Below are 256488 nucleotides of genomic sequence, written 5' to 3'. Positions count from 1 at the left end.
GAGTGTAGTAGGGTGGGAGGTCAGGTCAAAGCCTGAAAAATGATAGGTAGATATAGGTGAAGGGGGATTAATTGCCAGATGGTGGACAGGCTAGAGATGAAAAGGAGACAAAGGGGTGTTAGATAGGAGAGAGGAGGAGTGAAATGTAAGGCCAGAGGGAAAGGAACAGTGGGTAGGGCTGTTATACTGTTAAACTTGTACTTTTTTTTTGCCTGAATATCCTCCCTTGCACAATTACCAATATTTATAGAGACCTCTGTGGGGGGAAATGGTAGTGTGTAGGAAGTTAGTGTTGACTCGGTGGGATGAAGGGCCTGCTTCCATGTTGTATCTAACTCAACGCATGGAACTGCAGACATTGAAATCTTGACCAAAACACAGTGCTGGATGAACTCTGTGGGTCAGGCAGCTTCTGTGGAGGGTCAGGACGGACTTTAAATTTTCAAAATTACATTTTATTTAGAATAAATATATATATAAAACAAAAAGTACAAAAACATTGTTGTACATTCCCAATGTCTGTACATTCAACAGTATCATGCTCATTGGTAGACACAAAGTGATGGAATAACTCAGCAGGTCAGGCAGCATGACTGGAGAAAAAGGATCAGTGATGTTTCGGGTCGAACCCTTCTTCAGACCCTGAAATGTCACCCATCCTTTTTCGCCAGTGATGCTGCTTGACCCGCTAAGTTACTCCAGCATTTTATCTATCTTCTGTATAAACCAGCATCGACAGTTCCTTCCAATACATAAGTATCGTACTCAGTTGCGTTAGCACCTATTTTAACACGAAACAACCATGCTACTCTTAAATTATTTCCCTCACAGATAATATATTCCTTTATTCGTCCCACACTGGGGAAATTTACAGCGTTACAGCAGCAAAGTGGATAGCATGAGATCATTCACTATAAATAAAAGTAAAGACAAGGATAAATTGTCATCAGTTTACTGTGTATTCCTTTACTGTTACTGTGTGGGTTCTTCCAGCACTGAAGATGTCTCAACCTGAAACATCACCCATTCCTTCTCTCCAGATATGCTGCCTGTCCCGCTGAGTTACTCCAGCATTTTCTGTCTATCTTTGTTTGATTAATACAAAAGTGGATGGTTTTGCAGATAGTGAAGATGGTTGTGAAAAATTGCAGTGGTATCTTGATCGATTGGCCAGGTGGGCTGAGGAATGGTTGATGGAATGATGGCTGATACAGAGAAATGCGAGTTGTATTTTGGGAAGTCTAACATGGGCAGTACCAACACAGTGAATGGTAGGGCTTTAGGGAGGGTTGTAGAGCAGATGGAGTCGCAGGTAGATAGGGTGGTCAAAAAGGCTTTTGTTACACTGGCCTTCATCAGTCAGAGTATTGTGCAGAAGTTGGGAGGTCATGTTGCAGTTGTATGACATTGGTGAGGCTGCATTTAGAGTTGTGTTCAGTTCTGGGCACCATGTTATAGGGAAGATTTTGTCAAGCTGGAAAGGGTACAGAGAAGATTTTTGAAGATGTCAGGACTAGAGGGACTGAGCTATAGGGAGAAGTTGAGTAGGCTGGGACTCGATTCCTTGGAGCGTAGAAGGATGAGGGGTGATCTTATAGAGGTGTGTAAAATCATGAGAGGAATAGATCGGGTAGTCCCTTGCCCAGAGTAGCTGAATCGAGAACCAGGGGACATAGATTTAAGGTGAAGGGAAAAAGATTTAATAGGAATCTGAAGGGTAACTTTTTCACACAAAGGGTGGGGGGAGTATGGAACAAGCTGCCAGAGGAGGTAGTTGGTGCAGGGACCAGCCCAATGTTTAAGAAGCAGTTAGACAGGTACATGGATTAGACGTGTTTCGAGGGGTCTGGACCAAAGATAATAGAGCTGAGCAAGATTATGCCACGGCGCCATTTGAGTAAGCAGAAACTTGCAGAAACATTTAAAAAGAAAAATAACAAAAATCTGTGAATTGATAGATGAGATATATTCTGCATTTTTATGGTATCATCACACATAATGTTCCCCCAAAACACTGATTACACTGCAAGAGGCAGAGAGAACGGCGGGTTTTGCTTACTAAAATGGCGGCCGTTACGCTCCTTTGCGTACTGCACTTCAGTACAGGCGATTTCGACGGAGTGGTCCATCTTGCTCCTCTAGTATCTTTAGTCTGGAGTAAACGCGGGCAGGTGGTACTCGTGTAGAGTGCAGGGCAATTTGGGCTGACGGGGCTGCTTTTTTTTAATATCAAAAAATACTTTATTCAAGTAACAAATATTTACAAAACATCTTCTTTTCAACAACTCCATCCGTCATTTCCGGAGGTTACACATTCAAAGCAGATATTCATTTCCAATTTTACACAGAATCCCTTATTTGGAGGGGGGTCTCCACCACACCCTGCCCCCCATGCCCAGCAGCGGAAGGACCCAAAGATGCTCTGTCAAATTGTGTCGCTCTGCCTTTGTGACGGCTATTTATAGTGGGAACTGGAAGCCCCGCCCAACCCCCTTGTGATGACGTGGAGAGGGTGACCAATCAGCGAGAGCCCTGGTCGAGGGGCGCGGGATCGGGCGGGAGCTCGCTCGCACGTGGGGGTGGGGTGGGGGAGTAGTCGGGAGCGAGCGCGCACGTGGGGGTGGGGTGGAGGAGTAGTCGGGAGCGAGTGCGCACGTGGGGGTGGGGTGGGGGAGTAGTCGGGAGCGAGCGCGCGCGCGGGAGGGAGGGGGAAGTAGTCGGGAGCGAGCGCTTGGAGGGGGGAGTAGTCGGGAGCGAGCGTGTGGAGGGGGGGAGTAGTCGGGAGCGAGCGCGTGGAGCGGGGGAGTAGTCGGGAGCGAGCGCGTGGAGGGGGGAGTAGTCGGGAGCGAGCGCGCGAGGGGAGTAGTCGGGAGCGAGCGCGCGCGGGGGAATAGTCGGGAGCGAGCGTGCGTGGGGGGGAGTAGTCGGGAGCGAGCGCGTGGAGGGGGAAGTAGTCGGGAGCGAGCGCGCAAGGGGGCGTAGTCGGGAGCGAGCGCGCGCGGGGGGAGTAGTAGGGAGCGAGCGGGGGCGGGAGTAGTCGGGAGCGAGCGAGCGCGCGCGGGGGGAGGGGAGTAGTCGGGAGCGAGCGCGCGCGGGGGGAGGAATAGTCAGGAGCGAGCGCGCGCGGGGGAAGTAGTCGGGAGCGAGCGCGTGGAGGGGGGGAGTAGTCGGGAGCGAGCGCGTGGAGGGGGGGCAGTAGCCGGGAGCGAGCGCGCGCGGGAGGGAGGGGGGGAGTAGTCGGGAGCGAGCGCGAGCGGGTGGGGGGAATAGTCGGGAGCGAGCGCGCGCGGGGGGGAGGAGTCGGGAGCGAGCGCGCGGGAGGGAGGGGGGAGTAGTCGGGAGCGAGCGCGCGCGGGAGGGAGGGGGGAGTAGTCGGGAGCGAGCGCGTGGAGGGGGGGGGGAGTAGTCGGGAGCGAGCTCGCGCGGGGGGGAGTTGTCGGGAGCGAGCGCGTGGAGGGGGGGGGAGTAGTCGGGAGCGAGCGCGTGGAGGGGGGGGGGGAGTAGTCGGGAGCGAGCGCGTGGAGGGGGGGGGGGAGTAGTCGGGAGCGAGCGCGTGGAGGGGGGGGGGGGGGAGTAGTCGGGAGCGAGCGTGTGGAAGGGGGGGGGGGGGAGTAGTCGGGAGCGCGCGGACGAGCGCCGTGGCGGTTGTCCATCGCTTCCCGCCCGCGGGTGGAGACAAGACATGTCTGACCGCGGCTCCAACGCCATCGGCTCCGCCCTGGGTAGCGCCGTGCAGTTTGTGGACGAGCACCTTCAAGCCGTGCGGGTACGAGGGGGAACTCTTCATCTTCCTGTAGAGGTCGAGCTGCTGTAAAATGGCGGCACCGCCGTGAGGGGGACTGGGGGGGGACTGGGGGGGGACTGGGGGGGGGAGTTATTTGTACAATAAACACAAAAAGTGCCGGAGGAACTCAGCGGTCGGGCAGCATCTGTGGAGGGAATCCTCCTTTCCTCAGTAATAATTTCCCCCAAAATGGTCATAAAATGTTTTAAATTGCCTCACAGCAAAGTGAAAGACAATGCTCCAAGTTTATAAAACATTTTAAAAAGCTGGACATTATGATTATAGAAGTTTTCACGTTGCATTCTTTCATTTGAAGGTTGAAGGCGTCAAAGGCATGAGAAGGGTTGAGAGGGAAAATAGATCAGCCATGTCATGATGGAATAGCAGAGCCGATGGGCCGAACGGCCTAATTCTGCTCCGACGTCTTATGGTCTTATACAGACTGGGTACTATGTAGTCAAATGGGATATGTGGCACCTGCACTGGATTGATGTGACAACAGGTGACATTTCAGTCTAATGGAGTGGGGGGTGGGAAAACTGATAAAGAGAGTTGGTGTTGGGACATTGTCATGTGTACTGAGATACAGTGAAAACTTTTTTCCTGAAAAGTCTGTACATAAGTACAATCAATAAAACTGTCCACAGTGCAATGATAAAGTATAAAGGGTACAGCATTTAGAAAAGATATAACATTGAAACCCAATAATGTATAATTAAGGAAAGTTTCAAAGGTCTCCAGTGAGGTAGTTGAGAGGGCTGTTCAGTTGCTTGACAACAGCTGGAAATAAATTGTTCCTGAATCTGGAGATATGCATTTTAAAACTTCAGTATCAGCAGCCTGATGGGAGAAGAGGGTTTGACCATAGAAAATAGGTGCAGGAGCAGGCCATTCGGACTTTCGAGGCAGCACCGCCATTCAGTATGATCATGGTTGACCATCCAAAATCAGTACCCCGTTCCTTCTTTCTCCTCATATCGCTTGATTCTGTTAGCCGTAAGAGCTATATCTAACTCTTTTTTGAAAACGTCCAGTGAATTGGCCTCCACTGCCTTCTGTGGCAGAGAATTCCAAAGATTCACAACTCTCTGGGTGAAAACGTTTTTCCTCATCTCATTCCTAATTGACCTACCCTTTATTCTTAAATTGTGACCCCCCCTGGTTCTGGACTCCCCCAACACCAGGAACATTTTTCCTGCATCTAGCATGTCCAATCCCTTAAGACCTTATAGAGGTGAGGGATGGGGTGTAATTGGCAGATGGGTGGTGCAAGTGATGAAGGCTATTTTGTAATTTGAGGTGGGGTGTTTAGCAGGTCAGCAATGGTGGATCTTTTCTCATCACCTGGTCTCTCCGCTTGTGCTTTTAGACCATCACCACAGGCCTGGTAGTGGTCGGAATCGTGATGTTGGGCAAAAGCGTCAGACTAGTAAGTGGTCCTAGAATTTCATGTGTCTACCGAAGTAACACGTTTTAATTTCTCTAGCTCTCCCATCAAATTGAATTCCTGTAGAATTTCTTAATTTATGGCAATCAAACTTTTATTGTTTTAATCTGGCAAGCATGTATTTTCCACACAGAGTTGCACACTGTATGCGACACATCGTTTCTGACATTATTACTATCGTCTTATAACATGCTGGATGATCTGGTGCATTTACAAAACTACCTTTGTTTATAACTCGCACTCACTACATAATTATGAAAAATTGATGCTTTATAATTTTATACAGTAGCCACTTGAATATAAAATAAAACAATCTGATGAATAATGAAAGTTAATTTTCCTTCATCTTAACAGATGACTAAATTTACAAGTGTCTTGGAGATACCTAATAACTTTATTGAAAAAAGCATTAAGCTTCGAGGGAGAATACATCACGTAACAGAAAACGGACTAGAAATTGAACATATTCCTATTTACCTTCCTTTTATTTCATCTCTGCAAAGAAAATGTGAGTAAATACTTAATGGCATACACTTAACATGTTTAAACTGCAGAAGTACTGAATAAAATTTGAAACATTGCTTATTGTCTTCTACAAGTGACTGAATATGGCTAATATTAATATTTAATGAACATTGCGTAAAATTAATCTAATGGCAGTAAAGGACTCACTTGAACGGATTTAGACAATGTGTTTCTATGCAAACAATTTGTAAACAATGGATTTAAGCTTGTCTGGAAGTTTTGAATTGTAATGATGTGATCACTCAGTTTACAACTCAGTTGTAGGTATAACTGATCTATTTGATACTGCTGTTGAAACATCTTTGATAGGTAGCTTTAATTGGCTTTGTTCACTTAGCACAGTGTGGGAAAAGGCTATGCAGCAAGTTCTTGATTAATAAACTTGCTGGTAAAGGAAGTTTTAGGAAGCAACTTTTGACTTTCTTCAACTTTCTTGGAGTTTGTATTATGCTCGATATCAATTCTGTGCTTGCAACTCAAGGTTCACTATTGACACTATCAAAACATTAATGTGTTCTTTAAACTATCATATCATATCATATATATACAGCCGGAAACAGGCCTTTTCGGCCCACCAAGTCCGTGCCGCCCAGCGATCCCCGTACATTAACACTATCCTACACGCACTATGGACAATTTTTACATTTACCCAGCCAATTAACCTACATACCTGTACATCTTTGGAGTGTGGGAGGAAACCGAAGATCTCGTGTTGGTGGTGTGGGTAAAATGTTGAGTATAGCTGAAAAAAATGTATTATTCAACAGGGTTTTGGGGTGAATTGGCCATCTTGGCATATTTTTCATTTTTTTACCTCATCTTTATTAATTTGCTGAGTATCAGTCCAACATTCAATTTGGCTCTTTTAATTTTATACTACATATGGACAGAAGAAGATTAGTTAGCCTGCATTTAGCCTTCATTCTAATAAATCTTGTCTTAATACCTATGCCTCCAATTTTCATGCCCTACATATTAGTTAATTTCAGCAGATTTTTTTATTCTGGGACATTGTTAAATCAAGAAAGCAACTTGATTTCTGTGAAATTAAAATACAATTTTTAGCCTCAGTTTTAGAGCAGAAAAGAAAGAAAGCAAAATAAAAACTTAATTTTAAATAGCATCCTTTCAGCGGTACTTTACAACTGCAGTAATACATTTCAATTTGGCATTCATGCACAAAACATCAAGTTGTTCGCAGCAAGCATCCATGAAACAAGATTTGGAAATGTTTAGATGTCAGTGATGACCGGATAAATATTAGCCTGGATAATGGATAAATCTCCTGCCCTTCACCAGATCATTGCTGTGAAGCCTTTAGCGTCCACTTAAGAAAGTTAACAGCTATGTTCTCAGGCTATCTCAATATCTAAGCAGCAGCTTTAACAATGGAGTGGACCATCACTGCACTGGACTGTTGTCCTGGCTCTAGAATGGAACGTTCAACGTTTTTAATGCAATGCACGTTGTGTTTTTGGATTAAGTGGAGCATGGTTACATGCATTGATTGGTGATTGATTACAGCATGGAACAGATCCTTCAGCCCACCAAATGTTATCTTGAACCAGAATACATGGCATTGAGTATATAACCAGAGCTGATTTGGATGTATATAGCCAACTCCTGTCTGATAAATGGTTTTGCTTGAAGGTGTTGTATGTTTTCATTTATTTTGCCTGGTCTAGTAAAGAAACACTTCCACTTTCCTCAGGGCAATCAGATGGTCTCCTGATGATTAGGCTGGCGGGCTTGCAAATGACCGACGAAGGCAGAACATGGTTAACTGAGCAAGTAAAATTTCCTCACGTTATTTGGTTTCAACTTCTGAGAAGGAATAATTCTTTTGTTGATTGCATGGTGGAATTAAACAAGGTAAATAATATTTTAGAAGAATGTTTTCTTATTTTTGTTTCATTAGAATGGTGCAAAAAGATTATGACAAGCATCCATATGGTGCTTGGCTGTTTTTAAAGCTGGGAGGGCTACTGAAATATTAGGTTCTTCTGTAATGTTGGAACTTAAAGCTGCCCAGGGTTGAGTTTAGTTTATTGTCACATGTAACAAGGTACAGTGAAAAGCTTTTGTTGCATGCTCACCAGTCAGCGGAAAGACAATGCATGATTACAATTGAGCCATCCACAGTGTAAGATTTAAAATACTGGAGCCGTTGTAAAGCCTGATCGCAGATCCACTTCTGTGACTAGCACACAAAGAGTTTCCTGGCTTGGGCGCCCATCTTGGATCAGAGCACAGCATTGTTAATACATTTTTTTAAGGTTTCAATTGAATTATTTTAAATTTGCAACAGCATTAATTTAAACTTCTGACTACAGTGCCAGACTGTTGTTAATTCAGAAGCACCTTTGCTCAAAAATAAATTGTCCAGTCATTCAAATGAACAAATATTAAAGAAATGATAGCATTGAGAATTTTTTTATGTGTTCACATAACATGCTTGTGGAATAATTGCTTATAATATGTCCCATGCAAAAGGGTTTGTCATTACAGTAACTATGCAGATTCTCTCAGATACATTGTACAAATAGCACAAATTGTTACAAAACCAAGTCTAACTGGCCCAAAAGTTTACAGAGTGAGATTTGAAATGGGTCAGCCACCAAATATTAGGGTCCTGTTTGTGGACTTAACGGAAATGTTCAGCAAAGTTTCTCCCCGTCCATGTTTGGTCTTCTTCATATAGAAGCGTTGTGAACATTAAGGTTACTTTTTCCTTCCAACTTTTGGCAACTTTCCTCCCATTCACTTTTGACCATTTATCTGGTGGTGAATCTGTGGAATTCTTTGCCACAGAAGGCTGTGGAGGCCAAGTCAGTGGATATTTTTAAGGCAAAGATCGATAGATTCTTGATTAGTACAAGTGTCAGAGGTTATGGGGAGAAGGCAGGAGAATGGGATTAGGAGGGAGGGTAGATCAGCCATGATTGAATGGCGGAGTAGACTTGATGGGCCAAATGGCCTAATTCTACTCCTATCCCTTATGATCTATAAACTAATTTATTTATTTAAGAAAATAATGCATATTTCCACTGAAACAGCATGATCTCTTGAAGTGCTTCAATGTATATATTTCTTAATGTTTACACTGAGATCATACTAATTCCAACACCAGTGGGCCTCTATTATCTCTATTATCAAGTCTGAAGAAATTATTTATTAAAGCCAGAGAACATTTTGAAATGTGCAAGTGTGAAACAAAAAGTAGTCTAATTGTTATTTCTGTCTTTAAGGGTTCAATTTTCTCAGTGAGCCTAAATGAAGAGATTTTGAGGAAAGGTCTTGGGCGAGTTGTTAAAATCGAAGGCTTACACTCTAATCCCAAACTGTACTGGAGGCTACAGACAAAATTGCTTAAAGCAGAACTGAAGGCGCAACAAAAAGGTAACGGCATCTGGAAAGAGCCTACTATATTGGAAAAAGTCTCAAATAATGTACAGAATTCTAATATTTTTCACCATTTGAATAATCTACTTTCATGGGTCAAGTCATTCAGAAACAAATAAATCCTTTGTAGGAACATTTTATGAATTATGATATGAATCTAATTGTTGAATGTATAATTTTCAATATCATTACACTATCACAATTTGTTATCTTGTGTAAGATACATAGACCCATTTATTGCTATGCAAGATGTTATTTTATTTTTCTGGTTTATTCAGAAATAGAAATTATTGTTCATTTTTCTAAACTGTACATTGACTTGTTACAATAAACAAAGTCTGTATATTGCACTTCATGAGCTCTGCTGTTTCACCATAGTATTTTCCATTTATGATTAGCCTCTACATGAGTGAAGATACTATTAACCTAGAACTATGATATACATAATTTATTGAGGTACACTGTGAAGGCTGTATACAAAGACACTTACAAGAAACCCAACTAATTTATTTGGTAAAACATCCAAGGTAAGTATACTGACCAGCATCTGCAGTTCTTTGCTTCTGTAAGATGTACACATGCTTGAGTGGTGCTGCAACAACAACCTCTTGTTCAATGTTAACAAGACCAAGGAACTAATGGTTGCCTTCAGAATCGGGAAATTGGTTGAGCACATGCCAGTTTTCATTGGGTCAGCGGTGGAGAGAGTTAGTAGCTTCAAATTCCCAGGCGTTACAAGGGAACAGGTTCAAGGATCTGACCAGCAGATCAGAAAAAAGGCACATTTGTCCGTTAAGCTACAAAATAGTTTTATTGGCACGAGAGAGAACAAAAACAATACTTACCTCGGTCTGCGTGGGGGCCCGTCTTACAGCAGCACACCTCCCTCTCTCTCGGCCTCCGTCCGTGGCGCTGATTGCAACCCAGCCCTTCGGTGAACCCCTCTTGTCAAGAACTGCCTTATGACCTTCATACAGGCAAAAATCATTTATTGAAATGACCGCCAGTAGGTCCTGGCCAACAGCGCTGCTCCCAAATTCAAACTACAACCAATGGCAGGGGACTGCATCCGAGCAAGGCCCCCCCCACCCCCCCTTTGGAAACAAAGCGCTATTAGCCACAAACTTGGCGCACAAGGTAATATAGCGCTATCGGCTGCAGACTTGGCGCGTAAAGCAATACACATAGCGCTACAGATTTGGCGCGAGAGAACAAACGTTTTCTGGAGTTTGGAATAGTATGCTTTTATAGACGGGAACTCTTTAAGGAGAATTCATGATGATCGAGAAATACTAGTATCCCTGCAACTGAATGTTTACAATGCTTCCTGAATTATTCTGTAAAGTCCTTTGAATCGCAGGAATAGTTCTTCCATTTTCCTGCACTACATCTGTACTCACTTACACACTTTTTTACTAACTGTTGGTGGTTGTTCTTCTCGGATTGTCAGGATTTACAGATTTGGAAAATGAAGGGAGATCATTGATCCAGGTATGTCTCTGCATCTGTCCATTTGCTTCTCTCCAGTGAAATGAGAGATTCTTCAGAAAGTATTAACTACAGCTCAAGAACACTGCGGCATTTAAGCAACTAAAATGAAGCATGCAAAAAAAGGGGAAAGACGGAAGAAATCAGACCAAAGATCAAAAAGCACACTGTAACTGCTATGTTTTGCAAATAATTTAAAGAATTTACTTTGTACAAATTACTTTAAATTTACTTCAATGAAAACTATAAATTAGGACACTTAAGGGAGATGCATCAACGACACCTGCTGCAGTGTTTCTTTTTTCACCCTCCCTGCAGATTATGCTTCATTCTCTATCCTGCCAGCTTGATTTTAAAAAAAAATCATATAGTTTCCTGCTTCATTGGCAACCCGAGGTCCTGCTCCATTGAGTGATGATGCTCTAGCTTCCACAATGAAAGGTGGCAGCAATAGGACTGACGTGCTTGGTAAATCTCAGCCCATAGCTGAGAATAGTGACACTGGAAGGATTAATGGTCTACAGACCACTGTAGCAGTTTCTTATTTTGTTCAGTTCCACTGCTAATGTTTCAATGTGCCCTGTGGGTGGCTAATTGACTCGTTTACAAGTGAATATTAAACAGTATCTCATCGCCACTTGAGGTGGCAGCGTATTTCAGTGGACATTAAAATTCCATGTTAGCTGAGAACATGAGAAGCAAATCTAGCATATTTGTGACAATTCAGAAACCCAGGTATCCAAAGAAGAAAGAAGAGAAATTCACAACCATCAGGTCAAATCCATGGGTTTGTATCATGGGAAGTTTCTCAAGAAATGTTTTGAGAATCAGAAGGACATGGCAGTGGCACTGCGCAAAGTTTCATCATCAGATCGATTGAATGAATGAATGATGCTTTATTGTCACATGTACGTAGGGTACCTAGGCACAGTGAATGCTTTGTTTTGCATACATCCTAGGCAGTACACAAGTGTCACCACATTTGGTGCCGACAAAGTTAGAAAAGTACCAACCGGTCCTATCAATTTTTAAGAACAAGATCAAGGTTCAAAAACTATTTGGGTAAAGTAGAAATGTCTGAAGGTAGACAAATGTTTTTGACTCCTGGGCACCGAAATCATCCCCTTCAGACTGCACCATGTTTCAAAGATTTTCTCTCTAACTTGGAAAATATGTGTCCACAAGGCTCATAAAAATACATCAGAGACGGCATCCTTTGTTGACTTAATCTCATTACAGGGAAATGATTTGTTCCTGTTTTTTGTTTAAATCAAATGACAAAGTGAGATTACAGATTAAAACACAAATTATCCCCGTAGTGAGAAGCCATTGAGGATTTAGTTATAGGACATGGGCAAGTGCATGCTGCAGGAATCTGCTGCATTCCCTTAAAACACCAAATTGGTTGAATGCTCCTGAATTTTACTTCCTCATCAATCTCCATTAAAAAAAAAAATTCTAACCCTGTATGTCAATCACAGCCTTAAAAGCAGAGCAAGGTGGTCTGAAAAATAGAGGAAGGAGTCATTTCCTCATTATTTGAGGGCACAGTAGCGCAGCGGTAGAGTTGCTGCTTTACAGCGAATGCAGCGCCGGAGACTCAGGTTCGATCCTGACTACGGGTGCTGCACTGTAAGGAGTTTGTACGTTCTCCCCGTGACCTGCGTGGGTTTACTCCGAGATCTTCGGTTTCCTCCCACACTCCAAAGACGTACAGGTATGTAGGTTAATTGGCTGGGTAAATGTAAAAAAAATTGTCCCTAGTGGGTGTAGGATAGTGTTAATGTACGGGGATCACTGGGCGGCACGGACTTGGAGGGCCGAAAAGGCCTGTTTCCGGCTGTATATATATGATATGATATGATATGATACTATGTATCCTGCATTGCTCTCTTTCTCAAACACCAGTTCAGATGATCGGATGGATGTAATCTTGATGATGGAAATAATGGAGTGATATTTGGTGGTGATTTTGAGAGAACGAGGGCAACAAAGAAAGGAGAAAAGGGATGAAAATATAGGTCTGGTCCAGCAAAAGATGCCATCGTTGATTGGTCCTAACCCAAGAAGAATGAGAAATATCATGTCTCCTCAAACCAGTGAGATGATCATTTAACAATGTGGCACGATGGCGCAGCAGCAGAGTTGCTGCCTTACAGCACCAGAGACCTGGGTTCGATCCTGACTATGGGTGTTGTCTATACAGAGTTTGTATGTTCTGCCCGTGACGTGTGTGGGTTTTCTCCGGTATCTCCGGTTTCCTCCCACATTCCAAAGATGTACAGGTTTGTAGGTTAATTGGCTTTGTATAATTGTAAATTGTCCCTGGTGTGTGTCGGATCGCTGGTCGGCATGGACTCAGTGGGTTGAAGGTCCTGTTTCTGCACTGTATCTCTAAACTAAACTAAATGAAACTAAAATATAAAATGAAGAATATTAATAATCCAGGGTGGAAATGTCAAATATTGAAGAGCATAGCTTTAATATCAGATGGAGAAAATTTATAGGAGTTGTGCAGGGCAAAGTTCTTTTATGCAGTGGTAAGTGCTTGATCCGCATTGCCGGGGGTGAGAGTGAAAGCAGATATGATAGTGACATTCAAAAGGGTTTTAGAAATAATAATAATAATAATATTCATTTATTGTCATTGCAACGAGTACAACGAAATTAAAAAATAGCCAATCCTGACGGTGCGTACAAACATATATGCAATAAATGCAAAAACAAATAAATACATAAATACAATTAAATACAATTATATTAAGTACAAGATTTTTTAACGGTGTTGCCTAGTGCAAAGGTAGTGTTCAGTTCTCGTATGGCCCTGGGGTAAAAACTGTTCTTAAGTCTGTTTGTTCGGGATTTGATCGACCTGAAACGTCGACCAGAGGGCAGATGAACAAACAGACAGTGGCCGGGGTGGGATGGATCTTTTATTATTTTGCCTGCTCTACTGAGGCAGCGTAGGCTGAACAGGTGCTCCAGGGAGGGCAGTGAGCAGCCGATGATCTTCTGGGCCGTCGTGATGACCCTCTGAAGGGCCTTCCTGTCCTTTTCTGAGCAGCTGGCATACCATGTGGTTATACAGTATGCCAGCACACTCTCGATGGAGCAGCGATAGAAGGACAACATGAGCTTCTCCTGCAGGTTGGTTTTCCTGAGGATCCTCAGGAAGTGGAGTCTCTGCTGTGCCTTCTTTACTGTGGTGATGGTGTTGGTAGACCAGGTAAGATCCTCTGCGATGTGCGTACCCAGGAACCTGAAAGCTGGTACCCTTTCCACACAGACCCCATTGATGTAGAGTGGGTCGTAATCTCCACTGGTTTTTCTAAAGTCAATTATAAGTTCCTTTGTTTTGGAGGAGTTCAGGACCAGATTGTTCACTGAACACCATGCTGCCAGCCTTTGGATTTCATCCCTATAGGCTGTCTCATCTCCTTCTGAGATGAGTCCAACCACAGTCGTGTCATCCGCGAACTTGATGATGGTGTTGGTGGGATGGGTGGGGGCGCAGTCGTGAGTGTAGAGGGAGTAAAGGATGGGGCTCAACACACAGCCCTGTGGTGAGCCGGTGCTCAGTGTAATGGTGGAGGAGAGGTGAGGGCCTATTTTGACGGTCTGGGGGCGGTTGGTCAGGAAGTCCTTGATCCATTGGCAGATGGATGTGAAGGGATATGGATCACATGCAGGTAGAGGAGACTGGTTTAACTTGACATCATGTTAGGCACAGATATTGCGGGGCTGAAGAGCCAGCTCCTATGCTGAATGTTCTATGTTGTGTCTGGACCATATTTAAAAACATTTGGAGCAAGTCTCACACATTACAGACATCAATTAAATTTATAGCAACATTATGAGGATCTATGATTGTTTCTGCTTCCCTCACCCAAAGCACATGCATTTCAGAAGTAGTTAATGACACGCCAGTGTATTCTGTTCAAATGGCAGCAAACTGCAGCTCCAGAGTAAGAGAGCTTCAAAGAACACTATTCCAACACTCAGCATATGGTGCAAATAACACAGTGGAGATACTAGGCTGTCCAACAAACACTGTGGTTGCCCAGAGAAGATAATTATCAAACATATTGAGAAGAAGGCAATTCCAGCCCACTAAGCCTTTTCTTTACAAACAGCCGCTGCTTTTGATACTACCTCTCAGGTGGTAGGTGGAAGAAGCACAATCTGACATCCAGGTAAAACAATGAAAAATTCAACAGTGATGACCAGCGCTAAATGCATAAAAATCTATGTGTGAAAATGAATACATGAAGGTGAGTCCAACTAAGAGTGGTACTTGCACATACTTTTAGCAATGACAACTTGATTTTTTCCTCAGAAAGACCAAGTCACAATTTGTATCCTTAATAGTTGAATAATTCTGATTATTATGAATGATACAGAGGAAGAGAGAATTGTAGCTGGATTTTGCTCTTATTCCTGGAGTTTATGCTGTTAGATACTAATCGGTTGAGCTGTGAGCTCTTCAGCTGTTATCAGTGTTGACAAATTGAAATTGTTATCAAGTGTTTTAAATAGATGTTATCAAGTGTTTTAAATGAATAATATCAAGTGTTTTAAACGAATGACTAATCTAATTGCAGCCTATCTGGAGTTTTACACCGTTGTACTCCAGCATTCATCTCAAAAATGCCAATCCCCATGCTCATTATTACAATGCATTATGAAAATGCAGGGGACCACTTTTGGCATTGGTTTCCAACATTTTTACAATATTTAAATCGGCAGTCTTTTCATTTACGTGGTCTTCTTCTTAGCCTATGCTGTGGATTCAAGGTGATTTGCTGTGGGTTCTGTGGTGACTATGGAGTCCTTTGCAGGATGTCCCGACTGCCACAGATAGGTGGAGCATGAAGGGCAAGTGTATGACTTCGGATTGTTGCACATTTTACTTGCTAAATGATAAATCATTAACTTTGGAGCGCTTTACTTACATTTAGCGAATTACTCCAACATTTACTTACATTTCTATAATGCGAGAATATTGGAGCGCACTGCTGATAGATTTATCAGGAACACAAGGAACTGTAGATACTGGAAAACAAACAAAAGTGCTGGAGGAGTAGGAAAATAACTGCAGATGCTGGTACAAATCGAAGGTGTTTATTTACAAAATACTGGAGTAACTCAGCGGGTCAGGCAGCATCTCAGGAGAGAAGAAATGGGTGACGTTTCGGGTCGAGACCCTTCTTCAGACCCTTCTCCTGACCCGCTGAGTTACTCCAGCATTTTGTGAATAAAGTGCTGGAGGAACTCAGCGGGTCAGGCAGCATTTGTGGAAGGAATGGATAAGCGGCGTTTCCGATCCGGACCATTCTTCAGACTGGTGGCTTTATAGCATGTTCATATATTGCATCATTCCAAAAAATTATTGATTAGTGAAGAGAAAGATTGCTTTAGAGGCACATGGTTCTGCAGATAGACACAAAATGCTGGAGTAACTCAGCGGGACCGGCAGCATCTTCGGAGACAAGGAATGGGCGACGTTTCGGGACGAGACCCTTCTTCAGACCGAAACGTCACCCATTCTCTCCAGAGATGTTGCATGTCCCGCTGAATTACTCCAGCATTTTGTGTCTATCTTCGGTTTAAACCAGCATCTGCAGTTTCTTTCTACAAAAAGTTCTGCAGATACTGGTTGACAAAACACAACATGTTCGGTTGCTTGTTTCATTTTAAATATGTTATTGAAAAAGCTGCGGTTTCATTTTCAATGAACTGTATGGTCAAAGACCTAATGCATCAATGAAACCAACAAAGTGTTTAATTTTCTTTTAAATCTGTTTATATTCTCCCGGTTCAGGATCCTGGACAGATATTCCCATTCAAGATGGTTAAGGAAGATTGCAAGGTGATTCGACGCATGCTCTTATCTCCTAGCAACCAGCTGTAACACAGAATAGAAACAGTAAGGGATAGCCTGAGATAAACAAAATTATAATTGATTCTGAGAACACATTTAGAATAAAAGATAATGAATTGAAGAACAACTGTAAATGTATAGGTATAAAACAAACAAACTTGGGGGAAGCTGTGTTTGCTAAGCAATTCTTTCAGATGTAAATAGAAAAGGTTCCAGGTTTTCTGCTGCAAGAAATCCGAAGTGAACACAAATAAAACAAAAGACTTTATTGTTGTGCTAATAACTGTGACGAAAGCTGCATTTGTTTGTTCCCATTGGTGGAAATATTCGAAATGGAAGGTGTATTGAAAGCTGATTAGTGAGCGTAAAAGACTTTGAACCATCCAGCCATGGGCAGTTAGAAGCCAGGGAGGTGGGACTGAAACCATGGCATTCAGTCAAAAACTAACTAGGTGAAAAAGTAAAATAAAACCCAACTAACGCAAAAAAACTATTTTCTCTTAAGAATGTATGTTCTGCATCATCGAGCATGCATTATTTACCAGAGCACAAACAATCTTTCAATAAATTAGTAAACAATAGAATGGGTCAAAGAGTTTTATAGTCAAACCATAGTTTGACCATAACCATAAGCTTCAAACATGCATCCCATAGCAGAACTCAAACAATCTTTCAATGCATTAGTAAGCAATATAACTGGTCAAAGTGTTTTATAGTCAAACCATAAGGTAAAATTTGCATTTATTTTTAATGTGATGTCGGCGGATGATGGATTTTATCATGAGACGGCTTAATTTCTAGTTCAAATGACATAAAACCATAGAGTGATGCAGCATGGAAACAGGTCCTTTGGCCTATCATGTTTGTGCCACAAGTCCTATATTACCTCATTTCTTATTCGCTCCTCATTCTCATCATCTTCCCTAAATTCTACCACTCTTGGAGATGGTTTACAACGGCCAATTCACCAATTACCTGCACATCTTTTGGATGAGGGGGCAATCAGAGCACTTGAACGAATCCCAAACAGTCAAGAAGACCATGCAAACTCCATAAAGACAACACCTGAGGTCAGGATTGAACCTGCCTGGCGCAGTGAAGCAGCTACTCGACTAGCTGCACCTTATTTCTTTCATGTGTAGGAAAATAACTCCAGGTGCTGGTTCAAATCGAAGGTAGACACAAAATGCTGGAGTAACTCAGCGGATCGGGCAGCATCTCAGGAGAGAATAGACAATAGACAATAGGTGCAGGAGTAGGCCATTCGACCCTTCGATCCAGCACTGCCATTCAATGTGATCATGGCTGATCATTCTCAATCAGTACCCCGTTCCTGCTTTCTCCCCATACCCCCTGACTCCGCTATCCTTAAGAGCTCTATCTAGCTCTCTCTTGAATGTATTCAGAGAATTGGCCTCCACTGCCCTCTGAGGCAGAGAATTCCACAGATTCACAACTCTGACTAAAAACGTTTTTCCTCATCTCTGTTCTAAATGGCCTACCCCTTATTCTTAAACTGTGGCCCCTGGTTCTGGACTCCCCCAACATTGGGAACATGTTTCCTGCCTCTAACGTGTCCAACCCCTTAATAATCTTATACATTTCGATAAGATCCCCTCTCATCCTTCTAAATTCCAGTGTATACAAACCTGGTCGCTCCAGTCTTTGAACATATGACAGTCCCGCCATTCCGGGAATTAACCTAGTAAACCTACGCTGCACGCCCTCAATAGCAAGAATATCCTTCCTCAAATTTGGAGACCAAAACTGCACACAGTTCTCCAGGTGCAGTCTCACTAGGGCCCTGTACAACTGCAGAAAGACCTCTTTGCTCCTATACTCAACTCCTCTTGTTATGAAGGCCAACATTCCATTGGCTTTCTTCACTGCCTGCTGTACCTGCATGCTTCCTTTCAGTGACTGATGCACTAAGTCACCCAGATCACGTTGTACGTCCCCTTTTCCTAACTTGACACCATTCAGATAATAATCTGCCTTCCTATTCTTACCACCAAAGTGGATAACCTCACACTTATCCACATTAAAACTGCATCTGCCAGGAATCCGCCCACTCACACAACCTGTCCAAGTCACCCTGCAACCTCATAGCATCTTCCTCACCAGGAATGGGTGACGTTTTGGGTCGAGACCCTTCTTCAGACTGATGTCAGGAGAGGGGGTGGGACAAAGATAGGATGTAGTTGGAGACATTTCTTTCATGATAGGTTCCCTAACTCAAATGAACAATTCAAGAAATGTGGTAAACTGCATGGAGCTTTTCCTCCAGGAAGATGGGACAATCTAGCATTCGTCTTCAACACTTAAAGACCAAAGTATTTTTATTCCATATAATTTTGTTTATAATTTCAGCTTTTGGATAGTAACAAGCTTTCTTTTGTATGTACCATATGTAGAATTACTCGAGGTCAATAGAGAAATAATGTCCAATGGTAGGACTGAATTCACTACTTTTGATGTTTTTTCAGAATTAATCTGATAGGGAATTTTTAGATCCTTGTTTGCATGGATCTAGAATACAATCAATTTCAGGAACCTGGGCAATATTTTCTGATTCTATTATTTTAGCACCAATGCTTAGTGGTCTAAAACAAAATCTAGCCCATCAGATCCAATCTGAAATATATTTGATGGAGGGTGTGAGAACTATTAGCTTCGTTCTTTTGTTTAAAAAGCTATAAACTCTTGGTTTGACAGACAGATGATGTAAATTGGATACAAATTTAGTGTCAGGGATTATGGGGAGAAGACAGGAGAATGGGGTTAGGAGGGAAAGGTAGATCAGCCATGAATGAATGGCGGAGTGGACTTGATGGGCCGAATGGCCTAATTCTGCTCCTATCACTTATGAACATTAAAATGTCTTGAATATTTTCAAAGTTGATAAATTATTCATTGATAAGGCTGAGGAGGTAATTTGAACCATGATAGATATTAGAAATGAGAACCATGATAGATATTAGAGGAGGTAAATAGCACAAAAAGGTTATCTAGAGAACGCCAGATTTAAAGAAAACATGTAATCCCCATTCCGGTATTCCACTCCTTATTTTGCAGCATGTCAACGGGGAGTAATTGTGCGTTTGAATGAGAAAGCATGTTGTGGCGGCACATTACAGCTTATGCAGTTCACAATTAACTTGCACTGCTGTGGACGGGTGTGGAGTCTGGCTTTTATTTTTAACTTTAACCGTTTCTACCTTATGAAGAAAAGAGAGCTACTGCACAGATGTTCTTAACTGCAGTGAGGTATGTTTTATTTTCAATTCCTTGCACAGTGTATTTGATCTTCCAAAACAATAAGGAAATAAGAGCCTGCTACTCCACTTCAAGTCAGTCACATTTCAACAACAGTTTATTTCTTGATGTATCGTTTCATGCAGTTAATTGAAACAAGGAGGAACATTTGCTGGGAAATTGAATGTATGGCATGATTCATCGACGTCTGGGTTTTAATGTTAATAATTACCTATTGATCACTGTACTCACTGCTTCTTGAATTTAGTGTTGAATTTTGTAGAATATTTACTGTTCAAGGAAATAATTAACGATATGTCCAGTTAAACAGAAATGACTGAACAGAAATTGAACTTAGAAAGTAATTCACGTATTATGCGCACCTTAAAATGTACTATCTTTAAGTAAATTAATTAGATCTTGACTTAACAACTGAAGGTGAAAAGTATTAACATTTGGATAAAGTTCATAACAGCTATTTTGTTAAATTGTATTAGAAATTGAATGATGTCTACTGTTATTGCACTTTGTGTGTGAAATGTATTTAATGATTCCAAAACTAATATTTAATTGCTTAATTGCACTTTTAACTGAAAGCTTTGAGAGGTGGAACTAATAAAAACAAGACGCCTAAGGCAGCAGAGATTTCCACAGAAATGTGCAATAGTCAGTCAAAAAGGAACAAACCATCAAATCCCAGGGGGCAATCATTTGTCAGGGTCATGTGATCAAAGTCTTTGAAACAAAGGCAGAGGAGAGGATTGTCTCAATAGATCAATCTCTTCAGTTGCATCCGTATATGCCTGCAGTGATGTATAAGTGCAAGCTTCAAAATTAATGTCTGGATTAGAGCCCAGTGTTTTCCCAGTCCATTCTGACCAGAAAATTCGTTGGATTTAATAGGGTAAGATCAAAACTGAAATAAGGTACATAGATTATTGCTAAATAAATTGATAATACAAAGTATCTTACATTTACTCCAAAGAAATGTACCTACATATATTTGTGGTTATAAAAGTTGCTGTTTCTGAATCTCCACAGCATTGTGATTTACTTGAATAAACATTATTTGATTACTTAAGTTACAGTTTGATACAACATCCTCCTGGTATACTTTTGAATTTTTTGGCATGGTTTCCGTAATCCGGGTACAAGAATTGTTAACTGAGTACTCTTAGATTTGAAGGCTGATTTTTTTGCTGCAACTTGGCATAACTACAACATTGTATATTTTTTTGCTTGGCTTTGATTGCCTGAGTTTTTAAACTGAGTGACCTCTACACCTGCTTTGTGTAAAATGCTGGTTGCCCCACTTTAAATAAAAAAGCCTTTTTTGGCCAAGTGAATTATTTTGATTCTTTTTACAAAAATAGGATTTGTATTATGAATTATTATTGAAACTAGGTCTGTATTAATTCTTTGTAGCTCGTTGAACAAAGCTCCTTGTTGCTTTACAACTCCATCTATTATTTATACCTATCCCAGTGGACCAAATAGCATTGTTTCTAATAAAGCTATTGTAACCTGCTACCACATAAAAAAAGTGTGGTCAAAGATTTTACAAACATTATACAAAGGCATGGATTGTTTTAATTTGCTTCTCTTTTTGTTGCTAAGAGCAAATGAAACCTCTCTGAAGACTTCAACGTTACTGATACATTTCTGTTCTGCTAGTTTACTTGGTTCCAGTTGACTGATGTTACACGCAGGGTTTGATCTGAGTTGCAGTTTCCCAAATCCCAAGGGCATGGGCTCTCTTTAGTGTGTGGGAATTAATTGCACAGACCTGCTGCTTTGCTTCTAGAAGGACATGTAATACATTAGAAAACTGGGGGATGGGTAGCAGAGCTAGTAACTGAGGAAAAGGTATGTACTTTTGTTATCTGTATTAAGAATTTGACAAAGGATATATTTTACTGCCTTAAATGTGTTTCTTACTGTCATTGGTAGACGTAGGTAATCTTCCAGTGGGCAGGAAGAAGGGCTGTTGTGATGGATGGTTGGAGGGTGAGGGGAGGGGGGGAGGGGGCGGTAAGGGTTGTAGGTGATTGCTGTCAAGCAACCAATAACGCAGCAGATTGGAGCAGTGGGATGGAGATAGGAGGAGAACTGTATGCATATTCACATCAGGTCTTTTGAAAGCACTTCTACAGAGCAGCAAATTCTATATCTCTCATTTTCCTTTCCCCTGACTCTCAGTCTGAAACATCACTTATTCCAGCTTTACTGGAACGTCACCTATTCCACAGTTACTCCAGCTTTTTGTGTCTATCTTCGGTTTAAACCAGCATTTGCAGTTCCCTCCGACACAAACCTGACATCGAGACACCTTCACTTCAGTGAGGAGACTATTCCCAAGCTGCGAGAATAATGCCATCTCAGTTTATTGTTCATAGCTATGTCAGGGAGGACACTAGGGCATTATTGTCAGAGGGAACAACTACATTTATCTCGGTGAATAAGTGAAGTGGGAGGAATAAGTTCTGTGTCCACTTTTGCAGCTTTATCGTGTTGCCTTTGCTTCAACTCCCTCTCAATATCACTCTGAATATGAAAGTAATTTCATTAATGTTCTGACCGCAGGTAACCCATCAAGCTGATCGATGTGCAGATTCTTGGTACAAGTCATGCTTTCATTATTCTCCATCACTCCACAAAGCTATGTTATTCCACCAGCCCATTATGTACAGGTTGGCTGCTGGACAAGAAAATTTATCTCCTTCAGACAGCTAATGGTTACTGTCAAAAAATCCAAACACAGCTGGTAAGATGAGAGCACTAATGCATCCAGAAGCATCATGAAGGAGACATTTGACATTGATGAGCATTGCTTTAGCCACCTAGAACCGCTTGGAGAACTTCTACAGTATAGTCATAACTGACATGTTTACATATTTTATTTTTAACATGATAAAGGACTAGCTATCACCTACCTTAATTTTAACGTATGGCCTTAATTTCACTGTTAAGACATGCAACAGCTGGGGAGCAGTTTTCCAACACAATCAGCCTGGAGCTGAATTATCAGTTAAATTCTGACTTGGGTTTCTGGTGAAGTTTAAAACATTTATCTGGAAAGGCTGTTGGGTTATTTGATGACGCAGATCACACTTCATAAGTTCTAGGAGCAGAATTAGGCCAATTGGTCCATCAAGTCTACTCCACCATTCAATCATGGCTGATCTATCTTTCCCACTTAACCCCGTTTTCCTGCCTTCTCCCTGTAGCCCCTGACACCCGTACTTGTTTTCCAGAGAGAGTTAGATTTAGCTCTTAGGGCTAAGAGAATCAAGGGATATGGGGAGAAAGCCAGAACGGGGCACTGATTTTGGACGATCTGCAATGGTGACATTGAATGGCGGCGCTGGCTCGAAGGGCCAAATGGCCCACTCCTGCACCTATTCTCTATGTTTCTATGATCGAAGGGTTCATCTACAACACAGGCACTTAAAATAATGTGGATTTCCAAATTGAGTCTCAGATGGAAGATGAAAAGGTCTCTAAGAGGAGTGGGTGTATTTCTTTAAAAGCTTTCTCTGCCACCACAAAGATGGATTTTCTTTTTCTTTTGCAGCTTGTTTTGAAAGGCAGAATGATGAAAGAGAGCAATTATCCATCTAGAACGAGTCCTCTTTCTTAGATCCTTTAACTGCATTTTGAATTACCTGTAAAAGTGTAATGTTACTTTAGTGGCAGACTATTTATTTAAGATTGGCAAAAGAATTGAATCAAAAACAAAAAGTATCTCGATCCGAAACGTCACCTATTTCCTTTTCTCCAGAGAGGCTGCCTGACCCGCTGAGTTACTCCAGCATTTTGTGTCCATCAAAGATTGTTCAATTGCATGTTTTATTACTATTACTGCTCGTTACTTTTTACGTGTCCCAGTTCATGCTGGTATTCATCTCCTGAAGTACATCGAAGTATCCTTTTTGGAAATGTTCTCTCCTTCCACCCTCACCCAGTTTATGGTGTATCTCCCTTGTGTATCTCCTCCCCATCATCATGCTGCCAATCTCTACAATCTTGGCTCCAGTCAGCAATGCTTTCTTTTACCCCTTTACGTTATAGTACCAGTTTTCAGAGCAACCACTTGATCCAATAGAGAGATAGTGGAATTCCAGTATATTTTGTGAAATAGCTAGGTAGAGGAGAATGGAAGCACATTTTTAAATGATGTGATGAAAGGGATTCGGCATAATTTCCTTAGATCACACAGGCAAACAGCTCTATCTTGTCGCAACTAATTATACTTGTCATCTCCTTGCTTTTCACCCTTCTTATTAGGTTATTTCTCCTTTCTCACGACAGCTGAATTCAAGATGATATTTTCCCCCTCATTTTGTCAATTTTTTAAATAGTTCATTCTATCTACCATCATCCACCAATCTATTTCCATTTATACAGTGGAAAATATCTACCGTAGGGAACAAAGCAATTTCTAAATTGGAATTCTAGATGAAACAAAATGATCATGAGAATTCCCAGCCACTATAACATTTCCTGGTGAGGTGCAGCAGCTGGTAGGTGTTCTTTGATAAATATTGGAGGGAAAATTAGAGATATTAATTTTTCAGGGCTTCACCAATATGGTCATTATAATATCAGCCCAATGGCCAGAGAAACTACAGTGTGTTCGTGGGAATTCCACAACTCCCTGTCCTAGCTTATCCTACTTCGTATTTTGTTATCAGAATCACGCATACTCTGCCTTGCTTCCCATCACTCAACAGTTTTACCTCACAGGCACATTGTGTAGCCAAAGTAGAGAGTTCGTGTGGCAATTAGAGCATTCACTTTATTGCATTAGATTAGAGTTTTATTATTGTCATCTATGCCAGGGTGCAATGAAATTCCTTGTTCACAGAGTAAACAGTATACATACGGCAATAAATATACCGATGAGTACAAAACAGCAGAATAGTGAAAAATTGCAAAGTAATATTTGAATATTATACAATAACAGAATAGCCTAATGAGGTAGAGTTAAAAGTAGTTGGCAGCAGCTGGAGGAATGGGATGTGAAAGAGGTGAAAAGTTTCGGACTTGGATCGCAGTGGGGTGGGGGGGGGGGGATGGGGGGGAAGCTGCTCTTAAGTTTGGATGCCTGAGCTTTCAAGCTCTCGTATCTTCTCCCATGAGGTAGAAGAGAGTAAAGGAAATGGCCAGGGTGACAAGCATCCTTAACATCACTTACAGCCTTCCTGATGCAACGCACTGTGAAGATGGACTGGATGGAAGGGAGTGATGAGACTGAAATGGACTGGGCTGCATTCACCACAATCTGCAAATTCAGACAGTCAAGAGGAGACCAGTTGCCATATCAGACTGAGATGCATCCTGTCACATTAGTTTCCACAGTGCATCTATAGAACTTTCGTTGACATGCCGAATATTCTCAGATGCCTAAGAAAGTAAATAAGCTAATGGGTTTTCATCATTAATGCAGCAGAATGAAGAGACCATGTTAGGTTACTGGTGATATGGATGGGTTGGATGATATAGAATCATATGAAGAAAGACTGGATAGACTCAGCTTGTACTCGCTGGAATTTAGAAGATTGAGGGGGGATCTTATAGAAACTTACAAAATTCTTAAGGGGTTGGACAGGCTCGATGCAGGAAGATTGTTCCCGATGTTGGGGAAGTCCAGAACAAGGGGTCACAGTTTAAGGATAAGGGGGAAGTCTTTTAGGACCAAGACGAGAAAGTTTCTTTTCACACAGAGAGTGGTGAATCTGTGTAATTCTCTGCCACAGAAGGTAGTTGAGGCCAGTTCATTGGCTATATTTAAGAGGGAGTTAGATGTGGCCCTTGTGGCTAAAGGGATCAGGGGGTATGGAGAGAAGGCAGGTACGGAATACTGAGTTGGATGATCAGCCATAATCATATTGAATGGCGGTGCAGGCTCGAAGGGCCGAATGGCCTACTCCTGCACCTATTTTCTATGTTTCTAGAAAGTGGAAGCTGTCAACCATCTCTACAGCAGATCCGTTGAACAGGACAGGGTTGTGTTCAGCTGTCAACAACCAACTTTTTTTGTCTTGCTGACGTTAAGGGCTTGGTTATTGTCCTGACACCACGACACTACATTCTCTACCCTTCCCGTACTCTACGTAAGCTTTGCTGTAGATCCGCGCGAGAACAGCGCGCATCATCAGCAAACTTAAGGATTGAGTTAGCTTTGTACTTGGAACACAGTCATGGGTGTACAGGGTTAGAGCAAGGGACTGAGCACACAACCCTGTGGAAATGTGGTCATTTGGCTGCTAAGCTTCTGTTTTGATTCTTGAGTAAAAATAACATGCTGCTGGGCGAACTCAGCATGTCAGGCAGCATCCATGGAGGGAACTGGACAGGTGACGTTTCAAGACTCGGTGGGCCGAAGGGCCTGTTTCCGCGCTGTATGTCTAAAGGTCAGAACCCTTCTTGAGTGCGATCTCTAGAAGTGTTTTACCAAACAATCAGACTTGCAACAGTTCTGTGCAAAAAAAATCAAACATTGGTGTCTTGATTGGGTGTGTTCTTCCAGCATTTCTGATTTTATTTCAGACTCACATCAGAAGGAAACGTGACTGATCAGCAAAAATCAAGTTGCTGTGTTCCTTGCCTACCTCTCCCCTGACCACTATTCCCCTGATAACATGAACAATTGTTGCTGACCTGCGTTTCAATTTGGTAAAGTGGAAGACAACAGTTAATTCACTTGTACCTTCAAAGATCTTGTAAGTGTAGAGCAACAAAATCATCAGTGAAAAGGCTGTGTTAAAAGCATATTGGCAATTACATTAGGCTAACACTGTTAACTCTCTGATTACATTATGGGAGAGAGCATGGCCCACAGGGAGCATCTATTGGAACTGCCTTGCAGTTAGAAAACCGTGCGTAGTGCAAATATTTTTTTTTGTGAGGTCCCATCTCAAGACATTGTCTTAATCCAATGTCAGAGCAGAAATGTGGCATGGTAATGATGTATGGGGAGTACTAACATCACAATAAATATATTTATAATATCAGCAAGGTCTGTTCTTTGATTTATCTGATTGAAGGCATGTTTGGAGGTCATTTTGTAACAAAATATGGAGAAAGTGGTTTTCAATATGGCAAGCCAAAAACAGAAACAAATTGAACTCACACGGCTCAATTAATACAACGCTCGATCAAGCCTGTAAATGGAGCACAGAATTTGTGCACAAAGCATGTGGGAGGCTGCTTGTGGATACAATTAGAGAATCCCACATGCAGTGTAGGAGTAAAATAGAATGAAGCATGCATCAGATTCTTAAAGACTTAAACACAAAGTGCTAGAGAAACTCAGTGAGTCAGGCAGCATCTGTTGAGGGAATTGACAGGTGACATTCAGCTGTCGTCTTCCACTTGTACTCCTCCCTCTGTCTTTACATTTCACTCCTCCTCTCTGTTTATCTGACACCCCTTTTGTCTCCTTCTCACCCCTAGTCCTTGTCAGTTACTACACCCATCTGTCAATGAAAGGTCTAGATAGAGTGGATGTAGAGAGGATGTTTCAAGTAGCAGGAGAATCTAGGACCAAAATAAAAGCACGTACCTTTAGAATGGAGCTGGGGAGGGATTTCTTTAGTGATGAATCTGTGGAAGTCATTGCCATAGATGGCAGTGGGGGCCAAGCCCTTGGGTATTTCTAAAACAGAGATTGAAAGCTAAAAGTAAGGGCGTCAAGGGTTATGGGGAGAAGGCAGGAGAATGGGGTTGAGAGGGAAAAATAAATCAGCCATGATTGAATGGCAGAACAGACTTGATAGGTCGAATGGCCTAATTCTCATGCCTTATGGTTTTAAACTCCCCCTATTCTGAATCCCCCCTCACTTGAATCCCCCCTCACTTGCCAGACATTGTCCCACTCCTACCTCGCCTTTCCAGCTTTCTCTCCCTTCTACTCCAATCAGTCTGAAGAAGGGTCCTTGACCCAAAATGTCGCCCATCCATTCCTTCCAGATCTGCTGCCTGATCCGATGAGTTCCTCCAGCATTTTGTGATTTGAGATTAAGATTCCAGCATCTGCAGTTCCCTGGATCTTCATTATTAAAGGCATAAGTCCAAAAATTGGTCTGATGAATTTTGGAGAGGTTGCCTGCAGAAGAATAACTTTACCAGCTGGAACTTGAAAGTTTCTAATACTTTTGGACATGTCAGCATCAAAACATAGTTGAAATTTCTTATTCAATTTGGCCTCTGAATAGAATTAAACTTATGTTACAAAACACTTCGGAAAGGTTTGCACATTTTTCAGTGTTTTATGACAAGTTTATATAGCCAGTTATAACATAAGTTTATATAGCCCCTTTCCTGTTTGTATGGCCACTATCTTATGGCTATTATTCATGTCAGTTTATTACAGGAACCAATTTATTGAGGTACTAAAATGAGCCTAATTACAAAGGTCAAATTTAACGAGTTAATAGACAATAGACAATAGGTGCAGGAGGAGGCCATTCGGCCCTTCGAGCCAGCACTGCCATTCAATATGATCATGGCTGATCATTCTCAATCAGTACCCCGTTCCTGCCTTCTCCCCATACCCCCTGACTCCGCTATCCCTAAGAGCTCTATCTAGCTATCTCTTGAATGCATTCAGAGAATTGGCCTCCACTGCCTTCTGAGGCAGTGAATTCCACAGATTCACAAATCTCTGACTGAAAAAGTTTTTCCTCATCTCAGTTCTAAATGGCCTACCCCTTATTCTTAAACTGTGGCCCCTTGTTGCAAGGATTGATAAAATTGTCAAAGAGATTATTAGGTGTTCAGCAATTTGACTTCGTAATTATTACAGAACGATATTGGTGTTAGGATTTTGAGACATTTATAACAGCATGAATAGTATTGACAAGTATATGACTTTGAGACCTTAATGAGCTAGGTTTTGCTGGCTCCAGTATGCATGGTAGCAGTAATAAAGAAAATAATGGCACTAAAAACTGATAATTCTCCAAGAAGAGATTAATAGACAATAGGTGCATGAGTAGGCCATTCGGTCCTTCGAGCCAGCACCGCCATTCAATGTGATCATGGCTGATTAAAGGTGTAGATGTGAACATTGAGTTTGGCCTAATAACCTTACAAAGATATCTTGATTCCTGATTCAGGAAGCAGTCTTGTACATACAAAACATTTCCATTTCACTCAAATCTTAAAGAAGTTTAGAAAATGTGATAAGAGAATTATTTTTGAAAGGAGTGGACTAATTGTATTTCATTAGAAGCGGGACTGACAACAATAACATCTGTTGTTGGGAAAATACCACAAAGAAGTTAAAGATCAAAGGAAAATGTTTACAATTGTGCCCAAAAAAGTAAGATTAGAAAAAACTCGGAATCCAAACAAAGGAAGAAAAATATGATAAGGAATCGCACACTGGAACATGAGCAGTTCAGTGAGAAGCATAAAAGAGACAATAAAAGCTCCAATAATTATGTAAAAATGAAAAGATCATCTAAAGTTAATGTGGATCCCTGAGATACTCAGAAAGGAATAATTATATTGGCGAATAAGGAAATGGCAGAAAGATTAAGGAAACGTCTGCCTTCACAGAAGAAAACAGAAAATTTCCCAGAAATAGCATAGCATTACATGTGAATTTGGAGCTCAGAGAACTTAATATTAATTTTTGAAGATAGCATTGGAGAAATTACAGGGAGCGTTAGGCTGAAGAGGTGACCAGTGTGCACCATTTGGAAAGAGGTGGAGGTAGAAAATTACAGATCAAAAAACAGTTCCCATATTGAAATATGGTAACTGAAAACCCACGTCTGGGGAACAATTGAGAATGAAAATGCAAAACAATAAATCTGATATCAATAATAGGTAAAATATCGCTATCAATTATACAGGAAGCGGAAACATGGCATCAGGTAAAATAATAATAGGATTGGGTCACTTAAATATTAATTTATAAAAGGGGACTAATTTTGACAATTCTGTTGGGACTTTCTGAGGCTATGACTACCAGAACAAAATAACAATGAACCAGTTGACGTACTGCGTTTGATCTTTCGAAATGCTTTGAACACATTAAGATTATTTACAAAAAATAAGAATCCAAAGTATTGTGGTTAATTTACTGGCGTCGACTGAAGATTGGTCAGTGCAGAGAAAACAGTAAATAGGAATAAACAAATCATATTTGGGTTGTATGATTATGTCCAGTATTGTGCCTCTGGGAACACTGGACAAGAGTTTGGTTTTATTTTCTGCTACTTAGTTAAAAATATATATTGCAGCCCAGAGGTATGAACATCGACTTCTCCAACTTTAGATAGTTCCTCTGTCCCTCTCTTCCCCTCCTCCTTCCCAGATCTCCCTCTATCTTCCTGTCTCCACCTATATCCTTCCTTTGTCCCGCCCCCCCTGACATCAGTCTGAAGAAGGGTCTCGACCCGAAACGTCACCCATTCCTTCTCTCCCGAGATGCTGCCTGACCTGCTGAGTTATTCCAGCATTTTGTGAATAAAAATATATATTGTTACATTCGCCATAAGAATATGAGTGTGTGAGCCAGTTGGACATCACCCACTCCATTCTCTTCTTAAATAATAGTAATTTCATATAGGTACTGTTCGCATGAAGTACAACAACTGGAATTGGAATGCACAGTGGGCTGGTCAGCGCCTGAAAGGCTATTTGATATGGAGTGATACAGTGTGGAAACAGACCCTACAGCCAAACTTGCCCACACCGGCCAACATGCCCCAGGTACACTAGCCCTACCTGCCAGCATTTGGTCCATATCCCTCCAAACCTGTCCTATCCATATACCTGTCTAACTGTTTCTTAAACGTTGGGATAGTCCCTGCATCAACTACCTCCTCCGGCAGCTTGTTCCATACACCCACCACCCTTTATATAAAAAGGTTACCTCTCAGATTCCTATTAAATCTTTTCCCCTCACCATAAACCTTTGTCCTCTGGATGTATTTGATGACTAGAGCAATAGATTGTGATAAATGGATTACCGTATATTGTCTATTGGCCAATTCATTATGAATTTTCCAATTTTATTTATGTGATTACTGCCATTGCTTTTAAACATCAGAATGGTTTGGTAGTTAGGTAATATAATTATATTAATGAAGTTAATAATTAGAATATAATTTGGAACTATCTTAAATAGATTCCCAAAGCAAGTTTGAACATTTCTGTGACAGCTTTTATATTTGCATTCAATTCAAATTCATATCACAGTGTTTTAATCAACTTTGTGAAGCATTTAACAAAGCAGTGATCAATAATTAGTATAAGTGAAACGTTTTAATTTTATAGGTTGAATAACTTGCACGTTGACCATGGAAGATGTAGACTTTATAATGTTGAGATTGCAGGGTAACGGTGATATGTCAGATGCTGATACTGGATTTTGATCTGTGTGAAAGAGCAAGGGATATGGCAGAACATTGTTCAGTGTATAGTTACTGTCTGAAATAAAACCCAGTTAAAAAGAGAAAGCTTTCTTTTCTCATATTACAGAAGACCACGAAATTTTATGGGACATTGTATTACTTTGATTTACAATGAGGGCCAGGTGCAGAATGAGCTAAAAAGCAGACCTCTGGAGAACTGGATGACATTCTGTTTTAGCATATTATTTGGAGCCCCTTATGTTTTCACCTCTGGGAGCAGAATTTTAATGCGGTCCCAACACCAGATGGGATGAGGGTTTTCTACCTAATATCTATTAAGGTTTATAAGTTAAATTAATGGCATCAGTATCCGTCTGGTCCCCAGAATCTCAAGCCCACAGTTTACAGCTGTTGTGCAGTTGAGACTGCAATTCTAATTTCAATCTGCTTGCAAAAGTGGCGCAACTGGGGATGGATCAAAGGTATTCTTTATACTGCAACTGTACCTTGATCACAGATTTCATAACTAATCTTTTAATGCCCACATTTAGTGGATTCTCTACCTCTCCAAATCCCTGAAGAGTACCAACTTGTTGAACTGCATGGAATAGATTTTGAAAGACAGCTCTGAAGTTTCATTTCCATAAACTGTATTCATTTGTGTGGTTTCTTTGTAAATTGCCTCAGTAGTTCCGGCAACCTGCCCTATCTGATTCAAACCATGATATCCTTTGATGGATAAAATATATAATGCGCAATTCAAAACACGCAGTAGCTTCATTAATACTGCTTTCATTTAGAAATTACACATTCTATTTCATTAAAACGTTTTAATTTGCACTTCTCCCATTTTCAAAAATGTTTGCAAGTTGTAATACAATAGATGTCACATTGGAAGAGAGAAACTGAACCAAAAAAAGTTTCTTAACATGCATAATAACCTAGTAACAACTTTTTTAACCTATACCAACTTTTTGTTTGCGAAATAATAGCATTTTAGGGGCTAAAGGAATCAAGGGATATTAGGAAAAAGCAGGAACGGGGTACTGATTTTAGATGATCAGCCATGATCATATTGAATGGCGGTACTGGCTCGAAGGGCAGAATGGCCTACTCCTGCACCTATTTTTCTATGTTTCTATTAAATAGAGTAAAAGTCGTAATATGGTTATTCAGCGCACAGGAAACTAGTTCCGTCGTTTAATCTTTCCCATGGTTTTGGTTCCCTGTGACAAAACTTGGAGGCCAAAGGGGAGGCATGAGTGGCTGGTTACCATGCCAACTGCAACTGGATACTGGGGAGGGGCAGACAAGGGTAAAGCTCAACTTTCTGTGGCTCGTGTTGAGGGAGCGTCTGAGTGCTTGAACCGGTTAACACATACCCATGTTTCTCTTCTGCTTTGTGGAGATCTAGTTAAGCCACTTCTAAGTTCACTTTTTTTTGTCACAACAAAAGAAATGCAATGTGTCCTAATGTCCATGCTTCACTCTGCTGGTGATGCAGGAGGAGAGGATGTGAATTTCTGATAACCTTATTGCAGAATTTAATTAATTTGATAAACCCCTTCACAATAAAGTGCTTTGGTAATTCATTCTGTTTGGGCATGTCAGCCAAATGCTGGTTTCATTGTCAGACATTGAACATTGATGAGGAGAACAAAAGTTAGAATTTGGGGATGGCACAGTAGCGTAGGCAGGCTGTAGCGCAGGCTCACAACACCAGAGACCTAGGGTCAATCCTGACCCTGGGTGCTGTCTATGTTGAGTTTGCATGTTCTCCCTGTGACTACGTGGGTTTCGTCCAGGTCCTGGGGTTTCTTCCCCCATCCAAAAGGCGTACAAGTTTGTAGGTTAATTGGCCTCTGTAAAATTACCCCTAATGTGTAAGGAGCAGTCAAGAAAGTGAGACAACACAGGACTAGTGCGAACAGGTGATCGACGGTCAGAAGGGCTCGATGGGCCAAAGGGCCTGTTTCCATGCTTTATCGCTAAACTAAACTAGAAACACATTTGGTCCTACTCTTAACTCATGTCTACATAACATGTTTTCCAGCAGAAGTCACTGACTACAATTCGGAAAATTGGCTGAATTGACTCTAGCTTGGGGATATTGAAACTAATAGCAGCACAGTTTTAACACAACAGCTAAAATCAGTGTGCTCTGTGCAAATTTCCATATTAATTTTACCACCAAACTGGAAGGTTAAACAAGTTAAACTTTTCTATTTCTGTTTAAACATGTTTTCAATCTACCTATACATTTATTTACAGTACTTAAATTTGCATATGCACTCACAGAAAGCACTAACCTTTTCAAGGTTTGTGTAAATACAATCATTAACAATTCTTAACCTCAGTTAAGAATTTCTAATTCTGGTTCTGAGCCATACTTATTTGCAAAGAGGATTATTTACACATTAAAGATTTATTGTACTGATGAGTTTTCCCTCTACAAATATCTACAAATGTACAAGTTTTGTACAAGTACTATACAAAAACTCATAACTCATCTCTATGATATTTCAAAATAATAGAAACTTGGAATATAGCATTAATCTCCCCAGTGTTAAAATGTTCATTTAGCTCCAAACTTAGCACAGTTATTTTGAGAATGGTAGATGCTGCATAGCCTTTCAAATCCTTGAAAACCAGATGGAAAAGTGGAAAACTAAGAAAATTGGCAAAGGTTAAGATTTATTTAAGAGTAGTCACCCCTGAAGTGATCAATGAGTCTTTGTTTTATAAGGTCAAGTAGTAAGAAAAATATTGGGGCAGAGAAATAAATGAACTGATACGAAAGTGTTGAGCTTTTGAGCTATCCATGATTGGTCTAATTAAGATAAATGGTTTGCACATTTGTGGATTGGATTAAAGTCATTGGGAATAAAACAAGGGCAAACTTTAAGATCCTTGACATTGAAATGTGCAAATTCTTAAGAAATAATCCTTGAAATTAGTTGCATTTATGTGTTAAATAGTTAAATTTAGTTATTTAAAATTAGTTTAGAATATAGACAGCCCATTATTAATATTTCAGTGCTATTGTCATTGCGGGAAATTTTGGAGAGATATAGACAATAGACAATAGACAATAGGTGCAGGAGTAGGCCATTCAGCCCTTCGAGCCAGCACCGCCATTCAATGCGATCATGGCTGATCACTCTCAATCAGTACCCCGTTCCTGCCTTCTCCCCATACCCCCTCACTCCGCTATCCTTAAGAGCTCTATCCAGCTCTCTCTTGAAAGCATCCAACGAACTGGCCTCCACTGCCTTCTGAGGCAGAGAATTCCACACCTTCACCACTCTCTGACTGAAAAAGTTCTTCCTCATCTCCGTTCTAAATGGCCTACCCCTTATTCTTAAACTGTAGCCCCTTGTTCTGGACTCCCCCAACATTGGGAACATGTTTCCTGCCTCTAATGTGTCCAATCCCCTAATTATCTTATATGTTTCAATAAGATCCCCCCTCATCCTTCTAAATTCCAGTGTATACAAGCCTAATTGCTCCAGCCTTTCAACATACGACAGTCCCGCCATTCCGGGAATTAACCTAGTGAACCTACGCTGCACGCCCTCAATAGCAAGAATATCCTTCCTCAAATTTGGAGACCAAAACTGCACACAGTACTCCAGGTGCGGTCTCACCAGGGCCCGGTACAACTGTAGAAGGACCTCTTTGCTCCTATACTCAACTCCTCTTGTTATGAAGGCCAACATTCCATTGGCTTTCTTCACTGCCTGTTGTACCTGCATGCTTCCTTTCAGTGACTGATGCACTAGGACACCCAGATCTCGTTGAACATCCCCTTTTTTTTTCTATTGGAACCTAATCAAATGTACAGCACTTTGGTCAACGTGGGTTGTTTTTAAATGTGCTATACAAATAAAATTGACTTGACTTGACTTGACTCTTCCTAACTTGACACCATTCAGATAATAATCTGCCTTTCTATTCTTACTTCCAAAGTGAATAACCTCACACTTATCTACATTAAACTGCATCTGCCATGTATCCGCCCACTCACACAACCTGTCCAAGTCACCCTGCAGCCTTATTGCATCTTCCTCACAATTCACACTACCCCCCAGCTTAGTATCATCTGCAAATTTGCTAATGGTACTTTTAATCCCTTCATCTAATAGGTGCAGGAGGAGGCCATTCGGCCCTTCGAGCCAGCACCGCCATTCAATGTGATCATGGCTGATCATTCTCAATCAGTACCCCGTTCCTGCCTTCTCCCCATACCCCCTGACTCCGCTATCCTTAAGAGCTCTATCTAGCTCTCCTGAATGCATTCAGAGAATTGACCTCCACTGCCTTCTGAGGCAGAGAATTCCACAGATTCACAACTCTCTGACTGAAAAAGTTTTTCCTCATCTCAGTTCTAAATGGCCTACCCCTTATTCTTAAACTGTGGCCCCTGGTTCTGGACTGCCCCAATTCATTCAAAGATATAAGAAAGATATATTCAACAAAGATATAATTCATTCAAATGTTGTGATTTGTATCCAAATTTGGAAGGAAATAGCTTGACTGTTTACTGAATCCATAAGTTTTCATTCAATTGTTACATTCCATTTACTTCCTTTTGATATCTATATACGAAAACTCTCGTTTGTTTGTTCCTGAACTACAGCCAAAACGGTACACGATAGTGCGACAATTTTAGGTCCACCTTCCTCACCGTCGTCCTTTTGGTGCTAATGGAAGAAGTTTCATTGAAATCGGTGTTATATTTTTAAAGTTATTCACATTTTAAAGTTTAAATCTATCTCCTAGGAGGGAGGGGGTGGAAGGAGGGAGGATAAGGGGGAGGGAAAGGGGGAGGGGGGTGGAGAGAGGGGAGGCGGGAGGGGAGGAGGGAGTGGGGTGGGGGAGGGAGGGGGAGGGGGAGTAGAGGGAGGGGGAAGGAGGGAGTAGAGGGGTGGAGGGAGGGGGAAGGAGGGAGGGAGGGGGAAGGGGAGGTTGGGTGGAGGGAGGGGGAAGGAGGGAGGGAGGGGGAATAGGGAGGTTGGGTGGAGGGGAGGAGGGAAGGGGAGGGGAGGGTGTTGCACCAATGCGGGAGCGGTTTGGGCTCAACGGTTCCACTTGCTCTCGTGTTTTAATAAAGCTTCGTTGTGATAACATATGTTAATATTATGGTAACAATTACATTGAGGATATTGACAATATACCATTGCTTTAAACTATTTAATAACTGATTATAATTTTTATGTTGGATATGTTTAGACTATTAAGACATTGAGGATTTTGTAAAGATTCAGTCAATGCTGTTATACAATGATTCACTGCACACTTTTAAAGAGACAGCACAGGCACTTTAAGCCAATAATAGCTGCAATCAATGTTATCCAGGTAAAATAATTATTTTATGTCGGCAAATGATCACATTTAGTTATTATGGGATTTTCTTGTTTCAAGAATTATATCAGTAAAATCATGAGATAAAATTCAATGGTAGACACAAAATGCTGGAGTAACTCAGCGGGTCAGGCAGCATCTCGGGAGAGAAGGAATGGGTGACGTTTTGGGTCAAGACCCTTCTTCAGACTGATGTCAGGGGAGGGGGCAGGACAAAGATAGAATGTAGTCGGAGACAGGAAGACTAGTGGGAGAACTGGGAAGGGGGAGGGGATAGAGAGGGAAAGCAGGGACTATCTGAAGTTAGAGAAGTCAATGTTCATACCGCTGGGGTGTAAACTACCCAAGCGAAATATGAGGTGCTGTTCCTCCAATTTGCGCTGGGCCTCACTCTGACAATGGAGGAGGCCCAGGACAGGAAGGTCAGATTGGGAATGGGAGGGGGAGTTGAAGTGCTGAGATCAAGTAGGTTAAGATAAAATTCAATGTTCCCTCTGCCAAACCTTTATCATCAATCTAAATGTATCTGCTAATTTTTATGTGGCTTCTTTGCTATTTATTTTGCAGTTTCGTTATATTATTCTGGATCGCAATTGAACATTTGTTTGGATCATAGTTAGATTTACAATGAGCTCTCGAGCCCTGAACAGAAAAGGCGGCCTTCAGTACTGTAGACACTTTCTATCCGACAATGGCGTATTCCAAGGTAACTTACCTCACTTGACTTTTCATATAAAAAATAGATTTATTTATTTTGTTTTGGAGTGATAAACAGATCATTAAATAGAATAATATACATATGATTAACAGAATGAACTGCAAATGCTGAATAAAGGGATAATGCAGCTTTAGATGATATAAGCAGGTCAATTATAAGGCTGTGGAGGCCAACTCAATGGATATTATTATGGTGGAGATTGACAGATTCTTGATTAGTACGGGTGTCAGGGGTTATGGGGAGAAGGCAGCAGAATTAGGTGAGAGGGAAAAATAGATTAGCCATAATTGAATGGTGGGCCAAATGGTCTAATTCTGCCCCCTAGAATTTATAACCTATGGACTTATAAGGACTGACATTGTATGCACTAAGTCCTTGTTATGAACAAGGGATCGGGACATGGACTTCCATGGATAACAAAGAAGTGTGGATGTTGTAAAGAACCTCTCCTTTGTACTCAATGCGCCTCCCAAATAAATGTAAATGCGCCCTATAATGTTCTAAATGCATGAACAAACATTTTGAAATATTTAAATACCTAAATGGAAATGAGATGAGCCAACAGACTGCTTCTAATGAACCAATGATCAGTTTTCAAATCACAAACTGCAGCTGTGTAAATAAAGGCCACAATCAATTAAAACGGTGCACAGTGCAAGTGTTCTGGAAACTGATCAAGGTACTTACTCAGACAATGATGGCTCTGCCACATGTACATGCTTATAGATATTCAGTATTGGAAACACTTTGTTACGGGTCCTGGGGCTGATCTCTCAAGTTTCTAGATCAGCTAATTACTAATCAGTGGATAATGAGAGCAGTGCAGGAAGGAACTGCAGATGCTGGTTTAAACCGAAGACAGACACAAACAGCTGGAGTAACTCAGCGGGTCAGACAGCATCTCTGGAGAAAAGGAATGGGTGACATTTTGGGTTGAGACCCTTCTTCAGACTTGGAGTCAGGGGAAAAGGACCCCTTGACTCTCAGTCTGAAGAAGGGTCTCGACCTGAAACGTTACCTATTCTTTTTCTCCAGAGATATTGAGAGCAGGGTGTGCCTAGATCCCAGCAATAATAGATAAAACATAGAAAATAGGTGCAAGAGTAGGCCATTCGGTCTTTCAAGCGAGCACCACCATTCAATATGATCATGGCTGATCATCTAAAATCAGTACCCCATTCCTGCTTTCTCCCCATATCTCTTGATTCCGTTAGCCCCAAGAACTATATCTAACTCTCTCTTGAATACATCACTCTCCCTTGAATACATATGTGAAAATACAATCATTGAAAACAATGTATGAAAATCTATTCATGTTGAAGTTTGTAGTATTGGATGTTTAATCTTTTTATTCTAAAATGAATGATAATGTTGTCAAAGTTTACCATAGGTTATCCTTGTACTGTTGCGTGAAATATTTTTATAGATTTAATGATGTTTCAGTGATGTAAAAAAAATGTAACTAACTAAAGTTGAATCTTTTATCGTCTTCCTTGGTGCTTCAACCTAAAGATGGGAACAGCTGAAACTCCTTTAAAAATGCCAGACGTTTGTTGGTTGTCTTTTTGTGGGAACTAATGTTTGCTGGTGGATGGAGTTACTGGGAAAGTGGATTTGACATTTAGATATCGGTAGAGTAGTCTGCCCCCAGTGTGAACTTATTGCATAACTTTGCAACAATCCCTGCAGCTTCTCTTCATAAGCTCCATCCTTGGTAGCTCTCTGCCCTTCAGCTTCTCCCCAAATGTGCAGGTGGAGGATGAAGCACTCCTGGTGTCCTTAAAACCCAAAGTGGTGATGAATAGATACTGTCTCCATTGTCGAGCCACCTGAAGCAAATTTTTGGGAGCTCATTGCAGTCATCGGATGACTTTGCTTAGTTTAGTTTAGAGATACAGCGCAGGAACAGGCCCTTCGGCCGTCCAAGTCCGTGCCGACCAGCGATCCCTGCATACTAACAATGTCTTACACGCTAGGGGCTATTTACAATTATACCAGGCCAATTAACCTGCAAACCTGTACATCTTTGGCGTGTGGGAGGAAACTGGAGATCGCAGAGGAAACCCACGCACTGGGTACAAATTCCGTACAGACAGCGCCCGTAGTCAGGATCGAACCCAGGGCCCTGGTGCTGTAAGGCAGCAAATTTACCACTGAGTCATTGTGCCGCCCATTTTGTACCGTCGTTTGTACCACTTCAAAATCTCACTGGTTGATTGCTCATGGCTACAGTATCAAAGAATAGCCTTGTTACCCAAGCAGTAAGCCTATAGGCATAGAAACAATGAACTGCAGATGCTGGTTTATAAGTTAGCCTATAAACCTGCTTCGGGGTACAAAATGATGGGGGAATGGATTAAGTGCAGCAGGAAGAAGTCCTCAAGATAGGTCTTTGGCAGTGTTGTACACGCCAGCAGAGATATCTCCTGGTCTCCCCCCCCTCCCCTCCCCCTCTCCCTCCCCTCCCCCTCCCCCTCCCCCCCCTCCTATTTTCAGTCTGAAGAAAGGTCCTGACCCGAAATGTCACCCACCCATCCATTTTCTCCAGAGATGCTGCCTGACCTGCTGAGCTACTCCAGCACTTTCTTTGAGATATCTTAAACCTTAGCCACTGAGTTGAGTGATAGCAGTCTAACTTCCAATTGCATTGGAACTGTCGACTACCAGCTGATGTGATGCACTGGCTCCTCTCATCACTGGGATTCAGGCATGATGAAGAAGCTCATGGTAGTTGTGACCTCCTGCCAGTTACTCCCCCGCAGATTCCCTCTGCTCTGCATCGACACAGCTATGTGAGGTAAGGTTGACTAGAATGTTGTAACTTGGAATGAACAAGTGGAATCATTCAATGGTGTGGAAAGTGCGTTGTTAAGCTTATAAATTGGAACCTAACTCTCTCCAAGGTTTTCTAATTGGCCTCCCTACATAATTTCACAAAGCCACTCCTAAAATCACCTGGAATATCAAACCAGGGAATTGCCTGTCAATTCTTTTAGCCCCCTCTCTTCTAGTCTTGGTTTCATTGGCAAGTTCCAGGGATAGTAACAGTGTTGAGGGCAGAGAGGGTGAAGGGTTTCTAAGGAGACACAAGAGACTGCAGATGCTGGAATTCGCTGGAGCAAGAACTGGAGGAATCAGTGGGTGAAGCAGCATCACAGAACAAACCATTTCAGAGTCCTTCAATTACATTTTAACAGAAAAAAACAAAAGTTCCTTGACCTGAAAGTTTTATTCCATTTCTCTGTCACAGAGTCTGCTGATTACATACGGTGATGAGCGTAGACAAAATTAAGAAATGTGCCGCCTTTTAGCTCAGATTTCCAGCATTTTCAGTCTTTTTCGTTTTCATGCGTTATGAACAGCACATTTCAAGGTCACAAATTCCATGTGTATGAGCTATTAGAAAATGCACTGATTTGTTAGTATTTTAAGAGCTGGCTTGAGGGCCAATCCATGTACATCTTGTACAAGGCTTTTCACATTCGCATCCTATAGCATCTGGCCGTCGTGTGATACAAAACAAGAATTTAAGAATAGATTAATGTGAGGTTGGATCTTTGCAAAAGGATTAACGAGTCATAACGAATCATGTTCAGAGGTTTCAATCTCTACTTACCGAAGGGAATCATTTCCTCACAAATAGAAAGGACAGGGTATTGGTAAACATGGATGTGTTTCGAGTAGTGCCAGGAATCCTTGTCTCCTAGGATGGCTTCCCTTTTGGCATCCGGGATGTTAAGTATGGGATGCAGTGTTGCCATCCCACAGAAATTCACGCTGGAGAAAATAGGTTTGTAGCATTGATCTATTTTTGCTAAATTACGTGTTTGGAATTTTTCAAACTATGAAACAGCTTCTCGCCATCTGTTCATGAAAGAACTGGATGTTTTAGGAATGTCGAGAATTAAATCTGTACCATTATTTCAAATCATGCAAGGCATTAAGATCTAATCACAGTGAGAAAGACTGAATGTGAAATTACTGTAAATATACATTTTTACAGCTGTCACAAAATTGTAATTACAATATTTATATTGTAATCAAGCCACTCAGGACTTCCTTATCTTTTAATAATTACAATGAATTTTGAAGGTGCAGACTGTGACTTATTCTTTTGGAAAGTGAACGTATGATTTTAATTTCTTTCTTTTTCTGTATCACAAATTTTAATAGAATGTTCTAAGTAATAATACATTTGATTAATAGATCTACAAAGAATTGGCACAAACTATCAAATTATTGGAACCCATAATTTTACAGCAGTTTCCCTCAATTTTATCAGTTAGAATTTACCGGTTGTCATTCCATGGTAATTGTGCTATCATTTTTGGAGTCAACATGCTTGGATGTTTTATTTTGCTTCTTTCATTGCAAATCGTGGATAATACTATAGCATTTCATTTAGGAAGTTAGCAATCAGCAGTTTAGAGGAAATAGTACATGATATGCTAGGATGATGAGATGTCAAATGTTTTTGAAGATTTTGAGCAACTTTCCAAATAAGTTGACAAGTGAGGAACCAAGCAGAGCCACTGAAAGATTCACAAGGAAGCGAGGTTTCAGAGTGCAACTTTGAAATAAGGACAGTGATAAGGGACAGAGTTGAGTTTAGTCTCAGAACCAGAAGACGGTTTACTTTAGTTAAAACGAGTGGAGGAGCCACTGGAGGAACTCAGTGGGACAGGCAACATCTGTGGGATTGTTTGGCTGCAGATTCTACCATCTGCATCTCTTGTGCCTCCAGTTTAATGTGGTATCTTGTTTAGAAGTTTGTGAAGTGCAGGTATTAATTGGGACACCCTGTTCAGTGAAGTCTCCAGATTGTTCTAGCTACGCAACAGACATAGAAAATCCAGTAGCCCTCTGAGGCAGTAAGTTCTTCTGTCATTATTGATGTTCTCCTCTTTGAAGCACATTGACTATTTATTCAGCACATTGTATTTTTAGATCTTGCTGCCAAAAATGTGGGTCCACACACTTGTGTGCGACATGATATTCCACCGTAAAACTAGTTCTTTGCATGTCTATTAAAGTTTTCCATTTCACTGTAAAGTTGTTGTAAATGTTCTAGGTTTATATGCTATTTTATTGCTCGGGTTATTTATTTGACATGACCTACTTGAGCTTTATTTTAGTGAATTTGACATATCATTTACTCGGAAATTAAGTGTTTACAATGTTAAGTATATTAATATCTATCATGCTATGTTTTTCTCCTTCCACATCTGCAAGCAAAAGTGTACTTTTATTCTTAAAATATATATTTTTTTGTGTTGAAAAGTTGTCAGTTTTTAAAAGATTTTTAGATTTAGATATACAGCGCGGAAACAGGCCCTTCGGCCCACCGAGTCCGCGCCGCCCAGCGATCCCCGCACAATAACACTACCCTACACACTAGGAACAATTTTTTTTTACATTTACCTAATCAATTAACCTACACACCTGTACGTCTTTGGAGTGTGGGAGGAAACGGAAGATCTCGGAGAAAACCCACGCAGGTCACGGGGAGAACGTACAAACTCCGTACAGACGGCACCCGTAGTCAGGATCGAACCTGAGTCTCCGGTGCTGCATTCGCTGTAAGGCAGCAACTCTACCGCTGTGCCACCGTGCCGCGGTGCAGTTTGTTTGTTTGATGCACTTTATCACTAAGGTCTGTTTTACGATCAAACCTGTTTCGTTACCCTCCATAATCCATGATTGTTGACCTTCTCCACAGTGGAAAGGTGCATGTGTGTAATGCAGTCAGGAACTCAGATGGTCAAACTGAAGAATGGAAGCAAAGGCTTGGTGCGTCTTTTCTACTTGGATGAACACAGGACCTGCATTCGATGGCGACCATCAAGGAAAAACGAAAAGGCAAAAAGTACGGAGATTTAATGCTGCTTTCCGAATATTGTATTAAAAACATAAATAAAAATAAAACCATATGTTTAGTTTAGAGATACAGCACGGAAACAGGCCCTTCGGCCCACCGAGTCTACACTGACCGGCGATCCCCACACACTAACACTATCCTATTTTAGGACTAGAGACTATTTTAAATTTACACCAAGCCAATTAACCTACAAACCTGTACGTCTTTGGAATGGGGATGGAAACTGAAGATCTCAGAGAAAACCCACGCAGATCACGGGGAGAACGTACAAACTCCGTACAGACAGCACCCGTAGTCAGGATCGAATCCGGGTCTCTGGCACTGTAAGGCAGCAACTCTACCCGCTGCGCCACCGTGCCACATTATGCGCTTTACAGTTTTTGAATATGTCACTGTTGGAGCAGGGTGCAACAGTGTTGCTTCCGGTAAAGATGCTGCTGCACATTCTATGATGCAGGTTCAATCCTGACCTCGGGTGCTGTCTATGTGGAGTGTGCATGTTCTTCCTGTGACCAAATGAATTACCTCTAGGTGCTCCAGTTACCTCCCATATCCCAAATTTGTGCTTATAGTTTATTTGCCCACCATAATTTGCCCCTGATGTGGGTGGCAGAAAAATCAGGGGAATGAAATAATACAGAATTGCAAGATGGACACAAAATGCTGGAGTAACTCAGCAGTTCAGGCAGTATCCCAGGAGAATATGGATAGGTGACAGATAGACAGAAAAATTGGGGTCGGGGGGTGGGGTGGGGGGGGGGGGTTAGACAATAGACAATAGGTGCAGGAGTAGGCCATTCGGCCCATCGAGCCAGCACCGCCATTCAATGTGATCATGGCTGATCATTCTCAATCAGTACCCCGTTCCTGCCTTCTCCCCATACCCCCTGACTCCGCTATCTTTAAGAGCTCTATCTAGCTCTCTCTTGAATGCATTCAGAGAATTGGCCTCCACTGCCTTCTGAGGCAGAGAATTCCACAGATTCACAACTCTCTGACTGAAAAAGTTTTCCTCATCTCAGTTCTAAATGGCCTACCCCTTATTCTTAAACTGTGGCCCCTTGTTCTGGACTCCCCCAACATTGGGAACATGTTTCCTGCCTCTAATGTGTCCAACCGCTTATACGTTTCGATAAGATCTAATGTACACATTAGAGAAAGTATGTTACTATAAAATAAGTGGGGGATTGACAATGATGCGTGTGCTCAGAGAGATGGCGTGGGTGTAATGGGCCAAAAGGCATCCTTTTACTGTAAGGGAATATGAGAAGTGACGATTTGCCAAACTTCAAACAATGGACTAAAAAGGCATGAAAATTAGCTGCACGGCAACATTTATATTATTCCAAAACTGTTTTAATACTTAAAATGAGCTTGCCATTAAAATGAGCTTGCCATTAAAATGAGCTTGGCATTTGTGTAGCTTTACTGTTGATGTCTAATAAATGCAACAGCTGGGCAAATAGAATATTCCAGAAGAGCACCAATTCCAGGATGAAAAAATAAATAAATGTAATGAATCTTCCCTCAGATTAAGTACTAATGATTTTTTTTACTACTTATGACAAGCTGGTATTTTGATATCCAGCACTTGGACTGAAGCCCAAAATCAAGCTGCTGTAAGGCACCTCCATATTTAATTGAAAAAGACAAATTAATTCAAATAAACAGACAAACATTGTAAAATAACCGAGTAAATTACATGTAAAAAAATTAACTTTTCTGCATCAACGTTTTCTCTCTCACCAGTTTCCATTGATTCAATTTGCAAAGTGTTGGAATGGAGCCAATCTACAAACTTTCACCGTCGGGCTGAAGGGAGCTTCGATCCAAGCTGCTGCTTCAGCATTTACCACGGAAGTCATATGGAGACACTGGACCTAGTCACCTCCAACTCTGAGGATGCACGCACATGGATAACAGGATTAAAATACCTGATGGCTGGAATCAAAGATGAGGATTTGCTTGCAAGACGACTAAGGACTCACGATCAATATCCTTTGTGACACAGATGAAAAAACAGTATTTGTCTCAATTCAGCAAAACAAAATGGAACTTAATAATTTAAATTTTACTACTATGAAAGATACCAGTTCACTTACTCAATTTTTAAATTTTCCATGGTAGATTTAAATTCCCAACCTAAAGGTTACAATCCAGTGTCAGTACTGTTATGTTATTGTACGCACATCGTGTGAGAACAGAGAAGAGTATAGCACAGCAACTGGCCTTTGGCCCATAAAGTACCTGCTGAACATGATGCCAGGTTAAACTAATCTCCTCTGCCTGCACATGATCCATATCCCTCTATTCCCTGCTTATCCATATTTGAAAAGCCTCTTAATTGCCACTATCGTATCTGCCCTCTAATCTTTGACATTTCTACCCTGGGAGAAAGGTTGACTGTTTACCCTAACTATGTCTCTCATAACATTATATCATATAACATTATAACATCATCAGCTCAAGAAAAAGCAATCCAAGTTACAATCAGCTTCTATATTTATACATATGTTTCAATGGGTGTTATCACAATAATTAGTTACACGGCTTATATTCTTACAGTGTATTTTATCATGAAAATAGCAGTCTAATATTGAATGGTCTATCTATTTTACTCTGGCTATATGGAAAATGATACATGTAAATTCAAGATAATCCTCGTGTATTGACCTCCAATGCAGTTAAGCTTTTCTTTAATTTCACTATCACGTGGATGAAGCAGATGTTTGAAGAGGCTGATAAGAATGGTGATGGCCTGTTGCGCATTGAGGAAATCTATCAATTGATGCATAAACTAAATGTGAATCTACCTCGCAGAAGAATCAGGCAGATGTTTCAGGTTAGTTACCTCATCAAAGCTGCCTTAAACTGATCAAAACAAGCTATTTACTAATTCTTTAATATCCCTTGAGAATTAGGTATTAATTTCCCTGAAATGATTTGGGGTGTTTGAATTTAGTAATATTAAATTGAGTATAATTTCTGGAATCTATATTGAAAGATGTGATGTGATGGCATGCACTCTTAATCTTATCTCCATCTGGATAAATCTTTTGTTTGTTTGTTTTTATGTCTTGTTTGCTGAAAAGCGCTATATAAATTAAATGTATTATTATTATTATTATTACCTCCACCTCATTCTGTTATTGTACTTTAACTTTTGTTGACCTTCTGTATATTTCCCTGATTTCCATGTTTTATCATACCACCAAGGCATGGTGGCGCAGAGATAGAGTTGCTGCCTTACAGCGCCAGAGACCCAGGTTCGATCCTGACCATGGGTGCTGTCTGTATGGAGTTTGTACGTTCTCCCCGTGACTTACGTGGGTTTTCTCCGGGATCTCCGGTTTCCTCCCACACTCCAAAGACGTACAGGTTTGTAGGTTAATTGGCTTTGGTAAAATTGTAAATTGTCCCTAGCGTGTGTAGGATAGTGTACGTGTATGAGGATCGCTGGTCGGCGCGGACTCGATGGGCCGAAGGACCTGTTTCTGCGCTGTATCTCTAAACTAAAAACTAAACTAAAGTGCAGTGTGTCCCACTATCATTGATAATTGGTTATTTAGGTCTCCAGATCCTTTTTAGTTCCTTGTTTTTCTTCATGATTGAATTTAATGTCAATGCAATGTTTAAAGTACCTATGTATTATTGGAAAGTGAATTTGATCCAAAAATTCTCCTCTTTGATTCTTATAATCATCGTGAAATGGAAGATTAAAAAGTCTGCCTTTAATTTAAGGTTCCCAATTGAATTTCCAATTACTGAAGAGCTGGAGATTGATTTTAATCATTGGGACAGATTATCTTAAGCGGATATCTTAAATTCAATGGAATATAGAATCTTAAATGCCATCACAGAAATTGAGACTGAGCTTCTGTACATAATGAAATATAAAATCAATCTGCATTGAAGGATTATCAGTGCATGCATATATTGCTGTGTTTATTTATCTGAACTTTAAATAAAACATGGAATAACGTCTATTATGTTTTCAATTTTTAAATGTTAGTGCTGTTTTAGTAAATTATCTGGAAACCTCGGAAGGCAGAGTATTATCTGAATGGTGTCAAGTTAGGAAAAGGAGACGTACAACGAGATCTGGGTGTCCTAGTGCATCAGTCACTGAAAGGAAGCATGCAGGTACAGCAGGCAGTGAAGAAAGCCAATGGAATGTTGGCCTTCATAACAAGAGGAGTTGAGTATAGGAGCAAAGAGGTCCTTCTGCAGTTGTACAGGGCCCTAGTGAGACCGCACCTGGAGTACTGTGTGCAGTTTTGGTCTCCAAATTTGAGGAAGGATATTCTTGCTATTGAGGGCGTGCAGCGCAGGTTTACTAGGTTAATTCCCGGAATGGCGGGACTGTCATATGTTGAAAGCCTGGAGCGACTAGGCTGGTATACACTGGAATTTAGAAGGATGAGAGGAGATCTTATCGAAACGTATAAGATTATTAAGGGGTTGGACACGTTAGAGGCAGGAAACATGTTCCCAATGTTGGGGGAGTCCAGAACAAGGGGCCACAGTTTAAGAATAAGGGGTAGGCCATTTAGAACTGAGATGAAGAAAAACTTTTTCAGTCAGAGAGTTGTGAATCTGTGGAATTCTCTACCTCAGAAGGCAGTGGAGGCCAATTCTCTGAATACATTCCAGAGAGAGCTAGATAGAGCTCTTAAGGATAGCGGAGTCAGGGGGTATGGGGAGAAGGCAGGAACGGGGTACTGATTGAGAATGATCAGCCATGATCACATTGAATGGCGGTGCTGGCTCGAAGGGCCGAATGGCCTCTTCCTGCACCTATTGTCTATTGTCTATTGAAAGGAAAAAATAAAGAAACCAAATGAGCCTTTTTTTTAAATTTGAAACTATTATATTTTGAAACTATAACTATGACCTATTGCCATGTGCCTTTGTGAAGGAGAAAATGGATATCTGCAGTGACCAATATAATAATTTCATATATTATCTGTAATGCACAATGTAAACTGTCCATAACAATTTCATGGTCAGCCATGAGCCAGAGAATTTCAAAGGGTCTGAAGGGTCGGTTGTAATTATTCAACAAAGAATATGCATTTAATATATTAGGTTGTGTTTACACAGAAAACATGAAACAGAAAGTTGTAATAGAAAATGTTAAACATTAATATCTACCCCCAAAGGGCAAAAGTAATGGTTTAGTGATTAAGTTTTTAGAGGTTATTACAGGATCCATGTCTCCTGTGTGCTGACCTGTAAAGTTGCAGCAAGATTGGCTAACTTTTGTACTCCATATACTTGAGTTTAGTTTAGAGATACAGCATGGAAGCTGGCTCTTTGGCCCACCGAGTCCATGCTGACCATCGATCGCCCCTTTACATTAGTTCTATGTTATCCCACTAATGCATCCTCGCCCTGCACACGAGAGGCAATTTACAGAGGGCCAATTAACCTTCAAACCCGCATGCCTTTGGGATGTGGGAGGAAACCAGAGCACCCGGAAGAAACCCATATGGTCACAAGGAGAACGTGCAAACTCCACACAGGCAGTAAATGCCGTCAGGATCATACCCAGGATTCTGGTACTGTGAGGCAGCAACAACCAGCTACACTACTGTGCTGCCTGGCAATAAAGACCAACATTGCATCAGCATTCCTAATTACTTTATCTGCGTACTAACTAACCTTTCGTGTTTCATGTACACAGATTTCCAAATCCCTCTATACAACTACATGTTTTAGTTTTACTAAGTGTAAAGATTAATTTGATTTTTCATTCTTACACATTTTCCAACATCATCTTCCAGCCAACTTTGTGTTACTTAAACTGTCCAAATCCGGTGGATTCTTCATGTTCACCTTGTGATTTATTAACCACCTATCGTACAATTAGCAAATTTCGAAAACAAGACACCAAATCATCAATATCATTTCTAAATTCTTGAGGCCTCCGTACTGATCCCTGTGACATTCCACTGACCATTGGAGGAACAGCAGCTTGCAGCCCAGCGGTATTAACATTGACTTCTCCCACTTTAGATAGTTCCTCTGTCCCGCTCTTCCCCTCCCCCTTTCCCAGATCTCCCTCTATCTTCTTGTCTCCACCTATATCCTTCCTTTGTCCCGCCCCCCTGACATCAGTCTGAAGAAGGGTCTCGACCCGAAACGTCACCCATTCCTTCTCTCCAGAGATGCTGCCTGACCTGCTGAGTTACTCCAGCATTTTGTGAATAAATTCCACTGATCATTGATTGCCATACCAAAAATGACCCATTTATCCTGACACTCTGTGTTTGAGGTAATTGCAGATGCTGGTTTGTACCGAAGATAGACACGCAATGCTGGAGGAGCTCAACGGGTCAAGCAGCATCTCTGGAGGAAAGGAATAGGTGACGTTTCAGATCAGAACCCTTCGTCAAACTCGTCTTTCTCGCCAGAGATACTGCCTGACCCACTGAGTAACTCCAGCATTTTGCGTCTATCCTGACACTCTGTAAGTTAGTTATTACCATAACTATGCCCATGTGTTATCACAAACTCTGTGCTCTGGTACAATAACATTTTAATTGGCACCCATTGAAATATCATCTGGAAAAACAAATTACATTATATTTGTTCGTTCTCCTTCATCCAATCTGTTGTTGTATCCTTAGGGAATTGCAGTATCTTGTGTCTCTATTTTTATGTGATTTGCTGGTTAACTCTCATGCTTCATCGCCTCACTGTGCAATACATTTTTCCATCTGGGATATTCTCCCAACCAATACCTAATAGTTTTATAATTAGTTTTGGATGTACTTATGATTTAAAATTATCTCTAACAATTGAGGAGGATGGTTCCAAGTTTCTGGTCTGGATGTCATGAGGAGGGTGAAGAATGCTTCCTACTTTAAGCATGTGGGAAGGTAAATAAAGGAAAACTGGTGGGGAAAAAGTGGTAAATTTCTCCTGTTTGATCATCGTAACTAATAACGCAGCAAACCAACTGGAACATGATTTCAGATTTTCAGTGATTTCAAGTGAAGAGATGGAAAATGGTGGACATTAAATTGTTGAGAGAAAGGAAGAAAAGTATATTGATAAAAGAGAAACTTTAAAAATTGCAGCCAATTAGTTGAAATAACTTGGTCCTTGATTTTTAATATGCTAAGGTATGATGAACTTTAACTCTTGATTTTTTTGTTCTCCTTGTCTCCACCCTCTTTACCCAATTCCCGATAGGAAGCTGACACAGATGAGAATCAGGGCACATTAAATCTTGAAGAGTTCTCTGTGTTCTACAAGATGATGTCTTTGAGACGGGATCTCTTCCTACTGGTGAAGGCTTACAGTGACAAGAAAGACCATCTTACTGTAGAAGAGCTTGCTCACTTTCTCAAATCGGAACAAAAAGTAAGTTACTTAAACACAGGGAGTACCATTTTATAAGTTTAACAGCTATTGAGTTGCCAATCTGGGCATTTTAGAGATTTTTGGTTAACAATTGTCAAGTGCATTTAAAACAAAATCATCTCCAATCTGATTCAGGATGCAAACTGCGACGTGCGATGATAGCCTGGTTAATAGCGGCTAATGTTGATGTCTCGCCTTGAAAGTACAGCATCGTATAATGTCAGGAATGCTATCCATTAAAGATTATTATAAAGGAATAATATGAAAGTTAGCTTTAAAGGGGGACTTAAAAGAGGAAAGAAAGATGGAGAATTGGCTTGTTGTACCTGCCTGCTAACTTTCTTGTAGAGGACACCCACATCAGTCTGCAGACTGACTTTCAAGTGTCTTTCTTGGTTTAAACAAGCCTCTGTTTTTCTGTTCGTGATTCAAATCATCCCTCACTCTTTGGCTGAACCACATCTCTAAGTTTTCCTTCTCCTTTAGAAATAGAAGAAATTCTGGAGCCCATTAGTGCAGAAGACACAACCACCAATGATGAAGCAATTACATTTGGGGTTTATCAAACCTCCTGAATTAGAGGATTCTTTTGAGAGTAGGTCTGGATGAAATTTCGGAGATGGCAAAGTACTAGTGATTCATAAATGATGAGAATTTTACAATAAAGGCGTGGCTTAACTAGTAAAGGCCAGCAAGCAAAGGTATTATTGGTGAATGAGACTCGGTGTGACATAGAACTACCATGGCCGTTAAGTTCATTTCTATTTTCAACTTTATGGGAATAAATTTTAAGGGAAAAGGTTAAATAGAAGTATAAGGAATTCAACTCTTATGTAATCAACAAGCCCTGGATATAATATTTTGTCCCTTACATTGCAATTTTTCTTGACAATAGCAAAGTTGCATTTAAAAATACTAGCTTCATATTTTTTCTACACACAGATGGATAGCGTGACTTTGGAATATTGTACGGATGTTATAAGAAAATTTGAAGTCTCTGAGGAAAACAAGCAGCAAAATGTTTTGGGTGTCGAAGGTAATGAGAACTTATAAATTTGTAAGTGATTCTGCGTGGAAAATTAATGTGAATATTGAAACACGTACCATATTCATAGCAATCATTTAGAATTTAGACATGGTTACTTTTATGATAAAACAAAGAGTGAAAAATACACAGGAAATCTGGAAGTATCTGTGGTAAGGGAAACAGAATTAACATTTTGGGTCAATGACTTTTCATCTGAATTTAATCCTTTCAGGAAGATGACCGTGATGTTATAGGGTAGTGTTGGAATAAAACATTTTACATTTTTCTATTCACATAAATGATCTTTAGAAGCCTTGATTCCCAAGACCAAATAAGTTGTCGAGGACTTTTGTTGGATGATATCCTGGCTGCCAGAACAGTGTAGGAAGGAACTGCAGATGCTGGTTTAAACTGAAGATAGACACAAAATGCTGGAGTAACTCAGCGGGACAAGCAGCTTCTCTGGATAGAAGGAATGGGTGACGTTTCGGGTCGAGACCCTTCTTCAGACTACAGGACAGCGTTTCAGATTGGCTGAAACAATATCAATATTAATTATGGTTCTATTTAAAGAAAGTGAATTTTGATATACTTTGGTCTCAGAGTATTAGTTTTAAACGTTACCTTTTTTTGTACAGTGTTTCTACATATGATGACAGGCTGCAGATAAACAAAACCAAATCAGATGCTAGTGACAACACAGGGAACAGGTTGCATATCTTTGAATAAACTATTTTAGGCCATTTGCATTCTGACATATTGAAGTATGTAGAGGACTGTGATTTTGATAGGGCATCGTTAGGCATTACCTTGTACAAAGTCCTTCCCAAGGATAGGTATTTTTTTCTCTCTATTCAAAATCACATTAATCTGCTATCCGGATTTAATAACAACACATCTTCAAATGAATCAATGAATTTAATAGGGTACATTACAGTCTCAAAGTATTTTAAATTTATACTGTGCTGTACTAAATGTCATATCGGAACCAGCATAATCTTATTCATTTGCCATGTCCAGAAAAATAATGAACAGCATAATGTTACAAGTATACTGTTGCAAATGAAGAACTCTTCAGATCCATGTCTATAAATCTTTGGGCTTTGAGATTTCAAATGACATTGAGGATAAGAATTTATTCACAAAATGCTGGAGTAACTCAGCAGGTCAGGCAGTATCTCAGGAGAGAAGGAATGGGTGACGTTTCGGGTCGAGACCCTTCTTCAGACTTGAGGATAAGAATTGTTCATTTTGCTATATGCTTTTTAAGCAAAATAATTGAAATCCCCAAACAAGACATTCTGTTTTGATATCTAAAATGTAAGTATTTTAAGCAAAACCTGCTTTTATGTTCCACGAATGAACATGCCTTCACTAATTCTCCTTTTACATCTAGGTTTTACTAACTTCATGCGCAGTCCTGCATGCGACATATTTAACTCTTTGCACAATGAAGTAAATCAGGATATGGATCAGCCCCTCTGCAACTACTTTATTGCCTCATCGCACAACACTTACTTGACAGGGGACCAACTCCTTTCTCAGTCCAAGGTGGATATGTATTCTTGGGTGCTGCAGGCTGGTTGTCGCTCTGTGGAAGGTAGCTATACAGTGTCCGCTTCAAATATATATTTTGGCAAGAGCAATAAAGTCAAAAATGTGTTCCTCGCTTTGTCAGTCGGTACCTCTCTGGGTTTGGTTCCATTTCTGGCTTCACGACAGAACTAATCACCACCTTTTTGTGCTTATCTAGGCTTGTTGCAATGAAATAGCAATTGGTCCTATTTTATTGACAGGCCCTTGATTAGTAAGGGTGTCAGGGGTTACGGGGAGTAGGCAGGAGAATGGGGTTGGGAGGGAAAGATAGATCAGCCATGTTTGAATGGTGAAGTAGACTCAATAGACTGGATGGCCTAATTCTGCTCCTATGACTTCTGAACATAATAAATAATGTAAATTGGGCATGTTCCGATTGGAAAAGAGACATTTGATCGATGAAATATACTGTATGCATATTTTGGATACTATAAGGAACTAAGTATTGTTTGTCACGATAAATTATTTCAATTTGTTCAGAAGGTAGAATTACAATAAGTAACTCCCTTGTTTGGTGGCATTCTCTAACATAAGAACTCAACACCATTCTATACTTTAATTATAAATCTTCCTTATTTGAAGGTTACACTTTGGCTCTGCTCAAAATGTGATGCTAGCTCTGCATTGGTTGTAGTCTTATTATCAAATCTAATACAGGATGAAAAATATATTCCCAATTTCCTTTAAATTTCATCTGTAGGTTCTTCAATACCATTCTCAAATTCTATTTTATCTTTGATGTTCTCTGTTCTTGTGCACATTATATTTTTGACCACCAATTTACCATTCATATAACTTATTTATGCAGGTCTTTCCGTTGTCCCTAGGGTGATTTCACTGCTCCTCTTCCTCTTCCTCTGATATCATCTGCAAATATGACCAGTGTATATTGGGTTTCTAAGCCAAGTCACTGGATATCTTGGTGGACCACTTAAGCTATTGCTGCTGCATTATAGACAATAGACAATAGGTGCAGGAGGAGGTCATTTGGCCCTTCGAGCCAGCACCGCCATTCAATGTGATCATGGCTGATCATTCTCAATCAGTACCCCGTTCCTGCCTTCTCCCCATACCCCCTGACTCAGCTATCCTTAAGAGCTCTATCTAGCTCTCTCTTGAATGCATTCAGAGAATTGGCCTCCACTGCCTTCTGAGGCTGTATCTTCTTACTGCCTTGTTTGGTCAACATAAGGATTTAGTTATCACTAGACCAAGTGGACCCGTTGGGCCCAAACCACTCCTATATTGATGCAGCCCCCTCTCCTCCCCCACTCCCCCCTCTCTCCCTCCCCCTCTCTCCCTTGCCCCCTCCCCTCTCCCCCCCACCCCTCCCTAACTCCCCCTCCCCTTTCCTCCCTACCCCCCTCCCCTCGCACCTTTCCCCCCTCTCCCCCCTCCCCTCCCTCTCCCCCTCCCTCCATCCCCCCACCCACCACCCACCACCCCTTTCCCCCCTCCTCACCTCTCTCCTTCCCCCCGCTCCCCCCTCTCCCTCAGGAGGGTTGCCTCTCCTGCATTGGTGCAGCACCCTCTCCTCCCCCCTCCCCCCCCTTCCTCCCCATATGAAATGCTATTGGTTTAATTTAGTTTAGTGAAGATATTCTTGAGTTTATAAATGTCCTCAGTTTTATACTTTTAATTATTTTGAAATGCAGAAGAAGAACATAGCAACCTGATGTTTCACTATTTTGTTAAATAAAAAGTTAGGAAAGTAAAGTTACATTTTCTTTTTGGTTTCCATGATGATTTACAATAGACAATAGGTGCAGGAGTAGGCCATTCAGCCCTTCGAGCCAGCACCGCCATTCAATGCGATCATGGCTGATCACTCTCAATCAGTACCCCGTTCCTGCCTTCTCCCCATACCCCCTCACTCCGCTATCCTTAAGAGCTCTATCCAGCTCTCTCTTGAAAGCATCCAACGAACTGGCATCCACTGCCTTCTGAGGCAGAGAATTCCACACCTTCACCACTCTCTGACTAAATGGCCTACCCCTTATTCTTAAACTGTGGCCCCTTGTTCTGGACTCCCCCAACATTGGGAACATGTTTCCTGCCTCTAATGTGTCCAATCCCCTAATTATCTTATACGTTTCAATAAGATCCCCCCTCATCCTTCTAAATTCCAGTGTATACAAGCCCAATCGCTCCAGCCTTTCAACATACGACAGTCCCGCCATTCCGGGAATTAACCTAGTGAACCTACGCTGCACGCCCTCCATAGCAAGAATATCCTTCCTCAAATTTGGAGACCAAAACTGCACACAGTACTCCAGGTGCGGTCTCACCAGGGCCTGGTACAACTGTAGAAGGACCTCTTTGCTCCTATACTCAATTCCTCTTGTTACGAAGGCCAACATTCCATTGGCTTTCTTCACTGCCTGCTGTACCTGCATGCTTCCTTTCATTGACTGATGCACTAGGACACCCAGATCTCGTTGAACTCCCCCTCCTCCTAACTTGACACCATTCAGATAATAATCTGCCTTTCTATTCTTACTTCCAAAGTGAATAACCTCACACTTATCTACATTAAACTGCATCTGCCATGTATCCGCCCACTCACACAACCTGTCCAAGTCACCCTGCAGCCTTATTGCATCTTCCTCACAATTCACACTACCCCCCAGCTTAGTATCATCTGCAAATTTGCTAATGGTACTTTTAATCCCTTCGTCTAAGTCATTAATGTATAGGTATAAGTCATTAATGTATAGGTATAAGTCATTAATGTATAAGTCATTAATGAAGGCAGGATTTGCGCCAGTTACGATGGACTATTACTTAATTTATTACCTTTACTCCTGCTAGTCCTTTAAAGTTATTTGCACTTTGTTTCAGTTGACTGCTGGGATGGTCCTGATGGGGAGCCAGTTGTACAACATGGTTACACACTCACATCCAAGGTCCTATTCCGAGATGTTGTTGAAACCATCAACAAATACGCTTTCATCAAAAATGAGTGAGCGTTACCTTTTATTAATTAAAAATCAATAGATAATTATTGAACACTTGTGCGCCTGGCACAAAATTCATCTGCTATTGACAATTTCTGTTCTGATGAGTGTGGTTCATCAATGGATGGATGCAAGATTTGGCTAATAAGCTGACGTAATACCTAGTTTCACTGGAGTAAACTAATCTCCAGTGAAACTAATGGGAATAAGTAGTACAATATCAGGAGAAATAAATAATAGTCATGTTATATTGTGGTAATACTTCTATTTTAGTACAATGTTCATCCCCAGCATATAATTAACATTTCTGCCTTGCTTTAAAAACAATGTACCAAGTTTGGATTTGTAGGCATCCGTTGTGTTTTAGAAATGTTAAAGTTATTGAGATTATATGTTCAATTAGATGTTTGAAATATTTCTTCACTTTTACAATCAGTATTAATATTAGATACTCCTCAATAATACCCTCCAGGTTTTATATATGATGTAAAAAACTTGCCTATTGGTGTGTGAATGAAATCAAACTTTACCATAGGAAACCTTTAATCAATTTAAATAAAGAACGTTTATATTAAAGTGATATTTAGTACTATTTATGTTGTGAATCATCTATCTTAAGATTTTAAACAATGATCTTGTCATTTGTACAAAAGCTAGAAATATTTCACCTCTATTTACATGTAAAGATGACTAAAGGAACCATCAAATATATAATACACAAGAAAGGTGATTGACCCAATTATTATACATTTTTTCAAATGGAAGTTACAATGTGTGTTGCTTTTCAACTATTCTTTAGATGAATTAACTGACCTGAGTGATATTCACACTGTGCAGTTTTGGAGAGGCACATTGTAAGTCTCAAAACAGTGAGTCAAATCATTTGCTTGAAAATCAGCATCAGAAGTGCATAAGTCACAATATGACATGTTTTCAATGCATGAAATAATGTGCATCACTGTCATCAGCTAAAATAACCTGATTCAATACATCCACGCATATGAAGTCACAACACATTTGTGTAACTTATCTTTATTGCATGGGACAATTGAGCATTACTGAGTTGCAGCACCTGCTGCTATTTTGAAACGGCTGTTACGTGCGGTAAGTTTGCTGGTCAGCTGTGGCCTGAATCGTGGCTATTTTGTTGGCCTGCTACAGGACTAATTTGGAAGGATGATTGTTGTGGAATGCCACAGGAAACTGCAATTAACACATAGCTGCCATCAAACAGGGCTGCTTGCAGATAGAGTTTGCTTTCTTATATGTTTTTGCCTCTTTCTTCAGAGTTCACTGGCTGTTACTCCTTGACAAAGCCAAACATTGTTTTGTGACATCCAGCTATCCAAAGCTTGCTGAAACCCAAATTTATTTGGTTAATTCCCCCATTCCAACAAAATTTACCCAGTCTGCAGTTCTGTTTTCTTTCATTTCTACTTTACAGATCTAAATTATTTTCCGAGGTTATATCAATGTACTGGCATGTTTAACATTAGTCCATCTCAGTCAGTTTAACATTAATAGCTTTTCTTGAATTGACTGCACCAAAATTGGAACATCTACTCCATAAGAATTTATGCATTTTGATGGGGTTTCTCCTACTAACTATTCAAAAAAGTGCTTGGAAAGACACGATTCAAAACCAAATATCATCTTAAGCCATCCCCACACGTGACAAAAACAGCGTTTGGTTATTCATAGTTTGCTGTGTTATTGGTCGACTTTCTTTACATTCCAGGTATCCTGTTATTCTGTCCATTGAGAACCACTGCAGCATCCAGCAGCAGAAGAAGATTGCCCAATATTTGAAAGATATCCTTGGAAATAAACTTGAGTTATCCCCTGTTGAAAGGCATCGAAAATACCAGTTTCCTTCTCCTCAAAGTCTAAAGGGAAAAATTCTTATAAAGGTAATAGTTCTATTTCTGGATGCTTGTTCTTATTTCGTCATGGAAAGATTTTGTCAATGATTAGGATAGGTTTATTGCTTTGTTTTTACTTTAAAATGGAGTTCAGCAAGCTTAGAAAATTTGTTCCAGCATTGAGTGGCAAGCCTAGAATGGGGATTTGTGTGCCAATTGTTAACAAAACCCTTGACAATCAGAAACACTAAAGATCAATAAGAAATAAACTCATCTTTGACCATTAATGCACTCTTGCGCAGAGTGGGGTAATCGAGAACCAGAGGACATAGGTTTACGGTGTAGGAGAAAAGATTTTGTAGGAATCTAAGGGGTCACCTTTTCACACAGAGGGCAGTGGGTATATGGAAGGAGCTGCCTGAGGTGGTAGATGAGGCAGGTACTATCACAACATTTAAGAAGCAATTAGACGGGTATATGAATACGATAGATGTAGAGGGATATGGGCCAAGTGGGACTGGTGTAGATGGGACATGTTGGGCAGTGTGAGCAAGTTGGGCCAAAGGGCCTGTTTCCGCACTCTATGACTCTATGAACATTAATTGTACGCAAGAGTAGCTGCGACCTGTGCTCATCTCCTCTTCAGCACATTGGGAATGGTCCACAAATTAGCCTCACCCTCCCACACGAAAATAAATGAGGAGTAAATCGACCCTTCTGAAGATAACAATAGAAAAGGCAAGAAAGGGAATCAGCATATCGGGCAACAAGTATGGAAAGTGAAAAAATGGATAATTACTTAGATTTAAGAATCTTTTACTAGAAAAAATGTTAGGAGCTTACTTTGGTGAGTAATTTAAAGATGAACAAGGTCCAGGAGATTGCCTACTTTGGTACGAAGTGCACAGACCACTTACATTCCAGACAGAAGGGTCTGAAGAAGGGTCTCGACCCGAAACATCATCCTTTTCTCCAGAGATGCTGTCTGACCCGCTGAGTTACTCCAGCATTTTGTGTCTATCTTTGATTTAAATCAGCATCTGCAGTTCCTTCCTATACATTCCAGCCCTAGCGTATTTGAGAGAATACCCAAATATAGATCTGATCTTTGCTCTATACGTGTGCCGTAAATAATATTAAGAGCATACAGTATGAGCAAGGACAGCCCATACAAGCTAATCGGCTATTCGTTAAGATAATATATTAGAAAAATAATCTTGGCCTCAGTTCCACATAACCCTTGACTGGCCCAGAGTATCTATTTCATCCTTGAATATATTTAATGATTTAGCCTCCACAATATCATGGAATTAAAAATTCCAAAGATTCACCACCTTTCAAGAAAGGAAATTCCTTCTCATTGCCATCTTAAATGGGGTCCTCTGTAGCAATGTATGAATGTGTAACACAAGTTAGTGTGCACTATCCTTTCTAGGCAGTGTTTGCTTCAACTATTGAAAAACTTCGCGAATATAAATTTGTTCCGAAATAAAAATGCAATAAGCCAAATCAAATTTAATATATTGTAAGTTGTTTGATAAAAAACAAATTAGAAATTTGTTAAGAAGGGTCTCGACCCGAAACATCACCTGTTCCTTTTCTCCAGAGATGCTGCCTGACCCGCTGAATTACTCCAGCTTTTTGCGTCTATCTTAGATTTGGTGATATTGAAATCAATTAATTCAGAAATTAATTCATGATCTATTTCAGGGAAAGAAACTCTCAGCCGACCTCAACACCAATGCGGAAGAAGGCGAGGTGTCTGATGAAGATAGTGCCGACGAAATTGAAGAAGAGTGCAAATTAAAGCAAATCAATGTAACTGTTCACCTAAACATTTTGAAATTAAATTTAACAGTGATTTAGAAATATCAGTTAAATATGATGGCTAAGAATATGTGGTTGCAATTTTGGCAAAAATGTCACTGCCTGCCCTTGTTACCACGTAAAACAAAACACAGCACCTCTGGATGCAGAAATGAGATATTACTGTTATGATACCCACTCTTCCACAGAATGCACTGTTGCATTCTTGGTAGGTACAATCAACACAGAATCAACAATTTAACCTGAATTTCAACTTTTAATGCAGAGGTTTTACTTTAACAATCCTTGAATTTATTACATTATAATCTTAATCCATAATTATTGCATACGGCTTCTTTAGTTCTCAAAATCTTATTTTAATGGTACAGTCCCTTGAGGAGGATATTTAAAATTTGAAGTTTACTATATATATATATATTTAACATTTGCTTTATGTATTCTCCCTGAATAAGTAAAGGGGATAATGGCAGGAGAATGGGGTTAGGAGGGAGAGATAGATGAGCCATGATTGAATGGCGGAGTAGACTTAATGGGCCGAATGGCCTAATTCTGCTCCTATCACTTATGACCTTATCATGACTTCTAAACTTTTCTCTGAATCATAAGTGCAAAAGTCCAATATTTATTTTACTATAAATACACTGATTTAAATGTAATTAATTGCCTGTGAGAATTCCTTAAATTGACTAAATGTCAGCCTACTATATTATTGGATGCCACAGATATATCCAAAGTTATATTGTAAAGCTGGTAAAAGATTCATGGGCAAGCTGTCTCAAGTTCATGAGGAAACAAGCCACAGATTCCAAGTCAGATCATTTTTTTGCAGAAAGATGTTTCATCTGCAAACTGTTTTAATTGATTCACGTTAAATCGCTAATATTACATTGTGGATAAAATATTAAATAAATTAAAGTGATTTCAGTCTTTATTCCAATCAGCATCCTACATAATAAAACTAGAGAGAATGAATCCTGGCATAAGCAATTAAATATGGTATGAAACACAGAGATCTCTTGTAGGATTATTTTAGAAAGTTGGAGCGTTCGATGGTAGCATTATTTTGTCTACATGTTCAGCGCACTGGATTGTCACATGGTAAAAAACAATCTACAGTTCCAGCATGGGAACATGTTATTTAATTTATTCTACCTTTGCAAACTCCACCCATTTCCTCGCCCTTCCCCCACATTACATTAATTGTACAATCTACTACTGATTGTGCTTCAAGCACTGTCTCTAGTAGGGTTAAAATATTAATATTGACTATATTCAGTTGACAAAACTTAGATCAATGTAACTTGAAGAAAAATATAAAATTTGAGTGGATTTCTCTTTGACAATTAGGTAATAGAGCCCTATAGCACAGAAACAGGCCCTTCGGCCCAACTTGCCCATGCCAACTAAGAGGCCCCTTCTACACTAGTTCCACCTGCCTTTGGCCCATTTATTCCTCTAAACCTTTCCTATCCTTGTACCTGTCCAAATGCCGTGTAAATGTTGTTATACTACCTTCATCAACTATTTCCTCTGGCAACTTGGTTGTCCTTAACATATTTAATGGCATCATTAGCACTTTGTTACCCAAATCAGTTCAAGTAGCCTGCATTTAAATTACTTAATATACTTGATAGAGGAAACTTGTACTCAATAAATCAAGATTATTTGTCGTTATATTCCATTCAGCAGTATCCTTTAATGAATGTGTAGGGATATTAACTGAATCATTTCAGCTAACCCTTGAGTTATGCTGATCATTAAACATGCAGATTTAGAAACATAGAAAAATTGGTGCAGGAGTAGGCCATTCTGCCGTTCGCGCCTGCACTGCCATTCAATATGATCATGGCTGATCATCCAAAATCAGTACCCCATTCCTGCTTTTTCCGAAGAGCTAAATCTAACTCTCTCTTGAAAACATCCAATGAATTGACCCCCACTGCCTTCTGTGGCAGAGAATTCCACAGATTCACAACTCTCTGGGTGAAATAATTTTTCCTCATCTCAGTCTTAAATGGCCTACCCCTTATTCTTAAACTGTGACCCCTGGTTCTGGATTCTGCCAACATGGGGAACATTTTTCCTGCATCTAGCCTGTCCAATTCTTTAAGAATTTTATGTTTCTATAAGGTCCCCTCTCATCCTTCTAAATTCTAGTGAATACAAGCCCAGGCGACCCATTCTTTCATCACATGTCAGTTCTGCCATCCCGGGAATTAACCTGGTGAACCTACGTTGCACGCCCTCAATTGCAATAATGTCCTTCCTCATGTTAGGAGACCAAAACTGCGCACAATACTCCAGGTGCGGTCTCACCAGGTCCCTCTACAACTGTAGTAGGACCTCCTTGCTCCTAAACTCAAATCCTCTCGCAATGAAGGGCAACATGCCATTTGCTTTCTTTACTGCCTGCTGTACCTGCATGCTTACTTTCAGTGATTGATGTACAAGTACACCCAGGTTTCGTTGCGCCTTCCCTTTTCCTAATCTGACACCATTCAGATAATAATCTGCCTTCCTGTCCTTGCCACCAAAGTGGATAACCTCACATTTATCCACATTATACTGCATCTGCCATGCATCTGCCCACTCACCCAACCTATCCAAGTCACCCTGCAGTTTCATAGCATCCTCCTTGCAGCTCACACTGCCACCCAGCTTTGTGTCATCCGCAAACTTGGAGATGTCACATTTAATTTCCTCCTCTAAATCGTTAATATATATATTGTAAATAACTGAGGTCCCAGCACCGAGCCTTGCGGCACCCACTAGTCACTGCCTGCCATTCTGAAAAGGACTCATTAATTCCTATTCTTTGCTTTATGTCTGCCAACCAGTTCTCTGTCCATGTCAATACCCTACCCCCAATACCATATGCTCTAATTTTGCACACTAATCTTTTGTGTGGGACTTTGTCAAACTCTTTTTGAAAGTCCAGATACACCACATCCACTGGCTCTCCCTTATCCATTCTACTTGTTACATCCTCAAAAAATTCCAGAAGATTAGTCAAGCATGACTTCCCCTTCATAAATCCATGCTGACTTTGACCGATCCTGTCACTGCTTTCCAAGTGCGTTGCTATAACATCTTTAATAATCGATCTTTAAGAATGATTTTGTTGCTACAAACTGTAATAACAGCTTCCTCATTAGGAGTCCCTTTTGAAATAGTAGCTAGTCCCAATTATTATAACTGGAATTCAGTCTGAACATCAGTAACCTGCTATTCTCTGAGCGTTCTGGACCCCTCAAAAGGCCGGTAGATATAATAAAACCTTCAGAAAGAGATGCTGTCAGGTAAGTCTCCTGGATGGATTTTACTGTACGCCCACCTTATTTCAACAGAGTTAAAACGCCTCTTAGTACTTCTGCTTTCAGACTTTAAATCTATTTGAACAGTTGTTTTGAAATATTGATGTTATTGGAATATTTAATGCTATATCCAACTGTTCCTTCTACAGGGCAGTACTGCGAACTACCATCAAGTGGAATGTTTCATTAGAAAGAAACTGGATTTCTTACAGAAAGAGTCTCAGATCCAGGATAAGGAAAATCCAGATAGACAAACAGTCTGTGCACTTCTGAGGGCCACACACAAAGATTTAAGTGATAATCTACAACAGGTAACATTTGCATAATTCTGCATAATATTCAAATCTTCCATCATGCCTCACTATTGTTTAACTTCAAATGATGAGGACAGGTAAGATAGTTTGGATAAATCGTTGGAATCCATTTATTTTTCTAACAACTTATCTTTTGATACAACACATAAACATTACTTCAAATGTCCTAACTTTTGTACTTGTTAGTACTTTGTTTAAACATACGCCATCTATCTTTATTATATTACTAAAACTCTCTGTTTGTATGTTTGTTTATGCCTTATTTCTGTCGCACGATAGCGCAACAATTTTAGGACCACCTTACTCACCATTGTCCTGGGGCCACCTTAATGCAAGTTTCATTCAAATTAGTCTTATATTTTTAAAGTTATAGACATTTTAAAGTTTAAAAATTACCTTTTAAACTTACGCTGGCCGTGTTCAGCTTTCAACGTCACAATGGGACCCGCCAGAGTGATGGGAGTGGCAGCCAATGAGGGGGGGGGGGGGGGGGGGGGATGGCTGCTGGGGGTGGGACCCGCAAGAGTGATGGGAGTGGTGGCCAATGAGGGGGGGGGGAAATGGCTGCTGGGGGCAGGACCCGCCCGAGTGATGGGAGTGGCCGCCAATGAGGGGGGGGAGCTGCTTCGCCGACGTGCTGCCACTAACTCATCCACTCCATCCCCCCTGAACCCCTCTCCTCCCCTCCCCTCCCCGCTCACCCACTCCATACCCCCTCAACCGCCCCCCAATGAAGAGAGGAACCACGGGGCGGGACTGGCGGCGCCGCCGGAGAGCCCCTAAGAGTGGAGGGGGGTGAGGGGAGGAGAGAGGGATGAGGGGGGATGGAGTGGGTGAGGGGGAGGGGAGCAGGGGGGATAAGAGGGGTGAGGGGGGATGGGGAGGGGAGAAGGTGGGGTTGAGGGGGGATAGAGTGGGTGGAGGAGGGGAGGGTGCTAGACCAATGCGGGAGAGGTTTGGGCCCAACTAGTTCTAGTTAGAACCCTAGAGAGAGTGAATTTTGGTCATTTATCCATTTCGATGAAGTCTGCTGTCAAACAAGGCTGCATCATTGCTCCAGTGCATTTCTCAGTCTTTCTTGCTATATTGTTGCATCTCATCTCCAACAAAATTCATGTGAAAGTTAGATAATAGACAATAGACAATATGTGCAGCAGGCCATTCAGCCCTTCGAGCCAGCACCGCCATTCACCCTGATCATGGCTGATCATCCACAATCAGTACCCCGTTCCTGCCTTCTCCCCATATCCCTTGAACTAATCTTCAGAACTAATGGGAAGCTATACAACTTACTTCCAGGACTAAGATTGCCCAAATTCCAGAGGTCAGGCTGCAATATGTAGATGATGTTTGCAATCGTTCATGCTCAGAGACCTAACCTTGAGCCGTCAGTAATGTTTTCACTGAAGCATGCAAGAACATGAGTCTGGCATTCAACATCTGCAAAATTTCCCCCTCCCCTCATTCCCCACCATAGTCATCCTACTAGTTCCACTGTTCACATCCTTGTATCCCTGCCATTGACACACCTTCCCCAGCTAACAAAGGGCCACCCTTCCTGAGGTCATCTGTTGCTGGCCCTGTTTTGTTCTGGCCTTCTCTATCTTTCAGTCTGAAGAAAGTTTCTGACCCAAAACATTGGCTGTTCCTTTTCTCCAGAGATGCTACCTGACCCACTGAGTTACTCCAGCATTTTGTGTCTATCTGCAATATTGAGGTCCTGTACCATCTCAACCCTGCTGCACTACACTGCCCTCCAACAATTAAGATTCACTTCGAGACCATGGAAATCATGACCACTTCCCGTATCTCATGAGCCACCTCTTGGTGAAGGCAAACATTGATGTTGATGTTCATCATTATCTTCAACGCACCAGCTCTCGGACATTGCATCAAACCCATAGTCTACTGAGCACGATTAGACCTTGTCTTCTTTTATGCCTAAGAGACCTGGTACAAAACTACATCAGAGCAGTTATGAAGGTAGCGAGGATGCCCAGCCTCAAATACACATACTAGAATCATGCAGTGTTGGCAAACAAATGCCTTGACTGTGATGTTAGAGGAGGACATACGCATTGCAATATGTATCAGGAAGAATATAATCAAAAATCAGCAGCAGTAGCAGCAATCAGCAGCAATCAGCAGCAAGCAGCAAGCAGCAGCAGCAGCAGCAGCACCAAGCTGTGTTGCTTGGGAAGTATTCTGTGGGGATTGTGTGGGGATAGTAAGGAGTAAGACCTGTGTGATCTCCCGGACAAATTTCGATCGCCTAGCTTGGGGTCGGAGAGGAATTTCCCGGATTTTTTTTTTTTCCCAAATTGGCCTGGGTTTTTTATCCGGTTTTTCGCCTCTCCCAGGAGATCACTCAGTTCTTTGGGGTGGGCGGTTGGAGCGGTTGGAGCAGCGGCCGGGCGGTAGGTTTAGTAACCGAGCACGGGGCTTTGTTTGGGGAGTATGAGTGCCAGGGCAGTTTTTTGTTCTGGGTGTCGGATGTGGGGAATCTGGGAGTCTGATAGTCTTCCAGACATCCACATCTGCGCCAGGTGTGACGAGATGGGGCTCCTAAGGGACCGTGTTAGGAACCTGGAGCGGCAGATTGATGACCTCCGTCTGATCAGGGAGAGTGAGGAGGTTATAGATAGGAGTTACAGAGAGGTGGTCACTCCTAGACCACGGGAGGTAGACAAGTGGGTCACTGTTAGGGGGGGCAAGGAGCAGAGGCAGGGACTAGGGAGTACCCCGGTGGCTGTACCCCTTGGAAATAAGTACTCCTGTTTAAGTACTGTTGGGAGGGACAGCCTACCTGGGGGCAGCGACGGTGCCCGGGCCTCTGGCAAGGAGTCCGGCCCTGTTGCTCAGAAGGGTAGGGAAAGGAAGAGGAGAGCGATAGTAATAGGGGACTCTATAGTGAGGGGGTCAGATAGGCGATTCTGTGGACGCAGTCGGGAGACCCGGATGGTAGTTTGCCTCCCTGTTGCCGGTGTCCGGGATGTGTCTGAGCGTGTCCAGGATATCCTGAAAGGGGAGGGAGAGGAGCCAGAGGTCGTGGTACATATAGGTACCAACAATATAGGTAGGATAAGGGAAGAGGTCCTGAAAGGAGAATTTAGGGGGCTAGGAAGAGAGTTAAAATAAAGGACTTCCAAAGCAATAATCTCAGGCTTACTGCCTGTGCCACGCGATAGTGAGAATAGGAATGGAGTGAGGTGGAGGATAAATACGTGGCTGAGGAACTGGTGCAGGGAGCAGGGTTTCAAGTTTCTGGATCATTGGGACCTCTTCTGGGGGAAGTATGACCTGTACAAAAAGGACGGGTTGCATCTGAACCTGAGGGGAACCAATATCCTGGCGGGGAGATTTGCTAAAATAATTGCGGAGACTTTAAACTAGTACGGTTGGGGGGGAGGGACTCAAACACAGATAGCTAACAGGCAGTGTGTGAGGCAGGAGGCAGAAAAGGGAAACACTCAGACCCAATATGTAGGAGAGAAAGAAGGGAAAAGAAATAAACTGAGAATAAGAAATGATGGGTCCCTTAAATGTGTATATTTTAATGCTAGGAGCATTGTAAGAAAGGTGGATGAGCTTAGAGCCTGGATTGACATCTAGAAGTATGATGTTGTGGCGATCAGTGAAACATGGTTGCAGGAGGGTTGCGATTGGCAATTAAATATTCCAGGATTTCATTGTTTCAGATGTGATAGAATCGGAGGGGCAAGAGGTGGGGGTGTTGCATTGCTTGTCAGGGAGGATATCACAGCAGTGCTTTGGCAGGACAGACTAGAAGGCTCGATTAGGGAGGCTGTTTGGGTGGAACTCAGAAATGAGAAAGGTTTAGCAACACTTATAGGGGTGTATTATAGACCGCCAAATAGGGAACGAGAATTGGAAGAGCAAATATGTAAGGAGATAGCAGATATTAGTAGTAAGCACAGAGTAGTGATTGTGGGTGATTTCAATTTTCCGTATATAGACTGGGAATCACATTCTGTTAAAGGGCTGGATGGTTTGGAGTTTGTAAAATGTGTGCAGGATAGTTTTTTGCAGCAATACGTAGAGGTGCCTACCAGAGAAGGGGCAGTGTTGGACCTCCTGTTAGGAAATGAGATGGGTCAGGTGACGGAGGTATGTGTTGAGGAGCACTTTGGGTCTAGTGATCACAATGCCATTAGTTTCAATATCATTATGGAGAAGGTCAAATCTGGACCAAGGGTTGAGATTTTGGATTGGAGAAAGGCTAATTTTGAGGAGATGAGAAAGGATTTAAAAGGAGTGAAATGGAAATTTTTGTTTTATGAAAAGGATATAATAGAGAAATGGAGGATATTTAAAGGTGAAATTTTGAGAGTACAGAGTCTTTATGTCCCTGTTCGGTGGAAAGGAAAGAATAATAATTTGAAAGAGCCATGGTTTTCCAGGGAAATTGGACACTTGGTTCGGAAAAAGAGGGAGATATACAATAAATATAAGCGGCAGGGAGTAAATGAGGTTCTTGAGGAATATAAAGAATGTAAAAGGAATCTTAAGAAGGAAATTAGAAAAGCGAAAAAAAGATATGAGGCTGCTTTGGCAAGTAATGTAAAAGTAAACCCCAAGGGGTTCTACAGATATGTCAATAGCAAAAGGATAGTGAGGGATAAAATTGGTCCATTAGAGAGTCAGAGTGGACAGCTATGTACTGAGCCGGAAGAAATGGGGGAGATATTAAACAATTTCTTTTCTTCGGTATTTACCGAGGAGAAGGATATTGAATTATGTGAGATAAGCGAAACAAGTAGAGTAGTGATGGAAATTAGGAGGATTAAAGAAGAGGAGGTACGGACACTTTTGAAAAATATAAAAGTGGATAAGTCTCCAGGTCCTGATAGGATATTCCCTAGGACATTGGGAGAAGTTAGTGCAGAAATAGCAGGGGCTATGACGGAAATATTTCAAACGTCATTAGAAACGGGGATGGTGCCGGAAGATTGGCGCATTGCGCATGTTGTGCCTTTGTTTAAAAAAGGTTCTAAAAGTAAACCTAGCAATTATAGACCTATTAGTTTGACGTCTGTGGTGGGAAAATTAATGGAAAAGATACTTAGGGACAATATATATAATTATTTGGATAATCAAGGCCTGATTAGAAACAGTCAACATGGATTTGTGCCTGGAAGGTCATGTTTGATTAATCTTCTTGAATTTTTTGAAGAGGTTACCAGGGAAATTGATAAGGGCAAGGCTGTGGATGTTGTCTATATGGACTTCAGTAAGGCATTTGACAAGGTTCCACATGGAAGGTTGATTAAGAAGGTTAAATCGTTGGGTATTAATAGTGAGGTTGCAAGATGGATTCAACAATGGCTGAATGGGAGATACCAGAGGGTAACGGTTGACAATTGTATGTCAGGTTGGAGGCCAGTGTCTAGTGGAGTACCCCAAGGATCTGTGTTGGGTCCACTGTTGTTTGTCATTTACATTAATGATCTGGATGATGGTGTGGCAAATTGGATTAGTAAATATGCAGATGATACTAAGATAGGTGGAGGAGTTGATAGTGAGGTAGATTTTCAAAGTCTACAGAGAGACTTGGGCCTTTTGGAAGGGTAGGCTGAAAGATGGCAGATGGAGTTTAATGCTGATAAGTGTGAGGTGCTGCATTTTGGTAGGACAAATCAAAATAGGACGTACAGGGTAAATGGTAGGGAATTGAGGAATGCAGTGGAACAGAGGGATCTGGGAATAACTGTGCATTGTTCCCTGAAGGTGGAATCTCATGTGGATAGGGTGGTGAATAAGGCGTTTGGTATGCTTGCCTTTATAAATCAGAGCATCGAGTATAGAAGTTGGGATGTAATGTTAAAATTGTACAGGGCATTGGTGAGGCCGAATCTGGAGTATGGTGTGCAGTTCTGGTCGCCAAATTATAGGAAGGATGTCGACAAAATGGAGAGGGTACAGAGGAGATTTACTAGAATGTTGCCTGGGTTTCAGCACTTAGGCTACAGAGAGAGGTTGAACAGGTTGGGTCTTTATTCTTTGGAGCGTAGAAGGTTGAGGGGGGACTTGATAGAGGTTTTTAAAATTTTGAGAGGGACGGACAGAGTTGACGTGGGTAGGCTTTTCCCTTTGAGAGTGGGGAAGATTCCAACAAGGGGACATAGCTTCAGAATTGAGGGACAAATGTTTAGGGGTAACATGAGGGGGAACTTCTTTACTCAGAGGGTGGTGGCTGTATGGAATGGGCTTCCGGTGGAAGTGGTTGAGGCTGGCTCGATTTTATTATTTAAGAGTAAATTGGATAGGTATATGGATAGGAGGGGATTAGAGGGTTATGGTCTGAGTGCAGGTAGATGAGACTAGGTCAGGGAGAATGGTCGGCGTGGACTGGTAGGGCCGGACAGGCCTGTTTCTATGCTGTAGTTGTTATATGGTTATATGGTTATAAAATGGATCTACCTTTACGAAAGTTATTTCTGTAATTATCTCCTTCCATGTATTTACTGGTTTTCTTTGCATTCTTTTCTTTGAACTTGTTTTTTTCCCAAAGTGAAATAACCTCATAGAGGTCTGTTGTTATGGTAACATGTTAATTTGGTTTGCTACATATCATGAAAGAACAGAAAATGGTTATTAATTGTAGTTTCTTTCATGATGGCCTCCCCCTTTCAAGGCAAACATTTTATATTGGCACTATGTACGAAAACAATTAAGAAGCTTTACTTTCCATTGTGTCCTCATCTTGTCCAATTTTATAAGGCCTTTTGCAACTTTATCTGTGAATGAATCCAGTTTGGTGTTGAATCCTATTACTAGTGAACTTACGTGGGTTTTGATGTTCTTGTATTCAGCCTCTGTCAAAAGGGCAAACAGGAAAATATATTTCAGTGTTTCAGTCATTGTTTAGTTAAGTAACTATGCTCTGGATCAAACCCAGGATATCCACAGGATCAGAATGTGACTTCTCACCTGTATCTTTGACATTAGGTGGAGTTCCTTGAATAACGAAATGTTTGCTTGTGTTGTTCTGTGAAAACGAGATTAAAGGGAGAAATTATTCAAAGAGTAAAAGGCTTTAGCGTTTTATTTCTTCTTGGCAGGCAAAGAAAGCAATTCATGATGCATCACTCGTACAGAAACATTTTTCATATTCATTGAATTTTATTTCTTAAAGAAAATTTGTACTTGAAACTTGGGAAATCAGACTTTACACAAGTTGCATTAAGAATTTCCTGGTTGCTTTTACATCGTTTAAGTACATCGTGTGAGTCACTTAAAAAGCACCAACAATTTTTTAATTGTTGTTTTTCCATATTTGTGACCCAATAGTTTCTGAACAGATACATCAAGTTGACGGTAGTTTTGTTGGGTACCCTTTTAGAAAATAGGTGCAGGAAGAGGCCATTTGGCCCTTCGAGCCAGCACCGCCATTGTTGCTGGTTTTCAGTTCAGACTGCTCAAGCAGATTTCCCTCTCGGCCCATAAAGGCTTAAAACCTTTCCCAAGTAATGGTAGAAATGGGCAGTGGTAGATTACCTACCCTTTATTGATTCACCTACAGTTTTGTAGTTGTCTTGTGTAGAAAGGAACTTGTGTAGAAAGATGCTGGTTTATACCAAAGATAGACACAAAATGCCGGAGTAACTCAGCGGGACAGGCAGCATCTCTGGAGAGAAGGAATGGGTGACTTTTCGGGTCGAGACCCTTCTTCAGACTAACTTTGTAGTAGTCTTTGTGGGTGGTGCAGCTGGTAGAGCAGCTGCCTCACAGCGCCAGAGATCTGGGTGGATCCTGACCTCAGGTGTTGTCTGTATAGACTTTGCAGGTTCTGGCTGTTCGGCTGTTTTCAGGAGTTTAAATGCAGAGAAGTTTAAATTTAAACATTTAAAAAGTCAAGATCAGTGGGGAAAGTGTAAGAAAATAACTGCAGATGCTGGTACAAATCGAAGGTATTTATTCACAAAATGCTGGAGTAACTCAGCAGGTCAGGCAGCATCTCAGGAGAGAGGGAATGGGTGAAGTTTCGGGTCTAGACCCTTCTTCAGTCTGAAAAAGGGTCTCGACCCGAAACGTCACCCATTCCCTCTCTCCTGAGATGCTGCCTGACCTGCTGAGTTGCTCCAGCATTTTGTGAATAGATCAGTGGGGAACATCACTATTTTCACTGTGACTGCAAATTCTAACCATTTTATTTTGTCTGATTAAAAACAAATATATCACAAACTCTGAAAGTGCAAAAGCATGCTGGAGAATCCAACTCGTGTGGAAACACTCGTGCGTGTTGCTCTTTTATTTTGTTTTATTCTTCACGTGTTTAAATTATAATGTTTTATTTTTAATTGACTATTGTATATCGTGTTGTTATCCTTGCGAGCAAAGCACCAAGGCAAATTCCTTGTATGTATACATACTTGGCTAATAAAATGTATTCAATTCAATTCAATTCAAACTAAAAATATTCAAATTGTATTTTTTTATCATTCTTTATTGTTTTTATCATTCGTCTTAACATTTGGACAGGTACACAGATAGGACAGGTTGAGAAAGATAAGGGCCAAACGCAGGCAGGTGGGACTAGAGCAGATGGGAAATATTGTTCAGTGTGGGCAAGTTTGGCCGGAGGGCTTGTTTCCATGCTGTGTGACTCTATGACTATACTTTTTTTTCTACAACATATTTTCTTAAACGTGTTGTATTTCCTGAGCAAAAGGCCAGGCAATAGGCAATGATAATATTGATCAGGATGTATGAGTAATTTACCTGCCATCTCCATGACTCTGGTTAGAACATGAAGAATGAATTGATGAAAAACCCATTTCCTATTAGTTTAAATTAAACAATCACTGGAAGGGTCTCGACCCGAAACATCACCCATTCCTTCTCTCCTGAGATGCTGCCTGACCCACTGAGTTACTCCAGCATTTTGTGAATAAACTGCTCCATCGGTTGTGATTCTTAAACAGCTACACCTGAATTCAGAAAGATGATTTCTTCCTCCAGTTTATAATTAAATTACAATTAACCACGGTGAGCACAATACTGTGTTTGTGTAGTTAAATAGTTTTGCAGAATGACCTATATTGGCACATGTTGATAACCTGGTTTTATGATGTAAATCTAGCTGTTTTAAATGTCCTTCACTACCCTTCCAGAAATCACAGGTTAAAGAAAAAACGAAAGAAAGTGGGAGAAAACCTCACAATCGTTCATTTATCAGCAGTTTTACCAAACAGAAGGTAGGATATTGCTGATTTTATTCAATGGGTAGAATATTTTCAAGCTGTCATTTCAACATTATTTAGGCAATTAAAATATTATAGCTGAAACATACGGGGTAGACTACTTTAAATAAACATTTTAAGTATAACATTGAGCAGCATCAAGTACAGCTAAAGTATTTGCATTTGTACTGATGTGTTATATGGATTATTTCTTTTTCTGGATTAGAAAAGTGCAAAATCCAAAGGAAAACTGTTCAATCCAAATGATGAAGTTCAGCAGAATTCTATTGGTAAAGACACTGGGCCAACCCACAGGTTAGCTACCTGCAATTACTTTTCATATAAAGTCAACAATATTATTTCATGTTTGTTCAAATGCTTTACAAAATTTCAAACATTTCCAAATGTTTAATAAATCATTCACTTAAAATTTTTTTGTACGGTTCATTGTTCCTAAAGATATATTGTGAATATACATTGATTATTGCTTTAATTATTTTATTAGTACACAGAACACAATATGTAAATGTTGTTAAATTTACGTTTAGAACAGTGCGGCACAGGAATGGACCTTGGTCCTAGATGAATATAATGCCAAATTAAACTAATCTCCTCTGACGACACATGGTCCATATCCCTCCATTCCCTGCATATCCATGTACTTATCACAAGATCATAAGCGATAGGAGTAGAATTAGGCCATTTGGCCCATCAAGTCTACTCCACCATTCAATCATGGCTGATCTATCTCTCCCTCTTAACCCCATTCTCCTGCCTTCTCCCCATAACCTCTGACACCCATACTATTCAAGAATCTATCGATCTCTGCCTTAAATATATCCACTGACTTTGCCTCTACAGCCTTCTGTGGCAAAGAATTCTACAGACTCGCCACCCTCTGACTAAAGAAATTCCTCCTCATCTCCTTCCGAAAAGAACATCGTTTAATTCTTAGGCTATGACCTCTAGTTCTAAACTCTCCCACTTGTGGAAACATCTTCTCCACATCCACTCCACCCAAGCCTTTCACTATTTTGTACATTTCAATGAGATCTCCCCTCTTTCTTCTAAACTCCAGCGAGTACAGGCACAGTGCCGTCAAACGCTCATCATATGTTAACCTACTCATTCCTGGGATCATTATTGTAAACCTCTTTTGGACTCTCTGAACCAGCACATCATTCCTGAGATATGGTACCCAAAATTGCTCACAATATTCCAAATGTAGCCTGACCAGCTCCTTATAGAGCCTCGGCATTATATCCCTGATTTTATATACAAGCCCTCTCAAAATTAATTCAGTGCTTTCTTTACCACTGATTCAACTTGCAGATGAACATTTTGGGAATCCTGCACCAGCACTCCCAAGTCCCCATGCACCTCCGATTTCTGGATTCTCTTCCCAATTAGAAAATAATGTTGGATCATTATAGTTATACAAAAGGGGAAATTAAAAATAATAGAGATATTGAAATTTAAAAGTAGAAGACTACAGATGATGGAATCTGGAGACAGCAGCTCGAGGAACTCAGCAGGCCAGTCAGCATCTGTGGAGGGACATGAACAGTTGATGTTTCGGGTCAAGACCCTTCATCTAGACTGAAAGTTCATCTAGACGGAAATAGCCAATATAAAGAGGTGGGACAAGATGCATGGATGCCAGTGAGGTGGGGTGGATTGGCAGATACAGTTGGGTGGGAGAGGGAAGGGTGGAGATAGCAACGGAAGCTGAGGTGATAGGTGGAGAACAAAACACTGTACACAGGCACAGCAGTAGAGTTGCTGCCTTACAGAGCCAGACACCCGGGTTCGATCCTGACTAAGGGGGCTCTCTGTACGGAGTTTATACATTATCCCTGTGACTACATGGGTTTTCTCAGGGTGCTCTGGTTTCGTCCCATATCCCAAAGATGTGCAGGTTTGTAGGTTATTTGGCTTCTGTACCTTAGCCCTAGTGTGTGGGATGCAAAACTGGGATAACATAGAACTAGTGTACAGGTGATTGTTGGTTGGCACAGACTCGATGGGCTGAAGGGTCTGCTCCCATGCTGTACCTTAAAATAAACCAAAGGTTTAGAATCTGATGAGAGAGGAAGATAAAGAATGGAACTGAATGAGCGGTGGTGTTGTTAAAAGTAGAATTATTCAACTTACCTTTGTCCCCCTTCTTCCAGGAGAGTGATGAATTAGTGTTATTTCCACATCCTTTACAAACAATAATAACTTAACATTGTGTTTTTATATAGATTGGGCCATCGCAAAAAAACAATGAAACTCTATCGCGGTCTTTCTGACCTGGTTATTTACACCAACTCTGTGACCTCCCAGGATCTCCAAGCCAAAGGTGAGGGATGTCCCGAAGACTAAAACAATTTCAATATGAAAAGTGTTACTGACATGACAGTATAATTATCTTCAGTGCCACAGGGGTTTATGATTGAATAGTTTACAATGTGGATTAAGTAACTTATCTTTATTCAGAAGTTCTTCACTAATGAAAGCAACTGACCTGATAATACCACACAGTTAAACTATTTATTTACCACTCCATCTTATCGAGTAAATTCACTGGCAAGCAGGCAAAGAATTTGGGATTGAGTAGAAATTTCTCCAGCTGCAAAATGAGATTGCAGTCATGCCACACATTTGCAGGTGTGGGGTGTTCCCAGGTACGAGCTTATGAACACTCCCACATACGAACGAGCTCCCTTAATGTTATTAAATTCACGACATAACATACTTACATACATTACTTCCTATGAAAGGCAGAAGTAGTTTCCTCTCTTTCCCTTCCCTTTCTGTAGTTATTTTTTCATTGTGTAGGAAAATAACTGCAGATGCTGGTTCAAATCGAAGGTAGATACAAAATGCTGGAGTAACTCAGTGGGTCAGGCAGCATCTCAGGAGAGAAGGAATGGGTGACATTTCGGGTCGAGGCCCTTCTTCAGACGGAAGATATTTTTTCTTATCAGTTTCTTTTCATTAGATGCCATGCATTACTATGCTGTGGACGTATGGGCACCATTTCAAGTGATTTTTGTATATTTACTGACATGGACAGAATTGATTTATGATTCTCTGTAAAAACAGAACCCGTTCGTTATCTGGGGAAGGCCTGTACATTGTCTCGTAAAGATCTTCAATTTTCATTCTCCTCTCTTTGCTGTCACCAATATTGCTATCAATTCCCTGCCCTGAAGGTGAACTTTTTGTAATAGACAATAGACAATAGGTGCAGGAGTAGGCCATTCAGCCCTTCGAGCCAGCACCGCCATTCAATGTGATCATGGCTGATCATTCTCAATCAGTACCACATTCCTGCCTTCTCCCCATACCTCCTAACTCCGCTATCCTTAAGAGCTCTTATCTAGCTCTCTCTTGAGAGCATTCAGAGAATTGGCCTCCACTGCCTTCTGAGGCAGAGAATTCCACAGATTCACAATTCTCTGACTGAAAACGTTTTTCCTCATCTCCGTTCTAAATGGCCTTCCAATTATTCTTAAACTGTGGCCCCTGGTTCTGGACTCCTCCAACATTGGGAACATGTTTCCTGCCTCTAACGTGTCTCACTAGGTCCCTATACAACTGCAGAAGGACCTCGTTGCTCCTATACTCAACTCCTCTTGTTATGAAGGCCAACATTCCATTGGCTTTCTTCACTGCCTGCTGTACCTGCATGCTTCCTTTCAGTGACTGATGCACTAGGACACCCAGATCTCGTTGTACTTCCCCTTTTCCTAACTTGACACCATTCAGATAATAATCTGCCTGCCTATTCTTACCACCAAAGTGGATAATCTCACACTTATCCACATTAAACTGCATCTGCCCTGCATCCGCCCACTCACACAACCTGTCCAAGTCACCCTGCAACCTCATAGCATCTTCCTCACAGTTCACACTGCCACCCAGCTTTGTGTCATCTGCAAATTTGCTAATGTTACTTTTAATCCCTTCATCCAAGTCATTAATGTATATTGTAAATAGCTGCGGTCCCAGCACCGAGCCTTGCGGTACCCCACTAGTTACTGCCTGCCATTCTGAAAGGGACCCATTTATCCCCACTCTTTGCTTTCTGTCTGTCAACCAATTTTCTATCCATGTCAGTACCCTACCCCCAATACCATGTGCTCTAATTTTACCCACTAATCTCCTATGTGGGACCTTGTCAAAGGCTTTTTGAAAGTCAAGGTACATCCACATCCACCGGCACTCCCCTGTCAATTTTCCTAATTACATCCTCAAAAATTCCAGAAGATTAGTCAAGCATGATTTCCCCTTCGTAAATCCATGCTGACTCGGAACGATCCTGTTACTGCTATCCCAAATGCTCCGCAATTTCGTCTTTTATAATTGACTCCAGCATCTTCCCCACTACCGATGTCAGACTAACTGGTCTATAATTTCTTGTTTTCTCTCTCCCTCCTTTCTTAAAAAGTGGGATAACATTAGCTACCCTCCAATCCACAGGAACTTATAATATAATTTCAAATTTTTAAAAGTACAAATATTTTTTAATAGGATCCTCCGGAAATGTTTTATCGTTAAGTGAGACTCAAGCCCACCAACTTTTACATCAAAAGCCTGAACAATTTATTGGTTTTAACCAGAAACATTTCACACGTGTATATCCATCTGCCTTTAGAATAGACTCGAGCAATTTCAACCCACAAGAATGTTGGAATGTTGGTTGTCAGATGGGTAAGTATGATTATACACTTGTATATATAATTTTTTTTAATGATTTTAATGTCATATTTTAACAATCTATAAATCTTCAGAATGTAAATTTAATTGCCTAAAGATCGGATTTCACCCTTTCTCGGTGCATTAAATGTTCATGTCATTCCATGCCACCCCCCAATACAGCTTCCCATAAAATATAGTGAAGTTGATCAAATTAATATTTTGAATGATGCTGGGGTATCTTACACCTTGAATGAAACTCTAAAATGGAATCAGTGCGCTGATGAAGAGACATTCTTTTAGGAAGGAGATGAGGAGAAATTTCTTTAGTCAGAGGGTGGTGAATCTGTGGAATTCTTTGCCGCAGAAGGCTGTGGAGGCCAAGACAGTGGATATTGTTTTGGCAGAGATAGATAGATTCTTGATTAATACAGGTGTCAAAGGTTACGGGGAGAAGGCAGGAGAATGGGGTTAGGAGGGAAAGATAGATCAGCCATGATTGAATGGCGGAGTGGACTTGATGGGCCCCAAAAGGTATAACTCTACTCCTATCACTTATGACCAGGCTCAAATGAATGCAGCTCCCTACAGTTTGCTGTACATCTATCTCAGAAATACCACAGCCCTTAAATGCACATTCCTCACAGTAACCAGGGAAGAATAGCATATTCAAGGACCTTTCCCTCTTCTTCCCCGTCCCACTAGGCAGAGGGTACAAAAGCTTGAAAGCATGTACCACCAGACTCAGGAACAGCTTCTTCCCCTCTTATATCAGGCTTTGAACCATCTTCTCATAAGCTAGAGTGCTCCTCCAGCGTACTTCCTTACAGACATTGGACTTTATCTCTGGAACTGTAACATTACAATGCTGCATAACTATATTTTGCACTCTGGTATTTTTCTTTTTGTTGTACCTTTTGTACTTGTGTATTGCTTGATTGTACTTGTGTATGGTATTATCCCATTTAATAACATGCAAACAAAATCTCAGTACACATGACAATAATAAACCAGTAGCATTACCAAAAGGAACACTCCTCATTAAGGGCAGAGGCAGGAATCTCATCATAATTACTCAAGATGAAAGTGCATGGAAGAGGAATATTTTATGCAACAGTGGACCGTGAATGAATGATACTTTATTTAGATTTAGATTTAGATTTAGAGATACAGTGCAGAAACAGGCCCTTCGGCCCACCGGGTCCGCGCCGCCCAGCGATCCCCGCACATTAACACTATCCTACACACACTAGGGACAATTTTTACATTTACCAAGTCAATTAACCTACAAACCTGTGCGCCTTTGGAGTGTGGGAGGAAACCGAAGATCTCGGAGAAAACCCACGCAGGTCACAGGGAGAACGTACAAACTCCGTACAGACGGCACCCGTAGTCAGGATCGAACCTGAGTCTCCGGCGCTGCATTCGCTGTAAGGCAGCAACTCTACCGCTGCGCCACCGCGCCTAACCCTAATGTATTCTCACATGTGAAATGCCACAGTGAGATTCTTTGGTTTGCGTGCACAAGTGAGCATGCAGGGCATTGACAGTTGAAAAGTGTTCCATTTAGTCGCCAATGGTCCCTCTTTGTTCTCGGCGGCGTGCCCAGCACCCACGTGGTCCCATCCGACATGCGGTACCCACCGCCCCGGCCTGTCCTCGACCGCTGGTGCCTGTCCTCGATGGCCGCCGGGTCCTTTCCCAACGGCTCCACGGTGCCAACCCTGAGTCTGGCCACGGGGACCCGGCTTCTCAAGGGCCACGACCTCCTGGTAGCAACCACGTGATCCACCATTAGAAACGTCTGGCTGGAGGTGACTCAAAGCAATGGAAGAGGTTTCTCCAGTTCAGTCCTTTTCTAAAAATTATAAAAACAAATGAAAGGGAGAGCTTTCAGATTGTGACATTACCATTCTGTTTGCATTCACAGTGGCACTAAATTATCAGTCTGATGGTCGTATGATGCAACTAAACAGAGCCCTATTTATGAAAAATGGAAACTGTGGTTATGTCCTAAAACCTCAATCGATGTGCCAAGGTATTCTTCATATTTAATATTTCATTTGTTTTACGCTATTAAAGAATAAAGCTTGGATATGTAGATTACAGTTTTCCAGACATACTAATCAAAATAGCCTTAAGGATATTCACCTACTACTATCTTGAAAGAGTTTTAACTGCCCTCCTTCAAGGCTTTCGCCTTTCACTCATTTATGCTTGTGTTTTACGTTTTGGGTGCTATATCGCTGGAATGTTGTGAATTGTTCTGTTCTGGGGGCCACTACATTGCTGAGCTCATTTGTAACTGTACTTGACATTAGGCACGGTATGTAGACCTGCCTTTGGACTAGAAAATGGCCGCAACGTTAGAGTCCTACAGCACAGAAAGAGGCCCTTCGGCCCATCGTGTCCGCGCCGCCCGTTACCAAACACAGTCTAATTTTAATCCCATTTTCCCGCATTTGGACCGTAGCCCTGAATGTTGTAGCATTTCAAGTGCCCATCCAAATGCCTCTTAAACGTTGTGAGTGTTCCCGCCTCCACCACCACCCCAGGCAGTGAGTTCCAGACTCCAACCACCCTCTGGGTGAAAAAGTTCTTTCTCACATCCCCCCGAAACCTCCCCCCCCTTACCCTGTATCTATGTCCCCTCGTTGTTGAACCTTCCACCAGTGGAAGAAGTTCCCCGCCATCTACCTTATCTATGCCCCTCATGATCTTGTACACCTCGATCATGTCCCCTCTCAGCCTTCTCTGCTCCAGGGAAAACAACCCCAGTATGCTCAGTCTCTCCTCATAGCCGATAATTCTGGGGGAACTCAGCGGGTCAGGCAGCATCTTGGAAAGGGGTGGCGGTCATTCAACATTTTGGGTTTGGAACCTTCTTCAGACTGATATGAAACCTTGATTCAGCCTGCAACATGATTGAAATAAAATTCACTGCAAGGTATAGTACTATTTGCTGAGGTCAAATAAGATGACTTCTACAAACCTGTGTATTTAAATAAGCACCCCATCAGTTTCAAGTGCGTTTCCTTGGTGAATGCTTGTTAAAGTTTAGCCCGTTAAATCTAGCAGGAAATCAGCAGTTAAATCTTCCACGTTTTCCTTTCTTTGATGGAAATTAAAAGAAAATTCTCATTTTCCATTTATCAAGTTTTCTTTGTGGTGTGACAGCAGATAGCATTTAATGCACTCTTATGAAATTCAATTTTAAACAACTCAACAAACCTGCTGTGTGAAATGATTTTACATTTGCTTCATTTTAAAAAACCATATGTTCATTTCAAATCTAATTCCTTTCTACACTGTGTGAAATTTCCGTTTCAGGTGTTTTTAATCCATTCTCTGAAGATTCTCTGCACGGCCATCTTAAAAAGCAGCTCACACTAAAAATTATCAGTGGGCAGCAGTTGCCCAAGCCACCACATTCTATGCTTGGGGACAGAGGCGAGGTAATGGAGATTTAATGTCCTACTAATTTGATTTTGGTCATTCAACTACAATGCCAACCCTGGATTTTATTATCCCTGCCAAAGAAAGAAAATTAAACTACAGGTCCACCACCGATTTTCTGGCATCTATCTGATGGTCTGGCACCTCCATTAATCCGGACAAGATCACGAGAGCATTACATGTAACGCACGCTCTTTCAGGATGTGTGCCTCCGTCCTGAAAGAATTAATTGTTTACCTGTTTGTTAATTGTTAATTCTTTATTTAAGTTTCTAGCAGTCCATGGTGCTTTAGAGACACGGGTGGGGTATAGTTAGTGGTAAAGATGGGTATTACTGAATTATTATTACATGACCTCTGTTGGTCTGGAAAAATGGATAATCGGGCAAGGATCTTGAACCAAGGGTGCCGGGAAATCGACGGTGTACCTGTACTTGTTTACGAAGAACCACTGACAAATCACTATTTTCCTGTTGAGGGAGGATTAATTAGATGAACTTTTCCTCTTCTACATGAAACATGTTACATTTGGATAGAGCAAGAGTTGAAATGTAAAGATGTAACATTAATATTTCTCTTCTAAAATTGAGAGATTCTAGTTCCTTAGAATTGGGCAAATGCAGAGGATGGGAAATTATTGGTTGATTAAATGTACAACATAGAGGCAAAATAGGAACATGACTTTAAAAAATGTAGCAATGTATGTAGGTTAATTGGCTGGGTAAATGTAAAAATTGTCCCTAAAATTGTAACTAGTGGGTGTAGGATAGTGTTAATGTGCGGGGATCACTGGGCGGCACGGACTTGGAGGGCCGAAAAGGTCTGTTTCCGGCTGTATATATATGATATGATGATATGATGATATGTAGAAATCACAGATGTAGATAAGGATTTCACCATTTGGACAATTGTGATTTTCATCGATGAGCATTATTTTGCTAAAAATTATTGTTGAGAAAAATGATGCGATGTTTCTATTTATCTGCAATTGAGATATGTTCCGAAAGAATAATAAGCCAATGTGCATTTTTTGTAGTGTTTCATACTTGAGTGCATTAGTAAATTCCAAGAATATATTTTCACATTTACATTTTTTAATTGATTGGTCTTCAACAGATAATTGATCCCTTTGTTGAAGTGGAAATTATTGGTTTACCGATAGATTGCTGTAAGGAACAGACCAGAGTGGTGGATGATAATGGTGAGTTGTAGAGTCCACTTTGGTCTATATTGTATTGTAATTTCTAATTAGCTCAATTAGATAAATAAAGAAAGTCCAAATACAACATATCCACTGGTTTTCCCTTCATCTATAATTACAACCTAAAAAATATTCTAACAGATTTGTCTACTTAATTTTATTTTTATAAATTCGTACTGTTCGATCATGATATTCATTGATAGTGTGGCAAGAGGCGCAGTGGTAGAGTTGTTGTCTTACAGCGCCTGAGACCCGGGTTCCATCCGGACTGCAGGTGCTGTCTGTATGGAGACCTTCGTGTGACTGCGTGGGTTTATTTTCAAAGTTGCTTGTTACCATACCTTAAAGATAAATTATTGCATTATCCCAACGACTAATGTTAGATTAACTTTTTTTAGTTTTATATTCTTTCTCTTACATTTTTTAAACAATGCAATTACATTTGCTGCCTCCCAATCTATGGGAAATGTTTTTGAATCTATGGAGTTTTGGAAGATGATAACTAGTGGATATATTATCACCATAGTTGCTAACACTTTCAAAACTTTGTGAGATAGGTCATCAAATCCTGTACATTTATCCCCTTTCCATACGATTACTATCCCAATACTTTTTTTTAACTAATGACGATTGTTTTATATTTTAATTATCTATTTTCTAGGTCTTCTTTCAAGAGGACAGACACAAAATGTTTGGTCAATTTCTTTGCATTTTCTTTTTTTCCCAATTATCTGTTGCAGTCTATACGGGATCAACATTACCTTTTCCTAATATTTTCCATTTTGCATATGGATAGAGGCTTTTACAGTCTGTTTAATGTTCCTCATTAGTTCCGTCTTGTATTCCATTTTCACTTTCCCATTCCTGTTGGGGTTTGTGCCTTAAAAGGTTATATATTTGTTTTAAACTATATACTAACTCTTTAAATATGAACCAATGGTTGCTTATTATCATGTTCTACACTGTCTTCCATTCACTTGTTCTCAATGCATATCAAATTCCACATCTCTCTCTTGTACATATCATCATCCTGTGCAGTTGATCTCCACTTGTTAGCAGTTAATCTTTGATCAATATGCAAGCTAATGGAAGGATGAACTAAGCTAAAGGAAGACTGGTATAAATTCACATCAAAATGTTAACATACTAACACACCTTGTACACGACATACATTAATTTACATTTTAAAATGGTCTAAAAGAATGGAATCAATAAAATCATGTGGTTCATAATGCAAAATAATGATTTTCTTAACTGTATTCTCTGAAACAATAATCAATGTTGGTTCTTTTCCAGTAAATAAAGTTAATGGCAGGGGTGGATTTTTGTATGCCCTAGAGAGTTGACTGAGATAAAGGTGGAATTCTAAACTTCATTCTCATTTTCAGGATTTAACCCTGTCTGGGAAGAAACCATGACTTTTACAGTCAACATGCCTGAAATAGCCCTGGTTCGATTTCTGGTGTGGGATCATGATCCAATTGGACGAGACTTTGTCGGTGAAAGAACTGTGTCCTTTAGCACTCTCATGCCAGGTGCACTCCTTAAAAAATCATCTATCAAAATGTCGCCAACTCCAATTTACTGTCAAAAGCAACATACTGATTTAGGAAAATGCTTCTTTCCACAGGATATCGTCATATTTACTTGGAGGGCATGATGGAATCTTCACTATTTGTGCACGTGACAATTCATGACATCTGCGGAAAGGTCTGTAATCTTTGGTTTTATTTGTTTCATCCCTGATTTAAATATATCATCAGTTTTTCTAATCAGATTCTTGATTAGTATGGGTGTCAGAGGTTATGGGGAGAAGGCAGGAGAATGGGCTTAGGAGGGAGAGATAGATCAGCCATGATCAAATAAAAATAAAAAATAAAAATGTATTATTATGATTGAATGGCGGAGTAAGGAATGGCCTCATTCTGCTCCAATTGTTCTTATCCTGAGAGAGACAATGTTATGCACCATAAAGGCAATACAACTCCTTCCAGGGTGGTGCATCAATGTCCTTTGATATGTTGGAGGACAAATTGCTAGATTGCTGAAACAAAGCACCTTCAAAGCCCCTTTGGAATTCTGGTCTCCAAAGTCATAATAGCACAAGTCTGAGCTTGCAAGCAAGCGCAGTCCTACCACCTTGTCATCAGATGGACAACTTGGACATCAAATGGCTTCTGGTGAGATGCAATGGAAGCTGAGGCATCATCCATCAGCCATGCCCAGTAGCTGGGCAGACCATATTAAAATGGTAGATAGAGCTACAGAGAACTGCAGATACAGGAATCTTGTGTGAAACACAAAATGCTGGAGTAACTCACTGAATCAGGCAGCATCCATGCAATGAATGGAGAGGCAATGTTTCAGGTCGGGGCCCTTCTTTAGGAAAGGTGAGCTCCACTTTCTCCACAAATCCCTGTGCAAGAATCGTGTTGATCCTTGATTTTGCATTACCGATAGGGCTACCAATACAACGACCATTTCCCTAATGTGTACCTTCAGCTTTCTTCCTTCGGTGTAAGTCCTCAACTGAGTGCTCTAAAATATTACCTATGTATGACCTTAACTTTTGGGACTCTGGAAAATGCGCTGCCTTTCTCCTACAGCCTTTCTCCTGCCCTGTCCATAGGCCATTCAGAACTGGTGAAACTAGTTTCTAAACTGCAAGTGACAGATTAGATTAGATTGCCTTTATTGTCATTCAAAATGAATTTGAACGAAAATCATTTGAACGAATATCATGTTAGAGTTCCTTCATCTTTGCTCTCCACACTGGGAATAAGGGGATATATGGTATTCAAGTGCTGCTTAAGGGGGCTGATTGCGTGAAAATATCTGGCTGAATGCTCTTACCCATATTCCCTCATGTCATTCAAGAAGCTAATTGCAAAGACTTCTTATCTTTGGTTCCAGTTACAAACCTCCCTTCCTTTGATTCAGGCTGGCTTCAATCAGAACTAACTCGCTGGAATTGATACTGACTATTTATGAAATGAGGGCCCAGAGAGTACAATTGTTGCTTGAATCATGATGAGGAACAAGCAGCAGAAATTGTGTTTGCCCTGTAGTGGGTCAATGGGCCCAGGTTAATCATATTTTGTGATTCCATCACCGATTTTCCAGTGATAACCAATTTGCCCCTAATGTATTTTTCTTTGTACTGCAGTCTTTCAATTTGCACATTATCTAGGAGTTGCAAAATGGTCGTCTTTTTGGAATTGCTTTATTTCCTAATGTCTTGTGCAATTCCATCACATTTACTGGATTGTCATTTCTTTCATTGCTGATTCTTGTTCATAGATACAAAACAACTAGGGCTGTTATTCCTGCAAAATAAGCTCACTTTTAGTTGATGATAGGTCTTTTTTTTAAACCAGCCTACGACATATTTGTTTCTGCATTCTGCCAAGTGTGTTCAGCATGTTGAGTAGATATTCAGATAGATGTAATTCATTTGACTCTCATATGAAGGAATAATTTAATCCATACATTCATTTAAAAGGGTCAAGAATTGGAAGAAATGTATCTCCAATTCTTGAAATAAATTTGCAATTATGTTGCAATTGATATTTAAAATTTACAATTTAATTATTTTGAAATATTTGGGTATAATCCTGGCGATGTAAATTTTGTTTATCTTGTATATTTGGTTTGATATTGTTAAGACTTTTCCATATAAAGGTGGAGATGGGTAGAATTATTATTGTAGAGGTCTAAAATCTAACAGTAATCAACGTAATATAACCTCTTTCAAAGTAAACAAAGTTCATTTCAGTTTCTTTAATCACCTGATATAGCAACTAATGGGACTCAGGGGTCTGTTCAGCAAGACTCCCAAATATCCTACAGTGAACAACAACCAAGGCAATGTTTTGCAAAAGAAATCCTTTGGAAATCGAATTCTACGTCGCACTCTCAGTGCACCCACAAAGGAAAGGAAAAAGAGCAAAAGCGTGCTTTTGGAAACTGCCATTGACTTGCGGGAGCAGGAATCCAATCCTCTTCCTTCCAACGAGCGAGAAATAAGCAGCAAGCGAGGAACAAAGAAACTCCATGTGCGTCCGATGTCGATGCCAGTCGAACATTTGCTTTCTGGAGAGATGCTGCCATCTGCTGGTGAACAATCTGGTAAGGGACAACGGAATTATAAAATCAGTTGATACTTCCAAGAGTGAAAACCCGAATTTCTAATTTCACACCATGTGCATAGATGCAGCTTAAGAAATTCATAACTAGATCCATTAATCCCCAGCTTGAATGTATATAAAACCTTGCTGTGAAGTACACCCTTGTTTTTATCATGAAAAAATGTTGTTTGGGTCCAAAGACGATGAGTTTTCTGCTAATATTATTTGTTTGCATTGGTTTAATTTTTTAACATAACTTTGTGCAACTTATCCCTTCTATATATTTATCTCTTTATATATTGTACTTTTACCTTTTTTTGGAGACTGTGTTTTATTGTGTTCCACTGGGTCTACTTTTTCTTTGTTCAGAATTGATCTAAACCAATTTTTCGCTTTCAAAGTCACAATCATTCCCAGTGATCTTTATCTGAAAAGACCTGTACTTCCCTCATACCTCCACCTTCAGGATTGACAATCATGCTTCAAATTCAATAACATGTCTGACATTAATACGTTGTAATCTTGGTGAGCTTTTAAATCCATCTCTTCTAAATGAAAATTACCTCAGTTAACATGTTTGACTAGTCATCCCAGCCATGTTTTACATTCACAAATATAGAAACAGAAAAATAGGTGCAGGAGTAGGCCATTCGGCCCTTCGAGCCAGCGCTGCCATTCAATATGAGCATGGCTGATCGTCTAAACTCAGTACCCCTGCTTTTTCCCCATATCCCTTGATTCCTTTAGCCCTAAGAGCTAAATCTAACTCTCTCTTGAAAGCATCCAGTGAATTGGCCTCCACTACCTTCTGTGGCAGAGAATTCCATAGATTCACAACTCTCTGGGTGAAGAAGTTTTTCCTCATCTCAGTCCTAAATGGTTTACTCCTTATTCTTAACCTGTGACCCCGGGTTCTGGACTCTCCCAACATCGGGAACATTTTTCCTGTGTCTAGCCTGTCCAATCCTTTACGAATTTTATGTGTTTGTATAAGATCGCCTCTCATCCTTCTAAATTCCAGTGAATACAAGCCCAGTTGACCCATTCTTTCATCATATGTCATCGCCATCCTGGGAATTAACTTGGTGAACCCATGCTGCACTCCCTCAATAGCAATAATCTCCTTCCTCAAATTAGGAGACCAAAATTACACAATACTCCAGGTGTTGTCTCACCAGGGCCCTGTACAACTGCAGTAGGACCTCCTTGCTCCTAAACTCAAATTCTCTCGCAATGAAGGGCAACATGCCATGAGCTTTCTTCACTGCCTGCTGTACCTGCATGCTTACTTTCAGTGACTGATGTACAGGCATACCCAGGTCTCATTGTACCTCCCCTTTTCCTAATCTGACACCATTCAGATGACACCATTCAGATAATAATCTGCCATCCTGTTCCTGCAACCAAAGTAGATAACCTCACATTTATCCACATTAGACTGCATCTGCCATGCATCTGCCCACTCATCCAACCTATCCAAGTCACCCTGCAGCCTCATAGCATCCTCATCACAGCTCACACTGCCACCCAGCTTTGTGTCAATAGACAATAGACAATACACAATAGGTGCAGGAGGAGGCCATTCGGCCCTTCGAGCCAGCACCGCCATTCAATGTGATCATGGCTGATCATTCTCAATCAGTACCCCGTTCCTGCCTTCTCCCCATACCCCCTGACTCCGCTATCCTTAAGAGCTCTATCTCAAGTTAAGTCAAGTCAAGTTTATTTGTCACATACACATAAATGTGCAGTGAAATGAAAGATTACCCACAGTCCAACAACAAGAGCAATAAAAATAAGCAATAACACACACAATCAAACAAAAAGAAACATCCATCACAGTGAGTCTCCTCCAAGGTTACTTGGCTTGGTGTAAGTGTAAATTGTCCTTAGTGTGTGTAGGATAGTGTCAATGTGCGGGGATCGCTGGTCGGTGCGGACTCGGTGGGTTGAAGGGCCTGTTTCCTCGCTGTATCTCTGAACTAAACTAAATATATACATAAAACACACACAGATTCTGCAAGACTATAAGAGAAAAGGACTGGGCGAAAAAAACTAGCCATTAATGCAACACACAATTGGAAAAACAAGTCCATGGTAGTGCAAGAGGTGGTCTGTAGTGTTCTGTTGCTGGGAGAGCAATGGTATAATTTTCATCCCCCTTGGTAATCAGAGAAGGTACCTGGACGAGCAAAGCGTGTGCCTCACTTTCAGAATTGTCTAGAGTGGAGTTGCTGATTTTGAATGATGTGGATGAGAGCTTATTTAGCAAAGCAATGATATAAGTAATCAATGCTGTCATATTAATGTCATATAGTGACACGTGGACCATAAATCAGACCTCTGAATTTGTATTGTAAATGCCATTACAATTGCAGCTCAAAATGCTAATCTTCAAAGTCCAGCATAATTTATGTAAAATTCGATTACCTGTCATTCTTTTATACTCGAAGGTCGACACAAAATGCTGGAGTAACTCAGTGGGATGGGCAACATCTCTGGAGAGAAGGAATGGGTGACGTTTCGGGTCGAGACCCTTCTTCAGACTGATGTCAGGGAAGTTGGGCGGTACAGAGATAGAATGTAGTTGGAGACATTAAGACTGGTGGGAGAACTGGGAAGGGGGATGGGATGGAGAGAGAGAGAAAGCAAGGGCTACTTGAAGTTAGAGGACAATAGACAATAGGTGCAGGAGGAGGCCATTCGGCCCTTTGAGCCAGCACTGCCATTCAATGTGATCATGGCTGATCATTCTCAATCAGTACCCCATTCCTGCCTTCTCCCCATACCCCATGACTCCACTATCCTTAAGAGCTCTATCTAGCTCTCTCTTGAATGCATTCAGAGAATTGCCTCTCTGAGGCAGAGAATTCCACAGATTCACAACTCTCTGACTGAAAAAGTTTTTCCTCATCTCAGTTCTAAATGGCCTACCCCTTATTCTTAAACTGTGGCCCCTTGCTCTGGACTCCCCCAACATTGGGAACATGTTTCCTGCCTCTAACGTGTCCAACCCCTTAATAATCTTATACGTTTCGATAAGATCTCCTCTCATCCTTCTAAATTCCAGTGTATACAAGCCTAGTCGCTCCAGTCTTTCAACATATGACAGTCCCGCCATTCCGGGAATTAACCTAGTAAACCTACGCTGCACGCTCTCAATAGCAAGAATATCCTTCCTCAAAATTGGAGACCAAAACTGCACACAGTACTCCAGGTGCAGTCTCACTAGGTTCCTGTACAACTGCAGAAGGACCTCTTTGCTCCTATACTCAACTCCTCTTGTTATGAAGGCCAACATTCCAATGGCTTTCTTCACTGCCTGCTGTACCTGCAAGCTTCCTTTCAGTGACTGATGCACTAGGACACCCAGATCTTATTGTACGTCCCCTTTTCCTAACTTGACACCATTCAGATAATACTCTGCCTTCCTATTCTTACCACCAAAGTCAATGTTCATACCGCTGAGGTGTAAGCTACCCAAGCGAAATATGAGGTACTTTATCTCCAATTTGCACTGGGCCTCACTCTGACAATGGATGAGGCCCAGGACAGAAAGATCAGATTAGGAATGGGAGGGAGAGTTAAAGTGCTGAGCAACCAGGAGATCAAGTAGGTTAAGGCGGACAGAGAGGAGGTGTTCAGCAAAACGATTGCCGAGCCTGCGCTTGGTCTCGCCGATATACAGGAGTCCACACCTGGAACAGCAGATACAGTAGATGCGGTTGAAAGAGGTGCAAGTGAACCTCTGCCTCACTTGAAAAGACTTTCGGGGTCCTTGGATGGAGTCAAGGGGGGAGGTAAAAGGACAGGTGTTGCATCTCCTGCGGTTGCAGGGGAAAGTACCTGGGGAAGGGGTGGTTTGGGTGGGAAGGGACGAGTTGACCAGGAAGTTGCGGAAGGAACAGTCTCTGCGGAACGCAGAAAGGGGTGGTGATGGGAAGATGTGGTCAGTAGTGGGATCCCGTTGGAGGTGGCAAAAATCTCAGAGGATTATATGCTGTATGCGATGGCTGATGGGGTGGAATGGGGGGAGGGGGAGCAAGAGTGGAGACCCTAGTGAGAGCCTCATCTATAATGGAAGAGGGGGACCCCCGTTCCCTAAGATGGCTTGGACCATCTCCGACATCTCCCTACCGTTTCTAGATCCATCACAGGAGACAGACTATTGACTGACATCTATTACAAACCCACTGACTCCCATAGCTATCTACACTACACTTCTTCCCACCCTGCTTCCTGTAAAAACTATCCCCTACTCAAAATTCCTCTGTCTATTCCGCATCTGCGCCCAGGATGAGGTGTTCCAAACCAGGTCATTGGAGATGTCCTCGTTCTTTAGGGAACGGGGATTCCCCGCTTCCATTATAGATGAGGCTCTCACTAGGGTCTCCTCTATATCCCGCAGCTCCGCTCTTGCTCCCCCTCCCCCCATTCGTAACAAGGACAGAGCCCCCCTTGTCCTCACCGTCCACCCCATCAGCCGTCACATACAACATATTATCCTCCAACATTTTCGCCACCTCCAACGGGATCCCACTACTGGCCACATCTTCCCCTCTCCACCTCTTTCTACTTTATGCAGAGACCGTTCCCTCCGAAACTCCCAGGTCAACTCGTCCCATTCCACCCGAACCACCCCCTCCCAAGGTACATTCCCCTGCAACCGCAGCAGATGCAACACCTGTCCCTTTACCCCCCCCGACTCCATCCAAGGACCCCGACAGTCTTTTCAAGTGAGGCAGAGGTTCACTTGCACCTCCTTCAACCTCATCTACTGTATCCGTTGTTCTAGGTGTGGACTCCCGTATATCGGCGAGACTAAGCGCAGGCTCGGCGATCATTTCGCTGAACACCTCCGTTCTGTCCACCTTAACTCACCTGATCTCCTGGTTACTCAGCACTTTAACTCCCCCTCCCATTCCAAATCTGACCTGTCTGGCCTGGGCCTCCTCCATTGTTAGAGTGAGGCCCAGTACAAATTGGAGGAACAGCACCTTATATTTCGCTTGGGTAGCTTACACCCCAGCGGTATGAACATTGACCTCCAACTTCAAGTAGCCCTTGCTTTCCCTCTCTCTCCATCCCCTCCTCTTTCCCAGTTCTCCCGCCAGTCTTACTGTCTCCGACTACATTCTATCTCTATACCTCCCACTCCCCTGACATCAGTCTGAAGAAGGGTCTCGACCAGAAACGTCACCCATTCCTTCTCTCCAGAGATGCTGTCTGTCCCGCTGAGTTACTCCAGCATTTTGGGTCTACCTTCGATTTAAACTAGCATCTGCAGTTCTTTCCTACGTATTCTTTTATACTCAGCAGGGATTAGGTGCTGTCTGCCTAATCTCTCTTTATAGGACAAACCCAATGCCAAGAACCAATCTGGTGACCAATAATTCTCCTGCAAAAAGTAAGCATTAGGATCTTTCTCTAATCTTAAAACCATGATCTAATGTATTTTATTTAATATTCTTACTTGAATTTCTTTCTTTTTTTATGAACTGAATGTAAACCTTTGAGAATAATTTTAACATTTCTTTCTGTTTTTGTTCTATCCTTACTGTCTTGTTTCTCCATAGTTCAAAACTGACTAGGAATCTTCTCCAGGTAAACTTGAACTTTGAGAAAGGTGCTTCACTGATTTTTAAAAATCAAAATGATGCATTTGCCAAACTTCCCCATTAAGCTTTGGATTTGTAATACAATAACACTTAAACAGAAGATATTTTAACCTCAGTGAAGAACCTTATCAACACCTTTTGTCTCTTGTTCTCACCATGTTCTTTTTACAAACATATTTATGTAGACTTCACATCTGCGTAAATTGATTTTGGGTCAATTGTTAAAATAAAAATGTGTTCAGTAAAAGGTTAAAATGAATGCCTGTGTTGCTTTGTCTGAGTATGCAGTTCACATCTGTACATTTGTAGCAGTTTTAAAACCACACCAGTAAACATAAGATGGCTTTATTCGTCGCAGAGTTAAAGAAAGGTCGACCTCATTAACTTGAGGTAGTAATTCTTGTCCATTTAGCAGAACTACTCAGAGTATTGACAACATCTCCATTTGTAATAAAGATTGTGAATGCAGTTGCAAGTATCACACTATTTAGAGGCCACATTCTAGTGTCCATGTGCTGGCCCTGACAGGATCGAACCCCAGACTATTGTGTGTGCTGGTGTGCATTTGCCATTGTAAAGGACTTTTCAAGACTAAAACTAATTTTATAACAACAACTACAGCATGGAAACAGGCCTGTCCGGCCCTACCAGTCCACGCCGACCATTCTCCCTGACCTAGTCTCATCTACCTGCACTCAGACCATAACCCTCTAATCCCCTCTTATCCACATACCTATCCAATTTACTCTTAAATAATAAAATCGAGCCAGCCTCCACCACTTCCACCGGAAGCCCATTCCATACAGCCACAACCCTCTGAGTAAAGAAGTTCCCCCTCATGTTACCCCTAAACCTTTGTCCCTCAATTCTGAAGCTATGTCCCCTTGTTGGAATCTTCCCCACTCTCAAAGGGAAAAGCCTACCCACGTCAACTCTGTCCGTCCCTCTCAAAATTTTAAAAACCTCTATCAAGTCCCCCCTCAACCTTCTACGCTCCAAAGAATAAAGACCCAACCTGTTCAACCTCTCTCTGTAGCCTAAGTGCTGAAACCCAGGCAACATTCTAGTAAATCTCCTCTGTACCCTCTCCATTTTGTCGACATCCTTCCTATAATTTGGCGACCAGAACTGCACACCATACTCCAGATTCGGCCTCACCAATGCCCTGTACAATTTCAACATTACATCCCAACTTCTATACTCGATGCTCTGATTTATAAAGGCATTTATTTTATTTATTTTTATGATCATTTATTTTACAGAAACCAAAACGGGGGCAAACTCAAGATCAAAGGGTTGTGAAGAGAAAATGGTGAAATCATCATCCCCTTTGCCTCAACTCATTCCAGTATCAGGTGCCAATGAGATAAGTGGAGCTCAGCCACAAGAATTGACAAAGAGTATTTTGAAAGAGTTATCAGCAAACAAAGAACACTGTTCATCCAATAATGTTTCTTTCGAAACCCCTACTTCCGAACATAATTTTATTGAGAAGGATGAGGTGTGTGACCAAAGACAGTTGCACAAACCGGAACAGTCCCAATGTGATGGGACATTATGGCAGTGGACCACTGTAAACCTATCACAAGACCAGAAACTCACCAAGCTACAAGAGGAACCAACTGAAAATATTTCAGTTCCACATTGTAATGTAAATTGTATCGAAACTGAAGAAAAGATTGAACGTTATATCGCAATGTCTTCCATTTCTTCACCTGTCTCTGTAAATAATTTTGATCTTTCACAAAATTTGGGTACGACTCTTAACAGCACAGTCTCTCATCTTATTGATGCTATATCCTTGCCCAGTGAGAGTGAAATAGGCAGTCCCATATCAGCCCTCATTGCCCAGTTTGATGCAACACCAGACAGAACCAATCTGACAATGGTTTCAAACTTTCAAGAAACCAACAAACATACTTTAAGCATGATGTCTGGACTGTCACAACCACGTGGTTTAGAAATAAATGCTCCTGTAAATCTACTGTGTGGGGACATTAAAGCCAAGAAAGCATGCTTGAATCTAACAGAAGATACAATCTTCTCTAGCCCTGAGATGTCAGACCATTTCTCATATACCATAATAAATGAAGAAATTCTCTCTCCTATTTCTGTTAAATACACACCAAATAGAAACATAAGTGGCACAACATTTGATGGAGCATTCCATAAGACCTTGCATCTGGATACCATTACTCCTACAGGTGAAGTCAGCACCCATGATGAAACTTGGATTGATGCTAATGATAAATGTGGTAGTACTAATACCCTCTGTATAACAACCGAGAATGCAATTCTTAACGCATCTCCACCCATCGATTCCATTGGCAGTAGTTTATTGGACGTAGATGACCTAGACTTTACCATCACCACCCCAGAAAGTTGTAATGAAGAATTGAGCCCAGCTGCCAATTTCTATCAAATGAGCCAGAAAAAAAGTAAAAAAGCAACCAATTTGTTGGTTTTGGAGAATTCGCCAGTAAAAAATGCCAATGAAAGGGCGCTATGCATTTCTGAAAGGAATATTTGGAATTCACTGCATTCAGGTGCAAATGAAGCATCCTTGGCCATCCACCCCTTTATTGGCGCAAAGCAACAAGGTGCGAGTAAGTCCAAGAGCCTTGGAGATCTGACTTCAGAGGACATATCTTGCACCTTTGAAAGCAAGTATAAATTTATCAGCAAAGGTTTCGTGGTGCCAAATATTAGAGGGCAGAAAGCAACGCCTTCCCTGAAACATATGCCAAAGGCAGCAGATGCTTTAACTGAGCAGCTACGCAGACTCGTGTCCTTGGAGCAAGAGGAAAATCAGGAAAGCCGTGCTCCAATGATGAGACTGGAATCTGGTTACCAAAGAGGTCTGGTAAGAAAGCTCTCGTCTCGAAGTCAGAGCAGAGTCCGTTATGTTGCCAACAGGGCAAAGCAAATCCAGGAAGCCAACAAGCATAAACTTTCTGGTAACAGTACCTCTGGTGATGTGGTTTTTAGAAAGAAACCCCCTATACAACACCATACAGTTAATAGGCACTCCACAGGTTCCTATATTTCAGGATACCTAAATCAACTTAAAGAAGAAGGCTTGGAAGGCCGTGGTATTCCTGAAGGTTCTTGTAGTACTTTGCTCCACAGATACACTGACGATTTTTACACTGACGACTCGCTCTTTCAAACTGAACCCAGTACAGTTAGTGAACCAGAGATTTACTTCTTACTTCGGCTGTGATTTAGATACAAAGAAAAATATTGTTTATAACTTTTTTTTTAAACTCTTCCATTGAAACATTTTTCCTTGTCTGTTTAAATATGCAAGAGTCATCATCACATATATATGCATTTCAACTTGACTCTAATTGTGGTCATTCCTCAGAATTTGGCTGTGACGTAGGAAGTTATTGTCATTTACATTAAACGTGAAGTCTGTCAAATGTGTACATTTTGTTTTTTTATAAATTTGGGTGGATTTGTGAAATGTATTTTGTGTTTGGTGAAATAAATACATTCATTTCATCTCGTAATGCAGAAGATTTGTCTGTAATTTGAGGCAATGCAATGGACTGTTTCATATTTTTGTATCGATAAAAACGGTCATCAATTCTTGTGTCCTTTAGAAAAGTTTGACTTTGATTTATAGCAAGAGTGAGGACTGGGATTTCTTAACCAAATTATTTAGATTGCGTGTTATACCTGTGATGTGAAAACATTTAGACTTTTTCATTACCTTTGCTGAAAGTGTTTTGTCTAATTACTCCAGTTGATAAGCCTCTGCAAAGCATTTGAACATCCTTCTTATTAAGTGTAAGAAAATAACTGCAGATGCTGGTACAAAGCGAAGGTATTTATTCACAAAATGCTGGAGTAACTCAGCAGGTCAGGCAGCATCTCAGGAGAGAAGGAATGGGCGACGTTTCGGGTCGAGACCTTTCTTCAGACTGATGATTCGGGTCGAGACCCTTCTTCAGACTGATGAAGATAAGACCCTTCTTATTAAAGCATCTTTCCTCTTTCTAGAGGCTTGCCAACATCCCATTGTCTTTAGGCATTATGCAGGACAGGATTTGCCTCCCTTGGCGAATTGAAAGGTGTGTGTACACACACTTTTATGTAACTACCTCTGAGAAATTATGACTTTGCTAATCATAGGTCCGGTTAAGCCGAGGTTAAAACGTTTCCAGAAAGACTGCTAGCAGCTTCTTTTCAGAGGTGCCAAATGGTTTTACGTATTTTAGTCCATCTTTATTTGATGCTCACCACTCCCAGAATGGGGCCTCAATGGTAATAAGGCACGAATAATGCTGAGTGTATGGACGTTCATGTGAATAATTGTTATGCTGTTCGCATCCAAAACAATGGACATTGGCTAATCAAATACCATGATATCCATGGATATTTCTGGGGTTTATTCAATATCGTCCACACAACTTTTCCACTTAATTAATTTTTCTAAATTTATTTACTTTTTAGTATTTCCTGCTTAAAAATCCCTGTAAACTGTATCCCAATAATCTATAGATTATAATAAACTAATGTTAAAATCACTTTGCTTATTTAACTGTTTTGTGGTTATTTTGAATTATTGTGGAACTAAAGTGAATTGGCATTCACGTTTCTTGCTTATTTAACGGAAAACAAAATGAACAGGTCCCCAGTTGTGAAGGAACGACCTTCTGTGCTCGGACCCGCAAGCTTGTGCTTGTCTTATTGGAACCAAAATGCGTTCCACGTTTACTATAATTTCTCCTCTGAGAGAGTAAACTTTCCAGGGAGAGGCTGTCGAGCAATTAGCTTCCCATCAAATGGAAACTAGAGGCAACATTTGTGCATTTTATCTTACGTTTCAATGTAGACAAATGCTGACAAAGAAAGTGGAAATAGATTTACAGCTTTGATCGCATGGGTTTCTCCAGATGTGACGTCCATTTACATCTGAGTGTTGTCTTCCCTTCTGTGAACATGGTGAACAATTGCTGTTGAAACATTCATCGTCACTCAGAATTATCGCCAAATATTTGTTAAACATTGGTACCTGTTCATGATCAAGCTGTAAATCATTTTGAAACGTATTTCTTTCTCATCCCATGTAATATTCTCTGCACTGTGGCTTGCATAGTTGTATATGCTGAGGATAAATAGAGTCGACTGATTCACCCGAGGAGAAAGGAATCCTCTCTGGATACTCCACATGGGTCACCTCTGATGAGCTCCAGTTTATCTCTGAAGTATCAACAGTGGGTTCCATGTGTGTAAAACCTTTTCCTTTGAGAGAGTAATTTCTGGTTAGCATGAAATACAACAGCAACCGCAGGTGTGTGTACACACTTGATTGATTTTTTATATCACATGGGAAAGCAAAGCAATCTGATATAATTTTATTATATAACAGTACAATATCTGTTATATATTGACCAACTATTTCTATAAAATCTAACAAATTTGAAGTTAAATATTTTAGACTTTAGATTTTAGAGACAGTGCGGAAACAGGCCCTTCGGCCCATCGAGGTCCATGCCGGCCAGCAATCACCCACTACACTAGCACTATCCTTACACGCTATGGAAAAGTTTTACAATTTTACCAAAGCCAATTAACCCGCAAACCTGCACGTCCGTGGCGTGTAGGAAGAAACTGGAGAACTGTGTGCAGTTTTGGTCTCCAAATTTGAGGAAGGATATTCTTGCTATGGAGGGCGTGCAGCGTAGGTTCACTAGATTAATTCCCGGAATGGCAGGACTGTCGTATGTTGAAAGGCTGGAGCGATTGGGCTTGTATACACTGGAATTTAGAAGGATGAGGGGGGATCTTATTGAAACATATAAGATAATTAGGGGATTGGACACATTAGAGGCAGATAACATGTTCCCAATGTTGGGGGAGTCCAGAACAAGGGGCCACAGTTTGAGAATAAGGGGTAGGCCATTTAGAACGGAGATGAGGAAGAACTTTTTCAGTCAGAGGGTGGTGAAGGTGTGGAATTCTCTGCCTCAGAAGGCAGTGGAGGCCAGTTCGTTGGATGCTTTCAAGAGAGAGCTGGATAGAGCTCTTAAGGATAGCGGAGTGAGGGGGTATGGGGAGAAGGCAGGAACGGGGTACTGATTGATAGTGATCAGCCATGATCGCATTGAATGGCGGTGCTGGCTCGAAGGGCTGAATGGCCTACTCCTGCACCTATTGTCTATTGTCTATTGTCTATAACCCGGAGTAAACTCATACGGTCACAAGGAGAACGTAAAAACTCCGTACGGACAGCACCCGTAGTCAGGATCGAACTCGGGTCTCTGGCGCTGTGAGGCAGCAACTCTAACGCTGCGCCACCGTGCCACCATTTCTTCCATAACAATTGAAATCCATTCCCTGTGCCGGACATACTGGAAGGCATACAATTGATATGATGGCAAAATGTGATATCATAAAGGTCTCCTTCATGTTACTCCTTAGTAACTGTGAATGACTGTGTGATGTGTTGATTGCTTGAACTAGATCCTACTGGTTTCCCAATTCTAACGGGCCAATGATTGATGTAGATTGATGTAGAAAACCTGAATCTGTGAACTTAATTTCTCCTTCATGAGATGCCAGGTTAGAGTTGGATGCACACAGTAAGAGCTTCAGCTGCCTGAAAAGTGGGTATCAAATGTTATAGCAAGCTAAACTTCACCAATGTGAAGCAACACCTCATATCATTGCCTTTGCTATTTGGCAAGCAACTGCAGAACAGGATTAGGAGGAAGGAGGAGGCATTGTAAAAATCTCAATTCTGGATAAGATTCTGTGGATAACTTACCCAAAGCAATATACAAATCCTATTTGCCATCCCTCTGTTATTAATCAGCACTGTGTTTGCTTGGCCACAATGTAAAATCTGCCAAAAATATGCATTAATAACCACATTTATTAATAAACTCATCAAATTGCAATCACCAGCAAAATCCCTCAATGTTTTCATTGCCACAGAAGGCTGTGGAAGCCAAGTCAATGGATATGTTTAAGCCAGAGGTTGACATATTTTTGACGGGGGTCAGGGGTTATGGGGAGAAGGCAGGAGAATGGGGTTGAGAGGGAAAGATAGATTAGCCATGATTGAATGGCGGATTAGACTTGGTGGGCCGAATGGCCTGATTCTATTCAAGTGCTCAATTTTTTTTTAATTTATCAGAGTGAGGAATGATATTATTAAAACGTAATATCCTGTGGGGCATGGCAGGGTTGATGTTGAGATATTTGACATCAATGGGAATGGGGAAATCATGACTAAGCAAACATAGTTGCAGGATTCACACTCAGTTTATTTTTATACACATCAGGGTGCAATGAAATTCCTTGTTCACATGAAGCTCAAAGTAAACATTATAATACAGAACTGATAAATACAACACTAAACACAATGTTCATAAGTTAAAAAGTGATAGGAGCAGAATAAGGCCATTTGGCCCATCAAGTCTACTCTGCCATTCAATCATGGCTGATCTATCTTTCCCTCTTGACTCCATTCTCCTGCCTCCTCCCCATGACACCTGTACTAATCAAGAAATGATGAGTGCAAAGCAGCAGAATGGTCTAAGTTCAAGGTTTCAAAGTCTCAAGGTCAGTTTATTGTCACATGTACCAATTAAGGTACAATGAAATTTGAGTTACCATACAGCCATACTAAGTGAGAAGCAACAAGACACACAGCCAAAACATCCACCACAGTGGATTCCACATTCCTCACTGTGATGGAAGGCAATAAAGTTGAATCTACTTCCTCTTTGTTCTCCCATGGTTCGGGGCAGTCAAACCATCCACAGTCGGGGCGATCAAAGCCCCCGCTGGTGACGATCGAAGCCCACGTCGGGGTGATCAAAACTCCAGCGTTGGGGTGGTTGAAACTCCAACCGCGGCATGAAGCTCCCGAGTCGGCCTCTTCTTACCAGAGATTGCGGGCTTCACGATGTTAAAGTCCACAGGCCCCGCAGTTGGAGCTTCGATTCCCGACAAAGGGATCGCAAGCTCTGCGATGTTAAAGTCCCGCAGACTCCTGCGGCTGGAGCGCTGGGTGGGTCTCCAGGAACGGCCGCCAATTCCACCACGTTAGGCCGCAGTGGGGACGGAGGTACGATACGGAAAAAAATCACATCTCCGTCGAGGTAAGAGACTTAGAAAAAGTTTCCCCCAACCCCCCACATAAAATAATCCAAGGAACTCTAAAACATACTTTCAACACATACTTAAAATAGCAAAATTGAAGAACGGACAGACTGTTTTTTGTTGTTTTTTAAAATAATATATATAATACAATAAAACCAAAACAGAACCCACCATCAGAATATTATACAAACAAATATACCAATTGGAACTATTATACAATTATATTACAATCCCCATCCAGGATACATCCAATCCCCCGCGGTGCCCAGCGGTCCCGGAAATCCTCCAGGGTGCCCGTGGACAGCGCGTAGTCCCTCTTCAACACCACCCGGGACAGACAGACTGTTGGCGAGTCCAAAAAAAACTGACGTGTATTAGTAAAATAACAGCATGAGGTAAAGTTAAGAGTATGTAGCAGCACCTCTGGGAAGGGGGTGTGAAAGAGGTCATTGGTTCCAGAGTCTTACAGCCATGGGAAAGAGTGAGCTTTCAAAATCCTGTACCTTCTCCCAGAAAACTGAAGTAAGAAAAGGGAGTGGCCAGGGTGACAAGCATCCTTGACGATACTTCCAGCCCTCCTGATGCAATGCACCGCGAAGAAGGACTGGGTAGAAGGAAGGGACAAATCTGTGATGGGCTGGGCTGCGTTAACCTTCTCTGCACGCTCAGGCGTTCAAGAATAGAGCAATAGCAGACTGAGATGCATCCCACCGGAACACATTCTGTAGTGCACCCATAGAAGTTTGGGAGAATACTCATGCACATGCTGAATCTTTTCCGATACCGAAGAAATTAAATATGCTATTACACTTTCTTGATCGCTGTATCATTGTGGAGGGACCAGGCTAGGTTACAGGCGATAAGGATGCCTAGGAACTAAAGTTGAAGGCCATCTCTGCAGAAGCTTCATGGATGTGGAAGGGGGCAATCATTTAAATTGAGTTGCTTAGAGATTTATTCTCAGTGTGGTGAATCTCTGGATTTCTTTATCCTGGAACATAATGGAGACTCGATCATTGGATGAAAAAGAGGAACTAGATAAAATTGGGAGAGATCACTGAACTGAGGCAACTAGTCATAGTTCTGAGTTAACTGCTCTTTTATTACCTGTCATTTTTGGACTGAATCAAGATAAGAAGGGATGAGGAGAGCAGCTCCTGCACCTCCCTCTCTTTCCATCCCTCCCCCACCCAAGTTATACCAGGTTCCCGTTCGCACCTAGCAAACAGCTAACGATGGTCTGTTTCCTTTATCATCGGCACTTTTTTGCATATCTTTCATTCTTTTGTTCTATATCTCTCTACAGCACTGTCTATATCTCTCGTTTACCTTCCCCCTGACTAGTCTGAAGAAGGGTCTCGACCCAAAACGTCACCCATTCCTTCTCTCCAGAGATGCTGCCTGTCCCGCTGAGTTACTCCAGCTTTTTGTTTCTTTCTTAAGATTTGAGGCCTGGGGTAGATCAGCCTTAATCATATTGAATCACTGAGGGGATCAGTGACCTACTCCTGCTCCTACTTGAGATTTGGAACTTGTTAATGTAATGATTCCAATTACTGCTCTCCTTGTATTTTTGGAGATTGAGTGTTTGTGAGGGTCTGTTGAAAATACCTTGAATTGTTGCTGAAATATAAACTATATTTTGCAATTTGGTGTGTTAATATTGGCTGATAAGATGCTGATCGATTAAACTGCTTAATTCAAATTGGAACCCAGCTACCAGCCTTGGAGGGCATCTACAACACAAGATGCCTCAGAAAAGCCACCAGCATTCACAAAGACTCTTCACACCCCTGCAACAGTCTGTTCGAACTTCTACCATCGGGCAGACGATACAAGGCCTTCTACGCCCGCACCTCCAGACTCAGGAACAGCTTCATCCCCAGGGCAATGGCTGCTATGAACCGGTCCTGCTGAGTGAACAGTGAACCGGCACAGATCTACTTGCACTTTATTCTGTTTTAAAACTGTTCTAATTTGTTTCATTGGGTTGTTTAAATTAATACTGACTAGCTAATTAATTTATTGCATCGTATGGGAGGCGCATTCCCAATCTCGTTGTACCCCTGTACAATGACAATAAAGATATATTGTATTGTATTGTTTTGTATTGTATTAAAGTTTCTTAAATGTTGTTGGAAGCTTGCAGGTCCAGGTAAGAAGGCGTTTTAAATCACACAGCCGACATGACTTGTAAAAATGGGAAACGTTGTGATAAATTAGAAGGCTTGTCACAGCAGAAAATATCAGCCTCTGACTTGGTCATTTAGTCATAATATTGGCGTTTAAGTCCTGGACATTAGTTTGATCTTCAATGTGTTTCAGAACGATGATAAAAAAAATTAATAAGCGCAATCTTATGAGACTGACTCCGATTCTGAAAAATCATCTTAGTAATTACTCCTCAGATGATCTTTAAGACGATCTTGACTGAGTCCAAAAATGACAGATAATAAGCGAAAATATTTTATTATACAATGATAACATCTAGCTTACATTTGCATTAAATTCATCATGTTAGACTTTAAGTTTAATGGCAATATCAGTAAATTGCAATAACGATAGCGTTAATTTTGGATATGATTACTTATTAATGTCTTGCTTTGAGCAATTAACTAATTAATGAAGTGTTCTAGTGAACCGTCACATAATTCTTAACGTAATAAATTTGCAGCAATGTTGCAGCTGTCTTCTCAGTAACTCTTCATGCCCCTTTGGTACAGAGCATGGTAATGTTAAGTACTTTAGTTTGGAGATGTAGCTCATGCGATGTAGAGCTCTCTCACTAATAATGTCTCATTAATCAAAATGGAGTTGAGACGGGAAATCTCCATTCATGCAATCAGTGGATGCAATTCAAGAGAGATATGTGTTCAACTATCAGGGCACACATGCCTCTAATCAACGTAAAATGGAATGATAAAATTTGACATTTTACAATACCTAAAATTAGGTGACTATTTAGTGGAATATACTGTTTTATAATTAGTAGAAGATATAAGCTTATTTCCTGGATTATTTTAATGACAGGAGCTGAATTGTTTAACTGGACTTAATATGCGCATACTTAACTTTCAACTGACAAGAAAAGAGGTAAACAATTGGGATTTTTTTTGGTATTTTAATATTGCAAAATGGAGTTAGAAATATACTGTTCAAGTCTTTAATGAATTAGGTGTTCATTTCAAATGACTTCCAAGGCAATCATTTCTTCCAATCCACCAGCTTTATATATTGGTGACCAGTGCTCTTTCTGGAGAATACTTACAATACATAAGTTTTAAAAAATACTGAATTTGCAGTTTTTTGTCGACAGGAGAACAAGGCCCAAGAGTTTAACTTACATAAAGAATATGACTGAATGTTGCTCCCATAGGTTAGGGTGTAGTCCTGATCTTCCAACCTATTTCATTAAGGTCATAAGGTCATAAGTGATAAGAGCAGAATTAGGCCATTCGGCCCATCATGTTTACTCTGCCATCATGGCTGATCTTTCTCTCCCTCCTAACCCCATTCTCCTGCTTTCTCCCCATAACCACTGACACATTGAGGACCTTGGATTTTTTTTCTCTGTAGTTGTCGTATTATAACTATAACACTATATTCTGCAGTTTGGTATTTTTCTCTTTGCACTACCTATTCTGATTGTATTTGGCTTGATCGTCCAGAGAGAGTTAGATAGAGCTCTTAATGATAGCGGAGTCAGGGGGTATGGGGGGAGGGCAGGAACGGGGTACTGATTGTGGATGGTCAGCCGTGATCACATTGAATGGCGGTGTTGGCTCGAAGGGCCGAATGGCCTACTCCTGCACCTATTGTTTATTGTCTCGTGTCTATTGTCCTCATGGATGGAATTATGTGATTTGACTGGATAGCAGGCAACAAAAGTTTTACAATGTATCTCAGTTTACATGAAATGATATACCAACAGCAAACCCCCGATGGCTCCCGACTTCTATCACAGAAGGGTTGAATGTGAACAATGTTCTTTCCTCTGGAGGTTTAGCTTCCAGTTGGTGTTGTGAGATAAAACAGGGAACACAGCTGTATGAGTGTCAGCTAATTAATTTTATGTCACATGGGAAATTTAAACTGTTTAGTTTACTTAAAGTAAAATTTCTTAATATAGTAAGTAGGACTGGATATGCAATTAAAACTTTATTCTTGGTTCTGTTGATCACAGAGAAAGGATCTCAACAGTTTTTAGTGAACAGACCACTTCTCCAGTTGTCTAAATGCAAACTATAATTTCTATGTACATGTTTTAAAATGGAGAGCCTTTCTTTAGCAATGAGATACTTTCTCTAAACTTACTTTGTTTTTCTGCATGGTTTTGACAAATTATGTACAAACACAAATTAAGTTTGTTTTGAAGTTATATATTGAATAACGAGAACAAATCAGAATGAAATGGTTAACATAGAAAACATAGAAAATAGGTGCAGGAGTAGGCCATTCGGCCCTTCGAGCCTGCACCGCCATTCAATATGATCATGGCTGATCATCCAACTCAGTATCCTGTACCTGCCTTCTCTCCATACCCCCTGATCCCTTTAGCCACAAGGGCCACATCTAACTCCCTCTTAAATATAGCCAATGAACTGGCCTCAACTACCTTCTGTGGCAGAGAATTCCACAGGTTCACCACTCTCTGTGTGAAAAAAAACTTTCTCATCTCGGTCCTAAAAGACTTCCCCCTTATCCTTAAACTGTGACCCCTTGTTCTGGACTTCCCCAACATCGGGAACAATCTTCCTGCATCTAGCCTGTCCAACCCCTTAAGAATTTTGTAAGTTTCTATAAGATCCCCCCTCAATCTTCTAAATTCCAGCGAGTACAAACCGAGTCTATCCAGTCTTTCTTCATATGAAAGTCCTGCCATCCCAGGAATCAATCTGGTGAACCTTCTCTGTACTCCCTCTATGGCATGAATGTCTTTCCTCAGATTAGGAGACCAAAACTGTACGCAATACTCCAGGTGTGGTCTCACCAATGCCCTGTACAACTGCAGCAGAACCTCCCTGCTCCTATACTCAAATCCCCTCGCTATGAATGCCCACATACCATTCGCTTTCTTCACTGCCTGCTGCACCTGCATGCCTACTTTCAATGACTGGTGTACCACAACACCCAAGTCTCGTTGCATCTCCCCTTTTCCTAATCGGCCACCATTCAGATAATATAATAATATAATAATAATAATAAACATTTATTTTATATAGCGCTTTTCCAAATGCTCAAAGACGCTTTATAAAACAGTCAAAACATAAAAACAAACAAACTGACAAACTGACGGAGAAGCGGCGAACAAACAGCGCCAGCGTCCTCTCTCTCACGTCAGGGTCCGGTAGTAAACAATAAAAAACACAAGACACACAATTACAATTTAACACAAAACAGCCATCACAGTGATTGCTCCAGGCACACCCTCACTGTGATGGAAGGCAAAGAAAAGTCTTATCTCCTCCTCATTCTTCTCCCGTGGTCAGGCAGTCAAACTGCTGCCACGAGGCGATCGAGGCTCCCGACTTTTGAAGCCCCCACCGGGCGATGGAAAGTCCCAGGCCGAGCCGAGCAGGCCGATGAAGGTCCTGAGCCCCCACCGGGCGATGGAAAGTACCGCGGCCAGGCCACGCAGGGCGTTGAAGGTCCTGCGAGCGGGTCGATCGTACCTCGCGCTTCGGGGCGGTCGAAGCTGCTACGACTGGAGCTCCCGAAAGCCGGTCACCAGCCAAGGACCTGCGAACTCCCGATGTTGCGGTCTGCAGGGCCCACGGCCGAAGCCTCCGAGATGGTAAGTCCAGGCCCTGCGACCAGAGTCTTCAAGGTCGATCCCAGCTGGAGGCCACCGGCTCCAAGGTGTTAGGCCGTAGCGCGAACGGAGATACGACACGATAAAGGTCGCATTTCCGTTGAGGAGGAGATTGGAAAAAAAAGGTTTCCCCCACCCCCCACATAAACAGAGTTAAAAATAAATCAAAACATACATTTAACAACAAAAACAAAAAAAAAGACAGAGAGACTGCCGGTGAGCCGCAGCTGCAGAACGCAGCCACGCCCCCAGATAATAGTCTGCTTTCCTGGTCTTGCCACCAAAGTGGATAACCTCACATTTATCCACATTATACTGCATCTGCCATGCATTTGCCCACTTACCTAACCTATCCAAGTCACGTTGCAGCCTCCTAGCATCCTCCTCACAGCTAACACTGCCCCCCAGCTTCGTGTCATCCGCAAACTTGGAGATGTTGCATTCAATTCCCTCGTCCAAATCATTAATATATATTGTAAATAGCTGGGGTCCCAGCACTGAGCCTTGCGGTACCCCACTAGTCACTGCCTGCCATTTTGAAAAGGACCTGTTTATTCCTACTCTTTGCTTCCTGTCTGCCAGCCAGTTTTCTACCCATATCAATACTGAACCCACAATACCGTGCTTTTAGTTTGCATACTAATCTCTTATGTGGGACCTTGTTGAAAGCCTTCTGGAAGTCCAGATATAACACAAAAAATGTAAATGCTGAAAATATACATTGCAAAGGCTAAGATATTAATCAGGGCGAAAGTGGAAAACGTTAATTTTCAAGTATATCCATTCGTGTGCTAATCCCTCCCAAAAACGTTTTCAGTATTTTATGCTTTTGAACTGTGGACAGAGGACCTCCAGACGTGTATGATACACCACCACAGCTTATGGTTCAAGACCCCTGAGGCCAGACCAAAAAATGATCAACGGCAACAGCAACACACTCCCAAATCCAACGACCGGAGGCAACTTCACCTGTGGAAGCTTTGGGAGGGTCTGCCAGCCACAACAGCAAATACAACCACAGAGGAAACATTCCCCACTCTGGGCAGGATTACGTCAAAGCCACGCCATCATCTCTCACAGATGGACGGATGCTAACTGGGCTCACTTTTGTTTCCCCTTACTCATCTTGATTTTGGGTGTCAAAAATGTATGCTGACATTCTTGCTACAGGAAGGCTGCACCATCAGACATTTACCCTTAGGAGGCCCCATCTATTTTCTCTGGTGAAAATAAAAGATTCCATGCTCTATAAAAAGAAAATAACTGCAGATGCAAATAAATGCTCTATAAAAAGATCGGTTGAGTTATCCCATTGTTCTGTCCTGTGGTCACTAACACAAATGATCATGTTATTTCCACATGCTGTTTGCATAAATTGGCAATTTGTTGAATTTTCCACGTTATATAATTAACTGAATGGTTTTGGCTATTAAGCACGATGAACATGAAAGGCACCAGATGAACGCAAGCCTTTAGCAAAAAACAAAGTGCTGAGGGAATTCAACGGGTCAGGCAGCACTAATGGTGGGGATGGACAGATGATATTTCATGTTGGGACCTCGTCAGACTGAGGGAGTAAGGGGGAGAAAGCCAGATAGGAGAAAGAGGACGGGACAAAGCCTGGCAAGTGATAATTGGGTGCAAGTGGAGGAGGGGAAGGTTTGATGGGTGGAGATAGTGACAAATACTAAAGGTGAAAACAATACAAAAGAGTGACAAATAACGAAAGACGAAGGGAAATTCAACGCCGAAGGAAGGGATATGGGTGGAAGGGGATAGAGTGGGAGGATATCAGGGGACTCTGAGATGGGAGGGATGGAAGATGAGCAACATGGGAAAGGGATGGGGTGACAGGGCTGGTGGGAGAAATGTGTGCCCAAGGCAGTGGGGATAGTACTTGAAATTGGAGAATTCAATGTTCATACCACTGGGTTGCAGGCTACCCACATGGAATATGAGGGGCTATTCTTCCAGTTTGTGTGTGGTCTCCCTCTGGTAATGGAGAATGCCAAGGGCAGGAAGATTAGTGTGGGAATGAAAAGGGGAGTTACAGTAAAATAGCTAGCAGGCAGGAGCTCCAGCAGGCCTTAGCAGTCAGAGTGTAAGTGTGCAATTAAATGGCCAGCGAGTTTACATTTGGTCTCACAAATGGTAGATTAGGGAACATTGGGTGCACCAAATGTAATCTCACTCTGGCAGTGAAAGCCTTTGCTTCTTTGTTAGCTGCAGCTGAGTTTTAGCTGCAAAAGGTCATTTGATGTAATGTGACTAAAACTAATTCGAGTTTGCCATTGACCACAGTTGAGGAAATTGTAAACGTGTTAAGTTGGAGTTGACCTCCACTGTGAGGCAGATTGTTTTTCACCGTTTGATTTCTCTGCCTCCACCTGCTTTTCCCCTTCCTTTGTTCCTGTATACATTTCTCTTTAGGTTTAAACACACCCATAAAGCTCTAGCAAATGATCCCTCCAGGATATGCTCCCGATCCTAACCAAGTCGAACATCTCCTTCTTTCCCAGAACTGGTCCCAATATCTCAGCAATTTGGATCCTTCCATCCTGCACCAATCTCCAATCATAAATCTCCTGTCCCTATACATACTCACCTTGAAAGAGGAGACCAGTGTTAGTTTATCTAGAGTACAGTTCATGTGCAATAAGCTTCCATATTATGCAGGCTAAAGAGAGAAAATCAGGCTAAATTTCCTGCTCCTGTTTAATATCTGTTGATCTCTGTTCTGCGAACTTTGCTGCAAATGGGTTAACATTACGTGTTTATTTGAATTTATGCTTTGAACAAATAACTACATCTGATATAAAAATATAATGAGGGAATGGATGAACCAGAAATGGAAATAAAGCTTGCTTGTACATTCATATCATGTTATATTAAACTATGATTTATTTTCCGAATTTAGGGATAAATGTAGTCACCTTACCATGTGTATGTTATCCTCATTCTCCAATACAAGCTGCTGGAATCTATTACTATCAGTCACCTGGTTTCTCATAGTATTGTTCAATATTCACATTCCTACACCCAGAGGTCACCTGTGTACAAATCATTTTCCATTTTCTGTGACTTAAAATTATACACACAATAATAATTTTGTTCACTGCTGTTGCAGTTGCTTTTCCCAGTGCAGATTAAAGCATGCAATACTGTTGAATACTTTTGGGAATATTTTAGTTTTTAAGTTCTTGTAAAATGTTGGGTTCTGCCAAATGTACCAGCTGTATATAAAGGTGCTAACACTGAAATAAATCAGTCGGCTTTCACCTGTGATGAAGGCAATAATGAGTTTCTTTGTTCGTTTTGCCCTAGCACATGCATTTTCTCTCTCTGTGCTTGGGGTCACTAATCCAACATGTAAACTACTTGAGAAGTTTAATCTGTACGGAGTCCACGAGGATGGTGATATTATTATTGGTGGATTGTTTCCTATTCACTTTTCAGTATCTGTGCCTGAACTTTCCTATAAGGCAAAGCCTGAAGATCTATGGTGTGAGGGGTGAGTTTAAATGTTTTATCACGAGCTTCCTGGCAAATAATTAAAAATCATCAAGAATGATAGAAGTATTCTGTTTTCCAAAGTAAAAAAGATCTTTACTGGATATGGAGCAGATTAAAATTTCTTTTAATTTCTATCCATAATGTTTCATATAAAGTGATGAACTAAGAATCTATTTGTGACTTCTTCATTAGATTCTTGTGAGATTCACACATTGATTTTTAATGCTCTTATGCTTAAACAAATCTCTATAAAGCATTGTATATGGAAAAAAGTATAGAATGCAACATTGCAATTGTTAGAATTGAAATTAGACCAAATAATTATATTATTTATTCCTATTAGGTTGAAAACTTTGAGCACAATATATTTTCAGAAACAATAAATGGTCAGAGCTATAATAGAAATAAATTGAAATAATGAAATATTCTGGCTTTGATTACAATAGGAGGAGAGAAAATAGAACATTTTAGTGATGACAGCTAATAAGAATTTGTTCCTATATCGAGTTAAATAAAATGAAATGTTTAAAGTTCAAAATAATTTTAAAAGCAGTCCATGTTGATAGACCTTTGTTGCCAACAAATAGATTTAATGTTTTTAAAAGAAGCACCCAATGTTAAACATTATTTACCCTCGGTTTAAATCTATAGACTACTAATTCAGATTCCTTTTATTGGCAGAAATAATGATTGATGGTAAGAACTAAAGACAAGAGGTAGAAATGATCTTGAATGCTTAGTTTCCATTAAGTAGATGATTGAACATTTAACTGGAAAAACCCAACATGTCTAAATGTCTCCAGCGACCCAACGGTGATAATGCAATCATTGTCAAAATATTCACTGATGGAGTGGCTACAGGTAACCCTTGCTAATGGCCATGGAAATTTGTCCTTACAGAACTTGCAAATCACTACCCAAAAAATTGAGGTTTAGTTTATTGTCACTTTTTTTCAACCTGCTTTTCTTGAAAGATGAACGGATAATGTGGCTTAAATGGGGTATCTTTGTCGGCATGGGCCAGTTGGGCCAACAGCCCCTATTTCCTTGATGTATGTATATGACTCTATAACCAATAGTAATTCTCTGTAATTAAATGTCAACTTATTGGCTTCACCAATCATTTTATTACAAGATGGGATATACCACTGTCATAGAAAGTTGCTTCGATGAACTTAGTCAGAACAAATAAAATTGACTTACATAAGACTGTCAACATTAAATAGCCTTTGGTTTAAATGTTGTAATTAATTGTGCGAGTTTGAACATGCTGACTATATTACATTTAAATTGCATTTCGGGTGCAATTTTGTTTATTGCAAGAGATGGAATGAAGAGATAACTTGCGACTCACTTGATGAGGTAAGGGCAATGCGACTCATTTTCTTCCTCAACAGTTTTAATTTCAGAACATTTCGGTGGCTTCAAATGATGATCTTCGCCATCCAAGAAATAAACAAAGATCAAACACTCCTTCCAAATATAAAACTAGGCTACAGCATTTATGATAATTGCCGTAAAGTGCCACAGGCTGTCAGGGCAGCATTCATGCTCCTTAATGGAATTGATAACAGCATCAAGAATTCCAAATGTGTTGGATCACCTCCAATTTCTGCAATAGTTGGCGATGCTCGATCAGCACAGTCCATTATTATTGGAAGAATTGCAGGACGATTTGGAATTCCTATGGTAAGAACAGTACTAAACAAAAATTAAAATGCTTTGGTATACCAAAAACATTTAGCTTGCAAAACAAATGCAAATTATCTCTGGATATGGTGTGGTATAAAGTCACTTTATCATAAGTTCTATATTGTATTTTAATACGCCTGCAAGAATTAATCAAAACAGGAGCTATTTTCAAATTTATTATCTTTTATGCCAACGTTATTATCATTCACTTAATTCATGTGAATTGTTAAGGATACTAATTTTAAATTCTGATGAGATTTACAATATTTTTGACAAAATGTACCTCCTGACACCATCTTTTCACCGTCTTTATATTTTTATTTACTATTTTTCAGGTCAGCTACTCTTCTTCGTGTTCATGCCTTAGCAACAAAGTGGAGTTTCCCACCTTTTTCAGAACAATACCCAGTGATAGTTTCCAAGCCAAAGCTATGGCACAACTTGTGAAGCATTTTGGCTGGACGTGGGTTGGGTCTATAGCCATCGACGATGATTATGGTCAATATTTAGTTCAGTTATTTAATGAACAGGTTCAGAGTTACGGCGCTTGCCTTGGGTTTACAGAGACAATTCCAAAAGTCTATTCACATGAAAAGATACTTCAGATTGTAGAAACCATCAAAAAATCTACAGTGAAAGTTATTGTGCTGTTTGCTGGTGTGGGAGACATAATTAATTTTGTTAATGAAGTAGTGCAACAGAACATTACCAATAGACAGTGGATAGCAAGTGAAACTTGGAGTACTGCTGCTCTATTGGCAACAAAAGAAAACTTTAAATCATTTGGTGGGACCCTAGGATTTGCCTTTCGTAACGAAAAAATTCCACAATTCAAAGAATTTCTTCTGAAGGTGCATCCATCTTTAACTCCGGGTAATGCTTTGATAAATCGATTCTGGGAAAATTTATTTAGTTGTACTCTTAATTCGCCCGATAATATCACTTCAATGATTAGTTCCAAACCAATGTGCACAAGACAAGAAGATATTGGGAAAATAGACAGTGTGTATAGTGATGTGCCACAACTTAGAGTTTCGTATAACGTCTACAAAGCAGTGTATGCAATAGCTCATGCACTTCAGAATTTGGTTACCTGTGAGTCGAACAAAGGGCCATTCATGCACAAAACTTGTGCAAATGCTTCACACTTTGAACCGTGGCAAGTAAGATATTTTTACGCTATGCATTTTCAGATTGTATTAATCAATAATGATATTTGCATTATTTATTGTTAAAAGGTTAATATAACAATATTATTTTTCAATGTCAACATACAGCTACTCCATTACCTGAAAGAAGTTAAGTTTACAAACCGTTATGGAGATAAAGTATATTTTGATGAAAATGGCGATCCTGTTGCTTCCTACGATATCATGAACTGGCAAATGGATGCAAACGGTTCTGTTAAAATTGTAACTGTTGGCCTTTTTGATGCCTCGGCAGCTCCTGGCCAGGAGCTTTTCATTGCTGAAGATGTTGTTATTTGGAATAATGGGAAAAAAGAGGTGATTATTTCAATTTATTTTCATGGAATGATAGAATAATAGACATTCTATATCTTAAGGCTGAAACAATGTACCGGCTTAGAATTCGCTCCCACAAACAATTAACCAGAAGTTGTTCATTATTGACAGTAATGGCAATGACAGTATGCAAGATTTTAATCTTATATATCTGATCGGTTTGGAGAGTTTGCAAAACAAAACTTTTCACTGTACATGTGACAATAATAAACCTAAACCTAAAAAAAATAATTCATTTCTGTTTTGCTCCCTGCCAAAGATAATTGTATCTTGCCAATGCAGACCCAATCTTAAAAGAAGAAACTCCAATAACCAAAAAATCAATAATCAAATGATCAGTAAAGTTAAATTCTGAATGTCTTAAGTGAAAGTTATTTGCAGTATTTTTACAAAATAGATAACCCTCATACAAAACATTTGTATATCTTGTCATATTTTAAAACATTTTTATTGGTTATTACAACTTTAAATGAGTAAACTAACATTCTCATGATAAGTATAGTTATTGTATTTATTTCATCCACAGTATTTTTTAATTCTGTATCTCACAACATATCTAAGCTCAGGGTTGTAGAGTGGTAATGCTGATGGAGCTGCTGCTTCACAGCTCCTAAGACCTGGGTTCGATCCTAACACTCGACGCTGCTGGAGTGGAGCTTGTATGTTCTCCCAGTGACTGCGTGGGTTTCCTGCGGGTGAACCGGTTTCCTCCCACATCGCCAAGATGTACGTGTTTGTAGGTTAATTAATCACTGTAAATTGCTGCCAGTATGCAGGTGAGAGGTGGAATGTGAGGGAATGTTAGGAATTTCAGAAGAAAAAATATTGGATAAATATGGGATTAGTTGAAGGTCGGTGTGGACACGATGGGACGAAGAGCATGCTGTATGTCTGAAATATGTTTAACAACATCAAGGAAAAATAAAGGAAAATGAGAATATCATATTCTCCAGGAGTAGCTAAAAATCCTAAAAGATATTGATTGATTCATAATGTATCTGCTATGTGTCATATGTAACTTTTGGAGTACATGTTGTTAGAACTGAATCACCAAATTCCCTGAAGATAGATACAAAATGCTGGAGTAACTCAGCGGGACAGGCAGCATCTCTGGAGAGAAGGAATGGGTGACGTTTCGGGTCGAGACACTTCTTCAGCCTGACCCGCTGAGTTACTCCAGCATTTTGTGTCTATCGTCAGTGTATAACCAGCATCTGCAGTTTCTTTCTTCACTAAATTCCCTCTTGTATTTACATTGAGGTAGATCCCAAAATCAGTGTGCAGTGAAAGTTGCCCAGCCGGAACAAGAAAAGCCGCACGAAAAGGAGAACCAATATGCTGCTTTGACTGTTTGCAGTGTGCAGAGGGGAAAGTGAGCAATCAAACAGGTGTGTGAAAATATAATGTGATCTTCGTTTTGTTATTCGCATTTTTGAAAGTTACTATTAATTTATTTTGAGCAAATGTTATAACTTCATTGATAACCATTCAAAATGTTGTATTTTTTGATTGTTCACATCTTTGATTAATTGAAAGATATAGCTTTTTACAGGACCTTCTATCCACTGAGTCCACACCAACCTGGGATGAAATACCTAGTTAAACATACAAAATAATAAGAGAAATAAATGGAAAATTTATGCATCTTGATACATATCTCATTCATACAACTGTTTATATTTTCTTAATTCAAAATTTATTTTCATTTGCAGATTCTATACTTTGTTTGACATGTCCAATTGACTATTGGTCAAATCAAGAACATGATAAATGTGTCCTGAAAGAAATCGAGTTTCTTTCATTTGAAGATACCCTGGGGATCATATTAACAATTGTAGCATTGTTTGGAGTCTGCATGACTGTGGTAATATTAGCCATTTTTATCCATTACCGAAATACTCCTGTTGTGAGAGCAAATAATATGGAGTTGAGTTTTCTTCTGTTAGTTTCATTAGTTCTTTGCTTTTTATGCTCACTGTCTTTCATTGGCCAGCCATCTGTCTGGTCCTGCATGTTACGACATACAATATTTGGAGTCAGCTTTGCTTTGTGCATTTCCTGCATCCTCGGAAAAACAATTGTTGTGTTAATGGCATTTAGTGCTACTCTTCCTAATAATAACATGATGAAATATTTTGGGCCTCGTCAGCAAAGGGCAAGTGTTTTTGCATGCACTTTTCTTCAAGTTGTAATATGCACTTCGTGGCTGGTTAGCGCACCGCCATTTCCGATTAGAAACACCAAACATCAAAGCACTAAAGTAATCTTGGAATGTGATGTTGGCTCTGTAGAAGCATTCTCTTGTGTCTTGGGTTACATTGGCTTGCTGGCAGCTATCTCTGTCATTTTAGCTTTTCTTGCACGAAAACTGCCAGACAACTTCAATGAAGCCAAGTTTATCACTTTCAGCATGTTAATCTTTTCTGCAGTTTGGATAACTTTCATTCCAGCTTACATTAGTTCGCCTGGAAAATACACAGTGGCTGTTGAAATATTTGCAATTTTGTCTTCGAGCTTTGGTCTGGCTACCTGCAATTTTGCTCCTAAATGTTACATAATATTGTTGAAACCAGAACAGAATACAAAAAAACACCTGATGGGTAAAGGAGGTTAAATCAGAACCTTATGTTGTAGCTGTCATTGTGAATGATAAGTGGATGATATATTTATTTAATCTACTCATGTTAATAAAAGTTACCTCAAAACGTTGATGGGTGTTCATGGACCTCATTGGTTTCATAACTGATGTAACTAGACTTGAATATGAAAACGATTTGTAATGCTGTGATTAATGAAGACAATAAAAATAATATCATGTCACTGTTTGTCTAAATCTATAATAATAATAATAATAATAAACATTTATTTTATATAGCGCTTTTCCAAGTGCCCAAATCTGCCCAAATTAATTACTTTTCTTTGATGCTCTGGCAGCTACAAATCTCTTTGTGATGTCCTGAGTTTACAAATAATGTTGTAAATGTCATTTCTTTTTGTATTATGTCACGAGATGTAGCACTTTAAGTTTTTAATGGAATTGGGTGTGTAAAACCAACATATACACTCCACAAAAATTGCATATAATTAGTGCTTGATTGCAAACCAGGCATATTCAAATGATGGTTATCAGCAAATATGGTTAAATATAGACTTTCAAATAGGCAATCAAAAGCCAAGGCACAGAGCCTGGATTTAGAAATTCAAAAATACTTTTTCTCATCTCTCCAAAAACAATACAGCATTCTATTTCAAATGTTCCTTGTGAGCTCAGTGATGTCCCCATGGCAATTGTTTAGTTAATACTCAGCGATATTCTTAATGCAGGTACTATCGCAACATTTAAAAGACATTTGGACCGGTACATGGACAGGGAAGGTTTAAAAGGATATGGGCCAAACGCAGGCATGTGGGAATAGTGTAGATGTGGCATCATGATTGGCACAAGCAAGTTAGGTTGAAGGGTGAAACACTGTGGAGTAAAAATTCCAAAGTGCTGATGAGCTTGAAGTCTACTTTACTGTTGTGTCCAAAACAGAGAAACTTGATGCCAACGATCTCAAAAGCAGTTATGATTTGGTCAGTGCATCTAGCTACACATGCAACTGGTTGAAATACCACAGCAGCTGCATTCTTTCTGGAGGGATGGGTAAAAGACTTCTTGAAACCAGAAAGGAAATAAAGTTTTTTGGAACAAAAAAAGTACAAATTCTGCATTGAAATTAGTGGATCAGGCCGCAAGTTTTTACCAGTAATACAACAATTACTCTATCTTACATTCGATTTTGAAAATCTCTACAAAGAGTACTCCATTATAGAGTCATAGAGCATGGAAATAGGCCCTTCAACACAATTTGCTCATGCTGATCATGATGCCCCATCTACACTAGTCCAACCTGCCTGTGTTTGGCACATATCCTTCTAAGCCTTTCATAGAAACATAGAAAATAGGTGCAGGAGTAGGCCATTCGGCCCATCGAGCCTGCACCGCCATTCAATATGATCATGGCTGATCATCCAACTCAGTATCCCGTACCTGCCTTCTCTCCATACCCCCCGATCCCTTTAGCCACAAGGGCCACATCTAACTCCCTCTTAAATAGTCAATGAACTGGCCTCAACTACCTTCTGTGGCAGAGAATTCCACAGATTCACCACTCTCTGTGTGAAAAAAAACTTTCTCATCTCGGTCCTAAAAGACTTTCCCCTTATCCTTAAACTGTGACCCCTTGTTCTGGACTTCCCCAACATCGGGAACAATCTTCCTGCATCTAGCCTGTCCAACCCCTTAAGAATTTTGTAAGTTTCTATAAGATCCCCCCTCAAACTTCTAAATTCCAGCGAGTACAAGCCGAGTCTATCCAGTCTTTCTTCATATGAAAGTCCTGCCATCCCAGGAATCAATCTGGTGAACCTTCTCTGCACTCCCTCTATGGCAAGAATGTCTTTCCTCAGATTAGGAGACCAAAACTGTACGCAATACTCCAGGTGTGGTCTCACCAATGCCCTGTACAACTGCAGCAGAACCTCCCTGCTCCTATACTCAAATCCCTGGCCTGCCCATCTGGCTTGGGCTTTCCGTTGGAGGGTGTGGACTCTGGGGATTCCGGCCCGTTCCAAGACCTCTGTGTCGGGAATTAGACAATAGACAATAGGTGCAGGAGTAGGCCATTCGGCCCTTCGAGCCAGCACCGCCATTCAATGTGATCATGGCTGATCATTCTCAATCAGTACCCAGTTCCTGCCTTCTCCCCATACCCCCTGACTCCGCTATCCTTTAGACCTCTATCTAGCTCTCTCTTGAATACATTCAGAGAATTGGCCTCCTGGCATTGCCTTCTACTCTTATTGCCCTTTATTGCTCTTATTGTTGGACTGTGGGTATTCTTTCATTTCACTGCACATTTATGTGTATGTGACAAATAAAATTGACTATTGACAATGCACGGAATTATTTTTTTTTAAAATTTTTTTTTACTTTCTTTTTTATTTTTATTATTATTTTTTTTACATACATACAAACACAAACTAAACAAACATAGGAGATGCATATTGAATGTAAATACCCTTACTTTAAGTTCCCAAAATCGGAAGAGACTAGAGTCCCGGCATTGCCTGTATTAATAATGACCATCTTTTATCAAACATGTCTGTTGTCAACTGTAACCTTGCTGTGATTTTTTCCATTATATACACATTTTTTACCCTATCTCTCCATTGCATTATGCTTGGAGGCTGTAGTTTCAACCAAGAAGTTGTTATCGTCTTCTTTGCTATCAGCAGCAGGATTGTCAGTAAATGTTTCGAACTCTTATCTGTCATACTGTCAGGAATTATACCCAAAATGTAAAGTGCTGGTTCCAGAGGGAAGTTAATGCCCATAATCTGTTTAATTTCCTTTTGAATATTCTTCCAGAAATCCTGTATTTTTGGGCAATCCCAGAATATATGAGTGGAGTCCCCAACTTCTCCACACTCCCTCCAACATAAATCAGTTGTATTACTATATTTCGATGTAATGAATGGAGTATAAAAGTAACGCATTTTAACTTTCCAGTCAAATTCCCTCCATGTTGGGCTCTTAGTTAGTTTATGTCCCTCTTTAAATGATTCCTCCCACCCTTCTTCTGATATTATGATATTCGCTTCCAGTTCCCATTTTTCTTTGATATGTAAGTTGTTCTCATTGGATTCATGTTGTAGTGCTTCATAAATTTTTGATATAATCCCTTTTTTTGACTTGTCTTCCGAGAACCCCCACAACACTTCCTCTAATTTAGATGGAGTCTTGCAGATGTTCTCCCATTCCTGATGTTTCTGTAGGTAATCTCTTAGCTGTAAGAATTTGTAAAAGTCATGAGCAGGTAAATTGAATTCTTTTTGAAGTTGTGTGAATATTTTCATTGTTTGTCCCTGAAACATTTGATCTATGTATATTAGCCCTTTGTCAGCCCATCTGTCAAATCCTGAGTCCATGGTAGATGGTACAAAGTCTGGGTTTTTTGCTATTCTAGTAGCCCTGCTTACAGAATTTGACAGCTTCAGCTTCTTTCTTAATGCTGACCAGATTTTCATTGTTACCCTAATCCACTCGTTGCCCATCCTGAGCCTCTTCCGGGCCTTCTCGTTTAAAAATGGGAGTGATTCTAAAGGCAAATTTTTACAAGCGTTTTGCTCCATCTCCACCCACATTGAATCTTTCTCTTTAGTAGTCCACATGATTAAGGCTCTGAGTTGCGTTGCCCAATAATAATTTCTTAAATTAGGCAAGTTCAACCCTCCCTTTTCTTTTTTGCTAAGAAGCGTCTTGTATTTAATTCTTGCTTTTTTACTTTGCCATAAGAATTTCGATATAATTTTATCCAGTTTTTTTAGAAAAGCTCCCGAGATCATAATAGGCAACGATTGGAACAAAAACAACAGTCTTGGCAATATATTCATTCTGACTGTTTCTATTCTTCCCACCAGAGTCAACGGCAAAATCTCCCATCCAGCCAAATCATCCTTTATCTCAGATATCAGTTTCCCATAATTAGCTTCAAATAGCTGTGCTGTATTCGAAGTGATAATTATACCAAGGTATCTAAACCCTTTTTTGGTCCATTTAAAATGGACTTTTTCTTTAAGTTCCACTGGACAATCTCCTGAGAGCATCATTGCTATTGATTTGGCTTCATTTGTCAAATATCCTGATATTTCACCATATTCTTTTAGGTTATCTAGTAGAGCTGGTATAGACGTGGAGGGCTCCACTATGTATGTTAATAAATCGTCCGCAAATAATGACGTCTTGTGTTCTATGCCCCCTTCATCTTTTATTCCTTTAATGTTTTTATTTTGTCTTATTGACTCTGCTAACGGTTCAATACTTGCAGCAAACAGTAGCGGGCTCAGGCAATCTCCTTGCCTGACTCCTCTTTTGAGGTAGAAGAAGTCTGAGCAGCAGCCATTAATTCTGATCCGTGATTTGGGATTTTTATAGACAATTCTTACCCAGTCTATAAACGTTGAGTGAAACCCAAAAACCTTCAATGTTTGATATAAAAAGTTCCATTTCACGCGGTCAAACGCTTTTTGTGCATCTAGGCTAAGCAGCATGGTAGGTCTGGGATTATTTTTAGCACATGATATAAGATTTAGTGTTCTCCTGATATTGTTAGCCCCCTGTCTCCCCGGGATAAACCCCGTTTGATCTGGCTTGATTAATTTAGTTATATGTTGTTGCATTCTCTGTGCTAGTATGCTTGTTAATATTTTTAAATCATTACAGAGCAAGCTGACCGGTCTATATCCCTCACATGAAGTCGGATCTTTGCCCTCCTTATGTAGTACGGAAATTATGGCTTCTGACCAAGTATCTGGGCGGTTTCCTGTTGACAGCGCATAATTAAAAACTTTACATAATTCTGGTGTTATGTCTTCTGCAAAACATTTATAATACTCCCCTGAGAAGCCATCTGTACCTGGGGATTTGTTACTTTTAAGGGTTTTTATAGTATCGGCTATTTCTTGTGACGAAATTGGTTTTATCATTTCAGATGCTTCTTCTACCTTTAATGCTGGTAAATGTAGTTTTTTGAAAAATTCTTGTGTTTTGGTCTCAGTGAGATTAGATTCTGAGTCACTGTATAAGTTTTTATAATATTCTGCAAAGGCCTTTGCTATCTCTTTTGGCTTAGCCATAATAAAATTGGAAGTGGGATGTCTTATTTTTGTAACTATTCTATTTGTTTGAGCTTTTCGCAGTTGGAATGCCAGTAACCGGCTTGCTCTGTTACCCATCTCATAATATCTTTGATTTATAAAACGAAGAGCTCCTTCTGCTTTATATGTTAAAAGTTCGTCTAACTCTTGTCTCATTTTTTTAAAATTCATTTTTGTTTTTAATATCACTGCTTGCATGTTCCTTTCCACCCATTCTAGTCTTCTCAGTGGGACTTGGTAGTGGTTCTTTTAGTCCCTTCATTGGGAACCACCTCAAGCCCCTCCCTCACTCACTCCCTCCCTCCCTCCCCCACTCACTCCCTCTCTCACTCACTCCCTCCCTCACTCACTCCCTCCCTCCCTGCTGCCCTCACTCACTCACTCCCTCCCTCACTCACTCCCTCCCTCCCTCCCCCACTCCCTCACTGCTGCCCTCCCTCCCTCCCTCACTGCTGCCCTCACTCACTGCTGCCCTCACTCACTCACTCCCTCCCTCACTCACTCCCTCCCTCCCTCACTCACTCCCTCCATCCCTCACTCACTCCCTCCCTCACTCACTCCCCCACTCCCTCCCTCACTCATTCCCTCCCTCACTCATTCCCTCCCTCACTCCCTCCCTCACTCCCTCACTCACTCCCTCCCCCACTCACTCCCTCCCTCCCTCACTCCCCCACTCACTCCCTCCCTCACTCACTCCCTCCCTCCCTCCCTCACTCACTCACTCACTCCCTCCCTCTCTCCCTCCCTCACTCACTCCCTCCCTCCCTCACTCACTCCCTCCCCCACTCACTCCCTCCCTCCCTCACTCACTCCCCCACTCACTCCCTCCCTCCCCCACTCACTCCCTCCCTCCCCCACTCACTCCCTCCCTCCCTCCCTCCCCCACTCACTCCCTCCCTCCCTCCCTCCCTCCCTCCCTCACTCCCTCCCTCACTCCCCACTCCTTCCCTCATTCACTCACTCCCTCCCTCCCTCACTCACTCCCCACTCCTTCCCTCATTCACTCACTCCCTCCCTCCCTCCCTCCCTCCCTCACTCCCCACTCCTTCCCTCATTCACTCACTCCCTCCCCCACCCACTCCCTCCCTCCCTCCCTCCCTCCCTCACTGCTGCCCTCACTCCCTCCTTCACTCCCTCCCTCACTCCCCCACTCCCTCCCTCCCTCCCTCCCTCACTCCCTCCCTCACTCCCCACTCCTTCCCTCATTCACTCACTCCCTCCCCCACCCACTCCCTCCCTCCCTCCCTCACTGCTGCCCTCACTCCCTCCTTCACTCCCTCCCTCACTCCCCCACTCCCTCCTTCACTCCCTCCCTCACTCCCCCACTCCCTCCTTCACTCCCTCCCTCCTTCCCCCCCCTCCCTCACTCCCTCCCCTCCCTCACTCCCTCCCTCACTGCTGCCCTGGGCAATGGTCGTTGGAAAGGGCAGTAGCCGCGCATGCGTGGGGGGGGGGGGGGGCGCCCCGGCGGCGGCGGTTTGGCGTCGCCATGGCGACGGGAATCGGGGCCTACCTCCGCCGTTGGCCGCCTGCAGCCTACCCCGACCACTGACAAAGTGGTGGAAAATAACCCGCAACCGCTCCCCTGCTGATCCACCGTCCGCCGCGAAAGAGAAAACACCGTTGGCAGGTGCCGAAATTTGAGGTCGGTTTGTCTTCCAGCGTCTCCGAATCTGAAGGGTTAATAGCGAGAAAATGTTTTCCATTTCCAGCTTCTTTACCCCAGTCCTTCTTTGTCCTGTCAGAGCCACTTTAGAATCACATACAGCCCTTCGGCCCGACTTGCCCATGCTGACCAAGATACCCCATCTAGTCCCACGAGTCTACACTTGTCCCACCTGCCTGCGTTTGGCTCATATATATCCCTCTAAGCCTTTCTTATCTTTTACGTGTTATAGCTACCTCCTCTGGCAGTTTGTTCCATATGCCCACCACTCTTTGTGTGAAAAAGATGTTCTCAAGTTCTAATTATAGCTTTCCCCTCTCACCTTAAGCCGATGATGTCCTCTGGTTCTTGATTCCCCTACCTGGGTAAAAGATTATGTGCATTGACTATTTATATCCATCGTGCTCTTATTCATCTCTACAAGATCACCCTGCACAGGAACACATGATGCAATTCAGCTCTACCTTTTTTTTCTGCAAGGAGGTCCTGACATTGCATTGTGATCCTAGATGGCTATTTATACCTGAGGGAGGAGGTTTAGGTTTATTATTGTTTGGGTTTATTATTGTCAAATGTACAATGAAAGGAATTATTTTGCATGCAATGCAATCAGATCAGATATACCACAAGTAGGTAAAACCAGGTCAAACTGAGGCATAATAGATAGAGCAAAGGGAAAAATACAGAGTGCAGAATATAGTTTTCATCGTTGTTGTGCATTAGTTTCTTGGACAAAGTCCAATGCCTTCAATGGGGGTAGAGGTGAAATGAATGGGGTTAAAGAGGAGCGAGTCAATTTCCTGGCTTCTCATTGCAAGGTTTCATTACTATTTTTTCCCTTGACATCAAAGAGCATTTTGTCTTTGAAAGACCAAGTATATTTATCCTGGTTGTGTGGTCCTTCTAAAAACCACTGATGTTAAACAGACAATGTCAGGGTCACAACCCTATTCAGTGAATGTTAAAAAAATGGGATGGCAAAATGGACCAGGCTGGAACCAGCAGTGCATTAGGAGAGGCCAAACACAAACTGGAGAAAACAACTTACAATCCAATGGGATGAATATTGAATATTGAATTTTGCAATTTGAGGTAACCCACAACTCTGGTGCACTCCTCCCTCACACATTCACCTGTCCATCTAGACAATAGACAATAGACAATAGGTGCAGGAGTAGGCCATTCAGCCCTTCGAGCCAGCACCGCCATTCAATGCGATCATGGCTGATCACTCTCAATCAGTACCCCGTTCCTGCCTTCTCCCCATACCCCCTCACTCCGCTATCCTTAAGAGCTCTATCCAGCTCTCTCTTGAAAGCATCCAACGAACTGGCCGCCACTGCCTTCTGAGGCAGAGAATTCCACACCTTCACCACTCTCTGACTGAAAAAGTTCTTCCTCATCTCCGTTCTAAATGGCCTACCCCTTATTCTTAAACTGTGTTTTCTTCTCTCTTTGTTTATTCCTCCCAACCTTTTCTGGTTGGTTCCCTCTGCCAATCATCCCCTTTCCCAACTGGCTTCACCTATCAGCCTCTGTCCCACACCTCTGCAGACTGCACTGGCAATCTTTCCCGTTCTTGGTCCTGATTGACTCAAATATTTTGCCTCCACAGATGCTGCTTAACCGACTGAGTTCTTCCAGTGTTCTGCATTTGCCAGTGGTGTGGTCCCAAGGAGTCGAGATAATAAGAAAGGAAGTCACAGAAATCTTGTGGAGGGCAGGAGAGAGAATGCTAAGGAACAGTATGGGACAGTGAGTATCAGATAGCTTTGCAGGAGAGAATATGAAGCAAGGAAAAGAGAGGCTTAGATACTGCTTGACTAAATCAATACCCACATGCGCCAACGACGTGTAATAAGAAAATGTACATAAAATATAATTTACTTATAACATTGCTATTAAGGGCTGAACCAAAACAGTTTAATTGCACCTAATACTGTTGAGGGACACAGAATTATGTTAATTAGGTGTTTTTATTTTTACAGATGACTACTGATGCTTTAAACATGTCCCATGCAACAATACCTCCAATACACATTGGTGCTACAGTACCTGAGTCATTTACTGTACTTCAGCATCGGATCATTGCAGCTGAGGAGCAAACAGATGCTTTAATTCAAGAATTAGAGAGCCTGGGATTCGGTGTTGAGGCCTCTGGAGTACCTAAGATTGATGATTATAACAGTCACAGGCCTGTCAGTCCCCTCCATGCCAGAAAAGCATTTGGTGTTGAAAGTGATGTTCTGTGGAAAAATTACGAATTTCTCGTGAGCCGTGTATGCCGACTAGAAAGTGTTATACAAACAATGAAATTAAATGTATTTCGAATACAGACTGCAAAAGAGCTCAACCCAGAATATTCAGGTAATGAATAATTATACCCATATGTAATTAATTGCTATTCCTACTAGATATGTAAATAATAAAGGGACCAACAATGTGGGAAGAACTTGGAATGTGATTCTGCTTAGAGAGTTTGATGAGCTAAAGCCCAAATTGAAACACAGTGATCATGTTGAAGGTTTTTCTTCCCTTACACAAGTGCAAATCAACATTGATTCCAACAAATCGGAGAATTATATATTTCTACGAATGAAAGGAATAAGCCATGCAGCCCTTCAAACTAACTCCACTATTCAACACGATGATGACTGATTGTTCACTTCAGTACTCTGTTTTTTCTTCTCCCAACATCCCTTGATCCCCTTTAGCATTAAGAAATTCTGAAGAAGGGTCTCGACCCAAAACATCACTCATTCCTTCTTTCCAGAGATGCTGCCTGTCCCGCCGAGTTACTCCAGCATTTTGTGTCTACCTTAAGAAAAATATCTCTCTCCTTGAACATATTTACTAACTTTGCTCACATTGTCTAATGCAATAAACAATTCCTCCAGGGTACTACTCCCGGGGCTCAAGGAATTTTTCCTGAACTTGCTCTAAGCGACATAACTGATCCTGAGGCCGTGAACCTGATTCTGGACTCTGGTTATCTGCCCGAACCTGGTTGTGTTAGAATTTTATAGGTTTGTATGAGTTTCCCCCATTCTTTTATATTGCATAGAATATAGGTCTAATTGGCCCAATCTCTCATACTTAAGTCCTGCTATCTTAGCAATCACTCCAGCAAACCTTTGTTGCATTTCCTCCATGGCAAGAAGATCCTTTCTCAGACAAGGAGACCAACGCTATACGTAGAAAAAAACCCTGCAGATGTTGGTTTAAATCGAAGGTAGACACAAAATGCTGGAGTAACTCAGCGGGTCAGGCAGCATCTCAGGAGAGAAGGAATGGGTGACGTTTCAGTTCGAGACCCTTCTTCAGTCTGATCTTGGATATTCTGAAACAATCCCTTCTATTGATACTTATGCAGCAATATATTTAATAAACACCAAAAACAATTAAAAACATATTGTATATTTGAAAATTCTGTGGAGAAAAATAAGTTAGTTATTACGAGTCTGAAACTCCTTGCCCCTAACCGCTTTTTTTTCCCTCATTGGCAAAAGTTGTTTTTATAACACGATCTTCGATAACATGAGGTTTCTTAGGAACAGAAAGAACTACTGTATTAGTGATAAAAGTGTTATTACAATGCAGGCAGAAACTCCAATAATCTAGGCATATCAAATTCCAAAATCTCTAATGGTTACTGAGTTCAACTTGTTGATTTTATTTGCTGCAGATGTAGCTACTAACATCTTATTTTGAGTTCTGAAGGCTTTTGCACAGCATCCAGTGATGTTCTAGGGACTCCTATCATTCCCATGTACAGGTGTGTAGGCACAATTGGGATAAATTTAATGCATTTCTTCACATTTACATTTGGGGCTGTCGTTCATCTATGTAGACAAAATTAATTTAAAAATTACAGTATGCACTGAGTTCAATCATTCATTGCTTTATGATTTACCATGGTAATCTGTTGGAACCATTTACAACAATATTCTGCCTTATATTCCTTGTGAACCACAATGGGTGCAAGTCATATAAATACTAGGTTCCAAGCTACTCCATTCCAGTAAAAATTGGCTAATGAACCTTGTCATGTGTACTTATTACCGGGGGAGCAATTTTAAAAAGAAGCCAACAACTCTAAAAGTACAAAGTAAACTGCTTTCTCCTTTTCATTATTACAGTCGACCAATTAGCTGCATTGCAGGAAGAACATGTTCAGGAAGTAAAGAAAATACAACGGGATATTATGCGTTTCAGACAGCAGCTGAATGAAGTTAGTGAAGAAAAAGAGGCAGCTGAGGAAGAAATAGAAAGGCTGAGTGCAGCTCTGGAAATAACCACAACAACTAAGGTACACAGCAGAGGTATACAATCTATTATAAAGCAATACACGCTTAGAAAGCCTTTATGCATGTATTCAACTATAGATAGAAAATACTGTGAATATATCTTGTAGATTCAATGAATTATTCAAAACTTGTTCATTTTCACTGCTAGAATAAGTATTGCAGCATTTAAAAAAAAGGTTTTTTTTGGACCATAATTACAGTGCCCATGACCAGCAATTTGTTGGAGCCGTCACTTAATTTGTGGTTTTTTATTATAATTTGGAAATATTCCAGGAATTCACACCAAGTTCAAACAAAACATTAAGTTGAATTTCCATAGGAATTAACCCTTTCATTCACAACAACATTAGGAACCTATCTTTGAAAAATTTGGGAAAAGTCAATTCATGGCATGCATAAGTTCAAGTCGGACACCAGAACAACAGGTAGTGCAAAGAGAAAAATAACTAGAGTTCAGAATATAGTGTTACAGCTGTAGAAGAAGTACAGAGAACAAAAAGTGCAAGGGCTACAATGAAGGTAGACACAAAATGCTGGAGTAACTCAGAGGGTCAGGCAGCATCTCGAGAGAGAAGGAATGGGTGACGTTTCGGGTCGTGACCCTTCTTCAGACTGATGTCAGGGGAGGGGGCGGGACAAAGATAGGATGTAGTAGGAGACAGGAAGACTAGTGGGAGAACTGGGAAGGGGGAGGGGAAAGAGAGGGACAGAGGAATTATCTGAAGTTAGAGCAGTCAATGTCAGTCAATGTTCATACTGCTGGGGTGTAAACTGCCCAAGCGATATATGAGATGCTGTTCCTCCAATTTGCCTTGGGCCTCACTATGACAATGGAGGAGGCCCAGGACAGAAAGGTCAGATTGGGAGTGGGAGGGGGAGTTGAAGTGCTGAGCCACCGGGAGATCAGGTTGGTTAAGGCGGACTGAGTGAAGGCTACAATGAGGTAGGTTGGGCGTTTGGGAATTGGTAAGAGTCAGAAATTGGTAAGAGTCATAAGAGACATGCAGAATTTCCTTAATCTTTTCTGGAAGTAAATGTGGTTTCTTGCCCATAGCGCCAATGTGGTTGATCCAGGACAAATTGTTGCTGACATTTATGCCAGGAATTTGCAGTTCTTGACCATCTCCACTTTGGCACCATCGATACTGACAGGGGTGGGACATCACCCCATTTCTTGAAGTCAATAACCACCTCTTTTCACCTTGCTGACAATGAGGGAGAAATTGGTGTCTTGACAACATGTCACTAAGCTCTCTCCTTCCTACACTCAGTCTACCTACACGTTGTTTGAGATCCGGCCCACTTCGGTGGTGTCATCTGCAATCTTGTAAATGAAGTTAAAGGATAAATTGGGCACGCTGCCGTGAATGTGTAGTGAGTATAGTAAAGAGCTGAAACCGCATCCTTGGTTTTTATTGGCTTTCGAGAGATGCTTGTGCAGTGAAATATTTGCTCATGGTATGTTTTCTTTATTCCAGACCAATATGGTAATGGCAGCAGAAGAACTGAAAGCAACAAACACCAGAATGAGCCAAAAAATGCAAGAGGTTAGAAGACAAATTTTATCCAAGTGGTGGAGTTTGTTGTCTGTCCCATAAGTTATGCTTGTAAATTAACATTTTATACCTTAAGTAAAGTTTGCATAGCATAGCATTTGGAGCAAAAAATAACTGCAGAGGCTTAAACTCCAGCATCTGGTCTGGCTGCCTCTTTTTCAGGAGGGATGTGGAGACTTTGGACAGGGTGCAGACGAGGTTTACCAGAAAGCTATTCTGCTATTTCTGTGTATTGTTGCATGCAGAAATACAATAAGAGACATGTACAATGAGAAGTCATGCTTGCAGCAGCACACAGATTCAGACAAATGAACAAAAACAAATCGTACATAAATTATACATCCATTACATATTTCTGATAGAAAGAAGGCTGTGCAAAAAATAAGACATTGTGCAAAAACATAATTAAATAAAAAATTAGTTCATGGAAGTGCAAGAAGTGAACTGAAGTGCTCCATTGTGGAGTCGGAGTTTACAAAGAGGCAGGCACAGCTGGGACTCATACGAGGGCCCATAGTTACCCCTTTGATTTGGAGGAAGTGGGAGGAGACCTGGGTGTCCTTGCACATCAGTCACTGAAATCAGGTACAGCAGTCAGTTAGCCTTCATAGCGAGAGAATTTAAGTATAGGAGCAAGAGGTCCTACTGCATTTGTACAGGGCCCCTGTGAGACCAAACCTGGAGGACTGTGCAGTTTTAGTCTCCTAATTTGAGAAAGGACATTCTTGCTATTGAGGGAGTGCAGCGTAGGTTCACCAGGTTAATTCCCAGAATGGCGGGACTGACATATGATGAAAGAATGGATTGACTGGGCTTATATTTACTGGAATTTAGAAGGACGAGAGGGGATCTTACAGAAACATATAAAATTCTTAAGGGATTGAACAGGCTAGATGCAGGAAAAATATTCCCGATGTTGGGGGAGTCCAGAATCAGGGGTCACAGATTAAGAATTAGGGGTCGGCCATTTAGGACTGAGATGAGGAAATACTTTTTCACCCAGAGTGTTGTGAATCTGTGGAATTCTCTGCCACAGAAGGTGGTGGATTCCAGTCCACTGGATATATTGAAGAGAGAGTTAGATATAGCTCTTAGGGCTAACTGAATCAAGGGATATGGGGAGAAAGCAGGAACTGGGTACTGACTTTGGATGATCAGCCATGATCATATTGAATGGTGGTGCTGGCTCGAAGGGCCGAATGGCCTATTCCTGCACCTATTTTCTATACTGGATGATGTTGCAGCTGATCTTTTTCTGTTAACTCACAGATCAGAGATTGACAAGCACTTATTAATAATTTGAATTGTGTCATTGATTATATGATATGTATTCTTTTTCAGGTGTCACAACAATTGGTCCAGGAAGTAAATCTCCGAAAAGCATTGGAAGAATCCCATATTAATCTGTTACAACGGGTGCAGGAATTGGATAAAGTCGTGGAGATTGAAAGAAAGCAGGTGCAGAATCTACTACTAGATTTTTGTTTAGTTCAATTTTTGGTTTTGTATTTAACTTTCATTAATACAATGTTCTTTCAGCTTTTTGACTTAAGTAACAAAGGATTAATTCAAAGTTGCGTATCAAATCTTAAGGAAAAAAATATTTTCATTTCGTCGTTATATTGGTATTGACGAGAATTGACCACTAACACCCCACTCCACCGCTTGCTTTTTTTTAAACCTGCTGCAACGTATAGTCATACCGTCCACTCTATTACATTGCATTGACTACATTACTCCACATTTGTGCTTTAGGACAAACATTTGCAATGGAATTTGCCAATTGCTTTAGCTGCAAGTGCCACTTTATAGCATAGTGAAGACTGAATTGCCAATGTGGTTAAGTTGACAATGACAATTTATTTTTATGTCTCTGGTTCCTTCCAGACTGGAACTGGAAATCTCTCCAAATCTCATTCCTTCTAATTCACCGTTGTATAAGGGAAGCCACAGAACTCAGCTGGGAGAACAAGTGCATTGTTTCATTGGCATTATACACTTCCCATGCGGTGCCGGGTGAATAAATGAGAAAGATTAATTTTTTTTCCCCTTTTCTGTTTCCATCTATCACTCAACTGCCGGTGCCCCAACTGCATATCTTCCCCTTCCCACTTGGCTCTTTGTATCCATCATATCATCTATCACTTTTTGGCCCTGTCTCACCCCTCTCGCTCTCCACTTTACACCAGCTATCTCCCCTCCCTGCTCTCAATCCTGATGCAGGGTCTCGACTGGAAATGCCTACATTTCCTTTCCTCCCACAGCTGCTGTCTAGATTTATACCATCCCTCAGTCTGAAGAAGGGTCTCGACCCGAAACATCGCCCATTCCTTCTCTCCTGAGATGCTGCCTGACCTGCTGAGTTACTCCAGCATTTTGTGAATAATCTCTCTGCCTGAATTCCCCTGGTGCAATGACCTATTCTTCAGTAAATACAGATGAGGAGTATTCATTAAAGACCCCACCAACATCCTCTGGCTATTGTACCTTCTTCCTTTAATATTCCAGTCAAAAGATGTCCAGGGTAGGCGAATCAAGAATTAGAGGACAAGGTTTAAGGTGAGAGGGGCAAGATTTAACAGGAACCTAAGAGACAACTTATTTACTCAGAGGGTGGTGGGTATATTGAATGAGTTGCCAGAGGAGGTAGTTAAGCCAGGTACCATAACGGTATTTAATAGACATTTGGACAGGTACATGGATAGGTTTAGAGGGATATCGGCCAAACACAGGCAAATAGAACTAGCAAATGAGACAAGTTGATCAGCATGAACAAGTTTGGCCAAAGGGCCTGTTTACATGTTATGTGACTCCATGGCACAATGTGAGTGCGTACAAGCAGGGATGATAGGGCACATTGCTTGCACCCCATTTACAAGGATGTTCAATGTTGCATACGATTGAGATCTATTATGACAAATAGGTATGATGGTGAGGCCTTGGCACATTGTGCAATGTGTGAGGCTCGTTGTGCAATTGGTGAATCTGGTATTAAAATTCATTCAATTACCTGGAAAATGCATGTGAGTTCATTGAACTTGTTTCTGTTTTGCTCAAGTTGGTTAGACCTTGACTGCTGGCATTGATCATGATTTCTATCTGCTCATAATCTTTATGTTCTTTTTTTCTGTCAGACCTTCTGGCCTCCAAGTGGACCTGTTTTAATCTTGAACCTCCTCAAATAAGATCCCCTGTTCATAGATGGACAACTGTAAAGTCATTCTCTCCTGTATTGTGTCATTCTGCAATGTCTCCCAGGTCATCTTTTATTGTCGAATATACACCAGAGCCTGATGCAGCTGTTGTGATCTCTGAGCCTATTTTCAGTGAATATCCAATTTGCTCCCCTATACTGTACTACCAAATTTAACATCCCCATTTTTGTTTGAGCCACTTTAGTACTTTCCATATGCACAGTTACTTCAAAATGGCCTTCAATTTCTGATGTTTATTTTAATTCTTACAACAAACAAAAATTGAATGGGTTCCACTCGTGACTATTATAGAACATTGCCCAGCCAGGCAAGCTAATTCTTTTCTTCATTGTTTTAAATGTGTGCTAGATGTTTGTTTGCTGATTTAGTGCATCCTCACTTAGGTCAAGGTGCTACAGCAGGACAGCCTTGCATTCAGAAAAAATGAGCAGTTGACACAAGAGAGATTGCAACAAGAGCTGCAGAAAGCAAGTGATTTTGAGAAAATTCAAAAACAGCTAAAAATGGAATCAGGTATTGGAAGTAATGTTATACTTTCAGAGTCATAGTTTATGATATCGTGTTTACATAACTTGATTGCCATGCCAGACTATATAACAGTAACTGGAATGTAAAAATGTTCTCCATTGGTTACTGCATATTTTAGAATGCCCTGAAGATATGAAAAGGTATTTTGTTTCTTTGAAGTAGCATGAAAAAAATCTGCCTCGGCTCAATGCCACCAGTGAGAAAGTTATGATTTCGAGTTTACATCCAAATCTAAATAATTAGTATAGATGACAAACAACACCGAGCCCAGCACCGACCCCTGAGGCACGCCATTGGTCACGAGGCTCCAGTCCAAAAGACAACCTTCAGCATCATCCTCTGATTCATACTGTCAAGCCATTTACATATCCAATTAGCTAGCTCTCCCTGGATCCTATACGATTTAACCTTCCAGAGTAACCCAGCATGCTCAACCTTATTGAAGGTCTAGCTGAAGGCCATACAGACTACCTCGACCACCCTGCCCTCCTTGATTTTCTTGGCTGCAAAGCACTCAATCTAATTTATGAGGCATGATATCGCAAGCACAAGGGCAAGGTAAATATCCATAATCAACCCTTGTCTGTCCAAATGCATACATATCCTATCCCTCAGATTCCCTATCAAATAATTTTATCTTTGCAGTCAAATTGTATTTCATACACTTAGATATATATTTTTAAAGTCCTCATGAGACACCTTATCAAACACTTTCTGAAATTTATATGTACTGCATTTAAATTCCATTTATGTGTACCGTGAATCTTATGAATGATAATAAGCATATGGCACCATCGTAGTTAATGATCCAATTCTTACCTGTTGCCAGTCAAAGTTTAAATAGCAATCAAGAGATGAGCTTTGGGCATTTTACCTATTGTAAGACTGAGCTAACAGAATGGCTTTGATTAAATGTCTTTTTTAAAAAGAAAGTATCACTGTGTATATTGACACCAATCTGGTGTAAAACTCCCTAGATTTTATTTCAAAAGCTACTGCAATTTCAAACAGTGTATGATTTTTTTGTAAAAGACATCGTGGTGGTGTGGCACTTAAAATGTTTAGTCAAAATGTCAATTTTGTATTAGTATGTTCTGGATCCATTTAATAGTCTTTCTCTGACAATTTTCTAGATGCTAAACAGTCCATTATTTCCTTGTTGGCAGATGAAGGCAAGGTAAGTTTTGTGAAGAACATTATATGTATTTTTTCCCTGATTTTGTCTCCGTCAATGCTATTCTGATTTCCATATATCTCTTCAGAAAACACAACTGATGCTAAAGAACCAACAAGAAGAAAATGCCAAGCTTCAAAATGAGATTGCATCACTGAGGAATATGGTGGTAAAGTTGCAGGTTAGGATGTCTTTTATAATGGAAGAAAATATTTTTCCACATTTCTGTGTACTTTTTACTTGGATTATTTAAACGTATCAGTATTATTGTTTTCAACTTTCATTAAGTACAAGCAACATGGATTTATCTGCAATAAAACCATATGTTTATTATTGCAGGATTTGAATGACCAGCTAGATGCACAGTGTACAGAAATGAGTGACACGCTGCGTTCTTTATCTGTGGAGAATGCTAAGCTTATAACAGAGCATGAAACATCTTTAAAGGTTAGATATTCAGAGGTTAATTAAACTCTAAGCTTTCTATGGGTTCATTGCAATTTGATGTTTTATTATAAATTTAAGTTCACACATTATGATAAATATTTTTATCTGAAATTTGCAAAGTACAATAGAACAGAACTTCTTGAAGAGATGTGTAGATTAAAGTATTTTTGATGAATATAGTTCACACATGTTTTCATAAGGTGTTTGATAAGGCACCTTGCGCAAAGTTTTTACAACAATTCAGGGAAAAAAGGATAAAGTTTAATGGACATACATACAAAATGGGTTGGGCTTAATTCATATTATTTAGATTTTTTACGTTCTTGTAGGTATCACAAAATGCTGGAGTAACTCAGCAGGTCAGGCAGCATCTAGGAGAGAGGGAATGGATGACGTTTCGGGTTGAGACCCTTTTTCAGACTGCCGTTTCGGGTTAAGACCTTTGACCTGCTGAGTTACTCCAGCTTTTTGTGATACCTTTGATTTGTACCAGCTTCTGCAGTTATTTTCCTACACTACTTTTACGTTCTTGTGTTCTTTTCTGAGATTTTAGGAAAGGAAAAAAGTAGAGATATTTAAGGGCATACAATAATGTGGCAACTTGCACATTTAAGTCAGCAAAGTGTCTTAATACATTTTGCAGGAGGATGGTCCAAATATACTGCCTACTGCTAAACGTTTTCTCAAGAGGCCAGAATTGAAAGAGTGACCTGTGGAGGGAAAGTTATGCAACAGTTCAAAAACTAAGGAGATATATGTCCAGGGAGTGCTGTAAACAACAAGATGGAAAGGTGGCAAAGTAGGACAGAATACGGATAACACTTTTTGATTGAACCTGGAGAACAAGAAGCCATATCAGGAGTGTAAGCCACAGAGGGCTACTTTCAATTTGATCTGCGTTGAAATTTACCATAAGTTTTTTTGTATTACTAGATTTGATTACACTCCTGTAAATTATTTGTGAAACAAAAACTCGATTAGTGTGCAAGAAGATGTTAAAAAGTCACCAAAACTGTTTTTTTTTGTGGCTCTTTCCTCTACAGTATGAATTCCGGTCTTTAAAGATATAATTAATGTTTAATACGATTCAATAAATTTAAATTGATATCTTGTTCCTTCTAATAAAAGGATGAACAGGAAAAAATGAAAGAAAAAATGCATGAACAGGAACTTTTACTGGATGCAGCTCGAGCAAATATTTCAGCAGATCTCCAGTGTGCAGTGAATGAAAAGCACCAGTTAAAAAATGAGTTGTAAGTAGATTATTCCTTGATCTATCCACTCATGGTTTTGAGAAGCAGACTGAATCACCATATCCCAAAGGCTAACGAAGTGTTACGTACAAACTATCTCATTCAAAAATGGTGAAACATATCAAAATTGAAGGAAAAACATTTAAACCTGCCAAAATTTGAAAATCCAAGTACTTAGAAATGACACAAAACAGCAAACAAATATCAAAGAGATATGAAATTAAACTTACAATTGATATCGTTTAATACAAAATGTTTTAGCAGTTATTCAGAAGGAAAGAATTTGTTTTGCATTGCATATGCTCTTTAAAACTGGATGATTTTCAAACAAAATTTCTTGATAAGCCATGTAAGATGACATTAGGACAGAAGATTAAATGCTTCATCGAGAGAGAGGGCATTAAGGAGTCGACAAAGGAAGAAAGGGGAGTAAAGAGATGGAAAGATTTAGAGGGCTTAAAGTCTTGTTAGCTGCAAACAGTGCTATTAAAAGTGGAGGGATTAAGTTCAAGAATTATCAAGTGGACAGACCTGGTGAAACTCGTATATTTTGAAGAGTTGTGGGATTGAGTGAAAATACAGATGTAAAGAGGTGGTGGTCATGAGGATATTTGAAAAACAAAAGCGAGATTTTTATAATTGAATCATTTAATATCTAGGAACATATTACCTGGCTGTTAAATCAAACAAATGGGCTGGAATGAGAAGGAAGTTGTTTGTGGTAACCTACAATGTGTTTTGGCCTTGTACAAAGGCCTTGACTATTTCATACACTAAAAGTTGGGTAATGATATGTAACCAGCTTTCAGCTAATAAACATTGATGGTATAAAAGTAATATAAATTGTAATTGAATAACTTAATGTACCAAAAGTGCATAAATCGTTTATTGGGGAGAAGGCAGGAACGGAGTACTGATTGTGAATGATCAGCCATGATCACATTGAATGGCGATGCTGGCTCAAAGGGCCGAATGGCCTACTCCTGCACCTATTGTCTATAGATTATGTATATGGACAAAATTGTGACAGATGGATTTCAATGTGATTTAATCAACCATTTTGGACATTATTGTGGGCAGATATGTCTAACTTAAATGGTAAAAATTTCAAATCACATTCAGAGTGTTAGACATAGTTCTGAGCAACATCTGTGAAGGGATATATTGACCTTGAAAGGAGTGTATAAAAAATTCTCAATAATATTCATGAGCTCACAAGAATTAGATTATAAGGAAGAATTACATTAAACAGTTTTTTCCACTGGCCAGACACCATGAATATTCAGTCATATGTGGATGTTTGGAAGGGTTCTGAGCAAAAAATCCCAGACACTCAAATATCTTTCTGTTATCACAATATTGAGGGATGCTTTCTTTTTTTTTTAGATTTAGAGATACAGCGCGGAAACAGGCCCTTCGGCCCACCGAGTCCGCACCGCCCAGCGATCCCTGCACATTAACACTATCCTACACCCACTAGGGACAATTTTTTAAATATTTACCCAGACAATTAACCTACATACCTGTACGTCTTTGGAGTGTGGGAGGAAACCGAGGATCTCGGAGAAAACCCACGCAGGTCACGGGGAGAACGTACAAACTCCGTACAGACTGCGCCCATAGTCAGGATCGAACCTGAGTCTCCGGCGCTGCATTCGCTGTAAGGCAGCAACTCTACCGCTGCACCACCGTGCCGCCCTCCATCCTCCAACCCAAAAACTAGATATACAATCGTTCCAAATATTGATTGACAGAATAAATATATTTTTAATGATGCATTAAGTGGCAGGAATATACATTGTGACACTACGACCATGTCATCCCATCCCTGATCTCACACGTGAAGGTACAATGGGAGCCGATTATCATATACATTCACCTATTGTTTTACCCTGAGTTGTGAAAGACCAAAATATCTCATGCTCCAAGCTCGTTTCAATGAAAAACTATCAATGTATGTTACATTGTGAACAGGTTATTTTTTGAATGGATCTCATTTATATTAATGGATGTTTGCTAGATCGTTTTTGATGGATGTCCCATGTCTCACAATCCCTAACACTGAGGTTCCAGGAATACTTGTGCAGTCATTGTGTTGGAAGATTGATCTCAGAAGTATTGGAGTGGTTGTAGAAACATTAACATTGGATATATTGGGTATACTGTCCATGTATTTTGGAGCATTCAGAAATCACTGCCATCTGGCTAGCAGGTGTTGTCGGTTGGGGCAGCAGTATTCAACTGAATCCAACAGATTATTTAAATCCTTAGCTAGGGATGTTAGAACATTGAGAGAGGCAGTGGCTACAATAGGAGTTACTGAGATATGATATTTTGTGAGTAGGGCCAAGAAACATAGGTTTATTTGTTGTTCCAGTGGCTGAATGTAAGGAATAATTTTACTTCATCTGTAAGCATATTAGAATAGATCCAATCGTGCAATTTGAAAGAACACAGTTTTATTGTTTACCGATGTATTATAAGATGTCTTTTGTTTTTCTTTTTAATTGTAATTTAGAGAAGCTCTAAGAGTAGAGTATATGGAGACGCAGCAGAAATTTGAAACAATGCAGAAAAGGGCAATAACACAACAGATGCTTCTTGAGTCTGAAGTTGCCCACCTAAAAGAGAACTTGAAGATATCTGTTAATGAATGTGAACACATTAAAAAGGAAAAGGAAACCCAAATGGATCAGGTGTGCTATAAATCTGGAGCTAACAACAGAGCGAAGGAAACAGCTACTTATGGTTGTAGATGTCATTAATAATGTTAAAATTTACCAAGATTGTGAAATGTATTTTAATTGTAAAAACAGCACAGGCACTTTTAAATTATTCCCATGGAAGTTAACTAATTGAAAAGGTATTCAGGTTTTTGAGTTCCAAATAGATCAGATTTCTCCATTCAAAATCATGAGAACATATGGGATAGAATCAGGAGCCTCCAAATGGCATCTTGAGCCCACATTTCTCTTCAATATGGTCAAACTCCATCACCTTTTGAATACTCCAAGGATATCAATATCAACCTTGACGACATTCATAATTTTGAGGTGGGGGTTTACAATACATCATAAAAGCAAAGTATTCCGAACACTGGTATTCTAAAAAAGTGGTAAAAATACAGTTGGTCAGCCAGCGTCTGTGGAGGGAGAAACAGAATTGACATTTTCGGTCAATGGCTCTCCACCAAAACTGGGAAGAGCTAGATAGTTGAGAAAAATTGGCAAGAGTCTGTAGAAGCAGAAAGTGGAGACCAGGAGAGATTGAATAACACACGGTGGCACGGTGGCGCAACGGTAGAGTTGCTGCCTTACAGCGAATGCAGCTCCGGAGACTCGGGTTCGATCCTGACTACGGGTGCTGTACTGTAAGGAGTTTGTACGTTCTCCCCGTGATCTGCGTGGGTTTTCTCCGAGATCTTCGGTTTCCTCCCACACTCCAAAGACGTACAGGTATGTAGGTTAATTGACTGGGTAAATGTAAAAAAAAATTGTCCCTAGTGTGTGTAGGATAGTGTTAATGTGCGGGGATCGCTGGGCGGCGCGGACTTGGTGGGCCAAAAAAAGGCCTGTTTCCGCGCTGTATATGAAATATGAAAATATGAAACTAGTGGTGTTGAAAAGAGATGGATAAAGAATTACAAAAAATATGTAAGGGGAAGCTGTAATTGGAGAAGATGAAAGTGTAAGAAGAAGTTTTGGAAAAGAGTTGGAGACCAAAGATAAAGTGGGGAAAATGCTAGAGTCAGTTATTAAAGATGTGATAGCATCGCATTTGGAAAGTGGTGAAATCATCGGACAAAGTCAGCATGGATTTACCAAAGGCAAATCATGTCTGACGAATCTTATAGAATTTTTCGAGGATGTAACTAGTAGAGTGGATAAGGGAGAACCAGTCGATGTGTTATATCTGGACTTTCAGAAGGCCTTCGACAAGGTCCCACATAGGAGATTGGTGTACAAACTTAAAGCACACGGTATTGAGGGTTCAGTGTTGAGGTGGATAGAAAATTGGTTGGCGGACAGGAAGCAAAGAGTAGGAATAAACGGGTCCTTTTCGGAATGGCAGGCAGTGACTAGTGGGGTACCGCAAGGCTCAGCGCTGGGACCCCAGTTATTTACAGTGTATATTAATGATTTGGACGAGGGAATTGAATGCAACATCTCTAAGTTTGCGGATGACACGAAGCTGGGTGGCAGTGTTAGCTGCGAGGAGGATGCTAGGAGGCTGCAGAGTGACATGGATAGATTAGGCGAGTGGGCAAATGCATGGCAGATGCAATATAATGTGGATAAATGTGAGGTTATCCACTTTGGCGGCAAGAACAGGAAAGCAGAGTATTACCTGAATGGTGACCAATTGGGAGAAGGGGAGATGCAACGTGAACTGGGTGTCATGGTGCACCAGTCATTGAAAGCAAGCATGCAGTTGCAGCAGGCAGTGAAGAAAGCGAATGGTATGTTGGCATTCATAGCAAGAGGATTTGAGTTTAGGAACAGGGAGGTTCTGCTGCAGTTGTACAGGGCCTTGGTGAGACCACACCTGGAGTATTGTGTGCAGTTTTGGTCTCCTAACCTGAGGAAAGATGTTCTTGCCTTAGAGGGAGTACAGAGAAGGTTCACCAGATTGATCCCTGGGATGGCGGGACTTTCATATGAGGAAAGACTGGATAGACTGGGCTTGTACTCGCTGGAATTTAGAAGACTGAGGGGGGATCTTATAGAAACATATAAAATTCTTAAGGGGTTGGAGAGGCTAGATGCGGGAAGATTGTTCCCGATGTTGGGGGAGTCCAGAACCAGAGGTCACAGCTTAAGGATAAGGGGGAAGTCTTTTAGGACCGAGATGAGAAAACATTTCTTCACACAGAGAGTGGTGAGTCTGTGGAATTCTCTGCCACAGAAGGTAGTTGAGGCCAGTTCATTGGCTATATTTAAGAGGGAGTTAGATGTGGCCCTTTTTGCTAAAGGGATCAGGGGGTATGGAGAGAAGGCAGGTACAGGCTACTGAGCTGGATGATCAGCCATGATCATATTGAATGGCGGTGCAGGCTCGAAGGGCCGAATGGCCTACTCCTGCACCTATTTTCTATGTTTCTATGTTTCTATCAAATCGAGAATTAAAGTGACAGGTTGAAATTGAGATTTGTGAAATGTTCTGCTGCAGTCGCCCAATCTCTGCTTGATTTTTGCATTGTAGAGGAGAACATATAGAGAGAGCATTGAATTCACTTAAATCAGAAGTGGTAGATGTAAATCACTGCTTTACTTGGAAGGAGCGCTTGGGACTCTGGATGAAGAAAAAGGAGTAGATAGCACGCAACCAAAGCTTTTCACTGTACCTCAGTACATGTGGTAATAAACTCAACTAAAGGTAAAACGGTAGCGTCTCCCATGAGAAGAGAAGAAAGCTTTGATGATGGAAAAGTGGGCTAGAGTATCAAGGAGTGAGCAGGTCCTTCATAAGGGAAGGGGAGGGAATGTGTATTTGGTGATGGGACAAGTGTAGTGAAGGTAGATGTGGAAAATGAGGCTCATATTAAATGCAGGTTGCTAATCTATTTCCTGAAATGGAGAGAGGAGACAAGAAAAGGAAAGGAAAAGTCAAAGACTGATCAAATGGTCATGAGGAGCAAGATGGAAAATGGCAGCATTTTCCAAGGGATCCTGATTTCAGGTACCAAGCATTGGTTTGTTCCATGTACCTTATATAAAACCTGTTAGGACTACTATTGCTTAATGGAAAATTCACATATTGACACCATATCTTCTGTTGTTTGCCAAAATTTAATTTAACCTTTAAAAATAAAATTAACCTTTGTTTGGTTCCCTGGCAGGCAAAAAACACAATTGATAATATTACAAAGGAGAAGAATATACTTGAGAAACAAGTGACTGAGAATCAGGTAGAGTATTAATAGATTACTTAGTATTAATCTTGCACTTCTTAAAATACACTGGCCAAGAAATTGGTGTGTGCTGAGGCCATTGCTAATTTTCTGCATAAGGCGTAAGACAGTCTTGGAGGGGGTATGGTGGAAAGAGGCTCTGGAGAATGCTTGAGAAGAGATAAACCAGGGTCTAACGAGGTTCCATTCTTTAACATGATATAACAAAAGAATCAGGAGTAATTTTGCTAACCTTGAGAACTACACTGCAAGTTCTCTTGCAAGTGGGATTCTCTGCCTCAGAGGCAGTGGAGGCCAATTCTCTGAATGCATTCGAGAGCTAGATAGAGCTCTTAAGGATAGCGGAGTCAGGGGGTATGGGGAGAAGGCAGGAACAGGGTAGTGATTGAGAATGATCAGCCATGATCACATTCAATGGCGGTGCTGGCTCGAAGGGCCGAATGGCCTCCTCCTGCACCTATTGTCTATTGTCTATTGATTTGCAGCAATAAGATTATATTGTGTGCAACACAAAGCATTGCACTGATTGAGCTCTGCCGTGAGGATGCCAAAGTTCCAGTTACAATTGCTGAGCTCCAGTCAATGAACAGCAGCCTGATGTATGTCACAAAGTACTGGAGGAACTCAGTAGGTCAGATAGCACTTCCACAGGTGCTGCCAGACTTGCAGAGTTTTCTAAACAATAGCTCATTTTGTGATGCAGAACTGCCAAGATCAAACCTATCAGCAATTTTAGTTTGACAGTAATAAAATAAGTAGCAGTTACTGAATAGGCAGTTAATATTACGTCATGTTATACGTTTGGGGTATTATTGAAATGTTGGTTTACTAGACACCTAATCAGTGTAAATTTGACTTGCAGATTCAACTAAAATAAGAAAACTTACAAATACATAATTTGGTAGCTATACAACTCTGCTGACTCTTGACATTTTATTTGTAACAAATTCATCTTTTAATGATACAGAGGTTGCTGCACTAATTATCTACTGATATACTGAAAGTTATATGATGAATTAACTCTTGTTAGAGTTTGCAGAATTCCAGATTATGAATTGTATGTGAATTGATAAAGTTATATTTAGCCTCAAAGAAATCTAACGGGATATCTAATAAAAGAATGAAATTACATTAATGGCAGAAGTATATCTCAATGTAAAGTTATGTCTTTCACTTATTATGAATGGATCAATATATTAAAATATATATTTATACTAAGGGACTGAACTTCCTAAAAAACCATTCAAGTTTATCGTCCTGTAATGCTTTAATTGATTTCCTCAAATGTTTCATGTAATATTTTTGCAAATGATATTTTAATTTTATGGGAAGAGAGCATTTCATTCTTTTTTGCTGTTCATAGTCCAAAGTGCAAAAATTACAGGAAGAATTACAGTGCAGATTTGATGCCGGCTTTGAAAATGATCAGTTACGGAAAGTTAACACACTGCTTGAGACTAAATATTCTCAGGTGAGGCATCTCAGAACAGTTGTGAAGCAAGTACAAAAGAGAAAGTTAAACAATTATTATTTTTGTAATGTATTTATTCAAAATGTATTTTTTTCAAAGCCCCTGCCCTTGTTTAGCTGATTACATTGTGGCCTTTTTCTTAGTTACCTGTGATTTATTTTCAATAATACAAGCCATAATAAGTGCAAATTTCAAGGTTTGCCCCTTTTCCTTGGGAGTTCAAACTCCACTCCTGAAGTAATTAGTCAAAATTCACAATTTTGATTTACCAGTTTTTAGTTGAGCATATGCAAGGAAGCTATCCAAAACAAAGTTTCAGAATGATTTTAAAATCACAACTCATGCAGTGTTATTATATTCAAAGCATAATTAAGTAAGACACAAAATGCTGAAGTAACTTAATGAGTCAGGCAGAACTCATTGTTCTTCAGAGAACATGAATACGTGGTGTTTTGGGTCAGGATCCTTCTTCAGACTGAAACATCACCTATCCATTGTCCTCCAGAGATGTTGCATGACCCGCTAAGTTACTCCAGCACTTTGTGTCTGTTTTGTTAAACCAGCATCTGCAGTTCCTTGGTAGACACAAAATGCTGGAGTAACTCAGCGGGACAGGCAGCATCTCTGGAGGAAAGGAATGGGTGACGTTTCGGGTCGAGACCCTTCTTCAGATTCCTTCTGCAGTTCCTTGTTTAATAAGATGTTTCAACCAGTTGTAAGATTACAGATCATATATCAACATTTACCTGACCAATCTATAAACATATAATGATTACTTTTTGACCAACCGGACGGAGATGAGACCTCTGGTTAGTTTACAAAACGAAACACTTCTTTGATTCAACTAATCAATCAGTGCCAAATCCCTTTGAAGGTTATTTTTACTCAACAGGCTTGTTACAGGTAACTGCATTTCCCCTGCAGACTATTTATATTCCCAAAGCTGTCACATCTCCCGTTAGTCCCTCAAAGATGAATTGCTTCAGGAACAATGATGTGGCCCTATTCTGCCCTTACACACTGTAGGTATCCCATAACTTGCTCATTTGGAGCCAGCAGGTCAATTACGTGTTTTGTTGTGTATCGCTATCTATTCTTATTCGTTCACCAAGCCTGATGGCACAATTACAGAAAACTGGTCTGACCAGGCACATTTGTTCTGTTGCAACATGTTTATCACTATGTTAGCTCACACAGAGCACAGACTCAGGAGTGCCACTGGTCATGATGTTTGATGAGTGCCTCTCACTTCTCTGGTGTTCCATTTATTTATATAGACACATTATTTCTATTGTCGTGATGCAGAAGGTCTGTGATCATGAATGATTCTTTCTTTAATAACTAGACAGCCAAGCTCCTTACATCTGAGCAGTTTTTTCTTCTCACTTCTCGCAAAATTCTTCCCTATCTTCTCAAATTCTTATTATTTATTATAGCATTTATAAAGAGTTATGAATTGTGCAGCTAGAGGAAGGAATGTAGGTAGAAGGGGAGTGGGAGGGGAGATGTAAATGTGAGTCAAGGTGAGGCAATGGGAGAGAGGGGGGAAATGAAACGGGTGGGGGGAGGGAGGGAAGGGTTGGTTATTATTTAAAATTGGAGAATTCAGTGCTCATTTCATTTGGTTATAAGCTATCCGAGTGAAATATGAGGTGCTGTTCGTCTAGTTTGTGCGTGGCCTCGCTCTGGCAATGGAGGAGGAACAGGGCAGAAAAGTCAGTATGGGAATAGGAAGAAAAATTAAAATGGTTAGCAACCAGGAGATCCGGTAAGCCTTGGCAGACTAAGTGCAAGTGTTCGGCGAAACAGTTGCCAAATCCAAAGGGGGTGGTTTGGGTGGGAAGGGATTAGTGAACCAAGGGGTTACGGAGGGAGTGGTATTTGCAGAAGGTGGAATGGGCCGGGGATGGGAAGATGTAACTGATGGTGGGGTCACATTGGAGGTGATGGAAATGTTGAATTGGATGCAGAGGCTAGTGGGGTGAAAAGTGAGGACCAGCGGAAGTTGTTCTGTCTGGGGGAAGGGGGAGTGAGAACAGATCCACGGGACACAGTGGAGACATGGGTAAAGGATCCATCTAAGACAGCGAGGGGGGAACGATGTTTACGAAGCAAAGAGGACATCTCGATGTCCTGGAATGGAAAGCCTCATCTTGGGTGCAGAAGATGTGGAGACGGAGATATGAGAGTTGGGGATAGCACCTTTGCAAGAGGCAGGGTGGGAGTAGATGTAGTTTAGATAAGTGCTGGAGATGATGAGTTTGTAGTTCGGACCATTTAGAAATCTACATTTGGCATGACCATACTAAAGTGACTTTGGCTCTACCACTCCATCTCTTCTATCTGTTCATCTGTTCACTGTTTCAAAAGTACTCTAACTTCATGCATGATACTAGTTCCTATTGCAGTGGCTGTGGATTAGTCTGGAAACATGACAAAAGCCTCTGGTTTACTTGGAATTAAGTATTCAGTATTAGGGGATATCGAGTATTCATTTTCTGTCATTTCCTGCTTCCTCGTCAAAATTCTTCATAATGTTCTTTAAAAGCTTCAGCAGAATAGAAACATATTCCATCTTATGCTATAAGAATCAATTCTCAAATAAATTGTTATTTCATCTTATTTGTTTATGCAGCTTTAAACAAAGATTATCCAATGTTATCAATAACTTTCCTGATTTCATTAATTCTTTCTTGAAGTATGAATATTACTCTTTGTATTACATTGAATGATTTGAATTGAGTTATAGTCACATATCTCAGATTTTAAAAAATACAAATGAACTTGCTATTATTGCCATGCTTGCATTTTGAATGTTCTTATTGTTAGATACAGTTAGTACTAGAACAAAAGGTGAAAGACTTGGCCTTGACCGTACTTTCACATGATCAAGCACTTTCTGATACACGAAAGCTTAAAGAACATATAGAGATGATGGAAGATAAAGAAAGACAGAAGGTAAAAACAACAGTAAAATGTAAAAGAAAAAGTTTAATACCTTTGCGAGCGCTATTGATTTAAATGTTTCCTATTAAATAATTGTTCATGAAAAGTTCTAGAGCCATCAGAATGACACTTTCCAGAATTTCTTATAGTATATCCAGAATTTTTGTAGTTTATAAAAAGGTTTGTTATTCCACAAGAACAAACCATTGGCCATTTCGTGAACCAAAGGGTGCCACAGATCGCAAAACTAGTGTTGAGTACAGCACTTGCTTTCTTTTGATATGTAAAGGGAAAATGGGTATCAATCAAACACCAAGTGATTAAGGTGATATTTCAAATGATTCTCAGTCATATCACCAGAATTGTAGCTGCACATTGTCATTCCATATAATTTTTCCACGATTTATGAAACCTATTTATATTACTGAAGAAATTACTGAAGAAATGTATGGCTATACAAAAAAAAAGACTGCTTTTCGTACTTATGTACTTTAAGTTTGCTTCGGAAAAAATGTGCATGGTTGATAAGATAAATTAACTGCAGGAAATTGGCAATAACATTTTATGTACTTTCTTTCTCTTTGGCTTGTGATTGAGAAATAAGGTGCACTAAATATAATATTGTCAATGTAAATTTGGGATTAGTTTAAGATAGTCAGTTAAACCAGGAATTGTCTACGGTAATTGTCTATTCCTGCCCCATTGAGGACTGTTTGGTTCAATAGGTTGGAGTATTTCATAGCTTCATGCTTGGAATTATGGAGAATTCCATTCATTTTCAGATTGCAAATCTTCAACGACAATTAACAGACTCTAAGCAAGATAATAGTCAAATGGCAGCAACTGTAGAGAATGTGTTATCATCACACAGACAACTCCAGCAGACAATGGAGAAACTACAAATGGAACTTGGACAAAGAATCATGGACATACATAGCTTGCAAAAGGACAAGTAAGGGGGATGCATTTTACAAAGCTAATAGTATCAGAAAACATAATTTTTACAGGTTATGCAGCAAAATAACGTCACAAGTTAACACATTAATTATAACTCTTGATTGTTGAGTAGGGACCAACAGATCAACCAGCTGGAATTGCATGCATATAGTTTACTAAGATTGTGGGCTTCCTGTAGTTTCATGGAGTTTCATGGAGCACATAGTGGCAGTCTGGGCTCTTCGCGTGAATCCCACTTCCTTAATGAATTTCAAAGTCTAATGCATTCTGAATCTGCAGCTGTTCTCTGAGCAGAAATTCCTCACTGTGAATTCACAGATATAAATCTTTCACCCTCAGGCAATATGTGATGCCCACCATATTTCAGTTCAGTTTGACAGAGGAGCAAAACACAAAAGCGGTGGAGGAACTCAGCGGGTGAGGTAGCATCTGTGAAGAGAATGGATAGATGACGTTTAAGGTCTGGACTTTTCTTCAGAACCACTGAGTTCCTCCAGAACTTTGTGTTTTGCTTAAGATTCAAACACCTAGAGTTTATTCTGTCTTCAGTATGGTGAAGGATTGGTTCTTGACAAATAATTTATCTTCTTTTCCTGAATGCTCAACCAATCATGACTACAAGTTATGCTGCTACCAAAAAAAACATCACAATCTGATGTACAATCTTGCCGTTCTGTGAGTATTTCCCCTCTCTGCTGCTGGGCAGCTGATGCAACAGTATCTTGTATCGATTAATTAATTTGAGTGAAAACGACACCAATTTCACTTAAGTTTCAAAGACATCACTTTGCCACTCTGTATCGCTGTCACCGTCTGAAGTATGCTATGCAGGAGAAGACTTTTCAATCATCAAGAATTCTGAGGAGAGCTCACTGAGTATAGAGTGTGTAAGAAGGAACTGCAGATGCTGGTGTAAACCGAAGATAGACACAAAAAGCTGGAGTAACTCAGCGGGACAGGCACATATCTGGAGAGAAGGAATGTCTGACGTTTTGGGTCGAGACCCTTCTTCAGACTGTTGCAGACTGAAGAAGGGTCTTGACCTGAAACGTCACCCATTCCTTCTCTCCAGAGATGCTGCCTGTCCCGCTATGTTACTCCAGCTTTTTGTGTCTATTTTCACTGAGTCTAGAAATTAGGAGGTCTTAAAAGACCAATTTGAAGTCTAACTGAAAAGGTTCCTAGATCTAGTTAGCTCAGGTAAGCTGAAGCTGTTTAGCTATTCAGAATAATAGGTATTCTGAAGCTGTTTTTGCAAGTCCTGGAAAATCTATTTTTGCACAACTAGATGATGGATGGTGTAAACTTGCACACGTCAATGAATGTTATGGAAGTGCCTTCCATAGGTACATTGTTGGTTTGATTTCTCCTCGTGCTGGTTTTGCTATATATTTGGGATCACAATTCGCATGTAGATGACTAATTTTTTTATTCCCAGTTTTGGGTCAGGAATGTCACTTATCCATGTTCTCCAGAGATGCTGCATGACCCACTAAGTTACTCTAGTACTTTGTGTCTTTTTCTGAGGCTGCATTGAAGTGATTCCCTAAATTTACATGCTGAATAAAGTTCCTACATGCAGGTACTTATTTTGGAGTAAATATCTTTAAAATCATTATTAAATGTTATGGACATAGTTATGAAGTAATGCAGACTTAACACTATTGTACCATTCCAAATGATAAACTGTCATTGTAGTTATATATGGAGATATGATAAACTATCGCCTGTTCAAAGAATGTTCAGTTATACTTCACTTTGGTAATTCAAGACTTCAGCGAACCATGATAGAGCTTGTTAACTTTGGATGCATACCGAATATTGAGATTTTACTGAATATGTTACATTTTCAATTGTTGTCCAGGTCTCATGCCCAAATACTTCTACAGAGACTGCAGGCTGAGCTGGAAGATCTACAGGGTAAACTGGCTAACATGGAAGCACAACACAGTATTCAGGTCAGCATTATATTTGAATAAAAAACGAATTGTAAACAGTTTATGCTGAACCATATACATTGCAAAAACTGGATAACAGATGTACTCCATGCTCCTGGTAGGAAGATAGATCTGTTATCAAGAGCCTGGCAAATGCTGGATGATATTCTGTCTAACAACTAATTTCATATCATAAACCACAATATCTGGCTGATGGTTTTTGATATGTTCAGTCTATTTGGCAGATAACTTAAATGAACCTTCTCCGTACGACGTCAAGCTGCACATCAAATGTTGAATTGGCTATACCTATGTTTCTGAGACTACAGGGTCCATTTACCTACATTTGTAAGTGCTTGGTTACATTCCATTGCATCCATTTGTTCACTTACAAATTACAGAAGTGAACTCTATGAATAACCACCGAATTAACTATGGCTTACATCCTGTATACTCATTCACAAAATGCTGGAGTAACTCAGCAGGTCAGGCAGGTGACGTTTCGGGTCGAGACCCTTCTTTCATGGTCATTTGTTTCACCAATTTCTTTGTTCCAAACAATCAGTACACCAATGACCCTCTGAAATGTTTGCTCCAGAAAATGTTCTCCCACTCCAAGTATTGCTGTTGTCTCAAGGTGAGCCTTCTTCTGGTCAATGAGTGCAATTTTTATTTACCACTTGGAGATGTATTTAGAAACAAGGAACTGCAGATGCTGGTGTACAAAAGAAAACACAAAGTTACTACAAGGTAGTAACTCAGCGGATCAGGCAGCATCTCTGGATCGCTGGCATTTCAGACGTATTTACCTGCTTAGTTGTAGCATTAGGCAAGTTCAGCAAGATCATAAAAACAAACAAGTTTGTTTGCAATGTGTTCTGATGAAGGGGCTTCAAACAGAAACATTAACCCTGTTTCTCTTTTGAAGATGCTGCCTCACATGCTGAGTGTTTCCAACATTTTCTCTTTTATTTCATTATTTGTTCCAGTGTATTTTTTCAAACTTTTGGGTCTATCATGCTTTACAATATGATCCATGAGGTAATCTATCCTATTAAAACATTTGCACCCCGTGGAATGACTATGCGGTGGAGGCTGGAATTAAAACACAAACATCTTTCAGTGGCATACAACATAGCTGTTAAGTAAATAACTTAATTGTTAAAATAATTTCAAAGTGATTCCTTATTGTTGATTTAGGGGATGCCTTTCCATATAGGACTAGAGGTTGCTCGACAAGATAATAAGAAACTGGCACACAGCTTGGAACAGACTTTGCGCGCAAGCAATCATTTGCAGATTAAATTAAATCGACTACAAGATAATAATCAGCAGCAGCAACTTCTCCACAACAGGTCAGGATAACATGGTTATGAATAAATAATTACAGTAAAATTCTGACATTTCAGACAATTCACTGGCCCTGGTTTGCATGTGCCCTTTCCATTCACCTGGGGTCTCAAGACCCCTCTCTCTTTCCACTTCTTGGGACCCCAGTTCCCATGTTATTTTTCAATTTGTTGCAGCCCAGTTCTCATGCTCTCTTTCAGTTTACCTGGTTCACCAAAGAATTTATTATAATATTATGTGCATTGAAAAAAATTGAATCAAATGAGTGTTGAGGTATTAATGGAAGTGACACCCACTAGTTCAGAAAATCTGTTAAATCACAAGTTCACAAGTTATAGTAGAATTAGGCCATTCGGCCCATCGAGTTTACTCCGCCATTCAATCATGGCTGATCTCTGCCTCCTTATCCCATTTTCCTGCCTTCTCCCCATAACCCTTGACACCCATCCTAATCAAGAATTTGTCTATCTCTGCCTTAAAAATATCCACTGGCAGCCTCCACAACCCTCTGTGGCAATGAGTCCCACAGATTAGCTACCATCTGATTAAAGAAGTTCCTCCTCACCTCCTTTTTAAAAGAGCGCCCTTTAATTCTGAGGCTATGACCTCCGGTCCTAGACTCTCCCACTAGGGGAAACATCCTTTCCACATCCACTGTATCTATGCCTTTCATTATTCTGTAAGTTTCAATGAGGTCCCTCCTCAACCTTCTAAACTCCAGTGAGTACAGGCCCAGTGCTGTCAAACACTCATCATATGCTCATCTTATCATAAATCGGCACTAGTGTCTCTAGCATGCGGGGTTATCAGAGCTTATTGTCCACAAAAATTATTCTTCAATTGAAAAGAATATTTGTAAAGTATAAAGAGGAACCCATAAATCTCTTCCAAGCGTTTGACATCAAGGTGTTCATAGAAACATAGAAAATAGGTGCAGGAGTAGGCCATTTGGTCCTTCGAGCCAGCACTGCCATTCAATATGATCATGGCTGATCATCCAAAATCAGTACCCTGTTCCTTCTTTTCCCATATCCCTTGATTCCATTAGCCCTCAGAGCTAAATCTAACTCTCTCTTGAAAACATCCAGTGAATTGGCCTCCACTGCATTCTGTGACGGAGAATTCCACAGATTCACAACTCTCTGGGTGAAAAGGTTTTTCCTCATCTCAGACCTAAATGGCCGACCCCTTATTCTTATACTGTGACCCCTGGTTCTGGATTCCCCCAACATGGGAACATTTTTCCTGCATCTAGCCTGTCCAGTCCCTTAAGAATTTTATATGTTTCGCTAAGATCCCCTCTCATTTTTCTGTTCATTAGACAGACAGATAAAGGAAGTTATGTGCGAGAGATAGGAGGCAGCAATTACATTTTCATTGGCTTATATTTACTCTGGAAGCATAAAGTATTTTTTTGATATCCTTGAAGTGGAGATTTGATGCAATGGTTCTCTCCTTATATTTCCTTTCTCATTCTGAAGTGGAAATCTTACCTTCACTTTCATGCATCATTCAGTCCAGTTTATAGTATAATTAAAAGCTAAATTTTTGTAAACTTTGTCTTGCACAGAGGAAGATAGGAATCAATAATGAAACTAGAATAACGGAATGATTCTCTGGTACTGCTGGAAGTGTTCATTGCACGTAATTTATGTAGCACATTATCTATTTCCCATTCTTCAACTGAAGTTTGGGAGTCATCCGATCCTTGCTGTTTTGTTGGCTGTGAATGGGATCATCAGAGAACAACCTAACATCTCACTTTACCAGACAGCAGGACATGGATAAAAAAACTAAAGGTATTTTACATGATAATATTGTCCTGAAAAACACCTGCAGTAATGTTGTGATGTTAATAGGCAGTCAGTCCAACGAGTTATGAATCCAGCCATTAGAGGGACATTCCAACTTAAGCTTCATTGACCTTGATTTTGCGAGACCATTTTCATCCAAGCAAATAGCATTAAAGATAGGCTTGGTAGGAGCAATTGTTTCACATCACCTCCACTAATCAGCTATCTGAGCCAAGACGAAGGCAAATGCTGTTTACAGCTGCTACAATGTACAGTATATGGTGATGATAACTATGCACCTAAATGCAATCTAATCTTTTCTTTCTCTTCCTACTATAAACATTCTGCAGAGAACAAGAAGCTGAGAATGCAAAAATGGAATCCAAAATGTTCAATGAACAAATTGAAACTTTGAAAAAACAATTCCAAAGTGAGCGAGAGATAGTGAGGAAAGCCAGTCAAAAAGAAATAATTGAAGTAAGACTAATTACCATTCTATCTTTCCCCAAAAAATATACACCTAAAGATACTGGAAGTGGGTAATTTGTGAAAGTGAATTAAATCTTCAAAAACAAATGAACAGTTAATAGATTTAACATTTTATTACATTTATATTTGTTTGATGAATTCAAACATTCAAAATTTATAGTGGAAAATAGCGATCCTGTTCAAGTAACCTTTAAATTGCACAGCTGTGGGTAAGACATGATCAAGGCGACTTAGAATTACACCATGAACTGAACTTTCAGGGAAAGAAAATTCAAGTATACAAATCGTATATTGTTTCACTGTGAGAGAATATTTTACAAACTGTGGCAACTATTGAAAACTGATCTTTGAATAGTTTTTTGAAGGCAAGATGCTGTGAATCTGAAGAAGGGTCCCAACCCAAAACATTGCCCATTCCTCGTCACAGGTGCTGCCTGGCCCACTCAGTTCCTCCAGTAGCCTGTAGAAGATTCTAGCTTCCAGCTTCTGCAGTTTCTTATATCTCAAGATTCTATGAATGTTTCAGTAAGGGTGAAAATCATTAGAAGCTGGGACAAAACCTGGTTAAATTTCTGTTTAAATTCAGCTAAACAAAGGCATAAAACATCTTAACCGCTTAGAAAGGTGCAAGACAACAAAATGTTTTGTCAAAGGTCTGCTGCTGCATAGTTCTTAAGCACCTGGGACCAATTTGGAAAACGGGTGATGGATACGCACATTGAAATGCCTAATCCTATGTGAAATGTGCTAAAAGGTCTATGTTCAATAACAAAGAGCGTGGAGAAATCTGGAACCAACTTTGCTCAGAACTTGGGGAATATCTTATTCAGTGTAAATCTGTTGCTAATTCGTTTTGCACACTTTTATACCCAGCATGATGTAATGCTTGATTACTGAAGTCACAGCTTCCATTTTTAGCGGAAGAACAATAGGCCCCTTTAGTTTTCACCTTTTCCCAATAAGTTACTGAGGGAGTGAAATCTCTTCTGTATGCATTAAATAGCTGATTTGACATCCAGCATTACCACTTTGTTATGTGTTGTGGTTGGGACCGGGACCCTGCACCACTGGATAACTTTCAAGCCCAGCAATGTTGCATACCCTCACCTGCCAAAAGAAATGCAATTTATTCACAAAATGCTGGAGTAACTCAGCAGGTCAGGCAGCATCTCGGGAGAGAAGGAAATGGAAATGCAATGTTCGATTAGAAAGGCTTACTAATCTTACTAATCTGAAGAAGGGTCTTGACCCGAAACGTCGCCCATTCCTTCTCTCCTGAGATGCTGCCTGACCTGCTGAGTTACTCCAGCATTTTGTGAATAAATACCTTCGATTTGCACCAGCATCTGTAGTTATTGTCTTACTCAAATGGAAAGTATTTAACGTCACAATTTGGAATCCAGGGTATCAAACTTGTTAACATACATGAATCCAATGTATCCTCCTAAATCGTAGTGCCCAGAATTGCTCGTAGTAATCCAGCTGTGGCCTAACAAAAGTTTAGTATAACTTCATAAATGTTTCTATCTGCTTGTGTCCCATTCCCCTCAATATAAAAGCAGTTTTCATTATCGCCTTTATAATTATTTTCTATACCATCCATAACACTTCAATGATCCTTGTGCATGGATTGCTCCCTACGTTCTCCTTCCCTTCTCCCTATCTCTTCATTGGCCCGCCTTCCCTCTCCGCAGTTAAATAGAGAGAGATGAATGGGAGCAGTTGAAAAGAAAACAACGTGCAAAAACACAAATGGGAAAGGCTGGTTATCTTAAAATTGTTAAATTCTGTATTGAGCCAAAAGGCTGCAACAATGATGTTGAGCCCTGAGGGCTCCAGCAATGGGATTCCATTCTTCGAGATTGCATTGGGGTTCAACAAAAAATAAGCAGCTGGACGAACTCTGTGGGTCAAGCAGCATCTGTGGAGGGGAATGGACAATGTTTTAGATACATAGATACATTGACAGCAGTTGCAGGAGTAGGCCATTCAGCACTTCGAGCCTGCACCGCCATTCAATGTAATACTGGCTGATTATCCACAATCAGTACCCCGTTCCTGCCTTCTCCCCATATCCCTTGATTCTGCTAGCCCTGAGAGCTCTATCTCTTTTGAATGCATCCAATTAATCGGCCTCCACTGCCTTCTGAGGCGGAGAATTCCACAAATTCACAACTCTCTGAAAAAGAGAAAAAGTTTTTCCTCATCTCAGTTCTAAATGGCCTAACCTTTATTCTTAAACTGTGGCCCCTGGTTATGGACTCCCCCAACATCGGGAACAAGTTTCCTGCATCTAACGTGTCCAATCTCTTAATAACTTTATATATTTCTATAAGATCCCCTATCATCCTTCTAAATTCTAGTGAATACAAGCCCAGTCGTTCCATTCTTTCATTATATGACAGTCCTGCAATCCCGGGAATTAACCTTGTGAACCTACGCTGCACTCCCTCAATAGCAAGAATGTCTTTCCTCAAACTACACCAAACCTGCACACAGGTATGGTCTCACCAGGGCCCTGTACAACTGCAGAAGGACCTCTTTGCTCCTGTACTCAAATCCTCTTGTTATGAAGGCCAACATGCTATTAGCTCTCTTCACTGCCTACTGTACCTAAAATGCTTACTTTCAGTGACTGATGTACAAGGACACGTAGGTCTCGTTGCACTTCCCCTTTTCCTAATCTGACACCATTCAGATAATAATCTGCCTTCATAACCTCACATTTATCCACATTATACTGCATCTGCCATGCATCTGCCCACTCACCCAACCTATCCAAGTCACCCTGCATCCTCATAGCATCCTCTTCACAGTTCGCACTGCCACCCAGCTTTGTGTCATCTGCCAACTTGCGAGTGTTACTTTTATTTCCTTCATCTAAATCATTAATATATATTGTAAATAGCTGCGGTTCCAGCACCTAGCATAGAAACATAGAAAACATAGAAAATTGGTGCAGGAGTAGGCCATTCGGCCCTTCGAGCCTGCACCGCCACAATACATAGTGATAATTGAATGAAGTTTGATGGTGCAGGTGGCTTTCTTTAACAGTATTTAACAGTATTTAAGTCATTTATAAATATACTGAATAAACAGATTAATTAGCACACCTCAAGGTCCTCAGAATTGCTTGATTGAGATTAAGACCTACTGGCTGCATGTAATTCTGTAATACATTTACCTTTATCAGAATATCAAATGGCATGTTTTATCTCAAAAGCAACAACACCCTTTAGAACTTGAAGCCCTTGTGATTTTATTCACATTGAGCGAAAAGTTAATTAATACCTTTGGGTGTACCACTTCCATAGACACAATTAAAATATGAACCTGTTGAATGAATGTAACTGCAAAATCTATCATTCACATTTACTTCCAAGTATTTTCTAACTTCAGCTTAGAAAAGCTCTGGATGAGACCACATCCAAATCTGCAGATCTTTCACGAACTAATAGAGAATTGCGACTGAGAGTTACTGAATTTGAGAAGACCACACTGTGTTTGAAGGCAAAGATCAAAGATCAGAAAACACAGCTGAAACACTACCTGGAGACCAAAAAAACTACTGCTCAAAATACAGAAAGAATCAAGGTATGTTTCATGATATTTGTTATTATGTGTGAACTTACTTAAAAACACTAGGTTATTGCATTTTGGGGTTTCTCTAAAATATTCTAATTTCAAATAGTAAAGATAGAATAAGACAATAACTGCAGATGCTGGTACAAATCGAAGGTATTTATTCACAAAATGCTGGAGTAACTCAGCGGGTCAGGCAGCATCTCAGGAGAGAAGGAATGGGTGACGTTTCGGGTCGAGACCCTTCTTCAGTCTGAAGAAGGGTCTCAACCCGAAACGTCACCCATTCCTTCTCTCCTGAGATGCTACCTGACCCGCTGAGTTACTCCAGCATTTTGTCAAATAGTAAAGATGTAAGTTCAGTAAACAAAGGCACTATTCTCTGGTCAGAAACCTATAATACTTTTCAATGTATTCATTTTTTAAAATTTGCAATTGCTGGCAGGGTTGGTCTGTATTGCCCTTCCCCCATTGCCCTTGAGAAGGTGGTGGTGGTCCAGTTTGAACCACTGCAGGATTCTTGTGAAGATGCTCTCACAGTGGCTATTGAAAACTCAATCTCCCCAACTCACAGCACCTCCCCATACAACCACAGGAAATACAGCCCTTCCCCTATTACATCTTCTCATCATCCAGGCACAAAAGTAAGTTGTTAGCAGGCTTTAGTGCAGGTGGGCACATGTTGGAAGTGTGGCCAGTCGAACTTTGGAATAAACAATTCCAAAGACAACAGAGATAAGGAGAGGATCTTGGCTGCAAATGGGCTCAGGCAAGGGTGAATGTGGGTGACATTGCCAGTGGTGGAAATAGTCTTTCTGGAGTGATTAGTACGCTGGAGGTAATTTTAAATTCATATGGGACATTTGTCTTTGACCTAAGACAGTGGGCAAGGATAGGATCAGTTGTGGTGTGATCGAAGGTAGGTCTTTTGTTCAATGGTTATTATAGTCCTGAAGAGCCAGGCATTACTTTAGTTTGACACCTTATCTGAAAAACAGCATCTTAGTCAAAACAGTGTTGGTAAACTCCAAAACAACTTGTTTCTCAACCGTTGCTCTCCCTGCCACACACATCATAACATCCATTGCTTATTGTAGAATTTCTATCTTGCTGTTTCACCAAGCAATGGATGCAGTGTCCATTCGACAAAATATTAGGATCATACTGCACGGAAACAGGCCCTTCGGCCTAACTTGTCCATGCGACCAAGATAATACAGTTCCATTTGCCCGCATTTGACCCATATACCTCTAAATCTTGTGCTATCACGTTAGATTTGTGGCTGTTAGCCACTTTATTTTTATATTACCACAGAGACAGCACCAAAAGCAATCTGTCACAGGATCTGTGGGAAGACCCTTCAATATAAAAATGGGGGATCTCCACCGGATCCAACTCTGCCATTAGACTTTATAGGCTATTAGTTTGTTTGGTAAATGCAGAAAGGATTTTAAGGGATAATATTTCCTAAAATTACTGTCATTCTTTGCCAATTTACTGTTGTTTTAACTGTGGATATCATATTACATCCCAAATCCTGAGGTAAGTAATGTGAATCTATGAATGTGCTGCAATGTCACACATTTCCAATTAGTTGCTGTATAGATTATGTATTTTGTTTGAGTAAATAAGTGTGGTGTATTATGATAAGAATCGACGAGTGAGACGGGTTAGCATACAACATATGGCCGCTTTACTTCAACACCACCAGAGAGGTAATACAGGTATCCCACAATGCTTTATACCCGGAACTACAGCAAGGCTCAGCTGCCAAAACACAAAAACTCAAATGGTAAATACACCACATTACCCCCTTTTTAAAATGAAGGTAATCATAAATAACTGAAATTAGCAAGTGCCTTATTACTGACAATAACCATTCTCAAAGTTACTACTATGCAAAGTTACTTGTTATCACTAGAGACCCTCTTGTAGTTTTAACATGTCTCAGTCCATCTGTGTGTTCATATTAATGAAAACAACTTAAACAACTAAATAGTCCTTCATGCCGAACATTTCCTTTTTTTTTAATGAAGCTTAAGGGACATAGCGGTCTGGAGGCTTCCTGACCCTTGATGATCGGCGTGGACTCAGCGGCGCAGCAGCTGCAGCTGTACTGTCCACAGTCCCTGGCTCGCTGCATGATGACATGTCCTCCGGCTGTGCGGGTTGGCTCGGTGCAGAAGTGTCAGTGGTTGAGTTTTCAGTGTCCTGATCCAGTCCATCTCCCATGACTCTGAATCTCAGCTGATCGCCATGTCTCCTGTAGGTGATGTCGGTGTCTCCTCCTTGTACTTTGTAAGACACCGGTCCTGTTTGATCCACTATGACTCCAGGAATCCATTTGCGTCCTCCCCCAGCCGTATTGTATAAATACACTGGGTCAGCCACTGAGAAACACATGTCTGCTGCACGGAGGTCATGGTGAAACTTCTGCTTGTACTGTTTTTTACGAACAGCGGCTGCTGTGTCCGGACGGATGAAATCCAGACGGGTGCACACGTGTCTGTTCAGAAACAGGTCAGCGGGTGACTGACCAGTAGTGCAGTTTGGTGTGGTGCGATACTGCACCAAAAAGAGGGAGACCCTGTCCTCCACATCCATTGCGGTGTGTGTCAGCTTTTTCATTCCACCCTTGAATGACTGAACATACCGTTCTGCCAGGCCATTCGAGGCAGGGTGACCAGGAGCACTTGTAGAATGAAGGATTCCATTCTGCTGCATGAAGTTTTTAAACTCCTCTGACGCGAACTGCGTTCCATTATCCGTGACAATGTGCTCCGGCAATCCATAAGCTGCGAACAGTCTTCACAGTCGTGTGATAGTGGCTTGTGATGTGATGCTAGACATTTTAAACACCTCCAACCACTTGGAGTAAGCATCCACCACCAACATGAAAGTGTGTCCCAAAAATGGACCAGCAAGGTCTATGTGTAGTCTTTTCCAGCTCTGGCCAAGAAATTCCCATGGATGCAAAGGCACCTGACGAGGCATCCTCTGCTCCAATTGACATGACTCACATGCTCTGCAAACTTGCTCCACCTCTGCATCAACTTTAGGCCACCATACGTACTTGCGTGTTAGTGCTTTCATTTTCACAATTCCTGGATGGCCAGAATGCAGCTCCTTTAACACAGTTTTTCTCAATTTTTCAGGAATCACCACTCTGGTGCCCCACAGGACACATAATAATAATAATAATATAATAATATTCATTTATTGTCATTGCAACGAGTACAACGAAATTAAAAAATAGCCAATCCTGACGGTGCGTACAAACATATATGCAATAAATGCAAAAACAAATAAATACATAAATACAATTAAATACAATTATATTAAGTACAAGATTTTTTAACGGTGTTGCCTAGTGCAAAGGTAGTGTTCAGTTCTCGTATGGCCCTGGGGTAAAAACTGTTCTTAAGTCTGTTTGTTCGGGATTTGATCGACCTGAAACGTCGACCAGAGGGCAGATGAACAAACAGACGGTGGCCGGGGTGGGATGGATCTTTTATTATTTTGCCTGCTCTACTGAGGCAGCGTAGGCTGAACAGGTGCTCCAGGGAGGGCAGTGAGCAGCCGATGATCTTCTGGGCCGTCGTGATGACCCTCTGAAGGGCCTTCCTGTCCTTTTCTGAGCAGCTGGCATACCATGTGGTTATACAGTATGCCAGCACACTCTCGATGGAGCAGCGATAGAAGGACAACATGAGCTTCTCCTGCAGGTTGGTTTTCCTGAGGATCCTCAGGAAGTGGAGTCTCTGCTGTGCCTTCTTTACTGTGGTGATGGTGTTGGTAGACCAGGTAAGATCCTCTGCGATGTGCGTACCCAGGAACCTGAAAGCTGGTACCCTTTCCACACAGACCCCATTGATGTAGAGTGGGTCGTAGTCTACACTGGTTTTTCTAAAGTCAATTATAAGTTCCTTTGTTTTGGAGGAGTTCAGGACCAGATTGTTCACTGAACACCATGCTGCCAGCCTTTGGATTTCATCCCTATAGGCTGTCTCATCTCCTTCTGAGATGAGTCCAACCACAGTCGTGTCATCCGCGAACTTGATGATGGTGTTGGTGGGATGGGTGGGGGCGCAGTCGTGAGTGTAGAGGGAGTAAAGGATGGGGCTCAACACACAGCCCTGTGGTGAGCCGGTGCTCAGTGTAATGGTGGAGGAGAGGTGAGGGCCTATTTTGACGGTCTGGGGGTGGTTGGTCAGGAAGTCCTTGATCCATTGGCAGATGGTTTGGGAAAATCCAAGGTCGGAAAGTTTGGTGACCAGTCTGCTCGGGATGACCGTGTTAAAGGCAGAGCTGAAGTCGAGGAAGAGCATCCTCACATAGCTCCCCTGGTGTTCAAGGTGGGTCAGTGCAGTGTGAAGAGCAGTGTCGATGGCATCCCCTGTAGACCTATTTGCTCTGTAGGCAAACTGGTGTGGGTCGAAGGTGGGTGGGAGGCTGGCTTTGATGTGCTGCAGGACCAGTCTCTCGAAGCACTTTGTGATGACCGGTGTGAGTGCTACCGGACGGTAGTCGTTAAGACCGCTGATGACAGACTTTTTCGGCAGTGGGATGATTGTGGCGGACTTCAGGCAGGGAGGGATGGTGGATTTTAAAAGGGACAGGTTGAAGATTTTTGTGAAGACCTCAGATAATTGGTCTGCACATTCCCTCAGCACTCTGCCCGTCACACCATCGGGGCCTGCAGCTTTCCTGGGATTCACTGCTCTGAGCACGCGCTTAACATCATACTCCTGCACAGTGAAGGTGTTGCTGTCAGGTGCTGGAGAGGGTGTTATGTCTGCCACTGTAGCTTTCACCTCGAAACGAGCAAAGAAACAGTTAAGTTCCTCTGCCAGCGAGGCGTCGCCGTCGGCAGTCGTGCGGTTGCTGGTCTTGTAGTTGGTGATGTGCTGGATGCCTTGCCATACCCGCCGTGGGTCATTGTTGGAAAAGTGGTCCTCAATCTTCCTCTTGTAGGACGCTTTGGCATCCTTGATGCCTCTCTTCAGGTTGGTTCTAGCAGCACTGTATAGAGCTCTATCACTAGACCTGAAGGCGGTGTTACGGTCCTTGAGGAGAGACCTGACATCCTTTGTCATCCAGGGTTTTTGATTGGGATACAACCGGATGCGTTTGTCGACGGTGACATTGTCAACACAGTTTTGGATGTAGCAAAGTACAGTTGGTGTGTACTCCTCCAAGTCCTGATCCTCAAAAATATCCCAGTTGGTCCTTTCGAAGCAATCCTGCAGCTGCGAGGAAGCTCCTTCAGGCCATGTCTTAACAGTCTTTATGGTGACTGGAGCTTTCCTCCTGAGTGGGGTGTATGCTGGAGTTAGGAATATGGACAGGTGATCTGACTGCCCCAGGTGTGGTAGTGGTGCTGACCTGAAACCCTTCTTAATATTTGAGTAAACCTTGTCTAGTGTGTTTTTCCCCCTGGTAGCACATCTTATGTGTTGTTCAAGTTTCGGGAGAACTGACTTTAGGTCTGCATGGTTGAAGTCCCCGGCTATGATGTGGGCTGCTTCTGGATATGTGCTCTGTTGTGAGTTTATTGCACCAAGCAGGTAGCCTAAAGCTGTGCTAGCGTTAGCATTCGGTGGGATGTAGACTGCTGTTACTATAACCCCTGTAAATTCGCGAGGAAGGTAAAAAGGCCTGCATTTAACTGTTAGGGACTCCAGATCAGGAGAACAGTGGCTATCTATGATTTGGATGTTAGTGCACCAGCTGTTGTGCACGTAAATGCATAACCCCCCCCCCTTGCTCTTACCGGAGTCGATGTTTCTGTCCCAACGAAACGCTGTACGCCCGGCTAGCTCAATGGCTCCGTCTGGGATAAGTGGATGAAGCCATGTCTCTGTTACTAAGAGAATGCAACAGTCCTCCACGAGTTTGTTTGCTGATATCTGTAGTTTTAGTTCGTCCATTTTGTTGATGATGGATCTGGCGTTGGTGAGAAACATGCTGGGTAGCGGTGGTTTGTGTGGCTGTCTCTTTAGCTTGGCAAGTATACCGGACCGGCATCCTCGCTTTTGCTTCCTGTTTCTCCTCCGCCTGCGACGCCTGTTCGCGCCGACAACTATCCACGGAGCGCCCGGTGTCCTGGCTATCTCTTCCGGTATATTTCGCGGGTGTGGAAATTCGCGCACAAGGTCCCGATTGCACTGGAATCCTATGATCAGAAGATCCTTTCGGTTGTAGGTAGGATTTGCCTGGTTTGCATGACTAAAATTGACTAACAGACATAACACAGATAACACACATAAAACGCACCGAAAGGGAGAGCTGTGAGCCGCTGCGTCCGTGCGCGCCGCCATCTTGATCCTCGCTCTACTGAAAGTTCACATCTACGCGTGTGGAAAGCTTTCAGAGTCTCACCCACTTCAGCAGGCCAGCTGTCCATGACAAATTTCAGCACCTTTGACAACACGTTGTCTGTGCGTGTTGCACGTGCCACTTGGTCTGCGTTCAGTGGAGCCTGCTCAAGATGTTCAGTTAACAGTGTGTATACGCTGTCAGTGATGGCTGTGGTCCCTGCGTCGTTTGTGTCAGGCAGCGGAACTCTTGAGAGGCCATCTGCATTACCATGTTTCTCTGAAGCACAGTACTCAATGTGATAATCATAGGCAGAGAGAATCATTGCCCATCTTTGGATTCGAGCTGCAGCCATGGTGGGCAGGCTTTTGTGTTCTCCAAACAGTGTTAGCAGGGGTTTGTGATCAGTCACAAGTTTGAATTTATCATATCATATCATATATATACAGCGCGGAAACAGGCCTTTTCGGCCCACCAAGTCCGCGCGCCGCCCAGCGATCCCCGCACATTAACACTATCCTACACCCACTTGGGACAATTTTTTAAAAACATTTACCCAGTCAATTAACCTACATACCTGTACGTCTTTGGAGTGTGGGAGGAAACCGAAGATCTCGGAGAAATCCCACGCAGGTCACGGGGAGGACGTACAAACTCCTTACAGTGCAGCACCCATAGTCAGGATCGAACCTGAGTCTCCCCCACAGGTACTGGTGAAACTTCTTTACACCAAAAATGAACGCCAGTCCCTCTTTCTCAATCTGAGAATATTTCTTCTCAGCAGGGGATAATGTGCGTGATGAGAAGGCGATGGGGCGCTCCTCCCCTGTAGGCATTTTGTGTTGTATGACAGCTCCAATGCCAGAGTGAGAGGAAGCTTTTGGTCATAGTGCACCAGGATCTTGTCACTTGTGAGCAGCGATTTGCACTTGTCAAAAGCTTTCTGCTCTCGACTTTTCCACTCCCACGACACCTGGTCTTTTAGCAACCTGTACAGGGAAGCAAGCACGGTGCTTTGGTTGGGCATGAACCGTCCATAATAATTCACTAGTCCCAAGAAAGCTCTCAGCTCTTTCACACATGTGGGGGCTGGTGCATCCTTTATTGCTCTGACTTTCTCCGGTGACGGCTGGATGCCCTGGCTGTTTAACACATGACCCAAGTATTCGATTTGTTTCTTTCCAAACTCACACTTTGACTCCCTGACTCTCAGTCCGCTCTCCTGCAGTCTTTGCACTTTATGCAGGTTTTGCAGATGCTCTTGTTCAGTTTTTCCTGTGATGAGGAGATCATCCAGATACACCACTACATCCAGATCTTTCATGAGGTTCTCCATGATTCTTTGGAAGATGGAGGGTGCTGCGCTCACACCAAAAGCCAGTCTGTTATAGACAAATAAGCCTCGGTGTGTGTTAATGGTCAACAGTTTTTTTGATTCATCCTCCAGAAGTACCTGCTGGTACGCTGAGGCGAGGTCGATCTTTGAAAACACTGTTCCTCCACTGAGGGTTGCCATCAGCTCCTCTATCCGTGGCAAGGGATAAGTCTCTGTGGTGGCAGCTTGGTTTACAGTGAGTTTGTAATCTCCACACAGACGAATGGTATGGTCCTTTTTTTCAACAGGAACAACGGGTGCTGCCCATTCACTATGTTTGACTGGAGTAATTATGTTGGCCTTTTCCAGTCGGTCCAATTCAGCCTCCACTCGTGCTTTCATGGCAAATGGCAGTGGGCGGCTTTTGCAAAACTTTGGGCGGGCCCCTGGTTCCACCAGAATTGTTGCTTTGACATCATGCAGAGTGCCAAGTTCATCTTTAAACACTTCAGAGTGTAACTCCAGTACTCATCCTGTATTGATGTCAGGTGAGGCATTTCCTTAATATGCTTTATGTCTTCCTGATGAGACTTGTCACTGGCATGTTTAATTTCTTTCCAGTTTAAGGTGAGCTTTTTTAACCAGTTCCTTCCACACAAAGCTGGTCCTGCTCCCTTTACCACAATCATTGGTAGCTGCTCACTCTGACTCTCATAGCTTCAGTGGCTTCAAACTGTCCCAACACAGGAATAACCTCCCCTGTGTATGTCTTCAGTGTGACTTCAGCAAGCCCAAGTGGTTGCTTTAAAAAGGTGGTCTGAAACAGCTCCTCTGAGATGATGCTCACGGCAGCTCCGGTGTCAATTTCTAGTTTGACTTCTTTGCCATTAACCACAAAACATGCCCTGTATGCTTGTTTACAGTTTTTGCCATTTACTAATGAAAACATGGGCAACACTATTTCTTCTGCCTCTACATACTTTGTGTTTTTATCAGTCTGTCGTTTATATCTGCTCTGTGTCGGTGCCGCCGCCACTTTTCCTCTGCATGCCCTTTTAATATGCCCGGTTTTACCACAGTTGTAACACTTTGCGTCTTTAAAGCGACACACCTGTGGGCTGTGATTTTTGCCGTTACATCTGTGGCAGTTCCTCCCCGTTTGCTTAGCCGTGTGCGCATCCACTTTATGCACTTGGTTCGGACGCACCTCGTGTCCCCGCAGCTGCTGCGTGTCTCTCTCCACAGTCTCCATGCTGAGGGCGACTTCAAATGCCCGTGCAAAAGTCAGGTTGGACTCCGACAACAGCCGGCGCTGGCTTGCTTCGTTACAAATCCCACTGACAAAACGGTCACGAAGCGTCTCGTTCAACGTCGCTCCAAACTCACAGTTAACTGCACACTGTTTCAGCTCCACAACGTAACTGGTCACAGATTCGTCCGCCCGCTGGTTGCATCGGTTAAAGCGGAATCTCTCCGCAATAAGCAACGGCTTGGGTTCAAAATGAGTCTTTAAAATGTTCACAATGTCGCCATAGGACTTATCTTTTGGCATCAGCGGCTGCACCAGGTTCCTTAACAGACCATATGTAGATGCTCCCATCACACTTAACAGAGTAGCCACTTGCTTCTCCTCTGCAATGTCGTTAGCCTAAAAAAACTGCTCTAAACGTTCCACATACGCCGACCAAGACTCTGTCTTCGGGGCGAACTCCCCTATGGAACCTATGATAGGCATTTTCTGCTTGTTTTATCCTCGTCGCCAACTTTAACTGTGGTGTATTATGATAAGAATCGACGAGTGAGACGGGTTAGCATACAACATATGGCCGCTTTACTTCAACACCACCAGAGAGGTAATACAGGTATCCCACAATGCTTTATACCCAGAACTACGGCAAGGCTCAGCTGCCAAAACACAAAAACTCAAATGGTAAATACACCACAATAAGGTACAGTTTTTCCTAATGATTATAAGATACAATCAAACTGGAGTGCCCAATGTTCAGATTTGATTGAAAAGTTCACCTGAAGTGATTGCTTCATTTTATTATAATTTTATTATATAATTTAATTATATATTATTATTCAACACTGATCCCCCAAAAGAAAAAGACTGATTGTCAGTTGCCTGTTCTAACAAGCTGTTTTTTTTGCTCAGGAGTTTGAAGCTGACTTGAAGCAGATGGAGATAATAAAAGACCAATATCAGAAAAAGAACAATGAGCAGGTACTTAAATATCAGGAGCATTATTTATCTGCATTAAGTTATCGTTGATGTCTTATCATTTACTAAACTGTTTAGAATAAATGTTTCTCCTGTTTGTGTGAGTATAAACAAAGAATCAAGAAATGCTCAAAAGGACCTTGAAAGATCCAGCGTCTTAACCTTTTTCCTAACCCCTTTACGTTGATAACTGCAAGAGCTCATCCATTTCTCTACTCATATCTCTGGTATATCAGCAGATCGACCGTGACTGCCAACTGTTTATCTTCCTCCTCCAGAATTTTCTGCACTCACACTGTGATATCCGAACCTTTGGTACCAGGAAGGCAATGTACCATCCTGGAATTACCTCACTGGCAGGCAAAGTTCTTAATAGAACAATCTTGAATAGAATTATCAAATCTCTTGGACATGAGCGATTGATTAGAGGAACCCAGCAAGGACTTATTAAAGATAACATGCATAATTAACCTGACAATAATTGTAGGAACGTTCAACAGGTCAGACAGCATGTATTTGTGATGTGGATAGACACAAAATGCTGGAGTAACTCAGCGGGACAGGCAGCATTACTGGAGAGAAGGAATGGGTGACCTTTCAGGGTCAATACCCTTCTCAAACTGATGTCAGGGGATTGGGCGGTAGGTACAGAGATAAAATGTAGTCGGAGACAGTAAGACTGATAGATGAACTGGGAAGGGGCAGGGGATGGAGAGAGAGAGGGAAACCAAGGGCTACTTGAAGTTAGAGACGTCAATGTTCATACCGCTGGGGTGCAAGCTGCCCAAGCAAAATATGAGGTGCTGTTCCTCCAATTTGTGCTGGGCCTCACTCTGACAATGGAGGAGACCCAGGACAGAAAGGTCTGTGGGGGAATGGGAGGGGGAGTTAAAGTGTTGAGCAACCGGGAGATCAGGTAGGCTTAGGCGGACTGAGCGGAGGTGTTCAGTGAAACGATCGCCAAGCCTGCGCTTGGTCTTGCTGATGTACAGGAGTCCTGGAACAGCGGATACAGTAGATGAGGTTGGAGGAGGTACAAGTGAACCTCTGCCTCACCTGAAAAGACTGTTGGAATCCTTGGATAGAGTCGAGGGGGGAGGTATAGGGACAGGTGTTGCTTCTCCTGTGGTTGTAGGGGAAAGTACCTGGGGAATGTGTGGTTTGGGTGGGAAGGGATGAGTTGACCAGGGAGTTGCGGAGGGAACGGTCTCTGTGGAAAGCATAAAGGGGTGGAGATGGGAAGATGTTAGTAGTGGGATCCTGTTCGAGGTGGCGAAAATGTGCTTTATGCAACTGCTGATGGGTGGAAGGTGAGGACAAGGGGGACTCTGTCTTTGTTACAAATGGGGGGAGGGGGAGCAAGAGCGGAGCTGCGGGATAACGAAGAAACCCTAGTGAGAGCCTCATCTATAATGGAAGCGGGGAACCCACGTTCCCTAAAGAATGAGGACATCTCCGATGGCCTGGTATGGAACAAATCATCCTGGGCACAGATGATGCGTAATTGGAGGAATTGGAAGTAGGGGATAGAGTCTTTACAGGAAGCAGGGTGGGAAGAAGTGTAGTCTAGATAGCTATGGGAGTCAGTGGGTTTGTAATAGATGTTTGTAATAGGTTTGTGATGTGGATATTGGATTCAAAGGCAGAGATATTATTCATATGTACGCTCTGTCCTAGATATTGTCAAGCTGCTTGGGTTCTTTTGGAGTTGCTCACAAGCAGGAAAGTGTTGACTGTTCCATCACAACTCTCCATTTCAGCCTTGTATATGATAGACATAGTCTTCAAATTTTTTCAGTTTTCCTGACTGAATATTTTTACAATTCTGTCCATAATTTACATTCTGTATTACTATGGGTATTTTTCTCCTGCAGTCTCAAATGATTCTAACGTTTAGGAAAGAGATGCAGATATTACAAGACGAACTTCAGAATGTGGCAAAAAGTCAAAATGAAGCAGAATCGCTCTACAGACAACAAGAAATTCAGCTAAAGAAAGAACGCAAGCTCAGTCGGGGACTGAGGAATAAATGTCAGGTGGGTGTTTCCTTTTTCCAAATTTTTATTTTAAGAGTACTCTTGCAGCATTAAATAGTTTGGTCAAATTCAGTATTTGGACTGATATATTACTACATTTCAACAATGAGTAACTTGAAGATGAAAGTAAGTAGGGTAGGATGGGTTTGGAAAGATTCAGTTGAGTATCAATATCATGGAGCAAATTTCAGCAGTCCCCAGTCTCATTTGTACGCTATTTGCAATTTTGGAGAAAAGGAGTGGCCACTTCTTGGTGCCCACAGCAAGTATGACATAATTTCCATGCAGGCCTCTGGATCGAAGACTCAGCACTTTCATGAAGTCAAGGCAAAGCTATTGCAAACTGGAGATCTTGGAGCAATAATGCAATTCAGACTCCATCTATCTGTACCAAGTGGAGAATCGCCTTGCTAGAGACTGCTTGCAGAAACGATTTGCCAACATTATCTTGTATATTTTTGTGAGAAATTATCATGAGGCTAGAAATAATATCTTTCTGGCCCCACAAAAATCACTATAACTCGCTGTCAGTGACTGGATTTGGCCTACCTTCCTGTTAGTGTTGCGCTTTCAGTCAAAGCATTTGTGAACTACCAGGTTCAGTGAGATATTCAGTTGACATTAATTGAGCTGGTAATCTAAGGGTCTTAAAGCTGAAAACTGTTTGGTTAATATTTTGTAGTTAATGCTTTGAGCTCAGAGTTAAATACTTCCTGCCGGGTCTTTCTGATTCTGTAGTAGAGACCTTATATGAGCTGGTTTAGAAAAGTATCAACAGGTTTCCTGATTTTTCTGCATATGGCTCCATTTATTAATCTCATAACTAGATGAATAACAAGTTCCTTATAATCGATGGTGCAATTTGATTGCAAAATATTGTCAAATACATGAGATCTTCCAGATCTTTAATGTCGAAAGGCTGAAATAACCATTTCGACCCAAAATGTCACCTATCTGTGTTCTCCAGAGATGCTGCCTGACCTGCTGAGTTACTTCATCACTTTATGTCCTTTTGTGTAAGCCAGCATTTGCAGTTCCTTGTTTCTACAATAATCTCACTGACTGAGATTGGCATGCTTTTGCTAAATTATCTTACATAGGACAATTATAAGAACCCCAAAATATTTATTTTTGTTTCTAGGGTCTTGAGGAGAAGGTAAAAAATCTACAAAATTGCACAGAAGAAACTGAGCACAAGCTAAAGGAAGCAAGTTTGGAATCACAACAGGTGGGAGGATGTAAAATGTGACATAGTTTGTTTTGTATCCTTTGTGTTCTACAAAACCATCTCGTCAACCTAACTAACATTGTTTTATAGTTTTGCAAATGAACCTAAGGCCTGGAATCAGCATATGAATCTGAACTATGCAGGGGAATGCTGAATCCCTGCCAAGTGCTGAAGGATTTCCATTACATGTGTATGGAAATCCCAAGACTGCTGCACAGTGTACTCCTGGTGAATGTTAATGGATTCACAATTATCACCACTGTAACATTTTGGCCATGGTTTCTCTCTTTTATCAAGTTGCATTCAAAATCAGAATGTTTCAGATATTCACGGCTATAACACTAAACATACAACCAATAAAATTTCTTTATATGCGGATGATGTATTAATATACATTACAAAGCCAGAAATTAGCATTCCGAATTTATTAAATCTCATAACTCAATTTGGTTCATTTTCAGGTTATAGAATTAACTGGTACAAAAGTGAAATTATGCCAATAATGGAGCATAATCCGGCCATACTTCAACAATTTCCTTTTAAAATTGCCTATGAAAAGTTTAAATATCTTGGAATTTACGTGACTAGGAAATATACTTCTTTATTTAAATTAAATTTAATTCCTTTACTCACTAAATTACACAGAAATATCCAATTTTGGAAAACACTTCCTATATCATTAGTTGGTCGTAGTAATGCTATAAAGATGATCTTTCTTCCACAGCTACTATACTTATTTCAAGCAATTCCGATCTATCTTCCAAAAAAGTTTTTTTTTTAAATTGATTCAATTGTTACTAATTTTATTTGGGACTACAAGACTCATAGAATAAATAAAAGACATCTATGTAAGTCTAAAACTAATGGAGGAATTGCCTTACCTAACTTCTTATTTTATTATTGGGCGGTTAATATTAAAAATATAACCTGCTGGTTGGATGATTCCGATCAACAACCGGATTGGTTAAAGATGGAGAAAGAGGATTGTTTACCATTTGATATTGGTGCGATCCTCTTAGCTCCAATAAATTTAAATTAAAAAACATATGGAGGTAATCCCATTATACACAGTGTTATCCGTACCTGGAAACAATTAAATCTTACTTTAAAATTGAGTAAATTATCTGTTTTCCTTCCTATTGCGAATAACCCTTCTTTTAAACCGTCTGTCTTAGATAGAGGATTTGCTCAATGGAAAAGTTATGGAATTAAAAGGGTGGGAGATCTTTATCATAAGGGAACTTTTCTTTCTTTTCAGGATTTACAGCAGAAGTACGGATTACATGTTAATAATTATTTTAGATATTTACAATTTAGAGACTATGTAAAATTACACATGCAAGAATATAAGTTTAGAGGTCCAGAAACACTTGATGTATGCCTGAATCGACATTATAATTCAAATAAATTAATATCCTTTATTTATAATACTCTCCTAGACACTGACATTCCGTCATCAGAATCTTATAGACGAGCATGGGAGGACGAATTGAATCAACTCATAATGCAAGATATATGGGATGAAAGTTTACAACATATACACCAATGTTCATTAAATACTAGACATTCCTTAATACAATTTAAAATATTACATAGATTACATTATTCGAAGACGAAATTAAATAGGATTTTTCCTAGTATCTCCTATTTGTGATAAATGTCAATTTCAAGAAGCTAATTTAACTCATATTTTCGTAACTTGTATAAAAATGCAAAACTTCTGGTTGGAGATTTTAAAAATAGTTTCTAAAGTTATCAACAAGCAATTGGATATGGATCCAAAATTAATTATATTAGGATTATCAGAACATACTACAAACTTTACAACAAGTCAGGTACATTTTCTTGATTACAGTCTAATAACTGCGAAAAAATTAATACTTAAATTTTGGGAAAAAACAATAACCCCCACAATTAAAATGTGGACTACGGAAATGACAGAGACCCTGCATTTGGAAAAAATAAGATTTGCCTTAATTGACAAACCTGAGTTATTTTTTAAAATATGGTCTCCATTTATTGAATTTTTAGAAAAGTAAATGGGTTTGGCACAGGACTAAAATAAAAATTTAAAATTAAAAGTTGAAACTTGAGTTAAGGGTTGGATGTACAACTGTGGTTATTGTCTCCCGGATCTACTCCCTTTAATTTTTATAGTTATATCTTTTTTTTAATCCTCTTATTCTCTCTTCCCAATAGTTTATAGTTTTTTTTTGTTGTTTTTTTTTCCTTTCTTCTTTATTTTTTATTTTCTCTCTTTAAAAATTTAAAAATTGAAGCTATGTAAGAACTCTGTAACAAATGTGTCTTTTATTTCTATTTGTACATATGCTTTTCAAAAAAAATTTAATTAAAAAAAAATAAAAAATTCAGAATGTTTAACTCTGTTTGTTTGGTGTTGCGATATGATTTCTGAGTGATATTACTGATTTGTTTAAACTTTGTCTTTTAACCAATATTTAATATGTAAAAACATATTTTATATTACTCAAATTGGAATTCTCTTGAAGTAATAGCTTAATCAATAAATCCTGGAACTAAGGAGATTCGATTTTGAATGTGAGTGGAAGCCTTAACAATTGGAGACAGCAAAATAGAATATTTATTTTCAAACACTAAAACCTGTTCCCAACACACTGAAGGCCTTTTTTATATGACTCTATCAAAGATTATTTTAATATTTATCTTTCCTATTTTTTCAGTAGCTTTTTTTGCTCAAAAAACTTTAATTATTTCCAAATTTTAAACATATAAATGTAAATTGCTTTACCATTTCTATTGCTGAGCAATATTGATTACAGACTGCATTTCTAAAGACATCTCTTAAATCAAGCTTTAATTACATTAATTTGTGACATATTCTATTTTACCAAATGTTTTTATATTCATTTATGGGACATGGCCAACACTAGTTAGGCTCGCATATCTTGATCATCTCTAATTGTCATTGGGAAAGTGTAGTAAGTTGCTTTCATGAACCATTGAAATCCGTCTGATAGCCCCCCCGGTTTATTCAATTATAAATTTCCAGGATTTGGGATCCAGCAACCTTGAAGAAATGTCAATTTACTTCCAAGTTAATGGTACATGACTTAATGATATTCCCTTTCATTATCTACCCTTCTTTTGGGATAATGGTCATGGCTTTGAGAGGTACTTGGATAAGCTCACATGAGTAACAACAGTGCACAATGGTACGCAGCAACCATGGTACACTGCGGGGCAGGCAATGAGTCTTTAGATGCGCACCTGTATTAAGCTATGTCCATATTGTGTAGTGATATTTGACACAGTGTTGTTACTTGTGATATTTTCAGATCAGTGCTAACTTGGAGGAAGCACATAAATGGTTCAAGTCCAAGTTTGACAGACTCCAAGCAGAACTGATAAAAACACGTGAAGTAGATACATCAAAAGATCAATTGTGCAATGGTGAAAATTTCAAGAAGACTAGCAGGGAACTATGTTTGAGCTCAAGACAAAAGTCGAAGGTTAGTCTCATCTTTATAAGTTTTTCCATAAGTTTTCCATAAGGGGAGAGGGAGCCACTCAAACCGGCCCCAGGCGGCCATCGTAGGGGCCAGCAGCACGAGAGCGGCCGCAAGGCGCTACACCATGTTCATCCTGTCGGCGGCCATCTTCTTTGACCTTCTCTTCCGCCGCACTGCACCACGGGAGGAAGGTCAGGCGGGGGGCACGTCGGGAGGGGGCCGGACCTCCCGGCGCTGCTGCGCAGGCGTGTCGCCGCCGGGCTCAGCAACCCTCCCCCATTGTGACGCCGTATCAGATCAAAATGGCGATCTCAAAATGGCAATCTCATATATGACCCATTGGGTTCCCATTGTGAAGCCAAACACGGAAATATTAGATCAAAATGACTTGTTCCATTCACAGTATAAAATTTCTTAAAGTTTATGAAGTGAATTACTTTTAAAATATATCAAAACTTGATACTGCACACCACAGGCGAATGGTGAGTAAGGTGGCCCTAAAATTGTTGTGCTATCGTGTACTGTTTTGGCTGTATTTTGGGAACATACATACATACATACAAGATGAGAGTTTTAGTAATATAGAGATGAGCATATTAGGTTTATTAAACACATTACATTTAGTAGAAAGGTGAAATCCTTCACGAGGATGATAGCCTGTTCTGCAGAGGGTGACAGTTTCTGTCACTGTGTTCTGTTGATTGCAGATTCTCTTCCTTCAGGCTGCGTTGATCTCTCTCACTCCAACTTCTTTGTTTTATTCAGTTTGCTTCTGATCTTATATGGTAATGAAAGGTCTCCTGAGCTATCCCGCCTCTTTGCATTTCAATAACAGATTCTCAAATAATATAGGGCCTGTTTCTTCTTTTTTAGATGAAGGTGTTCCTTATCATTACTGTTGCCTCTCCAGCAGTTTGAACAACCCTTCAATTAAACACTTTCACATTGTGTAACAACACATTTTTTCTTGAGTTTCTCCTTACCATCCTGAATGCTTTTCCACTTTGAGCAGTCACGGGTCAGGGACTCCCACGAGTTGGTGAGGATATTGTATTTTTTAATGGTGGCTCTGAGAACATCCTTGAATCTTTTCCTTTGCTCCCCCCTGAGAGACTCTGCCTATGGTAAGGGCTTAAAATAGTCAGTCTGTTTTAGCCTGTCCAAAGGAGATGACTGAGTGTGATTAGAAAGTCAAGAGTGAGGATATTGACCTCTGCTGGATTTGAGGCCATGAGCTTCCATCAGGACATTGCTCAACTGGCCTAAGGCTGTGTAGTTGCACAGAAAGTGTTGGCAAATTTTGTCATTAATGTCTACATTTGCCTTGAACCTTGAGAAAGTAGTCTAAAGTAGAAAGTAGTCTATATTTTCCAGGGTGTTATGGTAGACCTTTGCCATCATGGATTTCACAAGCCTTTTAATATTCCTGCTGCTTTCAAAAGAAACATTTGCATTCATAAAGTGTCTCATGATATGTCAAAATACTTTTCCAGTTGCTTTTGAAAAACATTCACTATTTGAAGAAGGGCAGCCAATTTACACAGAGTAATGTTCTACAAATAACAACGTGTAGAACATTATCAGTTAATTTTTTGGGGGGATCATTTCAGTTGCGAGTTAAATATTATCCAGGATACTGGAAGCACTCACCCATCCCCCTTCAGAAGAGTTGCACAATTATCGACAGTAGAAGGCCAAGATGCATATGAACTATTTAGACAATAGACAATAGGTGCAGGAGGAGGCCATTCGGCCCTTCGAGCCAGCACCGCCATTCAATGTGATCATGGTTGATCATTCTCAATCAGTACCCCGTTCCTGCCTTCTCCCCATACCCCCTGACTCCGCTATCCTTAAGAGCTCTATCCAGCTCTCTCTTGAATGCATTCAGAGAATTGGCCTCCACTGCCTTCTGAGGCAGAGAATTCCACACATTCACAACTCTGACTGAAAACATTTTTCCTCATCTCAGTTCTAAATGGCCTACCCCTTATTCTTAAACTGTGGCCCCTTGTTCTGGACTACCCCAACATTGGGAACATGTTGTATAAGAAGATAACTGCAGCTGCAGACGAGTTAAACCGTTACTGGCAGACGAGTTAAACCGTTACTTTGGATCTGTCTTCACTGAGGAAGATACACACAATCTCCCAAATGTTCTACGGGCCGGAGAACCTAGGGTGATGGAGGAACTGAAGGAAATCCACATTAGGCAGGAAATGGTTTTGGGTAGACTGATGGGACTGAAGGCTGATAAATCCCCAGGGTCTGATGGTCTGCATCCCAGGGTACTTAAGGAGGTGGCTCTAGAAATAGTGGAAGCATTGGAGATCATTTTTCAATGTTCTATAGATTCAGGATCAGTTCCTGTGGATTGGAGGATAGCAAATGTTATCCCACTTTTTAAGAAAGGAGGGAGAGAGAAAACGGGTAATTATAGACCAGTTAGTCTGACATCAGTGGTGGGGAAGATGCTGGAGTCAATTATAAAAGACGAAATTGCTGAGCATTTGGATAGCAGTAACGGGATCATTCCGAGTCAGCATGGATTTACGAAGGGGAAATCATGCTTGACAAATCTACTGGAATTTTTTGAGGATGTAACTAGGAAAATTGACAGGGGAGAGTCAGTGGATGTGGTGTACCTCGACTTTCAGAAAGCCTTCGACAAGGTCCCACATAGGAGATTAGTGGGCAAAATTAGGGCACATGGTATTGGGGGTAGGGTACTGACATGGATAGAAAATTGGTTGACAGACAGAAAGCAAAGAGTGGGGATAAATGGGTCTCTTTCGGAATGGCAGGCAGTGACCAGTGGGGTACTGCAAGGTTCGGTGCTGGGACCCCAGCTATTTACGATATACATTAATGACTTAGACGAAGGGATTAAAAGTACCATTAGCAAATTTGCAGATGATACTAAGCTGGGGGGTAGTGTGAATTGTGAGGAAGATGCAATAAGGCTGCAGGGTGACTTGGACAGGTTGTGTGAGTGGGCGGATACATGGCAGATGCAGTTTAATGTAGATAAGTGTGAGGTTATTCACTTTGGAAGTAAGAATAGAAAGGCAGATTATTATCTGAATGGTGTCAAGTTAGGAGGAGGGGGAGTTCAACGAGATCTGGGTGTCCTAGTGCATCAGTCAATGAAAGGAAGCATGCAGGTACAGCAGGCAGTGAAGAAAGCCAATGGAATGTTGGCCTTCGTAACAAGAGGAGTTGAGTATAGGAGCAAAGAGGTCCTTCTACAGTTGTACCGAGCCCTGGTGAGACCGCACCTGGAGTACTGTGTGCAGTTTTGGTCTCCAAACTTGAGGAAGGATATTCTTGCTATGGAGGGCGTGCAGCGTAGGTTCACTAGGTTAATTCCCGGAATGGCGGGACTGTCATATGTTGAAAGGCTGGAGCGATTGGGCTTGTATACACTGGAATTTAGAAGGATGAGGGGGGATCTTATTGAAACATATAAGATAATTAGGGGATTGGACACATTAGAGGCAGGAAACATGTTCCCAATGTTGGGGGAGTCCAGAACAAGGGGCCACAGTTTAAGAACGGAGATGAGGAAGAACTTTTTCAGTCAGAGAGTGGTGAAGGTGTGGAATTCTCTGCCTCAGAAGGCAGTGGAGGCCAGTTCGTTGGATGCTTTCAAGAGAGAGCTGGATAGAGCTCTTAAGGATAGCGGAGTGAGGGGGTATGGGGAGAAGGCAGGAACGGGGTACTGATTGAGAGTGATCAGCCATGATCACATTGAATGGCGGTGCTGGCTCGAAGGGCTGAATGGCCTACTCCTGCACCTATTGTCTATTGTCTAAATCGAAGGTTTTTATTCACAAAATGCTGGAGTAACTCAGCAGGTCAGGCAGCATCTCGGGAGAGAAGGAATGGGTGACGTTTCGGGTCGAGACCCTTCTTCAGACTGATGTCAGGGGGGCGGGACACAGGAAGGATATAGGTGGAGACAGGAAGATAGAGGGAGATCTGGGAAGGAGGAAGGGACAGGAGGGACAGAGGAACTATCTAAAGTTGGAGAAGTCGATGTTCATACCACTGGGCTGCAAACTGCCCAGGCGAAATATGAGGTGCTGTTCCTCCAATTTCCGGTGGGCCTCACTATGGCACTGGAGGAGGCCCATGACAGAAAGGTCAGACTGGGAATGGGAGTGGGAGTTGAAGTGCTCGGCCACCGGGAGATCAGTTTGATTAATGCAGACCGAGCGCAGGTGTTCAGCGAAGCGATCGCCGAGCCTGCGCTTGGTTTCGCCGATGTAAATAAGTTGACATCTAGAGCAGCGGATGCAATAGATGAGGTTGAAGGAGGTGCAGGTGAATCTTTGTCTCACCTGGAAAGACTGTTTGGGTCCTTGGATGGAGTTGAGGGGGGAGGCGATGGGACAGGTGTTGCATCTCGTGCGGTTGCAGGGGAAAGTGCCTGGGATTGGTGTGGTTTGGGTAGGAAGGGACGAGTGGATCGGTCTCTGCGGAACGCAGAGAGGGGAGGGGATGGGAAGATATGGCCAGTGGTGGGGTCCCGTTGTAGGTGACGGAAATGTTGGTGGATGATTCGTTGGCTCCGCTGGCTGGTGGGGTGGAAGGTGAGAACGAGGGGGATTCTGTCCTTGTTGTGAGTGGGGGGAGGGGGAGCAAGAGTGGAGTTGCGGGATGTAGAAGAGACCCTAGTGAGAGCCTCATCTATAATGGAGGAGGGGAAGCCCCATTTCCTGAAGAACGAGGACATCTCTGAAGCCCTAGTGTGAAACACCTCATCCCGGGCGCAGATGCGGCGTAGACGGAGGAATTGGGAGTAGGGGATAGACTTTTTGCAGGGGACCGGGTGGGAAGAAGTGTAGTCCAGATAGCTGTGCGAGTCGGTGGGTTTATAGTAAATGTGAGTCACTAGTCTGTCTCCTGTGATGGAGATGGTGAGGTCCCGAAACGGGAGAGAGATGTCGGAGATAGTCCAGGTATATTTAAGGGCAGGATGGAAATTGGAGGTGAAGTGTATGAAGTTAGTGAGTTCTGCATGGGTGCAAGAGGTAGCACCAATGCAGTCGTCGATGTAGCGGAGGTAGAGTTCGGGGATGGGGCCCGTGTATGTCCGGAACAGGGATTGTTCGACGTACCCGACAAAGAGGCAGGCGTAGCTAGGGCCCATGCAAGTGCCCATAGCTACGCCTCTGGTTTGGAGGAAGTGGGAGGAGTCAAAGGAGAAGTTGTTGAGGGTAAGAACCAGCTCTGCTAGGCGGAGGAGAGTGTTGGTCGATGGGGATTGGCTGGTTCTACGGTCGAGGAAGAAACGGAGGGCTTCGAGACCATCCTTGTGGGGGATGGAAGTGTAGAGTGACTGGACATCCATGGTAAAGATGAGGGAGTGGGGGCCTGGGAACCGGAAGTCATCGAGGAGATGGAGGGAGTGTGAGGTGTCTTGGACGTAGGTGGGGAGGGATTTAACCAGGGGGGATAGGATGGAGTCGAGGTAAGTGGAGATAAGTTCGGTGGGGCATGAGCAGGCAGAGACAATGGGTCTGCCGGGACAGTTCTGTTTATGCAAAATTGGGAACATGTTTCCTGCCTCTAACGTGTCCAACCCCTTAATAATCATACGTTTCGATAAGATCTCCTCTCATCCTTCTAAATTCCAGTGTATACAAGCCTAGTCGCTCCAGTCTTTCAACATATGATAGTCCCGCCATTCCGGGAATTAACCAAGTAAACCTACGCTGCACGCCCTCAATAGCAAGAATATCCTTCCTCAAATTTGGAGACCAAAACTGCACACAGTACTCCAGGTGCGGTCTCACTAGGGCCCTGTACAACTGCAGAAGGACCTCTTTGCTCCTATACTCAACTCCTCTTGTTATGAAGGCCAACATTCCATTGGCTTTCTTCACTGCCTGCTGTACCTGCATGCTTCCTTTCAGTGACTGATGCACTAGGACACCCAGATCTCGTTGTACGTCCCCTGTTCCTAACTTGATACCATTCAGATAATACTCTGCCTTCCTATTCTTACCACCAAAGTGGATAACCTCACACTTATCCACATTAAACTGCAACTGCCATGCATCCGCCCACTCACACAACCTGTCCAAGTCACCCTGCAACCTCATAGCATCTTCCTCACAGTTCACACTACCACCCAGCTTTGTATCATCTGCAAATTTGCTAATGGTACTTTTAATCCCTTCATCCAAGTCATTAATGTATATTGTAAATAGCTGCGGTCCCAGCGCCGAGCCTTGCGGTACCCCACTAGTTACTGCCTGCCATTCTGAAAGGGTCCCATTTATCCCCACTCTTTGCTTTCTGTCTGTCAACCAATTTTCTATCCATGTCAGTACCCTACCTCCAATACCATGTGCTCTAATTTTGACCTCTAATCTCCTATGTGGAACCTTGTCACATGCTTTCTGAAAGTCAAGATACACCACATCCACCGGTTCTCCCCTGTCAATTTTCCTGGTTACATCCTCAAAGAATTCCAGAAGATTAGTCAAGCATGATTTCCCCTTCGTAAATCCATGCTGACTCGGAACAATCCTGTTACTACTATCCAAATGCTCCGCAATTTCGTCTTTTATTATTGACTCCAGCATCTTCCCCACCACTGATGTCAGACTAACTGGTCTATAATTTCCCGTTTTCTCTCTCCCTCCTTTCTTAAAAAGTGGGACAACATTAGCTACCCTCCAATCCACAGGAACTGATCCTGAATCTATAGAACATTGGAAAATGATCACCAATGCGTCCACAATTTCTAGTGCCACCTCCTTAAGTACTCTGGGATGCAGACCATCAGGCCCTGGGGATTTATCAGCCTTCAGTCCCATCAGTCTACCTAACACCATTTCCTGCCTAATGTGGATTATACCAGAAGAAAGGTTTTCTCATATTTAAATTTCCATCTTTCAAAACATTACACAAGATGTGTACTTCAGTTCACATCGTTTTCTTTCTCAACGCTTAACTTCTTGAATAAGGAATGGCATGTAAGCTGTCGTTATTAATAGATTCATTATCATCCTCTGGGCAAAGTTTAACACTGCACTTCAAAAGGAAGAAAAGGCTACATTTTCTAAAGGGCAGGGAGATTTCAACAGTTTCCAAGTCAATCCCACGTCCATCGTTGGAAAACTAAACAGGAATTCAAATATGTCTCCAGAAAAATATCAATCTGATTTGTTAAGGTGACCAAACAGATGAAAGAAGCCAAATAGAAAGCAGACTGAGCCGTTTCCATCTTCATGAAAATATAACCACGAGTATGCAATAATGCCTGCCTTTATTATGGCAGTGAATTGGATGACGAACAGCTTGAACCAGCAGTGAACAAAGGAGTTTTTGAATCTACTGGACCAAGTGGCCCATTGGGCCAAAACCACTCCTGCATTGGTGGGGCACCCTCTCCTCCCCCAATCCCTCCCTCCCCTCCTCTCCCTCTCCCTCCCCCCTCGCCCCCCTCCCCCTCTCTCCCCCTTCCCCCCTAGGGTTGCCTCTCCTGCATTGGTGCAGTACCCTCTCCTCCCCCACCCCTCCCTCACCTCCTCTCCCTCTCCCCTCCCCCCGCTCCCCCCCTTCCCCCCTAGGGTTGCCTCTCCTGCATTGGTGCAGCACCGTCTCCTCCCCCACTCCCTCCTCCCCTCTCCCCTCCCTCCCTCCCTCCCATCCCCATCCCCCTCCCTCCATCCCCCCTCCCTCCCGGGAGCAACCCGCGGTTGCAATAGCAACCTGCCTCCTGGCTTGGGGGGGGGGGGGGGGGGGGGAAAGAGTGTCCCATCCCGTGCATGGATGTTCAGTGGTAGACAGCGGCGGCTCTCCCACTGTTGCTGAGCCGCTGGACTCTGGGCGGCGTGGGGAAGGCGCTGAGCTGGCCGGGGAGAGGAGGAGGGATGGGGGAGCCGAGGGCAGGCCCAGTGCCAGGCCCAGTGCCAGGCCCAGGCCTCCACCAACGCCCGTTGCTGCTGCTGCTGCCTTTTCCTTTGGCCCACCTCAGGCTCGTGGTTACTCGGTCACGTCCAGTCCCAGGCCCAGTCTCCGGCTGCTTCCCTCGGTACCAGGCCTGGCTCTCCCGCCCCCAAGGGACAGGCGGCCGAGCCCTGCTCAACGGGCCCCAACTGCGCAGGCGCGGACGCGTTTGTTCTGCGCACGCGCGGAAGCGAGGGCCATCTTACGTAAGTACCAGATCAACGGAGCCCCAACTGCGCACGCGCGGTTTTTTAAACTTTAAAATGTGAATAACTTTTAAAATGTAATACCGATTTCAATGAAACTTCTCTCATAGGACCACGGGACGACGGTGAGTAAGGTGGGCCTAGACTTGTAGCGTTATCGTGTACCGCTTTGGCTGTAGTTCAGGAACAAACAAACAAACGAGAGTTTTAGCATATAGATTTATTTATTGTCAGAGGTCTATTTTTCCATGACTCTAACATAGCATCATGATTTTTTAGCATATTGCATGATTTATTTCAAAGTGCAGAAAACTGCAGACAAAAATGCCAGAAATACTTAACGGGTCAGGCAGCGTGGAAAGAACCAGACAACATTTCAAGAAGCAAACGTGTTTCATTTTCTTATGTCCCAAAGCAGTTGGGTTTTGCTTTGTGACTGACACCTTTTTCGCACAGACTATAACAACTTTTACAACTTCTCCATTCCAGCAACAAGATTAAAACTCAAAGGTGCATCAGGAATGTCTTGAAGTAGTCTTATACACTTAAAATATTTTTCTGTTTATTTAAAAAGGCTACCGCTGGCCCAGCAGATGCCAGGCGGGTCATGCGGCACAGGAAATCCTCCACCTCTCCAGAACGAGACGATTTGACCTGACTTTACAAAATACTAAGTTCGGAAATTCAACCTCTTCCTACAAGGAGGTGCACCAGAGCTCTTCAAAATTAGCATACAAGTACAGATTGCTGATAACACTGGATAACGTTTCAGTAGGTTGTATTTTTACCAGCACCACATAAAACAATGCATACCAGGATAATCAAATCTGATTACTGAAACGGACTACAATATTATTATTATTGTTAACCCTGATATGTTGATAGCCCACGACAGCCAGATTGGGTCATTGTGTCCTTTTGTATGACCATGCAGTAGAATACTGGCATATCCGGTAATAACAGTGAGTTATCATCTCAAACTGACTGCACTTCTGCAAGCATGTAGCTTAGCTGACTTTATAGAATGGTTCTCTTCTCACAAGTGTCTCAAAAACCTTGACTTCAGCAGCCACAATGAAAAGTTCTACATAAATTTATAGTGCTGTATCTCTTCAAATTTATGCCAGCACTTAAATTCCTCTTTCCCTTCATTGTATTGTTCAGGAACAAGCATTGTATTGTATTGTTCTTTTGATTTTGAAAAGTTGTTAATAGGTTAAGATGCCTTCTAAAGGTTTATCACCTTGCCTTTATTGTTACTTCAAATGTTGCTTAATGCAGTCTTTTCACCAATCAGTGGTCTACTATTTAGCCAAGTCCCTAAAGATGAACTTGTACCAACTCAAAAACCAAGAAACAATTGGGTATAAGTTGCCCACTTCCATTTCAGGTGGTCTAAAAATGTAAATTACTATTCAGGTAGTAATGAAATGAAAATTGGAGAAAGTAGCTATTGGTTGTTTTCTGTTTACCATCAGCAAATTTTCGAAGAACTGTTGTGAGTTGGGTTTGTTCGCAGAACAGGCAATTTCAATCAAAATTGTGCATGAGCGTTGCTAATGATGCAGGCTTGATTTTTAAAAATTATATATAATACTTAATATTACATTTGTCAGTGAGAATATATTACAAATTAATTTATTTGAAAGTCATTATTTTGTTAAATCAAAAAAGTGTAAAATGTTAAATATTCACAATCTATTTATAGATCAAACTCCCTTTCAGTTAGTTGAAATCATAGAGCAGTGTATTTTCTTCCAATTTAGCTGAAGTATTTGAATTTCCGGCAGATAGTTATGTTGTACTAGTGGTGCTGCATCAGTCTAGTACATTGACATTGTTCCAGTCCATATGTCACATATGTCATTTTGTTTGTTAAAGCATAAATGATAAATATTTTTTCAATGTAGAGTAAATCATGATTTTTATATACATTTTATAAAAACACTGGATTAAAATGTAATTTCTTCATTTGATGACTAATATTTCTGTGATTTGTTGAGTCAGTTTGCAATGAACCAATTCTTGGCTATAATTTATTGAATTAAATTTATATTTAAGCATCTTTACAATATCGATGTGAAATCATTAATGTGGAAAAATGTTCAATAAATAGTTACAAGTGAATAATATATTTTTCAATTATTAATTGAGTGAACTACTCTGCTCCTTCAGGATTGTTTCCAAGAAACCTCAAAATTCTAGCATATGCAGTCTCTTGTGCGTCTAGATTAATGTAAATGGCAGCTTGATGGTTGATGTGAACTTGGTGTCTAATGGCCTGTTTCCATGCTGTACGACTATGATCTTCTGTAGCCAGAAAGGAACAACCTTTGAAACATGGTAGAATCTTTTTTTTTTTTTTAATTACTCAACTTTAGAAGACCCAGAACCTTGCTAAAATGTAGCTTACTGTAGTTTCTCACACTGAGTATATAATCAGAATCAAGTATAGAATCAAACTAACCCTGCCTGACAAAGCCTTCTAGTGACATATTTGATGTGTCTTTAAAGATTCTGCGACTTTATACTGGTTAGTGCCAGCTGCAAATTGCAATAGCTGTACATGGAAGACTAGATGGCTGATCTACAGTAGGCTTCAGAAGCAATGGCTGTGCGATAAATACACATCAGGATCTCCATTATCTTTGAGTTGCTGCTCAGATTTGACCAATCTTATCCATTGTGAATCTGGATAATAGATATGACGGTGAGAAAGCAAATATATTTTGAATTACTACATAAGAAACCAATAATATGAAACAAGATTCTTAAATAACTGGTCTTCAAACCATTTTTTTCCATCAAGATTAGTTTTTATTTGCCTAGCATACTTTAAAGTGCACTCACATTATATATATATATATATCCATATTGCAGTAGGACAGAATGAAATGTTTAAATTGTAATACAATAACACAGAGGTTATGTACAAGGTTAAATGGAAAAGCTTGTAATCATGGAGGGGGGGAGAGTGCATTGCATTTTATCTATTATCTAGCCATATTCCCCCTAACAGTTAATAAGTTGACTTCTGCCATTGCTTTTATAAATTAAAACATTATGAATGCCCTTTTCTTAAACAATCATTTTTATGCACAGTCTAAAAAACTTGAATGGTGGATTTGCTGATTTATCTGATCCATTTATTTTGAAAGATGGACCTGTCTCCCTATTCTCAAGTCAATACAGCACAAATTATTTAGTCGCTTCTTTTTTTTCCCATAAGAAACTTACAAATTAAATATTAATTTTACTTTTGATGAATATCCACCATTTGGACTAGATTTCTCAGGTAAAGGAAAAACATTCACCTGATGTTAACTTATCAGCTCTTGAATTAACTCCAAAGGTCATTACAAAATTATAGTCTGTCATTTCTATAGCATGTCAGGTTCCAGTTGATTAAAAAAAGTTAGTGATGTGCCAAATTTTGAACTTGTTATTTTCACACAGTTCTGGCAAATTGCAATTGTACTTTTATTTTTCATTTATATTACTTTCTATCTAAGAATTGACAGTGATTCCCTGTTTCCTCACCCCATAAACTTCCTATGTACATATCAAACAATTATATACTTTTTGGTCATTACCTCAAAATAATATATTGAATTTCATTGCTCCATGCAAAGTTCTATGATTCTGAGTATTATCAGAGGCACTGGTTACACATAAACAATACATCCCAAGTAGACAATAAATTAGTACAGAGAGGGGAATGAATACTGTTGAAAGAGAATTTAAAATAAAAATTGTTCAGGCTAACATTTTTGATCCTCCACATCAATCTGACTTTAATTTTGACCATAAATTTTGAAATTATTGTCACTTACTTGACTGATCAATTAATAATTGCTAATGTTAACAACACTATGTTCTCCAAAACTAAACTAAAGCTAAATGTGCCTTATAAAGGAAGTATAAAAAATAAGGAATAAGTGTTAGAAGGAATTGCAGATTCTGGTTTAAATCGTAGACACAAATAGCTGTTGTAACTCAGCGGGACAGGCAGCATCTCTGGAGAGAAGGAACGGTCTGAAGAAGGGTCTCGACCCAAAACGTCACCCATTCCTTCTCTCCAGAGATGCTACCTGTCTCGCTGAGTTACTCCAGCTTTTTGTGTCTATCCAAGGAATAAGTGTTAGCTGACTTCAGTGCATTGCTACTGCAATAGGTGTTTTACAGGAAGCCTAAATATTAAAGCAATAATATCTGTTTGTTTCCATTTGTATTTTCAGTTTAGTTTTTAAAATAATTCTCTTTTTTTAACAGCCACTATTTGCTCAGTGAGGCACTCAGTTCAGGATTGCACAATATAGGATTTAGAATTTTCACTCCTGATCATGTCAAAAAACGCCTGAATCCATTCAAGCAACTGGTGAGGAGAAGATCAAGTTTGGCAATTCCAGAATAGTCAGAGTCTGGGATCACATGAAAAACAACTTTTAAGTTATCAGGAGAGCTTTAGAAACTCCACCCGATACTGAGCCACCACTTCAGGAGATGAGAGATCGTATTGATTGGGTAATGTTTAAATGTTCATGCTATTTTTAAACAGAGTGTTAACCTAAAACAAGTTAATCACAGGCATCTTTATGCGGTAGGTTACATAGATAATCTTCAATCAGCAATCAGATTAGACCTGTTCAATGAAAATATTTCCAACATTGCTAGATAGAGCTAGATAGAGCTCTTAAGGATAGTGGAGTCAGGGAGTATGGGGAGAAAGCAGGAACGGGGTACTGATTGAGAATGATCAGCCATGATCACATTGAATGGCGGTGCTGGCTCGAAGGGCCGAATGGCCTCCTCCTGCACCTATTGTCTATTGTCCTTTGGCAGAGCAGAATTTTATATCAACCTCATGTTTGCATACTTCATAATAAAGGTCAATTTTATGCAACAGGAGATTAACATTTCAAAGCAGCAGATTAGTTGACTGTTATTTTTAAGTCCAACATTTCAGCATGATCAGGAAAATTAATGAAACTAAAAGCAGCGAAAGAAGAATATACTATATTCTATATGAAACGGGTTTCAGATTAAGTCAAATAATTCTGAATATTGTTCTTACCAGACTAAACTTCACTACAATTTTACTGTTCCCAATCAAACAAAGAATTTTAAATTGTGGTTAAACAAAGAAAAATGAACATGCATCAATCTGATCAAGGAATTCTGATGGAAAAAAAATTAAGCTCTGGGCAATTTTTAAACAGGCAATTGAAAGCTAGAGAAAAATTAATGTTTTAAAATTAGGTTGGATGAATATTCTTTTCAAACTGCCAACAATCTGTTTAAAAAGATCAAGAACATCCTCAGAACTGTGGTGATTGCAATTAATTAGTCATGATTCAAATATCAGAGATCTGGATCGGCCAATTGTATGGCTTGTTAAAGAGATAGAAACATAGAAAATAGGTGCAGGAGGAGGCCTTTTGGCTCTTCGAGCCAGCACAGCCATTCATTGTGATCGTGGCTGATCATCCACAATCTGTAACCCGTGCCTGCCTTCTCCCCATATCTCTTGATCCCACTAGCCCCTAGAGCTCTATCCAACTCTCTTTTAAATTCATCCAGTGAATTGGCCTCCACTGCCTTCTGTGGCAGAGAATTCCACAAATTCACAACTCTGGGTGAAAAAGTTTTTTCTCACCTCAGTTTTAAATGGCGTCCCCTTTATTCTTAGGAGATTTGTTGTGGTAAATGGAAAACAAACATTGTGAAAGCATTTAACATCTATAACAGCCACACTAACATCTATAACTTTTACGACTATCAATTCAGTTTCACTGGCGATCTTTGCACGCCAAAAAATTATTGAGATGTAACTGGAATATCAAAAATCAGTGCTTGACATCCACCAGCCATAATCTGTAACAACTACTTAGATGAAGGAGGGAAGTATAATGTTACAAAGCTGGCATGAAATAAGCAGAGAGGAAGCAACATAGACATCGAATGGAAAAAGATTAGATGAGTAGACATGAAAATGGTGCAAAGAATATTTTATGGAGGAATGTGGTTATCCAAATTACAATGGAATAATACAGAGCAATGACATTTCATTTGATGAAGGGACAAGAGACTGCTTAAACATGCAGATGTTCAGCGGAACCTGGGTGCTCTTGTATCTAAATCATACAATGTTAAATTATATGAACACAAGCAATTGGAAACGCATAGCAGATCAGACGGCAACTGTGGAAGGAGAAACTGTTATTGTTACATGTTTGAGGCTCTCCATTAGAACTGATGATGAGTCTAGGACACAAGGCATTAATTTGGTTTCTCTTTCCACAGATGCTGCTTGACAAGCTAAGTGTTGTCAGCATTTAGGTTTGGGTTAGAAGACTATTATAGAACATTATTTTGGTTTCTAAGGAAAGAGTTACTGTGTTACCTTAGTGGATGTGCTTTGAAAGTTCATCAGATTGATTTCTAGGTGGAGGGTACTGAGTAGATTAAGTAGATTAGATTATATCAAGGGATATGGGGAGAAGGCAGGCACGGGTTACTGATTAGGGATTATCAGCCATGATCACAATAAATGGCGGTGCTGGCTTGAAGGGCCAAATGGCCTCCTCCTGCACCTATTTTTGATGTTTCTATGAATATTCCCTTTATGTAAAGGAACGAGTGTAATCCTAATGAACATTTAGATTTCTGAATGGGATAGAGAGATGTTTGCCCTATCTAGAAGTAACAATCTGGTTATTTAGGATTAGGATTTTAAAAATGTTATGTTGAAAATATAAATAGGCAGGGATCTATTAGAATAATAATGGAAGATGAATCCGAGGCAGAGAATGCGTTATGATATTAGTCAATGGACAACTCCTGTTCTTGTTGCCCATTATTGCCTATGCCCTTGTGGAAGAATTTTTTCATTGATGTAATTACCACACAACATTGTTGACCTAATGATAATTTCTAAACACGTTTAGTTTAAAAGTAACAAGATACCAAACAGGACCACTTTTTCAGCCCAAATCAAAACCTTGCCGAAGGTTATCAAAGCCACTTCTTCCCAAATTATGCCTATTCCTGATATAGATTTGCTGCAGTATAAAGAATACACCTGTCATACAGATCAAGCCTAACAAGGCAGTCTCAACTTTCTTTGACAAAACTTTGCATTGGATAGTTGCATTGCACAGATAAGATCATTTTGAAAAGAACTTGCAGTAATACTTTCTGCTACAATTTCTCAACTTCTGACCAAATGTTCACAAATTTTTGTCCAGCCAGTTTATATAGTTTTTCATGATCTTGTTTCCCACATCAAAATTGGTAGGGGGCAGTGCAAATATCATGGCACCATGAAATCCATCTTCATAGTGATCTAAAGTCACCTCTACCCCAGCATCCTCTAACCGCTTGGCATACATTATTCCATCGTCTCTTAGAATATCAAGCTCACAGGTCAGGATGTAAGCTCTTGGTAACAGTTGCAGGATCTTTTTATCTGCAATTAGTGGAGCTGCTCTTGGGTCTAGCAAAGCTGGCAATTCCTTGATCACTTGTGGACTTCCCATTATCTGGACAACAGGTTTGAAGTTCTTTCTGAATGACTGTGGTAAAAGTGTTGTCCAATTTAATCGATCTCGAATGGCGGTCAGCTGACTTTGGTCCGAAGCTGTATGATTGTTGACTAACATTGCCTGGACGAATCTTGGGTCACCATTTAGATACTCCAACCAAAATCGGGCCATGACTTGTTTGTACAAGATGGGTGTAGCCGTGTTTTGTTGATAAGAAGGAGTATTGAAGTCAAAAGCTTGAAGTACTGGATATATAAGAGCTTGAAGCTTGAGTTGGGTAGTGACACTCCTGTCCACGACAAGCTACAAACATAGGGAAAAAAGATTGTTAAAAATAAAAGTGAAATGTTGCAAGTACACAACAGGGCAGACAGGTAGCTTTTGTAAAGAGGAATATCATTTCAGGTCAATGCCATAAATATATTTTCAATGTGTGGACAAAAATCCGTAATACAAAAATATTAGGTCAATTCCGATTGAAGAGAAATGCTAAAAAAATTTGAAGCAATGTTCCTAATTTTTTGAAGATTTTAAACAATCCTTCACATAGAAACTCCCAATAATTGACATCTTTGATAATAGTTTTTCATAAATGATTTGGAGAATATGTCTGGGGGCTTTCCATTCCTTCCGATGATGGTTTCTGACATTGTGGTCAGATGTAAAGCATCGCCTGGTTGGGCGCAGGAGCCACACCCTGACAATGAAGGCAGAGATAGTGCAAATTCTGCCCGCACCCTTCTATACTGGGCCCTCTTCCCATCCAGTGGAGTTTCCTATTGCTCCTCGTCTCTGCCAACAACCTCCTGAGCCGTCAGCCTCCAGGGATATCTCGACTATCTGTAATCATCCCCCCAAAATGTTCTACATTTTAAAACATTACAGTAGGAGGTATCGTGGTAATTAATAGTAGGCCATCAGCCAATATATTATGGGAACTGTGTGGTTTGTGTAATATGTAATTTACCTGCTGGCATATGGCAGCCGCCAGGTTTCCCCCAGCACTGTCTCCGGAAACCGCAATTCGATTTGGATCCACTGAATATTGTGACAAGATCTCAGGCTGCAGAAAATATCTAGTAGCACTGTAAACATCATTAAACTGCTCAGGAAAATGAGCCTCTGGGACAAGGCGGTATCTACATTTAAGAATGGATAATGCAAATTTCAATGAGAATCAATTTATAAAGTTTGACAATCGCATGATTCAATAAAACTGGTAAAAAAGGTTCCACTCTGTACAATTCAAGTATTCCATAACTTATCACAGATAACTAAGAACACGGATACCACCAAGGCCCCTTCCTGTCTAGTGTCAACATTTTCTCAAGAGCTACTACATACATTAAAACATTTAAATAGGTAAAAAGAAAATTATATGAGCTAAGGAAGTATTGAAACAAAGTGATCAGTTTTGAAATCACAACATATATCTGTGCAAAGACATTCTCCATTGGATATGCAGGGAATGGAGGGATATGGTTTAAGTGCAGGCAGATAAGAGTTGGTCTTGGCATCAAGTTCCCAGCCCAGACCATCACACAAACCAACCTCTCTTCTATTGACTCCATCTATATCTCATGCTGCCTTGGCAAGGCCAGCAGCATAATCAAGGACAAGTCACACCCTGGCCACTCCCTCGTCTTCCCTCTCCCATCGGGCAAAAGGTATCAGGCAAGTGAATCTCCTACCACAGAGAGCACTCTCTAGGCAGTGTAGGCCAATTCTCTGAATGCATTCAAGAGAGAGCTAGATAGAGCTCTTAAGGATAGTGGAGTCGGGGTATGGGGAGAAGGCAGGAACGGGGTACTGATTGAGAATGATCAGCCATGATCACATTGAATGGCGGTGCTGGCTCAAAGGGCCGAATGGCCTCCTCCTGCACCTATTGTCTATTGTCTTGAAATACTATCTACTTCTTTGGTGACCCTTAGACTATCCTTGATCGGACTTTGCTGGCTTTACCTTGTACTAAATGTTATTCCTTTATTATGTATTTACACTGTAAATGGCTCAAATGTAATCATGTATTGTCTTTCAGTTGACTGGAGAGCACGTAATAAAAAGCTTTTCACTGTACCTTGGTACACGTGACAATAAACTGAACTGATGTTCAGCACAGACATTGTGGGCCAAAGGGCCTGTTCTTGTACTGTACTGTTCTGTGTCCTAGCAGAATGGTTCATAACAGCAAGTAACTTCATACAAGTGGTCTGGAAACTTATGATTTTTTTGTATACAGGCAATGATTGGATCCTCAATGTATACGCATACATTTGATAAAATAATTTCAAGATGGAGCTCGGGGAGAAAGCTGTGAGTGTGCAGATCCATGCACAGCATATCAGCAGGTAACAAGAACTGTGTGTGACCTTAGTGAACATTCGGCAGTCAAATAATACATTTCCATTTTCATCTTTATGCACATATTAGCTTATTTTTTCCCCTGGTTGTTATGGAAGACATTATACTTTCCTTAATAGGTGTGGTATGGGTCCAAACCCCCGCAAAAATACCAGATTCATAGACCTGCAATGGGTCTGGGTTCAGTCACAAAGGTTTAATGCCTATTTCAGAAACACGGTCAGATGTTGTACACTGAAGGCAGGTTTCGTTCCACTGATGCTGCCTGGTCCATTGAGTTCCTCCAACTACAGGCAACTAGGCTACAGATGGCAGCATCTGCAGTTTGCGATTGTAATCATGTATAGTCTTTCCGACGACTGGTTAGCATGCAACAAAAGCTTCTCGGTACACGTGACAATAAACTAAACTAAACCTCCATATATATATTTTTCAAATTTGGATTTTGAACAACAATTGAGCATATCGAGCTATGCTTTTGACCAAAAAACTCAGAAAGTACATCATCCAGGAAATTATCCTGTTACTCTGCAAATACTTACTCAAGAGAGACGATAACAGCATTCATTACATTTGTCATCTTCCGACAAAGGTGGTCATAGGATCGCATTCCTACATCAACAACAGAAAAATATAAGGGAGGAGGCAAAATGTGGAAGTCAGGTAGAAGACAAAGCCTTCAATTGATTTTTTTAGTGAATAAAACAAGTCATTGTGGCCTTGGATTTCTACTCCCTTTGTACAGTATCTTTCCTGGAGAAGACACGAGTCCCAGAGGCAGATACATGTCCTAGACTCAGATAGTTGTTCAGGCACGCCTCAGGAATTGTTCATAGCAGAAGAAAACCACCAAACTGCCTGTTTTCGTTTTTTGTAAATTCCTATCTGTTTTCTTCCAGACGAGGATTTCACATATAGTACTGTTTAGTCCAAACCAAAGAAGCTCCATCTTCTTCCAAAGAGCCACAAGGTCTCTCAGTGATGTTAAAATATTGAGTATATATTTTTAAAAAACATAGACTTTCTGGAGAGTTTATCCCCATAGGTGTCAACAGCAACAACTATCCACTAGTCCAATATAGGTCAATTAATCCGCCGTCATGGTCTCAACTTCCACTGCTTCGCCGATGATATCCAGTTCTTCATCTCCACCAAGTCAATCTCCACCACCACACACTCTACACTGACAAACTGAAATAAAATCTTGGCTTCAATCAAATTTCCTCAAACTCAACTGCAACAAATCTGAAATCATCATCATTGGTCCAAAAACGCTCACCAAATCCACCCAAAACTTCATCCTCAATATTGATGGTCTCCCAGTATCCACCTCCCCTCACATCCGGAATCTTGGAATCATCTTTGATCAAACCCTCTCCTTCGACAAACACATCAAACACATCACAGACAGCCTTCTTCCACCTCAAAAACATTGCCCGTCTCCGTCCATCCCTCTCCTCCACAGCTGCAGAAACCCTCATCCACGCCTTCATCACCTCCCGTCTGGACTACTGCAACAGCCTCCTCTATGGCGCACCCTAAAAAATCATCAGTAAACTTCAATACATTCAAAACTCCGCTGCCCGTCTACTCACCAACCCCCCGATCCGTGACCATATCACCCCCGTCCTTTACAAACTCCACTGGCTCCCCATCCCCCCAGAGAATCCAGTACAAAATCCTCCTCATGACCTACAAAGCCCTCCATAACCTGGCCCCATCCTACCTGACCGACCTCCTCCACAGGCACACTCCCACCTGCACCCTCCGCTCTGCTGCTGCCAATCTCCTATCCCCCCACATCTGGACCAAACTCAGATCCTGGGGGGGCAGGGCTTTCTCCATCGCTGCTCCCACCCTATGGAACTCACTACCCCAAACCGTCAGAGACTCCTCCACACTCACCACATTCAAAACATCACTGAAGTCTCACCTGTTCAGTACTGCCTTCAACCACTGAAGGTCACCTCACCTTCTGTCTCCTTTCTCTGTTCGTTTATTTATTTATCTATTTATTCACTTCCCTATGTTCTCTAAATCCCTGTAAAGCGTCTTTGAGTATATGAAAAGCGCTATATAAATGTAATGCATTATTATTATTATATCTCACCTCCAAGAAGCACAGATTAAGTACCGCCAGGAGAAGGGTGCCGACCCGAAATGTCACCTATTCTTTTTCTCCAGAGATGCTGCCTGACCCGCTGAGTTACTCCATCATTTTGTGTCATTTTCACACAGAGAGTGGTGAATCTGTGGAATTCTCTGTCACAGAAGGTAGTTGAGGCCAGTTCATTGGCTATATTTAAGAGGGAGTTGTGCCCTTGTGGCTAAAGGGATCAGGGGGTATGGAGAGAAGGCAGGTACAGGATACTGAGTTGGATGATCAGCCATGATCATATTGAATGGCGGTGCAGGCTCGAAGGGCCGAATGGCCTACTCCTCCACATATTTTCTATGTTTCTATGTGTCTATCTTAAGTACCAGAAAGGTTAGGAATCATAGTCATACAGCATGGAAACAACCCATTCAGCCCAACTTGCCCATGCTAACCAAGATGTCCCATCTTCATTGGTCTTATGTCTTATTGCATGGCAGATCATGTTCAAGTTTAAAATGGTTTATTCCTGTTGGATTGCCTCTCTGGATGAAGAACACACAAAATGAATATTTCAAGGAAGGTTAAGAGACTTGCTGCTCCCAGTTCACTTACTTGCACTTCCCAAAGCCCAGCCTCCACCGTGTATGTAAATAACGCTTCGTCTTAGATCACCACTCGGCTTCCTCTTGGGTTCAAACACTCTGACTTGTACTCCATCAAAAGTCGTGTCCGTCACCTTCACAATTTCACTTGATTGCGGGGCAAGCAAATCAAATGCAGTAATGACAAAATTCAGCGCCTTCAGGTGGTGGCCGAGTCCAAGCCGCTGCACGAGATGACACTGAGAGACAAAAGTGGTATTAATTGAATCTATATTTTCGTGGTCAAACTTCACAAACCAAGATATATAATTTATTGCATATAAAAACAAAGTGCTGGAGGAACTCAGGCAGCATCTATGGAGGAATGGACCGATCTTCAGAAGGGTCCCCCGACCCTTATGGTTTGAAGGTGCACTGCTCTACACTAACCTAAGCACTGTCTTTATAGCTCAATATATTGCACTTATGTGTGTGTGGGGGGGGGGGGGGGGGGGGAAGGGGGGAATTGGCAGCAAGTGTCCTATTTTTCAGGTATCCATTTGTACAATTTTCACAACATTCCACGGTGTGTGGCTTATGCAAAAAGTAAGCGTTTAAAAAGACCAAACAACTTTAGTTCATTTGTTTCAGATTTCAGAAAAGCAGAGGTAACATACAAGAAAAAAATGGCCAATGTCTTTAATGGGGTAGAGGTGAATCAGACAATACCCTAGCTGATGGAAGGACCGTTCAGTGGTCTGATAAAATGGGGAGGAAGCTGTTCCTGAATCTGGTGGTATGTGCTTTCAAGCATTTGTATTTCTGCCCGATAGGAGAGGTAAGCAGATGGGATGACTGGGGTGTAAGTGGTCCTTCATGATATTGGCTTCTTTCCTGAGGCAATGTGAAGTGCAGATAAAATCAATGGAGGGAAAAACCCGTTTGTGTTATGGACTGGGTGATATCCACAACTCTCTGTAATTTCTTGCGGTTTTAAGCAGAGTTGTTGCCAAATCAAGTTATAATGCATCTCGATGGGATGTTTCATATTATGCATTTGCAGATGTCGGTAAGAGTTGTGAGAAATATGCTGAACTCCCTTTGGCTTTTGAGGAAGTAGAGATGTTGGTGCACTTTATTGACCTTAGCTTTAATCTGCTCAGTCCAGAACAAGTTATGGGCGATATTTACCTAGGAACTTGACCATCTCACTTCGGCACCATTGATGCAGACTGTGGCATGTACACTAACTCCTTTCCTAAAGTCAATAATTAGCTCCTTCGTCTTCTTGACATTGAGAGAGCAGATGTTGTCTTCATAAAATGATACTCAGCTCTATCCCCTTCCTGTACTCCGTCTCATCATCAAGATCTGGCCCACCACAACAGTGTCATCTGCAAATGTGTAGGAAGGAACTGCAGATGCTGGTTTAAACCAAAGATAGACACAAAATGCTGGAGTAAATGCTGGAGTAAATGCTGGAGAGCCAGGCAACATCTCTGGAGAGAAGGAATGGGTGACATTTCGGGTCAAGACAAACTTGTAAATGGAATTTGAGCAGAATTTAACCACACAGTCACAGTTTACAGAGTGTAGGATTGGGCTGAGAATGCATCCTTGCAAGGCACTGGTTTTGAATTTTTGTGGAGGATATTTTGTTGCCTATCCTCATTGATTGTAATCTATACATCATGAAATTGAGGATCTGGTGGCAGACATGCTGTACTGACTCCCAGATCCAGGATTTTGGAGACGAGTTTGGTTGGGCTTTCTGTGTTGACATTGTGGAACTGTTCAGCTGTGACACATGGTACTTCTACAAAGTACAGAAGTCAGCTGATCATTGCTGAATATAGAGGAAAGTTCACCAAAAAGTAATGAGATTGCATAAGGATATGGGCAATAGGTCAGTCAACACGTCTTTACATATTAAACATAACAAAATAAAAAAGGTAGAAAGAGAAATGACAAAATACAAGAGTCCAAATTTAAACAAATTGTTCTAAAAGTGCAGAGGCAAAACAAAATGAAGACCTTCGAGAAAGTGCATAAAAGATTTACCAAAATAGTCACAAAAATGAGAGATTTATCTTGCGGAGAAAAGCTGTGAAAACTGCAACAATTCTTTTTAAAGTGGATAAGATCAAGAGAGACTGTGACTGAACAGTTTAATGTAAAAGGGTCAAGGCAGATTAGATAGAGAGCTGGAATGGGTAAGGAGTTGGAGTTTGGATAATTAGCAATCGAACCAAAAGATGATTTGAGGAGAAACTTACCTTAAAAAATATAGTGCATGCTTAATATGTGGACTGCATTGCCTGGCAGAGTAGTTTAAAAAATAAATGGGATTGAAGTCGAGCACTTGGAAGAAAAGAAATGCAGGGCAGTGGGGAAACAGGCAATGAGAACTACCATGGTCTCAGAGCTGAACGGCCAACTTTCATAATTTTAGCAATTTACTAGACCAAGTGGACCTGTTGAGCCCAAACCTCACCCTCTCCTCCCCTCCCAACCCCCCTTAACCTCCCTCCCCCCCCTTCCTCCCGCCCCCCTCCCTCCCTAGGAGACAGATTTAAACTTTAAAATGTGAATAACTTTAAAAATATAACACCGATTTCAATGAAACTTCTTCCATTAGCACCAAAGGGAGGACGGTGAGTAAGGTGGGCCTAAAATTGTCGCACTATCGTGTACCGTTATGGCTGTAGTTCAGGAACAAACAACCAAACAAACGAGAGTTTTGGTATATAGAAGATGATTCTCAGAATTCTGGGTCCTCATTCCAATATAATTCCATTTATCATTCCCCGGCCCATTTGCCCAAATGATTGAAATCCTACTCCAATTCTTGATAATCATCTTCACTGTCTACGTTACCAGTTATTTTAGTGTCCTCAGCAAACTCACCAATCATGCCTATATGATATGATATGATATCACTCTCTGCATCCTTCCATGAAGCCAAATCTGTATCCAGTTAGCTAGCCCTTCCTGGATATCTTGCGATCTATTCTTCCCGAACAGCCTACCATGTGGAACCTTATTAAACTCCTTACTAAAGTCCATGCGGACAACGTATGTCATCTAGCCCTCATCAACCTTGTTGGTTACTTCTTCAGAATACTCAATCAAAATTGTGAGAGATGATCTTGCACATCACAAAACCATACAGACTACTCCAAATCAATCCCTGACCTTCCAAAAGCATGTATATCATATCTCAGAATCCTCTCCAGTAAATTCCCTACCACAGATGTTAGGCTTACTGATCTATGGTTCCCAGTTGTTTTTGTAACCCTTCTTAAATAGAGGTACAACATTAGCCACCCTCCAGTCTTCTGGCGCCTCGCCTGCGTTTAACGACAACATGCTTACAGTCATATTTGCATGTAAGTGGAGGTTCTCCATTAAATCCATGTTCTTACTGGTTTAATAGGCTGTGGAACAGATCTAGAATGACATTTTACATATGGAACAATTAATTACTCATTTTCACTCATGTGGACTATTGTCATGACTTCTACTGCAATAGTTTACAATGGAAGGGGAAAATTGAGTCTGAAGAAGGGTCCCAAACAGAAATTTCTTCTGAGTTCCTCCAACACTTTGTTTTTTTGTGACAAATTGTACTGCTAGGATAACATCCTACTCAGACCAGAAAGTCATCAAGTTCCTCCTAATGTGCAACTAGTAGACCTGTGGCCTGGATTACATGGTTAGAGTTAAAAATATTACTTTTGAGGTGAAGAATGTCCTCCCTAAAGACCTGCTGATCTGTATAATGTCGACATTCCCTTTGGTTGAAATCAATTGCTCTCAGCGATCTGTTCCAAGACGTAACAGCGATGATTTATACTTAATGGGTCATAAAGGATTTTCCTGAGGTTCTAACGAGAAGGATTTAGAAATCAAAAATTAGCTGCACTCTTTGAAGTAACAATATTACTGGTGTTGACAGCTGGTTCAATAGCTAAAACCAAGGTTAATAAATTGTAAACGGTTGACATTTCCTATTCCAGAAAGTTGACATTTCCTATTCAAGGCTTGTGGCAAAATCCACATCATAAACCTAATCTTATTTATTTTTACTGAACTATCACGTGCCTTCAAAGTTTAAAAAATATTTTTCTAAATTAGTATGCTATGTTCAAAAATAAGATCAGTCTGCTTTGTGGAAGACACAATTCTATTTCTTGAAAGCAAGGAAATAACTGGTAAACTAAACTAAAGCCTCTATGTGAAAAAGTTGCCCCTCGGGTTCCTATTAAATCTTTCCCCTCTCATCTTAAACGCATGTCCTTTGGTTATACAATATTGGAAATAATTTACATGTTTTTGGAATACTGTCACTTTTGGTGAAATAGAACATTATTGTAATTGGACAATTATTGTTTTTGGACAATTGAATTTTTTTTTCTTTACTCCTCTCTAACCTTCCTACAAAATACTGAGATCTCTTCCCCTACAATTGACTCCTCTGCTCACCAATCTTTTCTGCCTCTCTGTTCCAAATAAAAGCCCTCCCGATAGCCAACCTTTCGGCTAGTTTGGACATACAGCCTGGAACCAGGCCCTCTCCTCATTAAAACTATCCATCTCTGGCAATGTCCTTGTAAACCTTTTCTGGGCCCTCTCCAGTGCTTTCACAATCATCTGGTAATGTTACTGCATGTTGTACTCTAACTATAGCCCGGTTAGTATTATATAGAACTCGAACGTGACTTCCTTCCTTGTACATTCTCCGTCTTGACAATAAAGAAAAGTATCATATTTGCCCACTCAACTTTATGTACCTGTTCTGCTGCATTTGCAATGGAAACAGCCTACATAAATGTTTCAGGCTTCATTAGGTGCACCTGGCAGCCTTATTTTCCCCGCAGGTACCAGCTCATTAGCCTCCCCCAGAAAGCAATGGAGTTGAAAATGGATTTAAATATAGAAAGGAGATTAATAAGCAAGCCAAGGGCTGAAAGCATGCGTCATGTTCAGTTACAACATTATCACGAGAAAGTGGGTTATATGCATTTCTTAAAGTCACATTTCTCGATTCATGTACTCCTCCCATTACAGCTTTAGTTTCAGAAATACAGCATGGAAACAGGCCCTTTGGCTCACCTATGTGAGCATGTATCTATACACTGTAAATGGCTCGATTATAATCATGTATTGTCTTACTCCGGACTGTTTAGCAAGCAACAAAAGCTTTTCACTGTACCTTGGTACACGTGACAATAAACTAAACTGAACTAAGTCTATGCCAACCATCGTTCACCCATTCACACTAGTTCCATGTTATCCACTTTCTCATCCACTCCCCACACACTAGAGGCAATTTACAGAGGCCAATTAACCTACAATCCCACACGTCTTTGGGATGTGGGTGGAGACCGGGGCACCTGGAGGAAACCCATGAGGTCACAGGGAGAACGTACAAATCCTCACAGACAGCACCCAAGATCAGGATCGAATTGGGTCTCAGGCATTGTGAGGCAGTAGCTGTACCGGCTGTGCTATTGTGCTGACACTTTCTATTTCCTTCTTCTTAAATTTCCTCATTTATGATCCATTCCAAACTGAAAAATGTGCAAACCAAGACAATTCCATCGTAAGACAGGAAGCACGACATCATGTGCCGGTTTAATTTGTTATGACCTCCTCTGGAGCAACCTCTTTACATAGCAATTTATCAAACGTTTTCCAATTCTATGTTTACATAAGTAGATGCCACTTTGGATCTCTTGGAAAACCAGTATCAAAAACCATCACTGGGATTTTTCACCATTTGTTCACTAGGATTCCCTATTAATTGATTTTTTTCAACCCAATAACAATTCTGATTAAAAGAAGCAGTGCCTTAACTGAGCAAAGGCTGAATATGGACTAAAAATGCTTCCAAAGTCTGTGCAGTTGTGTTTATCTGCAGCCCAGTTAACCAAGCCAAACAGCGACATATCAGAGAGTGGGTCATGGTGTTGAAATTGGCAGAGAAGTGGGTGTGGGAGGCCCTTCAGAAGCCAGGTGAGCGGGTAGATCGAGCACAGCCTGTAGATGCTGCATGGAGCAGTGGTGGAAGAATCAGGCTAATCCCTATATCATTGACACTTCCACACTCGCCCAGTGCCACCAGGACACTGGCCCTAAAGAAACACATAGACTTGACTGATGCAAGTTGGCACCGGAACGTGGCTATTCTTTGCATATTGTCCCAGAAGGGGATCTACTATTGTCCACTTTCATCTCTCCACTCTTTTACTTATGTGTGATTGTACTCATTTATAGTAGGATTTGAAGGGATAGTACACAGAACAAAGCTTGACACTGTATCTCAGTACAACCCCAACATGACCATCAGGTTATTGTCTGAGTCTGAAGAAGGGTCTCGACCCGAAACGTCACTTATTCCTTTTCTTCAGAGATGCTGACCTGCTGAGTTACTCCAGCTTTTTGTGACTATCATCAGGCTATTGAAAACTACGAACTCCAACTAAACACTGAACTACAAACTGCCTTGATTATACTAAGGACTTCGGGGTTCGTTTTTGTTTTTACACTAAATAGCCTTTTTTGATTTATTGAACTTGTTGTTTTTCTGGTATCTACTGAGTACTATGCTTATATTACCTGTTGTGCTACTGCAAGTAAGAATGTCATTGTTCCATTTTGGGACGTGATAATAAACACTCTACCTTGATATGCCAATAATAAACTAAACAAAACCTCTGGTGGCTCCTGCCAATCTTTAGAGCACAAAGCTCCACTGGTTAGGTTAAGATAAATCAGGGACACCTAAACTGTCTCTGGCAGCAATACTTGCCTCCCCTACTCAAGGAAAAGGCTCCCACAGGTAACCTTGGGTGATCTATAACACGTGTAGGAAAGAACTGCAGATGCTGGTTTAAATCAAAGGTAGACCCAAAATGCTGGAGTAACTCAGCAGGACAGATAGCATCTCTGGAGAGAAGGAATGGGTGACGTTTCGGGACGAGACCCTTCTTCAGACTCGACCCAAAACGTCACCCATTCCTTCTCTCCAGAGATGCTGCCTGTCCCGCTGAGTTACTCCAGCATTTTGTGTCAACTTGTGATCAATAATATCGTAGCAAGAGTTGAAAAACTCTTCTACAGAGAGCAGAGATTAGGATGGGATGGAGTTGGGGTGAGAGCTACTTAGAAATGTTCACAAGAGTACCAAGGATTAAACAGGTAGTTTTCGGGACTGAGGGAGCGGCCACATCTGTGACAGGTAGTTGGAGTAAAATTAAGAATAAACATCAACAATGTTAAAGAAAAACATTTATCTTGAGGAAGATACTGGCCTCTGATTCTTTAGGTAGGATACACCTTATTACTTAATTTTAAAATAAGTTGAAGACCTCAAATGCACAACATAATTTTGTGCAGCTGACAGGTATTCTCTCTGTCATACCCAAAGCTCATTGTACAAGCATGTCATGTGAAATATCAAATAGAATCGTAAGGATTCGGAGCAGAAATATGCCATTCCACTCATCGAGTCTACTCCCCCATTCAATCATGGCTGATCTGTCTTTCCCTCTCAACCCTATTCTCCTGCCTTCTCCCCATAACCATCTTCTCTTGAGGACATTAAAGATCCCCTGGGCCTATTGAAATAAATGGATTCTCCCACCTTTTAAACCTCGCCCAGTATCACCAGGAAACAGATTAACTTGGACGGTTCTGTAATTCTGGTTTGGTCAAAGTAATACAATGCGGAACCTCAAAATAATTCGTCAGTTGTCAGGTGATTTGGCCCATCCTGCAGATGAAATTAGGGCATCCATTTGTACAAATTCTTATATATCTTTTTTTTAAGTGTAAAGGCAGGAAAACAAAGATCACGAACAGGCGCGAATTGCAATTGACCTTGAAGAACTATGCTAATTCTCGCACTAACGAATGTCACAGCTGTGTGGAAATCACCGCCGGCATTCCCCGTTTGTTCGTCATGATGGTGCTCCTACGTGAATTTATTTTCGAGAAAGGATACGATTATCAGTAAATTATTCTCACAGAGTAAAAGTGAAATGACGCATGTAGCTATAGTTTTCATTGAAATTGTAGAGAAATGCAAACATGAACATGCAAACAGTAAATGTAAACTAACGTAATTTCCTTCAGTTGTGAAAATGGTGCTTCCAACCTTTAATTTGAAATTCTCTGCAACCTGTTGTATAACTAGTATGGAATTGAAAGAGAAACTGTACCATATCCTGTACTCCTCTGAACGTTGCATCCAGCAGCATCAATTTCCAGGGTTCGGAGACCGTGTTCGGAAGTGGGATGTATACATAGTAAGCTGTCAAAGCAGCAAAGATCACGATCGCAGCCACTGTTGTTCGCATTGTTGCAGAATCCGGGCGAAAACGCATCAGGCTCAGCACACTCACTCATTTCCTTCGTTTCTATTACTTACCACCGGTAGGACAGTCGCCAATCAGATTGATGTGGGTTTGTTCGTCGGCCAATTGGGCGAAGCGGGTGGAAACAGGGAGTTGTAGTTTTTAATGATAACAATGAGCGACGGGTGCTCCCGGAAGGGAATAGCAAGGAATACAGAACGCAAAAATAAAATCTGGATCACGAAAACATATTTTTTTCATTAATGCGATTTTTTTGGAGGCTTTTGCAATTGCAGATTTGTAAAATATCGCAGTGTTTGGACGTATCAAGAATTACCTTGGGTGGGGGGGAACAAAGGGGTCGGTTATAATTCCTCCCAAAAGGATGAATTGTTGTCATTGTAAAGTGAGACAGTGAGGCGTGCGGCGAGTCGAGTCGCTCAGTAGCGGCTGGGAATATTGCAACATTATATGTATCCTTTCCGCAGGGTTCCAAATGACGTCAGCGCCCATCGCCCGCCATCTTTCTTGCAGGCAGGCAGGCAGGCAGGGCTCAGGTTGGGTGCCCAGGGCTGCCTTTGGCTTCACCTGCAAGATGCCAGTCTCGTGCAGCGCGCTGGATTGCAAGAACCGCTTCAAGAAAGGAAGTGGCATAACTTTCCACAGGTACGCGGCGAGAGAGCTCGAATGCTGTTTGTCGGGGGTGTCGATTCACCCCGAGCGAGGCCTTCTTTTTAGAAATCGCTCTGATGGAACCCATCCATGACCATGTCTTCCCAGTGAGTGATGTAGAAACAGGGAACTGTAGATGCTGGTTTAGAAAAGAAGGCACAAAGTGCGGGAGTAACTCAACGGGCCAGGCAACATCCCCTGGAGAACATGTACGGGGTGATGTTTCGGGTCGGAACCCATCTCCATGTTCTCCAGAGATGCTGCATGGCCCATTGGAGTACTCCTGCACTTTGTGTGTGTGCGCGCTTATTTTGTATACCAGCATTTGCAGTTCCTTGCCCCCGGCTTGATGCCCTTGTCCGTGACCCGATGTAGTGTGGTCGGGGAAGTCGAGGCTGCGATTGCAATCCTACATCTCGGGAGGAAAGCAAGGTCCTCAATCCATGAAAAACAGGATTTCTCCAAAGTGACCTCTGTAATCATATGGTGTTGCTATATAGTTTCACGCAGTGCGTTGGATATTTTGTATTTATTTTTAAATTGAACGTGTTGGGATTCTAATTAATCTTACTTCCATAGTTTAGACAAAGGCAGAGACTTTATTATCCGAAAGCTCGAAGTCTGAGCATCCCTCTTATTTTCCTTTCCACACTCTCACCGTAATCGGGTGGATGACGCAAGGGAGTCAAGAAGAGTCAAGTGTTTTATTGTCATATATATCGAAAGGGAACAATGAAAATCTTAAGCATAGCAACATAAGAGTTTATAAGCACAATACTCAATAGTTAATGTAATAAAAAAATTTAAAGTTTGATTTAAATAAACCTCCATGAGTGCAAAAATAAAGCCCAAAGACCCTAGTGCAACCTAGGCAGTTGGTAATTTGGAGTTTGGTTTGTAATGTTCAATAGCCTAAGGTTGTTGGGAAGATGCTGTACCTGAACGTTATAGTTTTTAGACTCCTATACCTTCTTCCCGATTTCAGGAGTGAAATAAGAGGGTGGTATGGGTCTTTGATGGTGCTGCCTTTTTGAGACCGCGCCTCAACTAGATCTCTTCGATGGTGGGGAGGTCAGTACCTGGGATGGACCGGGCATGATTCACTACCTTTTGTAATCTCCTTCATTCCTGGACATTTGAGTTGCTGAACCAGGCCGTGACGCAACTTGTCAATATGCTCTTTACCGTACACCTGTAAGAAGTTCAAGAGAGTATTTGTCAAATACCGAATCTCCTCAATTTTCCAAGGATGTAGAGGTATTGACGGACTTTCTTTATGATTGCATAAATGTGCTGGGTCCAGGACAGATCAGAGATATGCACCCTGGGAATAGTGGCACTTTGGTAAGTCGTTGACTCCACCACTTAAATGTTAATGAAGACAGGTTTGTGGATTCTTTTCCTGCTAAAAATGTAATGTTTCTGAAATGTAGAAGACTCTGATGTAAGGGTTTTTATTCACAAAATGCTGGAGTAACTCAGCAGGTCAGGCAGCATCTCAGGAGAGAAGGAATGGGTGACGTTTCGGGTCGAGACCCTTCTTCAGTCTGATGTCAGGGGGGCGGGCTGAAGAAGGGTCTCGACCCGAAACGTCACCCATTCCTTCTCTCCTGAGATGCTGCCTGACCTGCTGAGTTACTCCAGCATTTTGTGAATAAATACCTTCGATTTGTACCAGCATCTGCAGTTATTTTCTTATACTGTTGTAAGGGTTTGATATGTGAATGTCCATGAATCAAATTCTATTTTGAGAAGATATGGAGGGAACTTTTTTCTTCATTCTATTCATTATTCCAGTGGTAAAGATCAAAACAAAATTACACTTCCAACAAATTATTGCATGCAGGAGAACTCGGAGGGAATTCTGATACTAATTGCAACTGATAAACATTACATTGTCTTGCCATGTGTTAAGATTTTAAAGCTAAATACAATGAAATTAAATTGGAGACTGTCTATCTAAAGGGCTGCTCATTTATGGTTTTCAGTGTGTTTAAATTTATATTTGAAGACCCAAAGATGTGTAATGATTGATAATTAAGTGTTTTGTTATTTGCATTTCACTGTGATAACATCCTCGGACTGCCTTGATTGTTTGTTTGAAAGATACAGCAGGAAAACAGGCCCTTTGGCCCACTGAGTCCATGCCGACCATCAACGTGATCACTCTAACTAAGTGACATCTGGGCAGTATAAGGAAATTGCTGGCAAACTGCTGTGCAGAGAATTGCAGAGCAGATATATTGACTGATAGACATAACAACTTGGATCAACTCAAACCTAAGCATTCAGTTTCAGTAAGGCATATTCATCTCATTTACCAATGGTTATCTTGACGTAGATTTCCTATTTCAAGACCTGACCTCATGGCAAAATGGTTAAAAGCCGTAGCACGAGAAAACTGGGTGCCATCTCCGAGAGCAACACTTTGCAGTGATCACTTCATTAAAGAATGCTTTGAAGAACGGAATGATAGAAGGCATTTAAAGTTTTCCTCTGTACCAACCATATTTCCACCGCCTAAAAATAAGGTATTGTGTCTGTTCTTTACTTGATAAATGATTTTTGGTGATGTTGATTAAGTTTAACTTTTCAATGTAATTAAATTGAAAGTATGTAATTTGTTGGCTGGCTAATCATATATAGAACATAGAACAAAACAAACCAGAAACAGGCACTTTAGCCCACAATGTTCAGACCAAACATATCCCCAGGTTAAACTAATCTCCTCTGCCTGCACCTGACCCTTATCACTCCATTTGCTGCATATCCACGTGCCTATCTAAAAGCATCTTAAATGCCACTATCATAACTGACTCCACCACCACCCCTGGCAGCATGTTCCAATGGTCCACTGCTCTTTCTGTAAAAAAAAAAAACTTGTCCCGCTCATCTCCTCTAAATTTTGCCCCTTGCACTACACTTGCATTAAAATCAAAATGTAATTTAAACAAAAAAATAAATTTAAGATAGAATTGATCTAAGTAACAAACTCTTGCATCAAAAAGTTGTCCTTAATTGCATTGTCATTAACTACTGGTGTACCAAAAAAACAATTCAGTTGATATATTTTATGGATTTTATGGGAATGCTGAATTGCTAAAATCTAATTTGCTGTAGAAGCAAAAAAACATGAAAAAGAGGGTTAGTTCTTTTAAATGATCCCGAGGTACATTAATGAGGTTTGGAGGTTTGAATTTGAAGATGAAGTGAAAGTCGGGTTTGTTAATACTTGTTTATATCCTTTCACAAGTGATCATTCTGAATGCTTTTGAAATTTTGCAAGTAAAGTACATTTGAAGAGCTTACTTTGTCTCAAAGCTGGAACAATGCAGCACGACATTGAATTTTTATTTTCGAATTGACAATTCAAACATTTTCACTAATTTGCAGTCTACAGGCCCCAGAATGTCCAGTAAAGCGGCTTATGGTGGACACCACAAGAAATCTTCAGAGGTGGAGATGTCAGTCTTGCAAGCTCATGAAACATTACATCAACCAGTCGGGCCAACTAAAGTAATAGATGAACCGTCTGCATTAACCACCGACACTCTAAACTCGGGGCGATTAGCTCAGCTGGCCGCAGCAGCTGTCTTGAATTTGGCTGAATTCACTCAAGTATTAGAAGTGCCCTTAAAACCTGAAGCAGAGTCTTCAGAAGTTCTTGCAGTCTTTAACTGCAGAGTGCAAACTGAAACACCTGCAACAGAGGACAAGATGGAATCTGTTTCAGATGGATTAATCATGGGTCGTTTAGAGGAAGAATCTCAAGATTCAGCTGCAGTTCTTTGTTCGGACGCCCTTCATTGGACAGCCAATGTATTATCAAGGCCTGAAGTACAATCGGATACATGTACCACACTTGTGGGTTCGGTGGATGTATCGGCGGATGTTTTGCCATGTTTATTTACATCATCTGCAGATCAAGCATCTGACAGATCAACAATATCAGAGGGAACAACCTGGATATCTACAGAAGTACTTGTCCCTGAAACACAGACTCATCTGTCCACCTCTGTTCAGCCATCAGAAGAATTGCAGTGTGAGACTGTGCTTTCTTCTCAATATGATCAAGATCTGACGGGAATTACGTTTCCTCAGGATCACAGTTATTTCATGAATCCTTGTCCAGATATCATCAGGAGAACTTTAGAAAAGAAGCTTGCTTGGGAAAGGAAGAAGAACGAAGAACAGCGGCAAAGGTTCAGAGTACTTCAACAAAAACTGAAGAGAAAAGAGCAGAAAATTGACAGTCTTACCAAAATTATCAACGAGCTGAGGGAAAATAAGTCTGGTGATCTGTGGAACAGTAATATATTATAATAAATGAGGAAAAGCTTTGTGAATATGCTGACTAGTTGCAGAAGAATGTATGTTTTTATTGGAGGACAAATGAGTGAAATTTTCTAGCTTAAATTCTTTAATGAGTGAGTTTGATGTATTTCAGTAAGGTTAAATCAAAATAGATTCCGATGTTGGCGTTGATGTGCATTTATGTTTCAGCAGATTGTTTTGAAATAAAATGGAAGCCGCAGTGTAATTCTGCTGCCAAGGCTGGATTGTCCTCTTACAAATAGTGTCTCAAGGTGCTTCATAAAATACTAATTCAATGAATTGTACAACCTGTTTTTCACAAATGCTTCTCAACTGGCAAGGTAGGGAGGGGGTGAGAGTCGTAATGTCTACTTCATTTTGGAATGGATTGGATCCATCACTTTTCAAACTTGCATTGAGTTTATTTGTACGTTAAGAGTGTAGTCATTCAAATTAGTGAGTTGGAAACATCTAAATTATAATGGCTTACACATTGTCATAACTCCACTGGTTATGAGAAAGGAACAGTTTGGTCAGAACTGTTCTGTAGCAACTGGTCACAGATTGTATCTCATTTATTTCATTAAAAATTATTATTAGTGTTTCAACCCTAACACCAAAATAGCCTCTTTTTGTTTAATCTGCACTTTTGCACTAAGTGTAACGGTGCAACACTTTATTCTGTACTCTCATACTTTCTCTTTGCACTACCTGTTTTACTTTGGTACTGGCTTGATTGTACTCGTGAAGTATAATTAGACTGAACTGCATGCAAACAAAGCTTTCCACTGTATCTTGGTACACGAGACAATATTAAACTAATACCAATAATAACAGCACCAGCTAAACATACTCATAACCTTCAGTAAATCATAAATAAAATACCAGTATCTGTTACAGCATAGTACTATTGATGCTCTCATTGGGCTTAGGATAGTTCTTTAATTTAAGGAGGAAAATAACAAGATAAACGTTTGGTTAAAAAGCCTCCCGAGACTGCTTTTTTCCGTAGGTCAATTAAAAAAATTCCAATTTTTATATCAGTAGTCATCTTTGCTAACTCCTTACGGTATGCCCTACTTAATTTTTAATTTTGAGTTCCAGGATTTTTTGCAAAAATATTCAATTTGTTTTGGTCTATCTAGGTCAGTCCCCTTAACAATCTTGAACTTCAATCACCTTTCCAAAGAAAAGAGTCACTTTAAAAAAAAAATCTTACGGTGACTTGTATTGTCTTCACTTCTCAGACCTGTACATCTTCAAGAGTAATAAAACCTTTCCTGCTATCACAAGGGAAAAATGTGGTTGGATTCGATCTGGACATAATACTTGAAAATATATCTCAGTGCAATATGTAAAATGGAGTAATGACTGTTTATGTTATCTTCTACTATAGGGTGAAGTACAGCCAATAGTTTGTTTCCTTTAAATTCAGAATGTCATGCTCTTGGTTTAAAATGTACGTTGCCTAGTAAGGAATTTTCAGTGGTAGTGATGGAATTCCAAAAATATATCAATGCTGTTTCCACATAGAAGTTGGAAACATGATATTAGTTTCAAATTCTTGCATGCTATCTGTTAAGGTCATAAGTGATAAGTGCAGAATTAGGCCATTTGATCCATCAAATCTACTCCTCCATTCAATCACGGCTGATCTATCTCTCCTTCCTAACCCCTTTCTCCTGCTTTCTCCCCATAACCTCTGACACCTGTACTAATCAAGAATCTATCTATCTTTGCCTTAAAAATATCTATTGACGGACTCCACAGCCTTCTTGGCAAATATTTCCACAGATTCACCACCCTCTGACTAAAGAAATTCCTCCTCATCTCCTTCCTAAAAGAATGTCCTTTAATTCTGAGACTATGACCTCTAGTCCTAGACTCTCCCACTAGTCAAGTCAAGTCAAGTCAAGTCAATTTTATTTGTATAGCACATTTAAAAACAACCCACGTTGACCAAAGTGCTGTACATCTGATTAGGTACTAAGGAAAAAATGAAACATACAGTAGCATACAAACACAACAGCACATACAAAACAGTTCACAGCGCCTCCTCAATGAGTCTCAAACGCTAGGGAGTAGAAATAGGTTTTGAGCCTGGACTTAAAGGAGTCGATGGAGGGGGCAGTTCTGATGGGGAGAGGTGGAAGCATCCCCTCCATACCCACTCTATCCAAGCCTTTCACTATTTGGTACGTTTCATTGAGGTCCCCCCTCATTCTTCTGAACTCCAGCAAGTACAGGCCCAGTGCTGTCAAACGCTCATCATATGCTAACCCACTCATTCCTGAGATCATTCTGGTAAACCTTCTCTGGACCCTCTCCAGTGCCAGCACATCCTCAGATATGGGGCCCAAAATTGCTCACAATACTTGAAATGTGGCCTGACCAGTGCCTTGAAAGGTTTTAAATCACTGGAATATTCAGAATTGGAGCCCATTGTCCATTATCTGAACCATTAGGCTATCCAGATTTATCACTCCAGTTTGACTTTCCATTGAATAGTATGTTGCTCAGCCTATCTCATCTATCTGCCTAACTAGTCAAAAACAGTACTCATGACAGCTGTCAATTTTGGACCAAAGACTGGCAATACCTCAAATGGAGGCTTAAGAAACTATGGCAAAGGGACAAATGTTTAAAGCAATTTTCCAAATGAAAAAAAAACTTTTTTTTTTTAAGAAGAGATCTGAGTCGGAAGTTGGGGTAAGCAAACCTGTATGGTAATGGTCTTTCAAGTTTTGTTACTTCTTCACTTCTGGAGTTTCATTCATTATTTGGTTCGGTATGGATAATTCAAACAAGTTGCCAAAAAAGTAATCTCTTTATCACTAGTTTAAATGGAAGAACTGTACATGGTCATTACCTTTTATCTTGATTCAGAAATATGAAACAAAGAATATCTCTCCCCTGTGAACAGAACAATTTAGTGAACACAAACTGTTTCACATAAACAGTGGATTGAGGCTGGATTGCAGTTTGATCTGTAAATTCTAGTTAGATTTTTAATGAACAGCATTTTATTTATTGTTCTTGTGTCCCAATTGAGTTGATTTGCCAATTGTGCTAATATGTCATAGGTATAGAGAGTGATAGTGTGTGCAAACAGGCCCTTCGGCCCACACCGGCCAACATGTCCCACCCGCCTGCACGGTCCATATCCCTCCAAACCCGTCCTATCCATGTACCTGTCTACCTGTTTCTTAAATGATGGGATAGTCCCAGCCTCAACTACCTCCTCTGGCAGCTTGTTCCAAACACCCACCACCCTCTGTGTGAAAAAGATACCCCTCGGATTCCTATAAAATCTTTTCCCCTTCACCGTGAGCCTATGTCCTCTGGTCCTCGATTCCCCTACTCGGGGCAAGAGACTCTGTGTATCTACCTGATCTATTCCTCTCATGATTTTGTACACCTCAACAAGATCACCCCTCATCCTCCTGCGCTCCAAGGAATAGAGACCCAGCCCACTCAACCTCTCCCTACAGCTCACACCCTCTAGTCCTGGCAACATCCTCGTAAATCTTTTCTGAACTCTTTCAAGCTTGATAATATAATTTGTATTTAATGTTTTCAAGCACAACTTTGCAAATGCACATTAACTTGAGGAAAACAAGATTAAAGTTAACTCAAAGCTGATTTTATGAAATCAAATACTCTAGTTTTAAACAGAAAATGTTGCACTTGTTAAGATTTTTGTTGTTTTGTTTTAAGGTTTAATAGCTGCAGTCTCCATTGTGAAGTTGTTTGCACATCATGCTATTATGGGAGGTATCACAAAATGCTGGAGTAACTCAGCAGGTCAGGCAGCATCTTGGAGAGAAGAAATGGGTGACGTTTCGGGTCGCGACCCTTCTTCAGACTGATGGAACATGCTCTCTCGCTGCTCCCCCTCTGTTTAGCAACATGCTTTCATGGGAGGTAGACACAAAATGCTGGAGTAACTCAGTGGGTTAGGCAGCATCTCTGGAGAGAAGGAATAATAATAATAATAATAATAATACATTTTATTTATATAGCGCTTTTCATATACTCAAAGACGCTTTACAGAGATTTTGAGAACATAGGGAAATGAATAAATAGATAAATAAGTAAATAAATAAATGAACAGAGAAAGGAGTCAGAAGGTGAGGTGACCTTCAGTGGTTGAAGGCAGTACTGAACAGGTGAGACTTCAGCGATGTTTTGAATGTGGTGAATGTGGGGGAGTCTCTAACGGTTTGGGGTGGGTGACGTTTCGGGACGAGACCCTTCTTCAGACTGATGGGATTAATTTACACTGCTCTACCCACTGAACTGAATGTTTGTCTTTTGCATGTTTTCTTTGATCTCTCTGAACATGGATCTAACTAGCACTTGGTGAGCCGAACCAGAGGCAAAGCATTAAACTAATTTATTTGAACAGGTAAGGTTCACACTGTTCACACATAATGATCACACTCATTAGATTCAATTCATACAACTAACTAATATAAAATAGCGTTAGACGGCACTGGGCCTGTACTCCCTGGAGTTTAGGAGAATGAGGGGAGATCTCATTGAAACGTACAGAATAGTGAAAGGCTTGGATAGAGTGGATGTGGAGAGAATGTTTCCACTAGTGGGAGAGTCCAGAACTAGAAGTCATAGCCTCAGAATTAAAGGACATTCCTTTAGGAAGGAGATGAAGAGGAATTTCTTTTGTCAGAGTGTGGCGAATCTGTGAAATTCTTTGCCACAGAAGGCTTTAGAGGTCAGTGGATATATTTAAGGCAAAGATAGATAGATTCGTGATTAGTATGGGTGTCAGAGGTTATGGGGAGAAGGCAGGAGAATGGGGTTAGGAGGGAGAGATAGATCAGCCATGATTGAATGGCAGAGTAGACTTGATGGGCCTAATTCTATTCATGATAAAGAATAGCAAAGTCTTCACAAACTATCGGATGCCTTGTCTACACAGTGACATTCAGTATTTATGAAGTGTGAAAGCCATTGCAACACTTGCTTGCCCTGCATCCCTTTTCAAGAATAGTACCACAAATATCAAGGTATATTTGTTTGAGGAAAACTAATTAACTCTAATCATAACTCATTTACTTTTTTTTTGCGTTTGGTTTTTTGTACACTTATAGTACACAATACTCGTACGTTCTTCAATTTAGTTTGTGCAAAACGATTTAAACAATGTAAAATGTAGCTGCCTCCTGTTATAGGAATTTAACATTCTTTCAGTACTTAGAGAATGATGAATGTAACAAGCAGCTTAGCAACACAAATACGGGTGTTGGTTTTTGAAATATTTTACGTATTACATCAGATAAGTGATGCCTAAAACCATTGTTATGAATGATCCTACAAAATGTTCCTACTTTTCCTTCCAAAAAGTGAGAAACTTATACAAGGTCAGGCTTCTTGCCACTGCAGTTGATGATGCATACTACTAGAATTTGTCAGCACTAACCAGTGCAAGTCAGAAAAACAGCTGATTTAAAAAAAAACATGCTTGAGTAACTCAGTGGGTCAACCAGCATCTGTGGGAAGAATGGACAGATGATGTTTCGGGATGAGACCCTACTTCAGACTGGTGGGGGGAAGAAAGTTGGAGAGGAGGTGAGGGTGGGGCAAAGCCTGGCAAGTGATAAAAGGGCACAAAGTGCTAGAGTAACTCAGCAGGTCAGGCAGCATCTCTGCAAAACATTGATGGGTGGCGTTTCGGGTTGAGACCCTTCAGACTGAAGAAGGTGTAGGAGCCATTTATGCTTAATTCAATTACTGTCATCGTGTTATGACTATGTTTTAATATTTCTAGTTTATGTCCTTTTTGCCTGCTTGTGGGTGTGACTTAATGCGTAATGGGGAGTGTTTAGATGGGAGGAGGCTTGCGTGTCGACAGAGGTTGTGGGTCAGTTTAGACTCGGAGGATGGTGAGCATACAGTTGTTTATCATGCGCTCGCACCGGTTATATTTGTAAGAACCATACGGTAATAACTATAAGAATTCTGAGATATTGTTTGAAGAAGAAACAGTTTATAAAGTACGGAAACTGATTAATTACTCTATGATTTGTGCTACTATAATAAAAACCAATTAATGAAGAAAAGAAGTTTGGAAGATTCGTTTTGTCATATCAGGGTGCGACGTGTGCGTAAGCTATAACTACATTTCATCCCCGAGCAGCAATGGCTATCGAAGTAGGACTTTGAGATGGTATAGAAACTGCCATTACAGAAGGCAACAAGCAGGCAAAAAGGACATAAACTAGAAATATTAAAACATAGTCATAACACGATGACAGTAATTTAATTAAGCATAAATGGCTCCTACACCTTCTTCAGTCTGAAGGGTCTCAACCTGGAATGTCACCTATCCATGTTTTCCAGAGATGCTGCCAGACCTGTTGAGTAACTCTAGCACTTTGTGTCCTTTTGTGTATTAACCAGCCTCTTTGTTGCCACACCTTGCAAGTGATAGGTGGATACAGGTGAGGGAGGGTGATTGGGGAGTATGCTGCCTGACCCACTGCATTCCTCCAGCACTGTTTTTTTCTCAATATTCCAGTACAGTATATGCAGTTTCTTGTGTCTCCTAAGCAGCTGATAGGTTCTTGACAATCCCCTAGCTGTTGTACACTCTTGACATGTTACAAATCCAGCTACTACACGTTCAACAAAAGGGATACATCCCGAAAAAACATAATTGGAGGAAATTTTGTCCATTGTAAAGGTTGGTTGATATTATGGGGCATTTTGGCACAATGTATTCCTCTCCCTGGAGATGTGACATACCACTAATTGTAACAAAAAAAAATCTTGACACTTAGAGGTACATTTCTGAGTTACAATGGTACACTAGCAAAAATTTAAAAAAGAGCACTGTGGTACAACTATTTGAGGTGCTGTCTTGCTGCTCCAGTGATCCAGGTTCAATCCTGCCACTGGAGCTATCTATCTGTGCAGAGATGGCATGTTTTTCCAGTAATCACAAGGTTGCCTCCGGGTGTCCTGATTTCCTCCCACGTTCCAAGAATGTGTGAATTAGTTTATTATCATTGTAAATTGTTCCTGACGTGTGGTGGGATCTCAGGGGAATGTGAAACATAACCTACTGCCCATTTTGTCCATGCTAACCAAATTGGTATGCTGGGCATATCGGCAAATCCATTTGGTCCATATACTCTAAACCCTTCCTATCCACATCTGCACAAATGTCTTTTGAAAACCGTAATTGAATCAGCCTTTCATTTCACATATCGGCCACCCTCACCGAAGATTGTGTAAGATAATACACAAATAATGTATTCTATTAACTTCCAAAATCATCTTAATTTATTTAAACATATAATGAAAAAATAAATATTCAGAGGCTTCCTTTACATACATTATGACTTGCCTTTCAAAAAATACGTGAGTGTCTTGCACAGAGTTGGTCTTCCAGCAGTACCAAATGTATTCATGACAACAGCGGCACGGTGGCGCAGCGGTAGAGTTGCTGCCTTACAGCGAATGCAGCGCCGGAGACTCGGGTTCGATCCTGACTACGGGTGCTGTCTGTATGAAGTTTGTATGTTCTCCCCGTGACCTGCGTGGGTTTTCCCTGAGATCTTCGGTTTCCTCCCACACTCCAAAGACGTACAGGTATGTAGGTTAATGACTGGGTAAATGTTTTAAAAAATTGTCCCTAGTGTGTGTAGGATAGTGTTAATGTGCGGGGATCACTGGGCGGTGCGGACTCGGTGGGCCGAAGGGCCTGTTTCCGCGCTGTATCTCTAAAATCAAAAAAATCTAAACAGCCTGTAATTCAGAGAGTCCTCTGTTTCCAAGATGTTTGGGATGAACTGTGCAAAGGACCTTTACATCTTTCTCCAAACCCATTTTGCAAATCCACATTCCTTGAAGATTTGGGCAACCATCTCCTTTCCATAGCTGTGAGTATCCCTAGCACTGTAGAAAAAAGGAACTGCAGACGTTGGCTTACCAAAAAAAAGACAAAGTGTTGGAGTAACTCAGCTGGGCCAGCCAGAATCCCTGGAGAACATGGACAGGTGAGGTTCTGGGTCAGGACCCTTATTGATCCTCCAGCACTCCGTCCTTTGCTCCAGATTCCAGCACCTGCAGTTCCATGCAGGCAACTGAGAGGGGAAGGGAGGGGGGCGATTGGCCGTTCGGCCGGTCAATCAGAGTCCGCGCCCAATCACAGACGGAGGTGGGCGGGCCCAGCGGTGACCAATCAGGAGGGGCGACAGGGCATGAGCGCGGACCAATGAGAGGGGCCGTTGTGGAGTTGGTGGGGAATTTGAATTTTCTTCCGTTGGCGAGAGCGCGGAAACGGAGAGGCTCAACACAGACAGACAGGCCACAGTCGGGTCTGTGTACAGGCAGCGGACAGACAGGCGACCACAGTCGGGTCTGTGTACAGGCAGCGGACAGACAGGCGACCACAGTCGGGTCTGTGTACAGGCAGCGGACAGACAGGCCACAGTCGGGTCTGTGTACAGGCAGCGGACAGACGACCACAGGCGACCACAGTCTGGTCTGTGTACAGGCAGCGAATAGGCGACCACAGTCTGGTCTGTGTACAGGCGGCGGGGAACAGTCGCACCGCCGGGCAATTGGCAGCGGCGAACAGTCGGGTTGCAGTACAGCCGACGGCGGCGGGGCCGGAGCCGGAGCCGGAGAATAGGCGCCGGGGGAATAGAGAGTGGTAGCGGTGACCAGTCGGCGGGGCCGGGCCTGGCTCCTGCGCTGGTGTACAGCCGGCACTCGGTGCACATTAGGCGGCCAGCGGCGTTGTTATCGACGGGTCCTAGGGTCGCCGGCGCACAGCCCCACTGACCATGGCGGAGAGGGCGGCCGCCGCCGCCAGGAGTCTGCTGGGCGACTCGTCCGCCGGCGATTCGCGCCTCGACGACGTTTCCAGAGAGTGCCTGTTCGCCGAGGCCGCGTCAGTCGCCGCTGAAGGTAACAAGCGGTCAGCCGGCGGCCATCGGCACAGGAAACTACCGGAGAACCGAGCGGCTGTAACAACAACAGCCTAGGCTCGGCACCGGCTCGCACCTCACTCAACACCGTGTAGAGTCTGACAATAGGTGCAGGAGGAGGCCATTCGGCCCTTCGAGCCAGCACCGCCATTTAATGTGATCATGGCTGATCATTCTCAATCAGTACCCCGTTCCTGCCTTCTCCCCATACCCCCTGACTCCGCTATCCTTAAGAGCTCTATCTAGCTCTCTCTTGAATGCATTCAGAGAATTGGCCTCCACTGCCTTCTGAGGCAGAGAATTCCACAGATTCACAACTCTCTGACTGAAAAAGTTTTTCCACATCTCAGTTCTAAATGGCCGACCCCTTATTCTTAAACTGTGGCCCCTTGTTCTGGACTCCCCCAACATTGGGAACATGTTTCCTGCCTCTAACGTGTCCAACCCCTTAATAATCTTATACGTTTCGATAAGATCTCCTCTCGTCCTTCTAAATTCCAGTGTATACAAGCCTAGTCGCTCCAGTCTTTCAACATATGACATTCCCACCATTCCGGGAATTAACCTAGTAAACCTACTCTGCACGCCCTCAATAGCAAGAAAGAAGAAGGGTCTCGACCCGAAATCTCACCCACCCCATCTCTCCTGTGATTCCGCCTGTCCTGCTGAGTTACTCTAGCGTTTTGTGTCTATCTACCATGTAGTCAAGTCAAGTCAAATTTATTTGTCACATACACATACTCGATGTGCAGTGAAATGAAAGTGGCAATGCCTGCGGGTTGTGCACAAAAATAATTACAGTTACAGTAATTACAGTACGAGGGGCAGAGTGACGAGGTGGTGCCACCAGGGACTGCAGATGCTGGAGCAAAACATAAAGTGATGCTGGTGACCTGCTAAGTTCCTCCAGTAATTTGTGTTTTGCTCAACATCAACACAGCTCAATTTCACCTTACTTACAAAAAAAGACACAAAGTGCTGGAACAGCCCAGCGGGCCAGGTAGCATCAATGCACCTGTTGGCAGGGTGCACAAGCAATGCAATTTGTCTTTTTTTTGAAAACCAGCATCTGCAGTTCCCTATTTCTACTTTTTGTATTGTTTGTTGTGGTCAAATCAATTAGTGTAACTATCAAATGCTAGAGGCGTCGAGCAGATTTCCATTCTGCAACAAAGGAAATAGCTCTCTCTTCTGTGATGTTATGCAAAATACAAAGCGTTGTAGCACCTGAGGAGGGAAATAGACAGATGATGATTTGAATCCTTCGTGGAGTAGAGAGGAGAAAGCCTAATCATAGTTAGGATAGACTGTCTTAATAACTAATTGTGTTTTTTATAACATTGTATTTCTCACTGAGAATCTCAGTTCTGGAGGTAATCACCTGTAGAAATACCTTGAATACTTTTGCAAGGACACAGTTGGTTCTGTTCCAGGGTTTCCAGCTAAGTGCTGGAGTAACTGAATCAGACCGGTGTCATTTTAGCTCTGGACAATTCGTCAGATTGATGGGAGTAGGGGGTAGAAAACTGGAAAAAAGATGTGGGGGGCTAATCATTTTTCCACACATGTTTGTCTATCACATGCCAGGTTTTGTCCCAAACAGTCCCATCTTTTTAAGTTTTCACCTCTCTATTTCATCAGTCTGAAGAAGGGTCTCAACCACAATATTGTCTGTCTTCCTTCCACACATGCTGCCTAACCCGCCGAGTATCTCCGTCCGGTGTTTTGTGTAACATTAAGGAAATGAAAGCATGTTACTTTTGCTGTAAATTTAATTTGTATATCCCAGTTACTAGATGATGGGGACTGCCTCGGACATTTTTTGTGTAATTGGTGTACCCTAATTGATTTGGGCACAACAACAACCAATGTGAAATTGAACTGTATTGGTGATGACCCAAAAAATGACATGGTGGAGCAACTCTGAGTAAGGTAGCCTCTGTGGAAGAAAATGGACACACCACGTTTCTGGTTGGAACCCATCTTCAGGCAAAGAAACATCGAAAATAGGTGCAGGGGTAGGCCATTCGGCCCTTTGAGCCAGCACTGCCATTCAATATGATCATCCAGAATCAGATTGATGCGAATGTTGATACTGGTTCCACAATTTCAAATACATTTCTTAAAGAAAAACAGCATAAGTATTGTGAAATATGGATTTAGTTAGGATAGACTGTCTTGATAACTATGGTGTTTCTAATTTAGTACTTCTCACTGAAAGGCTTTGTTGTGGAGGCAGTCACCTGCAGAAATAGCTTGAATGCTTTTGTAAGGACTAAGGAATGTGTAATGTTAGGACAGTTGGCTCTATTCCAGGGTTTCTCCAACTAAGTGCTCAGTACAAGGTACTGTTTATTTTGTACTGATAAATTGCACATGAGTGATTCCTTTAGGTCAGGTTCACTTGTTGCCATTTGGTTGACTCTGTCTCTTAAACTATTAAGGCATGATGAAGTAGTCATTACCAGCTCCCTGCAATTTATTGAATTTATAGCTTATCATCAACATAGTGAGGCCTATTGCTCACCCACCGACATCAGATTCTCTCACCAAAAATGATTTTGGTATGTTGGAGGTGCTAATAAAACAGAATTTTTAAAAAAATCAAGAAGGCAGCATTGTGGATATAAGCTTTGTCTCCAGGCGCTGTTTTAAGTTTTAGCAACTATGATTTTGTATTAAAATATTGTAGTTTCAACTGAGTAGGTGAGGATACTGATGCTGCTTAACCTGTTGAGTATTTTCAGCATTTAAGGAGCTGCAATTTTATGGGGGGTTTTTATGTTTGGTTTTGAGTTGAAAGGTACTTGGCACATCAGATGCTTGAACAGTGAACTCCAAACTGATGTATAAAACGTATAGAATTATAAAAGGACTGGACAAGCTAGATGTAGGAAAAATTCCCAATGTTGGAGTAGTCCAGAACCAGGAGCCACAGTCTAAGAATAAAGGGGGGGGGGGGGGGGGGGGCATTTAAAACTGAGATGAGAGGAAACTTTTTCGCCCAGAGAGTTGTGAATTTGTGGAATTCTCTGCCACAGAATGCAGTGGAGGCCAATTCACTGGATGAATTTAAGAGAGTTAGATAGAGCTCTAGGGACTAGTGGAATCAAGGGATATGGTGTTAAGGCAGGCACAGGTTACTGATTGTGGATGATTGGCCATGATCACAATTAATGGCGGTGCTGGCTCAAAGGGCCGAATGGCCTCCTGCACCCATTTTCTATGTCACCCATTGCAGTTATTCAGCATTGTGTTTTGAGTTGAAATGTTCTCGGCACATCAGATGCTTGAACAGTGAACTCCAGACTGATTTTCAAGTGTATTCCCCCAGTGTCTGAAAAATAACAATGCACCTAATCTGATCTCTTGGATGGATGTAATTGAACAAATGGCAACCAATAGGCAAAGCAAATAATTTGTTCTTTGGAGTGGTTCACCAACATCTCAAGCATAATTTGGGATGGACAATAAATGCTGGCAATGCCAATGTAGACAGATCCCAAAAAACTGAATAAGTTTAAGTAACTTAGAGAAATTACATAAAATGATTCATTGAAGAGTACCTTGAGATATTTTGAAAGATTTATAAATGCAGGTCACTTTTTGTCAACATGCAACTTTTCTATTATTTTCCATGTCCATGTCTTCCACAAATTCTCATCTAACTAAATATTCATAATTATATATTCATAATTTGTTTGCTGAGTATATTTCCCTTTTTTAATTGTCCTTTCTGTAGATCATAAAGCCTAGAATATTAAAGATTTCAAGTTGAATCAAACTCGTAATAGGTGATACATTGTGTCCTCAAGCAGAAGTTCAGTGAAAATTGCAGACAGAGGATATTCACTTGTTTGCTACTCACTTGTTTGCCCAATTAAACTTTTTGCTCCGTCTGTGACAGAGGGTGCAGATCACACATTGGCTCCATCAGCCACTTTGGAGCATGAAGCAATGAAAGGAAGTTGTCGTTTGCACCCTTAAAGAGTAACCTCACACAGTTTTTCCTTCTGATTTCCAAGGTAGTTAGAATATCAATTTTTGAGGACAATGTGTATACATTTCAGTTGACACAAAATTTTGTTCACCTTGGTTCAATTCTCTGAACCTCCTTAATTTGAACACTAGATTTATCAATGCCATGTTAGATCAATTGATACGTTGTTTCTGTTTTATAGATGTGTCTCAGATTCGAACAAAAGTTGTGCTATTAGGACAGGTTCAGGAGAGTGAAGAGGTTCTGAATGCTTTGGAGGTAATAACTTAAAGTGAAATTTCAACTTGATTGTTCTTGTTTGCTCCATTAGCCAAACTGCCATTGCTAAAATAGCCGTGTATAACAATTTTGTGTGAAATCCATAGAAATATTGACATGCTCTATAATACGCCATTTCAAAAAGTAACACTAATGCAAACCCATTTTTGGAGTATGAGGAATGACTTTGTCAGAAAAGTTCCAATTTTCCGTCCTTCCGAATCTCAATTACGTCTCTCTTTGTTCCATGTCTTCTCAAGGAGAAAGCTTTAATTGAGATGGGTTAAATGAGTCATGACCTGGTGTTTGTTTCTAATAAAACCTTTAGGTTGTGAGGATTAATAGTGAGGGGATAATCTTTGGGTCAGCAACATTGTGTAGTACAATACATAATACCACATCTTGAATGCTGCCTGACCTGCTGAGTTACTCCAGCATTTTGTGAATAAATACCTTCGATTTGTACCAGCATCTGCAGTTATTTTCTTATACATAATAATGCTCTCTCATCCAAATCTAATGTTTTACATTGCTAATTCTCATTATTTAACAGACCATTCAAGATATGGAAGTTCCTTTAATGAAGGCAAAGGAAAGCACGCCAAATAGCAAGCTGGGACACCAGTTTGTGAGATCTTTAGTAAAATTGGTTAGTATTGATGTTCTTGGGAGAAAATTTATTTTGCCTTGGTGTCTGTATCTGAATTAGTGAAAGTTAACATGCTGGTTCAAGAAGCATTTGTAAAATATATTTTAGTTGTAAATAAAATATACGTTTTTCTTTTTTCATTCTTTGTTGTTTAAACTTCCAAATGTTCAATTTAGGAAATTGAATTGCCTTTCGTTAAGTCAGAAACAGTGGAAGATTTTGAAAATGAAAATTCTGAATTTGGTACTGTTTTTGTATTGGGAGAATTTGACGGCCAGCCTTATGACACCTTGCGTAAGATAAGCACCAGAATCTTGGGACCAGCTGTTGTACTTCGCTGTGCAAGGAAAGGAGAGGTATGGATCAACATAGGTGTGTAAGATAAATAATGTTGTCAATATTTTTGGTAGGATAGATGATGATGATTTAAAAAGAGCCCTCAGTGGTTTTGTTAGCTAACAAATGCTAATAAATAACAAATGCATCTTTTGTACAATTTAATATTAATCTGGGAAATCTAAATTGTTTGTGCTGTCTCATTTGGACACTCGTTCTCTTCATTGTCTAAGATAGTTCTAATATTGAATAAGATTAGAAACTATCAGGTGTTTGTTGACCAGTATGCCGTTGATTGCAACAGGGGTCAAGCAAATGCACAGCCATTTTGAGCTACAGTGACTAGAATTTTGGCATGCTTCTCACTATCTCTGGACTTTAGTTAGTTGTTTCTCATCTTCCAACAATTGAACTTTAAAACTATACTTGTGAAACTCTTTAACTGTGATACCTCGCCATACTCGTCAAATCCTTTTATGCATATTGACTGCACCCCATCTTCTACGGGTAGTTCTTTAACCCTATTCTCTTGGTATTTTACTTTCTTGCTTTCCTTTGAACAATATTTCTCTACCATTTCGGCTCCATTCACAACTCGGCAAAGTTTGGCTGACATTCAGGCATAGACTGATAGGTGGTTAATAAAGTTGGTGCCATAAAGATGCCAGGCAATCAATATATTTAACCAGAAGGAGACTGCTAGTACCAGCCCATGACATTCAAGAACAATACCATGAAAGAAACTTCCCACCACCTTCCACAATACATCAATATTCAGAGGTCTCCATTGCTAGAAACTCAGTTGGGCTAAACACATGAATATTGGTGCCACAACAGCAAGTGAAAGACTGGATACCCTGCAGGAAATAAATTGCCTGCTGACATCCCTAAGCCTTTCACTCATTTAGAAAATAAATCCGGGCGTGTGGTGGATCTCTCTCCACATAGCTGGATGAGTGCAGCTTCAACAATACCTTCCAGGACAAAACATTCTTAAATGCCACCCTACCCACCACTCTAAACATCATTCCCTCCATCCCTGACTTGTGTGTACCATTTATGAAATTAAATGTTATCTCTCAGGCCACACTGATGCCACTTTGCAAGCCTGAATCTTTTGCCACTCTGAAAGGTGGAGGCCAGGTGGTATTGCTAATTTCATTTTCCCTTCCAAGCTTCAGAGTGCTTTGATGAAATGCCATCATTCCCTCTCGAGGGCAATTAGGATGGAGCACGAAATGCCCATATCCAGGAAAACAAAGATGCTTCTGAGATTTTTGAACATATTCAAGAAGTTGTATTCCAAATTATTGTTGACTTAATTTTGAACGTTTTTTTTCTCTTATAAAACAGCCTGGTATGTCACTATAAAAGCAGTCTGCAAGCTTCTATCAGAGCTGTGTCTTTTACTGAAGTAGTTACTTATAATGCTGTTTTTCTCTGCTGTCAGCCCTTGGTTAACTTAAAAATCGAAGCAATGTCACATTGTGAAGATAGTGTGGACTGGAAAGTGGTGAACTTGATGCATATGACTACAAGACAGCACTAACTTCTGGCAATACAAATAGACTAGCTTAGATGCGACATCTTGGTTGGCACGAGTTGGGCAAAAGGCACTGTCTCCATGTTTATGACTGTAACTCTACAAAATGCCTTTGGTACCAAAAATGCAGCATATTTCCAGTCACAAAAGATAATACATACTGGAGAAAGTTCAGGAACAGAATGATTTTTCTCATGTACCTCCATAAAGAGCACCTGTCTTATCCATGAGAATCTTGAATGATCTAGACATGCTTATTCCCCTGAATGGATGTTTGCCCTCTTTATGAAGGATCCCAAATGGAGTCAGTTGTTCAAGTGTGACTTATGCACACATTTTCAGAAACTTTTGATGTAGGTGCATTATTATTTTTATAAGTATGCTTGGAATATAAATGCAATAGTAATAAAGCGTATAATTTTTTAATAATTAAAATTCTGAAGATTTTTGTTACATAATTGTGGAAATGGTTTTGAAATTTTAATTATTCAAAAATTGAAAGTAAAAGGAAATTCTCATTAAGGCAATTGCCTGTTTTGCACAATGTTGCAAGTCAAGCATGTTTATTTAATCTTTTGAGATTCTAATTTGATAAATACTTCAGTTCCAAAGTATTTAAAAGTTATTTTAATGACGTTTTCATCTTTTGTTCCTTTAAAGCCTCTGCCTTTCACATTACGGCCATTGTACTGTACGTGTATGTTGAATCTCGTTTTGTGTTTCACTGGATTCAAGAAAGAGAAGTTGGTAAGAGGGCACTCTTTTGTCATATAAATTATAATGACTGGCATAAAATGTAAAATCAACCGTTTTCAAAGATTTTGGTGTGAATTGTCTGCTCAAAATGTGAAATGTCACTACAGCTCAATTGTTTTGAAGTTTGGTTAGATGTTCTGTTTTTATTGGATCTTTAAAGCTGTCAATAGCAGGTGGCAATATGTTTTGCATTTGTAATTGTTCTGACTGCAAATTCCTTTAATGGTCGGGTAGTGGTACCAGCAAGTTTGATTACTTTTTGTTTTAATTTTCCATTTGGTGCTTATGATTTGTGCTCCATTTAAGAATATGACAGTAATAAGACTTTTTGTCCCTAGCATTATTGCGGTGTAGAAGAATTTTGTGATGTTGAATAATGTTAATTTGAATTTCAAATGTAATTATTTCTTAGGGAAGCTTTGTGACAAGATCATGTAGTTTATTGTGGCAGCCTTTGGCTATTTTGTTTGGACATTTTAGAGATACAGCACGGAAATATGCCTTTGGCCTACAGATTCTGCTCTGACCAACTACAACCCTGTACATTAACACTATCCTACACACTAGGGATAGTTTTTACCACTTCCTGAAGCCAAATACCCTATAAACCTGTACTACTTTGAAATGGGGGTGGAATCCAAATCACCCAGAGAAAACCCACGTGGTTACAGAGAAAATGTACAGAAAACGCCCATAGTCAGGATCGAACACTAAGGCAGCAACTCGTGCCACTTTGAAAAGAGCAAATAAGTATTTCAGGTGTGCCATATAAATTAATAAATGTAATGTGATGGAGGAAATATTTTTTTAAAACTCTTGCAAATGAATGGATTTAAATAAATAAGCACTTTTTTGTTTTAAGATGCAGGTGTGTTAATATCTTTATAAAAATAACATGCCTTATACATAAGAATAATGTGTAAAGTACTTCAATGTTGTCCTTTTATTGCAGCTTACACTTGTTACTCTGGCACATCATATGGGCGCAACCATTCGTAAAGACTATACAGGCAAAATAACACATCTTGTAGCACATTCCACCCAAAGTGACAAGTTCAGGGTATGGAATATTTTTGGTTTCAAATATATTGTAAGTTATAATGATAATTAGAAACAACTTGGGATGTTTATTTTGGACAAACTGCATGTAACTTGTAATAGAAAATCTCTATAGGCTAGAAAATGATGGGAATTTTTTTTAAATGCAAGGTGCAAGAAGAGTGAATGTGCTGAATGGACCTCTTTGCGACAGGTTGTGATCACACAAATAGATCAAGTTCATAAGTTCTAGGAGCAGAATTAAGCCATTTGGCCCATTAAGTCTACTGCGCCATTCAATCATGGCTGATCTATTTGGACTAAATTCCGAATGGGGAGCGAATCCAGAAATTGAAGGTGCAAGGGGACTCGGGAGTTTAGAAGAATGACGGGGGGGATCTCATTGAAACATACAGAATAGTGAAAGGCTTATGTGGCACCCAGGCTGGGCAAGGCAGCCAATTTCGACCTCATCGTGACTTCCATGGCCGATCGGTGGGTTGAATTTGCAACCTGCGGCCAGGGCTCTGGAACTCCAGCCCAGCTGCAGCCAGCAAATCTATCCCCATAGCCGACTTCCTTGGCCGGCTGGATAAACCAGCAAAGCTCTGGAACCAAGAGTGCCAGAAAATCAGTGGTGGAACTGTAATGAATAAATATTAAATTTAAGTGTAAGATTATATAACTATATTAATTAATTAAGACGGGTTAAAATATAAAACACAGCAGAAAAGCCAATAACCGCCCTTTTGGACTGATTATCAATTAATGTGCGAATTTACTTCAAGTACTTCCGTTTGCTTAGTCGAGTCGCATATATCAACTCTTCATAACTTTGTCATACATTTTATGACTATTTTATTCAATACCAAGAGAATTGGGATGTGTAAGGAAAAAGCAAAATAGAAAAAACAACAAAACAATTTTTCTTTGTGTTGTAAAAAGTATCTGTTCAATAAACTTTCTATAAATAGCAGAATATACTCATGATAGGCCTGACTTTGTAATTTGTCAATTCAACCGCTAGAGGTCGCTAGGGGTTCCGTGAGAAATCCCCAATGTAAAATTGTACATGTAGTCCAAGAACTACAGACTGTTGGAAATAATAGTCGTTTTTCACACATGAATGTAGCGCAACGTGTATGCGCATTTGGCGTGCATATTTTTTTTGCTGAAAATTTGCATTAGGCGCCATATTATGAATTTTGATGTAAAATTCTGATTTTGGGACATCAAAATTATGAATTTGTAAAATCAAATGTTGGGAGGCCTGCACTCCTTCCTATTCCTTATGACCTTACGATCTATCTTTCCCTCTCAACTCCATTCTCCTGCCTTCACCCCATAACCCCTGACACCTTCATTAATCAAGAATCTGTCAATCTCTGCCGTAAATATCCATTGACTTGAATCAAGAATAGACAACTGGTATATTGTTGTCATAAGGAAGTAAATGTATAAGTTAATTTCCTTGCTTTAGACGTGTGACTCCTAGCTGAAACTGGGAAATGGAATCTGAGTGCACGTGATTTCATTATGGTGTTGCAATCCTGCTCGTGCTCTCTGGGCTGGGGTAGAGAAACTTGCTCAAATTCCAGCCTTTAATTGCTTTTAAGCCTGTGTGTGGTGTAAAAGTGATTGATAGAGGCAAGGTATTTGAAATTGCAATGAACCTCTTGGTCTATGCAAGTTTACCTCAATATGGTGTTGAGTTGGATCACTTTGATACAGTGGGCATGACCAATTGGCATCTTTGGATTTGTGTTGTAGCAGCAACAAAGTGATGGGGCAAAGATTAATAAAAAAATAAATAATATTTCATATTAATTGCAGGCTGCTGTAAGCATGGGAACACCAATTATGAAAGCAGAATGGATTTTCAAGGCTTGGGAAAAGAGAAATGAAATGTGAGTTTTCAAATTTGTTGTCATAAAAACTATCATTTCTATCTTGGTATAAATATAGGTGTTTTTTTCTCTTATCCTGATCTTTTGAATTCTTGTAATTAAAAGCAAGATTTAGAAACGGTAAAAAAGCTATCCACTGGAGAATCCCTTGGAAGACTTTCAGAAATTTGGAACAATGTGATATGCTTTTTGACACTTTATTTTCCATGTACTGGAGACTCATGGCATACGGTGTGTTTCCAGAAATGAGATTGCCAGTGAAATCTTGGTGAAAGAAGTCACTAAAGCATAGCTTGTGGAGAGGTGCAATATGGAAGCCACAGGTGTGCTGTGAACATGGCGTTAAGCTTTGCAAACCATGGTACGGGCTGGGAATCTGACACCAATCCAGCAATATACCAAGCTCAGCCTAGAGAGGCTGCCCGTGAGGGCTAGGGTGTTGGAGCGGCTATTTAGTGATGAGGAATGGAATCTAGAACTGCATTGTGGCTGGCACAGTGAATGCAGGCCATTGGGTAGAGACTGGCACATGTGCATATAGACTGCCTGCATTCTTGGGTGTCTCATATCACTTCTGCTGCCCCCTTTTACTTGCTTTGCTTTGCAGCTCTCCTCAGGCCAGAGATTCCTGTGTGGCAACAAACTGAGTGGCCAGTGACTACTGTTGAGCTTGTAACGGTAGAGAAATCTGAACTCTGAAAGAGATGTGCAGGGAAACAAAAGAGGAAATAGCAGCTTCCATCTGATGTGAGAAACCACAGGATCTGAGCAGTCTATCAACATATAGAGCAATCACTGCCAGTCCCAACAATAGCTTGCACTTGCCCTGCAGTCAGCTTGTACGCCTGAGCCGCACAACCCGGCGCTGGGGGACTGCACCACTAACTCCTGCCTGCCTAAAACCAAGAACTGCAGACAGCTCTCTCAGCAACAAGTCATCGGGTGATTTTCACTGCTCAAACAGACCAGTATTCATGGCAGGTTCCTTGTCTCCAACATCCCAGCTCAGAAGTGTGAAGGAGGACAGTGGAAGGAATTAAGCAGGAGAAATTGTTATCCGGAAGAAACTCCAGGAGAAATTAAAATCCATTGCTCATTTAAGAATTTTCTGTTGTATTTTCTGAGTTTAGACTATCTCCTGCAATCTTGATGTCAGATCTTAAGGGGATGAATGTTGTTTAAAAAAAAAGAAGAACGCTAAACAAGTAAGATCAGAGTACTCGGCTGTAAGCTATGTACAGGAGTATTAAACTTGCAGCTTGCACTTGTTCATGTCAAAATGAGCCATCATCAGATCCAAAGGACCCTCGGCAGTGAGTATTGGATGTGAAAGGGCAAAGGATAGTTTTATTTGCAGCATATAGATGATTGGAGAAGGCCATTCTTTTATCGCCTTTACTGGCAAAACAAATCTTTAATTGCTCTTGAGAATGGGATGAGCTCAGTTGAAGAGTTACAGTTCTAATGAAGCTACATCCATAGGGGAGGGAGTTGCAGGATGTGGTCCTAATGATGAAAGAGCAATGATTTATTTCTAAGTCAGAATCGGGTAGGATGTGGCAGAGAATGTGCAGGCTTTGTTCTCATGCATTTGTTTGATTTTGGAATGCTATTTCCTGGACATGTGGAATACACATTGCATCCCTGACATAGCTTGTAAATTATTGGAAGGTTTTGAGGAATGTGTAATTGGGGTGCTCGCTGCAGATCTAGTCTGATGTTGCCACGCTATTTTGTAGTTGGTCTGGAGAGGTTCTCTGGTGACTCGGAGCAGCTTGGAATGGTTTGGTACTTTATTTGTCAAATGTACTGAGGTACAGTGAAATTCATTTTTCTACACAGTGCAGTACAAGTATCACCATACATTAGCACTTATTTCATCTTAGTTAAGCATCTCAGAAACAGTACAAGGGTATAGCAATAGTAGACTGAGACAGTATGAGGAGGCACCATTTTCAAGTCTTAGTTGTTGCAGGGTTCTTGGCCTGGCCATGAAGGCCCGTTGTCCTGGCGGCGCTGATGCCTTGCCAAGTGAAGCCATGGTGTCCTCCGCTGCTGCTTCACCGCTGTTGGCCACATCTGATCCACGAGCTCGGCTTCTTGGAGCAGTGCCAGTTCACTAAAGTTCGGGGTTCAGCTAGAAAAGTACTTGAAATTCAGGACTGGCTTTTTCAACGATCATTGTACAGGATTAACAATTAGTTTTGTTCCATAGTGATTTCCATGTTGCCGATGAAGCTTTTCGAAATGAATTTAAAGTCCCTCCGTTTCAAGACTGTGTTCTAACATTTCTGGGATTTTCAAAGGAAGAACTCGGAAGTATGGAAGAAATGACAGAAATGCAAGGTTTGTAGTCAATTGACTACTCTGTAAATTGGTTGTTGTTTTCAGATCTAATATTTGCTGTTAGAATTCTGTTTGGTGAAAATATTAATCTAATTCAGAACTCTTTCAGCTAAAAGTTATCAATCCTTGCCACTCATACATTCTTGTCATTAAAGTACGACAATTTGAATGTTGGTTAAAGTGTTTTTTTAAAGTCATTGAACATTGGAGGGTAATGTTTGAATTACAAGCTTGCGGTGAAGTTGCAGATTAAAAATTATTAAATATTGCATTGATCAATGCAATGGAAGATTTAATATTTAAATGATTTTGCAACTTATCCCCCGTTGCAGGTGGAAGACACTTGCCTGACGTTGATGAAACCTGCACGCATCTCGTGATCGAGAATTCAATAAAACATTTGCCATTTGAACCATCAAAAAAAATCTTTGTTGTAAAACAGGAGGTGAGAGATGTCGTTTTAGACATAAATTCAGTTAATTGAATGGCAAAATTTAATAATACATTGAGGGATTTGATACCTTAATCTAAAATTACAACATTCTTCTTTCATTTTCTCCTTGTTTGAGTCTTTTTAATCTCTTTCCAATTTTGACTTTGGAAGTGGTACCTGTGTACCTTGGTTCTACATTTGTGGAAAAATATTTTGATACGGTTATAGTGGCCTTTTACCATATCAATAGTCTCTGCTAGCTTTTTCACCTTTGTTAAAGTACTTTCTCTCATAGAATAAGTGAGTTCAAACCAACAATGGTGATCCAAAGATTTGTGGATCAAAAACGTTTCTCTGTATATGTTAGTTTTCACTGACCTGTTCAATTGATAACTGTAAACGTATTCTGAAATATTTTCAAGAGCCAATTGATTTTATAGTTATTTTCGTTTTAGTGGTTCTGGGGAAGCATACAGATGGATGCCAGAGCTGGAGAGTCCATGTACCTGTATGAAGAGGTATATCAATTTTAATATCTATGTTCATGCATGTTTATTTCTGGAGATAAATCGCCTGAAAAAACTTCTTGTTGTCTGAATACAGTCAGGAAGTCCAACGTTGAAGACGTCTGTGTCTATGCTTTCATTAAGCACACCAAGTAGCACACGCAAGAGACGTCGCTTGCGGGATACACTTGCACAGTTTACAAGAGAAAACGACAACTTTTCACCTTTTCCCCCATGCAAAAGGCCATCGGCAGAAACTTCTGTTTCACTGGGATCTTTATTGGATGTATCTAATACACCAGACGCCTGTGGAGGTAGGTTGACAGATTATCTTGTGAAAATAATCTACAGGAGTGAATGCTGTGCTTCAGAAATCATGCATTAATACAGCTCAGAAGGAGCTGGCACCATTTTGCAAGTGCTGACTTTGGGATAATCTATGTGGACAACTTCAAACTGATTTATCCTCTCGGTATCATTTCATATTGGTAATCACAATTAAGTCTGCTGCCATCATCTACACATTTTTCCCTGCTATAGGTTCACTTTTTGTTAATCAAAGCTTGTAACCTTCTCCCAAGTCTTTTGCTCACCCTGTTTATAGGGTTAGCAACTGTTTTTCTGATCTCCAGTACCATCCCAATAAATTTCTTCTATATCGTAAGGAAACCACCTGTGCTGTTCTCGTTTCATTTTAATTTCCCCACTTCCATGCTCAAACGGTTTAATTTACGAGAATCAATTAACTACCAGCCAGCATGGTGCATGAGGCAGTTGGAGCATTGGGGAAATCCATGTGGCTGCCGGAATAATGCAATGCTCAATCAAAGGTTTTGATTGAACCTGGGTTTCCAGTGCTGAGAGCAACAGCATTATTTGCTGCAGTTGTCCCCAAGGGTTTGAAATTGATACCAAGGAGCAAATGCATTGTTGCAATTGAGGACTTGCATGCAAAAGATTGACATAATTTGTTTTCATAAAAGAGAGAAAAGTAAATTATAAACGCATGATCCCAAATTATGATATAATCCTGCCACCTCACAAAATTAATTTACACTTACAATTATCAGCCTCTTTACACCTGGCTTGAAAAAAACATTGTGCTGGTAAATATATCACCTCATACTTTTACATTTTGTCTGCCATGTGAATTCCAATTTCACCAGATTTTGTCCTGATATTTATCATTTTTTTACAGCTTATTGTGTGATCAATGTTATCGTCTTACATTGAACCCAAGTTCTTTATATCCAACAGAAGTTTATTAATATGAATTACTGATTATTTTTCTCCACCCACCAGCCTGATAAATACCCCACAGTGATGTGCTTTGTTTTTTGTTTGCAAAATGGGTATCAACTTTTTCTTTTCATCCTGAGTGTTTAAAGTTGCTTTCCTCTTGTGTATTACTTGATTAAATACCATTTGAAAGATCAGATTTTGGGCTTGCATTGCCCATGTCACCATTTTCTGATAATTTATCATTACTTATTCTATTGAGAAAGCAGCAAAATGTATTGAATGAAACCTTGAACGGACGAATTATTAATAGCATTTAAAACTAAAAGTATGTAATATTAAGGAATAAATAGTCAGTGTGCTATTATTTGTCAGTTAATTACTTATTTTTCTTTCAGAATATTCAGAGCACAGGATAGTAAAGAGGCATAGAAAAAATGATAGACAGCAGGGCACGTTTATGCAAATTGGCAAGCCAATCCCTAACTGGAGAGCCCAGAGACGGCAGAGAAGTGGAAAAAAATCTGGCAACCTTATTGGTAATAGAAACTCAGAAATAAAGCAGCATGCAAAAGTTCTAGAATTTCTTCAGCAAAGGGAAGAAAGATCTGAAAGATATTCTGTTGGTTCAGCGATTAGCACTCCAGAGGTAAAATTAGTTTTTGAGTTTGAAGATGCATCTGAGATTAGAAATGAAACAGGAACAGGAGGGACCTTTCCTCAAAAGCAGTGTTTTGGAGAATATCCAGGAGTAACCGAACCAAATGTCTTTTGCAACAGTACAATTATTGAGAGAGATGCTTCCTTTTCCACTACAGAAAATGTTAATAAAGCTTTATCTCAGACAAATAATGCAGATGAAGCTTCAGCAAACGCTAGAAAAGCTGTATGCTTTTTGCAAGTGGTTGATAGTAAACTTACAGAAGCTCAACAGAGTTACTCTGCCACGAATGTGAATATTGGAGTTTATGACGAGGACATGAAGCTTCCCATATGTGACAGTCCAGATAAAGATGGAGATCTTGGCACATTACAGAAACTCGATAATGGTGGATTTTCCAATATGGTTGAATCAGAATATCAAGAACCAAGGACATTACGTAATGAACAAATGCAGCAATACACCCAGAAAAGCAGCGGTGATGAATTCCAACAAAGCGCCTTCTTTGAAACCTTGTTTTCACTGGAGGATGTAGAAATGTCCTCGATCTCTGAATGTGCTATAACTCAAAGCTTTACTTTCTGGGATGTCAGTACACTTTTTACTGAAGGTACAAATATTCTACAATGTAGAATGTCACCAAATAAATAGTGTTTTTGTCGGGATCTCTCGTGATTAGAGTTCAAACAGCACAGAAACAGCCTTTTGGCCTAACTTGTCCATGCTGACTAAGATGCCCCATCTATGCGAGACCCACCTGCCCGAATTTTGCACATATCCCTCTAAATATTTCATGTCCATGTACCCGTCCAAATGTCTTTTAAATGTTGTTATAGTACCTGCATCAACAACCACTGGCAGCTCATTCCATGTCCCCATCACTCTGAGGACAAAGTCATCCCTCTGGTTCCAGTTGAATCTTTCCCATCCCACATTAAACCTATGTTCTCTTTTTCTTGACTCCCCTCTTCTGGGTAAAAAACTCGGCATTCATACCATCTCTTTCTCTCATGATTTTATACAATGCCATAAGATCACACCTCTGCTTCCTGCGCTCGAAGGAATAAAGTCCTAGTCTTCTCAACCTCTCCCTATGTCTCAGGTCCTTGAGTCCCGGCCACATCCTCGTAAAGCTTCTCTGCACCCATTCCAGCTTAATTGGCTATATAATTTGTATCTGTAAAGTTTTGTCCTTTTCTATTTTGTACTGAGGGGAGAATGATTAAGTTTAATTTCACAATTAGTCATGCAAAATTTCCATTTTTCCTGGTTTCTGGTAAGAATCTATATGGGTATTAATTTATAGGTATTTGAGGTTAAGCACATATAAATTCCTCTTTCCCTTTTCTATAGAAACACCCAAGTCCAGCCTAAAAGCATCAAAACGTTATGCAGCTGTTCCTGCAAAGCCGTCTGCTCGGTGGCAGGTTGCAAAGGAGTTGTACCAGACGGAAAGCAACTATGTAGATATTTTAACAACAATAATTCAGGTAAATTTTCAGTACAGGAATAAAATGCTTTGAAAACAACCCAAAACAAAAAGGTTTCCTTCCCTTAACTTCTGTTTGGATTTGCAGTGATCTTTGAAACAGTTATATTTTGGTTTGCTGCAGATTATGTAAATAGTACTAGCCCATAGAACCATAGATACTTTATGCAATGTAAATAAATTAGATTATGGGTTCAATGAATACCAGGGATTTACTTTTAAGTAAGCATAAAGAATATCAGCCACATTGAGTTTGGGCAGTATACCTCATCTGAACAGAAATGTCAGTCATAGAACTTGATAATTTCTCTTAAATTTGAATCTATACATCAATGTCTTTTGATAAACACACGAGGCAACATAATTTCTTGATAGATAAAAATAATCTGTCATGACATTTTTGGTTAGTAGTAGCACTCTTACTATGAATTAGGGGATCTCTAGTGTAGGAGCCAAGCACGTATTCTAGATTGGTGCCTCAGTCAGGATTCAGTGAACCCTGTGAGATCTGCTTCTGGAGCAATGTAGGCAGGGAAGACTCCATAGCAGAACTGCACTAGTGCTTTTGGTGTCCTTCCAAAGAGGGCAACTCTCCAGCCAGCAGCATTAAAGGTCAGTTGGGCTATTGAATCCTGTTCAAATTCCCATCAGTTTCCTTGCAACCTAGCATTGTGTGGGAGTTCTTTACTGGCTGTATAAGGTTGTATAAGAACAAGAAACATGGTTTAAAAATACCTTACCTTTTCCTTTGCTGCTCTCTCAACACCCCCCCCCCCCACCTTCATCTGTATCCACCTGTCGCTCAGCAGGCTTTGTCCTGCCCCCGCCTTTCTCTTCTGCACCGCAATCAGTCGGAAAAACCCCATAGAAAATAGGTGCAGGAGGAGGCCATTCGGCACTTAGAGCCAGCACTGCCATTCATTGTGATCATGGCTGATCGTCCTCAATCAATAACCCGTGCCTGCCTTCTCCCCATATCCCTTGATTCCACTAGCCCCTAGAGCTCTATCTAACTCTGAAGAAGGATCCCGACTTGAAACGTCACCTATTCTCGTTTTCAAAAAAATGCTGCCAGACCTGCTGAATTACTCCAGCACTTTGTAGCTTTTTATGTATTAAACCAGCATCTGCAGATCCAACATATTCTCAAATATTGTGGTTGTTGAATATCCGAATTAAAAATCTGAAATTAATGAACTCTGTCTTGAGGATTGGAAATGTGTCCAGTGGGAAGATGCCTTTATTGGATCACTAAGAGGCAGAGTAGGACAGATGTCAGAAAGGGAGTGACGTGGAGAATTGAAATGAAACACCACCACATGCTCAGAATCTAGTGATTGGTATTCTAGAAAAAGATCTTGTAATCTGCATTAATTGCCCCTAGCATAGAGGATGCCGCATCGTGAGTATCAACTCTGAGATGCTTCCCCCCCCCCCCCCCCCCCAACATCCAAAGATGAATGTATAAATGTATTCTCTCTCTGATCTTTAGCTGTTACTAGCAAAGCGGGCCCGTTGGGCCCGACCCCACGCCCCCCATTCTCTCCTCCCCCAGCCCCACTCTTACTCTCCCCACACCAGGGAGGGAGGTGTGGAGGGATTGGGGGAGGGAGGGGGGAGGGTGAGGAGAGATGGGGGGGGAGGTGTGGAGGGGAGAGGGAGGGGGACCTCCCTTTCCCGTTGGGCCCGTCCCCACACCCCCCATTCTCTCCTCCCCCAGCCCCACTCTTACTCTCCCCACACCAGGGAGGGAGGTTGGAGGAGGGAGGGGGGGGGGGGTGAGGAGAGATGGGGGGGAGGTGTGGAGGGGGGAGGGAGAGAGGGGGGGAAGGGGGGAGGTGAGGAGGGAGGGAGGGGGGAGAGGGGAGGGAGGGGGACCTCCCCTTTTCCCAGTACCCCTCTTTCCCCCACCACCAAGTCCCCTCCGCACGACCCCTGTTGTCCCAGTCCCCATTCTCAGACCCCCCCCCCAATTTTCTCTCCCCCAGACACACTCTTAGCATCATTGTTACAAGGGCGAGCTCTTGTCACATGGGCATTTTGACGTCACACGCTGAAGGCAATGGAAAAAACGGCTGGAATCTTTTTTTTTTTACTAAAACCTCCGTAACTTAAAAAATACACGACCGAATCAAATTAAAAAAATCATTTTCCAGCAGCGTTCATTGTGGTGATTAAGGCGGTGCAAAAATCGTGGCGCTACGGTTCAGCTTTTTTACCGAAATCGGCCGAAATAACTGAGAGAAAAAAAGTTTTGACTTTTAAACCTCTGTAACTTAAAAAATACACGACCAAATTAAATAAAAATATCATTTTCGGCAAGCGTCCAGCGGTGTGATTAAGGCGGTGCAAAAATTGTGGCACTGCGGTTTACCGTTTTGCCGTAATCAGCCGAAATCAGTGATAGAAAGATAGTTACATGTAAATTTAAAACCTCTAAACACCCAATAGCAGCTGTGATAGAAAGATAGGTACATATATACAAGATCTGAGTTTTAATAGTATATAGATTGTTAATCATTTTGAAACACTTTCAGTATGAAGAAGGGTCTCGACCCAAAACGTCACCCATTCCTTCTCTCCAGAGATGCTGACTTTCCCGCTGAGTTACTCCAGCTTTTTTGTGTCTATCTTCAGATATTTAAGGTTCCATTGGAGAAAGAGGGTCAACTTGGAGGGCCTATTCTTGCACAAGAAGAAATAAAAACAATTTTTGGCAGTATTCCGGATATTTTGGATGTGCATACAAAAATTAAGGTAAGTTTATTCCATTAGAAATAGTGATTGCAGTTATGAATAGCTATGCATTAAACTTAATTTAAATGATTAGACTTTTGTGTGTAATGGAACTGAAATTATTGGCTCCTTTTAAAAATATCTTCATTGTATTTTGATTTCTGTTCATAATACCACAGCAAGATGGTAGAGTGCAAGTTTAAGATGTGGAAATTATTCATTTTGATTTTTAATATATGATAGGAAGAATCCAATTAATGTAAGAAATATTCTCACAGAAAATGGATAGAATGTACAGAAGTGAATTTATAGGCAAATTTAAATCAAAATCTAGTATCTTGTTCATCAACTGTGCATATGTTGGTAATTAATATATCTTGCTTATGGTCACCTATTGTTTTCCCCATAGTCTGACCTTGAAGAAATTATTCTGAACTGGTCAGAAAATCACAGTATAGGTGGCATAATCCAAAATTATGTAAGTATTGAAAAATGTTTTTAAAGCAACCATCTTCCACCTTTGTAACACAGTGAGTGCAGATCATCTTGACCAGAAAAGATTTAGTGACAATTGTTGTACTGAAGGGGGGAGGTGGTGTGGATGGGACGGTCATTGGACCAGTGAAGAGAAGAGTTGAGCAGCTTTAGAGTGGAATTGAAATGTCAAATTAGGATGGGATCATGCTAGGTGTCATATAATGTCCAATGAGTTATTAGCTAACTAGCCTTCCATTGTGGGGAATGGCAGGATGATTTGTGGGATACTTGCACAGCTGTGAACACCCAGAACGTGGTGCTATGGAGAGGGAAAAATGTGATGTTATGGTTTTACATAAGTTTTGGCCATCAACATTAGTTTCGCTGATTTCATTCTTTGCCTCTGCTATCTATCTGAGGTAATTTAATTTCTGGTATACACTCATAATTTGGAATAGGATAGATTTCCATTTAATTTCACTAAAAATATAAATGTTTCTATTTGTTGTTGCCTTCACTCCTACCAAATTCATTTTTAAGAGGGCAATGTATTTGACCTGGAGAGGATAATTTCTGGAATTTTGAAAATATTTCTCATCCTGTAAACTAGGCTGGGATATAGATTAAAAAAAATAATAGGATAATATAAGATTGTTAGATTCGTCTCTTAAAACACTTGACTGTTTAGATATTTTTTCATAACACTCTTGGCGACCTGAATGTTTCCTCTTGGGGATGTGGTAATGTAATCTGAGTTTACAAATAATGTTAACTCTCCAGAGGTCCAAAAACTCTTCATTGGCCCAAAAATCTACAGAGATTTGAATCACTTTGGATGTATGAAGTGTTGATTACAAGAATTCCAAATGATCATTAGCGACCAAAACATCCATCTGAAGGAAACATTGAGGAGTCAGTGAATTGAATTAATTAAATGTAAAGCAGCTGATTTTTTTTCAGTCTAAGGACTTGATGAAGACCTACCCACCATTTGTAAACTTTTTTGAAATGAGCAAAGACACGATTGGGAAATGTGTAAAACAAAAACCAAGATTTCATGCTTTCTTGAAGGTAGGTTTTATTGACGTCTATTTGTCGTCTCCTTGCCGTCTAATGATCTTAAGGGGGTGGAGGGGCATGTGTCCTTGCAGCAATGTCTGCACTCCATGTACAGTTAACAGAAGGAACCCTGAGTTGCAGTGAGTGACTCCCTGCATTTACTCCACGCGGTACTTTTTTTGCAGCTTTGTACAGTATTTTTCAGGAATCAATGAACTGATTCAGTCAGTTGCATACTATTTCACTTTAGTTGCATGGGGTGTATCATAGAATCAAAAGAAAAGTTATAATATATTCTGCCCAATGTGCCAGTTTCTGCAATTCTGCAGTGTACCTGCATTTCAGAACTCTTCAAGTACACGTTCATGTACAGAAATGTACTGACTTTTTCTGCCTCATCACTGGCATGACTTTTTAACGTCGCATTTGGCATGACTTTTTTAACTACATAATTCTCTTGCCTTCCTATCTGCATTTATGTACACATACTTCAGGGTTCTGTTTGTTAATCCGTACCATTCGATGTCCTATAATTTGCTGTGTATTCTCCTGCCTACCATTCCAAATGCATTTACCACTTTCCTCCCCAACTGTCCAGACTTCTGACTTTCCTCCTCACTGTCACAACAACGTTTTCTTTCAATGACAAACTCTGTTATTTGACCACAATTCTACAAGTGAGGGACAGTCGAATAACCCCTCTGATAACAGCTTGTAGTTTGTCTTTTTTTTTGTTTCTTATAACACCTGGGATATATTTCATCCTGGCTTGGCTATTTGTCTTTTTTCAAAAATGCTAAACATTTAATAATCCCTATTTTACAATGTTTACCTTGGTACACAGGGTAATAAAAATCCATTGAACCTATTTTTTGCATTTGACTGTCTTAACAACAATATTATATGAATACATCCTTCAGTTTAGTTTATTATGTGTACTGAGTTACAGTGAAAAGCTTTTGTTGCGTGCTGACCAGTCTGCAGAAATACAATGCATGATTACAATCTATTCATTGTAGACTTTTGGATAACGATCAGTTAATAATATGCCAACTGTTAAGTCACTCTTAACTATCCTATGGTGCTAGAGTAATTTTGTGGAGATTCATTCCTCTGAAATATTACAACATTTAAATTTAGATGGGCTATATTTCAACTTCTGCCTTGAACTTGAATATTATTCTATCATTTTCTCTATAAAAAAAGTTTTAAAATAGTAAGTGTTCAAATCTCCTGCTTTATCTGATAATATTTAGCCTGAATGGCAGTTCAGCCTTTCATGACTTTATAGATGTAAAATCCTTGTCACAGCAGCAGGAAGGGTTGCTTTCATGTAGCTCAGAGGCATGCACCGTTGCTTTGCTGTTACTGACAAATATCAGTCAAATATATGTTTCTATTTTATTAGTGAATCATGTCCTGATCAAAACCTAATCCCTCCATCTCTTTATTAACATAACTTTTGGCAAGTTGGCAGCGCATCTGAGAAGAAGTACTCTGAGCCATGGCACCTGGTCTGTGTCACTTTTTTAATTGATTGAATATTTTTTGAGAGATTCTTTTCGGCTTCATGTTCATTTTGGTTATTTTTGTCGATTTAATGATGAAATTTAATATTGATTATATTTCATTCTAATTATTTATTTTGGCCAGATTAATCAAGCTAAACCGGAATGTGGTCGCCAGAGCCTAGCAGAGCTGCTTATACGTCCTGTGCAGAGGTTGCCAAGTGTTATTTTGCTACTAAATGGTACTGTGAATCTTTGAAATTGTTTGTGAAATATTTAGGGTGCATATTAAAGTCAGTTGTGGCTTTAAGAAAGTATTTGTATGATTGACTCAAGCAAGATCTTCATTATTATCTGATATGCATTTCTTTATTTCCTTTGCAAATTTTAGAAAGATGGTCAACATCTTTGAACTGGTTGAATTATTTGCAAAGATGACAAATTGCAGGAAGTTTTTAGATGGACTAAATGAAAGGACAATGTATTAGATGAAGAATAATGGCAACAAATTGTACGTTTATGCCTTTTTGTTAAGTGGTTGGAAATGAGTAGGTGTTCATATACGACAAGGTCTTGAGGTTCTGGTTTGGGAAACAGAAAATAAATATAGGCACAGCAGCCGATGTGGAAGGTCAAAAATAATTTTGCCTTTGGTACACTCTTAACATGTGGTCTGTGTAGTGTAAATTCACTTGATTTTTGAGGATATGATCGAATTGTTATATGGCCATGTTCTCATTTTTTTACAGCTGTAAAGCCTATAGGGGGTAATGTCTCAGTCACATGGGATTAGCCATGAAAAATGGAATATGATTTTAGATTTATGGGGTTGTCTGCTGGGTATATTGAAGGCAGAGATTTTCTGGAGAAACATTTTAATCACTTGCATTTCTCATTAAAGATGAAATTTTGTGATTTAGAAATTCGAACATTCATATTTCAAATTATGAATTAAGCTGCCAGAGGAACTAGTTGAGGAAGGTACAACAACAGCATTTAAAAAACATTTGGATACGTACATGGATAGGAAAGATTTAAAGGAATATGGGCCAAATGCAAAGTTTGGAAAGGTGGAAACGCTTTCCAAAGCTTAGATGGAGCATCTTGGTCGGCATGGACAAATTGGGCCAAAGGGCCTATTTCCATGCTTTATAACTCTATGATTCTACTTTTAATAAAATCACTTTTATGAAATGTGATCCAAAGATGCATTTTTGTGAGATGCACAATATTACTTGGCAACATATCGTCTCAAATTTAGTTGTACATTACAATATTGTTCAGTTCAAGCTTATCTCTTCAGACCTTTGGAAGCATACTGCAGATGACAATCCCGACAAAGTCAGTTTGGAAAATGCCATTGAGATACTCAAAGAAGTCATGACGTAAGTTCTGATTTTATTTTTGATTTGAGAACTTTATGTACGATAGGTAACTTGTGTGTGAAATTATCCCCAATTTTCAGTGTAGTTTTGCTAGTTGGATATCTTTGCATTTCTTAAAGAAGTGATTTGGCATTTTTTTTCTTTCCTGTATTTATTCCAAACATACATTAAATATATTTACTTTGTATATGCATTTTATTTTTACGTGCACATTTACCACTGCTATGTGCTTGCCCTCCGAATCAAACCAGAAAATAGCAAAATTGCCTAGTCTTTGTCATGAGGCTTTTGCATTTCTTTATTAAAAACATGTGGAAACAGTCAAAGCAAATAATATCTGAAAACTGATATTCAAGTAGAAGATCTGTAAAGTTGTATTTGCAATGCATTTTTATATCCATGATATCAGAAACCTTTATTCGGTCAAATAAATTACTCTTAGAATCTAGTTGCTTTTAAACAGGCTTGGACAATTTGTACATAGGACATGTTAATACTATCAGTGAGATGGTTGGCTTTTGTTGAAATACTATTGACACTGCAATTCTATTCTTTGAATAACCTTATTAGTTTTACTTCAATCCAAACATTGAAATAAAGCTAGGGCTTGATCAGAAGGATAATGTTCATTGGTGTAGGTTGTAAAGATAAGTCAATATTGCGCCTTGAAATTAGTGGATTTCACCAATATAATGGAGGGTGAGATAAAACGTTAAAACTTACTGCAATTTTGAGAATGCCCATTGTGTGTTGTAAAACAATATGCTGGTAGGATACCATTGGACAGGAACGCTGAGGCCCTGTACAAGAAGGGGCCGAGCCGGCTGTACTTTTTGAGAAGGCTTCGCTCCTTCAATGTCTACAGTAAGATGCTGCAGATGTTCTACAAATCAGTGACAGCCGGTGCCATCTACTTCACTGTTGCATGCTGGGGTAGCAGGGCGAAAGCTGCGGACGCCAACAGGATTGTCAAGCTCATCTGGAAGGCTGGCTCCATCCTGGGGGCGGTGTTGGATGTACGGGAGGTGGTTTTGGAGGGGAGGGTGTACCTCAAACTGCGGAGCATCTTGGGCAATACAGCTCAGGCAATGACACGCAGGTCAACCCGAGGAGTACCTTCAACGACAGATTGGTTGCACCAAGATGCAGCACAAAACGCCACAGGAGATCCTTTTTCCCTGTGGCTATCAAACTGTACAACCACTCCCCCTTTTGCCGTGGGGTAGACTGACTCCCATTCCTGTCCCACTGCCTCCCCAATCTTTGCACATCCCCAATACTTTCCACTCGTCATTTTAATTTCATGTATCTAGTGTTTTATGACTGTTGGCAGATCAATTTCCCTTTCGCTCCTGGGATAAATTAAGGTCTATCATATACAAAAGTGCAAGACCATTAGACATAGAAGCAGAATTAGACCGTCTGTTAATGTTTTTCAATTGTCTGTAATATGTATCTTGGAGACACGAGACTGCAGATGTTAGAATCTGAAGCAAAAATACAAACTGCTAGTGGAATTCAGCAGGTTGAGCAACAACTGTGGGAAAGCATGGGGGAGGAATTGTCGATGTTTTGGGTTCTATAAATGCTGCACGACCCATTGAATTTCTACAGCAGGTTTTTAGACATCTATGTGTCGTATAATGCTTGGTTTTTCTCATTGGGACATTTCCACAGACAGATATTAACACTAGTTCATTAATTGTAAGCCATTTGTAAATTATTGCTTTATTTCTTTCTGAATAAGGTATTAATGTCATTGCCTTTTAGGCATATCAATGAAGATAAAAGAAAAACTGAAGGTCAACGACAAATATTCGACGTTGTCTATGAAGTCGATGGTTGTCCCGTAAGTACATAGGATGTTGGTATGAATAAATGGGGCAGTATCTTGATTTATAATCTTTGGAAATATTTGAGATTTCATAATGAAGCTTCAAACTTTTGACTAACTTGCAGTATATCCGTTTGTTTTCTCCAATTTTCAATTTTTTTTGTGTGATTTGAACATATGTTCAAATCACAAAAATAAATAATTGAAAATTGGAGAAAACAAAACGGATAGATCTACCTACAAGTTCTATGAATAGTAATAATGGGAATGACAGACCACCCAATCTATCCGAATTTGGCGGAAAGTTTCCGCTTTCGTATTTTATTTCCGCCATTCTGATTTAGCCTCACATTTTTCCGCAAAACACATGCCTCGCTGCGTTGTGGGATGTTGAGAGAGGATGCGGGGGGGAGGGGAACGAGGGTGGATAATGGGAGGGGGGAGTGGAAGTGGGGGGAAAGGGGGATACATGGACCTGTTGAAGACCACTGGAGCAGGTATGTCTTCAATGAAATTAGGTATGTGCAGTTTTAAATGAAACTCTTTCTTCATAACTTAGTCATACATTTTATGACCATTGTTCTTTTATTCAATACCAAGAGAATTGGGATGTGTAAGGAAAAAGCAAAATAGAAAAAACATAGAAATATAGAAAATAGGTGCAGGAGTAGGCCATTCGGCCCTTCGAGCCTGCACCGCCATTCAATATGATCATGGCTGATCATCCAACTCAGTATCCCGTACCTGCCTTCTCTCCATACCCCCTGATCCCTTTAGCCACAAGGGCCACATCTAACTCCCTCTTAAATATAGCCAATGAACTGGCCTCAACTACCTTCTGTGGCAGAGAATTCCACAGATTCACCACTCTCTGTAAAAAAAACAAAAAACTTTCTCATCTCGGTCCTAAAAGACTTCCCCCTTATCCTTAAACTGTGACCCCTTGTTCTGGACTTCCCCAACATCGGGAACAATCTTCCTGCATCTAGCCTGTCCAACCCCTTAAGAATTTTGTACGTTTTTATAAGATAAAAACAAAACATTTTTTTCTTTGTGTTGCAAAAAGTATCTCTGTTCAATAACCATTGAATATACTCGTGATAGGCCTGACATTGTACATGTAGTCCAAGAACTACAGACTGTTGAAAATAATAGTCATTTTTCACACATGAATGTAGCGCAACGCGTATGCACCTTTTCCGTGCATGCTTTTTTTGCTGAAAAGTTGCATTACGCGCTATGTTATGAATTTTGATGTAAAATTCTGAATTTGTAAAATCAAATTTTGGGAGGTCTGGATTGATTTAGAATGTGTCATTCTTAAATTCCGTGCATTTTTGTCAGCCACTTCAAAGACACAACTTTTTGATGTATGAAATCATTATAAGTAAAGTTTGCTTTCCAATTCTGTTCCCTGTGCTGGAATGATATGATTATTTGTTGCTTTGAACCTGCCTAATTCAAGATTCATTATGATTTTGAAGAATAGTTATGTTTGCCATACTAAATATTCTTGTCCTTTATGTAGGCCAATTTACTATCCTCTCACCGCAACCTTGTCCAGCGAGTGGAAACGGTTGTTCTGGATGATGAGTTATGTGATCGAGGGGAACAAGTCACTTTATTCCTATTTAATGACTGCCTGGAGGTAATAAAGCACATTTAAGATTATATATAGAAGACAGATCAGTTGATGGTTGCAAGTAGATTACCTGTTTAATGGTTGTTTGACAAGATTAACTTGCAAAAATATTATACGGGTTGCAAAATAAATTTAACATTTCCCATAGAAATGCCCATACAAAAAGGTTAAAAATGGATTGAATAAAACCTAACCATTTGATAATATTGTAGCAGATTTAATAGGCTCCAGTAATTTCACACAACTGGATACATAGCTGAAAACTTGCTGCCTATTTACAGGAGTCAGTTTAGAGATTCAGAAATAAAAGCAGAAAATGCTGGAAACATTTTATTTGCATAAAATTGCAACGTTTTATTTCTAGATAATTGATGGCTTTTTGATGGAATGCTAAACCACTCAGGAAATGAGTGGAAGCATAATGGCAGAAGTAGACCATAACGAGCTTTGATGCTTTTGTGTATGGAAAGGGAAAATAAAGCTAGTATTGCAGTAGATACAGCCGTACAACCACATATATCCCTTCTTTTGGTTCATTTGCAGTCTATGTTTGGTTTTCACCCATGCAACTCTACACGAACGGACAATTTTTCCCCTCGCTTTTTGTCACAATACTGGCAATTTTTTTTACAGATAGCAAGAAAGCGCCATAAAGTAATTAGTTCCTTCAAGAGTCCTCATGGACAAACACGCCCTCCTGCCTCCCTCAAACACATTGTGCTGATGCCTCTTTCACAAATAAAAAAAGTATTGGATATTAAGGAGACTGAAGGTCAGTGCAAAAAAAGTCAGGATTGTTCTTCGAAGACATTTTAAAAGAAAGTATTCCTCCATTTGGCTCCTCAGTTTATGTAAGCTGGTGAATTGCACATGGAAGTATTTTAATGATGTTGCATACAAATATGTCTAGGTTAATTTGTTATTTATCATGTATGTATTTCCTTTGGAATGTTCCTTTCAGTAATGGTTCTTAAACTAAAATTTAAATCTTTTGTTTCCTATTTGACGCAATGCTAAACCACTCATTAAATGACAACGGGAAGCATCTTGGCAGAAGTAGATCACATTGAGTTTTTATACTCTTGAGTTGGAAAGAGAAAAGTAATGCATGTACATCCACATACATCTTTTGTTTGCAACATTTGCAGTCTGTACGGTTGGCACATGGTTGCAGAGGACAAGGCAAGCACACATTTTGATGCTAGTTTCTTTGGTTTGTCGCATGCTGATAATTCTCACCATTGTAACAGATGAAAGAGAGAGCATTGAGAATAAGCTTTATGATGTCTTTCCCTGTGACGGGCCCTTTACAATTGCTTTAATCTCTTCTGATTGTCCCATTGTTTTGAGGCCAGACTGATAGAAATAGATTATGTGGTGGTCTATCCAACAGTCATTGGCATCCTTATTATCAGGTGATGTAGAAATCAATGGTATCACAAAATGCTGGAGTAACTCAGCGGGTCAGGCACCATCTCTGGAGAGAAGTCAAGTCAATTTTATTTGTATAGCTCATTTAAAAACAACCCACGTTGACCAAAGTGCTGTACATCTGATTAGGTACTAAGGAAAAAAAATGAAACATACAGTAGCACGCAAACAGTTCACAGCGCCTCCTCAATGAGCCTCAAACGCTAGGGAGTAGAAATAGGTTTTGAGCCTGGACTTAAAGGAGTCGATGGAGGGGGCAGTTCTGATGGGGAGAGGGATGCTGTTCCACAGTCTAGGAGCTGCAACCGCAAAAGCGCGGTCACCCCTGAGCTTAAGCCTAGATAGTGAATAGCCCCAAGTCGGCCGACCTGAGTGACCTGGAGTTAGAGAGGGGGGTTAGAAGATTTTTGATGTAGGGGGGGGGGGGAATGTCCATTTAGGGCTTTATATGTGAATAGGAGGAGCTTGAAGTTGATTCTGTACCGTACAGGGAGCCAGTGGAGAGAGGCCAGAATCGGGGTGATGTGGTCCCTTTTACGGGTACCCGTCAGGAGTCTCGCTGCGGCGTTTTGGACCAGTTGCAGGCGGGACAGGGAAGATTGGCTGATCCCAGTGTATAGGGAGTTGCAGTAGTCTAGGCGGGAGGAAATGAAAGCGTGAATGATTTTTTCTGTGTCGTCGAATTGGAGGAAAGGTTTGATTTTAGCTATGGTTCGAAGTTGGAAGAAGCTGGCTTTTACCACAGCGTTGACTTGCTTATCAAATTTTAATGCAGAGTCAAATATCATGCCGAGGTTTTTGACATGCGGTTTGACTAGGCAGGATAGACTTCCAAGACTGCCTGTTATCGATTTGATGGAGTCGGGGGGGCCGAATAGGATGACCTCAGACTTACTCTCATTTAATTGGAGGAATGGGTGACGTTTCAGGTCGAGACCCTTCTTCAGACTGATGTCAGGGGGGGGGGGGGCGGGACAAAGAAAGGATATAGGTGGAGACAGGAAGACAGTGCGAGAACTGGGAAGGGGGAGGGGAAGAGAGGGATAGAGGAGCTATCTAAAGTTAGAGGTAAATGTTTATACCGCTGGACTGTAAGCTGCCCAGGTGAAATATGAGGTGCTGTTCCTCCAATTTGTGGTGGGCCTCACTATGACACTAGGAGGCCCATGACAGAAAGGTCAGACTGGGAGGGGGAATTGAAGTGCTGAGCCACCGGGAGATCAGGTTGGTTAAGGCGGACTGAGCGAAGGTGTTGAGCGAAACGATCACCAAGCCTGCGTTTGGTCTCACCGATGTAGAGAATTTGACATCTAGAGCAGCGGATACAATAGATGAGGTTGGAGGAGGTGCAGGTGAACCTCTGTCTCACCTGGAAAGACTGGGTCCTTGGATGGAGTTGAGGGGGGAGGTAAAGGGACAGGTGTTGCATGGGGAAAGTACCTGGGGAGGGGGTGGTTTGGGTAGGAAGGGACGAGTGGACCAGGGAGTTACGGAGGGAACGGTCTCTGTGGAAAGCAGAAAGGGGAAGATGTTGGATCCTGGAGGTGACGGAAATGTTGGAAGATAATTTGTTGTATACGCTAGCTGATGGGGTGGAAGGTGAGGACAAGGGGGACTCTATCTGTGTTACGAATCAGGGGGGAGGGGGAGCAAGAGCGGACCTGCGGGATATAGAGGAGGCCCTAGTGAGAGCCTCATCTACAATGGAAGAGTGGAAGCCCCGTTTCCTAAAGAATGAGGACATCTCTGATGCCCTAGTGTGAAACACCTCATCCTGGGCGCAGATGCGGCGTAGACGGAGGAATTGGGAGTAGGGGATATACTTTTTGCAGGAGACAGGGTGGGAAGAAGTGTAGCCCAGATAGCTGTGGGAGTCAGTGGGTTTGTAGTAGTTTAAATAGGAACTAGACCACTGTTGGGGCCCAAACCTCTCCTGCATTGGTGCAGCACCCTCCCCTCATCCCTCTCCCCCCCACCCTTTTTCCCACCCTCATCCCCTCCCTCCACTCTTCCCCTGCCCCCACTCCACCCCCCTCAACCCCCCTTATCCTCCCTCTCTAGGAGATAGATTCAAACTTAAAAATTTGAATAACTAAAAATATAACACCGATTTCAATGAAACTTCTTCCATTAGCACCAAAGGAACGACGGTGAGTAAGGTGGGCCTAACATTGTTGCACTATTGTGTACCGTTTTGGCTGTAGTTCAGGAACAAACAAACAAACAAATGAGACTTTTAGTGTATAGATGTCAGTGAACACTCTTAACGTACTTCCACTGATGGATGGTAGAAAGCATCCTAACATGTTGCATCATGGCCATCAGTTATTAAAGATGTGATAGCATCACATTTGGAAAGTGGTGAAATCATCGGACAAAGTCAGCATGGATTTACAAAAGGCAAATCATGTCTGACGAATCTTATAGAATTTTTCGAGGATGTAACTAGTAGAGTGGATAAGGGAGAACCAGTCGATGTGTTATATCTGGACTTTCAGAAGGCCTTCGACAAGGTCCCACATAGGAGATTGGTGTACAAAACTTAAAGCACATGGTATTGAGGGTTCGGTGTTGAGGTGGATAGAAAATTGGTTGGCGGACAGGAAGCAAAGAGTAGGAATAAACGGGTCCTTTTCGGAATGGCAGGCAGTGACTAGTGGGGTACCGCAAGGCTCAGTGCTGGGACCCCAGTTATTTACAGTGTATATTAATGATTTGGACGAGGGAATTGAATGCAACATCTCTAAGTTTGCGGATGACACGAAGCTGGGTGGCAGTGTTAGCTGCGAGGAGGATGCTAGGAGGCTGCAGAGTGACTTGGATAGATTAGGCGAGTGGGCAAATGCATGGCAGATGCAATATAATGTGGATAAATGTGAGGTTATCCACTTTGGCGGCAAGAACAGGAAAGCAGAGTATTTCCTGAATGGTGACCGATTAGGAGAAGGGGAGATGCAACGTGACCTGGGTGTCATGGTGCACTAGTCATTGAAAGCAAGCGTGCAGGTGCAGCAGGCAGTGAAGAAAGCGAATGGTATGTTGGCATTCATAGCAAGAGGATTTGAGTTTAGGAGCAGTGAGGTTCTACTGCAGTTGTACAGGGCATTGGTGAGACCGCACCTGGAGTATTGTGTGCAGTTTTGGTCTCCTAATCTGAGGAAAGACGTTCTTGCCTTAGAGGGAGTACAGAGAAGGTTCACCAGATTGATCCCTGGGACGGCGGGACTTTCATATGAAGAAAGACTGAATAGACCAGGCTTGTACTCGCTGGAATTTAGAAGACTGAGGGGGGATCTTATAGAAACATATAAAATTCTTAAGGGGTTGGAGAAGCTAGATGCGGGAAGATTGTTCCCGATGTTGGGGGAGTCCAGAACCAGGGGTCACAGTTTAAGGATAAGGGGGAAGTCTTTTAGGACCAAGATGAGAAAATATTTCTTCACACAGAGTGGTGAGTCTGTGGAATTCTCTGCCACAGAAGGTAGTTGAGGCCAGTTCATTGGCTATATTTAAGAGGGAGTTAGATGTGCCCTTGTGGCTAAAGGGATCAGGGGGTATGGAGAGAAGGCAGGTACAGGTTACTGAGCTGGATGATCAGCCATGATCATATTGAATGGCGGTGCAGGCTCGAAGGGCCGAATGGCCTACTCCTGCACCTATTTTCTATGTCTATGGCAATTCCATAAGGAATTCCGTTCCGTATAGGAATGCAAGAGGCTGCAGTGAACTCAGGCCAGTAAACCACAGCACGTCGCCCCGAACCCCACTATTGATAGCATCTACATGAAGCGTAGCCTCAAGAAGGTGGCATCTATCGTCTAGGATTCTACTGCACGAGCTGTGCCCTCTTGCTGCTACCATTGAAGCCTGATGTCCCACACCACCAGTTTCGGGCACAGTTGCTTTCCTACAACCATCGGGGTCTTGAACCAACCTGCTAATCCTACCTAGATTATAGAACACCATGGATCTTCTCTGATGCTACCATGGACTTGTTTTCTAACAGTGTATTTTTCCACTGATGTTTTATCTTTGCATTTGTTTAATCTTTTCCTTTGTGTAATTTATTTGTGTTTGTTGGTTGAGTCTACTTGCCAGTGATGCTCCTCTGACAACCTTTTTACTGAGTGAATAGTACATTCCTGCAACAAGCTGCCAGATGAAGCCATAGAAGCAGATATAGCTTCTTTCAAAAGACATTTTGACAGATGGATAGTAAGGATTTGGTGATATATGGAGCAAATGGGACTGGCCCAGTATGCCTACTTGGTCGGCATGGAAATAATGGGCCGAAGGGAATATTTGCATTTCGTTTAGCTGTGACAATGGATTTGTTAGCAATTTTTCAGTAGTGGGATGTATCTTTGATGTTACAGCAAGAGCGATACCATAGAACCACTTGCTGAGAGCATCAGGTCCCACCCAGGCATATACGGATACAATACTAAACATACGAACAAAATTTCCCTCTATGCAGATGATGTACTATTATACATCACTAGCCCCCGAACTAGTACCCCAAATTTACTATCCATTATAGACCAATTCGGCATCTTCTCTGGCTACAGAATTATTTGGAATAAAAGCAAAATTATGCCAATAAACGAACAAGACATTACCCGGCTCCAACAGTTCCCTTTTAGAATTGTTACCGATAAACTCAGATATCTCGGAGTTTACGTTACCAGGAAATATTCCCTCCTGTTTAAAACAAATTTCCCTCCATTAATTACAAAACTTCATACTTGTATTCAATTTTGGAAAACACTGCCTATTTCCCTCCTTGGCAGATTGAATGCCTTAAAGATGATTTTTCTCCTGCAGCTTTTATATTTATTTCAGACAATACCGATACATCTTCCCAAATCTTTCATTCCATTGTTTCAAATCTTTCATTCCAAAAATTGATTCCATTGTTACTAACTTTATATGGGACTACAAAAGTCACCGAATACATAAACAGCACTTGTGCAAATCCAAAGAGAATGGAGGACTAGCTTTACCCAATTTTCTTTCTTATTACTGGGCAACGAATATTAAAACCATAATCTTCTGGTTGGATGTTTCATACCAACAGGCCAATTGGCTAAAAATGGAAAGAGAAGATTGTTTGCCTTGTTCCATAGGCTCGATTGTCCTGTCTCCAATAACCCAGAATAAGTCAATGTGCAATCATAACCCTATAATTCATGGTACTATTCGTATCTGGAAACAGTTGAAGTTCAGCCTTAAATTGAGAGACATGTCTCTCCTCCTTATTGCAAATAACCCCTCATTTAAACCCTCTATTTTAGACGGTGTCTTCACCCAATGGAAGAACAAATGAATTAATACTGTGGGAGACCTATACTGGAAGGGGACTTTTTCCTCCTTCCAAGAGTTGCGGGTGAAATACGATTTGAATACGAATAATTTTTCAGATATCTTCAGGTTAGGGACTATGTGAAAACATACATGCAAGACTACAACACTGCAAGTCCAGACAAACTTGACGAATGTTTGAATAGACATGCAAATGCAGAGAAGTTGATATCCTGCATTTACAATGTTCTTCAAAACATCAACGCCCCATCATCTGAGGTTTACAGGCATGCATGGGAAGATGAGATGGGTCAACACATTTCCAATGATACATGGGACGAAAGCTTACAACATATCCATACTTGCTCCTTAAATGCCAGACATTGCCTGATACAGTTCAAAGTGCTGTACAGGTTATACTATTCAAAAACCAAACTGAACAACATTTTCCCCAGTGCTTCTCCTCTTTGCGATAAGTGTCAATGCCAAGAAGCCACTTTAGTCCATAGTTTCGTACTATGTACAGAAATAGAACGTTTTTGGACAGAAATATTCAACGTTTTCTCCAATATACTGAAAATCCCATTAGAGCCAGACTCAAAACTGATAATACTGGGAATATCAGAAGCATGTAGTACATTGACTGGTTTTCAGCGACGCTTTGTCGGCTATGGACTAATATTAGCAAAATAACTCGTACTAAAATTCTGGAAAAGTGTTGAAGTTCCTCCAGTGAATATGTGGATTACAGAAATGACGGACACATTACATTTCGAGAGAATTAGGTTTATCTCAAATGACAAACTGAAGCAATTTTTAAAAATGTGGTCACCTTTTATTGATTTTCTGGAACAATACAATATTTGAACACAATTCAACATCACTCATTGGGCATGGGTGGGTTGTCGGGTACATCTCCCCTTTTTCCTTTTTTATTTCTCTTTTCCTTTCTTTCCGTTTTTAATTAAATGCCCTGTTTGAAAAGTGTTAAAATTGAAGCTGTTTATAAAGCTACAAAATTGTCATGTTTTTTTTCACACAAATGCTTCCAATAAAACAAAAATAATAATAATAAAAAACTTGATGGGTAATGCAAATACTAGTGAACTACGCTTATAAAATACTAGCCTTGAGTGGTTTACAACTGTTAATTGAAGAACATCTTTTTGATTAATGATGCTTATAAATTTGTGATACATTAATTCATGATTATATGACAGATTGCCGCAGTGCCTTTGCCTTGCTGGTACGACCTCCAACAGAACAATCAAATCTACTGTTCAGTTTCCAATTAATTGTGGAAGAGCACAAGAAGGATGACTGGTTGAAGTTGATTAGTCGACATGTGGCTAATACCATTTGTAAAGCAGATGCAGTAAGTTGTGCAAGACGTTGAATAATATATTTTGTGTAAAGTAGGGGGGAAATTATGTATCTTTTGTGTTGGGCACACGAACACGCATACATGGAAGATGATTACCAGCTAACCTTCAAGCACATTGTTATTATTTTAGTTAAATTAATTCCCTACTACCCCACCTTCTATTACTCCAAAGTACTTTACTTTTTTCTGAGTAAACATTTATTTGTCAAGCTGATTGTAATCTTGTCAAATTCTTTATTCCTTTCCATATAATTTAAGTGTTTGTACCCTTAATTTATAATCTCTTATACTCGTTTTAAGCTCATGTTCTGAACCTTGCTATTTCCTATGACCTTATTACTTGTGTAGACACCACAAAATGCTGGAGTAACTCAGCGGGTCAGGCAGCATCTCAGGAGAGAAGGAATGGGTAATGTTTCGGGTTGAGACCCTTCTTCAGACTGATGTCAGGAGGGGCGGGACAAAGAAAGGATATAGGTGGAGACAGGAAGACAGTGGGATAACTGGGAAGGGGAAGGGGAAAAGAGGGACAGAGGAGCTATCTAAAGTTAGAGAAGTCAATGTTCATACCGCTGGGCTGTAAGCTGCCCAAGTGAAATATGAGGTGCTGTTCCTCCAATTTGCGGTGTGCCGCACTATGACACTGGAGGCCCATGACAAAGGTCAGAATGGGAGGGGGAGTTGAAGTGCTGAACCACCGGGAGATCAGGCTGGTTAAGGCGGACTGAGCGAAATGATCGCCGAGCCTGCGTTTGGTCTCACCGATGTAGAGAAGTTGACATCTGGAACACAATCATTTCCACTCTTCACAAAACACATTGATTCCTTAACCTATACATCTCTAATTTCCTTTTCAACATTTGCTCGTATTGCATCATTATTTACTTACATACCTGATTTAATTGATTTTTTTTAATCCTAGGAAAATATTATTTTTAATACCGACCCAGAGATTTTGGAAGTCAATACAAAAGATATGGACAGCACATTAAGCAAAGCATCAAGAGCATTTAAGAAGACATCAAAGAAGGTATGTCATTGATGTGATGTGTTTCAACCTGAGCAGAATTATGTCAGACTGGTAGTTTTCAATCTCAAATCTAGAAGTGTACTGCTGAGCTATTGATTTCAAACAGGTCCCTTTCAATTTGGGTTAGTTTAACCCAATTGAGTTAACAGAGGAATGAGTGCAAAGAAGATTTACGAAGATTTCGCCGGGATTTGAGGGCCTGAGAGGGTGATCTTATAGAGGTGTACAAGATCATGAGAATAGAGGGTGAATGCATATTTTACTCAGAGTAGGGAATCAAGAACCAGAGGTGAGAGAACAAATAGGAACCTAAGGGGTGTTTTTTCCACATAGGTGATGGGTATATAGAACCAGCTGCCAGAGGAGGTAGTTCAGGAGGGTACTATAACAACAATTAAAGATATTTAGATAGCTACGTAAATAAGAGGTTTTGAGTGATGTGGGTAGGTGGAACTAGTGTAGATAGAACATCTTGGGTGGCATGGGCAAGTTGGTCCTAAGGTTTTATTTCTGTGCTCCATTATTCTATGACTAAATGAGTATTATAATATTGGATTGATCCATTTCTGAAATGGTAAATTAACATATTGAGAATAAGACTTCAGAAGTGCTGTATCCATAATATTAATAGCAAATTCCCCAATTTCCTTTGCAATATTCAAACCCTTTTAAGTAAGATTTTTTGTAAATTTGTCTTTCTTTTCAGTTATTTTGTGTGCTATCCTACTTTCCCCACCGTGCTCTAAAACAAAACAAGTAGTTCTAAGTATTTCACAACTTGATTGCAAAAATGAACTTCAGTTACAAGGGGATCACATGAATATAGTGAATCATCTTTATTAGTTTGTAACAGGTCAAAAAATTATTTTTCATGCTTTTGAATCGTGTGTTAAGTTTCATTGCAAATCTTTATCTGTACCCAACCCTGCTGCTGAAACCTTTATAGTATGGTATCTCAGCTGCACGGAGGCAGAGAGGAAAGCTCTTCAGCGGGTAGTCCATAGAGCTCAGAGGACCATCGGAACACAGCTACCAGCCTTGGAGGGCATCTACAACACACGATGCCTCAGAAAAGCCACCAGCATCCACAAAGACTCTTCACACCCCTGCAACAGTCTGTTTGAAATTCTACCATCGGGCAGACGCTACAAGGCCTTCTACGCCCGCACCTCCAGACTCAGGAACAGCTTCATCCCCAGGGCCATAGCTGCTATGAACCGGTCCTGCTGAGCCGGATGGTCACATCGCACAGTGATCCGGCACAGATCTACTTGCACTTTATTCTGTTTTAAAACTGTTACAATTTGTTTCATTGGGTTGTTTAAATTAATACTGACTAGCTAATTAATTTATTGCATCGTAAGGGAGGCGCATTCCCAATCTCGTTGTACTCCTGTACAATGACAATAAAGATATATTGCCACCAGATATCTACTCTATTCCCACCTTCCCAAACTGCCTCTCTCCTCTTCTTGTTGGACCATCATCTATTCATTCAGCTGGTGTCTCCTTTAAATGTTTCCTTTATAGTTAAACAGTTATTTCTTAACTCTACTACTGTTTAGTGATTATTTCTATCACAATTAATTTCATTGAAATGCATATCCAATGGTGTCATTTGTTTCCCTAGGTTACAAGAGCATTCTCATTTACTAAAACGCCAAAGAGAGTTCTGCAGCAAGCTCTCATGGCTCACAGTACTCCAGATACAAAGAGCCCAAAAGGGAATGGAGCACACTTGGGTAGCCGATGTACCAGCACCACTTCATTAACGGTAAGTACAAATGTACATATTTGGTTTTGAATCGTAACTAGCCGTTTTACATTACAATTGTGTTATGAATAAGTGTTTTTTTCTCAACTGTTTTATAACAATTAACAGGCAGTTAAATAAATTGATGTAAACCAGTTTGTCATCTTATTTTCAGATTCTGCACTTTAATTTATCATCTACAGATGTTTTTGCTTTTATTTTAAGAATAAATCAAATCTATTTTAAAAAAGCACATTGGTTTTTAAAACTTCATAGTTAAATACTTCTAAATCTTCCGTTTTGTCATTAAATTCATACTTTCCACATATTCACCCATGTGCCAGTGGATGTGCTGCTCATTTAGAAGAAAGTGGTCCAACTCTGGAATTTGGTCCCTGAACACCATTACCAGACTGCCGTGCAATCAAAATAGAATTAAAATTGAACTGCTGCAAATCAGTGGTTCAGCTAAACAACTATGCATTATCAACGCTTGATATTTACTTTTGATTTGAAAACTGGCAATTTAATTTATAATCTGTTTAACTAGTTGTCTACTCAAAATGAATTTATTTTAGTACTTAGCAAAACTGATCACCATGCTTTGAAATAATCTCTGCTGCCTTTCATTTTTCACCCCAAATATTTTGTAAGTTTTTGTCTTTTTGGAGTTTTCTCTCTGGGATCATTATTTCTATGTTTAAATAAGGGTTCTGGTTTGTGCCCCTTTTTGTTTTAAACCCATTTCCTTTCTCCCACGCGTACTCTCTTCACTTGTTCATTCTGTAACGGACAATTCCCCCTCTTTAAACCATCTTGTAGCCTAGCTGATAAGCTCCCATTGCATTATATTGAAAAGTTCCATCACCTATATGTAATAGTGGTTGCTAATATGATCCATTGAATTGATGTTTGTCATGAGGTCATTTCAAATATTAGCTATTTTAGGGTAGAAAATACTACTATGTAGGCCACGTGCTTATTTCCCACATTGGCTTTTCACTTGAAGCACCTCCATTTTTGTACATTATACATTTCCTTGCCTTATCTGCTTACTGTAATGTAGTGGTCTTCCTATATTTAGATTTCTTGTTCTTCATCCACACTTGCTGGTCTCAGTGACTCAGTGATGTCGGCAAACAATATAACTGTACAGCGCTCCAACTCACTAGATGGTGCACCTATTGGCCGTAGACCTCGAAATATACTGCATCCATCCTCGTCAAGACAGCCCCGTTTCTATCTTATGGACAGTGAGTCTTGCTGTAGTTTCACCATTTTTTTTTAACCTCCACAACTCACCCAATTAAGTCATCTCTAATATTAAAGTTACTGATAAATTATATTGGTGCTCATCTTATTTAATATAGATAAACTGTTTAAAGTGGTACCAAGACCATTCTTTCCTTTCATTTTGTGTTTATTGCCTGGGAATTGATGGGTTCAAAATGACACAGTGGTTCTAGATTTTCTGTTAATGTGGGTAAGAATTGCTATCACAAACACTAACTTTTTCACTTGTCAGTTATGGGTGTTGCTAATTTGGGCCAACAAAAACTATTCTGTGCATCACGAAGACCTCTGCATAGCTGTGCAAGCTGTTGGAGGAATTTTCACTGGTGCCGTGAGTTCTGCTCTTCCAAGTTGAAGTTGGGTAAAAAGGAATGTCACTATAATCCTTGTGTCGAGCAAATAATTTTATCATGTAAAATATGTAACTGCATATTACATTTATTGGAGGAGTTGTCATGGAGGGCCTGCTTCTGTGCTGTATGACTCTGACTCTTAGTATTGGGGTGGTGTGAGCCTCTTGAATTTTTTGTCATTATATTAGAGAAATGTCAACTGACTTTTTTTTCTTGTATCCAGGCTATGCAGTCACCTTCATTAGTGAGTCTACCAGCAATGTTTGAAAAAAGGTACCATACATTCAGTCGATCAACAACTCATCTGATCTAGAATCTGTATTTTGATGGAATTCTGATCAATTGCAATCATTGATATTTGAACTGATATAGTAAATGGAACGTCAAATAATATGAAGGCTGCATTGTTTTAAAGAAGGATAGCACTAATAACTCCACAAACTTTGTTTACAGTGAATCTGGAAATTGTTTCGCTGGCTGTATGTACACAGTAATTGAACGATTTATTTTGTTAGCTTTTTTTCCTGTTTCAGTCTGTACATTTTTGTCCAAGTTTATTTATTTCTTGCCTTTCGTTGCCTTTTTAACAAAACACTAGTCTTTTTATGCACTGAATTAAACTGACATGCTCCTGTTTGGTGAAGAGAGGCCATTTTAACCTAACATTGGGTAAATAATGGCACAATTAGGTGGGAAATGGATCGGGTGGAAAACTGACCAATATAATTTCCATTGAACAAGATGTAAAATCGGTAAGAAACCTGATCCAATCGGTCTGTTAACTTGCATTCTCTATCATTGGGCATTTAATTGCAATCCATCATCTCTGGGACACAGCATTTTTTTTTACAAAACCTAAATGTTAGCAACTCACAAGGAATGTTTACTTTAAACAATACCTTCAAATTGCTTTTCTCCATTAAACTGGAATAATTCATGGGAAAGAAATTTAACCCTTGGTATTTAGCCAGTATTAAGATTGTCTTTTGAATTGCTGAAGTTGATGACAATCATCTGGATTTTCCCAAAGTTTAAAAATTGAGTTCACTGAGATTATGATTTTAATTGTAATTGTATAAAACATTATTTACTCAATTATAAGGGATGATTCCAAGGTTATAATCTTAACTTTTCTGGTGTGCTCCATTTATTAAAAACTAAGCTACATTTCCTATAAACATTTATCTTGCATCTGTTAAACAATGACCTTCCGTGCAGAGTTAACAGTGCTATGGTGTTTATGTGACTATTTCTATGCCTTGAATATTATTAGATGTTCATATTAAGGATTGCTCATTATGGGCACTTTCCTTTGTACTATGTTTTTCTCGGGGTTAGGGGAGGAAAAATCTGTCTTGTTTGTTCTACATGTCTATCAACCGTTTAAGTATTCTCTGCAAAATAATCTAAGCTGCTAAATGAAGGATATATTGATTTTTTGTAGATAACTAGGAGACTGTACAGTTTCATTTACACCTAGATACAAATAAACTTGTTTTTAGAAATAAGTCAGTTGTTCAATGGTGAATTATTCAAGAGTTGATGATCTTGAGTCTGTTTAGCTTTTCAAGTTCAGGGAACAATCAACCCACGTTCAAGACTGATTTATTGGATTTAATTTATGGTAAAGAATATTACTTAGATTCTAGGGGTAGAAATGACTGTGGCTGACAAGGGAAGTCAAGGACAGTATAAAACTAAAAGAAGGCGAATAACATAGCAAAGATTAGTGGGAAGTCAGAGGTTTGGGAATCTTAAAGAACAACAGAAGGTAACTAAAAAGGAAGTATGGGGAGAAAAGATGAAATATGAAGGTAAGCCAACCAATAATATAAAAGAGGATCGCAAG

The 256488-nt window shown here is 40.8% G+C and overlaps 7 protein-coding genes across 20 annotated transcripts; 6 read left to right on the top strand and 1 right to left on the bottom strand.

The window, feature by feature from the left end:
- Window positions 1-3612: 3612 nt before the first annotated feature.
- On the top strand, window positions 3613-9491 carry c18h3orf33 (c18h3orf33 homolog (H. sapiens)). The gene is made up of 5 exons (XM_078410103.1): window positions 3613-3766; window positions 5154-5213; window positions 5586-5739; window positions 7468-7628; window positions 9005-9491. Exons 1-5 carry the CDS (start codon window positions 3683-3685, stop codon window positions 9275-9277), a joined length of 732 nt encoding a protein of 243 aa, XP_078266229.1. The 5' UTR covers window positions 3613-3682; the 3' UTR covers window positions 9278-9491.
- A 10205-nt stretch (window positions 9492-19696) lies between these two features.
- On the top strand, window positions 19697-95187 carry plch1 (phospholipase C, eta 1). 3 transcript variants are annotated; one of them, XM_078410970.1, is made up of 24 exons: window positions 19697-19794; window positions 37086-37224; window positions 42956-43102; window positions 44864-45107; window positions 45827-45956; window positions 50315-50485; window positions 51428-51521; window positions 52909-53112; window positions 55950-56070; window positions 57804-57975; window positions 59638-59745; window positions 63218-63379; window positions 72517-72600; window positions 72812-72900; window positions 74832-74929; window positions 77107-77286; window positions 79202-79309; window positions 80602-80726; window positions 81843-81927; window positions 83316-83462; window positions 83558-83637; window positions 85725-86055; window positions 91631-91658; window positions 92935-93030. In XM_078410970.1, the coding sequence occupies exons 2-23, from the start codon at window positions 37146-37148 to the stop codon at window positions 91639-91641; spliced, it is 2970 nt and encodes a 989-aa protein (XP_078267096.1). In that variant the 5' UTR covers window positions 19697-19794; window positions 37086-37145; the 3' UTR covers window positions 91642-91658; window positions 92935-93030. The 3 variants fall into 3 exon arrangements, with proteins under 3 accessions (XP_078267096.1, XP_078267098.1, XP_078267095.1); XM_078410972.1 differs by lacking the exon at window positions 91631-91658 and having other exon boundaries at window positions 92935-95187; XM_078410969.1 differs by lacking the exons at window positions 19697-19794; window positions 37086-37224 and adding an exon at window positions 40808-41026.
- A 13756-nt stretch (window positions 95188-108943) lies between these two features.
- On the top strand, window positions 108944-114947 carry LOC144599100 (extracellular calcium-sensing receptor-like). Its single transcript, XM_078409818.1, has 6 exons — window positions 108944-109116; window positions 110516-110807; window positions 111146-111973; window positions 112088-112288; window positions 113598-113721; window positions 114046-114947. The coding sequence occupies exons 2-6, from the start codon at window positions 110547-110549 to the stop codon at window positions 114945-114947; spliced, it is 2316 nt and encodes a 771-aa protein (XP_078265944.1). The 5' UTR covers window positions 108944-109116; window positions 110516-110546.
- Window positions 114948-121503: 6556 nt separating this feature from the next.
- LOC144599713 (coiled-coil domain-containing protein 150-like) lies at window positions 121504-181407 on the top strand. 7 transcript variants are annotated; one of them, XM_078410964.1, is made up of 25 exons: window positions 121504-121679; window positions 123316-123455; window positions 123689-124067; window positions 125840-126009; window positions 127486-127554; window positions 128905-129021; window positions 131162-131291; window positions 132440-132483; window positions 132569-132661; window positions 132820-132927; window positions 134056-134180; window positions 136699-136876; window positions 140020-140088; window positions 141455-141562; window positions 144398-144520; window positions 145291-145460; window positions 147330-147423; window positions 148603-148757; window positions 150896-151022; window positions 154434-154628; window positions 164408-164476; window positions 166348-166509; window positions 167651-167737; window positions 171055-171228; window positions 179974-181407. In XM_078410964.1, exons 3-25 carry the CDS (start codon window positions 123689-123691, stop codon window positions 180055-180057), a joined length of 3030 nt encoding a protein of 1009 aa, XP_078267090.1. In that variant the 5' UTR covers window positions 121504-121679; window positions 123316-123455; the 3' UTR covers window positions 180058-181407. The 7 variants fall into 7 exon arrangements, with proteins under 7 accessions (XP_078267090.1, XP_078267088.1, XP_078267089.1 ...); XM_078410962.1 differs by having other exon boundaries at window positions 144392-144520; XM_078410963.1 differs by lacking the exon at window positions 123316-123455 and having other exon boundaries at window positions 144392-144520.
- A 771-nt stretch (window positions 181408-182178) lies between these two features.
- On the bottom strand, window positions 182179-200420 carry LOC144599712 (neutral cholesterol ester hydrolase 1-like). The gene is made up of 5 exons (XM_078410961.1): window positions 200212-200420; window positions 192018-192246; window positions 189850-189919; window positions 187911-188082; window positions 182179-187246 (listed from the first exon to the last, which is right to left on the bottom strand). The coding sequence occupies exons 1-5, from the start codon at window positions 200374-200376 to the stop codon at window positions 186629-186631; spliced, it is 1254 nt and encodes a 417-aa protein (XP_078267087.1). The 5' UTR covers window positions 200377-200420; the 3' UTR covers window positions 182179-186628.
- LOC144599711 (uncharacterized) lies at window positions 200368-205952 on the top strand. 4 transcript variants are annotated; one of them, XM_078410960.1, is made up of 5 exons: window positions 200369-200425; window positions 200835-201012; window positions 202070-202362; window positions 203360-203549; window positions 204412-205952. In XM_078410960.1, exons 4-5 carry the CDS (start codon window positions 203385-203387, stop codon window positions 205339-205341), a joined length of 1095 nt encoding a protein of 364 aa, XP_078267086.1. In that variant the 5' UTR covers window positions 200369-200425; window positions 200835-201012; window positions 202070-202362; window positions 203360-203384; the 3' UTR covers window positions 205342-205952. The 4 variants fall into 4 exon arrangements, with proteins under 4 accessions (XP_078267083.1, XP_078267086.1, XP_078267085.1 ...); XM_078410959.1 differs by having other exon boundaries at window positions 200370-200425; window positions 203125-203549; XM_078410957.1 differs by lacking the exon at window positions 202070-202362 and having other exon boundaries at window positions 200368-200425.
- Window positions 205953-209704: 3752 nt separating this feature from the next.
- On the top strand, window positions 209705-256109 carry ect2 (epithelial cell transforming 2). Of its 3 annotated transcripts, none has more exons than XM_078410955.1 (25): window positions 209705-209740; window positions 218474-218550; window positions 219104-219199; window positions 219376-219555; window positions 221739-221825; window positions 222787-222894; window positions 224706-224779; window positions 226995-227125; window positions 227458-227570; window positions 228014-228076; window positions 228162-228378; window positions 231318-231454; window positions 234091-234210; window positions 234599-234667; window positions 235627-235737; window positions 237379-237475; window positions 238537-238618; window positions 240389-240467; window positions 241981-242100; window positions 242728-242866; window positions 250047-250201; window positions 251133-251240; window positions 252871-253014; window positions 254078-254246; window positions 254863-256109. In XM_078410955.1, the coding sequence occupies exons 3-25, from the start codon at window positions 219116-219118 to the stop codon at window positions 254904-254906; spliced, it is 2631 nt and encodes an 876-aa protein (XP_078267081.1). In that variant the 5' UTR covers window positions 209705-209740; window positions 218474-218550; window positions 219104-219115; the 3' UTR covers window positions 254907-256109. The 3 variants fall into 3 exon arrangements, with proteins under 3 accessions (XP_078267081.1, XP_078267079.1, XP_078267080.1); XM_078410953.1 differs by lacking the exon at window positions 209705-209740 and adding an exon at window positions 214000-214272; XM_078410954.1 differs by lacking the exons at window positions 209705-209740; window positions 254078-254246 and adding an exon at window positions 214000-214272.
- The last annotated feature ends 379 nt before the right edge of the window (window positions 256110-256488 follow it).

This window comes from Rhinoraja longicauda, chromosome 13 (genome assembly GCF_053455715.1).
Source record: "Rhinoraja longicauda isolate Sanriku21f chromosome 13, sRhiLon1.1, whole genome shotgun sequence".
In the NCBI taxonomy this organism is placed as follows: Eukaryota; Metazoa; Chordata; class Chondrichthyes; order Rajiformes; family Arhynchobatidae; genus Rhinoraja; species Rhinoraja longicauda.
Note: the sequence above shows the minus strand (reverse complement) of the source record. Positions and strands in the feature narration are given on the sequence as shown.

Coding starts and splice junctions, on each gene's coding strand:
- c18h3orf33 (XM_078410103.1), top strand. CDS start 3,683: ATGTCTGACCGCGGCTCCAACGCCATCGGCTCCGCCCTGGGTAGCGCC. Junction 3,767..5,153: donor AGCACCTTCAAGCCGTGCGG/GTACGAGGGGGA, acceptor TTGTGCTTTTAG/ACCATCACCACAGGCCTGGT. Junction 5,740..7,467: donor TTCATCTCTGCAAAGAAAAT/GTGAGTAAATAC, acceptor CACTTTCCTCAG/GGCAATCAGATGGTCTCCTG.
- plch1 (XM_078410972.1), top strand. CDS start 37,146: ATGAGCTCTCGAGCCCTGAACAGAAAAGGCGGCCTTCAGTACTGTAGA. Junction 37,225..42,955: donor CGACAATGGCGTATTCCAAG/GTAACTTACCTC, acceptor CCTTCTCCACAG/TGGAAAGGTGCATGTGTGTA. Junction 77,287..79,201: donor GAATGTTGGTTGTCAGATGG/GTAAGTATGATT, acceptor TTGCATTCACAG/TGGCACTAAATTATCAGTCT.
- LOC144599100 (XM_078409818.1), top strand. CDS start 110,547: ATGATGATCTTCGCCATCCAAGAAATAAACAAAGATCAAACACTCCTT. Junction 110,808..111,145: donor GACGATTTGGAATTCCTATG/GTAAGAACAGTA, acceptor ACTATTTTTCAG/GTCAGCTACTCTTCTTCGTG. Junction 113,722..114,045: donor GAAAGTGAGCAATCAAACAG/GTGTGTGAAAAT, acceptor TTTCATTTGCAG/ATTCTATACTTTGTTTGACA.
- LOC144599713 (XM_078410963.1), top strand. CDS start 123,689: ATGACTACTGATGCTTTAAACATGTCCCATGCAACAATACCTCCAATA. Junction 127,555..128,904: donor TGAGCCAAAAAATGCAAGAG/GTTAGAAGACAA, acceptor ATTCTTTTTCAG/GTGTCACAACAATTGGTCCA. Junction 147,424..148,602: donor AAGCACAACACAGTATTCAG/GTCAGCATTATA, acceptor TTGTTGATTTAG/GGGATGCCTTTCCATATAGG.
- LOC144599712 (XM_078410961.1), bottom strand. CDS start 200,376: ATGCGTTTTCGCCCGGATTCTGCAACAATGCGAACAACAGTGGCTGCG. Junction 189,920..192,017: donor CTGGGCTTTGGGAAGTGCAA/GTAAGTGAACTG, acceptor TTGTTGATGTAG/GAATGCGATCCTATGACCAC. Junction 187,247..187,910: donor CGGCTGCCATATGCCAGCAG/GTAAATTACATA, acceptor CTATGTTTGTAG/CTTGTCGTGGACAGGAGTGT.
- LOC144599711 (XM_078410957.1), top strand. CDS start 200,843: ATGACGTCAGCGCCCATCGCCCGCCATCTTTCTTGCAGGCAGGCAGGC. Junction 201,013..203,359: donor AGTGGCATAACTTTCCACAG/GTACGCGGCGAG, acceptor ATCTTGACGTAG/ATTTCCTATTTCAAGACCTG. Junction 203,550..204,411: donor TTCCACCGCCTAAAAATAAG/GTATTGTGTCTG, acceptor ACTAATTTGCAG/TCTACAGGCCCCAGAATGTC.
- ect2 (XM_078410953.1), top strand. CDS start 214,149: ATGGCGGAGAGGGCGGCCGCCGCCGCCAGGAGTCTGCTGGGCGACTCG. Junction 240,468..241,980: donor ATGAAGTCGATGGTTGTCCC/GTAAGTACATAG, acceptor TCCTTTATGTAG/GCCAATTTACTATCCTCTCA. Junction 254,247..254,862: donor CCGTTTCTATCTTATGGACA/GTGAGTCTTGCT, acceptor TCTTGTATCCAG/GCTATGCAGTCACCTTCATT.